At 44.7% G+C, this 288358-nt stretch overlaps 2 protein-coding genes across 4 annotated transcripts; one reads left to right on the top strand and one right to left on the bottom strand.

Annotated features, from left to right (window-relative positions):
• Positions 1–2122: 2122 nt before the first annotated feature.
• ATP8A1 (ATPase phospholipid transporting 8A1) lies at positions 2123–155270 on the bottom strand. Of its 3 annotated transcripts, none has more exons than XM_064149198.1 (37): positions 155034–155270; positions 140074–140188; positions 138311–138410; positions 134218–134316; positions 129682–129727; positions 125158–125198; positions 121202–121275; positions 118849–118918; positions 117303–117430; positions 108515–108626; positions 106223–106388; positions 104452–104579; positions 102631–102708; positions 101302–101390; positions 97732–97776; positions 93940–94012; positions 91442–91547; positions 89254–89336; positions 89074–89123; positions 73521–73590; positions 72680–72764; positions 67596–67735; positions 64359–64497; positions 61450–61514; positions 54950–55122; positions 50418–50601; positions 49351–49461; positions 39962–40036; positions 39687–39809; positions 34105–34183; positions 30388–30449; positions 25666–25722; positions 25092–25199; positions 9861–9949; positions 9370–9462; positions 3476–3567; positions 2123–2427 (listed from the first exon to the last, which is right to left on the bottom strand). In XM_064149198.1, exons 1-37 carry the CDS (start codon positions 155080–155082, stop codon positions 2330–2332), a joined length of 3495 nt encoding a protein of 1164 aa, XP_064005268.1. In that variant the 5' UTR covers positions 155083–155270; the 3' UTR covers positions 2123–2329. The 3 variants fall into 3 exon arrangements, with proteins under 3 accessions (XP_064005268.1, XP_064005270.1, XP_064005271.1); XM_064149200.1 differs by lacking the exon at positions 121202–121275 and adding an exon at positions 123963–124036; XM_064149201.1 differs by lacking the exons at positions 97732–97776; positions 121202–121275 and adding an exon at positions 123963–124036.
• Positions 155271–227313: 72043 nt separating this feature from the next.
• Positions 227314–281529, top strand: GRXCR1 (glutaredoxin and cysteine rich domain containing 1). The gene is made up of 6 exons (XM_064149420.1): positions 227314–227709; positions 230005–230010; positions 236814–236828; positions 264804–265025; positions 275804–275869; positions 281349–281529. Exons 1-6 carry the CDS (start codon positions 227314–227316, stop codon positions 281526–281528), a joined length of 885 nt encoding a protein of 294 aa, XP_064005490.1. The 3' UTR covers position 281529.
• Positions 281530–288358: the final 6829 nt, after the last annotated feature.

Here is a 288358-nt window from a genome sequence, read left to right on the forward strand (position 1 = left end):
TGCAAATGGAATCATTTAAACCAGGATAATTCCCAGGAGCAAGGGAAAAAAACTAGTTACCCCCAAAGAGAGCATGTATATAGCTTGAGTCATTCTGTGTGTGAGCTGCTGAGGACATGGAAAGATTACAAAGGAGCAAACAGTGTCATGGTTGATTTCAGAAATGTTTTGAAGTTGGCTGTTGTCCTTGGATGACAGAAAATAGGGATTCCCATTCTAGGAAAGGGGCATGCCCCCAAATATTTTCTTGCCTCAGGTCAAGTGATTTGGCCCTCCCATATTGATCCATCTATTTATCTATGCCTGAAATGGCTTTTCTGAAGGCAGTTCTTGTCTGCATGACTGACTGGCACTACTGTTTCTAGTGGGATACGTTCCCTTTGTCCCTGTGTCCTCTGTTTTCTGGTTAAAGATCGCTCCAGGGAAGTGAGAGGAAGACACTGCATAACATGCATATGAAATGCAGGCTGCCTCCCCATGCATAGGCCTTCCCAAACATGGACTTTCATAGGGTGCCTTTTGTTGGGCTTTCCACATGGAACTTTCTCTTGGAATGGAGTGTTAGGAAACTTAGTGCAACACAGTTATCTGGTGTCTAGCTAGATGAAAGGGAAGGAGGTAAATTCAACCCTCAGTAAGTACAGGACTAGTGAAGGAGGGCAGAGAAAAGATGGGATTTGGATGACTTCTAAGTTGAAACTTGATGATGAGAGTGAAAAGGAAACAGTTTAACAGATCACTGGAGATGGCACTGTTCTGATTTTCCATCTAGTCCATCTCCAAGGGGAAAAAAAACAACCCACCACCAAAGGATCCCGTCTGTGTAACATCCAGAAATCAACTCAACTCTGCTACTGCAGAAAAAAATGTAATCATGGTGGCTTTTAAACACAGAATTCAACACAGACCAAGAAGCTACAAGATATGCCACAATCCTGAAGTTCGTGCAGCTTTTCTTAGCTTAAAACCTGATGGGTTTTGGGTGGCAAGCGGAGAAACACCAAGTACAGCTACTAAAAAAAGTTAACACAACATCCTCAATTAAAACCTACCTCTTTTTTTTTTTTTCTTTTCTCAATTCTTTTTCTTTTCTCTTTTTTTTTTTTTTTAAATTTTTAATCTTTTCTCCTTTTTTTTCCCCCCTCCAAGATAGAGGAGTGCATCTTTTTCCTGCAGTCGCTTCCTCTCCCTTGTTCATTAAAGGTGAGAGCACACAGGTAATCTGTATGACCAGCAAGTTGCAAAGAGGCTGCTGCAATGGATTTCACACCTTTATAGGAAGTGGCTTTAGTGCAAATAAAACCAGTACACACCACAGAGTAGCCAAGGGCATGCTTTGCTCTTTGCTTCGATGCCCATGTTTCGAATCATTCCGAGTATAAAAATGTTCAAAATTGGATTGGGTTTTAAAAAGAAGTTGAAACAAACCTACAACAGAAGCAGATACAACTAAGCACGGCAAAACAGAATGATTCAAAGTTTGCTAGAGGGAAGTAAGGCAGAGCAGTTGTTTAAAAATGGGACAAGAATAGTATCTGCACTCAGTTTTACCAGGTGGCAGCAGCCGTTTTCCACAGATGCAATACTGAGTGAAAAAGGAGAAGCTTGTATAAGGCCAAAGGTGCAAAGACTTTGCAGCTTTGAAAGCAAATGCCACAAAGGCCACTCTAATTTTTGACTCACTGTACTGTAAATCTCTCTCCTCAAGTGCAGAGACTCAGGCCTGGAGCTGATTTCCTTCCAAATGATTTCTAACCACAGGAAACATTTACAGAACTTCTTTGGCAAACGTTGTTTTTTTTTAGGTGAATTTGACACAAAGGTCTGCAAACATCTGGACTCAAAACCTTTCTCCAAGAAGGCTGAATTAACACCATTAGGATGCTTATTGTTTTCAGCACTTGTTGCAATCAAAGGCTTGTTATCAACTGGACTTTAGATACCCTTAACACTGAAAAACCTTCACGGATGCTAATGGTCTGTCAATGTAGAAGTACATTCGGCAATCTGACCATCGCCTTCCCGGTATATGACCAGTACTGAGTCAACTTGGTTGTAAAATAAGCAAGCTGGCAAGATACAAGGTAAATTCCAATCTGTTTTACAAAGGCTAAGCAAATACTTGTTAAAAAATTTGGAGATGGTGTGTTACAGTATAGTCGCACAGTGCTTATGTCTACTGAATACACAAATCCAAACTTTATGGAACGAGGCCATCGCAGACCTTTAAATCTCTGATAACTGGGCCATGGTGGCAGCTCCCAGGAAAGATCTAGTGGCCTGTCTCACAAAAGTAATAAAGAAGGCCTAAAGCTCCAGTTGTGCTCCTTCACCATTCCTCAGGCCTTTGTTTTGTGGTATCGTAGGCTCTTATTACTTCGGACTGGGAAACGATTCCGTTTTCATCTTGAGAGAAGGCGTAGCCATCTGCAGAGAGGAGACATAGAAGCCAATCAAGATGTGACCTGACTTTTGGGTTAATGCTTTCATGAAAACAACTTAACAAAGTTCAGTAGAGGGGACTCAACCTCTTTTCAGCACTTGGTAGGTAGAAAACCCATGCTGATTCCTAAGTAATTTTTGCAGTTCTAAACCAGCAGAACTCTAAGCAGTATCTTAGGATGAAGAGAACTCTACCAACAGGCACAGAACATGGTCACAGGATCACAGGATGTTGGGGTTTGGAAGCAACCTCTGGAGATCTTTGAGTCCAAACCCCTGCCAGAGCATGACCATATAATCTAGTGCAGGTCACACAGGGATGCATCCAGATGGGTCTTGAAAGTCTTCAGAGAAGGAGACTCCACAATCTCTCTGGGCAGCCTGTGCCAGAGCTCTGTTATTCTTACCATAAAGAAGTTCTTCCTTATGCTTGAGGCAGAACTTCTTGTGCTGTAATCTACATCCACTGCCCCTTGTGGGCAAAGGCTGCCTCTGTCCCTTCCTTCCTGATCCTCACCCCTCAGATATTTATAGGCATTGATCAGATTCTCTCTCTGTCTTCTCCTCTCTGCACTGAACAGCCCCAGGGCTCTCAAGAAGTGCTCCAGCCCCTCAATCATCCTTGTAGCCCTCCACTGGACTCTCTCAAGTATATCCCTTTCCCTTCTGAACTGGGGAGCCCAGAACTGGATGCAGTATTCCAGGTGTGGTCTCACTAGTACAGAGTAGAGGAGGAGGAGAACCTCCCTGGATCTGCTGACCACACTGCTCTTAATGCCCCCCAGGATCCCATTGGCCTTGGCCACCAGGGCACATTGCTGTCCCATGGATAGATTCTCATGCAAACAGCTCTTCCAGGGCTGCTCTCTAGCAGATCAACTCCCAACCTGTACTGCTGCAGTTTATTATTGTTCATTATGGTCTGCTGTGTTTAGAATGTTGCACCATTACTATGAACAAATGCCCTGGAAGGCAGAACCATAGTTCTATGTTATTAATAGGGATTCATTTTTATCTGCCAGTGAACACTCACGAAGTAAGTTCTGCTGCAGCGAGTCGGAGCGATACAAACTCACGTGGTTCTTCTTGAAGACATTCTTCAGCAGCTGGGCTCTTTCACTTAAGCTAGAAAGAAAGTGGGTATGTGTGAGAAATACTTAGCCATCACAGGATCCTCTTATCTTTGAGTTTGCTAAAGGGGAATTAATTTTTAAATGAAGAAGGTCCATTTGCCTTTTTCAGTTTTTAATTGTAGTAGAACAGAGGCTGAGGGAGCTGGGGGTGTGCAGCCTGGAGAAGAGGAGGCTCAGGGCAGAGCTTATTGCTGTCTACAACTACATGAAGGGAGGCTGTAGCCAGGTGGGGGTTGGTCTCTTCTCCCAGACAACCAGTAACAGAATAAGGGGACACAGTCTCAAGTTGTGGCAGGGGAGGTCTAGGCTGGACGTTAGGAGGAAGTTCTTGCCAGAGGGAGTGATTGTCATTGGAATGGGCTGCCCAGGGAGGTGGTGGAGTCACCATCCCTGGAGGTGTTCAAGCAAAGCCTGGCTGAGGCACTTAGTGCCATGGTCTGGTTGATTGGCTAGGGCTGGGTGCTAGGTTGGACTGGATGATCTTGGAGGTCTCTTCCAACCTGGTTGATTCTATGATTCTAAGAGCACTGAGACACACTTTACTCTTGGTGTTTTCATGAGTTATCTTGTTCAGACAAGTTTGTTTGTTTTTTTTTTTGTTACTAATTATTTTTTCATCCTAATTGCACCTTTAGGCTGTGTAGAAGCCTTGCCCTTTAGTTTAGAGTTACAAACTATTGAAGTGATGAGTTCAATAATAAATGAGGGACTGCAGTTTAAACCACAAGGACAAAAATCATCTTAATGTAAGACAGGAGGTCAAAGAGGTGGAAGACCATGCAAATGCTTAGAAATGGTTATTAGCTTTTGCTCCTTTGCAATGCCTCTAAGAAATCCTTCTTCATGTGAGTTGACATCAGCAAACTTCTAGGAACCTTTCTCTTTTGCCAGGTGCTACTTTCTATCAAATATATATATATATATATATATATATGTATATATATATAACACAACAGGCCTTTTCCAGCATTATTGGTACCAACATTGTTCTTTGCATGTGCCCTACATTGTGGTAGGCCTGATTGGCCCAAAATAGGCTTAATATATATCCTGGCTTGTCTAGGCATGTTTTGCTGCTCCACCAGAGAAGCAAATGTGGGAAAAGAACACAAAAGAACCTGGAGCCACTTAGTCTAAGGACTCTGGCCTGCCCAGAGTCCTGTGGTAAACAAAGTGCACACACTCAGCCTGTGCCTGCCTTGTGCAAGGCCTGTGCTTTTCCCAGATTTGGGTAAAGGAAGACTGTGGCTTTGCCTAAGATGGTAAAATTTGGCTAGCTGCCATTCCGATTGGCTATTCGGTGTCTGAAGGGCAACTGATCTCAGCTCACACTGATAAAAGGAGAGATGCAGGCAAACAACCTGCTCTGCTGTGCTCTGGCAAACAATGTGCTCTGCCATTGTATTGGTGCCTGCTGCCATTGCTTACTGCCTTATTGCTCACTGGTAAACTCCACTGTCGCGACTTTACCCGGAACAGACTCTGGATGCCTCCAAGCGATCGGCCTGTGTGGCCAGAGTGACAACATGCTGAGATTGCCCATGGCAAGACACCTGAAAGTCTCCTGCCATGACAAGAAGTCCTGGAGATACACAGATCGTCCAGAGGAGCCAGGAGACAAGGTCAGAGATTGTCTGCCTCCTTTCCCCAGAAGCCTGGGAAGAATCAAGTCTCAACAGGTGACAAGGCAAAGTTCCCTGAAAGCATTTGGGTGCTGTCTGGGTCTGTGGCTAGCCCCGTGAGTCAGGTAATAATTTTGTGAGTAAATGCTTAAAAGCCTCTTTGTAATTCTCCATTGCCTTCTGCCATAAGCAGAAAGAGCTCCTTGACCCCATCTTGTGGGCAAGCAGCATAGTGACCACAAGCAGCATTTGACTGCAGGAATCTTCTCTTCTAGTTCAAACAGAATCATAGAATCATAGAATCAGTCAGGGTTGGAAAGGACCACAAGGATCATCTAGCTCCAACCCCCTTGCCACGCCCAAGGACACCCTGCCCTAGATCAGGCTGCCCAGAACCCCATCCAGCCTGGTCTTAAACACCTCTGGGGATGGGGCCTCAACTGCCTCCCTGGGCAACCCGTTCCAGGCTCTCACCACTCTCATGCTCAACATGAGAGCATGCCCAGCCTGAACCTTCCCAGCCTGAACCTTCCCACCTCCAGCTTTGCTCCATTCCCCCCAGTCCTGTCATTACCTGAGAGCCTAAAAAGTCCTTCCCCAGATTTTTTGTAGGGTCCCTTCAGATCCTGGAAGGCCACAAGAAGGTCACCTGGGAGCCTCCTCTTCTCCAGCCTGAACAGCCCCAACTCTTTCAGTCTGTCCTCGTCCTCACAGCAGAGCTGCTCCAGCCCTCTGGTCAACCCAGTGACCCTTCTCTGGACACACTCCAGCACATCCACATCCTTCTTGTCATGAGGTCTCCAAAATTGGATACAGTACTGCAGGTGGGGGGTCACAGAAGAGCAGAGTAGAGGGGCAGAATCACCTCCCTCAACCTGTTGGCCACACTTCTCATGATGCAGCCTAGGATTTGGTTGGCCCTCCAATGTTTACATATTTTGCTGTTTATTACTAGATCTAGATATTATCCATAGAATGTTTCCATGACTAAGAACCCAAATATTATTAAAAGTATTATTAAAAATAAAATAATAATAATAATAATAATAATAATAATAATAATAATTTTTAAAGTACTATTAAAAGTATTATCAAAAGTTGGGGGTGGTGAGAGTTCTGAATATCAAAATTAATAAACTCTATTAATTTGGGGGGGAAATATCATCTCACATTAATTAGTTTCCCCTTCCTAACACTCTAGCAGGAAATACTCAAGATTGGGTAAATGCTAAGGACTGAAAACAATGCCCCAAAGTTTTACAGGGACACGAAGCATTGAACATTTCTTAGCTTATGTATAATGAAGTTTCCACTGCAGAGATCTGATTGCTGCTACAGAAATACAAATAAAGTAGGGAATACATTTGGGAAAAGAGCTTCCAGCTATTCAGGTATTAAATTCTACTCTATTTCTAGACTTGAAGAAAACACTGCAGGCTCTTTATTATGAATCACCCTTTTTGTGCCATTCAAAAGCATGTTTAAAATTCTACAAGTGAAGTCAAGAAGAGATGGTTTCATAATTAAGCAGTGATAAATTGTAGTGACTAAATGCCAATATGGCAAGCAGAATATCAACTATTTTTGAACACAAAACGTATGCATCTGCAGGCAAATAAATCTCCTTCACACACACACACACACACACACAAAAAGGACTATATTGTGCATTTCTGACCAACTGCTTAGCTGATCTAAAAATAATTTCCAAGAGGACTGCATGAAAAACCACTATGAAGCAGCACATACAGGATAAATCTCTAGAGATGCTTCCAAAAGTTGGGGCTGTTCCTCATGTTATTGTTAGCCTGTGCAGTATCCAACCCAGCAAAAATATTTTTGTAGTTAATATTAATAGAGTTGGTTTTGCTTAAGCCTTATAGATCAGAAAACTTGAGTTTGGACAGTGGTTTCTATACAAAACTCTACCTTTTGACCTCAGTCATTTCCATTTTAAGTACAAATGGCTCCATATCACTTCAATTACATTGGCTGTAATGACAGAAATGGTACTTTTTGTGGCACAAATTTGTTAATCCACTGAAACTGCTCTACTATTTATGCTACCAAGTCTTTCTCAAGGCATGCATTAAACTTACTCTCTGCTGGAAAGCAACCATGCAAAATTCTCACCTTCTTGCTCAAGATATATCCTTAACTAACTGAAAAGCAATTTCAGTGTCTTGCCTACAGAAGAACAGAGTAAAGCGTGATGGTTTGGGGGGAAAAGAAGTGACTGCACATCCTCACACACACTAAACAGCAACATATGGTAGAATGACTCAGTTTGGGAGGGCCCTTTGAGCTCATCTACTCCAACCTCCACCACCATGAGCAGGGATGCCTCTCAACTAGAGTCGGCTGCTGAAGGCCTCTTTCTTTTACCTCCACAAGATGTTCCCCTTTTAGCACTGTCTAGTACTAATGTCTGGGCTTTTTTCCTCTGTATCACTCCTCCACATTCTTGCTCGTTGCAGAAGAGCACAGAGCACAGATTGTTTCTGGCTCTAAGCTCAGCATGTTGATAGATGATTTGGTTCCTTTGGAGGAAGATCCTGCCCTGAAGCTGCCTAATTGAGTGCTGCCACAAGAGAGGCATCCATAAAATAACTTTAGAACAGCTTTGAAGGTAGGAGATTCTTTCAAGCTCTAGTTTGGTCTTGCAGTGATGAAGGAAAAACAAGGTTGATGCAGGAATTGTCATCAACATAGAGGACTTTGGAGTACTTCCAGTATGAAGCTGCTGTACAAAGACAGCATATAGAGCCTGATGGGGGACACTATATAGGTGTGTGCTACGGTGCAGCGCATCACACTAGACTAAGTGTTCTACAGATGGTGGGATGAGTTTCCAGGCCTCACAGCACCTCCTCTGATATTTGTTGATGGTACTGGGGAAGAAGAACTCCACTAGAGACAAAACATTCTGGTGAAAATGATTTCTAGAAAGAAAATGAAAAGTAAGGGCAAGCAAACACTCACATGAGCTGGATATTTCACCGGTTAGAAATGGTGGTAATCACCTTGCTATCCAATATAATATGGTCTCAAACTGGTAAATCCTAGCAAGCTGACACCCACAGAACTGCAGGAGGGGTACAGCATGATGGAAGGACAATGGGAACTTAAACATCTTTATGAACAAAAGGTTTTTCCTGAAAGTTGAGGTTACAATAAAATGAAGTGGCTGATTGTGCTTTGTTTCTGGTCTCTGCCTGGGTAGGAAAAAAGCTTTCTTGGCTAAGCTCTTTGCCATGAAGATACTAAAACCTCAGTGGCTCAAAGGCAAGAAAGAACAGGAAAATCCAAGTATCCATAGTTTTGGCTTTTTTTTAGAGTTCACAAAACTCAGAAAATGAAGACAAGGAAAGAAAGCTCTGGCTCAGTGAAATAGCACTAACGAACTGGAAGGCAGGGAGAGGAGAGCTTTGTCATCTCATACTCTCATTCAGCAAGTGCTTGCTATAGGCTCAGCCAGAGTTAAAATGTCTCAGCATTTTAGTGCACACCTTTACTCTGAGTTCACACACAGAAACTGTCCAGTTGCTCTGGTTTATCTTCTCCCTTTTCCAAGTACCTGTCTGAGCCACGAAGGAGGACCCAACAGCAGAATTCTTGTGGAGTTATAACATAGATGAGGTAAGAAATAATTTTGTCTGCTCTGGACTGGCATTAAATACAAAGTCAGCTTGCTCTATTTAATTTTACTCAGCCCTAGACAGGCTTTATTCTTTTCCCTTATGCTACCAGGCAGGTTTTAAAAACTAATTTTATTGGGTTTCTTTTCTGCTTAGGCACAATTTAAAACCATGCTAGTGAACGATGCAGGTTTAAACTCACTTTGTAAAGGTTTAAACTCGCTTTGTAATCTTGGTAACAGAGTCAGAAGCGACAGAATTCAACCCATACCTCAAATTTGTACTATATGTAATAACTAGAAACGTAACAGCAAAGTATGAAGAAGGACTAAAGCCTTTGGTAAAAGCTGTATCTAAGCACATGAAAAAAACATAAGGGCTCAGCAGACCTGAAACCTCTCTACTTGATGCCTGTTGTTTGTATGGATTTTGAAAAGGAACTTTTTGATAGATGGGGAAGGCTGAAAAGATTTAGCTGCCTTGTTTTGGTTTGTTTTGTTTAAAAAGACAGCAACCTACAGGTTTTTACAGTACCTCTTGCCATGCACAACTGCCCCAGGATCCTCAGACTTCGCTTCCAACTCCTGAACTTCATCTACCAGCGTTTTAAAAGTAGCTCTCTTTACTCTGTAAGTAACAGAAGACACTGCCAGATTTACTCTTCTTGAAAGTAAAAGGACAGGTTGTTTTAGCACTGATAAAAACATTCAATTTACAAATCCATTTTGCAGGGTGGCTTAAAAAAAAAATCAAGCTTTACAAGGAGAAATATTATATAGCAAGTCCAAATAATGCATTCTTGCATGTCATAAACAACAAATATTTCTGAAGAAGACATTACAATTATTGAAACATTGCAAATACTACTTAGCACTGGCAGTAAAAATTGCCAAAACCAAACGAGGTAAAAAGTATTTATATAATCACCAGAGCTGATCTTAGTTTACTTTTCTTCGACTGATTAGCAGATCCCACATTTAAAAGTCAACACTTTCCCCCCATAAACCTTGGCATTCTGTACTCACACTTTGTATACTACATCAAGAAGTAAAGCTGTCAGAGGAATACACAGAAGTCCCATCCAAAACACTCCAGAGCTAAACATCATAGCTGCCTGCAAGGGTATAAAAGCACAAAGTGTCATGATGTTATGACAAAAATTAGGTAAAAACCCCAACAGCTTAGAAATTGGCATTACTTAGTCGAGCGTATCAAAAGCAAGTTTAAAGGAACCATTCAAGACTCTCTAATGTGAAATAAAATTCCACTCCTTTCTAAAACCCTCCGAGTCTCTGCGGAAATCCAGTAGATAGTAAGCACTAATTCATGTTAAGAGGCTGGTAGAAAGGTCTCACTGCTTAGCATTTAGAAGAGAGGGGGGATCTGCCCCTCCACAACCCTGCTCTGCACCACTATGCTGACTGTAGACATTTCCATTAAAATCAGATTTATTGAAAATCCACCTCCCTGCTTCACACAACGTTTGTCAGTGAGCTGTGAGCACAATTTCTTATTTACAATCAACCCAGGCAGGATACAATGGATCTTGACCCTTGATATGGATGTTGGATGCTGTTAGATTCACGTTGAAATGTAACTTGGATCAAAGTTTTCTCCAACAGAACTCAGCGCAGCACAGTTCCCGCACCGGCCGCTGACTCCTGGTCAACTAACTGCTTAAAAGGGAATACCAAGGCAACAACTAACAACACAATTATGGACATATGCAACACATTGTTAAATGGAGACCTTAACACAGGAACACATTGAAATATTTGCAAACAAGATCATTAAGTTTGAGCTGGGTGGTTGCCTTTTTTTAATGCGCTGCTTTACAGGGGGAGTTTTTTTCCCTGTCCGTAACAATGAAGCATACTAAAATCTAACACACCAAAAAAACCCAACCCAAATATAACCCTGATCTAGGGTAGGATGTCTTTGCCCATGGCAGGGGGGGTTGGAACTAAATGATCCTTGTGGTCCCTTCCAACCCTGACTGACTCTATGATAATGTATGGATGTTCAAGGGGAAAAAAAATAAACCCCTCCAGTGCACTCCTGTGATTCGTTCAAGTACTTACATCAATAATATTAGGGATGGAAGGATCATGATTAATACTTAATGAAGCATACTGCTGAAATACTGTTTTGCAGTCAGTATTAAACATACCTTTGTAACATAATTAGGTTGCACAGAGACCGAAAGCAACCTCGCAACACGAGGATACGCTTTCAAATCCTTTGCTTCACTACGTGGAGACCAATTCCACAACGAAACCTCAGTAGGCAACAAATAAAGAAACTCAAACTCTGCTGCTGTTAATTAGCAGATGAATGCAGGTAGCTTGTGGTAGCTGAAGTATGAAACCTCAGTAGGCAACAAATAACGAAGCCCGAACTTTGCTGCTATTAACTAGCAGACAAATGCAGGTAGCTTGTGGTAACTGAAGCATGAAACCTCAGCAGGCAACAAATAAAGAAGCTCAAACTTGGCTGATATTAAGTAGCAGACAAATGCAGGTAGCTTGTGGTAGCTGAAGCATGAAACCTCAGTAGGCAACAAATAAAGATGCTCAAACTTCGCTGTTATTATTAACTAGCAGACAAATGCAGGTAGCTTGCAGTAGCCGAAGTATGAAACCTCAGCAGGCAACAAATAAAGAAGCTCAAACTTGGCTGATATTAACTAGCAGACGAATGCAGGTAGCTTGCGGTAGCTGAAGTAGGAAACCTCAGCAGGCAACAAATAAAGAAGCTCAAACTTGGCTGATATTAACTAGCAGACAAATGCAGGTAGCTTGCGGTAGCTGAAGTAGGAAACCTCAGCAGGCAACAAATAAAGAAGCTCAAACTTGGCTGATATTAACTAGCAGACGAATGCAGGTAGCTTGCGGTAGCTGAAGTAGGAAACCTCAGCAGGCAACAAATAAAGAAGCTCAAACTTGGCTGCTATTAATTAGCAGACGAATGCAGGTAGCTTGTGGTAGCTGAAGTTGGATTTGTGAATTCTGAACAAGTCAGAATTGTAGTTGATAAGGCTCATGTGTAAAGACAGATGAGAACTCTCCTTGGAAAACAAATTTCACTCTCACCTAGGCAAAAAAAGTCTCTTTACTTTGGTTTTGTATCCAGATTCCTACCAACACCGATTCTTTGGAAAGCATTAGAACCGAATATGTGGTCAACTTGCCACGGCTATGTTAAAAGGACATAGATCCTGCCCCCAAAATGTGAGTAACTTCTGCCAGCAGCTGTCAGCAAAAGCATAAATAGATCTGAAATGAAACAATTCACATTTTCGAAGGGGGAATAAAAGAAGGAAGAAAATCTGGTAGCGGGAAGTAGACGAGAAAAGGCATTAGCGCAGCCACTTTATGAGCAAAACTTGACTTTTGGCATACTTGATGAAATACTCATCTCCTAAACTAGCAGCTAATAGGAAATGTCCATCATTACTACACTTTGCAAGGTTTTTGTCATGAAGTAGCAACCAGAGAGAGACGGAGCTTCCTAAAACCCGAGAGGCAGCAGGAAAAAAGGGCAATTTGAAGTTTCCTATTCCTCAGTTTCCCATTAACAACACCACCAGCAATTTTTTTTGTTGTTTTACCTTATAAAGAAGACAGCAAAAGAGCTGTCCTTGCCTTAGCCACCCTGTATTAAATGTTTGCTGGCAAAATCAGCAAAAAGTGATAATGTAGGTCTTAGGATGTTAATTCTGACCATTGTCATGCTAACTATGAATGAGGGAACAACCGGCGCCTACTATTCAGTCTATCCAGCCTTTGGCTTTACAAACGAACAACATGAATTGAGGAAAGGGGGAGGGAAAAAAAAAAGTTTTTCTGTGTCATATTTGAAAGCCTGTCAGATTTCCTTCTCTCTCCCCCCAAACTCTTTTTTTTCCCCCCCTTTTACAGAGCTAATCCAAACCTAAAAGATTTAAAGCCGACATTCGCCTTAAAGACAGAGAGCCTCTTTGTGTTTTTTGGATGAAGAGGGGAAAAAATAAAATCCCACAGAGGTATTTCCTTCCTTTCTGTACAAGAAAGCTCCCTCCCCCCCCCCAACCCCTCACTCTGTAGAAAACATTTTTGTCTCTAACTTTTCACATCTCTCTACACATAGGCAGGTCATCTGGGAAATGGCAAACCAATTCCTTGCAGACAATGGCACTAACAGGAGCAGCCTGTTCTGGGGACGGACTCTGGCTGCCTCTGTTCGTGGTTTACAAATTGTTCCTAATGTGAGAGATTTGTGGTCTATGCCAAGTTTCCCCCCCCCCCCCACCCCACCCCCCCAAAACCCTGCTTTAGGCCTTGTGAAACCAAATGGAATCTGCCACAAAAGTGGCTCCCAGGGGAATTCAGAAGTAATCCAAAATGAGAGCTGGGAAGCCTGGTTCATTGTAGGACTTAAACATCCTGGAGGGAGGATAAATAATTTGTCGTCTGCGGAGCTCATGCTCAATATTAGGACTTTCTAGAGTGAATCAGTGTTGCTTAATGAGTGCATTGTACAGAGCTTTAGAAAAGTTCTTATTAAAAAAAAAAACAAACAGAAAGAGGAGAAAAAATGCTGAGAATGACTCCTTCTTTTCATGGCTTAGAGGCAGATTAGAAATGCTGGCTGCAAAACATTTTTTAATGCACTGATGAAGATGTCCTGCTAAGAAATTACAGGCCAAAACGAACACAGAGTATTGCCTTTTTTCTTCAATTGGAGGAAAATAGTCTATGTTCTGCCAAAACAGCTGTCTCAGATATTAAAAAGCCTTCTTTTGAAGGCAAACTATTGAAGGCAAAACTCTTGCTGCTTGTGGAAATTATTTTCAGTTTATCTATTTCAGGGGGCATCTAGGGATGTGTCCTCTCCTTTTCAGATACAGAACTATCCAAATAGTACCTCCTCAACACCACCAAACTAGAATCATAGAATCAACCAGGTTGGAAGAGACCTCCAAGATCATCCAGGCCAACCTAGCACCCAGCCCTATCCAGTCAACTAGACCATGGCACTAAGTGCCTCATTCAGGCTTTTCTTGAACACTTTCAGGGACAGCAACTCCACCACCTCCCTGGGCAGCCCATTCCAATGCCAAGCACCCTCTCTGTCAAGAATTCCTCCTAACATCCAGCCTATACTTTCCCCTTGTTATACTGGGGAAACTAGCCACAGTTTCTCACCTCAACAACCCATAGGGTCAATTTCCTTGGTTTCAGTTCTCTGTATGTGTTTGTCTTCATACATAGAATCATAGAATCATAGAATCAATCAGGTTGGAAGAGACCTCGAAGATCATCCGATCCAACCTGTCAGTCAGCCCTGTCCAAACAACTAGACCATGGCACTAAGTGCCTCATCCAGTCCTCTCTTGATCACCTCCAGGTACAGTGACTCCACCACCTCCCTGGGCAGCCCATTCCAATGCCAATCACTCTCTCTGCCAACAACTTCCTCCTAACATCCAGCCTAGACCTCCCCTGCCACAACTTCACACTGTGTCCCCTTCTTCTGTTGCTGGTTGCCTGGCAGAAGAGACCAATCCCACCTGGCTACAGCCTCCCTTCAGGTAGTTGTAGACAGCAATGAGGTCACCCCTGAGCCTCCTCTTCTGCAGGCTGCACACCCCCAGCTCCCTCAGCCTCTCCTCATAGGGTTTGTGTTCCAGGTCCCTCACCAGCTTTGTCATCCTTCTGTGGACATGTTCTAGTATCTCTGTCTTTAACCTGAGATAGATTTTATAGTGACAAGGGCCCCTCAAGTGTTGCTTCTGGAAATGGCAAATCTTGTGACTGAGAGAGGTATTTTTTTCCTTTAAGATGATTCTTTCCTTCTATAATCCCATGGCAACTGGTTGAGAGCTCATCCCTGGAGACATTCAAGATCAGACTTGATGTGGTTCACTCACAGGAAATTCCATCTCAACATGAGGAGAAACTTCATTGTTAGGGCAATGGAAAAAGGCTGTCCAAGGAGGTTGTGCAGTCTCCTTCTCTAGAGGTCTTCAAAACCCATCTGGATGTGTTCCAGTGTGACCTGCACTAAATTGTCCTACGTCCAGGAAGTCTGGACTCAATGACCTCTGAAGGTCCTTTTCAACTGCTAGCATTCTGTGATCTCTCAAAATGCTAGAGAAGGACAAGCCACCCAAAAAAAAAAGTTTCCCTAAGAATTAGTAAGAGAATAGGATTATGACAGCAAAAGTTTGGCTCATAAGGTTGTATTATGGCTTGAACTAATGAAAAATAACCTTTAGAAAATGATACCCAGCTGCCTGGATATCAAATTAGACAAGCTAGAAAATGTTGTCAAGGTGAGATTCATCACACTTCTTTCAATCATGCTTGCAATCAGATAATGTTAGTTGTGGTTCAAGAAAAGCCTAGATTGTTCTCTTTTGCCTCAAAGATCCACAGGGATTTGAACCTATCTGTACCCCTTGTACTCAGCTTTGGTGAGGCCACACCTCGAGTATTGTGTTGAGTTTTGGGCACCACAATACAAGAGAGATGTGGAGGTGCTGGAGGGGGTCCAGAAGAGGGCAACAAAGCTGGGGAAGGGCCTGGAGAATAAATCTGATGAGAAGTGACTGAGGGAGCTGGGGATGGTTAGTGTGAGAAAGAAGAGGCTGAGGGGGAGACCTCATTGCTGTCTACAGCTACCTGAAGGGACATTGTGGAGAGGCTGCTGCTGGTCTCTTCTCACAGGTTACTGTAGACAGAACAAGAGGAAATGGTCTCACACTGAGACTGGGGAGGTTTAGGTTGGACATTGGGAAAAGGCTTTTCATGCAGAGAGTGACAGGCACTGGAATGAGCTGCCCAAGAGGGTGATGGAGTCACCCACCCTGGATGTGTTTAAAGGTCCTTTGGACGTGGTGCTTAGGGATATAGTTTAAGGTGAATCTTGTAGAGTAGGGTTCTAGGTTGGACTTGGTGATCCTGAGGGGCTTTACCAACCTGGATGTTTCTGTGATTCTGTGTGAATTGGGTCAAAGATAACATAAAAACTAGCACCTGATAAAAGAGGTGGTTCAGCAGAGTTTGTTACCAGGATAGGTAATGTTGTTTTCATTGCAGGTTTAAGAGGAAGGAGTACAGGAAACATTTGAGTTTTACTAGTGTTTGCAAGGAGCTGAAGTCATTCCTCACTACTGTGCATCAGGAGAGAAAGCTGCTGTGGGGAAAGATGGCAGCTTGAACAGCAGGGATCTCCTAAGTGTGGTCTGCATAAATGCAACAGGAATGTCACACAGGATCACAGGATGTTAGGGGTTGGAGGGGACCCAAAGAGATCATCCAGTCCAGCCCGTCTGCCACAGCAGAACCATACAATCAGGTCACAGAAGAACATACCCAGACAGACCTTGAAAGTCTCCAGAGAAGGAGATTCCACAACCTCTCTGGGCAGCCTGTTCCAGTGGTCTCTGACTCTTACAGTAAAGAAGTTTCCCTTGTGATGAAGTGGAACCTCCTGCACTGCAGCTTCCATCCACTGCTCCTTGTCCTGTCACAGGGAGCAAGTGAGAAGAGCCTGTCCCCCTCTACTGACACTCAGCCCTGCCTGAACTGGAGTAGTACATAGGGACATAGAGAATCAACCAGGTTGGAAGAGACCTCCAAGATCATCCAGTCCAACCTAGCACCCAGCCCTAGCCAGTTAACTAGACCATGGCACTAAGTGCCTCATCCAGTCTTTGCTTGAAGACCTCCAGTGATGGTGCCTCCACCACCTCCCTGGGCAGCCCATTCCAATGGGAAATCACTGTGGAAATAAAGTCAATTTAATTAATGAAAAAAACCCACATTAAGTCTTGCTTCAGACTACTTCAAGACTCATAACTCAAAAATCACCTGCTACAGTATCTGAACTAGCCATGGATATCACATAATAAACACCTTAGGTAATTGGCCCTTTTTTAATGCCATATCCTACTTCTGTTTCACAGCCTATTTTTCCATTTCACTCCCCTTTCTAAATCCCATTGCTTCTCTCACATCTGCCAGCCATTTTTTCCCCCTCTAGGTTGTGTCTGCAGAAAGACAATGGTGAACTGACAGTTTTGATCTAAACATCATCAATCAGGGGAATGGAATGAAGCTGCCTTCACTGGGGACTTTGAGGGGAAAAATAAAAGAAAAAGAAAGTTAAAAAACTGGAACAGAAATTGGTTTGTGGTGGACAGAAAGGTAACTGTTGTCCCCTCTGAATGCTGATGCTAAGCTTTTGTTGGAAGTTTAAGAAAGAAATATACTTGAGGTGTGATCACCCAGATGCCTACTACCGACCTGTAACAGGCAACAGCTATATAAGCTATGTAAGTATTCTGGGGCTCTTTAGCTTGGAGAGGAGGAGACTGAGAGAATCACAGAATCAAGCAGGCTGGAAGAGACCTCCAAGATCATCCAGGCCAACCTAGCACCCAGCCCTATTCAGTCAACTACACCATGGCACTAAGTGTCTCATCCAGGCTTTGCTTCAACATCTCCAGGGATGGCAACTCCACTACCTCCCTGGGCAGCCCATTCCAATGCCAATCACTCTCTCTGCCAGGAGCTTCCCCCTAACATCCAGCCTATACTTTCCCTGGCACAGCTTGAGACTGTGTCCCCTTGTTCTCTTGCTGGTTGCCTGGCAGAAGAGACCAACCCCTACCTGGCTACAACCTCCCTTCAGGTAGTTGTAAACAGCAGTGAGGTCTGCCCTGAGCCTTCTCTTCTCTTCTTTGGCAACCCAGTGCCACTATTTAAACACCTTTCAACTCACTTCTTATTTGGGGACCTAGTGCCACTATTTAAACACCTTTCAACTCACTATTTATTTGGAGACCTAGTGACACTATTTAGACACCTTTCAACTCACTACCTATTTGGGGACCTAGTGCCACTATTTAGACACCTTTCAACTCACTATCTATTTGGAGACCTAGTGCCACTATTTAAACACCTTTCAACTCACTACCTATTTGGGGACCTAGTGCCACTATTTAGACACCTTTCAACTCACTACTTATTTGGAGACCTAGTGACACTATTTAGACACCTTTCAACTCACTACCTATTTGGAGACCTAGTGACACTATTTAGACACCTTTCAACTCACTACCTATTTGGAGACCTAGTGACACTATTTAGACACCTTTCAACTCACTACCTATTTGGGGACCTAGTGCCACTATTTAAACACCTTTCAACTCACTACCTATTTCTCAACCTAGTGACACTATTTAGACACCTTTCAACTCACTACCTATTTCTCAACCTAGTGGCACTATTTAAACACCTCTCAACTCACTACCTATGTGGCAACCTAGTGCCACTATTTATAGGACTTAGGAGTACTGTACATGAAGAGCCATGGCCAGGGGGGACAAGTTGGTCCAGTGTGGGAATAGCAATCCCAAAAGGCCAGAAAATTAAAGGTCTGGATGCCAAAACTGCCTCAGCACTCTAGATCATCAAGGCATTTTGGATCAAAGGGTCCTTGTTTGACTGTTTTTTCGCAGGGGGGGGAGAAGTCAGAGCAGAAGAAAGAGAAATAAAAATTCACTTGATTGTAGTGCTAGAAACATGCCAAAGAAGGGGGAGCAGTGGCTGAGACAATGAAGAAAACTACTGGCATGCTGTCAGAAAGTTGTAACGTTTCATTTCCCTGCACTTTCTTTTAAAGCACAGCATTCTACAACCTTTCTCTCTGTGTTACTATCAGGCAGCGACACACATCTAAAATCCATCTTTAATTACCTTCTCTGCAACTGAATCTTAGGCAAAAATCAGTGTCAGAAGTAGGGAAAACTTGCAAAAAAACCCCAGTGTGACATACTTGTCTCTTTCTTTCAGAAGGTTATTGGCTGAAGCTTTGATACTGTAAGATGAACACAAACCAGCAGTACTTCTGATTTAACTCTGAGCTGCTCGCCCCAGCGCTCCAACATAAGAGAGTTTTTGCAGCATAAACAGGCTCTTGCCTTCTCTTACAACCAATTTTCTTTTTCTTGAGGCATTGTGCTGGAGCATTGTCAGTTTAAACCCATTTATCAGAGCTGTATAGGTACTTTATAGGAATAGATGAAAAAAAAACAGCCCTGAGTTTTAAAATGTTTTGATGAAACCTTTCTTCTGCATCCAATGAATGAGTTTTCCATCAGCTCCATATGCTTTTTCTCTCCCCTTCAAGAGCATTAATATTTTATTTTCTTGGAACAGATTCAGCAATATGCAGCAAGAATCTATATATCTTGTTATTATTTTGTGACATTAACATGAAGAAGTTAGGCTGAATTCTTATTAGAAGGTTTCACCAGGTTGTTTTCTGTCTGAAAGATGCCATGAAAGAGATAAACAGCAAAAGACAGGTATCATCAAGTTGGCACTGGATGGCTGAATGAATGTTTTAATCAAGATTACTACCTGTCCAACCTGATCTAGGGTAGGGTGTCCCTGCCCATGGCAGGGGGGTTGGAACTGGATGATCCTTGTGGTCCCTTCCAACCTCTTCTATGAGGCACTTAGTGCCATGGTCTAGTTGACTGGATGGGGCTGCGTGCTAGGTTGGACTGGATGATCTTGGAGGTCTCTTCCAACCTGGTTGATTCTACGATTCTATCTGGTAAGACTATAAAGCTACTAAGGTAGAACTCATCACCAGCTCTAAGGAGTTGAAAGAATACATTTAAACTTTATAAAGCATTGTAGTTGGTAAAATCTCCTTCTAAATCTATATTTTATTAAAAAAGGGGCACTTTAAATACACATATCTGGGAAGAAACCCAAACCAACCAAGCAACAAACCCTTGAAATTCCCTTCAGTCTAATTTTTCCCTTGTTCATTAGGTGATTGTAGAAGTCCTACTGAATGTCTCTAAGGTAAGATCAGAGGGGGTGTCTCCAAGGGAGATTTTACAGTGGGCATCTGCTACTGACCTCCAAACTAAGGTGATCACAGAGCCACAGAAACATTCAGGTTGGAAAAGCCCCTCAGTCCAACCAATATCTGTACTCTACAAAGTTCATCCTTAAACCATATCCTCAAGCACCACATCCTCAAGCACCACATCCAATCGACATCTAAACGAATCCAGAGTTGTTGACTCGACCATAGAATCATAGAATCATAGAATCAACCAGGTTGGAAGAGACCTCCAAGATCATCCAGTCCAACCTAGCACCCAGCCCTAGCCAATCAACCAGACCATGGCACTAAGTGCCTCATCCAGGCTTTTCTTGAAGACCCCCAGGGACGGTGCCTCCACCACCTCCCTGGGCAGCCCATTCCAATGCCAATCACTCTCTCTGTGAAGAACTTCTTCCTAACATCCAGCCTATACCTACCCTGGCACAACTTGAGACTGTGTCCCCTTGTTCTATTGCTGGTTGCCTGGGAGAAGAGGCCAACCCCCACCTGGCTACAATGCCCCTTCAGGTAGTTGTAGACAGTAATAAGATCACCCCTGAGCCTCCTCTTCTCCAGGCTAAACAGGCCCAGCTCCCTCAGCCTCTCCTCATAGGATTTGTGTTCCAGGCCCCTCACCAGCTTCGTTGCTCTTCTCTGGACATGTTCCAGCACCTCAACATCTTTCTTGAATTGAGGGGCCCAGAACTGGACACAGTACTCAAGGTGTGGCCTGACCAGTGCTGAGTACAGGGGAAGAATAACCTCCCTTGTCCTACTGGCCACACTGTACCTGATGCAGGCCAGGATGCCATTGGCTCTCTTGGCCACCTGGGCACACTGCTGGCTCATCTTCAGCCTACTATCTATCAGTACCCCCAGGTCCCTTTCCTCCTGGCTGCTCTCCAGCCACTCGGTCCCCAGCCTATAGCGCTGCTTGGGGTTATTGTGGCTCCTGGCTGCTCTCCAGCCACTCAGTCTCCCTGGGCAGCTCATTCCAACACCTGACCACTCTTGCCCTAAAAAAAAAAAGCTCATAATCTCTAGTCTAAACCTATCCAGTCACAGCTTGAGGCCATTCCCTCTTGTTTTATCACTAATTACTAAATGATAAGGCCCCAACAAAGCAATACTTGGGATACTTGAACAAGCTCCAGTTCAACAGAACCTGAGTGACTTCAAAAACCCATACATTAGTTGGAAAAACAGTGAAGTAGCTCACATGTGCCATGGTCTAGGTGATTGGACAAGGCTAGGTGCTAGGTTGGACTGGGTAAGCTGGAGGTCTCTTCCAACCTGTTAGATTCCATGATTCTGTCACCTGGCAAGTTCCTGGCCTGTGGAGAGGGCTGCCTCCTCATACAAATGTTACTTGTGCCAACCAGAACAAGGCACTACTGGACTTGGTACTCACAAAGCAAGAGAACCTGCTTTGTTCTACCTCATTTAGCAATAGCTTTGGCTGCTTGTGACTACTGTCCTGCGCAGACTGGGATGCTGCTGAGCATGCAGAAGGTTGGTACTAAGACAAAGGTTTTAGATTTTCATAGAATCACCAAGGCTGGAAAAGACCTCTGAGGTCACCAAGTCCGACCTATAACCTAACACCAGCACATCAGCTGAACCATGCCACCAAGAGCCACTTCAAGACCTCCAGGGATGGTGACTCCACCACCTTCTTGAGCAGTCCATTCCAGTGTCTAATCACCTTTCTGTGAGGAAGTGCTTCCTAATATCCAACCTAACACTGCCCTGGTGCAGCTTCAGACCATGCCCTCTTGTCCTGTCACAAGTTGCCTGGGAGCAGAGCCTGACCCCCACTGAACTACAACTCCCCTTCAGGTAGTTGCAGAGAGTGATAAGGTCCCCTCTTAGTCTCCTCCAGGCTCAACAGCCCTAGCTCCCTCAGCCTCTCCTCACAAGACTTTCCCTCCAGCCCCCTCACCAGTCTCATTGCTAAGGAGTAAATGTCAGCTTGCTCAGAGCTTGGTTGGCAGGAATTCCATGCAGGACAAAGGAGTTAGTGAGTGCCAGGAGCTTTTCAAGAATGCTCTCCTGGAAGCACAAAGACAATTCATCCTTTTTAAAGGTAAGGGCTGTGGGTGGAGCAAAAGGCTCCCTTGGCGTAAGTGCAAGCTTCTGAGTCTGCTCAAAGCCAAAAGAGAAGCATAACAGAGATGGAAAAATGGATAAATACTCCTTGAGAAGAAGGGCATTGCTAGGGTGGGCAGGGATGCAGTAAGAAAAGCAAAACTTCAGCTTGAATTGAAATGGAACAGGGGCATCAAAAGCTAGGAGAAAGGATTCTTCAGGTATGCAAAAAAGAAGCAGAAGCCAAAGGAAAATCTTATCCCACTGGTTAAGAGGAGAGGTGAATTAGACACCAGCAGTGCTGAAAAGGCAGAGGTTCTCAACATTTTCTTCACCTGTCTTCAGCAGCATTGCTGGGATGTAGCTTTGGGAACAGAATTCTAGGGTGATGCAAACAAAGATCCACTGCCAGTGAAGGAAAAGATGGTATGGAAACTATTACAGGAGCTCAAATCCTACAAATAATTGGACCCAGCCATTATCCCCCTCCCCCTGCTGAGGATGTTAAGAGAGTTGGCTGGCAGCAGTGCAATGCCACTCTCCATCATCTTTGAGAAGTCCTGAGTTTGGGTTTGCAAGCCAAACTATTTTGGTGTCACCCTGAATTCAAAACCCAAGCGTGTTTATTTTCACTGGCAGCTACATCTCTTTATGAAGAACTGTTTTTCCAAGTTCATAGGTTCATCCCCTTCAAAAACATCTTTTTCTCACAATAACTTCAGAGACTAAACACATACTAAGTAAAATACTCCGTTACTTCAAGAGTGAAGTAGCCACCCTCGTGTCCTATGAAGTATAATTCATCCTGCTGCTCCTACTGTGCTTATTGCTATGAAAGTTCTTCACTTTTAAGGAGCAAAGTTCTTACAGGATCTCTGAAAACACATTACAAAACCATTCTGTTGCTGCTATAAAATACAGTGTACAGTGCTTAAGTATGATAGCCTCAATTACTTTCATTTAGAATAATGCACACAACTAATTTTGAGTCATGGAGGCAACACAGTAATCTGACTAGAGACATGGCTAAGAAGTTGTAACAGAAAGGAAAAGCAGCCAGAAACTGTGTAGCTTCAAGTTGATGTTTTTCTTAGCTATTCAAGTGCTTAAGTTAATTCCTTGGGCTTTCCATTAAGATGTAGTAGTTATATAAATGCTTCTATACAATCTTTGCCTCTCTAACTGCTTCTGTAGGAGGTGAGATTTGTGAGTCTGAATTACCTCCAAATGAGAGAGAGAAAAGCATCTAAAATTTCCAACTCCTGCATGAATTGCTGAATTATATCACAGTGGTGGAGTCAAAGGCACTCACTCTACTGGTGCAGGGCTTGATTTAGTTGATCTGCTTTGAAAATCACTAGAAAAATATCCTTCTGAAACAAGTAGGTATTCCTAGTTTCTAATTGCCACTGGGAATGCACCAAATTTCTCAGCTCAGGAGGTGCTGGCCACTACCAGAAGCAGACATCAGAGTCTGGGAAGCGAATACTGAGCTTTGGATGTTTCTGGAAGTGAATGGTTTAGAGGATTTGGCATTGGAATCCCAATTAGATCAGCACAAGCAGCCATTAAGCATCTTTTATGGATTCAGTCCTATTTCCAACATTCAGAGCAGGTTTACACAAATGGGATAACAGACGAAAGAGAAGCCAGTAATTACTGTCAAAAGGTTAGAGATACAGCACAAGAATGCATTCCAAGCAGCACAGGAACAGAAAAGGAAATGTGTGCATTTTTGGGGAGGCACTGAGAGTTTCAAATACCTCCTACCTTTGTAAAATTGAAAAGGGAAAAAAAAAAGCCACCAACAAAACCCTCAGCCTTAGTCACAGAATGGTTTGGGTTGGAAGGGATCTTCCAAAGGTCATCTTGTTGAATCCCTCTGCGGTAAGCAGGGACATCCTTCATGAGATCAAGTTGCTCAGAGCCTTGTCAAGTCTGACCTGAACCTCACCTATGTGCCTGGGCAACCTGTTCCAATGTTCCACCACCCTCATGGTCATATTTAGTCTAATTGTGAAAATACAATTTCATTTTTTGTATTTCCCAATCCTGAGTTGTGGTTAATTTGCTCTCTGGGGCAGACTGACAGTAAGTTATTGGGGGAGGGATCCACTCCAAGCCATAACAACCTGTTCCTAACATCCAATCTAAATATAAGCTGGTATCATTTCAAACCATTGTCCCTTGGCCTGTCATTCCAGGCCTTTGTAAGCAGTCCCTCTGCAGCCTTCTTGTAGGCCTCCTTCAGGTACTGATATCTCATTATAATGCTACCTCATTATAATAAAACCCTCCAGGCATACAAGCACTGGATTTAGAAAGCTAAAACCTCCTAAAGAACTATACAGCAGCTTACCTGTCTATTTTAACTCACTAGAACATATCATCACAGTCTGGTACTTAGAAGCATAGAATGGTTTAGGTTGGAAGAGACCTCAAAGATCATCCTGTTCCAACCCCCTGCCACAGGCAGGGACACCTCCCACTAGAACAGGTTGCTCAAGGCCTCATCCAACCTGGCCTTGAACACCTCTAGAGAGGGAGCAGCCACAACCTTCCTGGGCAACCTGTGCCAGTGTCTCACCACCCTCACTGCAAACAACTTCTTCCTATCATCTACTTTAAAACTCTAATAGTTTGAACCCATTATTCCTTGTCCTGTCATTACAAGACCTTGTCAATAATCCCTCCCCAGCCTTCCTCTAGGCTCCCTTCAGATACTGGAAGGCCACTCCAAGGTCTCCTGGAAGCCTTCCCAACTCTCATAGCCTGTCCTCATAGCAGAGCTGCTGCAGCCCTCTCAGCATCTTTGTGGCCTCCTCTGGACTGGCTCCAACACTTCCATGTCCTTCTTGTGTTGGGGGCTCCAGAATTTCACACAGTACCCCAGATGGTGTTTTGGGAGAGCAGAGCCATGGGGCAGAATCCCCTTCCTTCCTCTGCTGCCCACACTGCTCTTGCTGCAGCCCAGCACAAGTTGCTGTCTGGGCTGCACTCTCACTGCAGGCTCATGTTGAGCTTTTCATCACCCCAGACCTCTAGGTCCTTTTCCTCAGGTCTTCTCTCAGCCATTCACCACCCAGCCTGGATTTGACCTCTACTTTTGTCTATCTTAACCAAACACAGTCACCAAACTGAAGGTATAAAAGAATGAACCCTGTTGTGTACTTACAGTTAGCACAAGGATGCCACAGAGTTTCATCCTGCACTGACAGACTGAAACAACATTTTTTGCCCGTGTTTAGGTACGAGTCAAAACATTCTCTTACCTCTCCTGACATGTCAGGTGCCATAGGAATGACTGGCCACAGGGAAGAGTAGATTCCAAAAAACACTATCCAGAGTGCTATGCTGCCCCAGATTGCTATGTGGCTGAACTGTTAAACAAGAAAGAGCAAAGAAAACAGAACAATCACAGATGCATCATGACACAAAGAAATGGCTTTGCCAATTAGTATTTACAACATCTTGGATGAAATTTCTCTGGTTTGTATTATCTCTGCTACGTCAGGCAGCTATTTCTTAGAGCAAAATGATACTTTCAGTAGCAATATTGCTGCAGTTTTATGCCAATTTAAGTTCAGCTGCAATCAGTTCATAGTAATTGTCATTTTTCACAGTTTAAGGATTACATTAAGCCTTATCCCAGTGTCCTCCTTCTCAATGTGAAGACTTGTATGTGAATATTCTCCCTTTCCACACAGTAACCACAATTTAGTTTGATATTGTGGAGAGTGCTGATGAACTACAGCTCATATAAAGGCCTATCTATAATAAACATGGAGAAAAGGATGCAATTATTAATCCATCACATCTCAGAGGATATTTGAGACATCTGCTTACCAAAGTCCAATATGAAGTCTCCAATCCAGCCTTCAAACACACAGTTAGAACCACAAACTTAAAGAGAAAGAGAGAAAGGTTTTGTTTAATATGGGAATCTTACTTAACATACAGAATTAATTCACTTGGCTAAATTTTCATGAGACTAGAAGACAAACTTCAATGATTTTCATACTTCACGTTTACTTGCACAAATGAAACAAGGGAAAGGATAATCTAGAAGTATAGGCTGGATGTTAGGAGGAAGTTGTTGGCAGAGAGAGTGATTGGCATTGGAATGGGCTGCCCAGGGAGGTGGTGGAGTCACTGTCCCTGGAGGTGTTCAAGCAAAGCCTGGATGAGGCACTTGGTCCCATGGTCTAGTTGAGTGGACAGGGCTGGGTGCTAGGTTGGACTGGATGATCTTGGAGGTCTCTTCCAACCTGGCTGACTCTATGGAACTGCAGAAAACACAGAATAGCTGTTCTGCTTTAACAGAACCTACTCCCCCAAAAAATATAGGACTCTCAGCAATCCCAAAGTGAAATTCTTTCAGAGCTAGCTGCATCTTTCTACTTCTGTGCAAGTGTGTTCTTAAAGCTGAAATTCAAGTTGGCAGGAAAATGCCAACAGAACATTTCAAGACAGACACCAGTAATGAGCTAGTAACAGAACACTAAGAATTAACAGCTTCCATTAACAACCACCAAAAGAACTCTTCTCTTGTATTAGGAATCTTAAATATTTGCCTTGACTCCCAGAACCCAGCAGATCAAGGAAGGTTCTCCTCCCCTTCTACTCTGCCCTGGTGAGACCTCATCTTGAATACAGTGTTCAATTTTGACCTCCACAGGGATCTGCTGTAGAAGGTCCAGCAGAAGGCTACAGGGATGATGAAGAGACTGGAGTGCTGCTTTATGAGGAGAGGATAAGTGACCTGGGGCTTTTCAGTCTGGAGAAGAGAAGACTGAGAGGGGGTTTAATGAGTGTCTATAAACAATTAAGGGCTGGAGGTCAGGAGCGGAGGGACAGGCTCTGCTCACTTGCTCCCTGAGATAGGACACGGAGCAATGGATGTAAGCTGCAGCACAGGAAGTTCCACCTCAACAGCTTCTTTACTGTAAGGGTCACAGATCACTGGAACAGGCTGCCCAGAGAGGTTGTGGAGTCTCCTGGAGAATTTCAAGGCCTGTCTGGATGCATTCCTCTGTGACCTGACCTAGATTGTGTAGTCTTGCTGTGGCAGGGGGGTTGGAGGTGTTTAAGGCCAGGCTGGATAGGGCTCTGGGCAGCCTGATCTAGGGTAGGGTGTCCCTGCCTATGGCAGGGGGATTGGAACTAGATGATCCTTGTCATCCTTTCCAACCCTGACTGATTCTATGACTCGATGGGTCCCTTCCAACTCCTAACATCCTGTGAGCCTGTGAACCCTGCAGTCTGCCTCTTACTGAGGCATTGGTTTGGTAATCAATGGTATTCTGGATACACAGAAAGATGCAGTCCACTTCAGCAGAGACGGCAGACTCACTGGTTATGGAGAGGTTGACTACTACTTCTTACACAAAGACAGGCTTAGAAGATCTAGATGCTGGTCTGAAAACTTGCAAGTGTTTAAGCTTATATTAATGGAACTTGAAATGAATTTTTTTTATTAGTACTTTGTTAGGAAATTATGCATGTTTGCTACACCCTGAAAAGTCAAGAGTTAAATACTGGCAGCCTAAGACATATGCTCTGCGTACAAGTAAGCCTGTTGTGCTATTTTTCATTCCTCCCTCTCATTTCTACTCCTACCTTTACTCTTTTTATGGAGCAGTCTCTGGAAACATCATGCTATTATCCTGCAGGACATGTTTCATATTACTTTCATAGAATCATGGAATCAACCAGGTTGGAAGAGACCTCCAAGATCATCCGATCCAACCTAGCACCCATCCCTATCCACTCAACTAGACCATGGCACTAAGTGCCTCATCCAGGCTTTGCTTCAATACCTCCAGGGATAGTGACTCCACCATCTCCCTGGGCAGCCCATTCCAATGCCAATCACTCTCTCTGTGAAAAACATCCTCCTAATATCCAGCCTAGACCTCCCCCGAGGTACAGGGGGTGCATATATACAGGTATACTTTAGAGATAAGTAGTGGGAAGTTTATAATCCCACAGCAAGGAGTAGTTGGGTCAGGAAAAGTGCTTATCTCCTTGATTTGAAATTGACACAAATCAGTTTCCCGTTCAACAAAGAAACAGTGACTACATTTTCTAACTCCTGTGTGAACACATATCAGAAGTTTGGCTTTGGGTGTTCATAAAGGCTGGATGTTAGGAAGAAGTTCTTCACAGAGAGAGTGATTTCCCATTGGAATGAGCTGCCCAGGGAGGTGGTGGAGGCACCGTCCCTGGAGGTCTTCAAGAAAAGCCTGGATGAGGCACTTAGTGCCATGGTCTGGTTGATTGGATAGGGCAGGGTAACAGGTTGGACTGGATGATCTTGGAGGTCTCTTCCAACCTGGTTGATTCTATGATTCTATGATTCTATGATTCTAAAGCATATCTGCTTTGCGTGGTTGCTCAGGTGTTCTGCACTACTGTAAGACTCATCTGTCAACCGACGTGTGACAATGTAAATGACAGCAGTTTCTCAGCACTCAGTTCCATGGGACCTGCTGTATCCAGGAAACTCTCAGTACAGCAGATGTCAACTGTTTTCTCTTGGTACCAGAGATGGCTTTTGGGAAGAAACACAGAGCAGAGGGTTGGATGAAGCTCTGAGATTGCTTCAGGAAAGGACACTGGATAATTTGGTTTAACAAGTGTACTACACCAGCTCACTCTACAAAATGAAGACAAATACAAAGGATGCTGGAGAGCAAGCAAGGAAAAGGAGATGCTGTCAGAAAACTTGGCTTAGGTGCTAGGACAGGTGAAGTGATACAACTCATGGATATGTATATACAACTCATAACATAAACTTGTGCTGAACTCTGCAAGGTTGCGACTTCCAAGCACAGCAAGCAACGGAAAATTTGTAGATAGGGTGAAAACTGGGTGAAGAGAACCCCTCCCCAAGAAGAACCTGTTTCACTTAGAACAAGAGGTGGTTTGGCAGATACTCTCCTGATGTATTTGTCATCCTTAGGGAAAGATGTGGCATTCAGACAAATGACTGACTCCTAAACACTGCGAGGTGTTATAAGCTCATAATACAAACAGACCTGTGCCAGTTGAACTACTTCTGTCGGCACTGAGCTATGACAGTGACTGTGACCTTAAATCTTCATTTCAATAAGACTTGCATGGAAAATACCCACCCAGGATTATTCCATCCATAGATCAGTTCATCATATGATAGATGGCATGGTCCTGTGTGATTACTGCTGACAAAACACGCTGTGCTTGCCTTTTGGAACAGGGATAGAGATGTGTAGAGCAAGTACATTTGAAAGAGAATGTGCAAATAATTTTTCAATGTGCCTCAAAGAAAGTACTGACTACCAGAGGAAATATTTTAACTGCTAGGGCAGTAGGAAATACACAGAATGGGCTGTGGTTATTCAGCCCTTCATGCTCTTTAACTTTTCTGACTATTCAAAATGTTCTCTCATATGTAGGAGATGTTGACAGTAGCTACACTCTCCAAGGACTGCAATGCATTCTAGAAAACTTTAATTTCAGTTCTAATGTTTACCTTTTCCCTAAGGAAATCATGTTTGATGTGAATATGTATTTGTTTTACAGCCCCACAGCCCCCCCCCCCCCATTTTTTTTGATGGAAGAATTAATTTCTTTTCTGTATCTGCCAACAACAGGAGGTTTAAAAATGATTAAATTCTTAACATTGAAGAACAGAGGAGAATAAGCCCAAGCCTCATTTTGCTTCTAAGAGAGATCTTGGAAAACCCTCATCTGTTGACTAACATTGATACCTAGCCAGTGAAAACCATTTAGCATCATTAATTTATTCTAGGACATAAAAGAGAAAACCCCACACAATAATGATTAATGCCTGTGAGAGTAACAGAAGATTAGGTTAAGTGTGGGTCAGGTGTAATTCTGGCACTTTCATCTGTCTCCAAAGAGACATCCTACAAACCCTTGTTCTATGTGGCTCTGTCCTTCAATGATAGCTGAAGAGAGGAAAAAGAGAATTTTATCTTCACCAGCCCACAAACCAGTTCCACATCCAACAACTTGGGATTTCTCCAGTGCAAAAACTTAGCTTACATTTAATATCTTCACCAGCGATAGCCTTGGCTGCAGTGATCACAATATTGGGGAGGTTTGAATTCAGTGACTGTGGAGTTCTGCTATTCTACCAGCATGCTAATTAGGGAATTACAATTGGCATTATTCAAATTAATAGACACTTTCCAGTAAAGGACAGATGTATCTTCTGCATCTCTATCAAATGGCTTTCTTTTAAAAACTGGAATCAAAATGCAAAATGCTCTTTAAAGCTTCTCAGAGTCATTCAAGAGCCATTTCTTATTCTTTAGGCATGACAATGGATCAAGTCTTCTATGCAGAGAATTAAAGAATCATAGAATCATAGAATCAACCAGATTGGAAGAGACCTCCAAGCTCATCCAGCCCAACCTAGCACCTAGCCCTATCCAGTCAACTAGACCATGGCACTAAGTGCCTCATCCAGGCTTTGCTTGAACACCCACATCTCTTTAAGAGTTAAAGGCAGAGCCAATGTAAACGGTTGATAGAGCACCAGCTAGCTGTAGGAAGACTTACAGTGTATACAGTGTTCCCCAGGAGTAAGTAATCTGAAGTTTTACCGTTGCCAAATACTGTACCTGGAAAAGAAAACAGCAATAAAGATAAGAACAGCTAAATATCCACAACAGCACTACATATCACAGAATCATTGAATGGCTTGGCTTGCAAGGGAACTTCAAGATCATCAAGTTCTAACATCCCTGCCATGGGCAGGGATACATTCCAGTACACCAGGGTGGCCATGTATTAAAAAAAAAGAAGAAATAAAATATCTTCTTTTTAGTACAAAAGAGATGGTAGCACTTCCTATAGGGTAGTTACATCAGATTTCCCCATGAACTATAGTGAACAGTAGAGATCTATGGCTTTTATCAGTTTTAGTCCTTGAAAAATTTCAGTGATTTCAGGAATTGCACCAGAACCATAGAATCATAGAATCAACCAGGTTGGAAGAGACCTCCAAGATCATCCAGTCCAACCTAGCACCCAGCCCTGTCCAGTCAACTAGACCATGGCACTAAGTGCCTCATCCAGGCTTTGCTTGAACACCTTCAGGGATGGTCACTCCACCACCTCCCTGGGCAGCCCATTCCAATGCCAATTACTCTCTCTGTAAAAAACTTTCTTCTAACATCCAGCCTATACCTCACCCGAGGTATAGGGTATATATATATATAGGTATACTTCAGAGATAAGTAGTGGGAAGTTTATAATCCCACAGCAAGTCTTTTCTTGAACACCTCCAGGGATGGCAATTCCACCACCTCCCTGGGCAGCCCATTCCAATGCTAATTACTCTCTGTGAAGAAATTTCTTCTAACATCCAGCCCACACCTCCCCCAGCACAACTTGAGACTGTGTCCCCTTGCTCTGTTGCTGGTCACACTTCATATCCATACTGCAACACATATGAAATGCAAATACTCTACACATGAACTCTCTGCTGCACAATCACACACATCTGTTAACTATTTCTCCATCTTGCAATGCATCAATCTCTCACATGGATTTGCTGCAGCTTTGACCAAGGATTTTGGTTCAGTTTTGATGTAGTTTTAGGGTATGCATCGACATTTTGAGACCTCTTTCCTCCTTAGCTGTCTAAACCTTTCCAGCACAAATTGCTGCTGCTTTGCTCACATCCAGCGGGTTTTTCAAGTCAACAGATTGCTACTTACTTTCCTTTACCTATCAGAAGTCACAGTGTATAAAATACTCTGCAATAAATTTTCCAGTCAGCCTTTTCAGGCACAAGCAGCTGTGACCACTTCCCTATCTCAACAGCTCCAAAATGTCCATGAGATTTTTTTTCTCTTCCCCCTGCCAGGGCAGATCCCCTGGCTGTAGAAGATTGAGAAGACTACTAATCACATAGAAAAGTTCCAGGGTACACAGTTTGGGTTTTTATTTTCCTACACCACAAAGTGGAAGCAGAACAAACCCTCACCCCTACGAGAGCTCTCACATACACAAACTCTCCCATAAATTTGAAACACTGCTTTCCAGTGTCCTTTAATTAACACAGCTTTTCTCCCATGTGTCCCACTTCCTTCTCCCAACTCAGCTGCACACACAACAGCTGAACTAGAAGACTGGCAGGACTGAGCTGACCAGCACTGTCCCAGTTTCCTCTGTCACAAGTCTACTCATAGACATAGAAGCTAATGCACCTGAAGTATGTGCAGCATCCCTATAAGCTTACACTGTAAGAGATAATGCAAAGGCCACAGCAGTGATTTAGAAATGAAAGGTATTTACCATACTAGTGTAATACATAAAACAAAAAGGCAAAAAGGACCAGCACTGTCCCAGTTTCCTCTGTCACAAGTCTACTCATAGACATAGAAGCTAAATGAGTTAGCATGCACCTGAAGTATGCACAGCATCCCTATAAGCTTACACTGTAAGAGATAATGCAGAGGCCACAGCAGTGATTTAGAAATTAAAGGTATTTACCATACTAGTGTAATATATAAAAGGCAAAATGAATTAATAAAGAAGGCAAAAAGGACCAGCACTGTCCCAGTTTCCTCTGTCACAAGTCTACTCATTAGAATCTAACGAGTTTCTATGCACCTGAAGTATGCACAGCATCCCTATAAGCTTACACTGTAAGAGGTAACGCAAAGGCCACAGCAGTGATTTAGGATCTTGAAAGTATTTACCATATTAGTGTAATATATTTTGAAAAAGGCAAAAAATAATTAATAAAGAAGGCAAAAAGGACCAGCACTGTCCCAGTTTCCTCTGTCACAAGTCTACTCATAGACATAGAAGCTAATGAGTATGCACCTGAAGTATGTGCAGCATCCCTATAAGCTTACAACTGTAAGAGGTAATGCAAAAGCCACAGCAGTGATTTAGAAATTGAAGGTATTTTCCATACTAGTATAATATATAAAACAAAAAGGCAAAAATGAATTAATAAAGAAGGCAAAAAGGCCTCTGTCACAAGTCTACTCACAGAGATAGAAGCTAATGAGTTAGCATGCACCTGAAGTATGTGCAGCATCCCTATAAGCTTACACTGTAAGAGACAATGCAAAGGCCGCAGCAGCGATTTAGAAATTAAAGGTATTTACCATACTAGTGTAATATATAAAACAAAAAGGCAAAAGGGACCAGCACTGTCCCAGTTTCCTCTGCCGCATATCTACTCATAGACATAGAAGCTAAATGAGTTAGCATGCACCTGAAGTATGCGCAGCATCCCTATAAGCTTACACTGTAAGAGATAATGCAAAGGCCACAGCAGTGATTTAGAAATTAAAGGTATTTACCATACTAGTGTAATATATAAAACAAAAAGGCAAAAGGGACCAGCACTGTCCCAGTTTCCTCTGCCACAAGTCTACTCATAGACATAGAAGCTAATGAGTTAGCATGCACCTGAAGTATGTGCAGCATCCCTATAAGCTTACACTGTAAGAGACAATGCAAAGGCCACAGCAGTGATTTAGAAATTAAAGGTATTTACCATACTAGTGTAATACATAAAAGGCAAAATTAATTAATAAAGAAGGCAAAAAGGACCAGCACTGTCCCAGTTTCCTCTGTCACAAGTCTACTCATTAGAAGCTAATGAGTTTCTATGCACCTGAAGTATGCGCAGCATCCCTATAAGCTTACACTGTAAGAGATAACGCAAAGGCCACAGCAGTGATTTAGGATCTTGAAAGTATTTACCATATTAGTGTAATATATTTTGAAAAAGGCAAAAAATAATTAATAAAGAAGGCAAAAAGGACCAGCACTGTCCCAGTTTCCTCTGTCACAAGTCTACTCACAGAGATAGAAGCTAATGAGTTAGTATGCACCTGAAGTATGCACACCACCCCTATAAGCTTATACCATAAGACATAATCTAAAGGCCACAGCAGTGATTTAGGATCTTAAAGGTACTTACCATAGTAGTGTAATATATTAAAAAAAAACAGGCAAAAACAAATGGCAATCTCTTTTTTCCTCAACCTTGCTTCAGCTTGTTTACATGTTTCTATAGTTTTATCCCTATGTACATAATATTTCCTCCCACTTTTAATCAGATTTGAAAACATTTTAAACATACAGCATCTGTTCCAGTTCTAGAAATGGCATCTTGAAATTTAAATCACACAAACCTGTAGGCATTCACAAAGCTTTCCTGAGGTAAAAAAAAACAAAAACCAAAAGCAAAAGAAGGTATTTAGGTATTTTGTACCTTTGAGCACTTTTATTTTTTGTAACACTTACCATGCTGGAGGGCTTTTAGTGGAAACCAAAACAGGATGAATGAGTGGAAGAGGCCATTTAAACAATGAACCCAGAAAACCTAAAGAGAAAACACAAGAATTCCATGAGAACCATTTGCAATAAACTGGCTCTGTGAACCCTGACCTTCCTTTTTATCTGTGTGTTAGGTTCACAAAATGTGTTTCTGCCAGGCCACCGCCGTGAAGTAATATAAGTGACAGGCACTTTCTGCCTCTTAGCTCTTCATGGGTCATTTGTTTATTTTTTATGTTTGGGGGGGAAAAAAAAGAAAAGGAAAAATAATAATTAAAAAAAAAAGGTGTGTATATTATCTCCTCCTTTTAATTTCAAATCAGGAGGGAAATTAAAATGGATGCATATGGGAATACCATCAGAAAAAATTAAACGGAGCCAGACAACTGGAACAATTGCTGCCTTCTAAGTCAGGAATTAAAAAAGGACTTCAGCTTTTCTAATTTACATTTGGTGTAATAAGGGATTTGTACAAGCAGAACAACCAGAACCTGAGTTTTAAGCATACCTACCTACCTACAGAGGAATTTAAAAAGGACAAATAAAAGCATCTTCCTTAGATGTCTTGTTACATGCTCCCGTCTTGAAGCGCACAGATTCACATTAAGCTTCCTTTAATGTGCTTGCTAAATGAATTCAAATGTTACTTTCAAACTTGTTTTTCACTTGTAAAAGAGGCCTTCTGAAAAGAACTCCATTAAGAATAAACAACCTCTTGATGCCTTCCATAATCTATTGCATAAAGGCATTAAAAGACTTAATCAAAAATATGTGACCCATTTCCTTCAGGACAGCAATCGTGGCCTTTTCATTAAGAATGTTTTTGACAATCATAGGTTTTATTGTAGTTCACTGAGGAGCATTATGAATGTTAAGGTGCTCAAACACTTGAAATTAAGTTGCCTGCCTCACAACATTTTCCACAACGTCTCCAAGTCTTTTGTTAGATTATACAACTACGCTAGGTTGTATGATCCAATTTACACCCCAATACTTTGCACAGCTGAACTTGTGCTGCTCATTAACCTTTGTCTCTCCTTCTTGCTGTGTCATTACCACAAGTTTTTATTTGACAGAAAGCACAGGTGGGTGCAAGAAAAATTAGTTCTACTTTTCCATTTTCCTGACCAATTCTTATTGTCGCATGCTAATCCTTTAACCTCTGTCACGACCTCCTAACCTTTGATCCTTTTTACCATAACAAACATCTGCATCAACATTCAAGGGCAGTAATGTTTCCAAATCTTTAACATCAACTACTCAACTCACATAGGTGGGAATTTGGAGACATTTACTCCTAGCAAACATTGCATGGGAATAGCCAAGCAGAATTTCCAGTGAAGGAAACAAACACTGCAAACATTGCATGGGAGTAGCCAAGCAGAACTTCCAGTGAAGAAAACAAACACTGCAAACATTGCATGGGAATAGCCAAGCAGAATTTCCAGTGAAGGAAACAAACAATGCAAACATTGCATGGGAATAGCCAAGCAGAACTTCCAGTGAAGAAAACAAACAATGCAAACATTGCATGGGAGTAGCCAAGCAGAATTTCCAGTGAAGGAAACAAACGCTGCAAACATTGCATGGGAATAGCCAAGCAGAATTTCCAGTGAAGGAAACAAACACTGCAAACATTGCATGGGAATAGCCAAGCAGAATTTCCAGTGAAGGAAACAAACACTGCAAACATTGCATGGGAATAGCCAAGCAGAATTTCCAGTGAAGGAAACAAACATTACAAACATTGAGCCAAGCAGAATTTCCAGTGAAGGCAACAATATGTCTGTGCAGTAATAAATATATCACAGATTAACTTAAAGGCAGCAAAATAACAGAAACTGTAACTCATTATTTACATGACTTAATAGAACTAACACAAAAGTGTCTGTGTCAGTGGGCTATGAGAGGTCTGATACTAGTAAAGCATCCACCATGATCCAAGAAACACTTTTCCTTAGTTTCCTTGAAACTTCAAGCTTTGGTTTTCTGGGAGAAAGGATGAAGAAAGAGAAAAATCTCTTCTGTAATTCTATTTAGATGGTGGCACTCTGGTGTTTACAGCACAAGTGGCACAGACACGACAGCGAAGTAGACTGCATCAGCTCCACACAGACCATCACATGTAGGCTTTGCTAATTCACCGACAGATTGAAAACATCCCCAAGTTCAACGCACAACAACATCACTTGGTACATCCCAGTTCTGCTTAGAAACATCCAATCAAATCAGAAGGAACTCTTCTAAAACACTACACACTCATGAAACTGAGGATCGAGGGGAAAAGCTCACTTTAATTTTTAAAAGAGATGATTTAATTGTAGAAATTGTGCCTATTTATTCCATACTAGAGTCCTCTGGTTACTGCTTCTTGCGCTAGTCTCTCCAGAAGGAGCTGCACTCATTTCAATCTGAAACCCAGACCTCTTTTAATCCACCCTGACACATTCTTAGCTGTCTCCAAGTAATTTTTTTTTGGCCAAAACTCAAAACTAAACCATAAAATCGCAAGTCCAAATTGACAAAGAATAGTACCAAGTTCCTCCCTCTACACATCTAGTGACAGCTCTCATTGTCCTCTGCAGCACTTCTCCACAGGCTTCAGTAATCCATTTCCATATAACAGTATGAATACATACAGCCCAGAGACAGAGTGGTCTAATCACTTCTGCCTGTAGAAGACAGCTTTATTAATTGCAGAGAAAGAAAGCCAGGTCTGGAAAAAATAAAATAAAATAGAATAGAATAAAATAAAATAGAATAGAATAGAATAAAATAAAATAAAATAAAATAAAATAAAATAGAATAAAATAAAACTAAAAGCAAAAAAATAAAATAAAAGAAATAAAAAAAATTAATTAAAATGGAATCGAATAAAAGAAATAAAATTAAAAAGGAATAAAAGAAAATAAAGCAAAACAAAAATTAATTAAGAAAGAATGGAATAAAGTAAAATAAAAAACTAATTTAAAAGGAATAGAAGAAAAGAAAGTAAAATTTAAAAGGAATAAAAGAAAATAAAGCAAAATAAAAATTAATTAAGAAAGAATGGAATAAAGAAAAATAAAAAAAACTAATTTAAAAGGAATAGAATAAAAGAAAGTAAAATAAAAAGTAAAAAAAAAAGCCAAAGTAAAATAGAAAAATAATTAAAAAGACATAGAATAAAAGAAAGTAAAATAAAAAGTAAAAAAAAAAAAGCCAAAGTAAAATAAAAAACTAATTTAAAAGGAATAGAATAAAAGAAAGCAAAATAAAAAGTAAAAAAAAAAGCCAAAGTAAAATAAAAAACTAATTTAAAAGGAATAGAAGAAAAGAAAGTAAAATAAAAAGTAAAAAAAAAAAGCCAAAGTAAAATAAAAAAATGATTAAAAAGACATAGAATAAAAGAAAAAAAGTAAAATAAAAAGTAAAAAAAGGAATAAAAGAAGATAAAGTAAAAAAAAATATACAGGAATAGAATTAAAAAAATAGAGTAAAATAAAAAGTGAAAAAAGGAATAAAAGAAAACAAAATAGAACTTGAAAAAGAAAACAAAGTAGAATTTAAAAAATAATTATGAAGGAATAGAACAAAATAAAATAAAGTAAAAGATAAAGTAAAAAAAAGGAATAAAAGAAAATAAAGTAAAAAAATAAAGGAATAGAGTGAAAGTAAAACAAAAAACTAATTAAAAGGTATAGAATAAAAGAAAATAAATGAATATAAAAAGTTACAACATGGAATAAAAGAAAAGAAAGTAGAACAAAATTTTAAAAGAATAGAAGAAAATAAAATAAAATAAAAAGTAAAAAGAAGGAATGGAAGAAAATAAATTATACAGGAATAGAATAAAAGAAAATAAAGTATAATGGAAAGTAAAAAAAAGAATAAAAGAAAACAAAGTAAAATTTAAAAAATAATATAAAGGAATAGAACAAGAGAAAATAAAGTAAAATAAAAAGTAAAAAAAAAAGGAATTAAAGAAAATAAAGTAAAAAAATAAAGAAATAAAGCAAAATTTAAAAAATGGATTAAAAGAAATAGAATAAAATAAAAAGTAAAAAAATGGAATAGAAGAAAAGAAAGTAAAAAATAATTAAAAAGGAATATAAAGGAAAATAAAAAGTAAAAAATGAATAAAATAAAATAAGTTTAAAATAATTAAAGGAACAAAATAAAGTAAAAATAAAAAACTAATTAAAAGGAACAGAATAAAAGAAAATACATTAAAATAAAAAGTAAAAAATGGAATAAAAGAAAAGAAAGTAAAGTAAAAAATAATTAAAAAGGAATAGAAGAAAATAAAGTAAAATAAAAAGTAAAAAAATGGAATATAAGAAAGTAAAATAAAAAGCTAAAAAATGGAATAAAAGAAAAGAAAGCAAAATAAAAAATAATTTGAAAATAATAGAAGAAAATGAAGTAAAATAAAACGTAAAAAAATAGGAATAGAAGAAAATAAAGTAAAAGAAAAAGAAGGAACAGAAGAAAATAAAGAAAAATAAAATGTGAAAAAATGGAATAAATGAAAATAAAGTAAAATAAAAAATAATAAAAAGGGATAGAAGAAAATAAAGTAAAATAAAATGTGAAAAAAAGGAATAAAAGGAAATAATATAAAATAGAAAATAATACAAAAAGAATAGAAGAAAAGAAAGTAAAATAAAAGGTTAAAAAAAAGATTAGAAGAAAACAAAATAAAATAAAAAGTAAAAAGAAGAAGAGAAGAAAAGAAAGTAAAATATAAAGTAAAAAAAAAGAATAGAAGAAAATAAAGTAAAATAAAAAGTAAAAAGAAGAATAGAAGAAAAGAAAGTAAAATAAAAGGTAAAAAAAAGAATAGAAGAAAACAAAGTAAAATAAAAAGTAAAAAGAAGAATAGAAGGAAAGAAAGTAAAATATAAAGTAAAAAAAAAGAACAGAAGAAAAGAAAGTAAAATAAAAGGTAAAAAAAAAGAATAGAAGAAAAGAAAGTAAAATAAAAAGTAAAAAGAAGAATAGAAGAAAAGAAAGTAAAATAAAAGGTAAAAAAAAGAATAGAAGAAAAGAAAGTAAAATAAAAAGTATAAAAAAGAATAGAAGAAAAGAAAGTAAAATAAAAAGTAAAAAGAAGAATAGAAGAAAAGAAAGTAAAATAAAAAATAAAAGAATAGAAGAAAAGAAAGTAAAAGGTAAAAAAAAGAATAGAAGAAAAGAAAGTAAAATAAAAAGTAAAAAGAAGAATAGAAGAAAAGAAAGTAAAATAAAAAGTAAAAAGAAGAATAGAAGAAAAGAAAGTAAAATAAAAAGTAAAAAGAAGGACCAGAAGAAAATAAACTAAAATAAAAAGTAAAAAAACAAAGGAATAGAAGAAAATAGAAAGGAAGAGAATGGAATGGAACAAAATAAACCAGAATAGATTGAAATGCTTGCTGTCCATTTCTGTGCTTGCTAAAAATGGATAAATATGATTTGTACCCTTCACAGAAAGAGCAGTACTGAAAACTCCCTTAATTTCCAAGTATGAGCAGCATAGATTGAACTCTTATTAATGTCAACTTCAATGACATTTACTTCTGTTTGGCTACCTTGGTGTTAAAGTCCAGTGCATTCTGCGAAGTCTTGTATAACTCTGGGTATTTCAGCATGTTCTCTTTGCGACAGGATCTCTCAAATATCCCAAGAGTTAGAGGAGGCATTGCTGTAAACATCTAGTAGACAGATAAAAAAATACCCAACAAACAGCAAAAAAACACACAAAAAAATATTGTTACAAAACTTTGGAGGTGAGGACTTGCTTGAAGCCTGCTTAATCGTGAAACCTTCACGACTGCGATAACTGCAAGCATGCAAATCATCTTACCACGTTGTAGAGACCTATACACCATCTTTCAAAAAGGATTTGTCCAGAAAAGCCATTGACAAAAGCAAACCAGACCTGAAAAAGAGGAGAACTCTGTTTCACTCACATGTCCTGCAAGGTGGGATTAAGAGATCCTTTTTTTTAACCCCTCTCAGCTTCGTTAAAGAAGTAAGCACTAGAACAGGGTTCTGCACTTTGGCCACAACAACCCCAAGCAGCACTACAGGCTGGGGACTGAGTGGCTGAGAGCAGCCAGGAGGAAAGGGACCTGGGGGTGCTGATAGATAGTAAGCTGAAGATGAGCCAGCAGTGTGCCCAGGTGGCCAAGAGAGCCAATGGCATCCTGGCCTGCATCAGGAACAGTGTGGCCAGCAGGACAAGAGTGAATGTTCTGCCCCGGTACTCAGCACTGCTCAGGCCACACCATGAGTGCTGTGTCCAGTTCTGGGCTCCTCAATTCAAGAGAGATGTTGAGGTGCTGGAACATGTCCAGAGAAGGGCAACAAAGCTGGTGAGGGGCCTGGAGCACAAATCCTATGAAGAGAGGTTGAGGGAGCTGGGCCTGTTTAGCCTGGAGAAGAGGAGGCTCAGGGGTGATCTTATTACTGTCTACAACTACCTGAAGGGGCATTGTAGCCAGGTGGGGGGTGGCCTCTTCTCCCAGGCAACCAGCAACAGAACAAGGGGACACAGTCTCAAGTTGTGCCAGGGTAGGTCTAGGCTGGATGTTAGGAAGAAGTTCTTCCCAGAGAGAGTGATTGGCATTGGAATGGGCTGCCCAGGGAGGTGGTGGAGGCACCGTCCCTGGGGGTCTTCAAGAAAAGCCTGGATGAGGCACTTAGTGCCATGGTCTGGTTGATTGGATAGGGCTGGGTGCTAGGTTGGACTGGCTGATCTTGGAGGTCTCTTCCAACCTGGTTGATTCTATGATTCATGTTGGTTAAGTATTTAAGGCAATTTAGCTCACTGCATTTGTACTGTACTCAAAGAAGTAAAACATCTGAGAAATATGAGGAGGGGGGTGAAAAAATACCACAGCAAAAACACCTACAGGTTAGTAGAAGCAGTCAATCTTCAGCCTCCTAACTAATAATTCATGCAGTAAACTTTAATTCTACCAATATTCCTTCCACACACAAGAAACTCCTAAGAGGATGAAAGCATTAAATCAATGGCAATCTCTTAGTTCAAAAGTACTAACTCAACTAGGTGGCACTTTAGAAGCACACCTGGAAATCTCTTTCATTGTCTGTGGAAATCTCTTTCATCGTCTGTTTTACTTCTTTCTGCTAAAAGGTTAAGAAAGTCAAACTGAAGTTGAAGGGCAGGATGCCCTTTCTTATGTTTATTCAGTATAGCAGGCAGCCTGGCTGCTTTCTTCTCTTTCACAGTGTTTATCAGCATCTGTAAATATCTGAGGGGTGGGTGTCAAGAGGAAGGTGCCAGGATCTATTAGGTGGTGCCCAGTGCTGGAACAAGCTAGAACAAGCTAGAACACAGGAGGTTCTACCTCAACATGAGGAGACACTTCTGTAGAATCATAGAATCAACCAGGTTGGAAGAGACCTCCAAGATCTTTCAGTCCAACCTAGCACCCAGTCCTATCCAGTCAACCAGACCATGGCACCAAGTGCCTCATCCAGTCTTTTCTTGAACACCTCCAGGGACAGTGCCTCCACCACTTCCCTGAGCAGCCCATTCCAATGCCAATCACTCTCTCTGTGAAGAACTTCTTCCTAACATCCAGCCTATACCTACCCTGGCACAACTTGAGACTGTGTCCCCTTGTTCTGTTGCTGGTTGCCTGGGAGAAAAGGTGATAGAGCACACGGTGACAGAGCACCAGAACGCTGCTCAGAGAGGTTGTGGAGTCTCCTTCTCAGGAGACATTCAATGGATGCACTCCTGTGTGGCCTGCCCTAGGTGATCCTGCTTAAGAGTGGAGATTGGACTTGATCTCTGGAGGTCCCTACCATTCTGTGCTTCTATGATAACAGTTTAATGACAAAGCAGAGAAGAAGCCTTTTTGATCACAGGGAATCTAATCATAGAATCAGCCAGGTTGGAAGAGACCTCCAAGATCATCCAGTCCAACCTATCACCCAGCCCTAACCAATCAACTAGATGAGTCTTTATTAACGAGCTACACTGAAACAATACTGCCTCCAACAAACAGAAGCTGTAAAGTTAGCAGCTTATTCTATTTCATTTCAGACTCCTGTTTTAGGATGGAGGGAGATTGCTTACAAAGGCCTGCAGGACAAGGAGCAATAGCTTCAAACCAGAGAAGAGCAGATTTAGATTGGATGTTAGGAGCAAGTTCTTTACTGTGAGGGTAATGGAGCACTGGTACAAGCTGTGCTTCTAGACATAAAGCTATGGATGCTCCAATGAAATTATATCAACTTACCCATTGTTGCCATTATGTGGCCTATCCCTAGAATGTTCACCTCTCCCCTATGTCTCAGCTAGAAATCTAGCTCAAACGGCCACAAAGAGGTTGCCCAGGGAGGTGGTTGAGGCTCCTTCCCTGGAGATATTAGAGGTTGGGCTCGGCATGGCTATGAGCAACCCAATCTATCTGAGCATGCCCTTGCTGACTGCAGAGGGGTTGGACTGGATGACTTTTGGAGGTCCCTTCCAACCCAGACTGTTCTCTGTGTGTGTGATTCTGTGCACCAAAGTTTTTCAAGTGAATGTTTAGGTGCTGCTTTGCAGGGATTCTGCTACAGTCCACATTTCACTGGACTTTATTATGGGAGCATGAATTGCTACAACCAATAGGGATGTTTATCATCACATACCCAGGCTGGTCTCCAGGTGACCAGACCTCATGAACAAGCTTGTTGTCTTCTATCATCTCGTGGAATGTTTCAACATGTTTATGAGTATTTTGAGATGGAAACCGCCCTGAAATTAGCAACTATTAAACCTAAAAATGGGAGCTAAAAGCCAGCTAAAAGTGCTGCTTGTTCAGCCAATAAATGTAAAGCAAACAGATTGGGTTTTTCTTTTTTTTGTGGTTATTGACTGGAATGAGATTGCAGAGCAAATTATCATAGAGTCACAGAATAAAGCAGGTTGGAAGAGACCTGCTCATCCTATCATCCAGTCCAACCTAGCACCCAGCCCTAGCCAGCCAAGTAGACCATGGCACTAAGTGCCTCAGCCAGGCTTTTCTTCAACACCTGCAGGGATGGCGACTCCACCACCTCCCTGGGCAGCCCATTCCAATGCCAATCACTCTCTCTGACAACAACTTCCTCCTAACATCCAGCCCAAACCTCCCCCAGCACAACTTGAGACTGTGTCCCCTTGTTCTATTGCTGGTTGCCTGGAAGAAGAGACCAACCCCCACCTGGCTACAGCCTCCCTCAGGGAGTTGTAGACAGCAATGAGGTCACCCCTGAGCCTACTCCAGGCTGCACACCCCCAGCTCCCTCAGCCTCTCCTCACAGGGCTGTGCTCCAGGCCCCTCACCAGCTTTGTTGCCTTTCTCTGGATATGTTCCAGTACCTCAACATCTCTCTTGAATTGAGGAGCTTGTAGGGGGAATGGAGCAAATCTGGAGGTGGGGGGATTCAGGCTGGATGTGAGGAGGAAGTTGTTCAGCATGAGAGTGGTGAGAGCCTGGAACGGGTTGCCCAGAGAGGTGGTTGAGGTCCCATGGATGGAGGTGTTTAAGGCCAGGCTGGATGAGGTGGTGTCCAGCCTGCTCTAGGGTAGGGTGTCCCTGGCCATGGCAGGGAGGTTGGAACTAGATGATCCCTGTGGTCCCTTCTGACCCTGACCGATTCTATGATTCTATGACTCTGAATCCATCCTTCACTCTTCTCTCAGGTGCTATCTTCCTAGAATGGAAGCAAAAGAATGTAGGAATTGTGAATAATGAGAAGGCTGAAAAGACAGAAGACAGCTGAGAAGCACAACTTGTATCCAGCAGGGGTGACAAGATTCTGGATTAAGTTCACACTCTTAGCTTAGTTGTAAAGCATCCCAAAAAAATTGTGCCAGTGCTGAGTGCATAATTGATTGCTCACTAATGAACAAGTGATTATGCACTCCTTACTCCCCCATATTCAGCTCCTGAGGAACTGCTGCTAGTGAAATGTCTTCCAAATTCATCACAGTTAAATCATAATTCCTCTTTCAGAAGTCAAAAATTGAAGTACACAGGAGGTTATAAAAATCAGTTAACTGGCATGAGGTAATTCCAATGTTCTTCAAGTGAAGGTTAGAAAATAGACTACATGTTAGTGTTAAGTCAATCAAAATAATGAAATAGAGCACTCTCAGGCACCAGAGAATTCAGTGTATTTTATACTTCTCTTTTACAGCTTCCAACATTTGTAACTTGGCTGGAGAGCAGCCTTGGAAGAAAGAGACCTGGGGGACTGGTAGATAGTAGCTGAAGATGAGCCAGCAGTGTGCCCAGGTGGCCAAGAGAGCCAATGGCATCCTGGCCTGGATCAGGAACAGTGTGGCCAGCAGGACAAGGGAGGTTATTCTGCCCCTGGACTCAGCACTGGTCAGGCCACACCTTGAGTGCTGTGTCCAGTTCTGGGCCCCTCAATTCAAGAGAGATGTTGAGGTGCTGGAACATGTCCAGAGAAGGGCAATGAAGCTGGTGAGGGGCCTGGAGCACAGCCCTGTGAGGAGAGGCTGAGGGAGCTGGGGGTGTGCAGCCTGCAGAAGAGGAGGCTCAGGGCAGAGCTCATTGCTGTCTACAACTACCTGAAGGGAGGCTGTGGCCTGGTGAGGACTGGTCTCTTCTTCCAGGCAACCAGCAACAGAACAAGGGGGCACAGCCTCAAGTTGTGCCAGGGGAGGTCTAGGCTGGATGTTAGGAGGAAGTTGTTGGCAGAGAGAGTGATTGGCATTGGAATGGGCTGCCCAAGGAGGTGGTGGAGTCACTGTCCCTGGAAGTGTTCAAGCAAAGCCTGGCTGAGGCACTTAGTGCCATGGTCTGGTTGATTGGCTAGGGCTGGGTGCTAGGTTGGCCTGGATGATCTTGGAGGTCTCTTCCAAACTGGATGATTCTATGATTAGGGATAAACAAAGCCCTCAGCTCAAACTGTAAGAGGGTAAGGATGTAAGCCACCCAGTCACCCTAACTTCTGCATCCTGGACTCTGGAAAATGACACTTTACTATCCACAGAAATAGCTCTGTGGATCTTATTGCAGTGTTAGTGGTGACACTGACAAGAAAAGCAGTTTTTCCCTTCACAGTGACAAATTTATTGATGGACAGGTGCATTTCACTCTGATTATGATGACCAATGAAGACAATTTCACTTTTAAAACAGGTTTTTAGGACATGTGGTACATGATACTAAATTATGAGCAGTTTCATCCCACCTCTCTCTCCTAGGGGTAGGTCCTACACTGATAGTTCAAATTATTATTCCAGCATTCTCACCTACACAAGAGGGCAGGAGGTAGGTGTCTCTGTGAAGTAATTCAGGCTGTGTGAGGGGAAAGTAATAATTCAGACCATTTTTGGTGTACAACTGCTACATAATTTTCACTGGAAAAAATGAAAGATTTAGGTTCATAGCCCACCCCTAAAGTGAGATGGACTTCAATGCAGACCACTATTTCTAGATTTTCAAATCATACAATGCCAAAAAAAACCCTCAAACCCTGGGCACGAGCACAGTCACTTCCTGCTGTCTGGATTTGCAATTGAACTTGGTGCAGTTTGCCTGCATTATGCCATGGCATAGTGAACAACTGCATCTAGGTCTGGAGCCTCTATTACAAGAGGGATGTGGAGATGCTGGAGTGTGTCCAGAGAAGGGCCATGAGGATGCTGAGAGGGCTGCAGCAGCTCTGCTGTGAGCACAGACTGAAAGAGTTGGGGCTGTGCAGTCTGGAGAAGAGGAGGCTCCCAGGTGAACTTCTTGTGGCCTTCCACAAGGAGGCCTACAAAAGAGCTGGGGAGGGACTTTTTAGGGTGTCAGGGAGTGACACGACTAGGGGGAATGGAGCAAAGCTGGAGTTGGGGAGATTCAGACTGGATGTGAGGAGGAAGTTGTTCACCATGAGAGTGGTGAGAGGCTGGAATGGGTTGACCAGGGAGGTGGTTGAGGCCCCATCCCTGGAGGTGTTTAAGGCCAGGTTGGATGAGGCTGTGGGCAGCCTGATCTAGGGTAGGGTGTCCCTGCCCACGGCATGGGGGTTGGAACTAGATGATCCTTGTGGTCCCTTCCAACCCTGCCTGATTCTCTGTTTCTGTGATTCTGTAGAATCTCATCACTCTTGGGCTGCATTTCTTGCAAATGGGATATGTCACAAACAGTATTGCACAAATGCTAAATTGTTCTTATGGCTGTGAGTTTTTTTATGTTATTTAGCATCATCTAGTTCCAACCCCACTGTTGTAGGCAGGGACACTCTACCCTAGATCAGGCTGGCCAGAACCTCATCCAGCCTGGCTTTAAACACCTCCAGGGATGGGACCTCCAAAGCTTCTGTGACTAGTCCCATACAAAAGATGAGGTCCATGTTTAATTACCTACTGCATCAAGACGCAAGAGTAAAAGTTACTAAAGCCCACTTGTGTTTTTTTATGAACAGTACTTTAAATGTTGATAAAGGCTAGACATTGCATCACTACAGACCTTTACCATTTTCTGAACCAAGAAATCAATGGCACTTATTCTGTATGGCTCCACAAATGCCTAGGAAAAAGGCTGAACTTTAGCTCAAGTGGAATCTGTCACATTCCCTGTTTGATTAATATTGAGTAGACATTTAAAGACCTAACATCCAGCCATTAAGCAGAGGTAGGTATTTTCAGTTCTTCTCAGCTAATAAAAGGAAACTGATTTAAAGCCACTTCCAGACAGGCCTTTCAGAGTATTATTTTCTGAACTCCAAGACAGAGGAGGTGTGGCCACAAAAGCCTCACAGACATTTTCCTGATGTAGCATTTCTGCATATTAAGCAGCAGCTTACAAATACTCATTGAGCACTTTGCTCCCACGCCTGATCTGTACAAAAACCTGAAAAGAGAGACTCAAGAGAGACTGGCAGTTGTCCTTTCTGGAGACATTCAATGATGAATTTCTGCCCATTCACTCCCAGTATTGACAGGAGCTATTAACATCTGTGAAAGTTTTCTGAGCTGACAAAGCTTGGGTATGCAGGAATTCAAGCAGAAGTCATCTTGTCTTCTTCCAGGCAAAGGGCACATGGTAAAATGCTTATATATCTTATATCTAAAGGGTCATAATGCATAAAAATAATTGCTTTGCCCTTCCATCCACTTAGGAGGCAGAGACTCCCTCCTCTAGGCTTCTGCACTTTTAGTCAATGACATTTAACTCCTTTTCCACAAAGAGTGGGATATTTATCTGTGATTTAAGTTACAGCTTCACAATGTGTTTGCAGGTGACGACGACAGAAAACAAATGAAAATAAGGCAGTGTGCTCTGCAGACCAACTCTGAGCTCTATAAAGACAAAGGACACATTAATACTGCTTCTATTCCAAATACTCCAAGAGCTACTGCCAATCAGTACTTCTGCCAGTCTGATCATTTAATCAGACCTTCAGCTTTTTGAAATGCTGGGTGTAAAGTTTGCCACCACTTCTAAAGCAAACAACAAAAAAGGACTTCTAATGGATTGCTTTTTGTATGGCTTCCTGCTTCATGTTTTTCTAAACAGGCTACAAATTTGCTACTACTTAGATGGAAACCTGCTTGTGCTACTAATATAAGAAAGAGCTACAAAGAAGGAAAAAATAGAAAATGGAAAGAAAAATGCTAAGAAAAATTCATACCTTTTGGCTATGGTAGTTGTACAAAAAGAGATCATAGAATCAGTCAGGGTTGGAAGGGATTACAAGGATCATCTAGTTCCAACTCCCCTGCCATGGGCAGGGACACCCTATCCTAGATATCATAGAATCAGTCAGGGTTGGAAGGGATTACAAGGATCATCTAGTTCCAATTCCCCTGCCATGGGCAGGGACACCCTGCCCTAGACCTCACAGAATAAGTCAGGTTAGAAGGGATTACAAGGATCATCTAGTTCCAACTCCCCTGCCATTGGCAGGGACACACTACCCTAGATATCATAGAATCAGTCAGGTTAGAAGGGACCACAAGGATCATCTAGTGCCAGCTCTCCTGCCCATGGATCAGGCTGCCCACAGCCTCATTCAGTCTGGCCTTAAACACCTCCAGGCATGGGGCCTCAACCACCTCCCATTCCAGGCTCTCACCACTCTCATTCTGAACAACTTCCTCCTCACATCCAGTCTGAATCTCCCCACCTCCAGCTTTGCTCCACTCCCCCTAGTTCTGTCTCTCCATGATAGCCTAAAAAGTCCCTCCCCAGCTTTTTCATCGGCCACCTTCAGATATTGGAAGGCCACAATATGTTTAAAATCGTCTAAAATACTGCAATACATGAATATAAAACCTGGAAATCTTAACCTAACCTTTACATCAGGTCTAACAGAAATAAAGCATTGTCTTTTCAGTTAAAAAAAAAAATTATACACAAAGGGAAAGTTTAAGACACTAATAAAAAAATTCATGAAGCAAATTCTAAGAATAATGGTTTTCATGGAATTATAGAATGTTCTGGGTTGAAAGTGATCTCCAAAAGTCACAGGATCACAGAAACAACTCAGTTGGAAAGGGCCCCCAAGATCATCAAGTCCAACAGTTATCCCTACTCTACAAGGTTCACCCTTAAACCATATCCTCAAGCACCACATCCAAATGACATAATTATGTTCAGCAGTCATCCAGTCCAACCCCCTCTGCAGTCGGCAGGAGCATCCTCAACTAGATCAGGTAGCCCAGAGCCTTGTTGAGCATCACCTTTAATATCTTCAGGGATGGTGCCTCAACTACCTCCCTGGGCAACCTGTTCCAGTGTTCCACCATCCTCAGAGTAAAGAACTTGCTCCTAACATTCAATCTAAATCTGCTTTTCTCTAGTCTGAAGCCATTGCTCTCATCCTATCACTGCAGGCCTTTATAAACAGTCTCTCTCCATCTTTCTTATAGCCTCTTTCAGGTACAGGAAGGTTGGCATTAGGTCTCCCTAGAATGTAAAAATACCTCATTGATGTAAAAATACAGGAGACTGACTTAGAAACTTGTGATTAAGGTTTGCAACAAGTTAATTTTTCCCCTCAGCACTAATATGTAGTAGGTATTTTTAAGACAACTGGTCTTGAAAGTGAAATAAAACCCACCCTCATGACACTAACATTAACCAGTTGATTTAAAAAGCAAGACTCAGCACTAAGAAGTGTCTACTGATAGTTGAAATGCTCCTTTAAAACTAGAAAGAATAATCAAAAGCTCAAAAGAGGATTTCTGGTTTACTTTCAAGTAGCAATATTTACTGTCCAGCAAAATTACCTCGATGATATAAAGGACTATATTCTTGTAGAAACAATACAAGATGCACTTAGCTACTCTGTTATAATTCCAGGCTCCATGAACCAACAAAAGGTTCTTCAAATACTTGAACTGCAAAATAAAAGAAAAGAAGAATTCAGAACATGCACACATCCACATTCATCTAACACTACAGAACCACAGAAACATTCCAGTTGGAAAAGACCCCCAGGATCATCAAGCCCAATCATTAGTCCCACTCTATAAAGTCTGCCCTTAAGCCATTCCTCAAGCACCACATCCAAATGTCCCTTAAACACATCCAGGGTTTTTCATGGGGAGAGTGGTCAGGCACTGGAAAGAGCTGTCCAGGGAGGTGGTGGAGTCACTCACACTGATGTGTGCCACATCCAAATGACTTTTAAACACATCTAGGCTGGGTGACTCCACCACCTCCCTGGGCAGCCCATTCCAATGCCTGATCAGTCTTGCTGGGAGAAAATGTTTTCTAATGTCCAGTCTAAACCTACCCAGCTGCGGATTGAGGCCATTCCCTCTTGTTCTATCACTATTTATCTGTGAGAAGAGATCAGCAGCAGCTTCTCCACAACCTCCTTTCAGGTGGCTGTAGACAGTAATAAGGTCTGCCCTCAGCCTCCTCTTTTTCACTCTAACCATCCCCAGCTCCCTCAGTCACTCCTCATCAGATTTATTCTCCAGGCCCTTCCCCAGCTTTGTTGCCCTCCTCTGCACTCACTCCAGCACCTCCACATCCTTCTTGTAATGAGATGCCCAAAACTGAACACAAGGCTCCAGGTGTGGCCTCATCAGAGGGGACAATCACCTCCCTACTCCTGCTGGACACGGCATTTCTAATGCCAGCCAGGATGGCACTTGCTTTCTTTGCTACCAGGGCACTGCCAGGATGGCACTTGCTTTCTTTGCTACCTGGGCACACTGCTTGCTCATATTGAGTTGTTTGAATATTACAATCCCCAGTTTCCTTTCTGCTGACAGCCCCAAGCCTGTCACATTGCTTGGGGTTATTGAACTACTTTATTGTAGCATTGTACAGTGTAATGACTTACCTGAGCAATTGAGTAGTCTGAAGAATTTGCAGCCTGCAGACCTTCATTGCCACTAATACCAACACCAACATGTGCTGTTTGTATCATACTGACATCATTTGCTCCATCACCAATGGCTAGAGTTACCACCTTCACTTGCTTTTTAACCATTTCCACAACTTCAGATTTTTGAAGAGGTGATACCCTAAGGGGTAGCAGAAAGAGAAAGGTTACATACAGGGATCTCAACTGAATGCAGTTTCAAAGTGTACTTTATATGATGTGAAAAAGCAAGAAATTAGGCATCCTAGGCAGTCACATGGTCTTGTTATTAGCCTTTTGGCTAGTGCTAAAAACCACTTTCCCAGCAAAATTCATAGGAACTCTGGATTTGTTGAGGCCAGATGTTAACAGAACTGGAAAGATATAAGTCAAATAGCTACAGGCCCTGAAAACAGCCATGGAAGAAACTCCAAACACTGCCACTAGCAGTAGTAACTTACAACAACTGCAGATTCTGGCATATTTTGTGGTTATGCCTTTTCTCCCACACACCCTCCTCTCTGATTAAATATTAGACAACAAGATATGTAAGACAGATGTTAAAGCAAACAGGAACAGAGAAGGTTGCCACTATGTCAACATATTCTACACTGCTAAATTACAGGAAGCAACTCTGCACATTGACTCTTGATCCTTCACTTTTAAATGCTTGCAACTTCTCCCTTGGTCTTTTCATCTGTCATTAAGAAAATGCCTGCTCGCAGCTGAGGGGACAAATCATTCCAGGGGTGACTCTCAAAGCTTTGTTGATTAGATGGTGTTAGGTAATTAGGTTGGACCTAATGATCTCAAGTCCAACTCTTCAGAGAGTCCAGTGCAGAGCCACGAAGATAATGAAGGGAATGGAACATCTCTCTTATGAGGAGAGACTGAGGGAGCTGGGGCTCAGCAGCTTGGAGAGGAGGAGACTGAGAGGTGACCTCATCAGTGGTTATCAATATGTGCAGGGTGAGTGCCAGGAGGCTGGAGCCAGGCTCTGCTCGGTGATGCCCAATGCCAGGACAAAGGGCAATGGGTGGAAGCTGAGGCATAGGAAGTTTCATTTATATATGAAGAGGATTTTTTACCCTGTGAGGGTGACAGAACACTGGAACAGGCTGCTCAGTGGGGTTGTGTAGTTTCCCTCTCTGGAGATATTCAAGATCTGCCTGGATGTGTTCCTGTGTGATGTGGTCTAGGTAATCCTGCTCTGGCAGGGGGTTGGACTGGATGAGCTTTCAGGGTCCCTTCCAACGCCTCACATTCTGTGATTCTTTGACCTCAAATGTCTTTTCCAAGCTGGTTAACTCTGTGGGTGTGATTTTGTGTGTGAAATTGTATCAGTTTTGGCTCCATCCACCATTGTGTGTGCCACATGTGTACCTTGCATTTCACATTGTAAAAGTTATATTCTGGATGATGAAAATTTGGTCCCTGTAGTCTTTGAGACATCATAACTGAAAATAATACACAGAAATGATGTGCTAGAACTGGTGTCTTCACAAGGTGGGGAAGGGAAGGAGCAAACACTAAGCCTTATGGCAACTGACTTGTGCTCCCTGGCATTGGACTCAAGGAACAAATCCTGCCCCTCTTGTTTCATGGTACAAACAGAAACAAGAAGAAACAGAAAAACCTCTCTGAGTTGGTCTCCTCCACCACTGCTGTTCCTACAAAGAAGGCACCTCTAGTAGCAAGGCATGACTCCTGCTATGGAGCTGGGGATGTGCAGCTGGTAAAGAATCACCCTTTTCTCATCTACCTCTCTAGACAAACTCATTCTAGATGCCTCCATGAGAAAAGCTAGGCATGGATAAGAAGAACTTGCCACTGGATAAATACTGAGATGAAAAATGGGGTTAAAAATATATGTATATGTATTTAGAATTCATTTTCTTCTAAGTGCACACTCATGGCAATAACTCCTCTGACACCACAAACTTCTGGAACTTCATGGTTTGGGCTGTGAAAGCTTCCTCCCTGCAGTGAGGAAACTTCAAGGTGAAGAATTACACAGGGATGTTCATAGCTTGACTTAACTCTTCCAGGTCAAAAAATAGGATAAACCCAAAGAAATATCCAAGAAAGGAAGAATAAGAATTTTGGGGTGAAGAAAATGTGCAAAAGAACAATTACTTCTAGATAATGCTCTTTCCTGAAAGCTAGAAGGGGCTGTTTACATGGCCTGGAGTCATATGATGAGGGACAATGGTTTGAAATTAGGGGAAGAGTAGGTTTAGGTTGGATGTTAGGAAGGAGTTCTTTACCATTAAGATAGTGGAACACTGGAAAAAGCTGCCCAGGGAGGTAGTTGAGGCTCCATCCTTGGAGATATTCAAGGTGAGCTCTGGGCAACCTGAATCAATGGATGTTGCTCCTGCATATTGCAGTGGGGTTGGCCTGGATAACATTTGGAGGTCACAGAATCATAGAATCAACCAGGTTGGAAGAGATCTCCAAGATCATCCAGTCCAACCTAGCACCCAGCCCTATCCAATCAACCAGACCATGGCACTAAGTGCCTCATCCAGGCTTTTCTTGAACACCTCCAGGGATGGTGCCTCCACCACCTCCCTGGGCAGCCCATTCCAGTGGTCTTTTCCAACTCAATCCATTCTAAGATTCTCTAGTGAAACCAATCAAAAAAATATCCTTTGTTCATTTTGGTCACACTTAGCTGTACATTTTTTACTATGGAATAATTCATTTAACATTCTTCTGGCACACATTGCTCTGAAGCCAATATAAAGATGGAATTCAGTTTGTCAAAGTCTTTAAGCCAAACATCTGCTTGGAATTAATAATATATACAGATTTTTGAAGTGAAATGTCTGCTGAGTATTTGTCAGCTTCATCTGTGTTATGGTTAGTCTCAGGAAGAATCCATTGGTAATAAATGCTCCTGAACAAGTGAATTATGCTCTGAAAACTTCAAAGAGAGTTGATGTGATTTGCACTTTTCAAGCCAAGGAGTGCTGTAAATGTTTACTGCCTTTAAATGGCTAAGGAAAAGGCCTACATTTTCATTCAGTCAGGACAATAACTATGGAAGTGATTTACCTTCATTAAATATCACCATTTAAAAAAGTTCCAAACAAGGAAATGAGATTTTTATTACCAGAAATGAAGCATTAAGAGACAGAAATACCTTGAGAGAATTTTTGACTTTTGAGCTGTGTGATGTTAAAACCCCTAACAACAGGAAACCAGTGAGTGTTGCAAGCAAATATTTTAGTTTTAAACCTGCAGACAATTTTGAACTGACCACAAAATACGTCAGAGCATGTACCTAGACACGTACCTAAACCAGCTGGCATAGGTAAATCATGGAAATGTAGACAAGACAGAGCAAAAATGCCTTTTTTTTTGGGTTGTTTCACCACAAAAATGCTACCAGTAAAGGTAGAGAATATAGAGAATATCCATCAGTGGTTCCACAGGTCAACAGAAATGGAAATAGTCTCTTCAAATGGCAGAAAATGTATTTTCAAGTCAAGGAAAGCAGAAGGAGTTTCAAAAGAGCAGTTTCACATTCATCTCCTGCTTGCTACTTACCATACAGGGCAAAACTGGAGCTAGAAGATTAAACACCAAGGTGCAACTTGTCTTTCAGGAAGACTACTGATGTTAGAAAAACCTTTCTATGCAGTAGAAGCTGTGCATCAGTCTAAGATCTTGGCTTAAAGGATGGTAAGGGCTAAGTTTGAAATTCAGAGTGCATCATGCTGGAACGTGGCTACAAAGCTAAGCCACAAAAAAATGCACAATAACAAAACCCCACCTGTGGTGGAATAAAACATTGTTTGACAAAAGGATGGAAAGAGTACAAACCAGGTGTTCATTTGGATACTACAACCTTGTTTGGTTTGCTTTATCCTTTTCCAAAGCAGAAAAAAATAGTTCTGTTGTAAACATTGATTTTTCAGATGAATTTGATTTATGATACAATGCCAGGTTGGAAGAAGCCTCAAGGATCCTCTGGTCTGACCCCTCCTGGGAAAAGGTCAGGCTAAGATGCCCCAGTATCTTGTCCAGCTGAAACCAATCATCTCATCTGAATGAGACACTTAGAATCATAGAATTAACCAGGTTGGAAGAGACCTCCAAGATCATCCAGGCCAACCTAGCACCCAGCCCCAGCCAGTCAACTAGACCATGGCACCAAGTGCCTCATCCAGTCTTTTCTTGAACAATTCCAGGGATGGTGACTCCACCACCTCCCTGAGCAGCCCATTCCAATGGCAAATCACTCCCTCTGTGAAGAACTTGGTCTAGTTGACTGGCTAGGGCTGGGTGCTAGGTTGGACTGGATGATCTTGGAGGTCTTTTCCAACCTGGTTGATTCTATGATCTTAATGCAACATCACTAAATTCTCTACCTCAACAGGTGAACCTTCAGTTTGTTCACCTCATTAATCAGTCTATTAAGATGTATTTACAAGTTTTCACATTTGCTGACACACCTTCAGGTGGATATAAGGATGGGACACCTGAAAACAACATAAACTTACCTGCAACAAATAACAGCTTTACATGACAAAGCCAAGTCCAGGAAATATTGTCTCACTCCAAATGTCAAAGCATACTTCAGAGATTTGCCATCAATGATGAGAGCAAAATCATTTTCCTTCCTCAAAGCATCACCAAGAGTACTGCAATGATGGCTAAGTGTCTCTCTGGTTCCCTGGAGCACAAGAAAAATGGTAACCACTATTTTAAAGTCTTATTATCTTAGGTCTAAGTTTTTTCCAGTGTGATCAGAAACATTGGCATTTCCTTTTTAGAGGAAATTACCTTTGATTATATCATCAAACAGGCAGCATAAAGAGAAAAAAAGGCATTTTCAAGAGCTGTACTACTAGAAACCACAGCAAAACGGTGTGTAGAACTTCTGGTGCACTCTGCCAAAGGAAACAAACCCTATCTTGTGGTGCAACTTTGAATGCCCTTTGAATGGCAACAACAGTCACATATATATTTAATCAGAGCTTTTGGCAAACAAGTTTCTTTTACACATGCAAAAGAAAAATGACATGTAGATAACAGAAGAAATAATTTCTGTTCACTCTGTTCTGTTCACTCATAAAATGGCTCTAAATGTTTAGAAAAAGAAACATCAGAGAGAATTCATATTAAAAGTACAGGCATTCTAACTGATAATTCTGACTTTGATACACTGCATCAAGTTCCTGTAATATTAAGAGATCATATTTTGAATTTTTCAGTTGCTACAGACAGTTTGAACCACACCTATACAAGTCTCTCTTTTGTGCTCCAGCATTGAGAACTTCAGATTATATTCAGCAGACAACACATTCACTTCTGTACTTATGCAGCAGAACTTAGAATAGAATCATAGAATAGAATCAGTCAGGGTTGGAAGGGATTACAAGGATCATCTAGTTCCAATCCCACTGCCATGGGCAGGGACACCTTACCCTAGATATCATAGAATCAGTCAGGGTTGGAAGGGACCACATGGATCATCTAGTTCCAATCCCACTGCCATGGGCAAGGACACCTTACCCTAGACATCATAGAATCAGTCAGGGTTGGAAGGGATTACAAGGATCATCTAGTTCCAATCCCACTGCCATGGGCAGGGACACCTTACCCTACATATCATAGAATCAGTCAGGGTTGGAAGGGACCACAAGGATCATCTAATTCCAGCCCCTTTGCCATGGGCAGGGACACCCTACCCTAGATCAGGCTGCCCACAGCCTCATCCAGCCTGGCCTTAAACACCTCCAGCCATGGGGCTTCAACCACCTCCTTGGGCAACCCATTCCAGCCTCTCACCACTCTCATGCTGAACAACTTCCTCCTCACATCCAATCTGAATCTCTCCATCTCCAGCTTTGCTCCATTCCCCCCAGTCCTCTTACTCCCTGATATCCTGAAAAGTCCTTCCCCAGCTGTTTTGTAGGCCCTTGGCTGTTCAAGGCTGCACCCAAATTAGCCTTAAAACTACTAAACTTCTGTGATAGTAGAAATAAAATTTGGTGTACCCATCTAAAAATAAACCACTGAGAAGTAACTACAAACCTCTAACCTCCTGAAATGAAAGGTACTGCTTTGTCTGAGCCATGCAAATTACTCTCCCCACTTCCACACACAGCTGACCATTGTTTTTGCCTTCTCCTTAGCATATCTAAAAGGAGATTAGGCTGTTGGTGAATTCTGCACTTCAGGTTTTGTGGCTTGTCCCCCACAGAAACTGCCAAGGGAGCAGAGATGGTCCCATTAAAATTACAGGCCACAACAACCCCAAGCAGTGCTACAGGCTGGGGACAGAGTGGCTGAGAGCAGCCAGGCAGAGAGCGACATGGGGGTGCTGGTAGATAGTAGGGTGAAGATGAGGCAGCAGTGTGCCCAGGTGGCCAAGAGAGCCAATGGCATCCTGGCCTGGATCAGGAACAGTGTGGCCAGCAGGACAAGGGAGGTTCTTCTGCCCCTGTGCTCAGCACTGCTCAGGCCACACCTTGAGTGCTGTGTCCAGTTCTGGGCCCCTCAATTCAAGAGAGATGTTGAGGTGCTGGAAGGTGTCCAGAGAAGGGCAACAAAGCTGGTGAGGGGCCTGGAGCACAAATCCTATGAGGAGAGGCTGAGGGAGCTGGGGGTGTGCAGCCTGCAGAAGAGGAGGCTCAGGGCAGAGCTCATTGCTGTCTACAACTACCTGAAGGGAGGCTGTAGCCAGGTGGGATTGGGCTCTTCTGCCAGGCAAGCAGCAACAGAACAAGGGGACACAGTCTCAAGTTGTGCCAGGGAGGTATAGGCTGGATGTTAGGAGGAAGTTGTTGGCAGAGAGAGTGATTGGCATTGGAATGGGCTGCCCAGGGAGGTGGTGGAGTCGCCGTTCCAGGAGGTGTTGAAGCAAAGCCTGGATGGGGCACTTAGTGCCATGGTCTGGTTGACTGAATAGGGCTGGGTGCTAGGTTGGACTGGATGATCTTGGAAGTCTCTTCCAACCTGCTTGATTCTATTCTATTCTATTCTATTCTATTCTATTCTATTCTATTCTATTCTATTCTATTCTATTCTATTCTATTCTGTTCTGCCCCTCTCTCTCATCTCCTGAGACCTGCTCCACTACTCCATCAGAAGTGCCAAGGGCATTTTAGATGCAACCAGCACCAGAAATGGAGACTGACATCTGATTCCAATCACAGCAGCAAGCAAAAGGTAAAAAAACCAAGATATACACTAATCAAACCATCGGATGTGGCAGAGGACTTTTAATTGAGTGCCTTCTTAAAATATTGGCACAGAGCTAGTTTATTATCAGAGTTCTCTTTTGCCCTCAAACTATCCCATCACTACATCCATCTGCTTACATCATCACTACAGATGGATTTGCAAGCAACCAGCTTGCATATGCCATTTCAGCTGCCACATGATACATGTCCCCATGTACTCTGATGTGCTTTGTGCATGTAGAGAAAGGGTATTTCAATCTCTGCACAATCCAGACATTTCAGTTTGAAACAAAGAATATTTAGCTACTCCTTTTAGTATCTACTTAGAACTACCTCATTTTATTTCATTACAGAATCACAGAAACACTCCAGCTGGAAAAGACCCCCAGGATCACAAAGCTCAATTGTTATCGCTACTCGACAAAGTTCAGCCTTCAACCATATCCTTAAGTACCACATCCAAACGACTTTAAAACACATCTAGGCTGGGTGACTCCATCACCTCCCTGGGCAGCCTATGCCAATGTCTGGCCACTCTTGCTGTGAAAAAAACTTTTCCTAATGTCCAGTCTAAAACTACCCAGTGGCAGCTTGAGGCCATTCCTTATGTTCTATCACTATTTACCTGTGAGAAGAGACCAGCAGCAGCTTCTCCACAACCTCCTTTCAGGTAGCTGTAGACAGCAATGAGGTCTCTCTTCAGCCTCCTCTTTTTCAAACTAACCATCCCCAGCTCTCTCAGTCACTCCTTGTAAGATTTATTCTCCAGGCCCTTCCCCAGCTTCATTGCCCTCCAGCACCTCCACATCCTTTTTGTAATGAGATGTCCAAAACTGAACACAATACTTGAGGTGTGGCCTCACCAGAGCCAAGTACGAGAGGACAATCACCTCTTTACTGCTGGACACAGCATTGCTAATGCCAGTCAGGCTGCCATTGACTTTCTTTGCTATCTGGGCACACTGCTTGCTGATATTCAGTTGCTTGTCCATTACAACCCCCAGATTCCTTCCTGCTGACAGCTTTCCAGCCACATTGCTCCAGGCCTGTAGTGTTGCTTGGGGTTGCTGTGGCCCAAGTGCAGAACCTGGCATTTGGCCTTAGTGAAGCTCATGCCATTGACATTGACCTATTGAACCAATCAATCCAAGTCCATCTGTAGAAATATGTGCATAAAGTAGCCAATCTTTTGCACCTAAAACCTGCCAAGTATTGCAACAGTTCTGAAATGCAGCAGTCCATATGAACAACCAAAGCACAGGACAGAAATTCTCACTTGCATTGGCTAATTTTTACTGAGAGATTGGTTGAAGGAAAAACTCAGAAGCAAAGTTAAGGGCTTGAATTGAAAACCTTCCCTGTTTTTTCAACAAACAAAGATTGTAATCATTGTAAAACTACCCAATGAAATAAGCTAAGGAAAGAAAATTGCCTCTCTTCATTAATATCAGAGGCTATTTGTGTCAGAAGTTGCACACTGTATCAACAGACTCTGGTTCCAGATATTCATCAGCAGTTTTCTGCCTGTTCTGTGTTTGAAATTGTTATCAGCAAAAATACATTGCTTAAATCAATTAAAACCCTCATGATCAAATTCAGACTAATGTTGAAAATATGTTACTGAAAACATTTTTAAAACTACTCATTAAAAACCCCCAAATAACCACAAAGGAGGTATTTTAATCCACATTATAGCCTGCTTTTACATGATACCATGGAATCCTTTAGTTAAGGCACTCCTGCTGATTCTCATACTTCCATGGTTTTTTGCTCTTTCTCTTCTTAAGTTCTATCTTGAGCAACCTAACCACAATTAAAAGATAACCTCATGTGATGGTTTGGGTGTTACTTGCTCCCCCCACACTTAAGAAAATCACCCAGACTAGACTCAGCCAAGCTGGAAATTAAGAATGAAGCTTTGTATTTACAGCTTAGCACAGTATACAGGCAGATATTCACAATAGATACAGCTACAGACAGAAACAGACAAGTAAAAAAGTAATACAGAAACACAGCAGCCCTCCCAGAAACCACAGTCCCCAGGAGGGGCTCCCAAACACCCTTCCACTCCTCTACCTTACCCCAGACTTTGCCTTACATTCAAGGTGAGTTTGGAGAATCAGCCAGGGGAGTTAGGAAGCAGATGGATTAGTTACACAGACAGCAGGGTAGAGAGAGAAGTGCATGCAGCCAGAGCCAGAAAGCAACTCTTTTATCTATGTTTGTATTCTTGTTTTTATACATCTCTCAACCACCCTTCCACCTTCTTTTCACCTCTCTACCTTATCCCTGACTTCGCCTTACGTTCAAGGTGAGTTTGCAGAATCAGCCGGGGGGGAAGCAGAAGGATTAGCAGGTTAGAGAGAGAGAGAAGGGAGGCAGCCAAAGCCAGAGAGCAACTCTGTTATCTGTGTTTGTGTTCTTGTTTTTATACATCTCAGCAAGCCTATGAGTGCAATAGCCATCACCACTATGTCCTTTTCACAGCCTATCATCTAATTCCTCTCACTAAAATATCCCAGCTAGGCTCAAACCAGCACACCTTCATTTCAGGGTTTTCTCCTGAACAGTTGAGTATTCTCACTGAGGAAATTCTTTTAGTTCCTATATTCATTCAAGGCTTCCTCAAGGGGTGGTAACAGGATTTATGTTTTTCTTCCCTCATGGGATTTTTCACTTAATATTTGCATTCCTAGCTTATCCAAATAAAGAATCTCTTGTCTGCAAAGCACTGTCTACTTGCAAGTGGGTAGTTTTAACCCTTACTTGTAATTAAACAGCTGATTACAATTTCAGCTGTTCAACTACACAGGAACAATTAATTTTTGGCAGATACCAAGTGTGAGTCTGTGATTCTGTAAGAAAGAGAATCAGAAAAGAATTCAGGATTAGCTTTTTTGGTCAATGCTAGATGCTACCAAAAGAAGCTCCTGGCTTTGTGCCTGCATGGGTAGAGCGATTTCACTTGATGGAATTTGTTTGCTCATCATTCTGTAACTCATTTGTGCTGTAGCTACGCCATGGTTTTGGAAGCTGTAGACTGAGTTTCTAGTTACTCAGTAACATTTTGTCACAAACGACACAAGTATTTCATAGAATCATAGAATCAAGCAGGTTGGAAGAGACCTCCAAGATCATCCAGTCCAACCTAGCATCCAGCCCTAGCCAGTCAACCAGGCTTGTTTTGAACACCTCCAGGGATGGTGACTCCATGGGCAGCACATTTCAATGCCAATCATTCTCTCTATCAAGAACTTCCTCCTAACATCCAGCCAATACTTCCCCCAGCACAAATTGAGACTGTGTCCCCTTATTCTGTTGCTGGTTGCCTGGCAGAAGAGACCAACCCCCACCTGGCTACAATTTCCCTTCAGGGAGTTATAGACAGCAATGAGGTCACTCCTGAGCCTCCTCTTCTGCAGGCTGCACACCCCCAGCTCCCTCAGCCTCTCCTCATAGGGTTTGTGCTCCAGGCCTTTCACCAGCCTTGTTGCCCTTCTCTGGACGCATTCCAGCACCTCAACATCTCTCTTGAATTGAGAAGCCCAGAACTGGACACAGCAATCAAGGTGTGCTCTGAGCAGTGTTGAGTACAGGGGAAGAATAACCTTCCTCGTCCTACTGGATTTCAAGCAGAGGATTATAGAAGCAAGCAAAAACATCAAGAAGTAGTTTCAGCACAGTTTTCTCTGGTGGTCCAGACACATAACTGCTCTGAGTTATTTTTCAAGCCACCTCCACCATGGTATCTGGATATCTGAAGTAGTAAAATAACACTTCATCAAATGTAAACTTGGCAGGTTTTTACTTACATCAAGAGAGCCTTCATTTATAACAATTAGTCCCATGTTCTTTCTCAGAAGTTTACAGGAGTGACCTGTTGAAAAACATTTTTGTTTTCAAAAACCAGTTCCACAAACTTCACTACAACATAACAAAGCTGCTTTCCCCCTCTACAGACAGAACTAAAAGCAGGTCTCCCTCAGCTGAAATAAATGGTAAAAACATACTTGCATTCTATCAAATTCTAGTAAAAATTAGACAGATTAGCCTGAACAGTCAGAATATTTCCTGATGTATCTTTAGGCTGTTGTGCCTTATTCACAGGAGGTGCTCAGCAGAAGGACAAGAATCATGAAATTACACAATGTCAGAGGTTGGAAGGGACCTCTGGAGATCATCCAGTCCAATCCCCCTGCCAAAAGCAGGATCCCCTAGGGTAGTCTGCACAGGAATGCATCCAGGTGGGTTTGGAAAGTCTCCAGAGAAGGAGACTCCACAACTTCTCTGAGCAGCCTGTTCCAGTGCTCTGTCACCCTCACTGTAAAGACTTTTCTCCTCATGTTGAGGTGAAACCTTCTGCCTTCCAGTTTGCATCCATTGCTCCTTGTCTTATTTCTGTGCACCACTGAAAAGAGTTTGGCTCCATCCACTTGACACTAGCCTCTCAGATATTTATAGACATTGACCAGATCCCCTCTCAGTCATCGAAGAATCATAGAATCAAGGAGGTTGGAAGAGACTTCCAAGATCATCCAGGCCAACCTATCCCCCAGCCCTATCCAATCAACTAGACCATGGCACTAAGTGCCTCATCCAGGCTTTGCTTGAACACCTCCATGGATGGCGACTCCATCAGTTGTCTCTTCTCAAGACTAAACAAGTCCCAGAAACATCTTTACAGGGAGTTAGAGCAAACAGATCTCCCTTAGCCTTGCAAGTGTTTTTGCATGCAACTTGCATTTCAGACAAAATTTCCATATATACAAGTTCTCACTCTTTTCTTTGATGCTGTAAAGAGAATGTATGCTGTGTGCTAATGATGCAGGCATGCCTAGCCAAATATTTATCAGCACCCTTAATAAAGTGAAAACACAGTACTGCATCTATTGCCTCAAACCCAAAGGAACTAATGAGAATAACTTTAGATCAAGGCTCTCATGTGCACACAAAAAGCTCTTTTAAGATTAGAAATAGCAATAGTAATAAAAAAGATGCAACTGACCAAAACAAAGGTTTATTTTGGGTACATATCTCAGCTGCTGCAGAATGGTAATGCTCCCATGCAAAGAATATTAAATCTTAAACACAGCTTTCATGTACAACTGTTTAAAAAAAAACAGATTTATTGCTGTGGAATTTAGTTGATTCATTATTCATTTTTCCTTCCTTTGTAATAAAAGGAAACCTCTGATGCACTGTAAAGTTTATAGTACTTTAGTGGATAATCCATATTCTTTTGCTTTAGTTATGATATGGTCCCTAACAGCTTGGAAAGAAGAAAATAAATATAGAAGGGAAACAAAGAATACTTGCATTTTCTTAATATAATTCCCTCTCACTGTCAAACCCTAAACAATATATTCCTTTTAGTTCATTACAGATGCTACAATAAAAGAACAAATGTCTATTTTTGCCTCCTTTCTATGATTTTTTTTCTTGCTGTAATGTTTTAGCAGTGAAGGCACTGGAAGCACTGGAATAGGCTTCCCAGAGAGGTTGTGGGGTCTCCTTCTCTGGAGACTTTCAAGGCCTGTCTGGATGTGTTCCTCTGTGATCTGTGTTAGATAGTAGTGTCCTGCTCTGGCAGGGGGCGGTGGACTTGATGATCTCCTTGGGTCTCTTCCAGCCCCTAACATTCTGTGATCTGTGAAAAGAATCCAGCATTCCCCCACTCTCCCCCACCACTGACTGGAAAAATAAGTTAATAAATCAATTCTAGAATGCATATTATTTTACTACTATTATTTTTTACAAGGCACCTTTGCATTCTGAATGCAATCTTACTGCAGCAGCTTCCACAACTTCTAAGTCATACAATCACACAAGATCACAGGATGTCAGGGGTTGGAAGGGAACCAAAGAGATCATCCAGTCCAACCTTCCTGCCACAGCAGGACCACACAATATAGCTCAGATCACAGAGGAATATATCCTTACAAGCCTTGAAAGTCTCCAGAGAAGGAGACTCACAACCTCTCTGGGAAGCCTGTTCCAGTGCTCTGTGATCCTTAAAGAAGTTCCCCCTTGTGTTGAGGTGAAGCCTCCTGTGCTGCAGCTTCCATCCATTGCTCCTTGTCCTGTCACAGGGAGCAAGTGACTATAATTGGATAGAGGACAGATAACTCTATTAGATGGTCTCCAATGAGTAGAAGAGAGGGAGTCACTGCAGTCTCTGTCGTTATCTTTTCTATTTGACATCCCTTAGAAGCCTGAAAGTAGGCAAGTGTGAATGCCTGGCTGTGATTTAAAATCTGAGATCTGGATGATTTTCCTTCTATCCCCAGTCTGTCAGTAGTTTAACCTAATGTCTTTTGGAAGGAAAAAAGAAAATGAGAAGCATCTTAAAGAAGTCATCAGTGATGAGCTACTGATCCAGGGCACCATTGTTCCAGCTTGAGTTCCCATCAGTTCTGTAGACCTTGTACAGCTGACAGTGGGCATGGATATGGCTTTTATTACTAATAATATGTCAGCTCAGGAAAACTGGAAGGAAAAACACCAGAGACCTGAGAGTTTTTTATGGAAAGATGGTTTCTACCAATGGGGGAATGTAAGGCCACAGAGAGCCAGGATTTTCTAGTTCATTCCTCACAGAAATAAGTTCTCTCACACAGCCAACGAAACACATTGCAGAAGTCTGGATGATACACATCACACATGAACCAGCACACATCACACATGAACCAACAAAGCCAACAAATAAATGCAAATAAAATACCAATGTTAATGGCAGTCTCTTGTTTGTCCCCAGTAAGTATCCAAATTTTGATGTCTGCTTTCATGAGTGTCTCTATGGTTTCAGGCACTTTGTCTTGTAGTTTATCTTCAATTGCTGTTGCTCCAAGCAGCTGAAGATTCTGTGAATATAAAACATTCGGTACAAGGAGTTTTATTTTCAGGTTGAAATTCAGTTTTAATCTTTCTTTCTGTTTCCTTTGTTTAACTTTCCACGTCTAGGGCAAGATTTATGGTTTCTGAACTCATTAATCACATTTGGCATCAGCTAACAAAGATCTCCCAGTTTACGTTTATGAACTTTTACAGTGTCTATGTGGCTTTGAGTAACTGCATAGCATGACCACTAAAACTTCACTCAGCTACCTTTTCCTGAGGGACACCTCTCTGATTTGAAGACTTAAGGAGTGCTATTATTATGCCTTCTCTCACTCATAATGATTTATCTTCACCACGTAAAAAAAAATAACCTCTCAATTAATCTTAACTTTAAAACTCCAATCTCGATTATGGTGAGATTTAACTTCCCATGCAGCAAGCCCAAAGGTTTCTGTTGCACTTCCAATTTCTGTACCTTTAAAACTAGCTAAAGCCCTGTTAATGACTCCATTATAAAACTAATAGCTTCCAATCCTAGTTGCAGAATGGCTACATGCTGAGAAAGTTATTTGTGCAAGCCAATATAAAACTTTGTCACTGCAGCAGGGTTGCCATGGCATTAAACTTAGGGAATTTTAAGACTGTCTTGGGCATATTAGGATAAACTGCTCATCTATGCAAACTGGAAGTCCCAGAGGTGTCTGAAGCTATATTCCTCCAGTCTTCTGTTTCATGAATTAAACAATTCAGCTTTTTAATTCTTCATTTTAAGCAGTTTCATCCGTGCAACCTTTCCAAGGTAAAACAAAACCCAACCAACCCTCCCACTCCCAAGTCAAGTACCAAAAATTCAAGCAATATTGGTCTCAAGAACTCTTGCTTGTACATTTAAAAGCCACAGGAGCATTTCTTTTGAGTCAGTGAAGTCTAATGACACGCTTGGCTACTTCAGCAACTCAAGAGAAGTGACCATGTCTCTGCACTTCATGAGGCAGCATCTGGGCCTTTACTGTAAGAGAGGCTGACAAAGAGGAATAAGGCCAGTGAAGGGACACAAAAATAATCTGGGGCTTCAAGCACACTGTATTAAGAGTGCCTGAGGAAGCAAGACCAGTTTAACATGGAAAAACGCAAGGTTAAGGGAAGGATTCCATAGCTGTCTTCTGCTAACTGAAGAGGGCTTGCAAAGAAGTCATCATCCTCTAAGAGATGGAGCAAGAGACAACAGTCACATTCTGCAGCTATGGAAATTTGAATTCAGGAAAACTGAGCACTAAAAAAAGACCCCTGCCTACTGCAGCTGGGAAAACTCCCTCTTTGCAGATACTCAGAACTCGCTGGGCAAGCAAAATTAGCCCTCCTTGAAGCAGGCATTTGTGTCTAGGTGACCTCCAGAAGTCCCTTCCAACCTTAAGCACTCAATGATGCTAAGATAATTACACAGTGAAACATGTTGTTTGTTAGTACACTGTTTTTACACAATGGAGTAACTCTGGGGAAAAAAAAGCTTTCCAGTAGTTAACTCAAAAGCAGGAGCTCCTGGCCATTTGTTGCAAAACATTTGCCAAACTAATCCTTCCTTCATTTGGATCATCTAAACTGCAAGGACATGACACAGCTGTCAGTATATTGTCAGACTACTTCTGTCTAAGCATTATTTTGTCCTTTTCTGTCTAAGCATTATTCATAGAATCAGAAAATGGTTTAGGTTGGAAGAGACCTCAGAGATCATCTACTCCATCCCTCATGCCATGGGCAGGGACACCTCTCAACTAGACTTATCTGCTGAAGACCTCATCCAACCTGGCCTTGAATACCCCCAGGGAGGAGGCAGCCACAACCTCCATGGCACTTAGTGCCATGGTCTAGTTGATTGGACAGGGCTGGGCACTAGGTTGGACTGGATGATCTTGGAGGTCTCTTCCAACCTGGTTGATTCTATGATTCTATGAATCTCCATGGGCAACCCTTTCCAAAGCCTCACCACTCTTGTATTGAAGATCTTCTTCTTAAAATCCAGTCTAAACCTCCTCTCTCTCAGCTTCAAATCATTCCCTCTTGTCCTATCTCTAGACACCCTTATTAAAAGTCCCTCTCCAGCCTTCTTGTAGGATCCCTTCAGGTATCACAAGGCAGCTCTAAAGTCACCCTGGATACTTTTCTTCTCCAGGCTGAACAACCCCAGCTCCCTCAACTTATCCTCATAACAGAGATGCTCCAGCCCTTGGCTCATCTTTGTGTCCTCTGGACTCACTATTGATTTAGATTTCATATTAAGACCAAGTGCATAAGGTCAAGTGCAACGTCCTGCATCTGGGTCGAGGCAATCCCAAGCACAAATGCAGGCTGGGCAGTGAGTGGCTGGAGAGCAGCCCTGAGGAGAGGCACTTGGGGGTGCTGGTGGATGAGAAGCTCATCATGAGCCAGCAGTGTGCACTTGTGGCCCAGAAAGCCAACCAGAGCCTCGGCTGCATCAGGAGAAGTGTGGCCAGCAGGTTGACAGAGGTGATTCTCTCCACTCTCCTGAGATCCACCTGGAGTACTGCATCCAGTTCTGGAGCCCCTGTTACAGAGAAGGGCCATGAGGATGCTCAGAGGGCTGCAGCACCTCTCTTATGAGGACAAACTGAAAGAGTTGGGGTTGTTCAGTCTGGAGAAAAGGAGGCTCTGAGGTAGCCTATGGTGGCCTTTCAGTACTTGAAGGGGGCCTACAAAAAAGCTGGGGAGGGACTTTTTAGGCTCTTAGGGAGTGATAGGACCGGGGGGAATGGAGTAAAACTGGAGGTGGGGAGACTGAGACAGGAGGTGAGGAGGAAGTTGTTGAGCATGAGAGTGGTGAGAGGCTGGAATGGGTTGCCCAGGGAGGTGGTTGAGGCTCCATCCCTGGAGGTATTTAAGGCCAGGCTGGATGAGGCTGTGGGCAGCCTGATCTAGGATAGGGTGTCTCTGGGCACGGTAGGGGGGGTTAGAACTGGCTGATCCTTGTGGTCCCTTCCAACCCTGACTGACTCTGTGATTCTATGATTATAGAACCCAAAGGCACTAATTAAAAGACCCTCATTAAACCCCAGCTCTTCTTATTCCCTTCTCCCCAAAGCCCCAAACAGAAAGCCACACATACTTTTTCAATTAATTCATAGCTCTCCTCCAGTTTGAGAGCTCTGTTTTGGAGAGCCGTAGAAGCACGGTGGTAGACACCTAACCACTCTTGATAATCACTTTCAGAAATCTCAGCCACAGCAAAACACAGAGTTCTTAGGCCTGAAGAGAAAGCAGAGAGTAAGTACAACTCAGTATTTGTTACTTCCTTCATAAGCCTGCAAGGAGTAACTATTAAAATCTGAATTTATGTCTCCCTATGCCTGATTTTCAACTCATTGCTACAAGCCTTGAACAACTTTAATATATATATAAACCACATCAATAGAAATTTATTCAACAGAGTAACTCTCTCAAGGTAGCTGAATGTAATACAGGTAGATACAGTTCTGGGGAAAGGAAAAAAAAGTTTTATGCCAGACTTGACTTATCTTGAACATGAAATGATCCCAAATAAATTTGCTCAGCAGGAATTTACTATAAGATAGAACTGTAAGATTGAGGTACATTTCTAAACAAAAATGTTATAACCTTCAAAGTTGTTAGGATGGGAAGCAATAAAGTTAAATACATCAGCATGTTACAACTACAGGGCCATGAGGATACTCAGAGGGCTGCAGTGGAGCTGCTATGAGGACAGACTGAAAGAGGTGAGGCTGTTGAGTCTGGAGAAGAGGAAGGTCTGAGGTGACCTTCTTGTGGCCTTTCAGTATATAAAGGGGGCCTAGAAAAAAGCTGGGGAGGGACTTTTTAAGCTCCTAGGGAGTGACAGGACTAGGGGGAATGGAGCAAAGCTGGAGGTGGGGAGATTCAGAGTGGATGTGAGGAGGAAGTTGTTGAGCATGAGAGTGGTGAGAGCCTGGAATGGGTTGCCCAGGGAGATGGTTGAGTTCCCGTCTCTGGAGGTGTTTAAGGCCAGGCTGGCTGAGGCCGTGGGCAGCCTGCTCTAGGGTAGGGTGTCCCTGCCCATGGCAGGGGGGTTGGAACTGGATGATCCTTGTGGTCCCTTCCAACCCTGAAGCCTGGACCCTTCTCATCTGAAGCTTGTGGTCCCTTCTCATCTGAAGCTTGTGGTCCCTTCTCATCTGAAGCTTGAACTGTATCACCCAGAAGCCAACGTTAAACCCAGTCCGATTTAACTGCCCTATCTCACAGGTTCTTTCAGCTCTTACAAATTTTTTAGCAGGCAATATTTGGAGACTTCACTTAACAATTTCTGAGCTGGTTGCACTTAACAGATTTTATATTTTTTTTCATTCAGTAGAAACCTGATTTGAACACTTCAGTGAGAATTTGAGACTGCAAGATTACAAGAAGCATCTATTTTTTGACATCACACATTTATATTCAATTTAAGTAGCCTGGTGTGAATATCTTGACAGTTCATTTTCACACATTATGAGGTTCCTAGGTTTCTAGAGCATGAAATTGGCATAACTGTTTAAGATAATGAGAAAAGCATTGCTCTGGCCAAAGGTTTTATGGAGCTACAATTTGTGGGCAGGTAGATTTAGGAGGGAGACTAAAGTAGTTAGTGTCTTTTGATCATTTGCCCAGCTCTGCTCTAGGAGATGAACAGCATCAAAACCAGGGATGGCTAAATGCAATCTTTGTCTCTTCACAGGTCTGTACTGTCTACAGCTGAGCACCAGCAGCAACTCTGAATGAGCAAGAGGTTGGGCATGAAGGAACACATAAATTTCATAGAAGCAAGACAGTAATATTGGTTCATGGAATTAGTTTGGTTGGAAAAGATCTTTAAGATCAGGAAGGCCAGTTGAGATGCTGGAACATGTCCACGGAAGGACAACAAAGCTGGTGAGCGGCCTGGAACACAAACCCTATGAGGAGAGGCTGAGGGAGCTGGGGGTGTGCAGCCTGCAGAAGAGGAGGCTCAGGGATGACCTCATTGCTGTCTACAACTACCTGAAGGGAGGCTGTAGCCAGGTGGGGGTTGGCCTCTTCTGCCAAGCAACCAGAAACAGAACAAGGGGACACAGTCTCAGGTTGTTCTGGGGGAGGTCTAGGCTGGATGTTAGGAGGAAGTTGTTGTCAGAGAGAGTGATTGGCATTGGAATGGGCTGCCCAGGGAGGTGGTGGAGTCATCGTCTCTGGAGGTGCTCAAGCAAAGCCTGGCTGAGGCACTTAGTGCCATGGCCTGGTTCACTGGGTAGGGCTGGGTGCTAGGTTGGACTGGATGATCTTGGAGGTCTCTTCCAACCTGGTTTATTCTGTGATTCTGTGATCTTCAGAATGAAAACCACAGGTAACCCTATTTTAACAACTGAATCACAGAATCTTTTAGGTTGGAAGAGACCTCAAGATCATCCAGTTCCAACCCCCTGCCATAGGCAGGGACACTTCCCACTGAACAGCATCAGGAACAAAGCATCTCACTATCTAGACCTAAAGAATAAACTTAGGGCTGAAAAGTCAACTGATGTATTTTTCTCTGCATGATAAGGATAAGCTAGCAAGGTCCAACACAATGAACAGGAGGTGAAGGGGAGGGAAGGAATTTATGGCTGGCTGGCCAACAGCAAATATTATTTCTACAATTCTTTCAAAATACTTTGAAGTGATGATGAAATAATAATAATAATTAGAAAGATCAGTGTGTGTGTGTGTAATAACAGAAAACAAGTTCTTCAAAGCTGCTTTTTCTTTTTAAATCAGACTCTTTCTTGTTCTATTTTTGTGGTAAGAAAAGATTATTTCATTATGATTTAAAAGAGACTTCCAAATGGAAAGTGGAAAACAGTGAATGCAGGTCAAGGGAGGTGATTCTCCCCCTCTACTCTGCACTGGTGAGACATCACCTGAGTACTGCATCCAGTTCTGGAGCCCCCACTACAAGAAGGATGTGGAGATGCTGGAGTGCATCCAGAGAAGGGCCGTGAGGATGCTCAGAGGGCTACAGCAGCTCTGCTGTGAGCCCAGACTGAAAGAGTTGGGGCTGTGCAGGCTGGAGAAAAGCAGGCTCTGAGGTGGCCTTATGGTGGCCTTCCAGTACCTGAAGGGGGCCTACAAAAAAGCTGGGGAGGGACTTTTTAAGCTCTCAGGGCGTGACAGGACTGGGGGGAATGGAGCAAAGCTGGAGGTGGGGAGGAAGTTGTTGAGCATAAGAGTGGTGAGAGGCTGGAATGGGTTGCCCAGGGAGGTGGTTGAGGCTCCATCCCTGGAGGTATTTAAGGCCAGGCTGAATGAGGCTGTGGCCAGCCTGCTCTAGGTTAGGGTGTCCCTGGGCATGGCAGGGGGTGTTGGAATTGGCTGATCCTTGTGGTCCCTTTCAACCCTGACTGATTCTGTGATTTTATGAATATGATTAAGCCTCCTTCTTATAAGCCTGTAGCAACAACACAGGAAAATTAAGACACTTTTTCTGTTTATCCAAGCAGACATTGACACTCAAGCTTAATAAACTCTTAAATCTAAATGCCAGCCACGCTAACCACTTCATTTTTGAACAACACACCAAGAGCATGCAGCAAATGCCAAGGACATAGTGTGCTGCCACATGAAAGGCTACACATGAGACACTCGGCGATGTCATCGGCTGCAGTTTCAATCTGATGCAAAAATAAATACCAATTCCTTTAATCGATTCCAGAGAGAGAGATGTATTTCTTGGTTTAATTTTACTTTACTTTTCTTTTGTAAAGGTTGAATTTTATGCTTTGCAAAGGTTAGCAACTCTTCTGAACAGCAAATCATCTGTTAAAAAGAAGAGTGGAAAAGAAGTGCTTGAGCAAGCATCTCAACGCTAATAGGTAGGCAGAGTGGTTTTAAAGAGTGGTGGAGATTTGCCCTCTTTATGTTGACTCATTTGGTCCAACCTGGCTTCTAAGGGAAAAAATAATTATCAGTTCTACCACTGATTTAGAGAGAATAATAATTAAGAAGCAATGAGGATGATTAAGGGACTTGCACATCTCTCCTATGAAGAAAGACTGAGAGAGAACTGAGATGCACAACGACAGGACGAGGGGCAATGTGTGGAAGCTGAGGCATAGGAAGTTGCATTTAAACATGAAGAGAGTTTTTTCCCTGTGAGGGTGATAGAACAGGCTGCCCAGGGGGGTTGTGGAGTCTCCCTCTCTGGAGATATTCAAGAACCATCTGGATGTGTTCTGTGTGATCTGCTCTAGGTGATACTGCTCTGGCAGGGGAGTTGGACTGGATGAGCTTTTGAGACCTCTTCCAGACCCTGACATTCTGTGATTCTACTATGAAGACAGGCTCTTCAGCCTGGAGAAAAGAAGGCTTTGAGGAGACTTTGGAGTGATCTTCCAGTATCTGAAGGGGGCCTACAGGAAGGCTGGGGAGGGATTATTTGCAAGGTCTTGTAATGACAAAATGAGGAGTAATAGGTTTAAACTGGCAGAAGGGAGATTTAAGCTAGTTGTTAGGAAGAAGTTCTTTGTAGTGAGGGTGGTGAGACACTGGAACAGGTTGCCCAGGGAGGTTGCTCCTCCCTGGAGCTGCTCAAGGCCAGGTTGGATGAAGCCTTGAACGACCTGTTCTAGTCAGAGATGTCCCTGCCTATGGCAGGGGGTTGGAACTGGATGATGTCCCTTCCACCTCATGACTGATGAGGTCCCTTCCAACCAAAACCATTCTATGACTCTATGACAATTCCTTTTATTGTGAGAGAATAAAGCATAATGCTACCTTAAAAGCACCATGTTAATAATTTCCAAACATCTTCACTTAGGCTGCTTCTTCCTGTGTGCCACCCTTACAGCATTCACTGTGTGTGGGACATCAAAATGGTCATGGGAAATGAGATCTTCACAGAAACAAACAATGTGTGAAGTGTTTGCTCTCTGAAAAAACACATTTCCTCTAAAAAGACTCCACTGTGTACTGTGTGGGTGGTTTTTCTCCTGCTGTTTTGGGGCTTTTTTTCTGTCATTTGTTTTTTTTTTTAAAGTGTGAATTTATTACTGAAACTTCTCAGGAAGAGGAAGATCTTTTTTAGGAGGCATCACCAAAAGACAATGTTTAGATGGCACGAACAGAACATTACAACACCAGAAAAGTGCACATCTGGTGAGTTGAGTAGTAACTGAATTTCTTATTTTTATACTGAATATTATCACCCACCTTCTGTAGCAAACTGCTCTAAATGTTTCAAGGTGATTTCTTTGTACTTTGAAGTTTCAGCAAGACGGTCATAAATTACAGTATCCTACAAAAGAAAGAAAATGAACTCAGAACAATTACATCAAAAAGAATAATGAAGGGGTTTTGTGTAGACAATAACGTGGGAAATGGCAAGAAAATATGCCACTGTTTTATTTCAGCATCATAAATGCATACAAGTAATTTTATTTCAGAGGAAGGAGTAAGAAACATTCATAGAATCAATCAGGTTGGAAGAGACCTCCAAGATCATCCAGTCCAACCTAGCACCCAGCCCTAGCCAGTCAACCAGACCATGGCACTAAGTGCCTCAGCCAGGCTTTTCTTGAATACCCCCAGGGATGGCAACTCCACCACCTCCCTGGGCAGCCTATTCCAATGTCAATCACTCTCTCTGACAACAACTTCCTCCTAACATCCAGCCAATACCTCCCTCAGAATAACTTGAGGCTGTGTCCCTGTATTCTGTTGCTGGTTGCCTGGCAGAAGAGACCAACTCCCACCTGGCTACAGCCTCCCTTCAGGTAGTTGTAGACAGCAGTGAGGTCTTCCCTGAGCCTCCTCTTCTCCAGGCTACACAACCAAAGGGGTTTGGGCTGGATGATCTTTTGAGGTTTCTTCCAACCCTTAACATTCTATGATTAAACATTTGCACAGTAAAATAGTGCAAACTGAAAAGGGTATTGCCTTTCTTTCTCTCACATTTTCTATGTTTTGACTGCAATCCTAACAACCTTTTGCTTTCACATTTGCATTGGTAGCACACATTCTTTGATAGAGGGAAAACAGAAGAAAAACTCACAGCTCCTTTGCAGTAGAGTCTTAACTTTCCCGATGGTGTGCGAACTATCACTGACATTCTCTTCCTGGTGCTGAAAGAGAAGGAAATAACCTAAATAGGGTGGTTTGCAAATATAAACAGTTACCAACACTTGACCAAAGAAAATACATATGTATCTTATATGAAGTAAAGAAAGAGAAGAGCTGTTTATTTCTAGTTATGTCTTACTGTCATGTAAGTAGAAGGAATGGTGGTTTTCTGTAGGTCTTTTTCACAGAATCAGTCAGGGTTGGAAGGGACCACAAGGATCAGCCAGTTCCAACCCCCCTGCCATGCCCAGGGACACCCTACCCTAGGTCAGATTTGCCACAGCCTTGTCCAGCCTGGCCTTAAATATCTCCAGCCATGGGGCCTCAACCACCTCCCTGGGCAAGCTATGCCAGGCTCTCACCACCCTCATGCTGAACAACTCCCTCCTCACGGCCAGGCTGAACCTACCCACCTCCAGCTTTGCTCCATTCCCCCCAGTCCTGTCACTCCCTGATAGCCTAAAAAGTCCCTCCCCAGCTTTTTTTTTGCCCCCTTTATATACTGCAAGGCCACAAGAAGGTCACCTGGGAGCCTCCTCTTCTCCAGACTGAACAGCCCCAACTCTTTCCGTCTGTCCTCATAGGGCATAAAGGTAAATCTGAGAATTTTCACCTTCAACTCATCACAAAAAAAAGCATCTTAAAGCACAAAGCTCTTGTGACCAATACCATAGAGCACACTACTCTCTTACAAGGAGAGACTGAGGGGGCTGGGGCTCTGCTGCTTGGAGGAGATTGAGAGGTGACCTCATCAATATCTATAAATATGTAAAGGGTGAGTGCCAGGAGGCTGGAGCCAGGTGCTGCTGGTGATGCCCAGTGACAGGATAAGGGACAATCCTAGAATCATAGAATCAAGCAGGTTGGAAGAGACCTCCAAGATCAGCCAGTCCAACCTAGCACCCAGCCCTAGCCAATCAACCAGACCATGGCACCAAGTGCCTCATCCAGGCTTTTCTTGAACACCTCCAGGGACGGCGACTCCACCAACTCCCTGGGCAGCCCATTCCAATGCCAATCACTCTCTCTGCCAGGAACTTCCTCCTAACATCCAGCCTAGACCTCCCCTGGCACAGCTTGAGACTGTGTCCCCTTGTTCTCTTGCTGGTTGCCTGGGAGAAGAGACCAACCCCCACCTGGCTACAACCCCCTTTTTGGTAGTTGTAGACAGCAATGAGGTCTGCCCTGAGCCTCCTCTTCTGCAGGCTGCACACCCCCAGCTCCCGCAGCCTGTCCTCAAAGGGTTTGTGTTCCAGGCCCCTCACCAGCTTTGTTGCCCTTCTCTGGACACATTCCAGTACCTCAACATCTCTCTTGAATTGAGAGGCCCAGAACTGGACACAGTAGTCAAGATGTGGCCTGAGCAGTGCTGAGCACAGGGGCAGAATAACCTTCCTTGTCCTACTGGCCACACAATGGGTGGAAGTTGAGGCATAGGAGGTTCCATGTGAACCTGAGGAATAATTTTTGCCCTGTGAGGTTGACAGAACACTGGAACAGGCTGCCCAGGGAGCTTGTAGAGTCTCCCTCTCTGGAGATATTAAAAACCTGCCTGGACACATTCCTCTGTGATCTGGTCTAGGTGATCCTGCTCTGGCAGGGAGGTTGGACTGGATGAGCTTTGGGGGTCCCTTCCACTCCCTGACATTCAGAGATTCTGTGATAGTGTATCACAGACTCTGACAGCTTCTTCCTTCCTCCCCAGTCACGCTGAGCCTCTTGTACACTGCACTGTGCTGCAGTCCTTTCACTGTCATTCCAGTTTCATTCATCACCCATGCTAAGAACTGGAAATAGGCTCATTTTATTTTAACTACTTTCTGACTCTCAGTCATTAATGAAGTATTTTCTTTTTCTCTTTGTCTTCATGTCTGAGGTAGGACTTGGAGGAAAGCATCAACAGAACTGTTGAAGGAAAGCATGAACAAGATTGTCACTCTCTGCTTTCTGTCACTTTCTCTCTTCCCTCTGAGGTCCTCCAAGAAGCATACTTTAGAGTTAAGATCATGTCCAGTCAAAATATGTACTTATACCACAACTCCTTCAAACTTCAGCTTTTCAAATAAACCTACAGAAAGCACTCAGGGAAGTGAGCAGGTTTCTCACAGTAAAATACACGAAAGAGATGCAAGTAAATGGCCCTTTAACAATTTCAGTTCCTGCTGGAACTGGATCTCATTTATACATCATCAAATACCATTGCTGTATGAATAGTTCCAGAGGTTCTGATTGCCATAGAAAACATCCTGTAAGTAGAATGTATGGAGATAGGTGGCAGAGAGACTTTTACAGTTACTGGTGAAGTAACTGACTGAGTAGTATGCTTAAGAAAATATTTTCCTATTCCACTTGTGTGTGCTCTTTGCTTCAAGTACAGATATCTGAACAGTAATATTGAATTAAGTTATTGCTCTGAATAGTGCAAGAGAGAGCAGCAAAAGGCAGTAACTGCTCCAACTCTTTCTCCAGTTCATCTCTAACCCAAACCCCCTCTGATAAACAGAATTCCAGAACCCATCAGATGTTGAGAGATGTTGAGGTGCTGGAAGGTGTCCAGAGAAGGGTGACAAAGCTGGTGAGGGGCCTGGAACACAAACCCTATGAGGAGAGGCTGAGGGAGCTGGGGGTGTGCAGCCTGCAGAAGAGGAGACTCAGGGGTGATCTCCTTGCTGTTGACATCTACCTGAAGGGAGGCTGTAGCCAGGTGGGGTTGGTCTCTTCTCCCAGTCAACCAGCAACAGAACAAGGGGACACAGTCTCAAGTTGTGCTGGAGTGGGTACAGGCTGGATGTCAAGAGGAAGTTGATGCCATAGAGAACGACTGGCATTGGAATAGGCTGCCCAGGGAGGTGGTGTAGCTGCTGTCCCTGGAGGTATTCAAGACAATACTGGCTGAGGCACTTAGTGCCATGGTCTAGTTGACTGGACATGGCTGGGTGCTAGGTTGGACTGGACGACTTTGGAGGTCTCTTCCAACCTGGTTGATTCTATGATCAGACAGTGTCCAGTTGGGGATCTGCTTAGCCAACACTGACCATGACTGATAACAACAAGAGATCCTGCTCTGGCAGCAGGCTCAGACTGGATGAGCTTCTGAGGTCCCTTCCAGACCCTGACATTCTGTGATTCTATAAAAACAATCTGAAAAAATAGATACTGGTCTAAGAGAAAAGATAGAAAGAAGTTCTTTAGAGTGAGGGTGGTGAGACACTGGCACAGGTTGTCCATAGGGGCTGGTTGGACAGGGCTGGGTGATAGGTTGGACTGCATGATCTTGGAGGTCTCTTCCAACCTGGCTGATTCTATCACAAAATTGTCTTGACACCATCACAGAAAGCAACACTGCTACAGAGCTTTTGGTACCTCCTCTGTCAGCTACTCATTCTTTTTCTACATTTAGAAGTATGAGTCTTCAGTTGCAAAATAGGAGCAGTGTACTGAATGATGGAGAGCAGATAAGGTCTCAAAAGCTCTAGAAGGAGGCTTTCTGTTTGCCCAGTACAACAGGCAAAGCGACATGGATCACACAACTCATCAGACAGGGAAGCAGCCAAGCCAGTGCTGCATTTCAGGTAAATACAGTGGCATTCTAAATCAAAAGTGGTTAGGTTTTAGACAAGAAGCTTTACTCTGTGTCTGTCACAGATGGTTTCTGCTTGACTGTGGAAACTATGCCCCAGGGATGAAGATGAAAAGTAGTCATTAAAGTCAATAGATGGTACACACTCCAGATACTGAGATATTACTGCTACTACTCAATACTTGCCAGTGAAAATTAATTCTGGTGCTAAAAATTCAATTCATTCCCCTAAGAAAACAAGCAGATACAAGTCAATAGCTCAGTCAGCAGCACTGCCAGCAATGACATGTTGATGCAAGGACTGATGTGCAATTTGTGCACTGATAGCAGCCATGGCACACACTTAGTGAAACAAACCACCACACACTCAAAATGGTGATCATCTTTGCAGCTGGGACCAGGTGAAGAGACAGTGCACACAATCAGCACAGGGGTGACAGTAAGCAGAAGGTTATGCTTCTGACTCCATTACTGACAGAGTGTCTTGCCTTCCTCTGCCCCATAGGTGCATGCTCTAGGAGGTGGTTTTGGGCCCCAAGAGACAGCTGTGGTTTCTCTGTTTGTTACAGTTCCAGTGACAGAACACAAGAACAGGCACAACATGGCACAATTCATTCCTTGACAGCATGTGGAACCCTGAACAGCAGAGGGGCTGAACAACTCTCTACTTCCTTGAGCTTAAGATACCACTGCAGCTGTGGCATTTGAGGGGAGCATTAGCACAAGTTATCAAGATACTATATGATCCACAGAGATCAGCACTACCTGTTAAGAATAACTGTCAGCTAGGATTATCAGTTGCTTTCTGTATGCTCACCTGCCAGTTAGACTGAAAGCTAAGAATAAAGTATTATCATAGAATCAACCAGGTTGGAAGAGAAATCCAAGATCATCCAGGCCAACCTAGCACCCAGCCCTGTCCAATCAACCAGACCATGGCACTAAGTGCCTCATCCAGGCTTTGCTTCAACACCCCCAGGGATGGTGACTCCACCACCTCCCTGGGCAGCCCATTCCAATGCCAATCACTCTCTCTGGCAACAGCTTCCTCCTAACATCCAGCCTAGACCTCCCCCAGAACAACTTGAGACTGTGTCCCCTTGTTCTATTGCTTGTTGCATGGGAGAAGAGCCCAACCCCACCTGGCTAGAGCCTCCCTTCAGGTAGTTGTTGGTAGTTATTAACATATTGCAAATCTACTATTTCTTTTTCCACAGGCACAATTATGATCACTGAAAAAATCAAATGCCATAAGAAACAACTCTACGAAGCATTCTTACAACTTTTACTTCTGTAACATACTTCTCTGACAGACTACTCCAGACTACTCTTGCAGTGCAAGAGGTTCCACCTCAACACAAAGGGGAATTTCTTTACTCTAAGAGTCACAGAGCACTGGAACAGGCTCCCCAGAGAGGTTGTGAAGTTTCCTTCTCTGAGACTTTCAAAGCCTGTCTGGATGTGTTCCTCTGTGACCTGAGCTGGACTGTGTGGTCCTGCTCTGGCAGGGGGGTTGGACTCGATGATCTCCTTGGGTCCTTTCCAACCCCTGACAACCTGTGAGCCTGTGAACCCTGCAGTCTGTCTCTTACTGAGGCATTGGTTTGTTAATTGATGGTATTCTGGTTCCACAGAAAGGTGCAGTTCACTTCAGCAGAGATGGCAGACCCACTGGTTCTGGAGAGGATGTCTACTACTGTGCTCTGATGCACTCTATTTGTAGAGGAGACTTACCTGGCTTCTACTGGAAGGTGGTACTGTATTTTTTTCCTGGAACACCTAGAAGCTCTTAAACCTGTACTTTAATCTCTAGAGGTTACTCCTCTGAAGGGACATGCTTCTACCCAAACAGTTTTTTGGTGTCAAAATTTCTCTTGCTGTGGAACAAGGCTGACCTCTAGTGCTTCCAGCAAGTCAGTTTCAAGCACAACTAAGTACTGCAGAGTAAGAACAAAACCACTTACACAAACTGGATGTTTAACACAGTTGGGTGATTGCTGCCAAAAAACGACTTAATTCTCTAAGGGTGAAGATTTGAAAGCAATTTTCCCTCCTCCATAAAGTATCACTGTTTAAATGACAGTTTTAGACTGTCACATAAGTTTTAAAAGACCTATGAAGTCAGATAGAAAGAAACCAGATAGATAGAAAGAAAAAGATAGAAACCAGAAACTATGTAGGACTCCTTCACAACTGCTCCATGGATGCAGTATAAACTTCTACAGATGCCAAACAACAACCGATTTTGTGCTATGCACTTGCTAACCTTGCACAACAGAAAGAAGTGCCTACAGAAAAATTAAACTGTGGCACAAAGCTGGAAATTTTCAAGTGTGTCCTCTAAAATACATCAAACCGACATGAACTGCAAGCAGTCACTACAAAACAATGCAACAGAAAGTAGAGTTTATAGTTTTGAATGGGGTTTTTTTCCCTGTAGTGATTATTCTTTTATGTTTCACATTATTATGAGTACTTCTCATAATAAAAGAGCCAATGTCATCCTGGGCTGGATCAGGAACAGTGTGGCCAGTAGGACAAGGGAGGTTATTCTGTCCCTGTACTCAGCACTGGTCAGGCCACACCTTGAGTGCTGTGTCCAGTTCTGGGCTCCTCAATTCAAGAGAGATGTTGAGGTGCTGGAACTTGTTCAGAGAAGGGCAACAAAGCTGGTGAAGGGCCTGGAACACAAACCCTATGAGGAGAGACTGAGGGAGCTGAGGGTGTGCAGCCTGGAGAAGAGGAGGCTCAGGGCTGACCTCATTGCTGTCTACAGCTACCTGAAGAGAGGCTGTAGCCAGGTGGGGGTTGGTCTCTTCTCCTAGGCAACCAGCAATAGAACAAGGGGACACAGCCTCAAGTTGTTCTGGGGGAGGTCTAGGCTGGATGTTAGGAGGAAGCTGTTGCCAGAGAGAGTGATTTGCATTGGAATGGGCTGCTGTGCTAGTTTGAAGCAAGCTAGAATGTTTTGGTAACAGAACTAGATAACAGGCAGTGGAATGAAAAACAATTGTGTCTACTTCTCTCACAGTCACGTTGAGAACTTTGGGAAGAAGGAAAACATTCTCCATTTTGTCTCTCACTCTTGCTTTTGCCTTAGACCTGGTCACATCTCATTAACCCTGCTCCTACTAACCTTGCTCCCTAACCTCTTGGCTGCACCTCTCTTCTTCCTGAGAACTGGGGTAAGGTTGAGAGGGACGGGGGGAGGTGTTGGGGTGGTTTGAGAGCCCCTCCTGGGAACTTAGGTTTCTGGGAGGGGAGTTGTGCTTTTGTATTGTTTATCCTTTGTATATTTCTGTATATAACTGTATATAACTGTATATATTGTAAATAGCTGCTTGTAAATTCTGCTAGCTGTAAATAAATTGCTTCATCTATATTCCCAGGGTCCGTCTGAGTTAGCTGGGGCAAATTCAAAAGTGTGGGGGGGCGGGGTAACCCCCAAACCATCACATTTTTATTTGGCTTTCCCAACGTGGGGCTAGATATTTCAGTGAGTGGAAATCAGCTCTGGGAATTAAGATGAAGCTGATCAAGCAGCTATTGTATTTGGTTGGTGCATTGCTCTGGTCTGGTTTTGTTTACTTGGCATTTAATTGGATAAAAGCTCAGATTGTTGCTTATTTCATTGATCTGGCTTATAATAAGGCTAAAGCTAAGGTTTCAGATATGTTCTGGAGCTGGGGTGATTTTATTCTTGGTTATGCTGGTTTTAATATCTCTGAGAATATTACCAAGGACATTACAGGAGCTCTGGTCAATAATGTGACAATCAATGGAAATTCTGCTTTAAATATGGCTCTAATGAGAGTTATTCAGCCTAAGACAGGAATTCCAACTGTTTGCTTAGGTACATGCTCTTGTAAAACTGTTTTTCTTCTCACAGTTTTTAATATTTGCCTCATGATTTTAATATTCATATTAATTTTGGCATTATTGGTGAAAAATTCAAAACCAGCTTCTGTAAGAGCTAGGAAAAATTCTGTGTCTCAGAAGCAGTCTCTTTCACAGCAAAACAAGGGAACACAGTTATCAGCTTCCCCCTTGCCAGCCTCTGCCCCTCCTTCTCCAAGTGCTGGGAACACAGCCAATGTTCCCGCCACTAACGTAAACAATAATGATAACGGACAGAGTTTAGCAGGAGCCTCAGGAGCACAGGCAAGTACCCAAAATCAGAATGTTCCTAGCAAAAATGACAACAATTCACAGAGTTTGGCAGGCATCCCAGGAGGACAGGCAAATAATAACACCACTAGTGCTAGTAACGCTAGCCCAGTCAGTCCAAATCCTAATGACACCAGCTCAGCTAATTTGAACCCCCAGCCAGCAGACCAGAACCAAAATCCTCCTGTTAAAAGCAAGGCAGATTTGAACTCACAAGCTCCAAGTCACACCCCTAAGGATACAAATGCTCCAAGTCAGACCTCCAATAATTCAAATGCTCCAGGTCAGACCCCTAAGGATTCAAACCCTCCAAGTCAGACTCCTAAAGATTCAAATCCTCCAGCAGACACATCCAAGTCTGTTGCTGCTCAGGCCCTTCTGGCACCTGCTAAGGCAAAAGCTAAGACAAAGAGTGGTTCACAGGAGGATGTAAGAGAGGGGACCTCTGGTGATCAGCAGCAAGAGGAGGAAGAGGAGGCAGTTAGTCTACGAGACCTTGTAGATGTGCTGAGACAACAATACTCAAGTGAGAGGAGCGCTGTGAGGTTAGCTGCCAGGAGAGAGGATGGTTCCAATGAGTTTAGGAATGCTATGAGGAAGATTGTGTTAGGCCCGGCACCACCAGAACAACAACAGGAAGAAGAGGAGGAAGATGACATCCAAGGCTCCAAGGATCCACTCAGAGAGGTCAGGGAAGTTAGGAAGGAATACACAAGGGAATCAGGTGAGCCAATCTTAAGCTGGCTAGTGAGATGCCGTGGCATTGGTGCTAATGCTCTGCAGGTAGGAGACAAGTCTGCCAAGCAGCTGGGACCACTCACTAAGGAGAGTGGAGTGGACAAACACCTAGCAAGTCCTCTTGGTAGGGTTAGCTTGTGGACACGCCTTTTGTTGGCTGTGGCTATGAGATATCCTTCCCGAGATGATTTGCCATGGGCTGCCAAGAAGTGGAACACCGTTGAGCAGGGAATTAAGCTTCTGAAGGAGTTTGCTGTGAAGGAAGTGCTTTATGGAGATCATGGCACTCATGAGCCTGACGATATTCCTTTGGGAACAGGTCTCATGAAGAAGCTGATTAAGCTTGCTCCTTCATCCTATGCTAACATCTTGGCCAGTAAATTCCTAGCAAGGAGTGATAATGGAAGGTCTTTCACTGTTGGTGAATTCACTGATCAGCTCAGGCAGATTGAGGACAGCTTGTCACATTCTGGTTTAGTCTCTGCCATACAAACTATGACCACAGAGATTAAGAATACCATGAAAGAACTGAAGGAGGACCTTACAACCTCAATTTCTAATCTGGTAAAGGATACCGTTCCTGCATCATCTGAATGGGTGCATGTTTCTGCAGTCAGGAACAGACGCCCACCTCCTGCAAGGCAATTCCAGCCTAGGAGGAGACAAATTCCACCCAGACAGCAGCAATCACGTGCGTCACTGTGGATACTTCTGCGTGACACATACGGGGAGAACATGAACAAATGGGATGGTAAACCTACTTCAGCTCTTTCAAAGAGAGTCAGGGATCTGCAGAGTGGCAGAAACAGAGGCAATAATGCCAGGAAAGTAGCTGTCACTTCTTCAGCTCCCGAGAGCAACTGCAATTGTTCCAACAGTTGCAGTTCCTCTCGCAACAACACCAATCACTGTGTACACCCTACATGCCATGTTCAGCATTAGGGGTGCCCTGCCTCCAGCCAGGAGGAGGAAAGGGATAGTGGAGAGAACCGAATCTATTGGAATGTATTCATTAGGTGGCCTGGCAGTTCAAGAGTTCGGAAATACAGGGCTTTAGTTGACACAGGTGCTCAGTGTACTTTATTGCCATCTAATTGCAAAGGGACAGAGTCCATTTCTATTTTTGGAATCACTGGTGGATCTCAAGAGTTAACTAAGATACAGGCGGAGATCAGTTTAACTGGTAAAGAGTGGAAGACACATACTATTGTAACTGGTCCTGATGCGCCTTGCATTTTGGGAATTGACTTTTTGAGACAAGGCTGTTTCAAAGATCCTAAGGGTCATAAATGGGCTTTTGGAATAGCATCTGTAGAGATTGAGGATGATAAATTGAAATTGTCTATTAGACCTGAACTTTCTGATGAATCTGCAGTTGTAGGACATCATGACATAGAGGACCTGGAAGTGCCAATTGCAACTCAAACTGTTCATCATAGACAGTACAGAACTAACCGTGACTCTTTGTTGCCCATTCATCAGCTGATTCGTCAACTGGAGAGTCAGGCTGTCATCGAGAAAGCTCATTCACCTTTCAACAGTCCCATCTGGCCTGTGCGCAAACCTACGGGCGACTGGAGACTGACAGTTGACTTTCGTGCCCTCAACGAGGTGACGCCACCCATGAGTGCAGCTGTGCCAGACATGCTGGAACTCCAGTACGAGCTGGAATCGAAGGAGGCTAAATGGTATGCAACCATAGACATTGCTAATGCTTTCTTCTCTATTCCCATAGCAAAGGAGTGCAGGCCTCAGTTTGCATTCACCTGGAGAGGAATCCAGTACCAGTTCAACCGTTTGCCTCAGGGGTGGAAACACAGCTCAACCATCTGTCACTCAGTCATCCACAATGCACTGGAGAAAGGTAAAGCTCCAGAGCACATCCAGTACATCGACGACATCATTGTGTGGGGCCAAACTGCTGAGGAAGTCTTCGAGAAAGGTAACAAAATCATTGACATTCTGTTGCAAGCAGGTTTTGCCATTAAGAGGGACAAGGTCAAAGGACCTGCCAGAGAAATTCAGTTTCTGGGAGTGCGGTGGCAGGATGGTCGCCGTTACATTCCTCAGGATGTGATCAACAAAGTCTCTACTATGGCAGTTCCCACCAGTAAGAAGGACACACTTTCTTTTCTTGGTGTGGTGGGATTTTGGAGACTACACATTCCTGGTTTCAGTCAGATTGTCAAACCTCTGCATGATGTGACTCGTAAGAGAAACAATTTCGAGTGGGGACCTGAACAACAAGCAGCCTTTGATCAGATTAAGCGAGAAATAGTCCATGCAGTGGGCCTGGGACCTGTGAGATCTGGTCTGGACATTAAAAACATTCTGTACACGGCTGCCAGTGACAATGGTCCAACTTGGAGTCTTTGGCAGAGAGCTCCGAATGAGACACGTGGACGTCCACTTGGTTTCTGGGGACGTTGTTACAGAGGTTCAGAGACAAATTACACTGCAACTGAGAAAGAGATTCTAGCAGCCTATGAGGGAGTGAAAGCAGCTTCTGAAGTGATTGGAACTGAGTCACAATTGCTTTTAGCTCCTAGACTGCCAGTTCTTAACTGGATGTTCAAGGGCAAAGGTTCATCACCACATCATGCCACAGATGCAACCTGGTCTAAATGGATGGCTTTGATAACCCAACGAGCACGAATGGGTAATCTTGACCGACCTGGTCTAGTGGAGGTGATCACCAACTGGCCGGAAGGCACAGACTGTTCCAAACCTCCGGAGGAGAAAATAACTCGTGCTGAGGAAGCTCCTCCCTATGGTGATCTCTCTGATCAGGAAAAGAACTATGCTTTGTTCACAGATGGTTCCTGTCGTCTTGTTGGGAACAAGCGAATATGGAAGTCAGCGGTTTGGAGTCCAACCAGGAGAGTTACCGAAACGAAAGATGGCGAAGGAGAATCCAGTCAGTTCGCTGAGGTAAAAGCTGTTCAACTTGCTCTTGATGTGGCTGAACGTGAGAATTGGCCTATCCTTTACCTCTACACCGACTCGTGGATGGTAGCCAATGCTCTATGGGGTTGGCTGAAGGACTGGAAGAAGAATGGTTGGCAGAGGAAAGGAAAGCCTATTTGGTGTGCTGATCTATGGCAGGACATTGATGCACGGCTGGAGAAAACTCCAGTGAAGGTGCGGCACGTAGATGCACACATGCCTAAGAGCAGAACCACTGAGGAACATCAACATAACCAGAAGGCAGACCAAGCTGCTAAGATTGCTCAAGTTGATACCAACTCTGATCTTGACATTGACCTTGATTGGAAACACCGAGGTGAACTGTTCTTAGCTCGGTGGGCCCATGATTCATCTGGACATCAAGGCAGAGATGGAACATACCGATGGGCTCGTGATAGGTCAATTGACTTGTCCATGGACGCTATCACCCAAGTCATCTATGACTGTGACATTTGTGCTGCTATTAAGCAGGCTAAGCGAATCAAGCCCTTATGGTATGGTGATAGATGGTCAAAGTACAAGTATGGTGAAGCCTGGCAGATTGACTACATCACTTTACCTAGATCACGTTCTGATAAGCAGTATGTGCTAACGATGGTAGAAGCCAGCACTGGATGGTTGGAAACCTATCCAGTTCCGCATGCTACTGCACGTAACACCATTGTTGGTTTGGAGAGACAGATCTTGTGGAGACATGGAACTCCAGAGAGGATCGAGTCAGACAATGGCACTCATTTCAAGAACAATCTTGTGAAAAATTGGGCCAAAGAGCATGGTATTGAATGGATCTATCACATACCCTACTATGCACCAGCTTCAGGGAAGATTGAGCGCTACAATGGTTTGCTGAAAACCACCCTCAAGGCCATGGGGGGTGGAACTCTGAAAAACTGGGACAAACATTTAGCAGAAGCTACCTGGTTGGTAAATAGTAGAGGTTCAGTAAACAGAGCAGGACCTGCACAATCAGATTTGGTCCAAACAGTAGACGGTGATAAAGTTCCTGTTGTACATGAGAAGAATCTGTTAGGGAAAACTGTTTGGGTATTTTCTCCTTCGGGCGAAGGGAAACCTATCCGAGGGGTGGTTTCTGCTGAAGGTCCTGGTCATACATACTGGGTAATGCAGGAGAATGGTGAAATCCAGTGTATTCCACAGAGAAATCTAACTTTAGCTGAGAGAGTTTAAATTCAAGCTGTTAGGAGTTTTCTGTTCTAGGTAACATCGGCGCCCAACACTGAGAGAATCTACAATAGAATCTACAGCACGTGAGCACGAACCCAGCATCACCTGGGAGTCCCTGTTCTGAGCTTTTGAATCACCTACATCTGAATGAAGTGTGAACTGAACTTGTATATATTGGTTTATTGTAAATATTGGTTTAGGTTAGATTGGATAATTCTCAGCGATACTCTGAGCGAAGTAGACAAGGGGTGGATTGTGCTAGTTTGAAGCAAGCTAGAATGTTTTGGTAACAGAACTAGATAACAGGCAGTGAAATGAAAAACAATTGTGTCTACTTCTCTCACAGTCACGTTGAGAACTTTGGGAAGAAGGAAAACATTCTCCATTTTGTCTCTCACTCTTGCTTTTGCCTTAGACCTGGTCACATCTCATTAACCCTGCTCCTACTAACCTTGCTCCCTAACCTCTTGGCTGCACCTCTCTTCTTCCTGAGAACTGGGGTAAGGTTGAGAGGGACGGGGGGAGGTGTTGGGGTGGTTTGAGAGCCCCTCCTGGGAACTTAGGTTTCTGGGAGGGGAGTTGTGCTTTTGTATTGTTTATCCTTTGTATATTTCTGTATATAACTGTATATAACTGTATATATTGTAAATAGCTGCTTGTAAATTCTGCTAGCTGTAAATAAATTGCTTCATCTATATTCCCAGGGTCCGTCTGAGTTAGCTGGGGCAAATTCAAAAGTGTGGGGGGGCGGGGTAACCCCCAAACCATCACAGCTGCCCAGGGAGGTGGTGGAGTCACCATCCCTGGAGATGTTCAAGAAAAGCCTGGATGAGGCATTTAGTGGCATGGTTTTGCTGACTGAATAGGGCTGGGTGCTAGGTTGGACTGGCTGATCTTGGAGTTCTCTTCCAATCTGGTTGATTCTATGATAGTATTATAAGGACAAGGAACTCTTACTCTCTTTTCACTCAATCTATGCATACAGCTTCAGCCAGTCTCTCTAGTATTGCTTTGGATGCTTATTTTTTGGTCTTTTTTGCTTCTTTAGCTAAGCTCAAGGGAAACATAGAAGGGCAGGAAGGAAAACAGTAATCACTTTCCGCAGGTACATTTAGAAGCAATCACTCCATGAAAGAAAGAGCTTCCTCTACATACAAATCCCTTCCTCATCCTGTGCCAAAGTAAGCAGTGGGCCTGCATGAACACTTTGAACACAGACTCCATACACGAACACAACAGAAACATATTTACATATTAAGTGAAACTACATCCAGATTTCTTACAGGTACCTTCATAATTCCTACTACTTTGGCAGGTATTTTTTTTTACTGAAAGCAACTATGTGATAAACTCAGTTTCCAATAAAACTAACTGGCCAACACTTGTGCAATCCTGAGCATCAATATGGGCTGGGCAGTGACTGGCTTCAGAGCAGCCCTGAAAAGGCCTTGGTGGATGAGAAGCTCAACGTGAGCCACCAGTGTACACTTGCAGCTCAGAAAGTATTCTGGCTGCATCAAGAGAAGTGTGGCCAGCAGGTTGAGGGAGGTGATTATGCCACTCTACTCTACTCTGGTGAGCCCACATCTGGAATACTGCATCCAGTCCTGGAGCCTCTATTACAGGGAAGACCTGGATATACTGGAACATGTGCAGAGAAGGGATATGAGGATGATCAAAGGGATAGAGCTGCTTTCCTATGGAGACAGACTGACAGAATTGGGGCTGTTCAGTCTGGAGAAGAGGAGGCTCGGAGGAGATGTTATTGTGGCCTTTCAGTGTCTGAAGGAGACTACAAGAAAGCTGGGGAGGGACTTATTAGGATGCCAGGTAATGATAGGACTGGGGAGAATGGAGCAAAATTAGAAGTGGGTAGATTCAGATTGGATGTGAGGAAGAAGTTCTTCACCATGAGAGTGGTGAGACACTGGAATGTGTTGCCCAGGGTAGTGGTGGAAGCCTCATCCCTGGAGGTGTTTAAGACTAGGCTGGATGTGGCTCTGAGCAACCTGATCTATTATGAGGTATCCCTGCCCATGGCAGGGGGGCTGGAACTGGATAATCCTTCATGTTCCTTCTAGCCCTGATAATGTTGTGATTCTGTGATGCTATTTAGAATAGAATGGGTTTCATCCTAAAGTATTTAAGTCATAATTATTTAAGTATATTTAAGGTCAAAAGCAAAATTTCATTTTATCACTTAAGGTGTGTGTAAAGCATGTTCAGACCTTCCCCCTTGCCCCTCAAATAGCACAGTTTTAATAACTCACACAGTGACAGGGCTTTCAGAAATACATCTAGAGCATTTAGGGACAGTCTCAAGTTGTGCCAGGGCAGGTCTAGGCTGGATGTTAGGAGGAAATTGTTGGCAGAGAAAGTGATTGACATTGGAATGAGCTGCCCAGGGAGTGGTGGAGTCACCATCCCTGGAGGTGTTCAAGCAAAGCCTGGATGAGGCACTTAGTCCCATGGTCTAGTTGAGTGGACAGGGCTGGGTGCTAGGTTGGACTGGATGATCTTGGAGGTCTCTTCCGACCTGCTTGATTCTATGACTCTATGCATGTCTTTTCATGTCAGATAAAGGTTTTTTAGTGCAAAACTGAAAGATATTACCCAAAAAGAAGACAATAGGAAAAAGAAAACATTTGCCTCTGAAAATGGTTTACAATAAAATCAGAAGTGTGATCGTGCTCAAGTGCACTGCTTTGCCTGCATTATGATCACATATGACAGAGAAAAAAAAAAGCCACACAACCTACAGAGTTTGCCTGTACTAATATAAAACATGAAAACTTTTTTACAAGGCATGAATTACTTTCACAAGAGAAGTGTACAACATGTTGTTTACCTTGTAAATTCCAGGACATTCAGCAGCTCGTATCTCTCTTCCTGTCCCAGCTGAAGAATTCAAACAAACAAAATCTGGTGAAAAATAATGCAAACAAGCCCAAGCCCAACACTGCAATAGAAATTTATCATGAAGCTTGGAAATTTTTCAATGCAAATGATGTTATTTCAGTGTACTTACAGTCTCTATGATTACTGAGTCAGGTGTCCTCCCAGTGAACACAAAACGAAGATGCTTGGCTGCTCTGACCAATGCTCCTTCATCTGCAACGAGCCAATTAGTTACTATGCATAGGCCCCAGATAACTGTTAGCTTACCCCACTGATTTAATGGACACAGTCCAAGTTCTTCTGCTTTTATAGATATATAAGAGTAAATGTGGTGCTGGAAAGAACTCTTTGTTACTCCTGTCAGAGCTGATAGAATGAGTTTATAACTTAGAGAAAATAAGTCTCAAAAGGAACAAAAATGCCTCTCAGCTCAGGAATGAGAACATCCTCTTCACAGAATCAGAATCACAGAAACAGCCAAGTTGCAAAAAGCCTCTCAGGATTACCAAGTCCAATCTACATCCCTCCTCTACAAGATTGACCTTAAACCATATGCTTAAGTGCCAGAATCATAGAATCAACCAGTTTGGAAGAGACTTCCAAGCTCATCCAGTCCAACCTAGCACCCAGCTCTATCCAGTCACCTAGACCATGGCACTAAGTGCCTCATCCAGGCTTTGCTTGAACACCTCCAGGAATGGCAACTCCACCACCTCCCTGGGCAGCTCATTCCAATGCTGACCACTCTCTCCATGAAAAACTTTTTCCTAATGTCCAATCTAATCCTCCCCAGTCTCAGCCTGAGGCCATTCCCTCTTGTTCTGTGTACAATTACCTGTGAGAAGAGACCAGCAGCAGCCTCTCCACAGTGTCCCTTCAGGTAGCTGAAGACAGCAATCAGGTTTCCCCTCAACCTACTCTTTTTCACACTAACCATCTCCAGCTCCCTCAGTCACTCCTCATAAGATTTATTCTCTAGGCACTTCCCCAGCTTCGTTGCCCTCCCCTGGACCCACTCCAGCACCTCCACATCTCTACTGTATTGCAGTGCCCAAAAGGCATCTAGACAAGCATCTTCCTCAGTGGGGCACTGGAGAAGGCACATTTATTTTTGTTTAAGCTCTGTTTTACAAGAGAGGAGTGATAAGCCATTCCTGTAAGAGCTAACTTCAATGCCTACATTCAGGAAACATATCAAGCAGCAAGCCAGTCTCCCATAAGCATCAGTTCTCTCCAAACAGAATCATAGAATCATAGAATCAACCAGGTTGGAAGAGACCTCCAAGATCATCCAGTCCAACCTAGCACCCAGCCCTAGCTAGTCAACTAGACCATGGCACTAAGTGCCTCATCCAATCTTTTCTTGATACCTCCAGGGATGGTGCCTCCACCACCTCCCTGGGCAGCCCATTCCAATGCCAATCACTCTCTCTGTGAAGAACTTCTTCCTAATATCCAGCCTATACCTACCCCAGCACAACTTGAGACTATGTCCCCTTGTTCTATTGCTGGTTGCCTGGGATAGCTCAGGATGTCAGAATGAAATTTGCTCACAAGGCCCAGGAAAACTTTTCCATGGCCCAGTTACCTTTATTTATGGCTCTACCTTTGCCCTTGTATTCCAATTGCTGAAGGACAGAATTTAGAGACACAGTCACTGAGGAGCTGGGGCAGACAGAGAAGATGAAAGGTGGAGATTCTGTGCTTTGTGTCATTTCTCCCATCAAAACTTGTCCTAATACATTTGCTTGGCAGAGCTGAGCATATTTTAATCATTTTGCCTTGCTTCTTAATTTCCTGAGTTCAAAAATTGTCTATGAACCATAGCAGGCTTGAAGCAGACCTTTTGCACTCTAATATTTTCTCACTCTCTATTAAAATTTATCACAACTTTTATCCTATTAAAAACATTTCTTTTCCCTTTATTTTTTATTACAAGCACATTCTTTGTTCCATATCACTACCATGGTTACCAAGTACAGAACAGGTTCACAAGCAAGGACATCAATTTGCCTCCTGCTTTGATTTCTATTTGCATTCAAGCAGTACCTTCAGACATCCAAGCAATCTGACAACACTTTGGGAATGCTGTGTGGCTAACCACCCTTCACCCTTCTATAATCCACAGCACATCCATATGTATTTTGTAAAGCAAATTAGAAAAGCCTAAATATTGTTTTCTGACAAAACTGATTGCAGCTATGACCCATTCTGGGTTTTTTTTCTGCTTCTTCTAAAAGTTTGGAAGATACTACAAAAGCCAATAAACTTGGAATAAAATTTGCTTAATGAGTGGGCAGAAAGCAATTGAGCCTTACCTGGAGATGCTGCTTGATAGATAATTTTATCACCTTCTCTTTCTGGCACTGCTGTATGACACACTGCCATCATTGTCAAAAACTCACATATTATAGGTGCAGTTGGCTAAAAACCAAACAAGTCAGAGCATGATTAATCATTTCAGCAGTAACTAACTGACAAGGATAAATAATAGGCATGAAAAAGCTAATGGAAGGATTTTTCTCTCTTCTTTAAAACCTATCAACAATTAAATAAAAGAGGTATTAGCTGTGCACTGCTTTCAGCATGCAGAATAGCCTTTTGCTGCTGTACCAGTATCTATAGACCTACATATAGATATACCAATATATCTATTGGTATATCTATACCAATAGATGTATTAGAAAGACTTCAGTATCATTTGCTCTTATAACAATCAAAAGCAGATAAGCAGAAACACAGAACAACTCAAATAAGCATTTTATAGGGAAGGTAAACCTGAGTGAATTTCACTTTATTCACTTAAGTCTCTTTGGGTGTTGTCTTTTTCACTAAATATGGTCATTTTTCCCCCAATGTCATGTTTGCAACACCTTTTAAGAACCTTTAGAAAGAAGAACCTCTTCTCACTTGCTCCCTGGGATAGGATGAGGAGCAATGGGTACAAGCTGCAGCACAGGAGGTTCCACCTCAACACAGGGGGGAACTTCTTGACTGTAAGGGTCCCAGAGCACTGGAACAGGCTGCCCAGAGAGGTTGTGGAGTCTCCTTCTCTGGAGACTTTCAAGGCCTGTCTGGATGCATTCCTCTGATATGTGCTAGACTGAGTGGTCCTGCTCTGGCATGTGGGGTTTGGACTCCATGACCTCTTTGGTTCCCTTCCAACCCCTAATATCCTGTGAACCTAAAAATCAGGTGGACAATGCTGCAAGTTCAGGGGAACAGCTTTCACAGGAAGATCTTTACATGAATGTAGCAGTCACTTCAAGGTCTGAAAAGCTGATCCAGTTTTAAATCATTTAGCCAAAAGAGGGGCAAAGAGTGTTGGTAAGCATAATAGTCAATTGATTTTTATGAATACAGCTAACAGCCTTGTGAGTACAGCTGAAATTTGCACATGATTGCACTGACTCCTGAGTGGCTGCTCAAAAGGAATCCCACTGTCCTCCCTAAATAAGCTCACAGAAGCTGCCACCTCAACCAAGTCTTCTTGTAGCATATTTATAGTAGTTCATATTAGTAGCAGACTAACAAAGTGAACAACAAAGGTAACATCACAATTACTCTATAGAAATATAATAAGATATGAAAACCTAACTTAAAACCATAGTGCACTGATGGGAGCACTTCCACTGTGGACCTCCCAGGCCAGCCAAGACATATTCAGAAGGCTGAATTACAGATTCTTTTCCAAAGCAATTCAGAATACATTTAATATGCAGTGGTGAAGCCTGTGTTTGAACGTGTGCCTGGAGTTTTAAGATGCACACAGCTGCATTTTTATAGCTTGGATGCTCATATTACCTATACTTAACACTATCTATCTACTATAAAACTTTCAAGATTCAACCATCAGCACACTGAAGATTCTCTAGACAACAGCAGTGACCTCTTCCAAGCTGGAGAGGGTCCAACAGAGAGTTACGAGGATGATTAGGGGACTGGAGCACTGCCTTATGAAGAGAGACTGAGGGACCTGGGACTTTTTAGTCTGAAGAAGAGAAGAATGAGAAGGGATTTAAGAGATGTTTATAAACACATGAGGGTTGGTCAGGAGGTGGGGGACAGGCTCTGCTCACTTGCTCCCTGGGATAGGACAAGGAGCAATGGATGTAAGCTGCAGCACAGGAGGTTCCACCTCAACACAAGGGGAAACTTCTTTACTCTAAGGGTCCCAGAGCACTGGGACAGGCTCCCCAGAGAGATTGTGGAGTCTCCTTCTCTGGAGACTTTCAAGGCCTGTCTGGATCTGTTCCTGTGTGATATGTGCTAGGTCGTGTGGTCCTGCTCTCACAGGGGGGTTGGACTCCATGATCTCCTTGGGTCCCTTCCAGCCCCTAATATCCTGTGATCCTGTGATCCAAGCAGCCTATGCCCATAGCATTGAAAATTACAGCTAAATCTAAGAGACCTCTCTGCTTCTGATGCACTGCACAGCTGCACTCTAGCTTTGTAGTCCAGCATTTAAGGTTGCTCCATTAGTAGGAACAAAGCGCTTCGCTGTCTGCTTGTTACCCTGAAATCATCCTTCTGGGAAGAACAAAATTAAGGAAAGAAGAGAGTAATTTATTTACATATGCAAGAGAAACAACAGTTCAACTGCTTAAAGGAGCAGGCAACAACATCTCTTGTACCCATGACAGACAGAAGGTAGTAATGATGGTGCTGTTCCTTAGTCAGATCAGAAACTAGGCATGCTGATTTTCTGTAAATACCTAATTGACTTTTTTTTCCCTCAAAGGACATCATCTTTTGACCTTCTGAAAGCAATGGTTTGATTTCACAAGACAATGGCAGTTGTTTCCATAGAACTTACATGATTGCTCTGCAGATTCTCCAGCAATGAAGAGTCACTAAATGTTTTTTCTTCTCCGTTTTGTGAGCCCTGCCTAGAAAGAATTGAGCAGGAAAGAGATCAAACATTAGCATATTCTGAACAATTCACATAGAAAGTTGTTAGGTAAGGGGTACCCTATGGATGTGGTCTAGCTGGACTTGTGCAAGGCCTTTAACGTGGTCCCCCAGAACATCCTGCTCAACAAATTGAAGAGATGTGGATTTAATGTGTGGACAAGGAATTGGCTGGATGGTGGCATCCAGAGGGTGGTGCTCAATGGCTTGAAGTCCAGATAGAGAGCAGTGACAAGCGTTGTCCCTCAAGGGTCTGTGCTAGGACCTATGCTGTTTAGTGTTTTTAATCAATGACATAGACAGAGGGATCGAGGGCAGCATCAGCAAGTTTGCAGCTGACACCAAACTGTGTGGTGGTGCCGACACACCAGAGGGACAGGAGGCCATCCAGAGGGACGTGGACAGGCTGAAGAGGTGTGCCCAGGTGAACCTTGTGAAGTTCAAGAAGAGCAAGTGCAAGGTCCTGCACCTGGGATGGAACAGTCCTCACTACCACTACAGGCTGGGGGATAAGGTGTTAGAGAGCAGCCCTGTGGAAAGAGACTTGGGGATGCTGGTGGATCAGAAGCTGGACATAAGCAGACAGTGTGAGCTTGCAGCTCAGAAGGCAAATCACATCCTGGGCTACATCAAAAGAAGTGTGGCCAGCAGATCCAGAGAGGTGATTCTTCCACCTTACTCTGCTCTGGTGAGACCCCACCTGGAGTACTGCATCCAGTTACAGAGCCCTCATTACAGGAAGGACATGGACCTGATGGAGCAGGTCTAGAGGAGGACCACGAAAGTGATCAGAGGTTTGAAGCACCTCTGCTATGAGGACAGGCTGAGGGAGCTGGAGGTGTTCAATCTGGAGAGGAGGAGGCTCTGGAGGGACCTATTAGCAGCCTGCCAATACCTGAAGGGGGCCTAGAGGAAAGATGGAGAGAAACTGTTTGCAAAAGACTGCAGTGACAGGAGGAGGGGCAAGACATTCAAGCTTGAGATGTTAGGAACAAGTTCTTTACTATGAGGGCGGTGAAGCACTGCAACAGGTTGCCCAAGGAGGTGGTTGAGGCCCCTTCACTGGAGACATTCAAGGTGAGGCTAGTGGGGATGTCCTTGCTGACTGCAAGGGGGCCAGACTAGATGACCTCTAGATGTTCCTCCTGGCCCAGACCAATCTATGATGCTATGATTCTACGAAATCATCCACAATGCTAAGATCAAAGCACAGATTTTGGTTTGTAGCTGCCACACCAAACTCTGCAATCACATAGTGGGAGAAAGTAAAGTGAGAAGGTACCTGCTTCACATCACCACAGTTTATCTAACTTTAAGAAGCTTTCATTTATATAAAGACATTTAGATCTGCTGACTTCAGGTAATGCAGGATGAAGTAAAAATAAATCCACAATATGCAAGACTTTGGCTCCTTGTTTTTTTATCTCTAGAATGAGATTATTTAAGGGACTGAGAATTAGATAAATTGGAAGAGATCACATTTCTTTGAGGAATTAGCAGCTTCTAAATAGGCTTGCAAATGTTCACAGAAAAAAAGATCCTGCATCTGAGAGGGGCAATCAAACAGTTCAGATATCAGAGTAGTCTGAACATAGAGGGTTTATGTTCTACTACTCATGACCAAAAATGAACCTAGTTGCTGTCTACAACTACCTGAAGGGAAGCTGTAGCCAGGTGGGGTTGGTCTCTCCTGCCAGGCAACCTGCAATAGAACAAGGGGACACAGTCTCAAGTTGTGTTGAGGGATGTTAGGAGGAAGTTGTTGGCAGAGAGAGTGATTGGCATTGGAATAGGCTGCCCAGGGAGGTGGTGGAGTTGCTGTCTCTGGAGGTGTTCAAGAAAAGACTGGATGAGGCACTAAGCGCCATGGTCTAGTTGATTGTCTAGGGCTGGGTGCTAGGTTGGCCTGGATGATCTTGGAGGTCTCTTCCAACCTGGTTGATTCTTTGATTCTGTGATTCTAGTAATGATCAAAAATTAATCTAGATAAAGAAGACACATCAACAATGGTTGAGGTCCCATCCTTGGAGATATTCATGGTCAATCTTGACAAGGCTCTGGGCAACTGACCAAAGTGTGGATGCCTCTGCTCACTGCAGGGGGTCTGGACTGAATGGGCTGCCCAGGGAGGTGGTGGAGTTGCTGTCTCTGGAGATGTTCAAAAAAAGACTTGATGAGGCACTTAGTGCCATGGTCTAGTTGATTGGATAGGGCTGGGTGCTAGGTTGGACTGGATGATCTTGGAGGTCTCTTCCAACCTGGTTGATTCTTTGATTCTATGATCCTTGTGACACAGAAGTGTAGGCTTTGGATAAGGAGATGATGAATTGCAGAAAAGATGATAAAGGAGTGCCACCAAGATGATCCAAAAGCTGGAACATCTCTGCTACGTGGATAAGCTGAGGGAGCTGGGGTTGTTCAGCCTAGAAAAGAGAAGACTCTAGGGGGACTTTATAGCTGCCTTCCAATACCTGAATGGATCCTACAGGAAGGGTGCAGAGGGACTTTTCATAAGGGTGCTTAGAAATAGGACAAGGGGGAGTGGTCTGAGGCTGAGTTTAGACTGGATTTTAGGAAGAAATTCTTCAGTATGAGGGTGATGAGACTCTAGAACAGGGAGGCCCAGGGAGGTTGTGGCTGTCTTCTCCCTGTGAGTGTTCAAGGCCAGGTTGGACGAGGTCTTGAGCAGCCAAGTCTAGTTCAGAGGCACCCCTGCCCATGGTGGGGAGGGTGTAGTAGATGGATCTTTAAGGTCCCTCCCAATCTAAGCCATTGTATGACAAACTGTGAAGTAAGCAGTCTTCATGAATCCACACCTCTTTATGTGTATGTGAGGGAGAAGTTTCTGGTGTTGGCTTTTTTTTGGTCGTTGTTGTTTATTTTGTTGTTTCTTAATCTAGAGCAACAATTTATTCTCTTGTTTCTTAATCTAAAGAAAGAACCATTAATTGTGCCCTAGCAAAGCAGGTTTTTAGGCCTTTAAAACTCTTCACACATTTCACACATGACAGTTTGGTGTTGATACTATCAACAGCAATAGCATAAAGATTGCAAAAGACATTTTCCCCCCAGTCTATCTGAGCTTAGTTGGAATGCTACTGCAAATCCTTTGTTTCAGAAAGTATGCTGAAGAAGTACAAAACATCATGCAGATGGCAGCAGAAAGGAAATCAGGGCTTGGCCTCTCCTGAGGTATTGGTTGAGAGATTAATATTGGCCCCAAGTGTATTTGGGGGCTTTGATATGTCTTTCAGTTAAGAGCTAGATAGTGCTAATATTCTAGGAAGCAAAATATTAGCAGTAACTTCTAACATATTTTTACCCTAAAATATGGACCTTTAAAGAAAGTAAATTATGATTAATTTGTCAATAAGTAACAGCAGAAAAGTGTGATCAAAGGTTCCATAACACCAACTACCTTAATAAACAACACAAATTTCTCTTTAATAAACTACTCTGAATTGCTCAAGACTATCAGCAGAGTAACTGTACTGGACCTGTGTGATCCTATTAGCAAGTCATACAACTCTGATGGCAGAAATATGTTTTAAGAGTCTATCAGCCTGCCTAAGTTTGAAGGTAAAACAACCTCTGAGTAACATATCTCACATTTGGCTGCTTCTCAAAAATCTCACTCATGTGTTTGAAGTTTGAACCTTCAACAAACACCACATACTAAATGATTCTTAGAGCTTACCAATCATCTGAAGGAATACTATAATCCTCAGGCTCAGGGCAATGGCTGCATAAGAAGTAAGGAAAGAACAGAAAGAGGGAGAGGAAAAAGAATCACAAAGGCTAAAAAAAACCCAAAACCTGAATCATGCATAAAAAAGAAGTTAGTTAATGAAATTAAATCAATATTCAAAATTAAATGTAACCCAACTGAGTATTTTAGTAGTGCCTACATAGCAATAAAATGTTGCAAACCTCTGATGTTTCTCTTAAAGCTTCATAAACTCATTCATAAATACATTTTTGTTCAATTGAGAGCTTGTCTATTTACTAACTTGTACTAGCAGACATAAAGGTATGAGTTCTCTTTACAAATCTTACTTTATATTTCAGCATACAAATATTGACACAGTTTCTCATTCAAGAGAAGGTAGATTTTTAACTGTCTGAAGCCAGGCTAAAGCAGCTTGTCTGACTGACTTCACAAAAAGCTGATGAACAAAGGCAGCCACAGCTCATACAGGACTCTGCCCTGTGATGACACAGGTTTGAGTAATTCACAGTTTACAACACGCTCAGAAAGAAGAATCCTCAATTCAAGAGAGATGTTGAGATACTGGAACGTGTCCAGAGAAGGGTGACAACGCTGGTGAGAGGCCTGGAACAAAAACCTTATGAGGAGAGGCTGAGGGAGCTGAGGATGTCCAGCCTGCAGAAGAGGAGGCTCAGGGAAGACTTCATTGCTGTCTACAACTACCTGAAGGGAGGCTGTAGCCAGGTGGGGTTGGTCTCTTCTGCCAGGCAACCAGCAACAGAAGAAGGGGACACAGTCTCAAGTTGTGCCAGGGGAGGTCTAGGCTGGATGTTAGGAGGAAGTTGTTGGCAGAGAGAGTGATTGGCATTGGAATGGGCTGCCCAGGGAGGTGGTGGAGTCACCATCCCTGGAGGTGTTCAAGCAAAGCCTGGATGAGGCACTTAGTGCCATGGTTTTGTTGACTGAATAGGGCTGGGTGCTAGGTTGGCCTGGCTGATCTTGTAGGTCTCTTCCAACCTGGCTGATTCTAAGAAACATGGGAAATGGATCAGGCACTTTCATCCTTTTCTGTATTCCCAACCCATTTGCATCAATACAAAAGACAGAGTGACTCCATCCTTTGAGCAGCTATGAGAGATGTTGTAATGGTTATTCACTGTAAAGAGAAACTCTGCTTTCTAAACAAGGATACTCATCAGAAAATCTGTCCCTGCCTTTGCAAAATGGTGTGGATGGGAGCTGGAAAGCTATAGAATCAGTCAGGGTTGGAAGGGACTACATAGATCATTAGTTCCATTCCTCCTGCCATGGGCAGGGACACCATGCCCTGTAGATCGGGCTGGTCAGAGCCTCATCCAGCCTGGCCTGAAACACCTCCAGCCATGGGGCCTCAACCACCTCCCTGGGAAACCCATTCCAGCCTCTCACCACTGTCATGCTTAACAACTTCCTCCTCACGCCCAGTTTGAATCTCCCCACCTCCAGCTTTGCTGCATTCCCCCTAGTCCTGTCACTCCCTGAGAGCCTAAAAAGTCCCTGCCCAGCTTTTCTGTAGCAAAGTGTAGTAAGGTATTTTTTTATGAAGAATATATTCCCTTGGTTTGATAAAGGAGAAATTTTAGGATTTGTACTATACCAACTTCAGATGAAGATATATAATAAATGAAACATCAAACACTGAGTTTAAGTACCATTATCATTGAAGTATTTCTCAGTTTTAGAAACTGGCATACAAAGAATTTGAAAATAGTTAGATCAGAGCAGTTTCTCTGAAGTCATCTCTGAGGACAGACTGAAAGAGTTGGGGCTGTTGAGTCTGGAGAAGAGGAGGCTCCCAGGTGACCTTCCTGGTGGCCTTCCAGGATCTGAAGGGGGCCTACAAAAAAGCTGGGGAGGGACTTTGTAAGCTATCAGGTAGTGACAGGACTAAGGGGAATGGAGCAAAGCTGGAGGTGGGGAGAGTCAGACTGGACATGAGGAGGAAGTTGTTGAGCATGAGAGTGCTGAGAGGCTGGAATGGGTTGCTCAGGGAAGTGGTTGAGGCCCCATGGCTGGAGGTATTTAAGGCCAGGCTGGCTAAGGCTGTGGGCAGCCTGCTCTAGGGTAGGGTGTCCCTGCCCATGGCAGGGGGGTTGGAACTAGATGATCCTTGTGGTGCCTTCTCACCCTGACTGATTCTATGATCCTATGATTCTAAGTCATAAAACTAGCTTGAGTGGTTGAAGTTGAGCCACCTGTATCTATATCTATAACTATATTTGAAATGTCAGGGTTAGAACTGTATTTAACTAAAAGTCTTAATAAAAAATAAAAATAATCAGTGTGGTTAATACATTAATGATTTCAGCCTAGATTAGACTCTTAAAACTCAGAATTGTCAAAGGTATCCAATTGAAAAAGCCACAAAAGCCAAACCATCACCTTTAGCACACAATTTAATTTCATAACCTCTGCTTGCTCCCTGCTTAGGTCTAGAGGTGTCTAATCAATCAGGTTGGAAGTGATCTCCAAGATCATCCAGTCCACCTAGCACCCAGCCCTAGCAATCAACTAGACCATGGCACTAAGTGTCTCATCCAGGCTTTCTTGAACACCTCCAGGGACAGAGACTCCACCACCTCTCTGGGCAGCCCATTCCAATGCCAATCACTCTCTCTGGCAACAACTTCCTTCTAACATCCAGCCTAGACCTCCCCTGGCACGACTTGAGGCTGTGTCCCCTTCTGTTGCTGGTTGACTGGCAGAGGCGATCAACCCCACCTGGCTACAACCTCCCTTCAGGTAGTTGTAGACAGCAATGAGGTCTGCCCTGAGCCTCCTCTTCTGCAGGCTGCACACCCCCAGCTCCCTCAGCCTCTCCTCACAGGGCTTGTGCACATTATGTAGTGCAAGAGCATGTGCCTACATATACCCTAGGATATGAACAGTAACAGAGGTTTTAGCAGTTGTGACGGAAGACTTCTTTTAGTAAGCACTTCAAACAGACTGAGCAATAGGACGAAGGTGCCTGCTGAAGTAGTGCTGAAGCAGCAAGCCTCTGCCATCTAAAATTCACTTTTTGTTTCTTTGTGAAAAAGAGAGGTGATGACTGAAGTGATGATGATGCCTCCTCTAAGAAAGATTTCATAGTTACTAACAAACTGACTTGATGGTTGGACTTGATCATCTCAGAGGTCTTTTCCAAGCCAAACAATTCACAGAATCACAGAATTTCTTAGATTGGAGAAGCCCTTCAAGCCCATGGAGTCCAATCATTAGTTTCACACTGACAAGTCCTTGACTAAACCAAATCCCTCAGCACAACATCTCATCACTCTGAAATGCTGTGGTTGGAAAGGATCACCAGGATCATCCAATCCAACCTTCATCACAGCATCCTTCATCACTGGACCATAGCCTCAAGTGCCACATTAGAATTCTATGATTCTATGACTCCTAGGTGCAGATTTTTCCAGGCATGAAGTTATTTAACTGCCAGTATTACTGAATGGGCACATAGGCACAGGTAGAGGAAAAGAAAGGCACACAGATAAAGACAAGTCTGTAAAAAAGACTTACCCATAAGCAACTCCTGCCACAGTGCACTTCTTAAATTGCATGACATTGCATGTCAGGGTACCAGTTTTGTCAGAAAATATGTACTTGACCTAAATGAATGAGAAAATTCATTGACACCAACATTCAGCAATGATTTACATACCCAGTACAATTCATTACTATCAATACACTAAATACTTTTACTACTACTTCTGCACTCTCTATAGGGGTTGCTGTTTCCCAGGTGCAGGCCTTGTTGAACTTCATTGATCTAACCTGTGCAGGTTAGATGATAGACCATAGAATGGTTTAGGTTGGAAGGGACCTCAAAGATCACCCAGGGAGTTCCCTGCCAAAGTGCAAGGTATGGCTTAGGAGTAACCATTTCTTCTTTCTGCCTCATTAATTGGACATTTTGGTGGTGTTACCAACCTGCACCTTCATATGAAAATCATTAAAATCACAGAATGGTTTAGGTTGGAAGTGATCTCAAAGATCATCCAGTTCCAACTCCCTGCCAAAGTACAAGGTATGGCTTAGGAGTAACAATTTCTTCTTGCTGCTTCATTAGTTGGACAACATTTTGGTGATGTTACCAACCTGCACCTTCTTAGCAAACCATTAAAATCATAGAATGGTTTAGTTGGAAGGGACCTAAAAGATCATCCAGTTCCAACCCCCTGCCAAAGTACAAGGTATGGCTTAGGAGTAACAATTTCTTCTTGCTGCTTCATTAGTTGGACAACATTTTGGTGATGTTACCAACCTGCACCTTCTTAGCAAACCATTAAAATCATAGAATGGTTTAGTTGGAAAGGACCTCAAAGACCATCCAGTTCCAACCCCTGGCTGTAGGCAGGGACACCTCTCACTAGAACAGGTTGCTCAAGGCCTCATCCAACCTGACCTTGAACACCTCCAGGCAGGGATCAGTCACAACCTCCCTGGGTAACATGGTCCCACTGTAAAGCTTCCCTACCCTCTAGGAGATTGACACAGCCACCCAGCTTGGTGCCATCTGCATCTGTATTTATTCATTAATATGCTTTCAAAACCTTAATTAATTTAATATGGTTTCAAATCCTTAATTACATTTCTGTTTTCCTGTATGTTTTCTGTGACTCTGTGCTATTTTCATAGACTCATAGTATCAACCAGGTTGGAAGAGACCTCCAAGATCATCCAGTCCAACCTAGCACCTGATAAAATGAAGAGAACGAATAGGAACAAGCAAAGACTAAGGCAGGAATATATTTTTTCTGATTGAATCAGCACACTGCTTGAACAGTTTCAATCACAGGAGTAATTTCAATATATAGAATTAGAAATGGTGAATTATTTTTTCCCCACCTGTCCAAGTTCTTCGTTGAGGTTGGAAGTGCGAGCCATGGCAGCAGTGTCTGTTGGTTCATAGTGCATGTCTATGTCCTACAGATTAAATAAAGGATGCAAACATCAGTCTTTCAGAATTCATTCCAAGAAAGCTAGCACATAAAGAGATCAGTGTGGTGGTTTAAAAACAGCCCTCTGGTCTGGTTCTAAATGATATACAAGAAACAGGAACATTGAATAAAAAGAAGGAATTGGATAAGAAAAAACAATGGTGAGCCTGTATCACTCCATTTGCTGGCTGGGTTAGGATAAAGTGAGTTGCACAAACTATTCCTTCTTCCTTTTCTTCACTTGGGCTGGTGATTTTGCTACACAGAGACTTAGCTGAGACTCTTGTTGTGGCTAAGTACTAACAGCAGGCCTCCCTCTCTCTGTCTGGGGAGAGCTACTCCCTTGTTCAGAGGGGTGGGGGAACAATTTGAGAGGGTCTTTGTGTAATCCTTAATTGTAAATAAATGTAAATAGAGGTGTGGCCATTTGAGCTGGATTTCTAGCTCAGACATAGGGGAGAGGTGAACATTCCAGGGATAGGCCACATAATGGCCACAAGGGATAAGTTAATGTAATTTAATTGGAGCATCAAGAGTTTTATGTCTAGAAGCACAGCTTGCTCTTTCCCTTTGCTGGCTTCTGCTGCTTCAGATGTGTCCACTGTTATCTTCCCCCATTGCTGTTTTGGCTGCTGCTGCTTTGCTGCTTGACTCCTTCCCCATCTTCATCAAGGTTATTATATCTCAGTAGTGGTTGGTTTCTCCTTACACTGTTATATTTGAACTATAAGAAATACAATTTCACTTTTCTCTGACTTGCCAAAAAAAACCCCATGGTGTGGTGAGTTTACTCTAGGTGGGGGAGGAGGGATCCACCCTAACCCAGGACAATAGGTAAACGTTTTGTACTTTTGTAAACACATATTTATATACATCTATGGGCTGGAACACCTATGAGGACAGGCTGAGGGAGCTGGGGTTGTTCAGTCTGGAGAAGAAAAGACTCTGGAGAGTCATTAGGAAAAAGTTTTTCATGTAGAGAGTGGTCAGGCACTGGTATGAGCTGGCCAGGGAGGTGGTGGAGTCACCAACCCTGGATGTGCTTAAGGGTCATGTGGATGTGGTGCTTAGGGATATGGTTTCAGGTGAATCTTGTAGAGTAGGGTTATGGGTTGGACTTGGATGTGGTGCTTAGGGATATGGTTTCAGGTGAATCTTGTGGAGTAGGATTATAGGCTGGACTTGGATGTGGTGCTTAGGGATATGGTTTCAGGTGAATCTTGTGGAGTAAAGTTATAGGTTGGACTTGGTGATCCCAAGGGTCTTTTCCAACCTGGATGTTTCTATGTTTCTGTTTCTGTGACCTAGAATCATAGAATCAGTCAGGATTGGAAGGGACCACAAGGATCATCTAGTTCCAACTCTCTGCCATGGGCAGGGACACCCTACCCCAGATCAGGGTACCTTATAGCTGCCTTCCAATACCTGAAGGGGCTCTACAGGAAGGCTGGAGAGGGACTCCTAGGAGAGGTGTTCCACTCTTCTCAGATTCCAGTAACAAGGAACAAATGGCATACTTAAATACTACATATGTAATGTATTACATTAATTACGTACTTAATTACTTAATTACATACTTAATACGAATAGCATACTTAAAATTACAAAAAAAAAAAAACAAGCTGAAAAAAAATTACCTGTACACAAGCAAGCAAGCAATCAATCATTTCACTTCCTTGTAAACCATTTGATTTTAAAAGTCAATACATGATATAAAACCAATACTTACCCAATTGATGAAATATGCCTGGATAAATTTAACAACTTCAAGCGTAACCAGCAAACTGATTGGAATCAGATTATTGAAGAGAATGATAAAAGTCAAGAAATTCAATCCAAAGTTGCTTGCTCCACCATCTGCCAAAACAAAACAAACTCAATTGAATTAAAAACCAAAAGGCTGAAAGTCTGTATATGCAGCACAGGCAGTGTAGGCTGACTTTTAAAATGTTCCATGCCTAAGAAGAAACTTGAGAATAAGAAACTTGGGAATTAAATCCAGTATAATTTTCCTATAAATGCTAAGCATCATTGGTTGGTCTCTTCTGCCAGGCAACCAGCAATAGAACAAGGGGACACAGTCTCAAGTTGTGCTGGTGGAGGTCTAGGCTGGATGTTAGGAGGAAGTTGTTGGCAGAGAGAGTGATTGGCATTGGAATGGGCTGCCCAGGGAGGTGGTGGAGTCACTGTCCCTGGAGGTGCCTGTCTGAGGCACTTAGTGGTTGGTTGATTGGCCAGGGCTGGGTGCTAGGTTGGGCTGGTTGAGCTTGGAGGTCTCTTCCAACCTGCTTGATTCTATGATTCTAAGACAACCTTCTCCAATTTCTGAAAAGCAACCTTTGATGACTACAGTCTGCCGCTTTCTTTGTATTCAAGCCTTGATTCAGCACCAGAGAGCTAAGTGCTGGTTCTCCTGCCTATGTAAAGATAGCTCTAGGCTCATCATAAGAAATTCTGATAATATGAATAATTGACCACAGAGTGTAGTTAGGAAAAATACCTTTAAACCAAGTTCCCTCCCTGAGGGTCAAATTACATCAATCTGTTGCACACCGCTGTGAAGTCTCACATAACATCATGCTGTCTGGCATCCACTGTGAGCCCAGACACCCAGTACCATGTTTTAGATGAGGTCTTTTGTGCCTGCTTTAACTTATTTAGGAGGAGTCTGCTAAGATGTGATGTTGGCAACCAATAATTATATTGCTGTACAGGAAAAATTATAAAGCCGCAGCCTCACTCCCTGGGATGAGGGAGCTTAAAACTTCAGAGAAGTGACTGCAACTTCAAATGTAATCAATTAGGAATAGCTGAAAATTGCTTTAGTCTGATGTCTTGGAACTGGAATGTTTATTCCAGTTGAATCAATGAATCACAGAACACTAGGGGCTGGAAGGAATGTTGAAAGATCATCCGGTCCCACTCCCCTGCCAGAGCAGGATCACCTACATCAGGTCACATAGGAAAATGTTCAGGTAGGTTTTGAATGTCTTGAGAGAAGGAGACTCCACAACCTGATACAGAGCTTGCTGAAGTGCAGAGATGTAGAGGCTGAAAGATGCAACCAACAAAGGTCTCCTCCCTGAATTTAGGAATGGCTCAGATGATGGCACAGTAAGGTACATTTTATCATAGAATCAAGCAGGTTGGAAGAGACCTCCAAGATCATCCAGGCCAACCTAGCACCCAGCCCTATCCAGTCAATCAGACCATGGCACTAAGTGCCTCATCCAGTCTTTTCTTGAACACCTCCAGGGATGGTGATTCCACCACTTCCTAGGCAGCCCATTCCAATGCCAATCACTCTCTCTGTGAAGAACTTTGCTTTGCTATACCTAGCCTCATGACTTTAGTTGACAAGCAATAAAGGAAAGACTTTCTATGAAATGCTTTCTATGACTGATTCAAAACATAGTGTGGAATGGACAGTAACCATCCTCCTTTCCAACCAGGATAGATAATTCAACAGTAAAATACCAATGTATTGTTTCACATCTTACAATTCAGATCAAGATACCAGTCTCTTCCAGTGTGCCTTCGATTCCATATAGCTGAACCAATGGAGCAGACCAAAGACATGCCAATAAGGATGCAGAAGAGAATCAGAATCTGGATATTTGTAATTCGTTCCACGTTAGACATTTTAAGAGGTGGACTTGTTGAATTCTGCAAAAGACAAAACCCAAGACTGGCTGCTAAAAATCAGAAGTGGTATGAACAGCTCTCTCTTTTCAAATTACATCTCACCGCATCCTTTTCTAAGTACTCTTTGAATAGATGACCACTGTAAATGGCATCAGTGTTTCACTCCAAAATAAAAAGAGGAAGCAGCTTATAAATCCAGGAACTTGTGTCACAAGCAGTTCAAACAACCACACAAAACCACTCATAACAGCAACAGTTCACACTTGAAAGTAAAATGCATGTGCACACCTCAGCAGTGCTACAGAAGACAATTCAATCCAACTTTTCCAAGTAAGTCTTACAGATCAGGAAAGTAGTAAGAGACATGCAACATCAATCTCAAAGCACTCTTATTTACCCTCAATTCTGCTCTTTCAAACAGCACTAGGAAAAGTAATTTCCTAGTCTGAGAATGGGTTTTCCTCCTCCCTCTTTTTGCAAACCAAGCTTTGCTTTGTGTTCTGACAAGAATGCTTACCTTTGTACTTGAAAGAAAGCTCCACAAGAGGACAGTTTTAGGAGCAGTCAAAAATAAAACAAGATCAGGCAAAAACTGTAATGATCCAACTTGCTAATAAAACAGCTTTCAAAACATGAGTTACGAAATAGAACCAACAAACATGATTACTAGTGGGAAAAAAATAACCCTACCCTGTGGCTAAGCAAGTAATAACAACAAAAAAGTTTCCTTTTGCTGAGTTTACCTCCTAAGAAAGATGTTCTGTGATCGTTTAGAACTAACACTTTAGCCTAGTTCTTGATTGCAAGCAAGAGTAAGAATTTTGCAGAGACTTTTGAGTAAAAGGTAAATAAAGCAAGGGACAAAACACAGAATAAAAAAGTAATAATAACAAAAAAAGTTTATTTTCATGGAGTTTACTTCCTAAGAAAGATGCTCTGTGAAGGTTCAGAACTAACACTTTAGCCTAGTTCTTGATTGTAAGCAAGAGAAGGAATTTTGCAGAGACTTTTGAGTAAAAGGTAAATAAATCAAGGGACAAAACACAGAATAAAAGAGTAATAATAACAAAAAAAGGTTATTTTCATTGAGTTTACTTCCTAAGAAAGGTGCTCTGTGATGGTTTAGAACTAACACTTTAGCCTAGTTCCTGATTTCAAGCAAGAGTGGGAATTTCCACAGACCTGGGTAAAAGGTAAATAAAGCAAGGGGCAGAACACAGAATAATAATAACCAATACATTTATATCATCCCACTTGTTTGCTGAATAGTTTTTACTTGGTAGCACAGACTTGCTTTTGCCCTTTTTCTTCACTTCCTCTCTGTAGCTCTGCTTGCAGAGTTCCCTTATCTCCCCGCTTCCAACCTTCTGCTGGCTCACACATTGTGTTTGTGAGGCACCCAAGAGGGGAAGACAGGGGGAAAGCTGTTTAATCAGTCCTTTTGGGCTACCCAGGGGGGGAAAAAGCTGAATGAATTGTACAAGGGGGTTCTTGTATGGTTGATAAATTGTAAATACATGTAAATACACCCTGTGTATGTTTACTGCCTTTTATACTATTCATATTTAGTCCAACTTTGTAAATAAAACCTTCATTTTGCTTCTGACTTTGTTTGGGATTTTACTCAAGGGCATAAATTTCCATTTTTTGGGGTCCAGATCCATCCCACAACATTAACATTTGTGGGAATGCAAAGTGAAGAAGGATGTGAGAACAGAGTGAAGAAGGATAACAGGCGGATGCTGACCTTGGTTCCCACCAGCTGCTGGCTACCTTATCTCAGAAGGGATAGATAACGGACACCTCGTTAATGAGGAAAACAAGGAGTGGTTTATGCTGATGGAGTGGGTTATCCTTGGCTAATTATGCTAATGATAGGTGTGAGCCTTATGCCCTGAGGGTATTGATCGCTGAATGATCAATAAAGGTCTCTGGCATCGTCTGGAGTCCATGTGGCATTGCCTTTGATCACACTGATCTGTGGGGCCTTGACTACGTTTCCTGTAGGCAGCAAGCAGCTAATTCTGCAACAGACATATAACTACTATACTCAATCTAGCTATGCTTTGTGAAAAGGTTTTCTGTGCTGTATAAGGGCACAGTAAGGTAGCAAAAGACATAATTCAGAAGAAATCCAAGTGACCAACCTGCATAAGTTTTGTGTCATGTCCTGTATAGACGACTATCCCATGAACCCACTGAGTGTTTCTCAGCTGAGCTCCTCGTAGAAGAATCTGATCAGATCCCAGTGGAACAGTACTAGAAGAAAGGAGTTTTATAATTTAGCATTAAAAGAAACAGTGTCAGTGAATAAAGGTAACCAGCAGTTGTTGTAACTCACTGTTAATGTCTCAAAATGCAGATGATTATTGTCAATATCCTGAGAACCTCATTTTCAAAGTTAACTTCTTAGGAGTGACAACAGAGGGGAAAAAAAAACCTTTACAGTTTAAATCTAATCCAAAAGCTGAAGTTTGCAAAAATACTATTTACCACTTCATGTTTGTCTGTGAACACTGAAGATATGGTATTGCTTAGGAAGCACACTGAAACCAGCAAAGGTTAAATTCATAGAATCATCACACAATCACAGAATCATCATAGAATCAAAATACTATTTATCACTTCATGTTTGTCTATGAACACTAAAGATATGGTATTGCTTAGGAAGCATATTGAAACCAGCAAAGGTTAAATTCATAGAATCATCACACAATCACAGAATCATCATAGAATCAAAATACTATTTATCACTTCATGTTTGTCTATGAACACTAAAGATATGGTATTGCTTAGGAAGCATATTGAAACCAGCAAAGGTTAAATTCATAGAATCATCATAGAATCAAAATACTATTTACCACTTCATGTTTGTCTGTGAACACTGAAGATATGGTATTGCTTAGGAAGCACACTGAAACCAGCAAAGGTTAAATTCATAGAATCATCACACAATCACAGAATCATCATAGAATCAAAATACTATTTATCACTTCATGTTTGTCTATGAACACTAAAGATATGGTATTGCTTAGGAAGCATATTGAAACCAGCAAAGGTTAAATTCATAGAATCATCACATAATCACAGAATCATCATAGAATCAAAATACTATTTACCACTTCATGTTTGTCTGTGAACACTGAAGATATGGCATTGCTTAGGAAGCACACTGAAACCAGCAAAGGTTAAATTCATAGAATCATCACACAACCACAGAATCATCATAGAATCAAAATACTATTTACCACTTCATGTTTGTCTGTGAACACTAAAGATATGGCATTGCTTAGGAAGCATACTGAAACCAGCAAAGGTTAATTTCATAGAACCATCATAGAATCATACAATCAGACAGGTTGGAAGAGACCTCCAAGCTCATCCAGTCCAACCCAGCACCCAGCCCTGCCCAGTCCTTTGTGTTTACAGAGGTTTTTTTTTTCTTAAGTGTATGATGAAATTCAAGTCCACTTTCAGAAGTGATTTAGCAAAGCAATTTTCAAGTGATTTTCTGATCCACTCTTCCAGTGAAAGAAATAAATATCCTTTACAAGCACGATCCACTCTTTAGAATTCACAACAATGTTTTCAGCACCTTTAAATTCCAAACCCAAGTGAATTTCCTTCTGTTAATACTTTCAGGAACTGCACTCATTAATTGAGCAACATAACCTCCTAAGATGCTGGAAACACTTAACTGTCAATTTCAAACGGATGACTTTGTACATATACTGCAGCTCAGGATTTTCTTAAAGCACAAAAAGTTTTAGGTAATTATTACTCTTTCCCTAGGACAAACAATAGCCTATTTTTGTACCTTTCTTTCCATAAATACCAGAAAGAAGTTTAGTGCTCTGGTGTTAGACAGAAAAGGGTAACCCAGGACAGAATCTCACCTAAAACTATTATCTCTACAGCTGTTTGAAACCAAGATGCTATGAAGATCACAAATTAAATGCTTATTGACAGCAACTGTATCTCTGATATAGAAGACATAAAGAGCCCTGAGGAAGCCATGACACTGGTAACATTTCTGGTGGCATAGAGAGGATAAAGTCAGTCTCAGTAAGTTTCAGGTGTCAAGTTTTTCTTGGTGTGTCATGTCTCCTTCTCTCCTTTCATACACAAGCTTTTAATATTCACAGAATCACAAAATCAAGCAGGTTGGAAGAGAAGTCCAAGATCATCCAGGCCAACCTAGCACCCAGCCCTAGCCAATCAACTAGACCATGGCACTAAGTGCCTCATCCAGGCTTTGACTGAACACCTCCAGGGACAGCAACTCTACCACCTCTCTGGGCAGCCCATTCCATTGCCAATCACTCTCTCTGGCAACAACTCTCTCCTAACATCCAGCCTCTACCCACCCCCACACAACTTGAGACTGTGTCCCCTTGTTCTGTTGCTGGTTGCCTGGCAGAAGAGACCAACCCTCACCTGGCTACAGCCTCCCTTCAGGTAGCTGTAGACAGCAATGAGGTCTGCCCTGAGCCTCCTCTTCTGCAGGCTGCACACCCCCAGCTCCCTCAGCCTCTCCTCACAGGGCTGTGTTCCAGGCCCCTCACCAGCTTTGTTGCCCTTCTCTGGACACGTTCCAGTATCTCAACATCTCTCTTGAATCGAAGAGCCCAGAACTGGACACAGCACTCAAGGTGTAGCCTGACCAGTGCTGAGTACAGGGGCAGAATAACCTCCCTTGTCCTGCTGGCCACACTGCTCCTGATCCAGGCCAGGATGCCACTGGCTCTCCTGCCCACCTGAGTATACTGCTGGCTCATCTTCACCTACTATCTACCACTGCCCCCAAGACCCTTTTTGCCTGGCTACTCTCCAGCCACTCTGTCCCCAGCCTGTAATGCTGCTTGCGATTATTGCAGCCAAAGTGTAAAACCCTGCACTTGGCCTTGTTAAATCTCATCCCACTGGCCTCTGCCCACCCATCCAGCCTGGCCAGGTCCCTCTGCAGGGCTCTCCTACCCTCCAACAACTCCATGCCTGCTCCTAACTTGGTGTCATCTGCAAACTTACTGATGATGGACTCAACCCCCTCGTCCAGATCATCAATAAAGACATTGAACAGGGAAGTAGACTACATCCATAGCCTTCCCCACATTCACCAGGTGGATAACTTGATCACAAAAGGATATCGGGTTGGTTAGGAAGAATCAGCACATTCTTCCTCCCCTAAAAGAAACAGTTTCAAAGTTAGTTTGCAGACACTAGAAAAAGAAAATTGAATTTGAGTGCTTCTCCATAACACCCAAACAAATAAACACCACCAAAACTCAGTCCATTCACTTTCTAGGAAACCAGCATGCAGTATACTGACTGTTTAAGGACACTGACCCCATCAACTAAGTATGTTTCCATGACTGAAATGTTGAATGTTACTGCCATGGACAAGAATTTCTAGGTGCAGGCACTTCATGACAAGAAGGTGGCAGAAAAAAAACAAAACCAAAGCCAAAACATACCAAGATTTACTTGCTTTCTCAATCTGAATTGCACTGCTGTGGTATTTGAGATGTGTTCATGTCCTGACACAATTAAGAGAATAAACATCTTTTCAAGTATGAGAGGACCTGCTGGGATTTGAATTACACATGAGTTGTTATGAAGGACTCCTGCTGCCATCAAAATTTGATTCTGCACTTATTTATCTATTTGCATCCTTAGATCAGAATGGTTGTAAGACTTTTGGATCATCTGTGCAGGATGTAGACATTTCAGATAAGGAATGGGTTATATGTAATTCCAAGAATGATTATTTCTAGTCTGTTAGGGAGCTGGGTCTGTTTATCCTGAAGAAGAGGAGACTGGGAGGTGACCTCGGTCATGTTTATCAGTATGTAAAGGGTGAGTGCCAAGAGGATGGAGTCAGGCTCTGCTCAGCGATGCCCAATGACAGGACAAGAGGCAATGGGTAGAAGTTGAGGGACAGAAAGTTCCAAGTAAACATGAGAAAGACTTTTTCCCTGTGAGGGTGACAGAACACTGGAACAGGCTGCCCAGGGGGGTTGTGCAGACTCCCTCTCTGGAGATATTCAAAACCTGGCTGGATGTATTCCTGTGTGATCTGGTATAGGTGATCCTGCTTTGGCAGTGAGGCGGGACTGGATGAACTTTTGAGGTCCCTTCCAGCCCATAACCTTTTGTGATTAACACTAATAAGGTATTATGTCATAACCAGAGAAAGTTATTTCCAAGTTCTCTACAGATACATTGGAAACCTTTTCAATCATGGACCTTCTCTGGAATGCCAAAAGATTTTCTGTTCATTCTACCAACACAAATGTCTAGAGAAAGCCAGAAGTCAAAACCTTCTGTTCTTCTTGGAGAGTTAGGTGAGTTAAAAGACTCTTCCTGTCACCTCCTAATCTTACCCATTGTTTTTCCCTCTTAAGAACTGTGAATAATACTCAGTAAAGTCCCTTTCACTGCAGGATCTATTCTTTTTTTCCATCATGAAACTGACTGTCAAATGGATACCCTTCTCCAACTTGGGACAAGAATTTACTTTCAAGGATCTGTTACTGGGAAGACAGACAGGAGAGAATCATGACTGCAGCCAGTGGCAGCTGCCTGCAGCAGAAATGCTGCACAGGCTGAGGAGATGAAAACAGAGAGTGAAAAAAACAGGGACATAAAAAAGCCCAGATTTGACAGATGTCATGCTGATCCTCAGTGTTGTGTTCTTACCTCTCTTTCTAATCAGGTGATGGTGTGATGACCTGACAGAGCTGTCAGATCTCTATTTCCTGGCCTCAGCTTCCTCAGAACTGCTCCAACTCATTTGATTCTTCTTCTATGCTAAATAACCAATCAACTCCTCAGCAACATATCTGGGCTGTACTCGGTAAGAAATGCTCTCAAGGAGGAAATAACCTTTCAGTGTATTTTTCTGCCATGGTTGTCAAGGGTATATTAAGAGCTAATCATTTCTAAGACAGATTTGAAGGCCTTCATATCAAAATGCTTTTCTTAGCAACCACACTTCACCCTTATCCAAAATTTGCTTAAGAATGCCTTCAGGAAAACATTTAATTTGTGTTAGTCTGGATAACTAATGGAGGGCAGAAGGGCTCTGCAGCGGGACCTTGACCGCCTGCACAGATGGGCAGAGTCCAATGGGATGGTGTTCAATAGCTCCAAGTGCTGGTGCTGCACTTTGGCCACAACAACCCCATGCAGAGATACAGGCTGGGGTCGGAGTGGCTGGAGAGCAGCCAAACAGAAAGGGATCTGGGGGTGCTGATTGATACCTGCCTGAACATGAGCCAGCAGTGTGCCCAGGTGGCCAAGAGAGCCAGTGGCATCCTGGCCTGCATCAGCAATGGTGTGGTCAGCAGGAGCAGGGAGGTCATTCTGCCCCTGGACTCTGCACTGGTTAGACCACACCTTGAGTGCTGTGTTCAGTTCTGGGCCCCCCAGTTTAGGAGGGACATTGAGATGCTTGAGCGTGTCCAGAGAAGGGCGACGAGGCTGGGGAGAGGCCTTGAGCACAGCCCTACGAGGAGAGGCTGAGGGAGCTGGGATTGGTTAGCCTGGAGAAGAGGAGGCTCAGGGGTGACCTTATTGCTGTCTACAACTACCTGAGGGGTGGTTGTGGCCAGGGGGAGGTTGCTCTCTTCTCTCAGGTGGCCAGCACCAGAACGAGAGGACACAGCCTCAGGCTGCGCCAGGGGAGATTTAGGCTGGAGGTGAGGAGAAAGTTCTTCACTGAAGAGAGTCATTGGACACTGGAATGGGCTGCCCGGGGAGGTGGTGGAGTGGCCGTCCCTGGAGCTGTTCAAGGCAGGATTGGACGTGGCACTTGGTGCCATGGTCTAGCCTTGAGCTCTGTGGTAAAGGGTTGGACTTGATGGTCTGTGAGGTCTCTTCCAACCCTGATGATACTGTGAGACTGTGAACTACTACTTGCCCAAGATTTTAAGTTGTTCACCCTTTTTCACTGAGACAAGCTCAAATTTACCCAGGTTAAAGAACTTTTATCCTTTCTCTAGCTAATTATCATTGCTGCCTCTAACATGCTTCTGTATACTCATGAGCACAACAAAGAACTGCACATTTTGTTTTCTTGACTTGCACTGCTACAATGGGAAGAAGGAAAGATGGAAAAGGTCAGGCAGGTAGAACATTTATGGCCCTCCAATGTGTTATTTAAAAGGAAAGAAGATGGAGGTAGATATTCAGTATCCTCTACTGGCTTTGCAACTGCTGCATCTGTATCTGCTAGGAAAGTCTTGAAAGATCTGGATGTATAAATAAATAGATGAATCTGTGCTACCACTAACATGAGCCAGAAAAGAACCCATCCCTGATGAAAATAAGGTCAGGATCCAAAGAAGAGTTACTTACCTGCAATTCTTTTGCACTGAAGGTAAGGATTATATTAGAGCCACGCTTTCAGAACTATCCTAGTGCACTGAAACTCTACTCAAAACATTCCACAACTGAATTTCTCAAAGGAGAAACTGCTTGACCAGCAGATGGCATGCTCCTACGTATGCTTGAGGCGTTAACAGCCATCAGCACATTCAGTGCTTTGCTTTGGTTTTAAACCAGGGCTTTTTTACAAAGAAAAATATGTTTTTCTCTCCAGCCAGGGAAGGAGAATGAATGTGTGGATCTATTATAACTAATACCTTCAGAGAAGAATTACAGGTAAATGGTTTTTTTACTCGTCTTAAGGACAAGTACAGTGGAATTATAATAGATCCACACTCTTGCGACTGAAAACTCCTGGAATGCATCTGTAAGAAATCAGTAAATAAAGAGCAGAATATAGAAGGTAAAAAAAAAAGAGGGGAGAGAAAAAAAATAAAACAGGAAGGGAAAAAAAAGAAACAAAAATAAGGTATTTAATAATTAGTTAGTAGTGTATGTGTCAGTCTAAAAGCACAAGCTTGAGTAGTATCACAGTCTCACAGTATCACCAAGGTTGGAAGAGACCTCATAGATCATCAAGTCCAATCCTTTACCACAGAGCTCAAGGCCAGACCATGGCACCAAGTGCCACGTCCAATCCTGCCTTGAACAGCTCCAGGGACGGCGACTCCACCACCTCCCCGGGCAGCCCATTCCAGTGTCCAATGACTCTCTCAGGGAAGAACTTTCTCCTCACCTCCAGCCTAAATCTCCCCTGGTGCAGCCTGAGGCTGTGTCCTCTTGTTCTGGTGCTGGCCACCTGAGAGAAGAGAGCAACCTCCTGCTGGCCACAACCACCCCTCAGGTAGCTGTAGACAGCAATAAGGTCTCCCCTGAGCCTCCTCTTCTCCAGGCTAACCAATCCCAGCTCCCTCAGCCTCTCCTTGTAGGGCTGTGCTCAAGGCCTCTCCCCAGCCTCGTCGCCCTTCTCTGCACACGCTCAAGCATCTCAATGTCCCTCCTAAACTGGGGGGCCCAGAACTGAACACAGGACTCAAGGTGTGGTCTAACCAGTGCAGAGTACAGGGGCAGAATGACCTCCCTGCTCCTGCTGGCCACACCATTGCTGATGCAGGCCAGGATGCCACTGGCTCTCTTGGCCACCTGGGCACACTGCTGGCTCATGTTCAGGTGGGTATCAATCAGCACCCCCAGATCCCTTTCTGTTTGGCTGCTCTCCAGCCACTCCGACCCCAGCCTGTATTTCTGCATGGGGTTTTTGTGGCCAAAGTGCAGCACCAGCACTTGGAGCTATTGAACACTATCCCATTGGACTCTGCTCATCTGCCCTTCCTAAATCCATGTAGTAGTCTACATGGGTAAATAAATGCCCTACCTAATTAAAAAAGGAATCCTGTAAACCTTTGGGAATGAAGGACTCAAAGATCCCAGCTCTAGTAATGACTTTTATCCACCTAATATATCATATTTTGATCAAACCCAGAGAAAACTCCAAATATCAGTATTTCATCATAGAATCATAGAATCCACCAGGTTGGAAGAGACCTCCAAGATCAGCCAGTCCAACCTAGCACCCAGCCCTAGCCAGTCAACTAGACCATGGCACTAAGTGCCTCATCCAGGCTTTTCTTGAACACCTCAAGGGATGGTGCCTCCACTACCAGCCTGTTCCATCCCCCCTGCCATGCCCAGGGTCACCCTACCCTAGACCAGGCTGCCCACAGCCTCAGCCAGCCTGGCCTTAAACACCTCCAGGGATGGGGACTCGACCACCTCTCTGGGCAACCCATTCTAGCCTCTCACCACTCTCATGCTCAACAACTTCCTCCTCACATCCAGCCTGAACCTACCCATCTCCAGCTTTGCTCCATTCCCCTTAGTCATGGCACTCCCTGAGAGCCTGAAAAGTCCCTCCCCTGCTTTTTTGTAGCCCACTTCAGATCCTGGAAGTCCACAAGAAGGTCACAAGAAGGTCAGCACTTAAGTATGGTAAGATTTCCTGAAGCTGTTTCACAAGCATCGATCTGGCAGTTGCACCAAGGCTGCCTATTTTAACAGAAACATGTGCTAAGGAATTAAAAGTCTTTCAGCTACCTCAGTAGAAGAACACAGTGATGGACTCAGTTCCATTCCAGGCTTAAGACAAAAAAAGGGGAAAACAACAGTACAAAAAAAAAAAACCAGACAAGAAACTACTATTTGGCTTCCATAATATAAACTTAACAGACAAGGAATGAGATGTTTCAGTGAGCTACTAGAGACATAATCCAGATCTACCAGAATTTGATTAGTTCTCCCTCATACCAACTAATACTTACTTGTTTATGAAGGTCAACTAGTAATAAAACTTAAGCTGTAGACCTCAGAAGTATGATTTCACCCATCAAAGAACAAAGGCTATTAAAGTGTGTATCAGAAAAGGTTTTTACCTCACTACACTTTACAGAAGACAGACTTTGCCATTCATCTTTTGAGTACTTCAACAACATATAGGTGTTTACTCTTAAGATTGAATATATTGAGGTGATCTTCACCATATTTACATACCCATGCCCATCCAGTCTGATATTTCCAACAAAGTCATAGAGATGTCGGTTTGGGCTCTCACATTCAATTCTGCCTGAAAGTCTCATCAAGCTTTCTATGTCCTTTATGTCTGATGTTAGTGGCAAACCCTGTGAACAAAATGAGTTTAGTCATGACACTAAAAAATTCACTTTTCAAGATGTAAGTTATAAATCAGATAGTGCAAACCCAGGAAACCTGTGCCCATGTGGGACCAAAATGGGACTGCCACACTTTGGCAGTCACACTGCTGGGCACTGCAGATGGTGATAAAGTCACCTTTGCATCTTAAAACATCATGATGAAGACAAGGTCATAACCCATCATATAACTCAGCAAGTACATCCCTGCATAGAGGCTGTCTGCCCAGTCAAAAACTACTATCCCTACCTGTCCCTCAAGGACTGCACTGGTACTATTAGCTTCCCCCTGCACAGCTTCTCATCCATCTATCCTCTAAAAACAGAAGTAATACCCAACAACAATTATTTCCACCTATTTTCCCATCGAAAAGCTTAAAACCAAACTGCAAGGTATGGCTTAGGAGTAACAATTTCTTCTTGCTGCTTCATTAGTTGGACAACATTTTGGTGATGTTACCAACCTGCACCTTCTTAGCAAACCATTAAAATCACAGAATGGTTTAGGTTGGAAAGGACCTCAAAGATTATCCAGTTCCAAACCCCCACCATAGGCAGGGATACCTCTCACTACAACAGGTTGCTCAAGGCTTCATCCAACCTGGCCGTGAACACCTCCAGGGAGGGAGCAGCCACAACCTCTATGGGCAACCTGTGCCAGTGTCTCACTACCCTCACTCTAAAGAACTTCTTCCTAACATCCAGTTTAAATCTCCCCTCTGCCAGTTTATACCCATTCCTCCTCATCCTGTCATTACAAGACCTTGTCAATAGCCCCTCCCCAGCCCTCCTGTAGCCCCCTTCAGATACTGGAAGGACACTCCAAGGTCTCCTCAAAGCCTTCTCTTCTCCAGGCTGCACAGCCCCAATTCTCTCAGCCTGTCCTCATAGTAGAGCTGCTGCAGCCCTCTCAGCATCTTGGTGGCCTCCTCTGGACTGGCTCCAACACTCCCATGTCCTTCTTGTGTTGGGGGCTCCAGAACTGCACACAGGACTGCAGGTGGGGTCTGAGGAGAGCGGAGCCGTGGGGCAGAATACCCTCCCTTGCCCTGCTGCCCACACTGCTCTTGCTGCAGCCCAGCACAGGGTTGCTGTCTGGGCTGCACTCACACTACAGGCTCCTGTTGAGTGTTTCATCACCCCAGACCCTCGGGTCCTATTCCTCAGGGCTGCTCTCAGCCATTCATCACCCAGCCTGGAGTTGTGCTTGGGGTTGTGCTGACCCAGGTGCAGGACTTTACACTTGGCCTTGTTGAATGTCATGAGGTTGGCTTGGTCCCACCTCTCCAGTTCCCTCTACAACATCCATCACTGTCACAAAATACAGGTTTAGAAGCAACACTAGATTAAATACATACTAACAATACTTTCAAAAGAGAAATTCCTACCTGGCGGATTTTTAAGTTTGTCTCACCATCTAAGTTAGAAGTCTCGATGTAGCACATAGCTTGTGGCTCACTATCAAGGGGAGAAAGAAAACACACACACAACAAAATGCCTTCATTTTACATTTGGAATTGTTAAAACCCATGGACTTTCTGTCATCTTTCAATAGCTATTTATGCCTTTTTTGGTTTTTTTTTCTTCTTATGGATACTTCAGGACTAGAATAATTTCCAGCCAGGTCTGTAAAAGCAACAATCCTTTACATTTTCAGAGAAGTTTGCCAAAAGCTTCCTAGCTGAGATGAAACATTGCTTTAAAAAAATTGCTCTACATACTAAGTGTTCTGCTTTTACATGAAATGAAGATACAGGCAGAGATTTGGTCTGGAGAAGAGGATGCTCTTAGGTGACTTTCTTGAGACCCTTCAGTATCTGAAGGGGGCCTACAAAAAAGCTGGGGAGGGACTTTTTAGCCTATCAGGGAGTGACAGGACTGGGGGGAATGGAGCAAGGCTGGAGGTGGGGAGGTTCAGGCTGGATGTGAGGAGGAAGTTGTTGAGCATGAGAGTGGTGAGAGCCTGGAATGGGTTGCCCAGGGAGGTGGTTGAGGCCCCATGGCTGGAGGTGTTAAAGGCCAGGCTGGATGAGGCTCTGACCAGCCCAATCTAGAGGGCATGGTGTCCCTGCCCATGGCAGGAGGAATGGAACTAGATGATCTATGTAGTCCCTTCCAACCCTGACTGATTCTATGGCTTTCCAGCTCCCATCCACACCATTTTGCAAAGGCAGGGACAGATTTTCTGATGAGTATCCTTGTTTAGAAAGCAGAGTTTCTCTTTACAGTGAATAACCTGATCTAGGGTAGGGTGTCCCTGGGCATGGCAGGGAGGTTGGTCTCTTGTGGTCCCTTCCAACCCTGACTGGTTCTATGATTCTATGAATTGTCAGGGTTGAAAGGGACCTCAAAGATCATCCAGTTCCATGTTCCCTGCCATGGAAGGTTTCCTCCTTAACCCCCTTCTGTAATGGTCATAATATGCTTTAAAACCTGAAAGTGCTCCACAAAATACTGTTGTGTTACACACCAGAAGGTTCTGTTGAAAATTGGGAAGGCAGTAACCCTTTTATCAGCATGTTTGGTAGATGAACTATTCAAACAGTTCAAACATAAAAAGTCTAACTGCTGAGAAAACTTTTCAAATGGCACAAAGAGGACAGGTCCCTTTTGAAAACTTTTATCTTGCCCACAGTAGAGACTTAGTTTTATAAGAGAACCCTTTACAAGAAAACTTTCATGGCTAAAGGTCTGCTGCCTACAGGAGTAAGCACTACCAAAGTACTGAGTTTAGAACCACAGAATGAGTCAGGGTTGGAAGGGACCACAAGGATCATCCACAAGGATCATTTCACCCCTTAGTTGTCTCCTCTCCAAGCTCAAAAGCTCCATCTCCCTCAGCCTCTCTTCATAAGGAAGATATTCAACTTCCTTAATCATTTTGGTGGCTCTGCTTTCAGGCTAGCATTTTTTTTTCTTGGCAAACTTTTCTACAAATGTAAAGAAGTTATTTTCAGACAGTCTGGACGGAATCACCTGCATAAACCACTAATTAACAGTTCTAGCCATTTTAATTAGTGAACAGTAAAAAACGAACCAGTGGCTTTTGTGAAGCGCTTTTAACACAACACACTAAGGCAGCAAAGACATTTCAAGTGAGACAACATGCTTAATTGTGATTACTGCAGCAGATAGCAGTGACCTCCAAAATAAGCTAAGTGATGGTTAGATCAAGGCAGGCCCATTGATTGGTTAGGGAAAAACAAAAGTGCAGTACCAGTGCAGACAATAGCACGAAGCTGACGTGTCTAGGAAACATGCATTTGGTCACAACACACAGGAACGGTGCTGCCTTTTGCCATTGCATGCAGCAGAGATTGTGCAACATCCAGTTTGTGCAGAGGGTCCTCTACCAATCCTATCAACATGAGACTATACTCTTTGCTGAATAAACAGTGGGTTGGTATAAACATGTCTCATTTGCTCTAAGGAATTGAAACACGGATTTATCCTGGCGGTTTACTGCGTGTTGATTCAAGGACAACTCGTCTGGTACAAATATTCTGTGGGGGTAACATAAAAGCAAAGAGGACTGTATCAAATTCTCATTTCTTGGGAGTGTTGCCATGCATTTACACTTCAGTGAGCTATACATTTATCAACCAAATCCTTTCTGATTTCATACATGTTTGGCCAAGAATGGAGAGCAGCAAAGCAAAGACTATCAGCATGGCAGTGTTCATTGCATTTGGTATATGAGGACCCACGTACACGTAGCCTGTGCAACTAGTTTATTCTAACCTTGAGGACAGACTGATGAGATCAGCTGGGAGATGTTCCCCATTGGTCACTTTCACTACTTCCCCTACTGCCACCTACATATCCCAGTTTGGAAATGATTAGAACAGAAAAATAAGTGGCAGGGAAAAAAAAAACCAAACCAAACCAAACCAAAACCAACCAACCAAAACCAAAACAACAAACCAAAGCAAACAAATGGACAAAGACAAAAAGACAGAGTTTGAAATTATTATACAAACAGTACAAGTTAATTAAAATGTCTGATGACAATTTTTTTCAAAATCTATTTTAATCAGGTCAGGAAGAACTGAGCTATACATTAATTTTTACTCCAGTGGTTTATTTAACTGTAAGGCACCATTCTTAGGCAGCAGAACACATTGATGTTGTATAGTAAAAACAGAAAGCTGTTATGCTTACTTCTTGGCTTCCAGCCACTCCAAACACTCCTGACAAAAATAAAAGCCACAATAAAAGATTTTCCATCAACTCTCCTGAACAACCAGTTGACAAGAACCTTTCTAGGCAGACCTGCTGAAAAACATTTCGTGTTTTGCCAAGAACCTTTCTGTGCAGACCTGCTGAAAAACATTTTGGGTTTTAATTTCACCTTCATCAACTTGAATTTACACTCAGCGAACAAGAACCAAAAGGCATTTAATGTCAGAGGTTTGCATACTTTCACTGTAAGAGATTATGGCCTCTGAAAATAATTAAGACCCTCTTATCCTCCAGAAATTGTTATTGCTGGAAAAAGAACCAAACATTAGGCTGAATTCAAATCAGGTCCACAGCCTCATACTGCTGGTGAAACCTAAAATATAAGTGGGCATCAACAAAGACCTGGAAAGCAAAATTGATTCTTGGAGAATATGTGGCCACGTGGAGATGAGAGGTGGAGAAGAGCACATGCCCATGTGCTGGCAGAATCAGAGGCAATGTAGTAGCACAGGGTTCTCTCCTGGAAGAAGGGCTGAGACAGAACCCTAGCAATGCAACTAAGAAAGAAGTTTTAGCTGGAAGAAATGCCTGAACTGAGACCAAAAAAGCAATCATGATTCAAAGAGTCATTTCTGCAAACTGGATGCTAGAAGAAAACCTGACAGGAAAATTCAGTTTGGGTATAATGGTCACAGTTAGGACTGTGGCTGTAAAGTGAGGTTAAACAAACAGCAAACAGTCTTGACAAATCCAGTAGCAACTCTTGTTTTGATTTATCAACATATGAGAGAGGAGTGCTTCAAGGACTTGCAGGCGGCTGGTACTTTCTGTGTGTAAATTACAACTGGACCACAACGTGATGCAAGTGTCCTCCAAATCCCAAAGGACAGAAAAAGAAAGGTACCTAGGCAAACTCAAAGTCAGGAGCTTCCTTGGGAAGAGGATGAAGAATCTGCTCTGAAAGGATGCAATCTACTTGCAAAACATTATGGTTAGCACAACAGAAGCTATTATCAAGCCAATAGAACAAGTGTTCTTGTTACATAGTGTATTGCTTATGAAGATCTTGCAGCAGAAGTATCAATGCAATATATAAATGCTTCTGGAAGTGCAGAAGTAAAATGTTTATAGAGGGAACAACACAAAACCATAAAAAACGTTAGCACTGAAGGCAGATTGTGGAGAAAATTTACAGTATTATCTGGAAACAACTTTAGATTTGTTAATAATTTAAGTTTTGGAAACAGCTACATTGAATTCTGAGATATACACAAGGTACTAGTCTATACCACAGCCTGTTACAGAAATACATCCTAACCTTATTCATTGCATGTAGCAGAGGATTCATTAACTTCAGTGGGATCCTTGATGGTTTATACTTAATCATAGAATCAGCCAGGGTTGGAAGGGACCACAAGGATCACCTAGTTCCAATGACCTGCCATGGGCATGGACACCTTACCCTAGATCAGGCTGGCCAGAGCCTCATCCAGCCTGGCTTTAAATCACACATGTCACAATAATGCTTCTGCTTGTGCCATTAAAAAAAGTATGGAAACTGCATTGTAAACATACAGTAAGATAACAAAATACAGTGGATCACATTTAAATAATCTTCATTTAAAAAACTTGTCTTAGAATATGTTGTCTATTGACCTGATCAAATAGATGTTGAAAAATGTGCATCTTCCACATTGTATGTGGATTTCTTAAAGAAAACTGTCCAAGGAAATGATGATAAACAACCTCTGATTGTTCATGTAAAAGGATTCACAGCATGACATGCTAGAAATTAAGTATTACTCATTATATATATATGTATATATTAGGGAATAAAATGAACATTGAGCTCTGAGACAGAGCTAATTAGATGGTTCATATCTCATGTGCACTTTTCTTTCCTTATACAGATATCAAACCAGTGACTGTAGCCATTATAATTAGCTCCCTATAATACACCAATTTTAGCTTACTTCCAGAATTCAATTTGTTAGCCACAAATCAAAAAACAGGCAACATGGTTAAATAGGTGCAATTTTTAGACAGAGAATCAGACTTTGTATTATATCCAACCACAAGAAAATATATGAAGCTTTCCTTAAGGGCCAACTGAATGCCAGTGCAATTTTAAAGCTGTAATTGGCATAGTTTAAAGAAACACTGCCTGAAATGACAAATGCCCAAATGACCACACTTCAGAGCAGCAGCATTTTTGTTTATTCCTTATTTCCTTGGAGCAATCACAAATAAAGAAATAAAGAAACCAATGCAGGGTAGAGAAACCAGCCTCTACACTATAAGCATCAGTGGGCATCTCTACCTTGATGAGAGCAGTACAGTGTCAGCAGGTATATACTCTTTGCCTTTTATTACAACTATATCTCCAACATCTACCTGAAAGAAAACTAGGAATTGGTTAATGGTCTCAAACAAAATATGTTAGCCCTTTGCTTTAAGCACATCAATATTTACCTGCTGAATCTGCTAGAAAGACTGTTAGAAACTCACACACTTATGAGGAAAGCTACAGGTACTCAAAGGTCACCAGAATTCTTTGGACATCCATTCTTTAGCAGGCTTAATCCTGACTTTCTTTTTGCAGTTCTTTACATTTTCTAGTGATTGTATTTTATTGGATGACTGAAGATGAGCTGAAGAAGAAGTAAATCTCCCTTAAGATCACAATTCTGTTGCACTATACTACCATATCCTTGCTTCTCCAACAGGTATAAAACAATTTCATCTAAACCTTGACACCAAATTGCTGTGGGTCAAATTTTGCTCCAGCTTTCAGGTATGGAAACCAATAAATCTAAGGGACTGGACAACACAAATTTTAGTCCTTGAAAATTACCTTTAACAGCTCCTTCCTTATTATTGCATAATGGTTTGCCAACTTTCTATGGTTTAAGCCAAAGAAGTTCAGCAAATACAGAAAGGAACTTGTTTCCAGAAAGTAGTTTCTGCCTTGGCACACCAAATAATACTAAGGAACTGTATCATGTTGTCATATGCAGATACTTCTGAGTGAATCACATTATATATGTCAGTTTTCACTGAATTTAAAGCTCTCCATAGAATCAAAGAGTTTGGAAGAGAAATCCACGATCATCCAGGCCAACCTAGCACCCAGCCCTAGCCAATCGACTAGACTATGGCTCTAAGTGCCTCATCCAGGCTTTGCTACAACACCTCCAGGGATGGTGACTCCACCACCTCCCTGGGCAGCCCATTCCAATGCCAATCACTCTCTCTGTGAAGAACTCCCTCCTAACATCCAGCCTAGGCCTCCCCCAGATCAACTGTGTCCCTTTGTTTTGCCTGACCCATGCCATCAAAACTGACTTGACTTAAAAGTACATTTTAAGAGCTAGATCCTGTCAAAGAAAATAATAGAAATACAGAGGATGATACATTTCCCATCATAAAATTCTTATCAGTGATGATTACTTGGAGAAATAAAGCAAATATGAAACCTGCATGATGCTCTAGAAGTCACCAACACAATCACACACCTTTTCCCAGTGGATGATCTCCCAGGCACCATTCCTCAGTACTGGAAAGAAAGGCAAAAGAAGAAAGAAGGAAAAGAATTTTCCAGTTGTGCAATTTAACTGCAGAGTACAAGGATACATTTGAATCCTTATGAAAAGCCATACAGACCTAGCTCACTCACACAGTATTTCACAGCCTGCCTCATTTCTATCAGTTCAGGCCAAGCACTGAAATCACACAACACATATTCTCTGCAAAGTTTTTGTGCATTGAATCTTATTACAGAGTCAATCAGAATATTTTGCAAGGTTTGAGAATCAATTAAAAGTGATGCAGGTTGTATGATAATGTGGTGTTTTCTGAAAGAAGTTAGTAATTGGAATTTGAAGATCCAAAGTGAAAAGGTTATGAGTCATAGAATTAGTCAGGGTTGGAAGGGATCACAAGGATCATCTAGTTCCACCTCGTTTACATTTCAGATCTGCAGGAGTCTGCTGTCAATTTTTTTACCTTATCTAGCTGTGAAACTTAAGTCAGATGGATTGGTCCAAGGTGCACTTTTAGTCCTCATCAGTTCTCATCTGCTTGATACCACGGCCCCACAAACAGTACTACTGATACCAGGCAATCACAGAAACATAGAACCAGGGAGGGTTGGAAGGGACCACAAGGATCATCTAGTTCCAACCCCCTGCTATGGGCAGGGACACCTTACACTAGATCAGGCTGGCCAGAACCTCATCCTGCCTGGCCTTAAACACCTCCAGGGATGAGGCTTCCATCATCTCCCTGGGCAACCCATTCCAGGCTCTCACCACCCTGATGGTGAAGAACTTCTTCCTAACATCCCGTCTGAATCTACCCATTTCTAGCTTTGTTCCATTCTTCCCTGTCCTATCACTACCTGACATGCTAAAAGGTCCCTCCCCAGCTTTCTTGTAGGTCCCTTTCAGATACTGTAAGGCCACCATAAGGTCTCCTCTCTATAGACTGAACAGCCTCAACTCCTTCAGTCTCTCCTCATAGGAAAGGTGAAATTATTAGAGGAAGGAATCATAGAATCAGCCTGTTTGGAAGAGACCTCCAAGATCACCCAGTCCAATCTATCATCCAGCCCTATCCAATCAACTAGACCATGGCACTAAGTGCTTCCACAATCTCCCTGGGAAACCACCTGGCCTGAAGCTGAGACTGGGGAGGTTTAGATCGGACATCAGCAAAAAGTTTTTCATGGAGAGACTGGTCAAGCACTGGAATGAACTGCCCAGAGAGGTGGTTGAGTCACCAACTGGATGTGCTTAAGGGTCATTGGATGTGGTGCTTAGGGATATAGTTTAAGGTGAATCTTGTACGTTATAAGCTGGACTTGTTGATCCTGAGGGTCTTTTTCAACCTGGATGTTTCTGTGATTCTGTGGGCAACCTGTTGCAGTGTTTCACCACCCTCACTGTAAAGAACTTCTTCCTAACATCTAGTTTAAATCTCCCCTCTGCCAGTTTAAACCATAGAATCATAGAATAGAATCATAGAATCAACCAGGTTGGAAGAGACCTCCAAGATCAGCCAGTCCAACCTAGCACCCAGCCCTGTCCAATCAACTAGACTATGGCACTAAGTGCCTCAGCCAGGCTTGGCTTGAACACCTCCAGGGACCACGTAATTTCATTAACAATTCTCCATGTTTAAAAGGCAACCAAAAGTGGAGCTGGATATGTACTATGCACATCGCCACACTTCACCATTACAGAGCTGCTGAATGCATGAAAATGAAGTAAAAGAGTGCCCTACTGATTAACTTTTTAATTATTGCTTTGACAATTGACTATATTCAACAGTATATTGAAACACTGCTTTGACACTACACCAGGATCGACGTTGCACTTAAGTTAATCCTGTATCAGCTTAAGAAACTGGTTTCTTAGTGCCAGCAATATTTTATGTATCCTCATTACATTTTCAACTCCCAAGATGCTCTTTTGCATGCACAGAACATTCAGGAATTTCAAAGACAGTCACCAAAAAGCTTAAGGAGAGCTAAGCAAGGCAAAGAGGCAGGGAAGAGTAGAATTACTAATTTATTAATTTAAAACTTGGGACACTCTGGACCAAAAAAATAAAACTAAAAAATTGAAAAGGCACTTCTCAAGATTCACTGTGCACAACGGTTGGTTGAAACCTCAGAATCATAGAAACATAGAATCAAGCAGGTTGGAAGAGACCTCCAAGATCATCCAGTCCAACCTAGCACCCAGCCCTAGCCAATCAACTAGATCATGGCACTAAGTGCCTCATCCAGGCTTTGCTTCAACACCTCCAGGCATGGTGACTCCACCACCTCCCTGGGCAGCCCATTCAAATGCAAATCAGTCTATCTGACAACAATTTCCTCCTAACACCCAGCGTAGACCTCCCCTGGTACAACTTGAGACTGTGTCCCCCTCTTCTGTCGCTGGTTGCCTGGCAGAGGAGACCAACCCCTACCTGGCTACAGCCTCCCTTCAGGTAGTTGTAGACAGGAATGAGGTCACTCCTGAGCCTTCTCTTCTCCAGGCTAAACACCTTCAGCTCCCTCAGCCTCTCCTCACAGGGCTGTGCTCCAGGCCCCTCACCAGCTTTGTCGCCCTTCTCTGGATACATTCCAGCACCTCAACATCTCTCTTTAATTGAGGAGCCCAGAACTGGACACAGCACTCAAGATGTGGCCTGACCAGTGCTCAGTACAGGGGAAGAATAACCTCCCTTGTATGAATGCCTGATGAAAGAATTCTGAATGTCTACCAGAACCTCTCCTTTGTTTTTTATGTATAGATAAGATCCTATCTGTTTCTCCAGGTCTGATCTCTGTGCTTCACAGTCAGTACATTTGTCTCCCTGTCCTAAACTCTCCATATCTCCTATTTAGCTACAGGGCCAGTAGAAACCTAATTTATTCTTCTTTTTATTCCCCATACATTTCATAGTAAACTGTAAGATTTATGTACAATTTAGGTAGGGCAACGAGGCTGGTGAGAGGCCTTGAGCACAAGTCCTATGAGAAGAGGCTGAGGGAGCTGGGATTGTTTAGCCTGGAAAAGAGGAGGCTCAGGGGTGACCTTATTGCTGTCTACAACTACCTGAGGGAAGGTTGTAGCCAGGAGGAGGTTGCTCTCTTCTCTCAGGTGGCCAGCACCAGAACAAGAGGACACAGCCTCAGGCTGTGCCAGGGGAAATTTACGCTTGAGGTGAGGATAAAATTCTTCACTGAGAGAGTCATTGGACACTGGAATGGGCTGCCCGGGGAGGTGGTGGAGTCGCCGTCCCTGGAGCTGTTCAAGGCAGGATTGGACGTGGCACTTGGTGCCATGGTCTGGCCTTGAGCTCTGTGCTAAAGGGTTGGACTTGATGATCTATGAGGTCTCTTCCAACCTTGGTGATACTGTGATAGTTGCATTTAAAAGACTTTCCAATAGTCAGAATGTTAAAGAATTCTTATTATCTTTAGTTGGGGACTACATTCCTCTCTAAACATCCAAGTTTGCACTTGTTAAGCAAGATTCCATAGAAATTTATCCTTTGTGGCTTCCTTTGCATTTTCTGCACTCAAATTCCCATGACACACATTCCTACTGCTGCTTACAAAGCAACTCTTGATAGAGAAGGCTCTCTTGCAACAGATAACATGAGAAGTTACAGATCAACAAAGCTGAACCTTGATCTTCAAGTGTGCTTAGGACATTTGTTAACGCCTCCCTCACTATCTGATCTAAACCAACCCTTCTGATCTAATGGTTCCTCTTTTCTTTATTAAAATCCTTTAACAAGCAAACAAGAGGACCAAAAAAACCTCCCATGGTCCAAAGTTTTAGTTTGGGTTACAAACACCTCATTATCTCTAATCAAAACCATTATACTGATTGCATAAAAGAACTCCCTCATCTTCACCCAGTTTTGAAGCAGCATCAGAGTTGTTCTGATTTATGACTCTTCCTTTCAATTCTGGAGTTTTCAAAACTCAAATTATTCAAGATTTGCTGGCTGAATAAAATAATTACCATTCGTGTGCTTAGAAATGTAGACACCATCCCTGGAGGTGTTCAAGAAAAGACTGGATGAGGCACTTGGTGCCATGGTCTAGTTGACTGGATAGGGCTAGGGGATAGGTTGGCCTGGATGATCTTGGAGGTCTCTTCCAACCTGCTTGATTCTATACTACTATTCTATATTATTCTATAATCTAGGCTCACTAATCACAGTGGCAATTATGGTCTTTCAACAGCTACAGCATCACCTGTGTTAAATGACTGAATCTTAACAGCTCTTAGAAACCTCATCAAGTTCATCTATGACACATTCCATTTGGTGGGGCTCATGTGACTGCCAGTTGTTATTCCCAATGTTTAAATTCCAAAACCAATTTCCCACTTGTCAGCAGGTCAGATTCCATTACTTGTCAGATTCAATCACTTGTCAGCAGTTCAGATTCTCTTACTACCACTTGCCAAAAATTCAAACCACCCCCCCACCCTCAACCCACAATTAATAGGCTTAAATGTTCTTTTTCCTACCTTGAGTTTGCTTCTTGTTCACGGCATTATCAGCTTTATGCCTTTTCTAAAGTAAAAATGCACAGTGGTTAAAGACTTCTGTTGACATGATAAAGCTTTCACACTTCAGATTAAAAAGAAACCCACATATATTCCCCCCTCCCACTCATCAGTTCAACAAACCCTATTTAAAAGCATTTTAAACAAGACTATGGATGACTTGCATAGCTGTGATCATCAGGAAGGTCACACCCAGCTCCATGCTAATTGTGTTGCACTAAAATACACTCTCTGTGGGCAGTTGCTATCTAAACAAATTCCTTATAGAAGGAAGCAGCCTGTTCACCATGACTTTGCCCTTTCCTGCAACTGGGAATGACTGTAGCAGAGTCATGGAGTTGTTCTTCATACAAGTGTTCTGTACACACCTGAAATCAAGAAACCACTGCGTAACTGCACGGCTTCACCTCCACATCAGTGCCTGCAGACTCCAGTAACAGTGAAAAACAAAACACAGAGTGACAAAAAAAAATCCCACATCCCTTAAAATAGGCCTTGATGTCTCAGTTTTAATATGGCTGTGAAAAACCTTTTGATGTAGCTGCTAATCACCAGGGGTTTTCAAGGTATAATCAAAGTCAGCTAAAAAAAGCTTAGCAGGCTACTAGTTTAAACACAGTATCTAAGAGAGGTGCTCTTAAATACTCTCCTGAGCAGGAAGATGATTTGGGGAGGGGGGAAAAAGTCAATTTACAGAGAATTAATTGATTTAGATATTTTTTTTTGAACACTGATACAGAATTCATGCCTTTGAAATAGAAAGAATCTTGCAAATTGAAAGAAAATCAAGATAAGCTACTTAAGAGATCTATGTCTAATAAAATGCTGGCATGGCTCTGAGTTAGCAGCTCTTAAAAGGCCACCTTAGCACTTTGCAAAGACTAAGTTAGTATTTTTCACTTGATTTTCACAAACTAACAACAGATTCTCCTTGGTGATTTCATAGATGAAGAACCTTTGATCAATACTTGACCAAAGCAGGTGTTCCATTTGCCCACAGGAAAAGCATCCTCCAGCTTGCAAAGGAAAGGTTTAAGGGCAGATGCTTCCTGAGCTATGCTGGGTGAAAAACATGGGAAATAGATGAAAATCCTAGCATTTCATGACACCAATTTTGTCACCATACATGGAAAACAGGTGCTGTTCATGCACAATGTCTTCTGCTAACATCATCTGCTTCTTGGGATTGATTTCACTCTGGGAAAGGGAGCATTTGGTTCTTGAGTGGAACCTATTCTTTTTGCTACTGACATATAAGTTCTCATCCACAAGCCTAATTAATCTTGCTTTAATATCAGATGAAAATAACCATTCCTGGAGATTTTGGATATCTCAATGTGTAAAGAGTCTAAGACATAATGAAAATGAAAGGGTTTAGGGGAAACACACTGAGTATTTTAATGTGCATCAAGCAGCCAGCAACCAGGGAAAGAAGTACAGCTGCCAGAGTCAGCTGTTAAAAGTCACAATGCAACCAACAGGCAACATTAAGTTTCATACCTGTTTGACTACAAAAACAAACCAAATCGTTTTGTTTAGACTACAGTCCTTAAAACTCAGCTCAGCAAGTGAGAAACTCTTTAAGTTACCAATAGCTGTGTATACACACACAGAAAGACAAAGATATCTTTACATACACATACATACAGCTTTTAAACTAGCAGCTAAACGCTCCCAATCAGCTGCTTCACCTCATTCAATTTCAACTCAGTAGAGCAGGAATTAAGTACAGGCTGAGGCAATGTAAACTTAACAGGAAGGAAAAAAACAGTTATTTGATTTGCATTTAGGTTCCTCTGGAGTATTTGGCAATGAGAACTTCATTGTTTTAGCTAAGTGTGCAAAAAAAACCCCTAAACCTTTTCCCTGCCTTAATGTCTACACCAAACTGTCTACTACTTCAAGCTGCAAAGAGCAAATTGTAGAAACAAGCAACATGAAGGAAAAGTGAGTGGATGAGATCATTTTAAAAAGGACACTCTGTACAGCAGCAGCAGCAGCCATGGTTTTTGATTTGCCTAGACATTGACAGATGGTGTAAGTCTGTAAGCATTAACATAAGAATGGTTAAAAATATCTGAAAGAACATGATTTGATATAAAGAGAGAGCAACAAAGACACTTTGAGAAGCTGATTACTGGGAAGCAAATACTACAAATGCAGAATAGAACAAAAACTTTTCATGAAACACATCATTGTTTCTTCTGAGACCACTCAACTCTGTGACCCAGCAGCTTCACAGAATCCAGGGGGACAACCTAACCAGCCTACCATCTATACACAGAAGTAAACATAGGAGAACACTGAGTTGATTATCACCAGGAAAGATATGATGTGCCCAGTGACACTTCAGTTCAGAGCTTTGCTGCTCACCACTTTTCATCATGTTTCTGAATGTTGCAATTCTCAAACACAGTAAATGTGATGTTTCTAAGAAGCCTACTATTTGTGTGCAGGGAAAAGACTATACTACCTGCCATCCTTTTCCAAAAATGGAGGGAAATGGAAACACTACTTCTCTAGTGGACTGTGCCATGGATTTGCCATTGGAATGGACTGCCCAGGGAGGTGGTGGAGCCATCGTCCCTGGAGGTGTTCAAGAATGGATGAGGCACTTAGTGCCATGGTCTAGTTGACTGGCTAGGGCTGGGTGATAGGTTGGACTGGATGATCTTGGAGGTCTCTTCCAACCTGGTTGATTCTATGATTCTATATTACAATGTACCTAACTTCTTGTCCTCCACATTAACATACTATCAGAGCTAAAGCAGAACAAAAGAGGATGAAGAAATTTTCAGCATCTGCAGTGATTTGGTAAATCATCAAGACTCATTCTTAAGATACAAAAGCCATCAAGTAAAAAACTCAACTGAATTAGGGAGACAGGCTTGGTCTTCAAAACTTCCAGGGATGGGGCTTCCCCCACCTCCCTGGGCAACCTGTTCTATGTCTCACCATCCTCACAGTGAAGAGTTTCCAAACATCCAATCTGAAACTACTCACTTCTAGTTTTGCTCCATTCCCCCCAGTTCTATCACTACTCAATACCCTAAAAAGTTCCTCACCAGCTTTCTGTAGGGCCCCTTCAGATATTGGAAAGCCACAATAAGGTCTCCTCAGAGCCTTCTCCTCTCCAGACTAAAACTCAACTCTCTTGGTCTGTCTCTATAGGAGAGGTGCTCCAACCCTTTGACTCAACTCTGTGCTCCTAAGGGCCTATATGGTATTTCTTAAAGGCACTTCAAATAAAGATGTAAAAAGGATCTTGGGAATTCTGATTTGTTTTTTTAATCCTAACCTCTCCATGGACTGGCTCAAAGCCAAAAGTTCTCACTTTTTTTTTTTCTGTAAAATATTAATCTGGTATCTTCTTCACGGATTGAATTAAAATGCAGTTCACAAGTATAATTAATGGAAGTAAAAGACTCTGCCCCTGCAGAAAGAAAAAAAAAAAAGACATTTCTAGCCAAATAAATATTTCAAGGTTATTTGGGTTTAAAATAGATTTCACACCAGATGAACTCAGTAGCTTCCAATCTTTTTTTAGCAGAGCTCTTAGCTAAGAAAACTGGCAATATTCAGGACTTGACTAGGTACTGGGGAGCCTTTGGTTCCAGTGTACACTTTAAAAATATGCCTCTCCTTCATTAATGAAAGGGATTGACTAGAAAAAAATCTATGCAATAAACACAAGTCACTGTTTTATGATGTTGTCACTGGTATATGCAGTAAACGCTTTCAAATCCTTTCCTCTTCTGAAGTAGCTGTAGAAACTTTCACAGAATCACAGAATTAACTAGTTTGGAAAAGGCCCCTAGGATCATCAGTCCAACTTAACACCTAACCCTCCTGATTAACTAAACCATGGCACTAAGTACCTCATCCAGCCTCCTTTTAAACACCTCCAGGGATGATGAGGCCACCACCTGCCCAGGCACCCATTCCAATGTCAATCACAGAATCACAGAATTAGCCAGGTTGGAAAAGATCTTTGAGATCATCAAGTCCAATCTATCACCTAACCCTTCTAAATAACTAAATCACTCTTGCTGTGAAGAATTTCTTCTTAATGTCCAGCCTAAACCTGCCAAGGCGCAGTTTGAGACTGAACACCTCCAGGGATGATGAGTCCACCACCTCCCCGGGCACCCATTCCAATGCCAATCACAGAATCACAGAATTAGCCAGGTTGGAAAAGATCTTTGAGATCATCAAGTCCAATCCATCATCTAACTCTTCTAACTAAATAAATCACTCTTGATGTGAAGAATTTCTTCCTAATGTCCAGCCTAAACCTGCCCTGGCGCAGTTTGAGACTGTGTCCTCTTGTTCTGTCTCTGGGTGCCTGGGAGAAGAGACCAACCCCCACCTGGCTACAACCTCCTTTCAAAGAAGGCAAGAATGGTTCAACACAGAACTACTCAACAAAATATTCATACTACACAACCTATGAAAAATCTGAAGGCTGTTCACAAAGTTTTGCCATAAAATACTTACAATATCCTCTATTATCTCCTTCACTGCTGCTACAGCTAAAATAAACAAGAGAGGGACCAATGTTGTGTAACGGCCTGTTGGTGAGACATCTGGTATTTGCTGTTAAAAGAAAACAAAAAGAGAAAAAAAAAAGTTATTGAAACTTATCTTTTAGTGCAAGAAGCAGTACTTTCTGTGCAGATACAGACAAGGCAACTGGAGCCACTTTTCAGACATGCTGCCAAGAGAGGGTTGCTGTCTTCAGTTCAAAAGAAGGCACTACAATAAAACAACATTCCCATTTCAAATAGAATAGTGGAATTACTTTCAGAGGTTTTACTGTCTGGAGAATATTTACCTTCCCTTTCTGTATTTCAATTTAAAATAAAATCTATATTTGTAAGACACAGTTGACAGTTTTGTTAAAATGGACACAAGCCCAAGGTAGTTTTACTTCCTTACAGTTTCAATCTCTAAGAGATCTTTTGTGCCACACTAGTTATTGACAAATTTCAAAGAGCTATTTTCTGCCAGGCCCTATTTTATGCCAAGCAAGATGGCAAGTGAATGTGTATTCAAAGTGAATGCTGAGAAGATGCAGTTACTTATGTGATATCCATGGATGATTATCTCTAATTACCTTTATGTATAGAGTTGTTAATGGCAACATTGGTAATTGAGAGAACTGCTGCCTCCACAGCCCATATGACTAAAATGAGATCTCAGCAAGAAAAGCCTACACTAATTAAGTGGTGCCTCAGTGTGGTTAGGAGACATCCTCAAGTTATCATAAAAGGGTTTGAAAAACAGCCAAAGTTATTTCTGTATTATATACATCTTTTTTTTGCTACCACTGCATTGTGCATCTGGAAGAAAACAAGCTGTAATATGCTATGTTTCTTGGAGTAAGACCACCATAGATTTGTTTTCCAAGTTACTCTAGACCACATTTTTCAAGCAATTACTGTGTTGGCTACAAGTGAAAAGGAACCATCACTTTTCCAGATATTACTACCCCTTCATTCCCCTCTAACATGTGTGCTCAGACTCCCTCATTCCTATTAAACATTGTTTTCCAGGCAAAATATGAAAGCACAACAGGCACCAGCCTGTACCCTGGTTCCTTTATCCTGTATTTCTTAATGCTGCCACTGTGATCTCACACTGATAGCCTGATAGGAGACAGCGGACTTCTAAGTCCTAACATTTCACTACCTAACATTCCACTGCTTACCTAACGTTCCACTGCCTAACATTTTACTACCTAACATTCCACTGCCTACCTAACATTCCACTGCCTAACATTTCACTACCTAACATTCCACTGCCTACCTAACATTCCACTGCCTAACATTTCACTACCTAACATTCCACTGCCTACCTAACATTCCACTGCCTAACATTTCACTACCTAACATTCCACTGCCTACCTAACATTCCACTGCCTAACATTTCACTACCTAACATTCCACTGCCTAACATTTCACTACCTAACATTCCACTGCCTACCTAACATTCCACTGCCTAACATTTCACTACCTAACATTCCACTGCCTACCTAACATTTCACTACGTAACATTCCACTGCCTGCCTAACATTCCACTGCCTAACATTTCATTACCTAACATTCCACTGCCTGCCTAACATTCCACTGCCTAACATTTCACTACCTAACATTCCACTGCCTGCCTAACATTTCATTACCTAACATTCCACTGCCTGCCTAACATTCCACTGCCTAACATTTCATTACCTAACATTCCACTGCCTGCCTAACATTCCACTGCCTAACATTTCACTACCTAACATTCCACTGCTTACCTAACGTTCCACTGCCTAACATTTTACTACCTAACATTCCACTGCCTACCTAACATTCCACTGCCTAACATTTCACTACCTAACATTCCACTGCCTACCTAACATTCCACTGCCTAACATTTCACTACCTAACATTCCACTGCCTACCTAACATTCCACTGCCTAACATTTCACTACCTAACATTCCACTGCCTACCTAACATTCCACTGCCTAACATTTCACTACCTAACATTCCACTGCCTACCTAACATTCCACTGCCTAACATTTCACTACCTAACATTCCACTGCCTACCTAACATTCCACTGCCTAACATTTCACTACCTAACATTCCACTGCCTACCTAACATTTCACTACCTAACATTCCACTGCCTGCCTAACATTCCACTGCCTAACATTTCATTACCTAACATTCCACTGCCTGCCTAACATTCCACTGCCTAACATTTCACTACCTAACATTCCACTGCCTGCCTAACATTTCATTACCTAACATTCCACTGCCTGCCTAACATTCCACTGCCTAACATTTCACTACCTAACATTCCACTGCTTACCTAACGTTCCACTGCCTAACATTTTACTACCTAACATTCCACTGCCTACCTAACATTCCACTGCCTAACATTTCACTACCTAACATTCCACTGCCTACCTAACATTCCACTGCCTAACATTTCACTACCTAACATTCCACTGCCTACCTAACATTCCACTGCCTAACATTTCACTACCTAACATTCCACTGCCTACCTAACATTCCACTGCCTAACATTTCACTACCTAACATTCCACTGCCTACCTAACATTCCACTGCCTAACATTTCACTACCTAACATTCCACTGCCTACCTAACATTTCACTACCTAACATTCCACTGCCTGCCTAACATTCCACTGCCTAACATTTCATTACCTAACATTCCACTGCCTGCCTAACATTCCACTGCCTAACATTTCACTACCTAACATTCCACTGCCTGCCTAACATTTCATTACCTAACATTCCACTGCCTGCCTAACATTCCACTGCCTAACATTTCATTACCTAACATTCCACTGCCTGCCTAACATTTCATTATCTAACATTCCACTGCCTGCCTAACATTTCATTACCTAACATTCCACTGCCTGCCTAACATTTCATTACCTAACATTCCACTGCTTGCCTAGCATTTAATTACCTAACATTCCACTGTCTACCTAACATTTCACTACCTAACATTCCACTGCCTGCCTAGCATTTAATTACCTAACATTCCACTGTCGACCTAACATTCCACTGCCTGCCTAACATTCCACTGCCTCTACCTCAAACCTCTCTGGCTGGCTTCTACCTGCCAGCCTCTGATCCAGTAACACCAACCTACAAACAAGTTCTGAAACCTCACATTCTGTGTCACTAGCTTGATGGGCATGGCGCTACCACAAGAAATGCTGCCTGATGGGGTCAAAAGGCTGTTTGTTTAGAAGCCAAAGGTTTGCAGGCAGACAACTTATTGAACCCCTTGGAGCTTCAGATTTTTTTACCCCTGAAAAACTGTGTAAGCTACCTGTACAGATACAGCCCAAGAAACTGCTCCAAGCACTTAGTGTGAAGGCAGAGAAATCTGAATAAATCCCCAGGAGTCAACTTTCACTTGCTGAAACATTTGAAGTGAGGGAGGAAAAAGTACACATGGTAGTTCACGTGCCATTATTTTAGTATGTTTTGTAATTGCCAATTTCTAACCTGATAAATCAACACATTCTAAAACAGGCACTAGAAATGGTGCAGAAAGTGTGGGTTTGTCAAACATGATTAAGAATACAGAACTATCCAATGGTAATTATCACTGCAACTAGTTGGAGCTCATTTTTCATTCATCATCAGATATTGCATCACAGAATAGTATTAAAATCCACAGTTTGCTTTATCAACTTCAACTAGTAAGAGATCATAAATAATTTCTTTTCCTCAGCTGTAATTCCTACCCCTCAAAACAGGCTACAGGATTAAAGTTCACCAAGTTCATTTTTTTTTAGACAGTATTAAAAATATTAACCACAAGGAACATTTACCTGTGTATGGCAGGATTATTTTTACCTGCACTTCAGCTATATTTAACCTGTTTTACAGAAAAAACCTGTGAGTGTATTGTGGTATCTCCAAGAAGTAAAAACTGCACCCCCCCCGCCCCCAAAGTCAAACATTTATTGATGGTTATTCTGCAAGGCTCAGAAAGAAAAACACTGTGGTAGAAATTCTCTCTCAACAAGTTGCAAATATTAGCATCTCATGGTTGAGCTTACCTGAAGTAATGCAATAAAAAGAAAAAATGCATTAGCAGCTCTTCTGAACTGGGAATAAAGGAACCTTGGCAGGAATGTGATTATGTTGTACTTTGCAGTGCTGAGAGAAAACAGACAAAAAACACAGGCTATTATTAAAGTACAAACTGAAATATTCACATCTTTTCCTTCCCTCTCAGTAACTCAAGCTTTCAAATAAAACAGAACCTTTTGTAATTTCTGTGCAAGCAAACAGATTTGTTTTGACTAAGTGGAAAAAGACATCCAGAGACAACCCTGCAGGTCTCTGTGAACTTGCCATATACAAAGACTGTCTGAAGCTTCCATGTTGGGGCAACAAGCTCCCTTCTCACCTCTGCCTGCTCTGTGGGAAGCAGTGAAGCCCTGCTGCCAGGCACTCTGTTACAGGCAATAAGGAGAGGGGAAAAAATGAAGAGAAGGTAGCAGTCAGACAGTTCATAGAATCACAGAATCAAGAAGGTTGGAATAGGCCTCCAAGATCATACAGTCCAACCTAGCACCCAGCCCTGCCCAATCAATCAGACCATGGCACTAAGTGCCTCAGTTTTTTCTTGAACACCTCCAGGGATGGTGACTCCACCACCTCCCTGGGCAGCCCATTCCAATGCCAATCACTCTCTTTGCCAACAACTGCCTCCTAACATCCAGCCTATACTTTCCCTGGCACAACTTGAGACTGTGTCCCCTTGTTCTGTTGCTGGTTGCTTGGATAAAGAGCCCAACCCCACCTGGCTACAGTCTCCCTTCAGGTAGCTGTAGACAGCAATGAGCTCTGCCCTGAGCCTCCTCCTCTCTAGGCTGCACACCCCCAGCTCCCTCAGCCTCTCCTTACAGGGCCTAAAAGTGTAACAGTGAAGATAATCCTGCCAAAGCCTCAGAAAAGTATTTTTACTCCTTTTCACAGTAATAATATCTAACTTTGCATAAACCATTGCATTTAAAGGTGGAATGAATATATCCTGCAAAAAGGTTAACACTGCCCCAAAAACCAAGGGAAAGACAGAGAAGTTATATACACAAACAAGAAAGCATTATAAAGTATCTTTAGTCCATAAAGTAGACCTCTCCCCCCCTCAATTTTTCCTCAGTATCTATAAAATCTCTGCATATATCAAAGGCACCTTCAGAAAAACACCCCTGCTTGGGACAGGGATTTATTTGGCACTCATTGACTTGGAATTTTAGCAACACAAACTTAGGATGTTTGCAGATCTCATTTACGAGTATTCAGTTCATTAATTGAAACTCAGAAATACCTTAAAAAGTCCTCAACCACAGTGTAAATCATCAAACTCCTAGAGCTCAAGCTTGAAAACTCAAAACTAGTTTCATTAGCTGAGTGACTGAAAAGGAGTTTCCAAAGCATAAACAAGATTGTGCCCGAGAAAAGTACAACTCTACTGGCAGCCAGCCACCAGGATTATGTTCAGAGATGACAAGATGAACTGAACTTTGAATGAACTGAAAGCTGAAGAATAAATTCATGCTCCAGGGATATGCTGATGGTGCAGCTGGAAAGGCAACCCTTTCCCCATTTCTCACCCTGCCCATAAAAACTGGGAAGGTCTGGTTTGTAAAGAGCAGGCTTTGATGCTCTCTTTGCTCTGCTTCATTCCCCTCTCCAAAGTCTAAGACTGCAAGCAGCAGTTCGAAGTGGAACAAACAGTCTCTCCTTCATTTTTGCTATGCAAGATAAAATGTTCTGAGATTCAATATGCAACAACAAAAGTACTAGTTAATACCTGACATGGTTGTTGCAGAATTTGGTCAGCTGAGGTTGATTGATGAATATAGTTCTCAGTTCCTCTTGGTCAGCTAGAGAAGTTTTTTCTGAAACATCATCTGTCTTCTCATAGCCTGTAAAAACACAGCATCATTTGCCAGGTAAATAGAATCATAGAATCAGCCAGGTTGAAAGAGACCTCCAAGATCATCCTGTCCAACCTAGCACCCAGCCCTAGCCAGTCAACAAAACCATGGCACTAAATGCCTCATCCAGGCTTTGCTTCAACTCCTCCAGGGACGGTGACTCCATCACCTCCCTGGGCAGCCCATTCCAATGCCAATCACTTTCTCTGCCAATAACTTCCTCCTAACATCCAGCCAAGACCTCCCCTGGCACAACTTGAGACTGTGTCCCCTTGTTCTGTTGCTGCTTGCCTGGCAGAAGAGACCAACCCCCACCTGGCTACAGCCTCCCTTCAGGTAGTTGTAGACAGCTATGAGGTCTGCCCTGAGCCTCCTCTTTGCTAGGGTGTGTTGATCCCTAGGGTAAAAATACAAAATATTCCAGATAGAGGATCTCTAGGGTAAAAATACAAAATATTCCAGGCAGAGGGAAGGAGAGAACTGTGTTGCTGCTGAGCTGCTGGTGCAAGGTGCAAACATGTGGCGGATGTGATTCCCAGTATAGACAAGCCAAGAATGGAGTGCTCCTCGGGGTGGAGAGTTGGCAATGAAAGGGGCATGGCTTCTACATGCTCTCCCCCATTAAAGAGGTGGTTTTGAAGATGAAACTGGCCAACAGCATCATCATGTTGGTCAAAGAATTCAAAACTTTGTGCCTCCTGTGACTGCACAAGGAGGCAGCACAAGACACCTGACTTGGTGGTGCTAAGGTCCTAGCCCTCGGGGCACAGCTTTGCTGGGGCCAAACCCTCCACTGTTTGCTCATCCACTCAACTCCTGGACCAGCAACAGGAGGAGGAGAGCAAGGGTCAAACCAGTTTGGCAGGATTTACACCCTACCAGGACACCTTCCCTTCCCCATCCCCAGTGAAAGGCAAACATCCACCACACTTCTATTAAAATTTCAGTATCTCACAAGGACCCTTCTGAGCAAGGCCTAATAGACTGAGTCCACCAGAACAAGTGTTCACACAATGCTCCTCAACTCAGGGAACCACACAGGTTCATGTACATAGCAGGTCAAGTATACAGTTTGCTAACCATGTAGTTACCTCTTCTTGGAGTGGCAATCATCACACAACTGGCCATGCACAGCCTCCAGCACACAACTCCATAAGCACACATCCCTACAACACAACTGAATACAGGCACATCTCCATGATGATCAGGTCTGCAAACCACATTTAATCACTGCAGATGCACATCTAATCTCTGTGCCCAAATCCATCACATCATGAGGACACCTTTGGTTGGGGTATGGGACATTTATATACTTTCCAGTTGCTCAGTGAAGGAGCAAACATGAAATATCACAGTATCACCAAGGTTGGAAGAGACCTCACAGATCATCAAGTCCAACCCTTTGCCACAGAGCTCAAGGCTAGACCATGGCACCAAGTGCCACGTCCAATCCTGCCTTGAACAGCCCCAGGGACGGCGACTCCACCACCTCCCCGGGCAGCCCATTCCAGTGTCCAATGACTCTCTCAGGGAAGAACTTTCTCCTCACCTCCAGCCTAAATCTCCCCTGGCACAGCCTGAGGCTGTGTCCTCTTGTTCTGGTGCTGGCCACCTGAGAGAAGAGAGCAACCTCCTCCTGGCCACAGCCACCCCTCAGGTAGTTGTAGACAGCAATAAGGTCTGCCCTGAGCCTCCTCTTCTCCAGGCTAACCAATCCCAGCTCCCTCAGCCTCTCCTCGTAGGGCTGTGCTCAAGGCCTCTCCCCAGCCTCGTCGCCCTTCTCTGGACATGCTCAAGCAGTTGGAAATTATCATGTCACAAAATCACAGAATTTCTTAGATTGGAAAACACCTTCAAGATCATTAAGTGCAATCATTAGTTTCACACTGACAAGTCCTTGACTAAACCAAATCCCTCAGCACAACATCTCATCACTGTGAATTGCTTTGGTTGGAAAGGACCACCAGGTTCATCCAGCCCAACCTTCATCCCAGCATCCTTCATCACTAGACCATAGCCTCAAGCACCACATCCACTCTCCTTTTAAACACCTCCAGGGACAGTGACTCCATCACCCTGGGCAGTCTGTTCCAGGGCCTGACCACCCTCTCAGGAAAGAACTTCCTCCCAATATCCAACCTAAACCTCCCCCGACACAACTTGAGGCCATTTCCTCTTGTCCTATCATGAGTAACTGGGGAGAAGAGACCAGCTCCAGCCTCACTACAACCTCCTTTTAGGTAGTTGTAGAGGTCAATAAGGTCCCCTCTCAGCCTGTCAAAATACCCACCCAGACTGACCAAGCTCAGAACATAAAGAAAGTGTTTGTAAGTTTGTGGAACGTGCTACTTTAATTTTAAAGCATTCACTTTAAAATTGATGCCAGTATAACCTTTGAATGCTGACAGGGACATAGCTAAAGCAAATGCTAGCAAGCATTAAACACTATCTTTTACCTGTTTGTTAAAAAGATTGTCAAACTGTAGACATTTATTTTCACAGATCAGTATTAGAGCATTTATTTGCTCTCCTTTACTCAAAATGACAGTAAAAAAATGCTGAGAAGCTTCAGAGATGTTCACTGCCTTGTTTCCTACTACCATGGATTTACCTTTTACCACTTTTCATAGAATCATAGAATCAACCAGCTTGGAAGGGACCTCCAAGATCATCCAGTCCAACCTAGCACCCAGCCCTAGCCAGTCATCTAGACCACGGCACTAAATGCCTCATCCAGGCTTTGCTTGAACACCTCCAGGGATAGTGACAAGCAAGTGCTTAACTGCAGTCTGACCTAAGTAAAGGTCTCACCTGTCAGCGCAGCAAGTCTGTGTAAGTCCACCACTTCACAAAAAAAGAAGTTCAGCACCTAGCTTCTTTCTCCAAGAGTGAAGATCCACTGGCACTGAGCCAATTTATATAAACACAGCCTATTAATCAAACAAGCAGAGGCCAGTCTGCCACAAAGATACTGCCCACAAGTACTGACAGGAACAACAAAAGCACCCCCAGACTTAATAAGAGAAGGAAAAGTTCACCAGATCATCTCTTGGTGAAAGTAGATCCTTTTTTGGTGGTGTGTTTGAAAAGATGCACTCAATACAGTCAAAGTTAAAAAATCATAGAGTGGTTTAGGTTGGAAGGGACATCAAAGATCATCCAGTTCCAAGCCCTAACCATAGACAGGGACATCTCCCACTAGAACAGGTCACTCAAGGTCTCATCCAACCTGGCCTTGAAAAACTCCAGGGAGGGAGCAGCCACAACCTCCCTGGGCAACCTGTGCCAATGTCTCACCACCCTCACCCTGAAGAACTTCTTCCTAACATCCAGTTTAAATCTCCCCTCTGCCAGTTCAAACCCATTACTCCTCATCCTGTCATTACAAGACCTTGTCAACAGTCCCTCCACAGCCCTCCTGGAGCCCCTTCAGATACTGGAAGGCCACTCCATGGTCTCCTCAAAGCCTTCTCTTCTCCAGGCTGCACAGCCCAAACTCTCTCAGCCTGCCCTCAGAGCAGAGCTGCTGCAGCCCTCTCAGCATCTTGGTGGCCTCCTCTGGACTGGCTCCAACACTTCCATGTCCTTCTTGTGTTGGGGGCTCCAGAACTGCACACAGGACTGCAGGTGGGGTCTGAGGAGAGCAGAGTCAAGGGGCAGAATCCCCTCCCTTGCCCTGCTGCCCACACTGCTCTTGCTGCAGACCAGCACACGGTTCCTGTCTGGGCTGCACTCACACTGCAGGCTCCTGTTGAGCTTTCCGTCACCCCAGACCCCCAGGACCTTTTCCTCAAGGCTGCTCTCAACCATTCATCACCCAGCCTGGATCTGTGCTTGGGATTGCAAATGGGCTGGGTTGGAAGGGACCTGCAAAGGCCACCTAGTCCAATCCCCTCTGCAGTAAGCGGAGGCATCCTCAACTAGATCAGGTTGCCCAGAGCAAAAAGGTGGTTGCCTTTTGCATAATCAATGAAAAGCTTCCACAACAACAGAAGCTTGACTCAAAAATTGAGACAGTTAACAAAAAACATATGAATATCTGGTACAGAATCCAGACAGGAAAGCTAAAAGAAAACCCAAAGCACATGCACAGACAAAGGCAAAGTGTCAGCTGTTACAAAACTCCATTATGAAAAAATAGTGTGAATAAGATGAATACATCACAGAAATGATTCTACTCTGTTTAAAAGTTATTGTTGCCATACAGATACTGAACTCATCTAACTGACTTACTTGTTTATTGCACTAAGCTAACTAGAAAAACATTATTCCAAAGCTTAACATTAAAAGCAGCATCACTTTTAACAGCCTAAAGGCCACAACAGTTTTAAATCACAACAAATTTGGAGGTACTTCTTAGTAAAAATCCTGAGGAGTAAACCAACAGTTACCACATTTCAGGCAGGGATTGTGATGCTGTACTAGCAAGACCTGCCAACCAGAAAGTAAAACAAATATCTTGCAAGATTTTTCCTCCTATGCTGTGGCTTGCAATGCTGCTAATACTTATGATCATAGAATAAGCCAGGTTGGAAGAGACCTCCAAGATCATCCTGTACAACCGAGCACCCAGCCCTAGCCAGTCAACCAGACCATGGCACTCTAGGCTATTCTTGAACACCTCCAGGGATGGTGACTCCACCACCTCCCTGGGCAGCCCATTCCAATGCCAATCACTCTCTCTGCCAACAACTTCCTCCTAACATCCAGCCTAGACCTCCCCCGGCACAACTTGAGATTCTGTCCCCTTGTTCTATTGCTGGGTGCCTGGCAGAAGAGCCCAACCCCACCTGGCTACAATCTCTATTCAGGTAGCTGTAGACAGTAATGAGGTCTGCCCTGAGCCTCCTCTTCTCCAGGCTGCACACCCCAGCTCCTTCAGCTTCTCTTCTTAGGGTTTATGCTCCAGGCCCCTCACCAGCTTTGTTGCCCTTCTCTGGACACCTTCCAGCACCTCAACATCTCTCTTGAATTGAGGAGCCCAGAACTGGACACAGCACTCAAGGTGTGGCCTGAGCAGTGTTGAGTGCGGGGGCAGAATAACCTCCCTCGTCCTGCTGGCCACACTGTACTTAGCCAGAGCTGATGTGGTGTTTAACCACAGCTGAATTCTCAGACAGACTGTATGACATTCTTACTTGTCCCCAGTGACAGGCAAGCATCTGACAATTACACAGAGATTGTAAGTTTCAAAAACTATTTTTCTTGTAATCCTCAGAATCACACTTTCTGATGGGTTTATTACTTCATGTCACTACAGGGCCAAACCAAACAGAAATGTGCTTTAACATCAAAGCAATGCAACTATTACCCTAAGCAAAAAAACAACTCATTTACAGAGCTGTTGCATAAACTAGAATGGCTGCACATAATATTTGGTTCTCCACTGTTAAAGCTATTTGCTAGCAGAACATTGAATCTGGAAATCACTGATGGATAGAATCAATCATAGAATCAAGCAGGTTGGAAGAGACCGCAAAGATCATTCAGGCCAACCTAACACCCAGCCCTGTCCAATCATCTAGACCATAGCACTAAGTGCCTCATCCAGGCTTTGCTACAACACCTCCAGGGATGGTGACTCCACCACCTCCCTGGGCAGTCCATTCCAATGCCAATCACTATCTGTGTGAAGAACTTCTTCCTAACATCCAGCCTAGACCTCCCCCAGCACAACTTGAGACTGTGCCCCCTTGTTCTATTGCTGGTTGTCTGGCAGATGAGACCAACCCCACCTGGCTACAATCTCCCTTCAGGGAGTTGTAGACAGCAATGAGGTCAGCCCTGAGCCTCCTCTTCTCCAGACTAAACAACCCCAGCTCCCTCAGCCTCTCTTCTTAGGGTTTGTGCTCCAAGCCCCTCACCAGCTTCATTGCCCTTCTCTGGACATGTTCCAGCACCTCAACATCTCTCTTGAATTGAGGAGCCCAGAACTGGACACAGCACTCAAGGTGTGGCCTGAGCAGTGCTGAGTACACGGGCAGAAGAACCTCCCTTGTCCTGCTGGCCACACTGTTCCTGATGCAGGCCAGGATGCCATTGGCTCTCTTGGCCACCTGGGCACACTGCTGCCTCATCTTCAGCTACTATCTTCCAGTACCTCCAGGTCACTCTCTGCCTGGCTGCTCTCAGCCACTCTGTCCCCAGCCTGTAGTGCTGCTTGGGATTGTTGTGGCCAAAGTGCAGAACCCTGCACTTGGCCTTGTTCAATCTCATCCCAAAAGCACAAAACACTGCAAACTACATTCAAAGTGACTCAATAAATAACTGAGGTTTTGGTCCAGGATTTCCTTTAATCTCATTAAAATTAAATAAAGAGAGCAAATCATATGCAGGAGTGGGAAAAGGCAAGAAAAAAAATTGGAAGCTAAAAATGTTGAGTATATGGAAAGTAGGTAGTTACTTCCCAGGATATGAGCTGTACTCAAAATAAAATTCATAGCAAAAATGTGTATTTTGAAGAGAACATTTTCAGTTTTGCCAGGAAAAAAAAATCTTCAACAAGAACAAAACCCAAATAAATCAACCAAACTGTCTCCAAGCTGGTGACACATGGGTTTGATGGGTGGACCACGAGATGGATAAAGAACTGGCTTGATGGCTGCACCCAAAGAGTGGCTGTCAATGTTCCAGGTCCAAGTTGAGGCCACAGACAAGTGGAGTCGCTCAGGGATCAGTCCTGGGACCAGTCTTGTTCAACATCTTTGTGGGTGCCATGGACAGAGGCATTGAGTGCAGCCTCAGCAAGTTTGCTGATGACACCAAGCTGTGTTGCAGCAGACAGGCTGGAGGGCAGAGATGCCATCCAGAAGGACCTGGACAGGCTGGAACAAGGCAACCTCATGAGGTTCTACAAGCACAAGGTCCTGCATCTGGGTCGGGGCAATCCCAAGCACAAATCCAGGCTGGGCAGTGAGGACTTGGGGGTGCTGGCAGACGAGAAGCTCAACATGAGCCAGCAGTGTGCACTTGCAGCCCAGAGGGACAACCAGAGCCTGGGCTGCACCAGAAGTGTGGCCAGCAGGGCCAGGGAGGTGATTCTCCCCCTCTCCTCTCCTCTCCTGAGACTCCACCTGCAGTACTGCATCCAGTTCTGGCGCCCCTAATAGAAGAAGGATGTTGAGACACTGGAGTGTGTCCTGAGAAGGGCCACGAGGATGCTCAGAGGGCTGCAGCAGCTCTGCTGTGAGCACAGACTGAAAGAGTTGGGCCTGTTCAGGCTGGAGAAGAGGAGGCTCCCAGGTGACCTTACTGTGGCCTTTCAGTGTCTGAAGAGGGCTACAAAAAAAGCTGGGGAGGGACTTCTGAGGCTCTCAGGGAGTGACAGGACCAGGGGAAATGGAGCAAAGCTGGAGGTGGGGAGATTCAGACTGGCCATGGGGAGGAAGTTGTTGAGCATGAGAGTGATGAGAAGCTGGAATGGGTTGCCCAGGGAGGTGGTTGAGGCTCCATCCCTGGAGGTGTCTAAGGCCAGGCTGGCTGAGGCTGTGGGCAGCCTGCTCTTGGGTAGGGTGTCCCTGCCCATGGCAGGAGGGCTGAAACTAGATGATCCTTGTGGTCCCTTCCAACCCTGACTGATTCTATGAAAGCAAATACAGTAAAAACAAACAATAAAAGCCCCTAAACAACAAAATTCGGCTTTCTCCAACAAGAAGTTCATTGAAGACAAGATAAACCTGGAAGAAGCAACTGTTTCAAAATGCAATATTTGCAGGGATTCCTCCTAACCAGTTTTGATAATAAAGTTCTAAAATACTTTCCAAAAGTGAGGGAGTTTACCAGTTTCAGCTTTCATTCCTTAAACAGTCTCATTTTCATTACAAGAAATGGACGAAGTTGGGAGGTGCAACTGACATGCTAGAGGGAAGGGATGGCATAAGGAGGAAACTGGACAGCCTTGAGAGCTGAGGCCAGGCCAACCTCATAGAGTAGACTAGAAGAGAATCATTCAGGGTTGGAAGGGACCACAAGGATCAGCCAGTTCCAACCCCCCTGACATGGGCAGGGACACCCTACCCTAGATCACACTGGCCACAGCCTCATCCAACCTGGCCTTAAACACCTCCAGGAATGAGGCTTTGACCCAATCAGGCCAGGTGCAAGGTCTTACACCTGGGTCATGGCAATCCCAAGCATAAGTATAGGCTGGGTGAAGTGTGGCTCAAAAGCAGTCTCAAGGAGAAGGGCATGGGGATATTAGTTGATGAAAGCCTGAGCGTGACCTGGCAATGTGCACTTAAAGAAGGCAACTGTGTGCTGGGCTGCATCAAAAGCACTGTGATCTGCAGGATGAGGGAAAGGATTCTCTCCTTTTCTCTTGTGAGACCTGACCTGGTGTGCTGTATCCCGTTCTGGTGCCCACAGCAGCTCCATGTCCCTTTTATGCTGTCTAGAGGACAGCCATGAAGATGATCAAAGGGCTGGAGAATGTCCTCTACAGAGATAGGGTGACAGAGCTGGGACAGAGCTCTGGGGAGACCTTACAGTACCTGAAGGGAGCCTACAAGAAAGCTGGGGAGGGACCTTTTACAAAGGTTTGCAGTGATAGGATAAGAGGGAATGGACTGAAGCTTGAGGAGGGCAGATTTAGAAAGAAATTCTTTACAGTGAGGGTAGTGAGATACTGGCATAGGTTGCCCAGGGAGGCTGTAGATGCTCCCTCCCTGAAAGCGTTCAAGACCAGGTTTGGTGAGGCCTTGAGTGACCTGTTCTAGTGGGAAGTGTCCCTGCCTGTGGCAGGAGGGGCTGGAACTAGACCATCTTCAAGGTCCCTCCCAAGCTAAACCATTCTATGAATCTAAGAAAGACAGGCAGAATCATAGAATCGACCAGGTTGGAAGAGACCTCCAGGATCATCCAGTCCAATCTAGCACCCAGAAGACTGCAATATAGAAAGAAAGAGGCAGAGATAAAAGTCTCCTTCAAATCATTTATCTTAATTATTAAAATTTCTTTTTAATTCTCCAGGTACATAACTCAAAAGCAGCCCATTTCAAAGAGCCCATCAGGATGACACTAAGCTTGGGGCAGATGTGACTGAGTTGGAGGGCAGAAGGGCTCTGCAGTGGGACCTTGACCACCTGCACAGATGGGCAGAGTCCAATGGGATGGGGTTCAATAGCTCCAAGTGCTGGTGCTGCACTTTGGCCACAACAACCCCATGCAGAGATACAGGCTGGGGTCAGAGTGGCTGGAGAGCAGCCAGACACAGAGGGATCTGGGGGTGCTGATTGATACCCGCCTGAACATGAGCCAGCAGTGTGCCCAGGTGGCCAAGAGAGCCAGTGGCATCCTGGCCTGCATCAGCAATGGTGTGGTCAGCAGGAGCAGGGAGGTCATTCTGCCCCTGTACTCTGCACTGGTTAGACCACACCTTGAGTACTGTGTCCAGTTCTGGGCCCCCCAGTTTAGGAGGGACATTGAGATGCTTGAGCGTGTCCAGAGAAGGGCGACGAGGCTGGGGAGAGGCCTTGAGCACAGCCCTACGAGGAGAGGCTGAGGGAGCTGGGATTGGTTAGCCTGGAGAAGAGGAGGCTCAGGGGTGACCTTATTGCTGTCTACAACTACCTGAGGGGAGGTTGTGGCCAGGAGGAGGTTGCTCTCTTCTCTCAGGTGGCCAGCGCCAGAACAAGAGGACACAGCCTCAGGCTGCACCAGGGGAAATTTAGGCTGGAGGTGAGGAGAAAGTTCTTCACTGAGAGAGTCATTGGACACTGGAATGGGCTGCCCGGGGAGGTGGTGGAGTCGCCGTCCCTGGAGCTGTTCAAGGCAGGATTGGACGTGGCACTTGGTGCCATGGTCTGGCCTTGAGCTCTGTGCTAAAGGGTTGGACTTGATGATCTGTGAGGTCTCTTCCAACCCTGTGGTAAAGGGTTGGACTTGATGATCTGTGAGGTCTCTTCCAACCCTGATAATACTGTGATACTGTGAAAAAGATGGTGCCTACCCAGTAATTTTTACAATGCCACAATAGACCTTCAATGACAGAACAGGAATGGGAACCTTCAGCCTGTCCTTCTGAGGAGGTAGACACCGAAGGGATTTGGAATGACCTTACTGAACCTGCTGATACCTGAGATGGTCAAGTCTGTGCCACAAAGCACTGAGATCCCAAGATTAGTCCACAAAACAGACTTGGCACGAAGAAACCCTTGATACAAGTGACTGTAAAGAGCACTACATCTGGTAAAACACTAGATAGTTCTATCATCCACAAATAGAAACACCTAGGGGTATAGAAGGCAGTACAAAAGCAGATGGTCTGCTGAAGACAATCTGATGACTACCACAGAGCTTCAAAACACTTTCCTTCTTCATCTGAAAGTCATCCCATCTTGAACAAGTTCAGCTTCACCCAGTTTTCATACAGGCATTTACCTCCACTAAAATGAGGAACTAGTTATTACCTGCTGTTGTTGCTAGACAGCACCACACCACCTTAATTCTACCCTTTCCAGATCATCCCAATATAGTTCACTGAACTCCACCAACACATGGAGGGAAAGAAAAATGCTTCAGCCTTCAGAGAACCCTAATAAGAACTGTCAATGCAATTCCACCCTCCAAAGAAATAAAATGCTTTATAATTCCATCTCATTTTATTTAATAGATGTATATATTAAGTGTGCAGCTACGTATAGCTAAAATAACCACAGTCCATCATTGTATTTAATAAAGCTAGATGCAGGCTACACTACTCAGAGAATCCCCACATGCTTTGCAGCTGCAGAATGCACACCACCAATGCTACTTCCATAACACTAAGCCCAGGTATGACTCTGCACTAAGGTTATTGGTGGTGAAAACAGATGTAGTGGTTTCTACAATTGATTAGGAGGGGCAGATCTCCATACTTTGAACAAGACTTTATTGATATGCATACCACTTCAGAACTGTAGCACTTCCTAAGCTTATGGTGAACTACTAAGGGAGGTTATTCTTCCCCTGGACTCAGCACTGGTCAGACCACACCTTGAGTACTGTGTCCAGTTCTGGGCCCCTCAATTCAAGAAGGATGTTGAGGTGCTGGAACATGTCCAGAGAAGGGCAACAAAGCTGGTGAGGGGCCTGGAGCACAAATCCTATGAGGAGAGGCTGAGGGAGCTGGGCCTGTTTAGCCTGCAGAAGAGAAGGCTCAGGGGTGATCTTATTACTGTCTACAACTACCTGAAGGGGCATTGTAGCCAGGTGAGGGGTGGCCTCTTCTCCCAGGTAACCAGCAATAGAACAAGGGGACACAGTCTCAAGTTGTGCCAGGGTAGGTATAGGCTGGATATTAGGAAGAAGTTCTTCACAGAGAGAGTGATTGGCATTGGAATGGGCTGCCCAGGGAGGTGGTGGAGGCACCGTCCCTGGGGGTCTTCAAGAAAAGACTGGATGAGGCACTTAGTGCCATGGTCTGGTTGATTGGTTAGGGCTGGGTGCTAGGTTGGACTGGATAATCTTGGAGGTTTCTTCCAACCTGGTTGATTCTATGATTCTATGATTCTACAGGTGCTCTGTGCAACAGGGATAACAGGCTCAAAAAGCTATTGAAAAAAGGTTCTAAGTGTGCCTGGTTTTATTTAATTGGCCACGAAGAGCACAAGAACCTGTGGAGATTTGGAAGAGTGCCACAAAAGTAGCAGCTCTTTTTCATAGAATCAACCAGGTTGGAAGAGACCTCCAAGCTCATCCAGTCAAACCTGTCCCCCAGCCCTATCCAATCAACTAGACCATGGAACTAAGTGCCTCATCCAGGCTTTTCTTGAACACCTCCAGGGATTGCGACTCCACCACCTCCCTGGGCAGCCTAATTCTTTTCTCTATGCAAGTATTATAGACACTAAAATATCCTGTAGACATTAAAACATCTACAATTTTTACTTTGCAATGATTTGCTGACAGTAGTGTCAATTTCTCTGCGCAACTGTCAGCCAGCTCTCGGGGATGATAAATGTGCACATTGTTCTGACACTTCTTAGTTCATTTCATCTAAGCACAACAGTTGATTTTCTCTAATAACAGTATTACTATCTCTTCATGTCAGAGAGCTCAGTTCAGAGATGATGCCAAGACAGTCCAGCCTGATAAGGTAGCTCATGATCCATGGAAAAGGTCTCTGAAGCAGAAATTAGTTGCTGCAGTGACAGGAGAGAAAAATGAGGTTTGAATCCCCAAGACATAATACAGAAATTCTATCAATATTAAGCTTGTCTGTCAGAACTCCACAAGTCTCAGGCTACTCTAAGGAATGGTTCATGCCATAACAGCACTTATGGAAGCTGCTGTTTGTGATTACAGGGTCACCAGTGACTTCCAAAGAACATAGAGGGCCCATGTCATTAACAGTTCTGCACTGTAGTTACCTCTGGTGGAGGCCTCAGGAGGCAGCCTTATCATCCCTTTGCACAGGGCTTATCTAAGAGACTCCTGTGATGGCCAGACCTAGGGCTTTACAACTCCCAGTACAAATGCTAGGGATGAGACCAAATCTGCAGAACTCTGGCCTTCTTTTTTTAAGAAAAGAATAACATTTACTCACAAAGAACTGTTCAGAAATGCCAGCCACACAATCCAATGCAGGCTAATTAGACCTGGAAACCACTTATCTCAGCAAAAAGGAAGTAAACTGACAGTGGTTTCACTGTGAGTGAACCAAGTACAAATAAACTGAACTGCATAGAAACACAATTAGCAAGAGTCACACTAACAGCAAGAAAGCAGCAGCAGTTTTAAAAGCACTGAGTAGTACTACATGCAGTATGAGCCAATGGCATCCTGGCCTGGATCAGGAACAGTGTGGCCAGTAGGACAAGGAAGGTTCTTCTGCCCCTGGACTCAGCACTGGTCAGGCCACACCTTGAGTGCTGTGTCCAGTTCTGGGCCCCTCAATTCAAGAGAGATGTTGAGGTGCTGGAACGTGTCCAGAGAAGGGCAACAAAGCTGGTGAGGGGCCTGGAACACAAACCCTAAGAAGAGAGGCTGAGGGAGCTGGGGGAGTGCAGCCTGCAGAAGAGGAGGCTCAGGGCAGACCTCATTGCTGTCTACAACTCCCTGAAGGGAGGCTGTAGCCAGGTGGGGTTGGTCTCTTCTGCCAGGCAACCAGCAACAGAACAAGGGGGCACAGTCTCAAGTTGTGCTGGGGGAGGTCTATGTTGGATGTTAGGAGGAAGTTGTTGTCAGAGAGAGTGATTGGCATTGGAATGGGCTGCCCAGGGAGGTGGTGGAGTCGCTGTCCCTGGAGGTGTTGAAGCAAAGCCTGGCTGAGGCACTTAGTGCCATGGTTTAGTTGACTGGCTAGGGCTGGGTGCTAGGTTGGACTGGATGATCTTGGAGGTCTCTTCCAACCTGCTTGATTCTACGATTCTATCAGTAACTCCACTGTGATGACAAACTATCATGTCATTTTCTGAAAGTTAAGTTTCTTAAAACAAGTTTCACATCCATTTTCAGTCCTAAAGGAAGTATTTTTGGGAAGTCCCCTAAAGCCTGTATTTTACTGTTTTACAGTCATGCAGCCCTGAACACTGTTCAAATAAACCAGGATGTTGGGTTTTTTTTTTCATGCTGCTGCCTCTGCACACCTTCAGTAGATATTTACCTTTAGGGAACATCACATTTGTTCATTTAATATCTGTTAAGAGTCCTGCAATTAGATAATTTTAAAGAGAGCATCAATTTTGCCAATTTACTTCTCACTAACTGTCTGGAAAAAGGGTAAGTGGAAAAGAACTGAGATTAAGTAGTGAAGATTTGGACACTGAGCTAGTCCCACCACAAACCTACTTTTGGGGGAAGAAGGCATGCAACAAAGGAGAAATAGGAAAGAATGTCAAGATGACAGGCTGCACTCCCAACTGGTCTTCTTTCATGCTCTTCCTAGCACAGAAAATAAATATTTGCTTGGGAAAAAAAAAGGAAAGAACGATACAGAAGGAAAGTTTCTACCTCCTTATACAGCCAAACAAAGCCATAGAAACAACCAACCTGACGCAAAAACTTTCAGACCAAGAGACGAGATCTGAATACCTGCCTCAGGGAGGTCATTAAAGGTACACTGCTGTCACCTCGCCTACAGCAAGGCTACACCAGAAGCTGTCCCAACAGATTGCTGCTTCGGTACCAGCGACTTCAAGTTTTGCTTTTGCATGCAATGCATATTAACATCACTTCATAGCAGTGAGTCCTTTTACAAGGTTCTTCACGCGTTGTCATCCCGAGACCAAGCAATCCTAAGCCTTAGTTCGGCATAAAGCATCAGCTGGGTCTGAAGCTCTCGGGAGCGCTGATTGATGATGATCGCTGTACGCTAACATGACACGCAAGAGAACTGTCCCGGCTTATTCCTAGGAAGAATATCCCAGGACAAATATCCCAGGTCATGTGCCGCCGCTGCCTCTCCGCTCGGGGTCGGCGAGCCGTGCAGCCAGACCCGCAGGGCAAAAGACAGCGATCGCTGGCCCTGAACTGCTGTCAGGCAGCTTCCCACGGGGCTCACCGGCCCCGGCAGACAATGGGCAGCCATTCGGACGAGGCCGCACGGAGAACGCCGCCGCCAGCAGCAGCTAGGCTCACACTCCGGCGCTGAGGCCGATGCCCGGCTGCAGCAAGCTCCTGCCGCCGTAGCCCTGCCAGGGGCACACGGCGTGACCGGAGGCCACGGCGAGGGGCGGGCAGCGTTGCAGCTGCCATCGCCGCGACACCGGCTCCCGCCGCCTCGTCTCCCCGCCGCCCCCTCCCGGTCAGGCGCCGCAGCCCCGCCGCTGTTCCCCGCTTGAGGGTCGCGGACCGCCGGACGCCCTTCCCCGTTCCACCCTGCGAGCCGGGAAGGAGGGCGTCGAGTGGCACTCACCCTCTGCGCGGGAGCGGATCTCGGACACCGTTTTCTGCACCGCCGGCATCGCCGCCGGGCGGAGGGGTGGCCGCCTCCGCCCTGCACCTGCCGCACGCCGGAGTGCACCCTGAGCCGCAGCGAGGCCCGGGGAGGAAGCAGCGCGTCCCGGGGGCGCTGGGTCTCGGCAGCGGCTGGCACGGCAGCCTGAGCAGCCAGACTGCTTTCACTTGCCCCCGCCGCCGCTAACTGACAGCTGCAGCGCTCCGCGCTCGCCTGCCCCCTCCGGAACCTACCAACTCCGCCCTCCACCCCTCCTCCCCGCCCCGCGGCGTCCCGCCGCCATCTCCCTCCCGCCCTAGGTGCAGGCTTGCGGGGTCGGTGCGCCTATTCGGGCACCGGCAGTGCGGGAGGTTTATGCCCTGCTTCTGGAAGAAGCGAAGGGGTGCCCCCCACCCCGTGACGTGATAGGAATGGAACGCGCCGAGCCCTGGGCTGCTGCCCGGCATTGGGGGCGGGCGGCTGGGGGGAGTCCCAGCTGAGGCCGGAGCGTGTCTCTGGCCGCAGCAGCCAGAGCGGCGGAGCTCAGCCTCGGCGGGACGGGAAGCAGTGGGGAGCGGGCGGGGCGAAGCAGGCTGCTGAGGGCGGTAGGGCCGGTGCAGCCCGGCGACCAGGGTAGAGGAGATGGTGGGGGACAGAGGGCAGCAGGCCTAGTGGGGATGCTGCAGAGCTGCCCAGCTTTGTTTGTCTGCAGAGCTGCCTTCTTCCATCCCTGGCTCTCCGGGGCAGCTGAGCGAGGTGTAAATGAAGCGAAGGCGCGGTGAGCGTTCAGCCAGAGAGGGTATCCTCTGAAGCCCTCAGTGAGGGGGGAGAGGTTTGCTGCTGCTCCGTGTTTGACAAGCATCTTTCGAGCTCTCCCCAGCTTTTTATTTTTAATCTCTAAGTCACAGAGTGCCGCAGTTTGACAGCCCTGAGTCAGTGCGAATCCAAGCCCTCCTGGTGTGTGGGCTGGTGGAAAGGAGGTCCCAGCTGCAGATGCCTCAGGCTGAAGAAGCAGCAGCGGCAATTTCACTTCTAGACTGTTAAAGGTGACACTTGGGTAACTGCAACAGGCTGAGCAATGTGTCTCTGGCGGCTTGTTCCTGTGGCTTGTTAAAAACAGCCACACTAAAAACAGGATGGAGAAGAAAATAGGAAAGGTGATGGTAGGACCTGGAGGTAGGTCTTCTTGCCATCGTTTTGTTTTGCCTCCATTTCAGCCTGGCACGAAGCATTCTGACGGGCTGGAGGACGGTGAAAGTTACGAAATAGAATAAAGCTTCTATTGTGCCATGAATCGTGAAAGGATTTGAGGCTAAAGGCCACCCTTGTGCCCTGCAGAAAGCACATAACACACATTATGCATGTGGGATTGCTGTTGATTTCTTTACAAAGTAAAGTAGATGGGGTTCAATAGCTCCAAGTGCTGGGTGCTGCACTTTGGCCACAACAACCCCATGCAGAGATACAGGCTGGGGTCGGAGTGGCTGGAGAGCAGCCAGACAGAGAGGGATCTGGGGGTGCTGATTGATACCCGCCTGAACATGAGCCAGCAGTGTGCCCAGGTGGCCAAGAGAGCCAGTGGCATCCTGGCCTGCATCAGCAATGGTGTGGCCAGCAGGAGCAGGGAGGTCATTCTGCCCCTGTACTCTGCACTGGTTAGACCACACCTTGAGTGCTGTGTTCAGTTCTGGGCCCCCCAGTTTAGGAGGGACATTGAGATGCTTGAGTGTGTCCAGAGAAGGGTGACGAGGCTGGGGAGAGGCCTTGAGCACAGCCCTACGAGGAGAGGCTGAGGGAGCTGGGATTGGTTAGCCTGGAGAAGAGGAGGCTCAGGGGAGACCTTATTGCTGTCTACAACTACCTGAGGGGAGGTTGTGGCCAGGGGGAGGTTGCTCTCTCCTCTCAGGTGGCCAGCACCAGAACGAGAGGACACAGCCTCAGGCTGAGCCAGGGGAAATTTAGGCTGGAGGTGAGGAGAAAGTTCTTCACTGAGAGAGTCATTGGACACTGGAATGGGCTGCCTGGGGAGGTGGTGGAGTCGCCGTCCCTGGAGCTGTTCAAGGCAGGATTGGACGTGGCACTTGGTGCCATGGTCTGGCCTTGAGCTCTGTGCTAAAGGGTTGGACTTGATGATCTGTGAGGTCTCTTCCAACCCTGATAATACTGTGAGACTGTGATATGCTGAGGAAATCCTATATACACACACATATATATATACACACACACATATATATATACACACACATATGTATGTGGTCTTAACAAATGATTCTTTTTGTTTGATATAATTGTATGAATTTAATCTGCAGCACTTCATTGAATGAACAAAATCAACAAACCCCTCAGTTTTCTTAAATGCAGAGCTCGCAGAGGAAAGAGGAATATTTGCCTAACTGAAGACTGCACTGAGAAATAAATGCAGCTTTTTTTTTTTGTTTGTTTTCCAAGCCATGAGCCAGAAAACTTGCTGGAGACTCCTCTTCAAAAGAGGATGCACTTCTGCATCATCCTATGCAGTGGTCTATGTGGGTTTGTGTTTTTTTTTTTTTTGCTGAACCAGGAACATAAAGATTGTAGGAAGATCTCTGTTTGTGCTTTTTTACTGGAAAATTAAAATGGCCTGGAAAGAACATGCACTGCTCATCTAGTTTTAAGAAATACTAAAGCATAGGACAGTTAGGGGTAGGCAGAGGCTTGGCCAATGCAAATTACTTTCTGCAAGAGACAGCTTTTCATTTTCTGTTGAGGTTCTGCTGAAACCTGCCTGAAGGAGTCATTTAGGGAACTCTATATATATATATATATATATATATATATATATGTATATATCACAGTATCACAGTATTATTAGGATTGGAAGAGACTTCACAGATCATCAAGTCCAACCCTTTAGCACAGAGCTCAAGGCCAGACCATGGCACCAAGTGCCACGTCCAATCTTGCCTTGAACAGCCCCAGGGACGGCGACTCCACCACCTCCCCGGGCAGCCCATTCCAGTGTCCAATGACTCTCTCAGTGAAGAACTTTCTCCTCACCTCCAGCCTAAATCTCCCCTGGCGCAGCCTGAGGCTGTGTCCTCTCGTTCTGGTGCTGGCCACCTGAGAGAAGAGAGCAACCTCCTCCTGGCCACAACCACCCCTCAGGTAGTTGTAGACAGCAATAAGGTCACCCCTGAGCCTCCTCTTCTCCAGGCTAACCAATCCCAGCTCCCTCAGCCTCTCCTTGTAGGGCTGTGCTCAAGGCCTCTCCCCAGCCTCGTTGCCCTTCTCTGGACACACTCAAGCATTTTGATGTCCCTCCTAAACTGGGGGGCCCAGAACTGAACACTGCCTGTATATTTGGGCTATTTGGTGAAAAAGATACTGTGAGGTGGGGTCTTTTTTGCTGTTTCTAGCAGTTACACTGTTGAAAGACTATGAAACCTGCTATGGATTTGTATCTGTGCCAGTCAGTGCCTATTTCCCCCCAAGATCACTGCAATGCTGGTGACAAAATCCACTCATCAATCCCATTTTATGTCTACCATTTTATGTCTAAACCTTTTGCTGGCTATAAGATCCCTGGCAGATGATGCTTATTACTGATACCTTTGAGCAACTGGAAATGTACCTGTTTGAGTACAGAAGATAGTACAACAATGCTGCCAAGTGCTTGTTTGTTTATTTCAGTGTATTTTACAAACAACGTCAACAGCACAGCAATAAAATCAGTACCTTTGTTCTTGGTGTACATTTCTCTGCTTAGTATCTCTTTTTTTTCCCCCACTAAGGAAAAACCTTTTCTAAATGTTTAGTATGAGTAACATTTGTAAAGAAAAAGCAACAAGGTTCTGTTAAATCTTACCATCACTTAAGAACTTAACCAATTTTCAGTTCCCCCTCCCCCCCCAAGCTAGTTACATTTAGCTGTTTAGTTACACAATAGACCTTTGATCTAGATGTCATCTGAATGGGAGAAACTCAGCTGCAATATTTTGCAACAGTCTCTATCCACTTGCAGTTATTACTTTGGGAGGAGAAGCCTATTAGCCTCTGTCCTTTCTTCCTTCCCTTCACAGAATCAGCCAGCAGAACCAAGTTGCCCTTATATCTACTGTGTCCTTTGGAAAACAAGTAAGCTCCATCCCATCACCGCTTCTATCACACATACAGCCTGTGTCACTCAAGCGATTTCCAGCTCCATACACCACCATTCTTGTTTTGGTGTAAACAGGTCAGAAAAGGCATCTGCAGCGTTTTGAGCTGAGTATTCTCAGTTTACACCCTATGCTTTAAGGAATTCAATATTTGTTTCTGGATTGTCACTGATTTGGGAGTTTGCACTACAGGACTGCAGGACAGAAGCAAGCCAGTGAGCTTTGCAGCAAGGTGTAAACAAAACAAGATGCCTGTATTGTGCTTTAAAGACCAGGTGATGCTCCACACTGATCTTCCTCTGGTTTCCTTGTGTGGTTTGAAATGTGTGGATAGCAATTTACTGGCACTGATTTATTAGGAAACATTACCTTTTGGCACAGAAGAGGGCAAAAACCTTGGGATTTATTTTCATATGTGCAGAAACATGGCAGAGAGAAGCAAATTATTTCAGATAGAGAAAAATCCTTGCAGTAACAGCTCTCTTTCTGCTTCATAAGATACTGCAGCAAGTGGAGATGGTACAATTAATCTCAAGTTCCCATAATATTTTAACCAGTACCTTTGTAGTTTAATATATAAAATACTCCCATGGCATGGGAAGTTGCTAATGAAATGTTATAAATAGCTACATCTAAAATTAAAAGAGGTACAGGAAGGCAACCATTTTAGCTCAGATGAGTCAATAGTTTGTCTATCAGCTAACAGACTTTGTATGGTATTGCTGAAGACTTAAACCAGTGCTGTGCTCAAAGGAGAAAGGCACATTCCTGCTTTCTTTACCTTCTTTGACCCTCTGAAGGGGTAACACTTGGAGGCTTTGTGGAGGCTTTAAATCCATTATCCGTATGCCTAAGCATAAGCTTCTGCTATCTATCCTATAAGGAGATCAGGTAAAGTGCTTTGCAATGCTACCTGAAGCCATTATCATGGTGGCAAGATGTTTTATTTATGAGATGATGTGTTAATTCATTGTTATATTCTGAATGTCGAATTTCTCACGTTAGGTTTGTTAAATCTTCTCAGACACATGCATCTCTGAAGCAGGTGCACTGAAATTGTTCCACTTTGCTGATATTTAAAGTACCCCCAGTGAAATTCCTGATGGTTCTCTGTGTGGTTTAACAGAAACCAACAAATCTTTTCTTTGCTCAAATGTGACATCATATCCATCAACTGACTGATACTCTTTAAGCCAACAAAGTCTATCTAGTGTTCACAGGTACTTATCAACATCTCACAGAATCACAGAATTTCTTAGATTGGAAAAGACCTTCAAGATCATCGAGTCCAACCATTAGTTTCACACTGACAAGTCCTTGACTAAACCAAATCTCAGCACAACATCTCCTCATTATAAATTGCTGTGGTTGGAAAGGACCACCAGGATCAGCCAGTCCGACCTTCATCCCAGCGTCCTTCATCACTAGACCATAGCTTCAAGCACCACATCCACTCTCCTTTTAAACACCTCCAGGGATGGCAACTCCACCACCTCCCTGGGCAGCCTGTTCCAGTCCCTGACCACCCGCTCAGTAAAGAACTTCCTCCCAATATCCAACCTAAACCTCCCCTGACGCAACTTGAGGCCATTTCATCTTGTCATAGAATCATAGAATCAACCAGGTTGGAAGAGACTCCAAGACAATCCAGTCCAACCTAGCACCCAGCCCTATCCAGTCAACTAGACCATGGCACCAAGTGCCTATCATTAGTAACTGGGGAGAAGAGACCAGCTCCAGCCTCACTACAACCTCCTTTTAGGTAGCTGTAGAGGGCAATAAGGTCCCCTTTCAGCCTCCTCTTCTCCAGACTAAACAACCCCAGCTCCCTCATCTCACTCTAAGACTTTAAGAAATATTTGTCTCCTACTTGCTGTTGTTTTTGTAAAGATGCTTTGCCCTTAACTGCTCTGCACACCATCCCTCTTGCTTAAAAATGAATTACCTGTGGAAACAGGCTGTGAAGTTTTCATTACAGAATGTGTTTAATCTGTACAAGCCAGTGTAAATTTATATTGTCTGTAGCCTTTATGATTATGAAAGACAAAGCTTCTCCTTGCCTGGAGCAAGACTTGTTAATAAAAGAAACTTCAAACCCCTGAAGTGGATATTTAGATGTACAGAACATGCCACAAAACACACCAGATAATTCAACCTCTGATTTATAGAAACCCATGAAGTTGTTCCTGTTAGTTTCTTCCTCAGCTGCTGCAGCATGATCTGAGTATATAAAGCATAAGGAAGGAAAAACAAACAAACAAACAAAACCCCAAACAATCAAACAGAAACAGAAACAAACAGAAATGCTGATATGGGTCAAGATCTGGCTGGAGGGCCTGGCCCAGAGAGTGGTGGTGAATGGTGCCATATCCAGTTGGCAGCTGGCACTAGTGGTGTTCCCCAAGGATCAGTGCTGGGCCCAGCCCTGTTCAGTATCTTTATTGATGATCTGGACACGGAGATTGAGTCCAGCATCAGCAAGTTTGCAGATGACACCAAGCTAGGAACAGGTGTGGAGCTGTTGGGAGGGTAGGAGAGCCCTGCAGCCCAATGTGTCCAGAGAAGGGTGATGAAGCTGGTGAGAGGCTTGGAGCACAGCCCTGTGAGGGAGCTGGGGGTGTGCAGCCTGCAGAAGAGGAGGCTCAGGGGTGACCTCATTGCTGTCTACAACTACCCGAAGGGAGGCTGTAGCCAGGTGGGGTTGATCTCTTCTGCCAGGCAAGCAGCAACAGAAGAAGGGGACACAGTCTCAAGTTGTGGCAGGGGAGGTCTAGGCTGGATGTTAGGAGGAAGTTGTTGTCAGAGAGAGTGATTGGCATTGGAATGGGCTGCCCAGGGAGGTGGTGGAGTTGCTGTCCCTGGAGGTGTTGAAGCAAAGCCTGGATGAGGCACTTAGTGCCATAGAACATATAACCCCCAGTAAAAGTTTCTTACAGGATTGCCAGTGCCTAGCTGCTGTACTCACAGGGTAAACAGGAAGAGCAGTCACACAGAAGCAGGCAGCTCAAGGAGGACATCAAAGTCCAGGTCTGTCTGTGACGATAGTCACTAACAGCTGTAGAACATGCAAGGAGGAGAGCACTGTGCCAGATAACAGGGGAAGCTTTGAACTCTTGCCAGGCTACTTAGGGTTCCTAGTAGGTTGAAGGCTATCATAGCATTCTGCAGGCATCTCAGGGTGTTTGTGTAGTTGCAACAGCCCCACAAGCACCCTTTGCTCAGCAGACAGAAACCACAACACTTGTGCTGGTAGCTTCACTCTGGTACTGTGGCAAGATTTACTGCACAGGGAACATGGCACAGGAACAAATGTTGGCACATGAAGGAAGAAAATGGATCAGGAAGAGCGTGGCCAGCCAGATGGCCTCTTTGTCTTTAATCACATGCTTATGCAAATATTAGATTAAAACCACAGATGAGAAACACAATGCAGATATCTGTATTAGATTGGTTTCTTCTGTGAGGGCAGATCATGCTAGAAAATGCTAAAAGGGAAGTGAAAGTGGCCTCTACAGGCTTTAATTTAATCCTGCTGCTCACTGATTGCTTTCACTTTAAGAAACTGGTGCAAATTTAAGTTAGAATGGAATAGAATAGAATCAACCAGGCTGGAAGAGACCTCCAAGATCATCCAATACAACCCAGCACCCAGCCCTATCCAATCAACTACACCATGGCACTAAGTGCCTCATTCAGGCTTGTCTTGAAGACCTCCGGTTTCAGTGACTCCACCACCTCCCTGGGCAGCCCATTCCAATGCCAATCACTCTCTCTGCCAACAACTTCCTCCTAACATCCAGCCTATACTTTCCCTGGCACAACTTAAGACTGTGTCCCCTTGTTCTATTGCTGGTTGCCTGGCAGAAGAGACCAACCCCACCTGGCTACAGCCTCCCTTCAGGTAGTTGTAGACAGCAATGAGCTCTGCCCTGAGCCTCCTCTTCTGCAGGCTGCACACCCTCAGCTCCCTCAGCCTCTCCTCATAGGGTTTGTGTTCCAGGCCCCTCACCAGCTTTGTTGCCCTTCTCTGGACATGTTCCAGCACCCCAACATCTCTCTTGAATTGAGGAGCCCAGAACTGGACACAGCACTCAAGGTGTGGCCTGACCAGTGCTGAGTACAGAGGCAGAAGAACCTCCCTTGTCCTACTGGCCACACAGTTCCTGATGCAGGCCAGGATGCCATTGGCTCTCTTGGCCACCTGGGCACACTGCTGCCTCATCTTCAGCTACTATCTGCCAATACCCCCAGGTCCCTTTCTTCCTGGCTGCTCTCAGCCACTGTCCTCAGCCTGTAGTGCTGCTTGGGGTTGTTGTAGTCAAAGTGTAGAACCCTGCACATGGCTTTGTTCAATCTCATCCCATTGGCCTCTGCCCACCCATCCAGCCTGGCCAGGTCCCTCTGCAGGGCTCTCCTACCTTCCAACAGATCAACACCTGCTCCTAGTTATGTGGCTTTGCATTGATATAATTCACTGCTGCATTTTATGCTGGCTTCAATGTTTTAAAGATGTTATGACACTACAAACATGGAATAGCTGGATGGTGAACAAAGTGCTTGAAGTTTAAATTCAAACAAACTGCAGGTATTTTCCCAACAGCATTGTTAAAATGCTCACATCAATTTAGATACATATTTCTGGGAGAGCAAGGAGGGAGGACAGGGAGAAGCTCTGTCATAATAATTGCTTTCAGTTTTCCAGGCAGCCAGTTAGTAAAAGCACTTAGAATTAAATAACTATTGAGAGAGATACCACCAGGAGCTAAGTTGGCATCAATATTCAAATATTAGTAAAGAGAAGGAAACAAAGCAAAAAATGCATCATCAAACTTAAAGCCACCCAAGGCAGAAGAGATTCTGGTAAACAAAGTGATCTAGTGCAGGAGTCAGCTCTGTGTTTTGAAGAGAGTGAGCAGGTGTCACTCTGTAGTGGCAGGGTAGTGCAATCAGCATTGCTATCCTGCAGTGTAGCAGATTGGAGTTTGGAAACAGATCTCTGTGCCCTCATATCTCTCCCTGATTTCCCTGTGCTCAAATATCAGAAGGCTTTATGAGAGAGAGAAAAAGAGTCTGTGTGGGAGAGTCCAGTGCTAAATACGAACTGATCATTTCGTTGAGGAACTGCAGAGCCTTTGCAGAGGTGCAGGTGATCTGCCTGGTCATCAGAGATTCCTCTGTGACATTGCTCAAAAGATACTGAAAATAAAGTCACCTGAAACTGGGCAAGTCATGACTCTGAACATCTGAGTTTGCAGATTCTCAGCGCAGTCAGCACTTGACAGCCAAATCTCTGAAGGTTACAGAGTTTGCTGGATATATTCTGTCCCAGGACTGCAAAGACAGAGAACAAGATTCCCTTCTGCAATAGCTCTTCCTAGTGTATTTCCCAGGACCAAGAGAGCTGTTAATAGGTTAAGATTTGACTACTGGAAAAATAACCACAAATTCTTGTGTTTTTCAGTGCCGCTTCTGGAGATAACTGTGTGCCAAGGAGGATAAAGTGTGATTGCAGCATTGAGGACTGAAGTTAGGAGATCAAGTTTCGAGTTGTCAAGATAGGAGTAAAAGGACATTGTACAGATCAAAGGAAGCTACCAAAGTAGATCTCTTCTAAGACAGGAAGAAGCTGATGCTTTCTGTAGACTCATGGACTGATGCTTGACAATGGGGTTGGGGCTTCTGGTCATTGATAAAGGGTCTCAGCTATGGGACTATTTGAGTGGTAACCACATATCTAACAACTCTGGCAATAGGTAAGGTTTGAAATGTCTGAGCTATCAGGATACTTACAGATTTTACTGCATGCTTCAGCAAGTGATTCCAGGAGGCTGTTAGCCCATATGTAAAAGGATAACTTTGCAATGAAGACATCAGATGGATTAGATTTGAATCACAGAATCAATATATCTGGTTGGAAGAGATCTCAAAGATCCAGTCCAGCCCTCGAGGAAAAGTTAAACTGTGTGATGTTTTGTTTGGTTTTTTGGTTCCCTTATCTTTGGTTCTAGAATGCCCATGAAAGTATGGGAATTGTCACTGCAGAGACAGAGACAGTTTGTTACAAGTTAGAAGTCACAGGGTTCTGGCTGCCTGTTGAACCTTAACAGGCTTTAATGCGTGCTTGGAACTGCCCAGTTTAGACTTGGATCACAAACCACTTTCCCCAGCTGCCCAAAGACGTTTCCTTTTGATGCTGTTTTCATGAAAACTTTCTTTTAACATCTCTCACATCCTTCAGTAAAAAGAAAAGCTCAGAAAGAAATCTTGGATGTGCTGAACGCAGCACTCCCTTTTGCTATTGACTGTAAGAGAGCAAGGATGCTACCCAGATTTGCTTCAGTACTTTCAAACCTATCATGTTACTATCTAGTCAGTAAAAGCAAACCACAAACCTCTTCTGACTGATAAACACAGTGTCAAATAATGTTACACTGTAAATCAGTATTGTTCTGCAATGATGTGATCTGTCGTGTTACCCATTTTCTTTATCCTCTTTGTACAACAGGATAGCGTAGAGCAATTTAAAGATCACAGTATAGGGGTTAGAAGGAACCCCTGGAGATCATCCAGTCGAACTCCCCTGCCACACAGGAGCTAATGAAGGGCAGAAGGCCATTTTCATGTAATCTCTAAAATAAGGTTATTGCTGAATGAAGAATGTAAGTATGTATTGCCAGGCTGAACATGAGCCAGCAGTGTGCCCAGGTGGCCAAGAGAGCCATTGGCATCTTGGCCTGGATCAGGAACAGTGTGGCCAGTAGGACAAGGGAGGGTATTCTTCCCCTGTACTCAACACTGCTCAGGCCACACCTTGAGTGCTGTGTCCAGTTCTGGGCCCCTCAATTCAAGAGAGATGTTGAGGTGCTGGAACATGTCCAGAGAAGGGTGATGAAGCTGGTGAGGGGCCTGGAGCACAGCCCTGTGAGGAGAGGCTGAGGGAGCTGGGGGTGTGCAGCCTGCAGAAGGGGAGGCTCAGGGCAGACCTCATTGCTGTCTACAACTTCCTGAAGGGAGGCTGTGGCCAGGTGAGGGTTGGTCTCTTCTGCCAGGCAAGCAGCAACAGAAGAAGGGGACACAGTGTGAAGTTGTGGCAGGGCAGGTCTATGCTGGATGTTAGGAGGAAGTTGTTGTCAGAGAGAATGATTGGCATTGGAATGGGCTGCCCAGGGAGGTGGCGGAGTTGCCATCCCTGGAGGTGTTGAAGCAAAGCCTGGATGAGGCATTTAGTGCCATGGTCTAGTTGACTGGATAGGGCTGGGTGCTAGGTTGGGCTGAATGATCTTGGAGATTTCTTCCAATCTGTTTGATTCTATGATTCTATGTTGGATGTTTTTGACACAGTATTTTACTTTCTAATCCAATAAATTCTGTCTTTAGCATTTATTTAGCTCTGCAGTGTCACATTGAAGAGAGCTATTATCACACTGTCATTACAGAAAAGCAGCCGTAACACATTTAAAAATGTATTTTCATAGATTTATGGAATGGTTTGGGTTGGAAGGGACCTTGAACATCACTTTCTTCCAACCCCTTACCACAGACAGGGACACACCTTCCACTAGACCAGGTTGCTCATGACCTGATCCTTGAACACCTACAGGGAGGGGGCATCCACAGCCTCCCTGGGGAACCTGTTCCAGTGTCTCGCCACCCTCATTGTAAAGAATTTCTTCCTAATCTCCAGTCTAAATCTGCCCTCCTCGAGCTTCAATCCATTCTCTCTCATCCTATCACTGCAACCTCTTGTAAAAAGTTCCACCCCAGCTTTCCTGTAGGCCTAATTCAGGTACTGGAAGTCTGCTGTAAGGTCTCCACTGAGCGTTCTTGTCTCCAGGCTGAACATCTCCATCTCAGCCTGTCCTCATAGAGTAGATTCTCCAGCCCTCTGATCATCTTCATGGACCTCCCCTGGACCTGCTGCCGCAGTTTGATGTCCCTCTTATGCTGAGGGCCCCAGAACTGGACACAGTGGAGCAGGTGGGGTCTTGTGAGAACAGAGTAGAGGGCTTCCCCTTGTCCTGCTGCCCACACTTCTTTTGCTGCAGCCCAGCACACAGTTGCTTTCTGGCCTGCGAGCTCACATTGCTGGCTCATGTTGATTTTTTTCAAGTCCTCCTCAAGTCTGCTCTTGAGCCACTCCTTGCCCAGCCTATATTTGTGCTTGGGATTGCCTCAAGCCAGGTGTACAACCTTGCACTTGTTGAACTTCATGAGGTTGGCTTGGGCCCACCTCTCAAGCCTGTCCAAGTCCCTCTGGGTGGCAGGAGCTTTGGACAACCAATGTGAGGGTCTGGAACATCCCACGTTCACTTTAACAATACACATGTTTGTACACACTCAGTATCTACTTTATGCATAGTTGCCCAGGGGTAACATTGACCATTAACATCTTTGTCAGTCACATGGAGAGAGGAATCAAGTGTACCCTTAGCAGGTCTGCAGATAGCACCAAGCTATGTGGCACAGTTGACTTGCTAGAGGGAAAGGATCCATTCAGAGTGATCTGGACAGGCTGCAGAGGTGGGCCCAAGACAACCTCATGACATTCCACAAGGCCAAGTGTAAGGTCCTGCACCTGGGTCAGCACAACGCCAAGCACAACTCCAGGCTGGGTGGGGAATGGCTGAGAGCAGCCCTGAGGAACAGGACCTGGGGGTCTGGGCTGATGAAAAGCTCAACAGGAGCCTGCAGTGTGAGTGCAGCCCAGACACAACCCTGTGCTGGGCTGCAGCAAGAGCAGTGTGGGCAGCAGGGCAAGGGAGGGGATTCTGCCCCTTGGCTCTGCTCTCCTCAGACCCCACCTGCAGTCCTGTGTGCAGTTCTGGAGCCCCCAACAGAAGAAGGACATGGAAGTGTTTGAGCCAGTCCAGAGGAGGCCACCAAGATGCTGAGAGGGCTGCAGCAGCTGTGCTGTGAGGACAGGCTGAGAGAGTTGGGGCTGTGCAGGCTGGAGAGGAGAAGGCTTTGAGGAGACCTTGGAGTGGCCTTCCAGTATCTAAAGTGGGCTACAGGGAGGCTGGGGAGGGACTATTGACAAGGTCTTGTAAAGACAGGACAAAGGTTAATGGGTTTAAACTGGCAGAGAGGAGATTCAAACTGGATGTTAGGAAGAAGTTCTTTAGGGTGAGGGTGGTGAGACACTGGCACAGGTTGCCCAGGGAGGTTGTGGCTGCTCCCTGCCTGGAGTTTTTCAAGGCCAGGTTGGATGAAGCCTTGAGCAACCTGTTCTAATGGAAGGTGTCCCTGCCTATGGCAGGGGGTTGGAACTGGATGAGCTTTGAGGTCCCATCCAAGCTAAACCATTCTATGATTCTATGATTACAGAAGAGTATTTTCATCCCTCTCTCTCTCTGAGAGACACACCCCTTATGTTGTTGCCAGCTGTAAGCATTTACACTGCATGTTCTTTTTTACCTAGGCAATAAATACAGACACATCTGAGTGATGAGATCATTGCCTGTGCCCTCCAAACCTTGCAACACTGGGGCCCTCAGAAATATTCTAACCATGTGCAGTTATGAAATAGTTTTCTTTAAGAGTGTGCTCAGCTAATGCTTGGCATGACCTTTAAACAAAATGATGTCCTTGTGCTGGGTTCATTACAAAATCCAAACAGGCTGCATGGTTGGAGCCTCTGAAAAGCTTTGAGAGGTTCTCATCTAGATAGAGTGAGCATAGCATGACAGATGCCTATTCTTCTGTGTTAGGGAGGTGAGAATTCATGCTTTATTTTGGAGATGTTTGACATGCCAAGAAATCTCTGTCAGTCTGGGTAATCAACACTATAACAAATGATTTAGCTCATTCTCTTCTGCTGCCTTCTTATTTATGTCTCTTCACACTATAGCAATTATGTGCTGTTCTATTTCTGCTTTGGGGTGGTTTTTTTTCGTTTCCAGAACCATAACTTGCTGTGTGATCAGTCAGTTCAATCTCTGTGTGCCTGTCCCCTATTACTTTGCTTCTATCTTAACAAGCCACATTCGTTCCAGATATGCTCAGATGAAGTCAGTGAAATGAAATCAAGTGAAATGAGCACTGACTGGCAAGTGGTCCTAGAAAGATGTGCAAAGAGCCAGGTACATATCTTCCATCAGTCCAGAATTATGCCTGCTATCTGGCTGGGTGACTTGGCAGAGACAAGATGCTCGTGGCTATTACTTACTAAGCATTTAGGACCAGTGGCTGTACTTTATGTGCCTGCTCTCAGTTGTAGAAGGTTAGTCACCTTAAATCTGAATTTAGCTGAGTGTGTGAGTTTAAAGTATGAGGCTTAAAGATGGGCTTAATGCTTCTTCACAGATGGCATCACTCAGGGGTGGAGGCTTAGCAGAGTTCTTGGCATTGAAGCTGAAAATGCCAAGCATTATCTCTGTGTGTGACAACTCTTCCCCAGAACTCTGAAACTGTAGCTTTTATAATAGTGTTTGGAATGTGTAAGATGCTTTCCAATCCATCCAGACTCCCAGCCCAATGTCTAGAATCATATGGGACCCATTTCCTTCCTTAGTATGAATGCATGGCTTTTCAGCAGAACCTCTACAAGTTCTCATGGGCTTCAGCGGTGCTCAGTGGGTCTGCAGAGGCTTTTTGCTGTGAGCAAAGAAATAAGACTTTTTTAAATCATCAGCAAGGAAGTGTTTCTGTTTCATTTTGGTTTATTGTGGGTAAGGAAGAATGTGTGTGGGTTGCTGGTTCTTTGGGGTATTTTTCTTACCATGAGCTAGGAAATGTTTGGGTTTTTTACCATGAGTTAAGAAATGACAGGATCACACAGATCCTGTTGGAAGGGACCCAAAGAGATAATCATGTCCAACCCCCCTGCCAGAGCAGGACAATCCTATCTAACACAGATCACAGAGGAATACATCCAGGCAGGCCTTGAAAGGCTCCAGAGAAGAAGACTCCACAACCTCTCTGGGAGGCCTGTGTCAGTGCCCTGGGACCCTTACAATAAAGAAGTTCCTCCTTGTGTTGAGGCAGAACCTCTTTTGCTGCATTTACACCCATTGCTCCTTGTCCTACCACAGGGAGCAAGGCTGGATCTATGCCCCAAGTCTGGCTGGCTGCATTACTTATCTTGCTGTCCTCATGGCTTGAATGCCTGACACCACAAAGAAATGAGGCAGGTCACTGATATGACAGTGATTTTTTTTTTGGCAGGAAACAATTACAAGCAGAATTTCCTCATCTTCTGAAGTGTTTTTTTCCCTCCATATAAGTTGTGAAAAGGTCATAAAAGTTGTCAGAGTGGCTATTGTGTGCATTGTGCCTCCAGGATATGTTCTGCATCAGAACTTCATTGATACTTTCCCACCATCTCTATGGCTTCTGTGGTGTAGAGGTCACTGAGACTATAGCCATGGTACAGCAGTGCAACATCTTTCTCTGAGTCAGAGCCTAATGGCATTACAAGGTTTGCAACAGCTGCTGCAGAGATATATCTGTGACTCATCTGAAATCCTACTATGAACAAAGCACTAATCCAGCATCATAGCCTATTCTGATGGCCAAAGGAAAATGCTAAATATAAGTAAATCTGTAATGGAATGTTAAATATAGTGGGAGGCTGGTAAGATTTCAGATAAGTCAAAAAGCTCTGACTGTTGTCCCAGAAAAGGAAAATTGAAGGGGAAATGGGAAAAAAAAGGCATTTTCTCTAACTGTTCAGTTTCCATTTCTCTTTTAGCTCTCTAGAGATACCAACATCTATTTAGACACCATGAGACTAATCTGATGTTTATGTGAGGAAAAAAAAAAGGGATCATAAGATGTGGATTACCAGGTGAAATCACCACTGTTGCCTCAAATATTTGGAAATTAAAGGAGATGATTATTCTGATTTTGAAATGCAGCTACAGACTGGGGACAGAGTGGCCAGGAAGAAAGAGACATAGGGATACTGATAGATAGTAGGCTGAAGATGAGCCAGTAGTGTGCCCAGGTGGCCCAGAAAGCCAATGGCATCCTGGCCTGGCTCAGGAACAGTGTGGCCAGCAGGACAAGGGAGGTTATTCTGCCCCTGTACTCAGCACTGGTCAGGCCACACCTTGAGTGCTGTGTCCAGTTCTGGGCTCCTCAATTCAAGAGAGATGTTGAGATACTGGAACATGTCCAGAGAAAGGGAACAAAGCTGGTGAGGGGCCTGTAGCACAGCCCTGTGAGGAGAGGCTGAGGGAGCTGGGGGTGTTTAGCCTAGAGAAGAGGAGGCTCAGGGCAGACCTCATTGCTGTCTACAACCACCTGAAGGGAGGCTGTAGCCAGGTGGGGTTGGTCTCTTCTGCCAGGCAAGCAGCAACAGAAGAAGGGGACACAGTGTGAAGTTGTGCCAGGGGAGGTCTAGGCTGGCTGTGAGGAGGAAGTTGTTGTCAGAGAGAGTGATTGGCATTGGAATGGGCTGCCCAGGGAGGTGGTGGAATTGCTGTCCCTGGAGGTGTTCAAGAGGGGACTGGATGAGGCACTTAGTGCCATGGTCTAGTTGACTGGATAGGGCTGGGTACTAGGTTGGACTGGATGATCTTGGAGGTCTCTTCCAACCTGGTTGATTCTATGCTTCTATGATTCTGTTCCCTGTGGGCAAAGTTAAATAGATCGCCTCATGTCAGCTGCAGAAGCTCCATCAGTTTCAGCCATGCCAGTTTTCAGTCTGTATCCCTTACCAAGCTGATTTCATGCATGCTAGGATATAAAGATTAGCTTCCTCTAAGCCACAAAAATATTTCTTTATACATTATTTTAATTCTCAAACACTAAGAGAAGACTTTTCCTACCCAGAAACTTACTGTAAACTTAGGTCCAGAGAGAATAAACTGAATTCAGTCTTACTGAATGTAAGCATCAGAATCAGTAAGTACTGAATGTGATTTGTGCAGTGTGTCCATTTTAATAAGCTTAGATATGGCTTTGCAACCCAGTAAGGTGGTTTTCTATTTATATTTCAGCAACACTGTGTTCTTAGGGCCAGGAAACTGAATGGTCTTGATCACAGAATCACAGAATGGTAGGGTTTGAAAGGGACCTCGAAAGATCCCTTGCTCTAGGTGAGCAGGATCACCTGGAGTTGGTCACACAGGAGCACATCCAGGTGGGTTTTGAATGTCTCCAGAGAAGGAGGCTCCACAACCTCTCTGGGCAGTGTTTTGTCACCCTCACAGTGACAGTTTTTCTTTATGTTTGTCTGGAACCTTCTGTGCTCCAGCTTGCATCCAGCTTGTCCTGTCATTGGACATCACTGAGCAGAGCCTGGCTCTGTCCTGACATTGCCCTTTACATCTTTAAAAACATGGATGAGGTCACCCCTCCTCCTCTCTAAGCTAAATAACCTCAGCTCCCTCAGCCTTTACTCAGCAGGGAGATATTACACTTCTTTCATCATCATCTTTGTGGCTCTGCACTGGACATTCTCAAGCATCTCCCTCAGGTCCTTTTTGAATGGAGAGACCCAGATGTGGCCACAGTATTCCAAATGTGGCCTCACCAAGGCAGAGTAGAGTGACAGGAGACTCTCTCTCAGCCTACTAACCTCCCCCCTGTAATACACCCCAGGATACCACTGGCATTGTTGTCCACAAGGACACAAATGGAACTCTATGCAGAGCTTATTTAAAGGGAAAGGGTAGTCTACCAAAGACAAATATGAGGAAAGCAGGTTCCTTTTCTGGGAAAGTGGAAAGAGAAAAGTAAAGGCACTTCAGCCTTCATCATGAAAGTGCAGCATTCCACTGGTAGCATCCCCTTGTAATTTGCTTGTTTTCTTCCCTAATCTAGAGAGAAGCCATAAATTTAGCTCCAGATACTGCTTCTCATTTCCTGCAGTGATTTCCATGATCGTCTCTTTACTAGTGAAAATATATTCAGTAAGAGCTTTTGGTAAAATGATTATAAATGCAATTTTTAGGTTAGAACAAATGAGTAGCATTGCTCACTTTTCATTCTTACCTAGTAAAGGGGGAAATCATGGGAAACTAACTAAAACAAGCTTTAAGAATAAGAATCTATGAATCTGTGTATTATTTTACAGTCATCCTATGCATTTCCTCTATACTTAGGGATAACCACTTTAGTTATGGAGTTGAGTGTAATGATTGGTGATAGGTGGGACTTGATGATCCTGGAGGTCTTTTCCAACCTGGTTACTTCTGTGATTGGCAATGTTGAATCATTGCTTAACGTGCAGTTATCAAACAAGAGCTGCAAGGGGCTCGTAAATCAAAGCAATGACTCAGCATTCAGCACATGATCTTTGCCTTACTTTCCTTTCCCAAAGAAAATATGGCAAGGAAAAGGAACAGATTGCTTTCTCCCATGGGCAGGGAGCAGGAAGGAACAGAAACTTGCTCAGGTTCCTGCAGCCTCCCTCCCCTGCTCAGTTGTCTCTCTGAGTGTGGCCAGCAGCTTTGCTCTTACTGCCTTGCTCCTCTTAAGGGGAGCTGCCAGTTGCCACCCGGATGCAGCCTCTGCTACAGTTGACAGGTTAAGGAGTCAAATATTTAATAGAATCATAGAGTGGTTAAGGTTGGAAGGGACTTCAAAGATCATCCAGTTCCAACCCCCTGCAATAGGCAGGGATACCTCTCACTAGAACAGGTCACTGAAGGCCTCATCTAACCTGGCCTTGAACACCTCCAGGGAGGGAGGGAGCAGCCACAACCTCCCTGGGCAACCTGTTCCAGTGTTTCACCACCCTCACTGTAAAAACCTTCTTCCTAACATCTAGTTTAGGTCTCTCCTCTTCCAGTTTAAACCCATTCCTCCTCATCCTGTCATTACAAGACCATATATGATCCAGGCAGTGTGATCAAAGGCCACCTGTGGAAAGCAAAGATGCAGTGTGGAAAGGAAGCTAAAGAGCTGTGTAAATGCACTGTGTGGTACAAGCCTGTTTGTCAGTGCAGAGCTCCACTAAACATTAGCTTGCACAAGGCTGAGGCAGAGGCTGCAGGAGCCAGCAGTGTGCCCAGGCAGCCAAGAAGACCTGGAGAAGAGGAGGCTCAGGGGTGATCTTATTACTGTCTACAACTACCTGAAGGGGCATTGTAGCCAGGTGGGGGGTGGCCTCTTCTCCCAGGCAACCAGCAACAGAACAAGGGGACACAGCCTCAAGTTGTGCCAGGGTAGGTATAGGCTGGATGTTAGGAGGAAGTTCTTCACAGAGAGAGTGATTGGCATTGGAATGGGCTGCCCAGGGAGGTGGTGGAGTCACCGTCCCTGGAGGTCTTCAAGAAAAGCCTGGATGAGGCACTTAGTGCCATGGTCTGGTTGACTGGATAGGGCTGTGTGCTAGGTTGGACTGGATGATCTTGGAGGTCTCTTCCAACCTGCTTGATTCTATGATTCTATGATTACAAATGCTGTGGGCAGCAGGAGCAAGGTGATTGTCTCCTTGTACTCGGCTTTGGTGAGGCCACACCTCGAGTGTTGTGTTCAGTTTTGGGTACCACAATACAAGAGAGATGTGGAGGTCCTGGAGGGCAACATAGCTGGGAAAGGGCCTAGAGAATAAATCTGATGAGGAGTGACTAAGAGAGCTGGGGATGGTTTATTTGAAGAAGAGGAGGGTGAGGGCAGACCTCATTGCTGTCTACAACTACCTGAAGGGACATTGTGGAGAGGCTGCTGCTGGTCGCTTCTCACAGGTAGAACAGAACAAGGGGGAATGGCCTCAAGCTGAGACTGGGGAGGTTTAGAGTGGACATTAGGAAAAAGTTTTTCATGGAGAGAGTAGTGAGGGACTGGAATGAGCTGCTCAGGGAGGTCACAGAGTAACTGACCCTGGATGTGTTTAAGGGTTGTTTGGATGTGGTGCTTAGGGATATGGTTTAAGGTGAATCTTGTAGAGTTGGGTTATAGGTTGGACTTGGTGATCCTGAGGAGCTTTTCCAACCTTAGTGTTTCTATGATTCTGTGATCCTTTTTTTTTCAGTGCCTGAAGAGACAAGATGAAAGCAAGGAGACACATACACTAATTGGATTCTCATTGGTTGCACAGGAACATTGTCTTTTACTTGGCTTTGTGATTAAATCATTCTGGGGGTGTTTTGACTGAAAAAGCACCTGTTATAAACTGCTTCTGACAGGTAATAAAATTGATATAATTGATTGAAACCTGCCTTAGTGCACACAGCTGAGAGTAAAAGGAGTTGTGAGCTTACCCTTACAATCTCTGACCCAAACAACAACTTAGCAAGATATTTTTTCCTGTAAAATAAGAGCTTGATTTTCCTCTTGTGCATGCAAACCCTTTGTTTCTGTGGGTGGCAAATGGCTGATTGCAGTACTGCAAGGTTTGAAGATAACATGAAGTGCAAGAGAAAAAGGAAACAAAACTCCTTAGGTGTCATCAGTGGCCTTATTCTGTATGTTTCATGCATAAGGATGATATAGAAGGCAAAAACAATTGTGGGTGGTCATTTATGGAAAAGAATCATGGAATCATAGAAAGTGTTGGGTTGGAAGTGACCCTCAAAGGTCATCTTATCCTGCAGTAAGCAGGGACATCTTTAACTAGATCAGCTTGTTCAGAGACCTTGACTGTCTCCAGGGACAGAGGCTCCGCCACCTCTGGGCAACCTGTTCCAATATTTCACTGCCCCTCATTGTAAAGAACTTCTTATCATAGAATCATGGAATCAAATAGGTTGGAAGGTACCTCCAAGATCCAGTCCAACCCAGCACCCAGCCCTGTCCAATCAACTAGACCATGGCACTAAGGGCCTCACCCAGGCTTTGCTTGAACATCTCCAGGGACAGTGACTCCACCACCTCCCTGGGCAGCCCATTCCAATGCCAATCACTCTCTCTGCCAACAACTTCCTCCTAACATCCAGCCTATACTTCCCCCAGCAAAACTTGAGACTGTGTCCTCTTGTTCTATTGCTGGTTGCCTGGCAGAAGAGACCAACCCCCACCTGGCTACAACCTCCCTTCAGGGAGTTGTAGACAGCAATGAGCTCTGCCCTGAGTTTCCCCTTCTGCAGGCTGCACACCCCCAGCTCCCTCAGCCTCTCCTCACAGGGCTGTGCTCCAGGCCCCTCACCAGCTTTGTTGCCCTTCTCTGGACACCTTCCAGCACCTCAACATCTCTCTTGAATTGAGGAGCCCAGAACTGGACACAGGACTTACGGTGTGGCCTGACCAGTGTTGAGTACAGGGGAAGATGAGGCACTTAGTACCATGGTATAGTTGACTGGACAGGGCTGGGTGATTGATTGGACAGGATGATCTTGGAGGTCTCTTCCAACCTGGTTAATTCTATGATTCTAAGAATAACCTCCCTTGATCCTCTCAATGTTCAAAGAAGTAGGGCATTCATTCACAGCACAAAGGGAAGTACTGGGAACCCCAGGAGATGCTGCTCATCACTTTTCCAAGAATTAGTATAGGGAACTCATTCATTCCCCATTGCTCAGCACTTATGAATTATTCAGTTAATCCTGTCTGGGGAGGGGAAAGCTACATGCTACAGCAGGACATGCTATGGTATTCATTAATGTGTAGTATTTTATAATGCTATGCAATTTACTAATGTATGTATTTAGTAATGCTATGGTACTTACTAATGCTATGGTACTTACTAATGCTATGGTATTTACTAGTTTAGTTTGTTGTTGAACAGGCTTCAGATTTGCTTTTCCAGACTTCCAAATATTATCATTTTAGCTCCTGTGTTTTGCTTCTTGTCACTGAATTTACAAGAACCACCCACATCTGTGTTTCTACTTGACAAGATTCCTGAAATGAACCAATTAAGAAACAAAAGTTTGCTGGTTTAAAATTCTATTGTAGACATTCCATCTCAGACATTAACAATATCTGTCAGCCATCAAATAAACACAGCTTATCTGGACTCCTTTTGTGCCTTGTGACACTTTCATGAGGTTTTAAACTTCCTTTATAATCTAGGTTTTCATTCCAGAGTGATATAAAATTCAAAGTAACACATGCCTATGAACTGATAAAAATCACTTCAACCTACCTGGATGCATTCCTGTAGGATCTGTGTGACCCTGCTCTACAAGTGGTGTTCCCAAGGGTCAGTGCTGGGCACAGTCCTGTTCAACATCTTTACTGATGATCTGGACCAGGGGATTGAGTCCAGCATCAGTAAGTTTGCAGATGACACCAAGCTAGGAGCAGGTGTGGATCTGCTGGAAGGTAGGAGAGCCCTGCAGAGGGACCTGGACAGGCTGGATGGGTGGGCAGAGGCCAATGGGATGAGACTGAACAAGGCCAAGTGCAGGGTTCTGCACTTTGGCCACAACAACCCCAAGCAGCACTACAGGCTGGGGACTGAGTGGCTGGAGATCAGCCAGGAAGAAAGGGAGCTGGGGGTACTGGTAGAGAGTAGCTGAAGATAAGCCAGCAGAGTGCCCAGGTGGCCAAGAGAGCCAATGGCATCCTGGCCTGGATCATGAACAGTGTGGCCAGTAGGACAAGGGAGGTTATTCTTCCCCTGTGCTCAGCACTGGTGAGGCCACACCTTGAGTACTGTGCTCAGTTCTGGGCCCCCCAGTTTAGGAGGGACATTGAGATGCTTGAGCGTGTCCAGAGAAGGGCGACGAGGCTGGGGAGAGGCCTTGAGCACAGCCCTATGAGGAGAGGCTGAGGGAGCTGGGATTGGTTAGCCTGGAGAAGAGGAGGCTCAGGGGAGACCTTATTGCTGTCTACAACTACCTGAGGGGTGGTTGTGGCCAGGAGGAGGTTGCTCTCTTCTCTCAGGTGGCCAGCACCAGAACAAGAGGACACAGCCTCAGGCTGTGCCAGGGGAAATTTAGGCCGGAGGTGAGGAGAAAGTTCTTCACTGAGAGAGTCATTGGACACTGGAATGGGCTGCCCGGGGAGGTGGTGGAGTTGCTGTCCCTGGGGCTGTTCAAGGCAGGATTGGACGTGGCACTTGGTGCCATGGTCTGGCCTTGAGCTCTGTGGTAAAGGGTTGGACTTGATGATCTGTGAGGTCTCTTCCAATCCTAATAATACTGTGATACTGTGATACTCTTGTTCTCTCACTTAAGTCTTTCAGTATCCACATCTAAACAATCATCACAGGTCCCCATTTGCTGTATCCTCTGGAAATTTGCTCTTAAAGATTCTGTTAGCTTTCAACAGTTTAAGGAACTGAATTGCTGTGAACTGATTTTTGCTTCTCAATGATTTGTCTTTTTCAGTTTCCAGCTATACTTGTTTAAAACAGATGCTGTCCAGGATGGGCTCCTTTTGCTTTGTAGGTGGCCAAAAACAAGCACTGTGAGATAGAGTATGGAAAGCTTCACTGTCAGCTAAGCTTTTAGGACACTAGTCATAAACTTTGTTGGGTTTTTTGTCTAATTCAAACTTCCATACAATCTCTACCTGTGACTTGTAATAGTTCACTTTCTAAATGTTGTGAGGAGCAGAAGGTCTCAGATTGCATCTTAAGGGAAGCTTCAGCCTCAGGTAGAAGGAGGCCAGCATAGTTGAGAAGCAAAATGACACACTGGGAATGCAGCAGACTCCCTAAGCACTTGAGTTTGTAAGCTTCCTGATGAACAAATGTAAGAGTGTTGTGATGTATTTGGTAATGCATTACACAGAAGGTTCACACTTTCAGACATGGACTGCACTCAAAGAACCTGTACAACTTCTCAAGGTACTTAGTGCCATGGTTTAGTTAATTAGAAGGTGTTAGGTTGGACTTGATGATCTCGAAGGCCTTTTCCAACCTGGCTAATTTTGTGATTCTGTGATTCTTCCATTTCCAGTCTCAGCTGAGTGGTTTTCCTCCTGCAATTTGGAGCATCCCCACCATAACCTCAAGATATGATTAGGTGTAATGACATTAGGAAAGAATGCATGTGGGGGTTTGGGAAGCCTTTTCTTGAGGGGTAAAGAAAATTTGCTCTGTGTACTTCTGCACACACATGCTTATTGCATTTCCTTCTCTCTTTTCCTCTGCTGCATCTCCTTATGCTCAAGGGCTAAAAGAAAAATGAATGAATACCTCACTAACCAGCTCTCTGCAGCTTGAGGGTCTCTGCTATCAACCAGGTTGGAAGAGACCTCCAAGATCATCCAGTCCAACCTATCCCCCAGCCCTCTCCAGTCAACCAGACCATGGCACTAAGTGCCTCATCCAGGCTTTTCATAGTATCACAGCATCACCAAGGTTGGAAGAGACCTCACAGATCAGCAAGTCCAACCCTTTACCACAGAGCTCAAGGCTAGACCATGGCACCAAGTGCCACATCCAATCCTGCCTTGAACAGCTCCAGGGACGGCGACTCCACCACCTCCCCGGGCAGCCCATTCCAGTGTCCAATGACTCTCTCAGTGAAGAACTTTCTCCTCACCTCCAGCCTAAATTTCCCCTGGCACAACTTGAGGCTGTGTCCTCTTCTTCTGTTGCTGGTTGCCTGGGAGAAGAGGCCACCCCCACCTGGCTACAGCCTCCCTTCAGGTAGTTGTAGACAGCAATGAGGTCTGCCCTGAGCATCCTCTTCTGCAGGCTGCACACCCCCAGCTCCCTCAGCCTCTCCTCACAGGGCTCTGCTCCAGGCCCCTCGCCAGCCTTGCTGCCCTTCTCTGGACACCTTCCAGCACCTCAACATCTCTCTTGAATTGAGGAGCCCAGAACTGGACACAGCACTTAAGGTGTGGCCTGACCAGTGCTGAGCACAGAGGCAGAATAACCTCCCTTGTCCTGCTGGCCACACTGTTCCTGAGCCAGCTCAGGATGCCATTGGCTCTCTTGGCCACCTGGGCACACTGCTGCCTCATCTTCAGCCTACTATCTATCAGCACCCCCAGGTCCCTTTCCTCCTGGCTGCTTTCCAGCCACTCAGTCCCCAGCCTGTAGTGCTGCTTGGGGTTGTTGTGGCCAAAGTGCAGAACTCTGCACTTGACCTTGTTAAATGTCATCCCATTGGCCTCTGCCCACCCATCCAGCTCCTTGGGGAACACCACTAGTGACCGACATATGACAACAAGGACACAAACATAAACAAGGCACTTAGTTGGTGTCTGTGTCTCTCCCTGGCTTCTGCCATATTAACTGCTTCTGCTTGGATCTGTGTAACCCAGCTAATCATTCTGCTTCTAACTGCCCTTGCCTGTCCTTCCAGCTCATATTAGACATAAGGCAGACTCTGGGATGAGAGAGAGGGGAGGAAAGAAGGTGGAAGGGTGGTTGGGAGCCCCTCCTAGGGGCTCTGATTTCTGTGTGGGGTATTGTGGTTCTGTATTACTTTTAACTTGCATATTTCTGTATATAGCTGTAAATATCTGTAATATATTGTAACTATCATCTTGTATGATGTGCTAAACTGTGAATATAAAGCTTCATTCCTTAACTTCCAGCCAGATGAGTCTAGTCTTGGTGAATTCATTGGGGGGTGGGGGGGCAGGTAACTCCCAAACCATCACAGCCACTAACTAGGTTTGTCATTTACGTGGCTAATTGAAATAGAGAGCTTTATGTGTTGCTGACCGTGATGAATCCCTTCTCCCCTTCTGCTAAGCACACAGTAACACCAGACTAGCGCTTTGCTCCAGCTGCATGGCACTTTCCCTGTGGGGTTTTAGTGTCTGGGAAACCTTCACACACCCCCTGAAAGAAAGAAACATTACCTGGCTTTCTACAATAACACCTTTCCCATCTTCTTTCCCCATTCCTCTCAGAGATGTTTTTAGGTCAGATATTGCTATTTAATAGTGCAATCTCTCTCACCAGTGGCTCAAGCGAATGAGCTGTTTGCAGGGACTCTGCTGGAAATTGCACTGAGGGAAGAATCTTCCTATGAAACTACAAAACAACTGCAATCCCAGAATAGCAACAAGCTCCAGGAAGCCCTTTCTTGCTTAGCAGAGTTGCTTGCCCTTCTCCACCAGTTTACAGCAAGACCCACATGTGCCTTGTGCTGTCCTGCACCCAAGAGCTGCGATCTGTGTGGTTAAAAAGAGCCCTGCCTTGACTCGGGGACGCATGGATAGCTAAACCTCATCCCCAAATAATAAAGCAAGGCAGAGGTTTTTCAAATACCTGTATTCCACTCATTCACTCTCCATCATGAGCAAAGATCTGCAGAATCCTAACAGCAGCTTGCCATGGCTCTGTGGTTTCTGATGGGAAAACAAATACATCACGTAAAGGGAATAAAGTGCTTTTCTCTGGTTATCATTCTACTCCAGGCTTTTGTGTCACAGATTGTCTGGCAGGCTCTCACAATTGTTTCCTCCTGCAGCTTCTGGAAATGATCTTCACTTCTCTTCACTGAAGAGAAATATGCCCATAGCAGAGATGGGTTTTATTCATGGCATTCTTTTGTATTTTTCCATTTCACCATTAACTGACTTTCAGCTCTCAATCGTTTACCATGTGTGTGTGAACATCATTTCTGCCTGGGAATGTACAGTGCTCCAGGTAGTTGTCAACGTGCTTGAAACCTGTGTCCTACTAATGCATTCATATTGTTGTTAAATCTTTGTTTAGCACACTAGGTCCGAGTCACCCCACAGATGGCACTGAGCAAAGGTCGCTGCACTTCAGTAGTGCAAATCTGGCTGCAAATGAGGAGCTGAAAGAGTGCAGAGAGCAGGTCTGATGCAAAGGTACATACACAGCTGAAATTAATACTCCCTAAATGGACTTTCCTGTTGGATTTGCTAGAATTCATCTCTTCAGACTGTCATTATTCCTGCTATTTGGGGTGGACTGTGGAAGAAAAATATCCAAGACAGCTGCTTTTGACTTCAAATCTGGTTATCTAATGAAAGGGAACAGCAAGCATTTGAATACGAGCCAACTGGCTAGTCCATGCTCAGAGAGTGCTTCTCCCCCTCCCCCAGTCCTCCTCCTTGGTAGCTAAAGCAATCACATCTCCTCCTCCTCAGGCTGCTCTCCTAGCATCACACTGCACAGGGGCCAGCTGGCTCCTTACTCTGGCCCGGTTGGTTTGCCACCTTGGAGACACACCGAGTCCCCACCTGCACAAGTCCTGAGGGTTGGATGCTGGCCTGGGACTTGCTGGGAATTTGACTACAATTCAAATGAATACCACTAAAAATAAGAATGGTTTTGGGTTTTTTTTGCTTCCTCTAGCCAATATATTTTCAAAACACATTTCCTTGAGAGCTAGGGATGAGCATATTGAACCTGACCCTTCAAGCAGCAGTTAGGGCTTTTGCCTGGCAGCCTTTACTTGATGGAAGATGCCACATGTGGCAGGTTGCATTGCTAACTGTTTTTCTTGCAGCACCTGAAATGCCTCAGGATGACTGGATTCTGAAATGAGCCTTGCCTGCCTCCCTTGGATTCTGAAATGAGCCTCACCTGCCTCTTCCAACCCCACTGCAGAACATACTCCCTTTTCCAGTGACTTTCACACAGTATCACACACAGTATTATCAGGGCTGGAAGAGACCTCACAGATCATCAAGTCCAACCCTCTACCACAGAGCTCAAGGCTAGACCATGGCACCAAGTGCCACATCCAATCTTGCCTTGAACAGCTCCAGGGACGGCGACTCCACCACCTCCCCGGGCAGCCCATTCCAGTGTCCAATGACTCTCTCAGGGAAGAACTTTCTCCTCACCTCCAGCCTAAATCTCCCCTGGTGCAGCCTGAGGCTGTGTCCTCTTGTTCTGGTGCTGGCCACCTGAGAGAAGAGAGCAACCTCCCCCTGGCCACAACCTCCCCTCAGGTAGTTGTAGACAGCAATAAGGTCTCCCCTGAGCCTCCTCTTCTCCAGGCTAACCAATCCCAGCTCCCTCAGCCTCTCCTCGTAGGGCTGTGCTCAAGGCCTCTCCCCAGCCTCGTCGCCCTTCTCTGGACACGCTCAAGCATCTCAATGTCCCTCCTAAACTGGGGGGCCCAGAACTGAACACAGTACTCAAGGTGTGGTCTAACCAGTGCAGAGTACAGGGGCAGAATGAGCTCCCTGCTCCTGCTGGCCACACCACTCCTGATGCAGGCCAGGATGCCACTGGCTCTCTTGGCCACCTGGGCACACTGCTGGCTCATGTTCAGGCAGGTATCAATCAGCACCCCCAGATCCCTCTCTGTTTGGCTGCTTTCTGCAGTGATTTCAGCTGCTTCCTGTGTATGCAGCATTATGTCTGTGCTTGGGATTCATTGCATTGCTTACAGGTGTTTAGAGTCTAGAAACCTCCTATAAAATGTGCTTTGTAAATACATCTTCCACTTGAGATGGGGAGAAGAGAGGACTGTATAGCACTTCACTGCCACCTGCATTGATCAAGTATGAAGGTAGGAAATAGCCCACACACACACACAAAATAAATGAAAATAATCTGTCCAAAGAAATTAGTTTAATATTAATAGAGCTTAAAATTGAGTTCTGAAACTAAGAGGAATGATAAATTACATATACACATTTAACAATAAGGTTGTCAACTGGTTAGTTTTTTATATATACACATACCTTTAACAGTAAAGTTGGCAACTGGTTAGTTTCGAATCATAAGATGAAAAGAAACAATGGCAGAATGTCAGGGGTTGGAAAGGACCTCAAAAGATCACCCAGTCCAACCCCCCTGCCAGAGCTGGATCACCTAGAGTAGGTCACGTAGGAATGCATCCAGGTGGGATTTGGATCTCTCCAGAGAAGACTCCACAACCTGTCTGGGCAGCCTGTTCCAGAGCTCTGTCACCCTCACAGTGAAGAAGTTTTTACATCTATTCAGGTGGAACCTCCTGTGCTTCAGCTTGTATCCATTGCCTCTTGTCCTGTCATTGAACATCACAGGATGTTAGGGGTTTGTCAAGGTTTTTAAGACAGCCTACAGAAATGAAGCTCTCAAATGAAACTGGAGATTAAAAAATACAGAGTTCTATTTGGAGAGCGATACAGAGATAGGCATTACAGAGCAATTACTGCATCCCTGGCAAACCCCCTTGAATTGCCCCCCAGCCCAAAACCTAAATCTATACTCCCCAGTGCTCCAATCCTTCCCCACACAAAAAATGCCTCTGCCATCCAGGAGACCTAAGCAAGCCCCTGGAGCCCCCGGAACAGGCCTGCTGCTTACTTGTTCTTCCTGATAAAGTGGCTCCTGCCAGACACAGGGCAGGAAGAAAGGAGAAGGAGCTGACCTTGTTGTGAGTTTATAAAGGGATAGCAGAATTATGAGACTGAATAACAATCTTCCAGTCTCCAGAGGATTTTTTTAACCCTCTAGTTTCAACCTGAGACAGGGTTGGAAGAGACCCAAGGAGATCATCGAGTCCAACCCCCCTGCCAGAGCAGGACAATCCTATCTAACAGAGATCACAGAGGAACACATCCAGACAGGCCTTGAAAGGCTCCAGAGAAGGAGACTCCACAACCTCTCTGGGCAGCCTGTTCCAGTGCTCTGGGACCCTTACAGTCAAGAAATTCCCCCTTGTGTTGAGGCAGAACCTCCTGTGCTGCAATTTACACCCATTGCTGCTTGTCCTATCCCAGGGAGCAGTGAGCAGAGCCTGTCCCCCCTCCTGGCAGCTTTCAGATACTTAGAAACATTTCTCAAATACCCTCTAGGTCTTCTCCAGATTACACAGCCCCAGGTCCCTCAGCCTCTCCTCATAAGCCATGCCCTCCAGTCCCCTCATCATCCTCCTAGCCCTCCACTGTACCCTCTCCAGCAGATCCCTGTCCCTCTTCAACTGGGGAGCCCAAAACTGAACACAGCATTCAAGATGGGGTCTTACTGAACAGAATCTGGCTTTGTCCTCCTGACACTGCCTTTCACATCTTTAATAAACATGAATGAGGTCACCCTTCAGACTCCTCCAATTAAAGAGCCCCAGCTCCCTCAGCCTTCCTCAGAAGGCAGATGTTCCACTCCATCTTTGTGGCTCTGCACTGAACTCTCTCAAGCACATCCCTGTCCTTGAATGGAGGGGCCCAGGACCAGCCACAGTATTCCAGATGTGGCCTCACCGGGGCAGAGTGGCAGGAGAACCTCTCTCAACCTGCTACCCACACCACTTCTAATCCACCCCTGGATGCCATTGACCTTTGGCCACCAGGGCACATTGCCAGCTCAGTCACCCTCTTGTCCACCAGGACTGCAGGTGTCTTTCCCCAGAGCTGCTCTCCAACATGTCAGCCCCCAAGCTATACGAGGTTGTTCTTTCCTGGATGCAGGACTCCACACTCATCCTTGTACTTCAGTTTCTCCCTATCCAATTCTCCAGGCTGTCCAAGTCTTGCACAACCTTCTTGTGTCAGCAATTCCTCCCAGTTCTCTGTCATCAGCACGCTTGCTGATAGTGCTCTCTCTTCCAGGTCCCCCCTTACTTGTGACAGAAAAGGAGACCTAGGGGGGCTGAGATTAACCAATGGTCTAGAGGAGCCTGGACTAGTGTTTCTCTCTGCTCCAGACATGTGAGCAGAATTTGGCAGCTAAATGCTGCACAAAGTTGAACATCTCCTGTAAGATAGTGGAAAATACAGTCAGTTGTTCATCTAGTTCTCTCTAACTTTGATGCCACTGACTCTGCAACTTACCTCTCCATTTTTTCCCCTGCATATTTGTTAGATTTAACCACTCAAAGAGCTGAGGAAACCAATGCTGCCATGGAAAAAAAGTCATGCTAACTATAACAGGGCAGGGGCAATCAACAGTATTGAACATTTTATACTCTCTCACCAGGTGAGATAACAGCTTGTCACTCTATTCACTGCTCAACAACACGAGAACAAGATGAGCTTCTGCTAGCACTGGAAGGGTGGGGAATCTGCTGATCTCTAGTTCCATCAGGATCTGAAAGAGAGCACTGCCTGGTGTAAGGCCATGGCTGTGCTCCAATCTTACCCTTTGCCTTCTCCCTCAAGTGCAGATTCTTTCTGTTTCACCCCAGTGCTCTTTTCTCCTCTAGATTCTCTCAGCACAGGTAAAACCAGGCTATTTTCTAGTTGAGACTAGCCTTATCTAAAACCAAAATGAAAACCTGAACCTTGCTTTACCCAAGCTCTTCTAATCCACTGCAGCTTTCAGTGCCTGGGTGGGTTTTTTCCATAGTCACACAGATGCAGCTATTTGATGAGCTGCAGTACCTTGCAAGGACTGGGAACAACAATGGCAAACCAATTGCTTGCTGTTTAGTTAATTGAGTTGTTCCAGTCATGTAGAAAAAGCAGTGCACTCCCCTCCTCCATCAGTTCTGCTCTCTGACACAGCAGAGTATATCTTTTTTTCCTCCCCCTGCAATGCTTCCACTAAAATTCTGCCCAAGGCAGAAAACCTGGCACAGAAAATTTTAGTCCAAGTAGTTAGGCTGAAATATAAACAACCAGAAGAGACTCTTTTAATGGGAGCTGTCAGGCAACTGACAGTGGATGGTTATTACCTCAGGGTGTATGCAGCTTCCCTGTACACACTGTGCTCACTGGGGCAAGCTCAAGGGGAAGGAAGACTTGAGCAAGGGGATTTGAATCTCTCTGTGAGTTAGTCATAGGTTGAATTGAACAAACAAGTTTCCTGCAGCTCTGTGCCCAGTTCTGGGCTCATCACTTGAAGAGAGATGTTGAGATACTGGAAAGTGTCCAGAGAAGGGCAACAAAGCTGGTGAGAGGCCTGGAGCACAGCCCTGTGAGGAGAGGCTGAGGGAGCAGGGGGTGTGTAGCCTGGAGGCAGAAGGCTCAGGGCAGAGCTCATTGCTGTCTACAACTACCTAAAAGGAGGCTGTAGCCAAGTGGGGGTTGGTCTCTTCTCCCAGACAACCAGCAATGGAATAAGGGGACACAGTCTCAAGTTGTACCATGGGAGGTCTAGGTTGGATGTTGGCAGAGAGAGTGATTGGCATTGGAATGGGCTGCCCAGGGAGGTGGTGGAGTCACCATCCCTGGAGGTGTTCAAGCAAAGGCTGGTTAAGGCACTTAATGCCATGGTCTGGTTGATTGGACAGGGCTGCGTGCTAGGTTGGCCTGGATGATATTGAAGGTCTCCTGCAATCTGCTTTATTCTATGATTCTTCAGATGTCTTCCATTTCATCAGCATCCTCAGCAGGGTGTAACATAATGAATGCATGAGTATTATGAAACAATTAGCCAGGTGACATTTTTGGGTTTTATGCTACCCTCTAATAAGTGTGCAATGCTTGTACATCAGGAAGTGACTAAAACATTCTGCTGGACCTCAGACTGCAATTGTGTGCCATTTTAAAAAGAGCCAGAGGAGTCTATGTGGGGGAAAAAAAAAGGGAGGAAGGGGAGAAAAGACAATTCTCAGGAAGACCAGAAAATAAAAGACAAGGAGCAGCAGCACTAGGTTATGCTTAGAAGATAGCATAATGGACTTCAAATTGCAGCTGCATTAATACTCATGCCTTTTTTTTTTCCTGTTGAATTATCCTTGAAGATCAAACCAAAAAGAAAAGCAAATGGCTTTTTTTACCAAAATTAATTTTCTCCTGGATGTTTTATGCAAGGCTTTCAAAGGTTAATCACATAGATAACTCCCAGGCTAGACCATGGCACCAAGTGCCACGTCCAATCCTGCCTTGAACAGCTCCAGGGACAGCGACTCCACCACCTCCCCGGGCAGCCCATTCCAGTGTCCAATGACTCTCCCAGTGAAGAACTTTCTCCTGACCACAAGCCTAAATTTCCCCTGGTGTAGCATGAGGCTGTGTCTTCTCGTTCTGGTGCTGGCCACCTGAGAGAAGAGAGCAACCTCCTCCTGGGAGCAAGGGTTGGACTTGATGATCTGTGAGGTCTCGTGGCCACCACTCGAACCTGGGCCACCAACACAGGTCTCTTCCAACCTTGGTGATGCTGTGTGATGGTATGGCCAGGCCTTGAATGAGAGGGGTCTTCTCTACACACCAAGTGGCAAGGAGCCTCTCTCACCTTCTAGTCAAAGAAATACAATGTATAATCTCTGTCCTAGCTACTCAGCCTTTCTTCCTTGGAAGAGGGAAGTTTTATTCCAGAACACCCCTGTACCTCCCCAAAAGTACTCACAGATTCTTGGCTTGAGACTGCAGCAGAACTGCTGCCTTGCCTCTCACCAGCCACCTGAATCCTTACCATGTTAGTCACCTACTATTACTCCTAGCATTACATTTAGTCTAAGTAGTGTGTTGATTCTAGAGTGAATGCTTTTTAGTCATCCTTGTTTGACAGTGGTGGAAGAGATACTGAAGCTAACTCCATCACAAAATCCACTTGCAGTTAAAAACAACAACAACAAGAACTGTAACTGGGCTTGTTTTCTGCCACCTCCTCCTCAAACTCACCTCTGTTCATCTCATTGCTGTCTACAACTACCTGAAGGGAGGCTGTAGCCAGGTGGGGGTTGGTCTCTTCTGCGAGGCAACCAGCAACAGAAGAAGGGGACACAGTGTGAAGTTGTGGCAGGGGAGGTCTAGGCTGGATGTTAGGAGGAAGTTGTTGGCAGAGAGAGTGATTGGCATTGGAATGGGCTGCCCAGGAAGGTGGGGGAGTTGCCATCCCTGGAGATGTTCAAGCAAAGCCTGGATGAGGCACTTAGTGCCATGGTCTAGTTGACTGGCTAGGGCTGGGTGCTAGGTTGGACTGGATGGTCTTGGAGGTCTCTTCCAACCTGTGTGATTCTATGATTCTATCTGGGGTGTTGCATCTTCATAGAACACCTCACAAAATAATTGTGATTATCTAGAGATCATCTGGGATTCCAGGCTCCTTTTCCAGAGACATAAGGCCAGCTGGCTTAAAAGCAGCCCTCAGAGAGGCCAGGTGGCAACAAAAGCCTCAGGAACCTAGCAATTTCATGCAACCACTGGACTGGTGCTGGAGCCCTGATGGGAGAGTATGATCAAGGCTTCCTTGCCTGGTGGAGGCTGTGGGGTGTGTTCTTTTGCAACTATATCCCTTCAATTTCTCTGGGGTTGCTGGCCTCTGATGGCTTTACCTTGGACACCCGGGCAAAGGGAGTGTAAGGTCCCAAGACCTGAAGGGACATTGTAGCCAGGTGGGAGGTGGCCTCTTCTTCCAAGCAACCAGCAATAGAACAAGGGGACACAGTCTCAAGTTGTGCCAAGGGAAGTTTAGGCTGGATGTTAGGAGGAAGTTCTTCCCAGAGAGAGTGATTGGCATTGGAATGGGCTACCCAGGCAGGTGGTGGAGTTGCCATCCCTGGAGGTGTTCAAGCAAAGCCTGGATGAGGCACTTAGTGCCATGGTCTATTTGAGTGGATAGGGCTGGGTGCTGGGTTGGACTGGATGATCTTGGAGGTCTCTTCCAACCTGATGTGATTCTAAGAGACCTCCAGCTGACACAGAACAGGCTGAACTGAAAGTCTCAGACCAGCTTCAAGATGGAAGATTTTTGACCCTGGCTGTAGGAGGCACCATTAGAATGAGTCCAGGGAACCTTCCAGTATGGAGACAGTGTTTAGCTGGAAATCTAATGTTACTGTTTCAGTTCTGATGGTTGGAGGAAGACTGATATTTGCCTTGCTGTTCTTGCTTTCCCTCCCACCTATGAATTGTTTTTAGTGATTTTTCAAGCCACAACAACTCAGACTTCTGGTAACTAACCCTTGATGGATGATGTAATCTGAATGATAGATGCCTGTATTTCCTTCTAGACTAGAGGCACCTTAGCTGTTCCACCTTCAGATATTTTATGACCAGCAGTAACAATAAAAGAAAGACCATGAAAATTATTCACATTTTTCCTATTGCTATGGAAACTAAATGATTTCTCCCCCCTCACACATCACTACATGCTATTATGCTTTATTCTGGAAGTCTGGTAAGGCTTATCTTCTCATAATGAAGAGCTTTATGTAACCTCCTTTGACTTGTCCCAGAAGTGATGAGTTTAGACTATGAAGTGATGCTTTACAGTAGAATTTTAACTTGAGATACTTCCCATCCCAGCCTCTATGGTCACAATGACAAGAGCTTCTCGACCTGCCTGGGAGAAACTTGGGTGGGCTGTTTGAAGGCACCAGAAAAACAGCTATGAGGGATGTCTTCATGAAGATATTGAAGATACTAGTTGACTGGATAGGGCTGGGTGATAGGTTGGACTGAATGATCTTGGAGGTCTCTTCCAACCTGGTTGATTCTGTGATACAAGAGGCTTGAAAGACAGTGAAGGCAATGCTACAGGTATCTCCCTAAATCACAGTATCACAGTATTATTAGGATTGGAAGAGACCTCACAGATCATCAAGTCCAACCCTTTACCACAGAGCTCAAGGCCAGACCATGGCACCAAGTGCCATGTCCAATCCTGCCTTGAACAGCCCCAGGGACAGCGACTCCACCACCTCCCCAGGCAGCCCATTCCAGTGTCCAATGACTCTCTCAGTGAAGAACTTTCTCCTCACCTCCAGCCTAAATTTCCCCTGGCACAGCTTGAGGCTGTGTCCTCTTGTTCTGGTGCTGGCCACCTGAGAGAAGAGAGCAACCTCCTCCTGGCCACAACCACCCCTCAGGTAGTTGTAGACAGCAATAAGGTCACCCCTGAGCCTCCTCTTCTCCAATGCAGGCATCCCTTTGGAGATCCTACTACATGCTCTTAATTTCACTTCTGTGATCTACCATGGAGATTTCCTTTCTACTGTGCTTTGTTTCCTAAGACTCTCTGCCTCTGCACTTCTCAATATCCATCCCTAGCCCAGCTGTGGAAGAAAACTACCGTTTGGCTTAGACTATTAAGTAGGCATTATAGAATGGTTTGGGTTGGAAGGGACTTCAAAGATCATCCAGTTCCAACTCCACACCATAGGCAGGGACACCTCCCACTAGAACAGGTCGCTCAAAGCCTCATCCAACCTGGCCTTGAATACCTTCAGGGAGGGAGCAGCCACAACTTCCCTGGGCAACCTGTGCCAGTGTCTCACCACTCTCACAAGAATGAACTTCTTCCCAACATCTAGACTAAATCTTGCTTCTGCCCGTTTAAACCCATTACTCCTCATCCTGTCATTACAAGACCTTGTAAATGGTCCTCCTCAGCTCTCCTGTAGGTCCCCTTCAGGTACTGCAAGGCTACTCCACAGTCTCTTTGAGGCCTTCTCTTCTCCAGGCTGCAGATCCCCAACTCTCCTAGCCTGTCCTCATAGCAGAGCTGCTGGAGCCCTCTGAGCATCTTTGTGGCCTCCCCTGGACTCTCTGTTCTGTCACACACTCCATGAATGGTCAGATAGTTCAGAAAAGCTGAGAACTGACTGATATGTGCCTTTTCCGTGCTGTAAGCATTGAGTTTGTTAGGTCCCACAAAACACATCCTCTTGACAAAGACTTGCCATGTGAGGCAGCTCTGACTGTGGCTAATACCATCCCATAAACTGGTCAGGCTCAGACATATTGGGTGTTGGTAGTGGATGGGCTGAAGAATGGCCTCTGAGGAGAGACTGAGTGCCACCCTATGCTGCACACTGCTAGTTCCATCTGACAGTTCCATCTCAGAACACATCTGAGGCTACCATGAGAGCTATAAACTGAACAATGGGGCTTCCCTTTTCCCTGTACAGCAATCAGGAGGAGAGACACATGTGCCAACCTCTATTAATCCCAGCCCCTCCCAGGAGAGCTTGGGAATATGTCTTGAAGACCTTGAGTGCCCAAGCTTGACCACTGTCTGCATGCTCAGCTGCAATCTTCTTGCTCTTCTGCCCAGGAGGAGTTTCCAACCTCATGCTCTGCACTTTCTGGAAGCCTGAGAGCTGAAGGACCAGTTGGAGAAGTCACTCCAGATCCACCATCCCCAGAGTCAAAAAGGCTGACCTAGGAGTTTAAGAAATCTGGGGAGGGACTGCTGGCAAGGGCCTGTAGTGCTAGGACAAGGGACAATGATTTTAAACCAGAGCAGGGTAGATTTAGACCAGACATTAGGAAGAAGTCCTTCACTCTGACAGTGGTGAAACACTGCAACAGGTTGCCCAGGGAGGTAGTGGAGGCCCCATCCCTGGAGACATTTGAGGCCAGGCTCAACAGGGCTCTGAGCAACCTCATCTAGCTAATAATGTCCCTGCTTACTGAGGGGGGTTGGGCTAGATGACATTTGAAGGTCCCTTCCAATTCAGTGCATTCTCTGATTCTGTGACTTCTGTTATTTAGCTTGCACTGTAAATGATAGGTGGGAAGGGAGGGTTCAGGACCAGACCAAATGGTCCTGGCAACGAGCTCTTGCAGTTGCTGTCAATCCAGCTCTCTTGGGACTCAAACTAGAAACTACTGTTGCAGATTGGATGAATCTAGAGCCAGAAGTGGGAAAGAGTTCTCTCTCAGCAGCCAATCTCACTGCTACGGGTGCCAGTCCTGCTGAGTCAGCTGTCTTCTCTGCTCAAGCAGCATCTGTTATCTCCTATCTTTGCAACACCCTTGGGAGCTTAGCAATTTCCTTTGAGCTCACAGTAGAGAGTGGGGTCAAAACCAGAGACAATACCTTTGTGTTACACATCTGGAGATCTTTTGCAAAGCTATAGATAGGAGAGAAAAGCAACCCAGCACACCTCAGCTTCCCACCTACCCATCTGTCAACTGACGCAGATGCAAGCTGGATGGATTGGTTTGCTTAAACATTGAACATGCTGGCTGGAGGGATGTTTGCTGATCATATCAGTTATCACTCAAGTGGGTTTTTTTTTCCTACTGTGGCCTCTTGGGATCCAGAGAGCAACATGAAGTAAGCAGCTTGCATTCCTTTTTCTCCCATAGAAAACCTGAAGTCTGAATAAACTCATTTTCCATGAGGCTCATCCTGCTCACAGAAGAGATGCTTTGTTAACCTTAGGTGTCTTCAGCACCCTCATTTCAGTCTGTAGAGGGACTAAACCATCTTGGAAACTACTTGGGAGGGGACTGGTTGAGGGGTTTCAGGTGCTGAGAAAATGCCATGGTTGTGAATTTCCATCATCTGGGTTAATATGGATGCTGGGACCTTGACTCTGACATGGAGACAGCATAAGAGGAGAGAAATGAGAAAGCAGATTTGTCTATACCCAAACAAAGGAATAGAAACGACCAGGTGGGAAGAGATCTCCAAGATCATCCAGGCCAACCTAGCACCCAGCCCTGGCCAATCAACCAGACCATGGCACTAAGTGCCTCATCCAGGCTTTGCTTCAACACCTCCAGGGACAGCAACTCCACCACCTCCCTGGGCAGCCCATTCCAATGCCAATCACTCTCTCTGACAATAACTTCCTCCTAACATCCAGCCTAGACCTCCCCCAGCACAACTTGAGACTGTGTCCCCTTGTGCTGTTGTTGGTTGCCTGACAGAAGAGCCCAACCCCACCTGGCTACAGCCTCCCTTCAGGGAGTTGTAGACAGCAATGAGCTCTGCCCTGAGTCTCCTCTTCTGCAGGCTGCACACCCCCAGCTCCCTCAGCCTCTCCTCACAGGGTTTGTGTTCCAGGCCCCTCACCAGCTTCATCTCCCTTCTCTGGACACCTTCCAGTACCTCAACATCTCTCTTGAATTGAGGAGCCCAGAACTGGACACAGCACTCAAGGTGTGGCCTGAGCAGTGCTGAGTACAGGGGCAGAATAACCTCCCTTGTCCTACTGGCCACACTGTTCCTGATGCAGGCCAGGATGCCATTGGCTCTCTTGGCCACCTGGGCACACTGCTGGCTCATGTTCATCTAACATAGCTTATGTTTGGGGTGGCATTGCCAAATGCTAGCCAGTTCTGAGGTAGGGTAGGAAGAAGGGCATAATGTTTTGGAGATATAAGTAGCAAGGAGGTCTGCTGGGAAGGGTTCAATCCAGGCCAGTAATCATCACCAGCAAGCTGGAAGCTTTGAGCAGAAGTTTAATGGAGATTCAACATAGAGTAAGGGTTCTAAAGAGGTTCCTATTTGATGTAAATTTCTGTTTAAATTTCTCTCTTTTTGTTTAATGAGGGCAAGACCACACCATTAAAACCACTGAATCATTTCTAATAATACTTGATGGCTAATTTTAAAATCTTAAATGTCTGTGGTGTGATTGAAGTGGAAAACTTTGAGCAATAACCACTTTGCTCTGTCAAAATATTGCAATTCCACTGCCTTTGCTTTAAATGTAGCTCCTTAAATCACAGCCACACATGAGAAGTGGTGAGTCACGGATTGAAATGGCACAGATTACAGTCTAACCAAAACTGTCTGCAGTTTTCAGAGGAGATACTGATCTTGTCTGTCCTTCACCTTGCAGATACATGGAATGCAATATGGCTGTTGCTGTCCACAGGGTAGGTTCATGTGAAAGGGAAGAGATTCACTATGGGTACTGTGATTCTTGAATGGCCATGTACCTGCAGAGCATGTATTCTTTTACAAACATCTGTGTTCACAGCTCCCATGCTTTCTGTTCTCATCACTAGAAGGGGGACATTTCTGTTGTAGTCGGCCAAGAGAGCCAATGGCATCCTGGCGTGGACCAGGAACAATCTGGCCATGTGGCCAGAACTGGACACAGCACTCAAGGTGTGGCTTGACCAGTGCTGAGCACAGAGGCAGAATAACCTCCCTTGTCCTACTGGCCACACTGTTCCTGATCCAGGCCAGGATGCCATTGGCTCTCTTGGGCACACTGCTGGCTCATCTTCATCCTACTATCTATCAGTACCCCCAGGTCCCTCTCTGCCTGGCTGCTTTCCAGCTACTCAGTCCCCAGCCTGTAGTGCTGCTTGGGGTTGTTGTGGCCAAAGTGCAGAACCCTGCACTAGTACAGTCTGAGGCAGAAACCCACATGGTTTGAGACAAAAATTTGTAAAAGCCTCTAATCATCAAGAAGCTTAATAGAGTAAAACCCTGAACTCCATTGTAGTCATCTGCTGCCCTGATGTGGTTTAGCACAGTCAGGATCTCACCTTGTACTGAGTAAAGCAAGTTTTAGGTTAGTTACAAAACAAGCCAGAGCTTTAGCCACTTTGACATTAAAGAGCATCAGTGAGGTTTGAGGCTTATTCTGTCTTCCTTCTTAGAGGCTCTCAGGCATTTCCTCCATGTTCATTCAATGCCTCTCAAAACATCTCACAGACTTCTTCTTGTCCTTGTGGCAGCTTTACAAGGGAGCAGAGAGAAGCAGCTAAACACAGAGGAGCTCAGCCAGCACCAGTGAGTGGTGTCACAGTGATGATCAAGCTCCTACCCTACCTGACCGGGGGGCCAGCAGCAGGCCCCCCGGCCTTTAGATCCCCTCCACCATTCACCCAGTGCACACCATGGGCACTCACCGGGGATGATCCGAGGAGGATCCTCTGCCCAGATGGGCAAGCTTGGGGCTACTGTGCTCCTGGAGCTGATTATAAAGGGGAGAGGGCAGGGAGAGCAAAGTGGTCACACCTGGGGTGGGAGGAGACTCCAACAGCACTCAGGTGCTGTGGGTTTGGGGGAAAGCAGTGTGGGGTGGGGAAGGGGCAGGTTGGTTGGAAAAGGGGAGGTGGTGCTGAAAGGAGGGAGATGGAAAGGAAAAGCATGGAGATGAAAAGAGGAAGGCGGGGGGAAAGGAAGGAGATGGAGAGGAAAGGAGGAAGATGGGAGGAAAGAGGAAGATGGAGAGGAAAGGAAGGACATGGAAAGAAAAGGAGGACAATGGAGGAAAGGAGGGAGATGGAAGAGAAGTGAGATAAAAATATTAATAACAAAATGAAAACAGGCCTGCAGTGTTTGCATTGAAAGCAGCCTGTTCATCACCAACCCTTTGTCATTTCTGCTCAGAGAAGGAACCAGGCATCTTCCCTGGCTCACTGTGTTGGCTGGAGAATATCAAGTTGTACCTGTATAAGAGGGAAAAAATGAGGAAATAGAGGAAAGCAAACAAATACAAATGAAAACACACACACACACATATATATATATGTAAATGTAAAGTGTGAGGTCTTTAGGCAAGTTCTGCATGGGCCAGCAATGTGCCCTTGTGGCCATGAGAGCCAATGGCAGCCTGGGGTGCATCAGAAAAAGTGTGGCCAGAAGGTCTAGGGAGGTTCTTCTCCCCCTCTGCACCTGGAATATTGTGTCCAGATTTGGGCTCTGTAGTTCAAGAGAGACAGGGACCTGCTGAGAAGAGTCCAGCAGAGAGCCATGAGGATGACTGGAGAACTTGAGCATCTCTCCTATGAAGAGAGACTGAGAGCCCTGGGGATGTTTAGTCTGGAGAAGAGAGACTGAGAGGAGATCTCATCAGTGTCTATAAATATCTGAGGGGTGGGTGTCAAGTGCCTGGGGCCAATCTCTTTTTGCTGGTCAGCAGCAATAAGCCAAGGAGCAACAGCTACAAACTGCAACAGAGAAGGTTTCAGCTCAACATGAGGAGAAACTTCCTTCACTTTAGTGAGGGTGACAGAACCCTGGAACAGGCTGCCCAGAGAGGATGTGGAATCTCCTTTGGAGACTTTCCAAACCCATCTGGATGCATTCCTGTGTGAACCACCCTAGGGGATCCTGCCTTGGCAGAGGGGTTGGACTGGATGATCTCTGGAGGTCCTTTCCAACCTCTAAGGTTCTGATTCTGTGATCATTCCTAGCAGCCTTATACTTGCATTTTCTCTTCTCTGCTGCATCATGTCTCCCCCTAAGAGCTGTTGAGGTGCAATAGGTAGGGTTTCAGTTACACCAGGCTTTTAAGTAGACCTTGCAACACAGAAGGAAGTTACTTGCATATTCATTCTTCCTTTGTTTTTTAAGTGCTTGTATTGTTGCAGAAATGCTTATGTATAATTCATTCTCTCTTCTTTCCCCAGGTCTGCTTTTGCATTTGTTGGCACAGTGCTTGTAGGTAGAAGATGTAATGCTGAGCTCTGGCCCATAGCTTCTGCATTTCATCTAGTGAATCATAAGCTTTGTTTCTCTATATAAATGAGATTATCTCACTGGACATTCTGGCACTTGTCACACTGTGGGCAAATTATCCTCATCATTTTGCCACTGACCTGCTGCCACCTTCAGATCTTTATGCTGTAAATGTTTTCTCAGACAACTTTCATGCTGTTCCCATATGAGTCATGTTAACATATGTGTGTGAGCTTTTGGGCATTGAAGTTGATCCTCAAATCTGTTTTAGCTTGGATGTTGGGTTTTCTTTATTTGATTTCTCCCCTCTTTATTATTTTCTTCTTTTCCTTTATCAGAAGCTTTTTCTCCTTAATTTACTTTAAATCCACTCCATTTTTGTAGTCTTCAGTTGACCCTCTTTTCTTTCCTGGACCTGTGTCCAGTTCTGGGCTTCTCAACTCAAGAGAGATGTTGAGATACTGGAATATGTCCAGAGAAGGGTGACAAAGCTGGTGAGGGGGCTGGAGCACAGCTCTGTGAGGAGAGGCTGAGGGATCTGGGGATGTGCAGCCTGCAGAAGAGGAGGCTCAGGGGTGACCTCATTGCTGTCTAACTTAAGGGAGGTTGTAGCCAGGTGGGGTTGATCTCTTCTCCCAGGCACCCAGCAATAGAACAAAGGGACACAGTCTCAAGTTGTGCCTGGGGAGGTCTAGGCTGGATGTTAGGAGGAAGTTGCTGGCAGAGAGAGTGATTGGCATTGGAATGGGCTGCCCAGGGAGGTGGTGGAGTCACTGTCCCTGGAGGTGTTCAAGAAAAGCCTGGATGAGGCACTTAGTGCCATGGTCTGGTTGACTCTATAGGGCTGGGTGCTAGGTTGGCCTGGCTGATCTTGGAGGTCTCTTCCAACCTGCTTGATTCCATGATTCTATGATTACTCTGCCTTCTCTATATGAAGACATTAAGAAATATACAGTGGAATCTCTCAAGGGAAAAATGAAGCATTTTAGCCAGTAAACTGTTGAGAAGAGAACTGATCTGGGATTAATCTGGCTCGAACTGAAGATAATGGAGGTCAATATTCATTGAATATTGAATGTAAGATTCAATGCACTGCTGTGTTCACTGAATCAGTGAGATACTTTCCATTGACTGCCTTGAGTTTGGCTCAGAGCTTTGTTATCTCTTTTTTGCTGGATCATTCCACTTGGCCTCGAAACAGGCAAAATTGATTTTATCAAGTAAATCAGAGGAAAGAATGAAAGCACTTCTTTATCTGTTTCCCCTGGACTTAATTCCTGCTTCTTGGGAGACAGATTGCTTCTCAGTTGAGAAAATGTTGTTGAGGAATAGGTGGAGTTCAATATTTTTATTCATCTTAGTAAAACCATGCCACCATTACTATTCTTTCCCTTTGTTTTTGGCCAAGAGGAATGAAAATAAGAGAGTTCCACCTTGAGCTATGCCCAGGTATTGCAGATAAAGGATAGTCTTAATGCTGTGTGGGCACAGCTGAAAATTAAACCCCCTCCCAACAATCTCCAAGTTAATGTGTAACTAGAGATGACAAATACACTCACTGGAAGGGAAGGGGAGAAAGGTGCAATGTTTACTGCAATTTCTTCCTTTACCATTTATCACTTCTTCCAGCTGCCATAGCAATCTCTTTTTCTTCCCTACCAGTGACAACCTCCAGCCTCGATTCCACAAAGACAGATGCAAATGCCATTTGCTTTCTTGCAGTCAATGAAAACCCCCCTCCATAATGGCCAACATTATGCTTGTGCTGACAGGTTTGAGCAAGCAGCCACTTGCATGCTATTGAAGTTTTTATTTTCTGCCCCAGAAAAATATGTTTCTCATGATACATGCAACTCACAGTAGTGAAAAGACATAACTATGAGGTGTTCAGTGTCTCTTGTGGGCTGTGAAAGTACAAAACAGGCAAATATTCTGCTGGAGGAACACTGACAACAAAATCTGGGATTTTTGCTTACAGATTTCCTTTCCTTCCCTTCCCCTTTTCCCTTTTCCCTTTTCCCTTTCCCTTTTCCCTCTCCCTCTCCCTCTCCCCTCCCCTCCCCTCCCTTCCCTCCCCTCCCTTCCTCTCCTCTCCTCTCCTCTCCTCTCCTCTCCTCTCCTCTCCTCTCCTCTCCTCTCCTCTCCTCTCCTCTCCTCTCCTCTCCTCTCCCTCTCCCTCTCCCTCTCCCTCTCCCTCTCCCTCTCCCTCTCCCTCTCCCTCTCCCTCTCCCTCTCCCTCTCCCTCTCCCTCTCCCTCTCCCCTCCTCTCCTCTCCCCTCCCCTCCCTTCCCCTCCTCTCCTCCCCTCCCTTCCCCTCCCCTCCCTTCCCCTCCCCTCCCTTCCTCTCCTCTCCTCTCCTCTCCTCTCCTCTCCTCTCCTCTCCTCTCCTCTCCTCTCCTCTCCTCTCCTCTCCTCTCCTCTCCTCTCCTCTCCCTCTCCCTCTCCCCCTCCCTCTCCCTCTCCCTCTCCCTCTCCCTCTCCCTCTCCCTCTCCCTCTCCCTCTCCCTCTCCCTCTCCTCCCTTCCCCCTTCCCCCTTCCCCCTTCCTCCTTTCCTTTCCTTTCCTTTCCTTTCCTTTCCTTTCCTTTCCTTTCCTTTCCTTTCCTTTCCTTTCCTTTCCTTTCCTTTCCTTTCCTTTCCTTTCCTTTCCTTTCCTTTCCTTTCCTTTCCTTTCCTTTCCTTTCCTTTCCTTTCCTTTCCTTTCCTTTCCTTTCCTTTCCTTTCCTTTCCTTTCCTTTCCTTTCCTTTCCTTTCCTTTCCTTTCCTTTCCTTTCCTTTCCTTTCCTTTCCTTTCCTTTCCTTTCCTTTCCTTTCCTTTCCTTTTTCTCTCCTCAAGTCTCCTCTCCTTTCTTTTACATTTTACCTGTGTTCTCATTTTTAAAGCTCTGGTTTCTTGATAGTCATCTAATAAAATTCCTGTATTTTTAATTATTGCTACCATAAAAAAGAAGGAAAACTCATAAAAAGTAGAAAAATGGTTGAGGAAATACTTCTCCCATAGTTGCATTACTATCTTCATGTATTTTGTTTTGGTTAGGGCATTGCTTTTGGATGTTTTTCTCTTCCCAGACTTAGCAATATAAATTCTTCTGAATCATCTTTAATGTTCTTGGTGCATTTTTTTAATGACTTCTTACATTTGCTGCTATTGCCTTTTGTAATCATGGTTTCCCTCTAAAAGTTATATTACATATTCTGACTTATACCTTCTGCATTTCATTGCCATTGGATGTAACAGTGTAAGCCTGCTTTTATTGTCTCATATCCAAAGCACATTAAGACCTGGATACTTAATTGAAATCTGAACATCTAAGAGAGTGGGGAGATGCATATTCAGGCTTTGAGTTAATGTGAATCCTATTCTAATATTCATAGTTTCCTGCATGGAGGCTCTATTTGGAATCACAATTGTATTTATTACATTAATTTTGCAGTTAGTTTTCAAATATGCATACATTTAAAACAAGTTTCCTAAGAGAACCTAAATAATTCAGGGATATCTGTTCCCAGAATAATAGAATCAGTCAGGGTTGGAAGGGACCACAAGGATCAGCCAGTTCCAACCCCCCTGCCATGTCCAGGACACCCTACCCTAGATCAGGCTGCCCACAGCCTCATCCAGCTTGGCTTAAACACCTCCAGCCATGGGGCCTCAACCACCTCCCTGGGCAACCCATTCCAGCCTCTCACCACTCTCATGCTCAACAACTTCCTCCTTACATCCAATCTGAATGGTTTAGGTTGGAAGGAATCTTAGAGATCATCTGCTCCAACCTCCCTGCCATGGGCAGGGATGCCTCCTAGGTAGCCTTGGCCACTCAAAGCCTCATCCAACCTGGCCTTGAGCACCTCCAGAGAGGAGACAGCCACAACCTTCATGGGCAACCTATTCCACTGTCTCACTGCCCTCATACTAAAGTATGTCTTCCTAAGATCCAGTTGAAACCTGCTCTCCCTCATCTTGAAACCATTCCCCCTTATCTTATCGCTAGACACCCTTATGGAAAGTCCTGCTCCAGCCTTCTTGAAGGGATCCTACAGGTACTGGAAGGCAGCTATAAGTTAGCCCCAGAGTCTTCTCTTCTCTGGGCCAGCAGTGTGCCCAGGTGGCCAAGAGAGCCAGTGGCATCCTGGCCTGCATCAGGAATGGTGTGGTCAGCAGGAGCAGGGAGGTCATTCTGCCCCTGTACTCTGCACTGGTCAGACCACACCTTGAGTCCTGTGTTCAGTTCTGGGCCCCCCAGTTTAGGAGGGACATTGAGATGCTTGAGCGTGTCCAGAGAAGGGCGACGAGGCTGGGGAGAGGCCTTGAGCACAGCCCTACGAGGAGAGGCTGAGGGAGCTGGGATTGGTTAGCCTGGAGAAGAGGAGGCTCAGAGGTGACCTTATTGCTGTCTACAACTACCTGAGGGGTGGTTGTGGCCAGGAGGAGGTTGCTCTCTTCTCTCAGGTGGCCAGCACCAGAACAAGAGGACACAGCCTCAGGCTGTGCCAGGGGAGATTTAGGCTGGAGGTGAGGAGAAAGTTCTTCCCTGAGAGAGTCATTGGACACTGGAATGGGCTGCCCGGGGAGGTGGTGGAGTCGCCGTCCCTGGAGCTGTTCAAGGCAGGATTGGACGTGGCACTTGGTGCCATGGTCTGGCCTTGAGCTCTGTGCTAAAGGGTTGGACTTGATGATCTGTGAGGTCTCTTCCAACCTTGGTGATACTGTGATGCTGAACAACCCCAGCTCTCCCAGCCTATCCTAGTTAGGCACAATGAGCTACCTTCTAAATCCAGAATTTGGAATTCTATGCCACAGGTGTGCTGACAGTGCACAGAACAGAAAGCTCTCCAAAATAACCTTTCTGTGTCTATTATTTTTTTCATCTCACTACTTCTAAAGAAACTTCTCTTAATGCAGAAAGCCAACAACATTCCACCTGGAGCCCATCTTTCTTCTTCCTTTCCTTATTCTTCCTACTCTTGTACTTGCTGCTTCACTCCTATTTTTCAAGTACTGCTGCAGTAAGAATGAGTCATTGGCCAAGGACAACTACTACCTAACACTTCAAGAGCAAATAAGGAAAACAAAGGCAGAGCAGAAACTCTCCCATTTGTATCCCAGCAGTGACACTCATCTTTAATAATGTTTTCATTGATTACACTCTTCTTGCTCAGCATTCGTGCTAAGAGGAAAATTATTGCAGTCTGTAATGTGAAGAACTCAAGCACTGATGAATGATTTACTGTGTCTATCAGCTACTTAATTAGAATTAATTATTCATAGGCTTCACTGATGAAAGACCTCATTATTACAATAAGCATATAGTGCAGGTTGTCAGTGTTTTGTGCAATACCTTACCTAATGGGGTTATGGGAATTGCTTGTGATTTTACTCTAGGAGAAAAAAAAAAGAGCTGAAGGAAGTCCTGAAATGTGGTCTGAGAGGATTTTCTGATTGCTTTACATCCAGGCAATCTGACAGATGACACAGCTCAGTGCCTGGCTCAGACCAGCCTTCTGCTAGGATCGTGGAGTGTGGACATGCTGTTCAGGTAGGCTGTGAGAGCTGCAATATGCTCCCAGGGAGGCTGTGGCAGGACTTCAGCAAGCATGATGCAGAACTGAAATCCAGGGAGGACAAGAGCAGGTGAGTAACGGCTCTGTCTGCAAGCAGGACTCTGCAGACTGCTAAAGTGCTGGGCTGAAGTCTTCAAGGAGATGCTGTTCTCTAGAGAACATCAGCTACTGCCTCCTGATGCTTATTAATTGTAGCAGATTTCAACTTGTGGGAGGCAGGAGGAGGAGAGCAAGGGTAGAAGGTTTTCTTGGGGAGCTGGGGAGCCAAGGCTGTCTCATGGTGTGTGCATGTCCCCAAGGTGAGAGCCATGCATGAAAACTGCCAGCACTGCACACTTCCCTTGCAAAGCCAGGTGGGACACTGGCTTTATCTGCCTTAATAATCCCTGCCTTAATAATCCCCCAACACTTTCCCTCTTTTGAGCTGCTCCTCAGAGTTTAAAGAACACCCATCTATTTTAGGGCTGAGTTCCTTCTGTTTCAGAGGAGAAGAAATAGCAGAAACATGGGAGGACAAAGTTCAGCTCATTTGAAAGGAAGATTTTCTCTGCTGTATGCTGCCTTTGTCTTCACCTACATCATGACAAGGCAGCAGCTCCTGAGGAGAGGTCAGTGGAGAGCAAACAAAATGCATGGCACAGAGGAAACCAAGCTGTAGCAGCTACAAAGGCTGCTTAATATCTTAGAGATGCCAGAGCCATTACTTTTAATGAGTTAATTTATTAAAACCATATTGCTCACACAACACATTGAAGCCCTCACTCTGCAGTTACTGGGTGAATGCTGAATTAGCAAAGGCTTGAGGGCTCTCACTTTGGCAATGGACTGCAATCTGAAATGAGAAAATGACTTGCTTGCACTACAATTTGAACTACTGAGCAGGTGTTGATCTGATAGAAGGTAGGAGAGCCCTGCAGAGGGACCTGGACAGGCTGGATGGGTGGGCAGAGGCCAATGGGATGAGATTGAACAAGGCCAAGTGCAGGGTTCTGCACTTTGGCCACAACAACCTCAAGCAGCACTACAGGCTGGGGACTGAGTGGCTGAGAGCAGCCAGGAGGAAAGGGACCCGGGGGAACTGATAGTAGCTGAAGATGAGCCAGCAGTGTGCCCAGGTGGCCAAGAGATCCAATGGCATCCTGGCCTGCATCAGGAGCAATGTGGCCAGTAGGACAAGGGAGGTTATTCTGCCCCTGTACTCAGCACTGGAGAGGCCACACCTTGAGTGCTGTGTCCCGTTCTGGGCTCCTCAATTCAAGAGAGATGTTGAGATGCTGGAACATGTCCAGAGAAGGGCAATGAGGCTGGTGAAGGGCCTGGAGCACAAACCCTGTGAGGAGAGGCTGAGGGAGCTGGGGGTGTGCAGCCTGGAGAAGAGGAGGCTCAGGGCAGAGCTCATTACTGTCTACAACTACCTGAAGGGAGGCTGTAGCCAGATGGGGGTTGGTCTCTCTCCCAGACGCCCAGCAACAGAACAAGGAGACACAGCCTCAAGTTGTGCTGGGGGAGGTCTAGGCTGGATGTTAGGAGGAACTTCTTCCCAGAGAGAGTGATTGGCATTGGAATGGGCTGCCCAGGGAGGTTGTGGAGTCACCATCCCTGGAGGTGTTGAAGCAAAGCCTGGATGAGGCACCTAGTGCCATGGTCTGGTTGACTGGCTAGGGCTGGGTGATAGGTTGGCCTGGATGATCTTGGAGGTCTCTTCCAACCTGCTTGATTCTATGATTCTATGATAGGTCATTGTGTTCTTGCTTGTGGTGTAAGCTGTAGTTCCTTCACATTTGCTTTGTGACCAACAAGAAGATTTTGGAATTCCTCTTTTGCATTTTGTAGGCAGCATTTCTCTGTGGTGCTAGCTGTGACATCTGACATGTCAAAGGAGAGCATTTCTCTGTGGTGCTAGCTGTGACATCTGACATGTCAAAGGAGAAAGCAGCAACTAACTCTGTTAGTCAGAGTTTTATCTGGACCAGAAAGAGAGCAAGAATGAAAGCAGCTTGGGAATGTAGCATCTTCTTATAAAAGTGAATTTCTGCTGTGAAACAAAAGCTCTAACTCCTTATTTTACCTCGATGGTCTATGGGCAGCAGTGTGTTTGGTGGGACATTTCTTAATAAAACTGGATCTGAATTTTATAGATGTTCTAGACCTATTTATAAGCTCTCTGGAAAGGTGTTACAGCAACCAGCATCTCTATGTGAGAGCTGGGCCTGTTCAGCCTGAAGAGAAGGCTCCAGGGAGACCTTAGAGTGATCTTCCAGACCTTATAGTGACCTTCCAGTACCTCAAGTGGGATACAAGAAAGCTGTGGAAGGACTTTTTACAAGAGCTTGTAGTGATAGGACAAGAGAGAATGGATTGAAGCTTGAGAATGGAAGATTTAGACTGGATGTTAGGAAGAAATTCTTTCCAGTAAAGGTGGTGAGATGCTGGCACAGGTTGCCCACGGAGGCTGTGGATGTTCCTTCCCTGGAGGTATTCAAGGCCAGGTTGGATGAGGTCTTGAGCAATCTAGTCTAATGAAAGGTGCCTCTGCCCATGACAGGGGGGTGGTGGAACTGGATTATCCTTAAGGTCCTTTCCATTCCATGAATCTCTGAATGTATCCACCTGCTCTTGGAAATGAGGCTATGTTTACCTGCCTGATGCTGTGAATTAACTGGTCATTGAGGAAGACCTCAACACAAGCAGTAAATGATGTGAACTACTTCTTGTATTATGATTGATGAATGGCTGTCAAATCAAGCTGCTGAAGTACCTCACACTCATTAGTAAGGGTGAGATGCATTCAACTGTTCAGGCTGGGTTTCCTCTGCAACAAACTGGCAGTGTTCAGCACATACCCATCAAAGTCTAGTACGGAGAAAGCCTGAACTGGCTGGTCTCTTGGTTGCTAGATCACTGTGTGTTAGCTTAGTGCTGTTGAGGTTGTGAAGGTAAGAATTACCCCTCATGTGAAAATGCAAGTTGCAGAAATATGGGGAAGAAAAAGAAAAGGGTGGGAAAGAAGTGGAAACGGAAATGGAGCAATCCCTTTCCCTTCCTCTGCAAAGAACATACTTTGTGCAGTGAGCACTGCTCATCTGAGCATCCAAAAAAGCCTTTAAACAATGTTGAGCTTTCTGTGAAATTAGTAGAGTGCTCAAAATAGCACACCATTATTAATCCTGAGGTTGTTCCAAAGTCCTCCTTTCCCTCCCACTCCACACATTACATAGACACAGTCACTGTTATTTTTGTGCTTGACTCCCAGTATATCTGAAAAGGAACAACGCTCAAAATATGCTCATAGCATGGAATAAGGGGGGAAAAAACAACAGGACAAAAAGCAACAGGCAGAAAATGGAGCACAGAAAGCTCCAATCTAAACATGAGGAGGCACTTCTTTACTTTGAGGATGGTGGAGCACCAGAGCAGGCTACCCAGAGTAGTTCTGGAGTCTCCATTTCTGAAGCTGTGCCATGCAACCAGCAACAGAAGAAGGGGACACAGTCTCAAGCTGTGCTGGGGGAGGTCTAGGCTGGATGTTAGGAGGAAGTTGTTGTCAGAGAGAGTGATTGGCATTGGAATGGGCTGCCCAGGGAGGTGGTGGAGTTGCCATCCCTGGAGGTGTTCAAGAAAAGACTGGATGGAGCACTTAGATGATTGGACAAGTCTGGGTGCTAGGTTGTACTGGATGATCTTGGCGGTCTCTTCCAGCCTGGCTGATTCTATGATTCTGTGTTGTCAGTATCACAGTATCACAGTATCACAGTATCATCAGGGTTGGAAGAGACCTCACAGATCATCAAGTCCAACCCTTTACCACAGAGAATGTTTTCCTGTGGAACCTGCTCTAGGTGAACCTGCTCTGGCAGGGAGGTTGCACTAGATGATCTCCAGAGGTCGCTTCCAACCCCTATCACTCTGTGATTCTGTGAAATACACAGACCACCTAATTCTGTTTGCACTACACAGGTCTATAGTACGTATGGGAAAGCCTTGCTCCTCAGCTCAGAGCTGAAGCTGCTTCAACTGGAGGTAACAGTAGCCCTTTAGCTCTTTCAGTGTTTGAAAACAGACAAAGAAATGTAACAAATTTCCATTGACTTGCCTGCATGAAATTGTTGCACTGTCATCCCTTCTGCACAGAAGTAGATGTTAAAGCTGGAGATTTTTGTCCAAGTCTGTTAAATCATTGTGGTCATCTTGTAAATGACAAAAAAAAGGTTGTTTTTAGCCAAGAGTTCTTGCCCTGATGTTGCTCTATGTCCTGCTGACACAGAGCTGGTGGGAGTGAGACATTGATGCTGTAAGAAAACATCCCAAGCTTGCGGAGCCATCCGATTGGTTGCGGTCAGGGCAGGGTGGAGTAGCCAGGGATAACGGAGTAGCCACTGCGGTTGTGTTTAGTCACTGGACGCACGCCCTCGTGTGGCAGATGTCCGCCGTTGCAGCCACACGGAGAGGCTTCCAAAGACCTCTGCGTGGTGGCAAAACTCAACACAAGCAGCCGTTGTGCCGTAAATGTAAGGGAAGGGTTGGCTGCCAGACAAAGGGACGTGTTTCCTTCTGTGAGCTCAGATGGGGATGTGTTCAGCACAATTTGGCCTCGTGGGTTGTCAGAGAATCATAGAATCAACGAATCATAGAATGGTCTGGGTTGGAAGTGACCTCCAAAAGTATCACACACAGAATCCCAGTATCACCAAGGTTGGAAGAGACCTCACAGATCATCAAGTCCAACCCTTTACCACAGAGCTCAAGGCTAGACCATGGCACCAAGTGCTACATCCAATCTTGCCTTGAACAGCTCCAGGGACAGCGACTCCAATCTCCTCTGCCATCAGCAGGGATATCCTCAACTAGATCAAGTTGCCCACAGCCCTGTCTAGCCTCACCCTGAATATCTTTAGGGATGGGACCACAAGTACTTCCCTGGACAATCTGCTCCAGCATTCCACTACTCTCATGGTAAAGAACCTCTTCTTAACATCCAATCTAAATCTCTAGTTTGAAGCCATTGTCCCTTGTCCAGTCATTACAGACCTTTGTAAACAGTCTCTCTCTATCATTCTTGTAGGATCCCTTCAGATATTGGAAAGTAGCTGGAGCCCCCTCTTCTCCAGGCTGAACACTCCCATCTCCCTCAGCCTGTCCTCATAGCAGAGGTGCTCCAGCCCCTGATCATTTTCGTAGCCCTTCTCTGGACTCACTCCATCAGGCCCACGTCCTTCCTATATTGAGGGCTCCACAGCTGGACACAGTACTCCAGGTGAGGTCTCACCAGAGCAGAGCAAAGTGGCAGAATCATCTCACTGGATCTGCTGGCAGTGCTCCTTTTGATGCAGCCCAGGATGTGATCTCAAGTTGTGCCGGGGAAAGTACAGGCTGGATGTTAGGAAGAAGTTCTTCCCAGAGAGAGTGATTGGCACTGGAATGGGCTGCCCAGGGAGGTGGTGGAGGCACCGTGCCTGGAGGTGTTCAAGAGGGGACTGGATGAGGCACTTAGTGCCATGGTCTGGTTGATTGGACAGGGCTGGGTGCTAGGCTGAACTGGATGCTCTTGGAGGTCTCTTCCAACCTGGTTGATTCTATGATTCTGTGATTCTATGATTTGCCTTCTGGGCCACAATCTCACTCTGCTGATGTCCAGCTTCTCATCTGCCAGCATCCCCACACCCTTTTCCAGAGGGCTGCTTTCCATCACTTCATCCCCCTGTCTGTATTGATAATAAGGACTGTTCTGGCTCAGGTGCACAACCCTGCACTTGCTCTTGTTGAACCTCATGAGGTTCACCTGGGCGCACCTCTCCAGCTTGACCCTCTGGAAGATATCCTGCTCCTCTGGCATATGGACAGCACCACTGTCACCTGAGTCAGTATCAAAACCAACTCAAAACAACTCTTATCTTCCTACAGGAAAAAAAATATTTGCACTTATTCCTGTGACTCAAATTAATTTCACTTACTACATGAGTCAAATATGAATCACAGTGGATAGAAGCACAACTCCTGATGGTCTTGTGCTTATTTGCTATTTCTGGAAGCCCTGTGTGGAAGTTTGGCTACATTTGCTTTGGTGGTATATCAATATGTTGTAATTTGCCATTGCATTTTTGAACCACAAATGTTTTCTTTACTGCATATGATAGTATCTTCAATATTTTTGCCCTACATCTGTTTATAACTCACCACCTCTACTGCTGTCAAAGTATGCCAGATCTATTGAGAGGGATTGAGGCATGCTGATAGGGCTGTAAAAATATTTCCAACACCACTTTGGAACAGACTGCCCAGGGAGGTGGTGTAGTCACCATCCATGGAGGAGTTAATGAAATGTGTAGATGTGGCAGTTTGGAACACAGTCTAATGGCCATGGTGGTGATGGGTTGAAGGGACATTGTAGCCAGGTGGGGGTGGCCTCTTCTCCCAGGTAACCAGCAATAGAACAAGGGGGGACAGTCTCAAGTTGTGCCAGGGTAGGTATAGGCTGGATGTTAGGAAGAAGTTCTTCACAGAGAGAGTGATTGGCATTGGAATGGGCTGCCCAGGGCGGTGGTGGAGGCACCGTCCCTGGGGGTCTTCAAGAAAAGACTGGATGAGGCACTTAGTGCCATGGTCTGGTTGACTGGATAGGGCTGGGTGCTAGGTTGGACTGGATGATCTTGGAGGTGTCTTCCAACCTGCTTGATTCTATGATTCTATGGTTGGACTTGATGATCTTAAGAGCCTTCCAACAGAAACAAGCTACAATGCTATGATTCTATTCTATGATCCAATTCTATGATGCACTCTGTGATTCAGTTCTATGATTCCATTCTATTCTGTGATTCAATTCTATGATTCTATTCTGCCTTCCAGCACCTGAAGTGATCCTACAGGAAGGCTGCAGAGGGACTTTTCACATGGGGGCCTAACAACAGTGCAAGGGGCAATGCTTTGAAGCTTACATGGGATTATTTGCGCTGCACTGCTGCAGCTCTGCAACTTTCCACCTCTAGCTCGACAAACACTGGCCAATGTCCTAGCCAGTGCTGCAGCATGCCCATATTTTTCTGCCCTAGAATATGAGATTGAACAAGGCCAAGTGCAGGGTTCTGCACTTTGGCCACAACAACCCCAAGCAGCACTACAGGCTGGGGACTGAGTGGCTGGAGAGCAGCCAGGAGGAAAGGGACCTGGGGGTACTGATAGATAGTAAGCTGAAGATGAGGCAGCAGTGTGCCCAGGTGGCCAAGAGAGCCAATGGCATCCTGGCCTGCATCAGGAACAGTGTGGCCAGTAGGACAAGAGAGGTTATTCTGTCCCTGTACTCAGCACTGGTCAGGCCACACCTTGAGTGCTGTGTCCAGTTCTGGGCCCCTCAATTCAAGAGAGATGTTGAGGTGCTGGAAGGTGTCCAGAGAAGGGCAACAAAGCTGTTGAGGGGCCTGGAACACAAATCCTATGAGGAGAGGCTGAGGGAGCTGGGCCTGTTTAGCCTGGAGAAGAGGAGGCTCAGGGGTGATCTTATTACTGTCTACAACTACCTGAAGGGGCATTGTAGCCAGGTGGGGGGTGGCCTCTTCTGCCAGGCAACCAGCAATAGAACAAGGGGACACAGTCTCAAGTTGTGCCAGGGTAGGTATAGGCTGGATATTAGGAAGAAGTTCTTCACAGAGAGAGTGATTGGCATTGGAATGGGCTGCCCAGGGAGGAGGTGGAGGCACCGTCCCTGGGGGTCTTCAAGAAAAGCCTGGCTGAGGCACTTAGTGCCATGGTCTAGTTGATTGGTTAGGGCTGGGTGCTAGGTTGGACTGGATGATCTTGGAGGTCTCTTCCAACCTGGTTGATTCTATGATTCTATGTTCTACAGTCCTGAGTATTTTATTTCACCATTACCTGCACTGCATACAGTTCTTCATCCGAACTTTATTACCAGGGAACCACACAATTGTTGTGGTTGGAAAGATCTTTAAGATCGAGTCCCACCATCAACCCAGCACCACCATGCCCACTAAACCACGTTCTCAAGTGCCATGTGTACATGTTTTCAGAACACCTCCATGGATGATGACTCCACCATCTCCCTGAGCAGCCTGTTCCAATGCTTGACCACTCTTTCAATAAAGAACTTTTTCCTAATACCCAATCTAAACCTCTCCTGGTGCAACCTGGGGAGCTATTTCCTCTTGTCCTATGGCTAGATAATTGGGAGAAGAGGCCAACACACACCTCACTACGACCTCTTTTCAGGTAGCTGTAGGGAGGTTTCCCTTCAGCCTCCTCTTCTCCAAATCTAGCAGCCTTTTAGATCTGCTACTCAGATTTGCTCTCCAGACCCTTCCCCAGCTTCAGTACCCTTCTCTGGACCTACTCTAATACCAGGTTTAGCAATACCAAACCCACCAGCTTGTATTGTTTTTCCAATGAAGTAGATGAGTATTACTCAGAGATATTTTACACATTCACTGCTTTTCTGACTCATTTGTTTTGGCTGCATATTTATATTTGTTGTTTCTAGATGTAAAAAAAAAAAAAACCCATGCATTTTGCTGAGTTGAACTCTGATTTTGAGGCTTGGCTTCCCCCTCCACCTCCTCTCTGGTCTGTTAGGCATTTCTTAATCTTTCTAACACCCATATTATTGATAATGTGTAATCCTGATTGAAGAGCCACACCTTGTCACATTGAATTACATCAAATAACTTTGCAGAGCTATTTTAAATGAACAAAACTTCAGCTCTTCTGGAATGCAGTTAGGTTGGTTTGACTAAACTACTCTGCTTTCCACAAAACCATGTTGACTGGCATCAATTAGAATCCTGCAATTCTTAATTAAATCATGGTCCAGCTTCTCTTTGGTATTTATCTAGGACCGATGTCATGCAAAATTATGCTCTATTTTTTTAATAATCCATTTCTTTTTCTGTTTTGCCAACACTTCTTACCATAGAATCATAGAATCAACCAGGTTGGAAGAGACCTCCAAGATCATCCAGTCCAACCTAGCACCTAGCCCTATCCAGTCAACTAGACCATGGCACTAAGTGCCTCATCCAGTCTTTTCTTGAAGACCTCAAGGGACGGTGCCTCCACCACCTCCCTGGGCAGCCCATTCCAATGCCAATCACTCTCTCTGTTAAGAGCTTCCTCCTAACATCCAGCCTATACCTACCCTGGCACAACTTGAGACTGTGTCCCCTTGTTCCATTACTGGTTGCCTGGGAGAAGAGGCCACCCCCACCTGGCTACAATGTCCCTTCAGGTAGTTGTAGACCTCTGAAACCCATCATAGACAGTGCATCTGTATGCAGCAGCTGGTCAGTTGAGAATGCACTAATTAGTATCTTACAGCAGTGGCACTTATTATTTATTATGCTATCATCAGAGAACACAATGAAGTTATTGTGGAGTTGCTATGGTTTCCAAAGGAGGTACAGTGTAGATTCATTACCTCGAGATGCCAGATGGTGTTGAATATTTCCTAAGTGAGTGTCCCATTACCTATGCCTCTCCTACGCCTGTGTAGTAAACAAACCATTGATAGAATGGAGGCTGAGGATGTAGTGATGCCCCTTTATAGGTCTCCACAGGTTTTCTGTTTGCCCTGAGCATATTTACATTCATCAGACTTTATTGTTTCATTTTCTCCCATATGTGCAAAGATCCTAATGAATGAACTTCACAAACAGGCATGTAAGAAAGCTCTCCTGCTGGCAACTTAGAATCACAGAGAATGGTTTAGGTTGGAAGTGACCTCAGAGGTCATCTACTTCCAGCTCCCCACCATAGGCAGGGACACCTACCACTAGAACAGGTCACTCAAGGCTTTATCCAACCTGTTCATAGTGCAAGAAAGTTATAGATGACACTTTAAGCACTGTCTACAGTCAAGACTTCCCTTTAGCCTAAAAGCTCACCACTTTGCAGATCATGGGGACATCCTAGAGTGCAGCACTGTAGACAAACCTCTTTGTACTGGAGTTGTTCAGCTTGGAGAAGAGAAGGCTTCAGGGAGACCTAATAGCAGCCTTCCAGTACCTGAAGGGGGCCTGCAAGAAGGCTGCAGAGGGACTGTTTACAAAGGTTTGGAGTGATAGGATGAGGAGCAATGGTTTGAAATTAGAGAAGAGGAGATTTAGGTTGTTAGGAGCAAGTTCTGCACCATGAGAGTGCTGGAACCCCACAACAGATTGACCAGGTAGGTAGTTGAGGCCCCCAACCATGGAGATATTCAAGGTCAGGCTCGACAAGCCTCTGAGTAACCTGATCCCTGCTCACTGCAGGGGGTTGGACTGGATGAGCTTTGTAGGTGCCTTCCAACACAAAACATTATTTGCATTACACCATCTCTTGATCAGGAAAGCTCAGATTACATAGTTGGATAATTTGTTGGGAAATGATGTGGCTGTAACTTACCTTGTTCCAGGCAGAGGGGCTGTGTATTTCTTGTACATAGCTCATAAACCAGGACTTTGCTGAGCACAAATTCTTACACTGCTCCAAGTTTACAAGCTAGACATAATACATTATTTATTCAACTACCTGAAGGGAGGCTGTAGCCAGGTGGGGTTGGTCTCTTCTGCCAGGCAACCAGCAACAGAAGAAGGGGACACAGTCTCAAGTCGTGGCAGGGGAGGTCTAGGCTGGATGTTAGGAGGAAGCTGTTGGCAGAGAGAGTGATTGGCATTGGAATAGGCTGCCCAGGGAGGTGGTGGAGTCACCATCCCTGGAGGTGCTCAAGCAAAGACTAGATAAGGCACTTAGTGCCATGGTCTGGTTGATTGGCTAGGGCTGGGTGCTAGGTTGGACTGGGTGATCTTGGAGGTCTCTTCCAACCTGCTTGATTCTATGATTCTATGAATCTATGATTTTACTGTGAAAAAAAAAGCACACAGATTCTACTCCTCCAAGAAAGAATCATAAGAAGGAGGTCAGACATGGAAGACTGGCAAAGCAGTAAGACTGAGAGGTGGGGGAACGAAGCAGAGCAGTGGAGAAAATCAAAACCATAGCTGCAGAAGCTTTGCTTGATATGCAGATGTCTCTGCTCTGACTACTCTATTTACCATGAAATTTGAATCTCATTAAAAGGCTTTCAGAAAATTAGCCATAACAGAAGAATTCTTCCTAATGAGGTAAATATATAAAACCTAATGAAATTGTTCTACACATTATTTTTCAATGACTGTACAAATTAATAGCACTTGCACTCTGCCTTCTCTCTTTTTTTTTTCTTTTTTTCATGTCAATGATGCCTGAAAACTGGAAGGAAATGTTTCAAGTTGGGAGAAGTTTGCACAGAGAAAGGGAGGTGTAAGGATAGCGCTCATAGTCTACAACTACCTGAAGGGAGGCTGTAGCCAGGTGGGGTTGGTCTCTTCTGCCAGATAACCATCAATACAACAAGGGGACACAGTCTCAAGCTGTGCTGGGGGAAGTCTAGGCTGGATGTTAGGAGGAAGTTGGCAGAGAGAGTGATTGGCATTGGAATGGGCTGCCCAGGGAGGTGGTGGAGTTGCCGTGCCTGGAGGTGTTCAAGCAAAGCCTGGCTGAGGCACTTAGTGCCATGGTCTGGTTGACTGGATAGGGCTGGGTGCTAGATTGGACTGGATGATCTTGGAGGTCTCTTCCAACCTGCTTGATTCTATCCTGGTTCTATGATACTCCCTTGGCCTTAAATTGTCTCTGTGCTGGAGCTAAAGCACCAATTTGCTTCACTTACTCAAAAAGGAATCTTCACCTGCCCAGTTGATTTAGCTTTCATCCGTTTTTTTCATCTTCAGAGGGGGTTGGACAGGGTAGATCAATTGGCCAACATTAATGGGAGGAGTTTCAACAAGGCCAAATGCCAGCTCCTGCACTTGGGTAATAGCAACCCCCAAAAACACTACAGGCTTGGGGCAGTGTGGCTGGAGAACTGCCTGGCAGAAAGGGACCTGGGGGTTGTAATAGACAGGAGCTGAATATGAGCCAGCAGTGTGCCCAGGTGGCCAAGAAGGCCAATGGCATCCTGGCTTGTATTGAAAATGCAGTGGGCAGCAGGAGTAGGGAGATGATTGTCTCCTTGGACTTGGCTTTGGTGAGGCCACACCTCAAGTAGTGTTCAGTTTTGGGTACCGCTATACAGGAGAGATGTGGAGGTGCTGAAGCAGCTCCAAAGGAGGTCAATAAAGCTGGGGAAGGGCCTGGAGAATCAATCTGATGAGGAGTGACTGAGGGAGCTGGGGATGGTTAGTGTGAGGAAGAGGAGGCTGAGGGGAGATCTCATTGCTGTCTACAGCTACCTGAAGGGACATTGTGGAGAGGCTGCTGCTGGGCTCTTCTCACGGGGAACTGGAGACAGAACAAGGGGGAATGGCCTGAAGCTGAGACTGGGGAGGTTTAGGTTGGACATTAGGAAAAACTTTTTCATGGAGAGAGTGGTTAGGGATTGGAATGAGCTGCCCAGGGACGTGGTGGAGTCACCAACCCTGGATGTGTTTAAGAGTGGTTTGGATGTGGTGCTTAGGGATATGGTTTAAGGTGAATCTTACAGAGTAGAGTTGTGGGGACTTGGTGACCCTGAGGGGCTTTTCCAGCCTGGATGTTTCTGTGATTCTGTGTTTTTTCATAGAGTGGCTTAGATTGGAAGTGACTTCAGAGATCATCTACTCCAATCTCCCTGTCATGGGCAGGGACACCTCTCAACGAGACTTGGATGCTCAGGCCCTTGTCCACCCTTGCCTAGAACATCTCCAGAGAGGAGGCAGCCACAACTTCCCTGGGCAGTCTAATCCAGAATCTTCCAACAATCCACTTTAAACCTCAGCTTCAAACCATTCCCCTTTGCTGTATTGCTACACACCTTTGGGAAGAATCCCTCCACAGCCTTCCTGTAGGATCCCTTCAGATATTGGAAGACAGTTCTAAGGTCCCCCTGGAATCATAGAATCATAGAATCAACCAGGTTGGAAGAGACCTCCAAGATCATCCAGTCCAACCTAGCACCCAGCCCTAACCAATCAACTAGATCATGGCACTAAGTGCCTCAGCCAGGCTTTTCTTGAAGACCCCCAGGGACGGTGCCTCCACCACCTCCCTGGGCAGCCCATTCCAATGCCAATCACTCTCTCTGTGAAGAACTTCTTCCTAATAGCCAGCCTATACCTACCCTGGCACAACTTGAGACTGTGTCCCCTTGTTCTATTGCTGGTTGCCTGGGAGAAGAGGCCACCCCCCACCTGGCTACAATGCCCCTTCTGGTAGTTGTAGACAGTAATAAGATCACCCCTGAGCCTCCTCTTCTCCAGGCTGCACACCCCCAGCTCCCTCAACCTCTCCTCATAGGATTTGTGTTCCAGGCCCCTCACCAGCTTTGTTGCCCTTCTCTGGACATGTTCCAGCACCTCAACATCTCTCTTGAATTGAGGGGCCCAGAACTGGACACAGTCTTCCCCTCTCTAGGCTGAACAACCCCAGCTCCCTTAGCTTATCCTCAGCCCTTGAATCATCTTTGCAGCTCTCCTCTGGGCTTGAAATAAGCAGTCTGCTGCAGTAAAATGAGAATTTGCCCTGAAACTGAAGTGCCAGCTGAAGGGAGGTTGAGCCCAATAACCAAATGTCTTTGAAGATCACAACGAGATGAGATTCTAGTGACAGTGCATGCCTCTGAGAATCCACTCCAGCAATCAGACATCCCAGGTGCCCATTTTTTTCAGCAACTGCTGTGCTGCTCAGTGTTCCAGGAGCAGTTTTAGACAATGAAATAGCTGTTACATTCAAAGAGGTGACAGTTTAGCCACCAGGCTTTTAGCTGCTGGGCATAAAGGCCACTACATGTGGAAGGCATTTGTTTGGAAGGAGTGCATGCCTGTGCTATTAGCTGGAGACCAAACATTTAAGCATACTGCAGCTCAGTCAGTGTCTGGGGCTCAACAATGCTGATGGGAGATGATGGGGAGATCTGAGTTGCTGCTGGGCTCACTGAGGGCTGGGACTGCCACTGAGCCTTGCCAAAGATTTGGAGCCTTGCCTTTATGAATGTGTATTTCACATGTAATAAAATGAGGGCATGCATTTGAATTTGCCTCTGATGAATGCACATCACAGAGGAAGTAGTGATTTATATATGAGTGCTGAGCTGAAGGCTGCAGCCTCTGGGAATTGATGGAACTCAGCAGTCTCCTCAGCTCCAGGGAGCAAAGGAATAAGAAACAGAAGAGGAGGCTCAGGGGTGACCTTATTGCTGTCTACAACTACCTGAGGGGTGGTTGTGGCCAGGAGGAGGTTGCTCTCTTCTCTCAGGTGGCCAGCACCAGAACAAGAGGACACAGCCTCAAGCTATGCCAGGGGAAATTTAGGCTGGAGGTGAGGAGAAAGTTCTTCACTGAGAGAGTCATTGGACACTGGAATGGGCTGCCCGGGGAGGTGGTGGAGTCGCCGTCCCTGGAGCTGTTCAAGGCAGGATTGGACGTGGCACTTGGTGCCATGGTCTAGCCTTGAGCTCTGTGCTAAAGGGTTGGACTTGATCTGTGAGGTCTCTTCCAACCCTGATGATACTGTGAGATTGTGACACTGTGAAACCGGTGTTTCAGTAACACTAATCAAACCACATCAGTACAAACCAAAAAGCTCCTCCAGAAAACAATTTGTAAATTAAGGTATTTCACATTCATCAGAAGGATCTTGTAACTGAAATGTGGAACTATCAAGCAGCCAGTGATAACCTCCTCTGAAAGGAGGTTGTTGCCAGGTGGGAGTTGGTCTCTTCTCCCAGGCAACCAGCAATAGAACAAGGGGACACAGTCTCAAGTTGTGCTGGGGGAGGTCTAGGCTGGATGTCAGGAGGAAGTTGTTGGCAGAGAGAGTGATTGGCATTGGAATGGGCTGCCCAGGGAGGTGGTGGAGTCGCCGTGCCTGGAGGTGTTGAAGCAAAGCCTGGATGAGGCACTTAGTGCCATGGTCTGGTTGATTGGACAGGTCTGGGATGCTAGGTTGGACTGGATGATCTTGGAGGTCTCTTCCAACTTGGTTGATTCTATGATTATGGGGCTGACTGCACTGGAGAGTTCTGACAGGGGGGCTCAGGACACAGCCTTCAGCCTCCTGCTGGGAATAGCGTTGAATGTAGTTGCTGTCTCTCAGCTGTGACAAATAACAGTAGAAATAGAAAGAAAGAGATCCAGAGACAGAAGGAAATATTGGGTTTTTGTTTCAGAACAGCTTGAAGATGAATTGGGATTGGGGGGGGGGGGGGGGGGGAGGGAATGATTTAGCACAGAAGCCTGCTGGCAAGTCAGTCATCATTTGTAAAGAATTGACCAGCTTGCCTATAGAGAAATGAACATGCATTTTAATATTTACTGGAAGGGAAAAAAACCCTTTCCTTCCTTTCTTTCTTGGATCCTCTTTTGGATTGCAGGTATGAGAAAACAAACTGATGCTGCACCAGAAGCTCCTGAGGTTTTAAAACCCAGGGACTGTTCTAGCGCTGCCGACTCCTGTGGAGACATGCTGTCTTCCCCTTTCATTTCCAGCCTGGTTAATGAGCCTGTAAATTGAATTAGCTTAGTCTAAGTGCTCAAAATCCAAGCAGAAACAAAAAGAAAATAAGATTAGGATAGTGTATGGGGGCTATACTTGTTTTGCTGCCTTTGATTTCCTGAGCAATAAAGTAAGATTGAAATAATAATAAGAATAACGATAATAATAGGATGTGACTGGAGACATAGGATTCATTATAATGTATATACCAACCTATTAAACAGTGTTCAGATATCAGAGTGCTGGGGACTCAGCTGGTGAGTCAGTGTTTCCCAGTTCTGAGGAGTTTATGCATAGTTAAAGGAGAAGGCATCAGGTTTTCCCTTTCACCCCAGCGCTATGGTATGTGAACATCCCTTTGGATGATATCTGACATCTCTCCTCTCCTCTCCTCTCCTCTCCTCTCCTCTCCTCTCCTCTCCTCTCCTCTCCTCTCCTCTCCTCTCCTCTCCTCTCCTCTCCTCTCCTCTCCTCTCCTCTCCTCTCCTCTCCTCTCCTCTCCTCTCCTCTCCTCTCCTCTCCTCTCCTCTCCTCTCCTCTCCTCTCCTCTCCTCTCCTCTCCTCTCCTCTCCTCTCCTCTCCTCTCCTCTTCTCTCCTCTCCTCTCCTCTCCCTTCTCCTCCCTTCTTCCCTTCCCTTCCCTTCCCTTCCCTTCCCTTCCCTTCCCTTCCCATCCCTTCCCTTCCCTTCCCTTCCCTTCCCTTCCCTTCCCTTCCCTCCTTTTCCTTTTCCTTTTCCTTTTCCTTTTCCTTTTCCTTTTCCTTTTCCTTTTCCTTTTCTTTTTCCTTTTTCCTTTTCTTTTTCCTTTCTTTTTGTTTTTCTTTTCCTTTTTTTCTTTTTCCTTTTTTCTTTTTCCTTTTGTTTTTCCTTTCTTTTTCTTTTTCTTTCCCTTTTTGTTTTATTTTTTCTTTTTCCTTTTATTTTTCCTTTCTTCCCCTTTTTCTTTTCTTTTTTCCCCTTTTTTATGTTTCCTTTTATTTTTTCCTTTCTTTATGTTTTTTCTTTTTCCTTTTTTCTTTTTCCTTTTTCCTTTTTCCCCCCTTTCTTTATATTTTTATTTTTATTTTTTGTCTTTGTCCTTTTCTTTTTTATTTCCCCTTTTCTTTCTTTTTTTCCCCCTTTTCTCTTTCCCTTTCCCTTTCCCTTTCCCTTTCCCTTTCCCTTTCCCTTTTCCTTTTCCTTCTTTAACATAGCAAATGAGTGGCCCAGGGAAATGACTGCAAATTAGAGTTATGAATAACTGGATTTAGTCTAACAACAGTGCACTGAAGTGTGGGGGAAAAGCTGGACAGCCCTGCATAGGGTTGGACTAGATGATCTTTTGAGGTCTCTTCCAGCCCCTAACATTCTGTGTGATTCTATGATTTGTTTCCAGTGAAGCAGTCAGTACTGAAAGAGGAAAGCATAATCTGTCCTCCCAGCTTTCATGTCCTCTGTGCATCTGTTTTTCTGTTAGCAAACTTAAAATGAAAGCTTCTTTCCTCTGGTGGTGCCCCTCTAGCTTCCCATGAACCTGTCTGGGGCTGCTGTGTGCCAGCCTTACCCTGAGATCTGCAACAGCACCTGACATCCCTGTGCCAACCAGTGAGTTACCAGTCCAGGCTCCTCTGTTGGCACACACTAAGCTCTGAATTTCTGCTGATATAAAGCAACAGCTTCATCAGTCAGCTCAGACAAGCACTTGGTGACATAATTTCCCTGCTCCTAGTAAAGGTTTGTGTGACTCAGACTAAGTGAGGTGATTCCCAGTTCAGTAGCTGAAATGATACAACTCAAATGGCTTCTTGATTCATTCTTTTTGCAATGAACTCAGCCATTAAGCAGACCAATACCCTAACCCCTGCCCTTTCCCTTCTTCCTTTCACCTCTAGACTTGGTTATGGGTCACTGTCATGTGAAAAAGTCTAACCAGTCCCATCTCTTTCGTGTCTGTGAATGACTTTTCTGCCTCCAGATCTCAAAGATTCACCTTTGGAAAGCACACAGCTATTTAACTGTCCCCAGGAGCATGCACAAGGCAAGGCTGAGATCTTCTTGAAGGATGTGTGAAGTGTTTTTCATTCCATCTGGGAATCACAAGTTCAAATACTGTGTTCAGTTTGGGGCACCACAATGCAAGAGAGATGTGGAGGTGCTGGAGCAAGTGCAGAGGAGGACAATGAGGCTGGGGAAGGGCTTGGAGAATAAACCTTAGGAAGCACAACTGAGGGAGCTGGGGGTGATTAGTGTGAGAAAGAGGAGCCTGAGGAGAGACCTCATTGCTGTCGACAGCTACCTGAAGGGACACTGTGGAGAGGCTGCTGCTGGGCTCTTCTCACAGGTAATTAGTGAGAGAACAAGAAGGAATGGCCTCAAGTTGTGGCTGGGTAAGTTTAGAATGGACATTAGAAGATTTTTTTTTCCCATCAAGAGTGGTCAGGCATTGGAATAGGCTGCCCAGGGAGATAGTTGAGTCACCAACACTGGATGTGTTTAAAAGCCATTTGGATGTGGTGCTTGGGGGATATGGTTTAGTGTGAACCTTGTAAAGCAGGGTTCTAGGTTGGACTTGGTGATCCTTGGAGTATTTTCCAACCTGAGTGTTTCTGTGATTTCTATGATCATACATTTGTATATACATAAATATTTCCTTCCCCAAAACTGATACCCATTTAAAAACAGCACAGCAATCTAGGAACTGGATGACTTTTCTTATTAGCTAGTAGCCATATGGAGAATCAGTGCTTGCAGGTCAGCTTCCTTAAACAGGAGCCAATCTGCAGTTACATGCATGGAAAGCAGCTGGAAAAAACACCCAACTTCACAAGGCTTTAGAGTCTTTATTTTCTTGGCAGTGATCTGAAGCTACAAATGACATAAAATAATTGACCAAGTTTTGAATAGAAGAAACCCACAGAAAGAACACCAGCAGTAACATTAGCTAGTAACCATGGCAGCTAAATGGAAGTCCTTTATCTTATCTTCATCACTCTTATTCCTAGGTGTGAAATGAGAGCTAAGCTGCATTGTTATTCTATGTTATCATCTGTAGAGTATTTACTGTCTACCATCACAATAAGAATGTGGCTTTCTAAGGAGAAGAAACATAAAAAGAAAACACTGAATATTATTTTCTCCTCTGAAGGCCAGAGATAGATTAAAAACAAAGTACTACGAGTCATGCTTTTGGCTCACAGCTATATGTAAAAATTGCTAGGTAGTGGAAAGTTTGAGAGAGCCATGCAAGAGCTGTGCTTCAGGTCAGATATGGAGGTTTGGTAGATCTTTTCACATTCAACAGCAGGATTTCTATGCATTCTGCAAGCAAGTAGTTGAGCCAGCTGTGTGCCCAGGTGGCCAAGAGAGCCAGTGGCATCCTGGCCTGCATCAGCAATGGTGTGGTCAGCAGGAGCAGGGAGGTCATTCTGCCCCTGTGCTCTGCACTGGTTAGACCACACCTTGAGTCCTGTGTTCAGTTCTGGGCCCCCCAGTTTAGGAGGGACATTGAGATGCTTGAGCGTGTCCAGAGAAGGGCGACGAGGCTGGGGAGAGGCCTTGAGCACAGCCCTACGAGGAGAGGCTGAGGGAGCTGGGATTGGTTAGCCTGGAGAAGAGGAGGCTCAGGGGTGACCTTATTGCTGTCTACAACTACCTGAGGGGTGGTTGTGGCCAGGAGGAGGTTGCTCTCTTCTCTCAGGTGGCCAGCACCAGAATGAGGGGACACAGCCTCAGGCTGCACCAGGGGAGATTTAGGCTGGAGGTGAGGAGAAAGTTCTTCCCTGAGAGAGTCATTGGACACTGGAATGGGCTGCCCGGGGAGGTGGTGGAGTCGCCGTCCCTGGAGCTGTTCAAGGCAGGATTGGACGTGGCACTTGGTGCCATGGTCTAGCCTTGAGCTCTGTGCTAAAGGGTTGGACTTGGTGGTCTGTGAGGTCTCTTCCAACCTTGGTGATACTGTGAGACTGTGATACTGTGAGACTGTGAATGCTAGCATTGCTTCTAGCTGAGACAGAGCACATCCCACTTGCTCAGAGAAGGAATATCTCCATTTGCTAAGCTGGCAAAACATCTGCCTGCTTGCCTGCAGGTTGAAGAGTAACACTTTACCTGTAGTAAAGTCAGGAGGACACACAGAGCATGTTTGGGTACCCATCAGGGAACTCATGCATCTGGCAGTGGTTTGTCAGGTGTAGCAGCTGCTGAACAGAAACACTGCAGATGAGAACAGACTGAGCAGGCTGTTGCTGTTACAGTGACTAATTATTTCAGTCACAAGCACCTTACACTGCCACTTCATGTTATTTGTAGTCTTTAACTCCTGCTAAACAATTGCTAGGCAGAAAGGCAGTGTTTGTGCCTGTGTTTCTGCTCGCATTAGTGAGTTTGGTGCATTGCTCCTTCAATCTATGTGATGAAGGAGGGAATCAGAATTGTTTGGTTGGATTGATCCTATTCATAGCATCATAGAATCAACCAGGTTGGAAGAGACCTCCAAGATCATCCAATCCAAACTAGCACCCAGCCCTATCCAGTCACCTAGAACATAAGCTGTGAAGGTCTCACTTGGCATGAGGTGTTGCTACTTTAGCTTAATTCAAACCTTTCATCTCAAAAGTTTTAGACATTGGCTAACCTGACCTTATTGTGGTTATTTTTAAAGCTAACTATCCAGATTAAGTTTACTAGTTAGACTTTCTACATTCTCTGTAGAAAGATGTGATGAGTTGCCCTCTGCAGCCACCTGGAGTGTGGGAGATTCTCAAATGTCTGTCTCAGAGCAGATGTTTGTCTTTCAGCCTACACTGTACAGCACCTTTCCCCTGAGCTTCATCTGGTGGATAAGAAACTCAGTATGAGCTGTCAGTGTGCTCTTGCAGCCCAGAAAGCCAACCAGATCCTGGACTGCACCAAGTGAAGTGTGGCCAGCAGATCAAGGGAGGTTCTCCTTCCCCTCTACTCTGCCCTGCTGAGAACTCATCTTGACTACTGTGTTCAGTTTTGGGCTCCCCAGTTGAAGAGGGACAGGGATCTGCTGGAGAGGGTCCAGCAGAGGGCTAGGAGGATGAGAGGACTGGAAGGCATGGCTTATGAGGAGAGGCTGAGGGACCTGGGGCTGTTTAGTCTGGAGAAAAGAAGACTGAGAGGGGATATGATAAATGTTTATAAGTATCTGAAGGCTGCCAGGAGGGGGGGACAGGCTCTGCTCACTGCTCCCTGGGATAGGAGAAGGAGCAATGGGTGTAAGTTGCATCAAAAGAGGTTCTGCCTCAACACAAGGGGGAACTTCTTTACTGTAAGGGTCCCAGAGCACTGGCACAGGCTGCCCAGAGAGGTTGTGGAGTCTCCTTCTCTGGAGCCTTTCAAGGCCTGTCTGGATGTGTTCCTCTGTGATCTCTGTTAGATAGGATTGTCCTGCTCTGGCAGGGGGGATGGAGTCAATGATCTCCTTAGGTCTCTTCCAACTCATAACATCCTGTGAGCCTGTGATGTGCTGAAGGTGTCCAGAGAAGGGCCACAAGGATGATCAGAGGGCTTGAGCACCTCTCTTGTGAGGAGAGACTGAGGGAATTGGGGTTGTTCAGTCTGGAGAGGAGAAGGCTCCAAGGTGACCTTATTGTGGCCTTTCATTATCTTAAGGGTGTATACGAGAAAGCTGGGGAGGGACATTTTAGGCTGTCAGATAGTGATAGGACGGGGGGGGGATGGAACAAAGCTAGAAATGAGTAAATTCAGACTGGATATTAGGAAGAAGTTTTTCACCATGAGAGTGGTGAGAGGCTGGAATGGGTTTCCCAGGGAGGTGGTCAAAACCTCATCCTTGAAGGTGTTTAAGGCCAGGCTGGATGAGGCTCTAGACAGCCTGATCTAGTGTCAGGTGCCCCTGCCCATGGCAGGGGGTTAGAACTAGATGGTCCTTGTGGTCCCTTCCAACCCTGGCTGATTCTGTGGTACTGATTTTTTGACTCTGTCAAGAAACAACAACTAGCAGAAGCATCATCTTTGTTTCTCTCAGCTTGTTGAGAAATGTGAACTTGACAAACCATGAGGATTTTGCTTGGAAGCCATTCTATTTAGCATGTCATCAAGGTGATGGATTGGCCCAGTTCCTGGGGAGTTGAGACAGAGCTGGAGAAGAGGTAATGGATGCAGTACCTTCTTCGTAGGTATTTCTTTGCAGAGTGATTCTCTATTCAGGAGAGATCTCTGTGGTGACAAGACTGTTCTCTGCATGCTTCAACATGATGCTTGCTGGACCCCTTGGCCTTGAATCAATCAATGGCAGAACGTTAGACACAAACTAAGCAGAAAGAAAAACTAACAACAGCCAAATGATTCAGGGAGAGTCAAAATTATGGGTAAGAAATGTCTCATTACTGCAAAAATCCCATCGTGGTCAATTTTAATGGATACTACTCATTAGATGAAAGAACTCTTTGAATGAGAAGAAGTTTGTCTAGGGAAGACAGAAAATTAAAGCCACAAATATAACAGCTGACAGGGTGGCAGTGTCAGACTGAGTAGTTGTAATTAGTGTCAGCATTTACCACAGCATTTTATTCTACAGAAGGGAGAGAGAGGCTTAAACTTCCATCCTTTCCTTGTTGAGAACATCCAGCAGATGGTACAACAATGTGCATTTCAGGTCTTTGAACTCTCGAATGTCTCATGGCATGAATGCAACCAGTTTAGAGCCTGTAATCTTTTTTTCCTGATGGCTGTCTGCTCTTACCCCCCCCAAAAGTCACATTTGCTGAGGGAAGTTCCACAGCTGGAACATCAAGCTAAAAAAATATCTGCTGTGTGTGAACACTTCAGTCAAGGGGCACACTCCACATAGAATCCACATAGAATCCACATAGAATCAATCAGGTTGGAAGAGACCTCCAAGATCATCCAGGGCAACCTAGCACCCAGCCCTAACCAATCAACCAGACCATGGCACTAAGTGCCTCATCCAGTCTTTTCTTGAAGACCCCCAGGGACAGTGCCTCCACCACCTCCCTGGGCAGCCCATTCCAATGCCAATCACTCTCTCTGTGAAGAACTTCTTCCTAACATCCAGCCTATACCTCCCCTGGCACAACTTGAGACTGTGTCCCCTTGTTCTATTGCTGGTTGCCTGGCAGAAGAGGCCACCCCCCACCTGGCTACAATGCCCCTCCTCTGTGCTTAACTGTTTTTCTGCAGAGAAAACTGCATGCAGGTTTTAGTTTCTCCTAACCAGACATGAAAATATTTCCTAGTGTGGAATAAGAATTGCTGTGAAACTAAACAATGAGCTAATTTCCTACCAACAAAGAGCAAGGTGCTAACATCTGAAGTGCTTTGAAAATGTGGTGCTGATTAATTCTTCATTTGCTCATAGCATCATAGAATCAGTCAGGGTTGGAAGGGGCCACAAGGATCATCTAGTTTCAACCCCCTCTGCCATGGGCAGGGACACCCTACCTTAGATCAGGAGACCTCAATACTACATTAACTTTTTAAATCACTCAGGTAGCCTCAAATCCTTTGCACTACAGGCAAAAAAAAAGTTTCCCATTGCATACTGTGTGATACTGTGAATAAAATGAGTCCTATGTTATAATATGTATATATAGCATCAGTTGGAGGAGATAAAAGCATTATGAAAGTGTATTGTGAAATATTTCTGTCATAGAAGCTCTTTTTTTTTTCCCTCTGAGGCATTCATCACAAAGCACTTGAGAGGTTATTATTTAATTAAAGAATATGAACACAGTTAATTACTTCAAGTTTCTAGGAGCAGATCACTCAGATAATCACAGGATCATAGAATTGTCAGGGTTGGTAGGGACCTCAAGAATCATCCAGTTCCAGCTCCTCTGCCATGGGCAGGGACACCTCACGCTGAATCAGGTTGCTCAGAGCCACATTCAGCCTGGCCTTAAAAACTTCCAGGGATGAGGCTTCCACCACCTCCCTGGGCAACCTGTTCCAGTGTCTCACCACCCGCATGCTGAAGAACTTCTTCCTAACATTTAATGTAAGTTTGCCCTCCTCTAGCTTGGATCCATTTCCCCCCTAATCCTATCACTACCTGACATCCTAAAAGGTCCCTCCCCAGCTTTCTTGTAGGCACGCTTCATTCACTGGAAGGGCACGATAAGGTCTTCTTGGAGCCTTCTCTTCTTCAGCCTGAACAACCCCAGCCTGGAGAAGAGGAGGCTCAGGGGTGACCTCACTGCTGTCTACAACTACCTGAAGGGAGGCTGTAGCCAGGTGGGGTTGGGCTCTTCCACCAGATAACCATCAATACAACAAGGGGACACAGTCTCAAGTTGTGCCAGGGGAGGTCTAGGCTGGATGTTAGGAGGAAGTTATCACAGTATCACAGTATCACCAAGGTTGGAAGAGACCTCACAGATCATCAAGTCCAACCCTTTAGCACAGAGCTCAAGGCTAGACCATGGCACCAAGTGCCACGTCCAATCCTGCCTTGAACAGCTCCAGGGACAGTGACTCCACCACCTCCCCGGGCAGCCCATTCCAGTGTCCAATGACTCCCTCAGTGAAGAACTTTCTCCTCACCTCCAGCCTAAATTTCCCCTGGCATAGCTTGAGGCTGTGTCCTCTTGTTCTGGCACTGGCCACCTGAGAGAAGAGAGCAGATGTTGTTGGCACAGAGAGAGTGATTGGCATTGGAATGAGCTGCCCAGGGAGGTGGTGGAGTTGCTGTGCCTGGAGGTCTTCAAGCAAAGCCTGGATGAGGCACTTAGTGCCATGGTCTAGTTGATTGGCTAGGGCTGGGTGCTAGGTTGGCCTGGATAATCTTGGAGGACTCTTCCAATCTGCTTGATTCTATGATTCTAGGATTCTAACCCAAATTCTCTCAGCCTGTCCTCATAGGAGAAGAGCTCCATCCTTCTGATCTTTGAAACACTAGGATGCAGTTAACTTTGGGACTTTTCCCTTAGGTCTAATGTAGGTGGAGAGTTCTGCATCTGCAGATTGTGTGCTGAAGTCTTCTGTTTTCTTTCTCAGCAAACAAAAACTGCAATCATACCAACTCAGGTAGTGTCTGTTACTTGGGCTACCATTGGTAGATCTGAAGTTCAATTTCCATCAATGAGTATGGTTTCTGCCTTTCTTACTTTCTTCCTTTCTTCCTCTGTGCTCAGGAGTGCACAAGGGCTTTTTAATATTTGATTGGCAAGATCATTTTGCAGGTTTTAGTTTAAAGGTAACCATAGCACAAACACATCCATTATTAACCGCCAGGCAGCAGGGTGAGCTTCTTGGGAATCCTCTTTGGTTTTAATATGAGACTGCCTGTCAACAGAAAAGAGGGCTGATATTGTTGTCAAGTGTGACACACTGGCAAATGCAATGGGCACCAGGCTGGAACAATGCAAACTGCTGATATCAGTGGAAGAGGCCATGTTTAAAAGCGAGATGAAGGTGGACGGCGAGAGGCTATCGAGGAAGGTTCGATTCCGAGTGGCGTCTTCGCACAGCGGAAGGGTGCTGAAGGAGGTCTATGCCGATGGGGAGGCTGCTGACTCTCTGGACTCTGAGTACACCAGTAGCTCAGAGACTGACCAAACCAGCCGGCTAAGCGAGGTGGAGGGGCAGCAGAACGGACACGTAGGGTCTGAGTGCGATGAAAATGAGACTGAGCAGGATGACCTGCTCGTTTTAGTCAGAGCTGCTAAAGAGAGGCGCTTTGGTACAAAGAGAGTCAACATCCTCAGCAAAAATGGCACAGTCAGAGGAGTCAAGCACAAAGTCAGCGCTGGCCAAGCCCTCTTTGACAATTTGGCAAAAGTATTTCAGGTAGGTGGTGTGGTTCTGCTGGCTGAGAGCCTTGAGTGGCTGTTTGAGTTAGGTTTCTAGCTGAGAGCTAAGAAAAACTTGGAACAGAGAAACTTAGGAGCGGGAGAGTATTGGAGTCTCTGTGTGGAGAGGTGAACATTCCAGGGATAGGCCATAAAATGGCAACAGTGGATAAGTTAATATAATTTCATTGGAGCATCTAAAGCTTATGTCTGGAAGCACAACTCGTGTCCTCTTCTCCTTGTTGCTTCTGCTGCACCTGCTGCTATCTTCCCCTGCCGATGTTTCAGCTGCTGCTGCTGCTTTGCTGCTCCATTGCCGCTTGACCCTTTCCCCATCTTCCTTATAGTTGTTATATGTCTGTAGCAGTTTATTCTTCTTATGCTATTATACTTAGTATAAACTGTACAAAAATATAATTTCATTTCTATTCTGACTTTCCAAAATTCTGAGTTGTAGTGAATTTACTGTGGGAGGGATCTGCTCTAACTCAGCATATCCTGTGTCTGTCCCTTTAAGACCCTGTGTTGTTCCTCTCTTGCTGATGATTTCTCAGTATTCTGCCTCATTCCCATTGCTTTCCACTTGCTATCATTGCACAGGAGGGGCTCATTGCTCTTTCTGCTTTACAACAGCTCCCCACCCCAAACTGGCTGTGAGCTTTTCCTTTCAAAACTGACCTCAAGTTTTCCGACTAGAAACGTGCACATGGTGCTTGCCAGGCACCAGGAAGGAAGCAGAAAAGAATTACCCAGGGCTTGATTGGAATCATAGAATCATAGAATCAAGCATGTTGGAAGAGACCTCCAAGATCATCCAGGCCAACCTAGCACCCAGCCCTGTCCAATCAACTAGACCATGGCACTAAGTGTCTCAGACAGCCTTTTTATAAACACTTCAGGGACAGTGATTCCACCACCTCCCTGGGCAGCCCATTCCAATGGCAAATCATTCTGTCCGTCAAGAACTTTCTCCTAACATCCAGCCTATACCTACCCCTGGCACAACTTGAGACTGTACCCCCTTGTTCTGTTGCTGGATTTCCTTATACTTAGCATTAAAGCATAAGAATCTGTGTAGTGTAACCGAGGTGCTTGGCAGTATAGCATAAAACATTCAGAGCAATCCTGAGTGCACTGCTGAGAGAGAATCATAGAATCAGCCAGGCTGGAAGAGACCTCCAAGATCATCCAGTCCAACCTATTGCCCAGCCCTATCCAGTCAACTAGACCATGGCACTAAGTGCCTCATCCAGTCTTTTCTTGAACACCTCCAGGGATGGCAACTCCACCACCTCTTGAGATCCACTGTAGAGGGATGTGTCATGTTTCCACTCCTGTTATATTAGTCCTAATGAGTTTACGATGCTATCTGCTGTCCCCTACATGTAAATATGGATACTTGCAAATTCCACTGTGTTTAATCTGCAGAGTAGATGCAATTAGGTGCAGGATGGCAGCAATGATGGTTTTCCCACATGAAAATTTCAGAGGAATGAAATCTTAGTCGGAGGTCTCTTTTATTAATGTCTGTTTTCCATTTGTTTTGTAGAAGGAGCAGAATAAATGTGTTTGAAACAGTATATGCCATAGGCAGAGGGACACAGCCCTCAGGAAAAAAAAAATCAAGATAAAAGTTCTGAAATATTTAGCTCATATATATAATTTATCTCTGTGCACTATTCAAGCCTTTAAATCATTAATATCCAAACAAAAGAGCAACAAGCATGCAGGCAAATTCTTTCTAAGGATTGTTATAATTCAGAGTTATGATAGCACTTAAATTAACCTCTAATTTGCTTCAGGGCATTGTTTTAAAAGCATTTATGCAGTTTCAAAGCGTGGGGAATGTGATATTACTGATAACTGTTGTGTATCAAAATGAAATCTTCAGAAGTGCCTTCTTGCTTTGAAATTGAGTCCTCTCATAATGCATTTGCAAATTGAACTGTTGGAATTAATCCAGAGGAGGCCATGAAGATGCTGAGAGGGCTGCAGCAGCTCTGCTGTGAGGACAGGCTACAAGGGTTGGGGCTCTGTAGCCTGGAGAAGGGTTCAAGGATACCTTGGAGTGGCCTTCCAGTATCTGAAGGGGGCCTACAGGAAGGCTGAGGAGGGACTATTTTCAAGGTCTTGTAATGACAGGATGAGGAGTAATGGGTTTAAACTGGCAGAGGGGAGCTTTAAACTAGATGTTTGCTGTGAGGGTGGTGAGACACTGGCACAGGTTACCCAGGGAGGTTGTGAATGCTTCTTCCCTAGAGGTGTTCAAGGCCAGGTTGGCTAAGCCCTTAAGCAACCTGTTCTAGTGGGAGGTATCCCTGCCTGTGGTGGGAGGTTGGAACTAGATGATCTTTGAAGTCCCTTCAAATCTAAACCATTCTATGACAACATGATTTTTTGCCTCTGATCAGGAAGCTATCCTCTATGGTGTAACTAAATTATATCAGTATTTTGGCAATGTTGTTCCTGGAGCTGGTGAATGTTGATGCTTCAGATATGAATTAGCTGTTCATTTTTGTTCTCTGCAGTACATAGCACTCGGTTGGCTTGCTTGCTTTCAGGCCACCCACTGAAGAATTTGTCCTTGAGTTCACTACTCTGATAAAATTCATGGATTCACAGATTGCATTGGGTTGCAGGAGACCCTCAAAGGTCATCTTGTCCAACCTCCCTGCAGTCAGGAGACACCTCCAAGTAGATCAGGCAGCCTGGGGCCACATTCAGTCTGCTCTTGAATGTCTCCAGGGGCAGAGCTTCACCCACATCCCTGGGTGACCTGTTCCAGTATTATACCACTCTCATTGTAAAGAACTTCCTCCTGGTGCCAAACTCTGCTCCAGCTTGAAACCATTGCCCATTGTCCTGTCATCACAAGCCCTTCTCAGCAGTCCTTCCCCAACCTTCCTGTAGGTCCCCTTTGGATATTAAAATGTAGCTCTAAGGTCTCCCTGCAGCCTTCTCTTCTCCAGGCTGAACAGCCCCAATTCTTTCAGCCTGTGTTCATAGCAGAGGAGATTCAGCCCTCTGAAAATAATAAGTTCACTTCTTTTAAGAAGATATGAGTTAGGAAGTGTTACTGGAGCATGGCTGAGTTCTCCTCTAACCTTAATCCCAAATAGAATAGAATAGAATAGAATAGAATCAACCAGGTTGGAAGAGACCTCCAAGATCATCCAGGCCAACCTAGCACCCAGCCCTGTCCAATCAACCAGACCATGGCACTAAGTGCCTCATCCAGGCTTTGCTTCAACACCTCCAGGCACAGTGACTCCACCACCTCCCTGGGCAGCCCATTCCAATGCCAATCACTCTCTCTGCCAACAACTTCCCCCTAACATCCAGCCTACACTTTCCCCAGCACAACTTGAGACTGTGTCCCCTTGTTCTATAAATGGTTGCCTGGAAGAAGAGACCAACCCCAAGGGCTACAATGTCCCTTCCTGAATCAGCTAAATGAATGTACCCATTTGAAGACACATGCACCTTAATGAGTGGCCTGGAATGTCCAGGTTTAGTTTGGAAGTTCTTTAAGTAAGGTTCATGGGTTGTAAGCAATGTACATTGATTTCTGTGATTTTTTTTTGTTGTTCCTAGAGTTTCTTTTATTCTTAGCAGAGTTACAAGCAGAGGCAGCATTAGAATAGAATCATAGATTGGAATCATAGAATCAACCAGGTTGGAAGAGACCTCCAAGATCACCCAGTCCAACCTGTCCCCCAGCCCTATCCAGTCAACCAGACCATGGCACCATTGATTATTTCTTTGGGATGTTTTCCTGGAGGAAAGTAATGCTTAAGAGTAATCATATCCATCTGATTAAGTACAGAAAATGCTATGCAGCCAACTCTACTACAAAAGTCCTTAATTAAAACTTCTAATTGAATAGTTTAAAAGGTGATAAGGATGTTGTATTGAAAATACTTTACAGCAGAAGAAAGTGTAAAAGTTTAACTATCACATGAAAACAAACTGCAATACTTTCATACACCATATAATGAAAGTAAAGAGCTCTGTACTACAGACACTGCAAAGGCCAAGAGAATAGGCAGGATTTGAAAGCAGATGAGAAAGGTATAAGGGGAAGTGAGCAGCTTCTGCTGAGGCAGGTCTAGATAAGTGATTATTAGAAAGAACTGTATATTCTTACCTTAAGGATCTACTGGATCAAACCCATGCATTCAACAATACAGAAAACATCCTGATTTCTGCTTGCTCTGCAAGGAAGTGCCCATTTGAGAGAGTGATTGCCATTGGAATGGGCTGCCCAGGGAGGTGGTGGAGTCGCTGTCCCTGGAGGTGTTCAAGCAAAGCCTGGATGAGGCACTTAGTGCCATGGTCTGGTTGAGTGGATAGGGCTGGGTGCTAGGTTGGGCTGGATCTTGGAGGTCTCTTCCAACCTGGTTGATTCTATGATTCTGTGATTTCCAGAGAGATAAAATCTGAAACACAGTGAAGAAGTTTGCATACCTTTTCTGTCATACTGAGAGACAATCTTCTGTGCCTCATGATGAGCATAGAGAGGAGAGCAATGCACAATGATTGGTTTTGAGGCTTTAAGGCTGAGTGGTGTTCCTCCAGGATTTATGTTGAGACTGTTTCTTTTTAACATCTTTATTGATGACCTTGATTCAGGCACAGAGAGTGTCAGCAGCAAGTTTGCAGATGACACCAAGTTAGGTGGCAGTGTTGACTTGAATGAGGGTAGAGAGGATCTTCAGAGGGGGTTGTACAGGGTAGATCAATTGGCCAACATCAATGGGATGAGTTTCAACAAGGCCAAATGCCAGCTCCTGCACTTGGGAGGAGCAGTGTTGACTTGAATGAGGGTAGAGAGGATCTTCAGAGGGGATTGTACAGGGTAGATCAATTGGCCAACATCAATGGGAGGAGTTTCAACAAGGCCAAATGCCAGCTCCTGCACTTGGGTCCTAACAACCCCAAAAAACACTATAGGCTTGGGGCAGTGTGGCTGGAGAGCTGCCTGAGATCTAGGGGTTGTAGTAGACAGGAGCTGAATATGAGCCAGCAGTGTGCCCAGGTGGCCAAGAAGGCCAATGGCATCCTGGCTTGTATTGAAAATGCAGTGGGCAGCAGGAGTAGGGAGGTGATTGTCCCCTTGGACTCAGCTTTGGTGAGGCCACATCTCAAGTATTGTGTTCAGTTTTGGGTACCACAATACAAGAGAGATGTGGAGGTGCTGGAGTGGGTCCAGAGGAGGGCAACAAAGCTGGGGAAGGGCCTGGAGAATCATAGAATCACAGAATGAGTTACTCTGCTCAGATATACTAGGAATTAATTAACTGGGCTTTGTTAAGTTGTGCAGAAAAGACTTTTGCTGTTTTCTGTTCAAATACCTGTGGCTTAGTGCACTCATAAATATTTTAATGTTCCTTAGGATTTTTGAGGTTTTGAATGTATTTTTCCCCCACATTTTCTAACTACAGCCTCTCTATGGAACTGGTTCAGACTGTTCCTTCCCAAAACAAACTCAAGTGATAAAGAATAAATCATAGTTTCTGGAGTTTTGGGGAATTTTGAGAGAGTGATACAACACAGGAGGTACTTGTAGAAAAAAAGGTGTGTTTTTAGTGGTTGTTGCTACATGACACAAGCCTGACCTGAGGCTGCATATCTACTGCCAAGTAGACATCCATCTCCTGCTACATCTTTCCATATCCATGTACTGAGCACTTCCATCACCAGCACAACCAGTAACTTCCCGTTTCTCCATGTAAATAGAAGCTAGGTCCTTCTCATTAGTCTGTCTGAAGACTGTTCCTGGTTGTGAGCTGCTCCAGTGCTGTGGCAGTAAAATGTCTCCCATCAGTCTGGCCCTGCACAGCTGATGAAGCTGCTGCATGCAGCTGGGGCTGGCACAACTGTGGGGATGGGGTGGGACAGAGCAGGGCATATCTGGTGTTTATGTCAGTTTTATGGCAGGACATTTTGGGGCCAGAAAGACAGTGAAGAGACCAGCCCTACTGATGCCTCAGGGAAACATGGTTTCCATGACAACCCCTCCAGCCTTTCCCTCCCAGTGGTGGAAGCCACAAGGAGATCGTTGGCATAGCAACCACATCTTGTGGGGGGTGCGTGTGTGTGCAAGAAGATGTTGCTGTGGCAACACCTCCTCAGTCCCTTGCTTGGAGGGGAAGGCAGGAGGCCAGGCTGTGGTCATTGTTGGAGGTAAGGGATGGTTACACATGCACTTGGCCTCCACATGCACCTGACCTGAGACCAGAGGGGTGGCTTCCAACAAGGCTGGCAAAGCAGAGGTCAAACAGTCAGGAACATTTTATTCATGAGAAATGTACACTAGTGAAAAGCTTGAATAACAGAAAAGCTCTGGAGCTCCCAGCCTCCCTGTTCTTGCACCTCCTTGGTGTAAGTGGAAATATCTCTTGCCAAAACACTAAAACTGTTGGTGTCACCATCTCTGGAACTGGGACATGGCCTGATAATTGTATCATAAGCATGACCTCATTCTCTGCATAACCAAAGTAATTGTATCACAGAATCACAGAAACACTCAGGTTGGAAAAGACCCTGAGGATCACCAAGCCCAACAAATCCAGTTCTGGGCTCCTCAGCTCAAGAGAGATGTTGAGATACTGGAATGTGTCCAGAGAAGGGCGATGAAGCTGGTGAGAGGACTGGAACACAAACCCTGTGAGGAGAGGCTGAGGGAGCTGGGGGTGTGCAGCCTGCAGCAGAGGAGGCTCAGGGCAGAGCTCATTGCTGTCTGCAACTACCTGAAGGGAGGCTGTAGCCAGGTGGGGTTGGGCTCTTCTGCCAGGCACCCAGCAACAGAACAAGGGGACCCAGTATGAAGTTGTGGCAGGGCAGGTCTAGGCTGGATGTTGTTAGGAAGTTGTTGTCAGAGAGAGTGATTGGCATTGGAATGGGCTGCCCAGGGAGGTGGTGGTTCCTGGAGGTGTTCAAGCAAAGCCTGGATGAGGCACTTAGTGCCATGGTCTAGTTGATTGTCTAGGGCTGGGTGCTAGGTTTGCCTGGATGATCTTAGAGGTCTCTTCCAAATTGGTTGATTCTATGATTCTATATCCTTAAACCAACTCCTCAAACACCACATACAGACAGCATTTAAACACATCCAGGGTTGGTGACTCCACTACCTCCCTGGGCAGCTCATTCCAATGCCTGACCACTCTTGCTAGGAAATTTATTTTCCCTACTGTCCAGTCTTAACCTACCCAGTGTCTGCTTGTAGTCTTATTTCAGGATGTCACTAGAATCTTTGTTTCCTACCATTTAAAATGCTGATAAAAAGCAAACAGCTACAAGTGTTTTCTCACAGAAAGTAGTAGAGAAATGCTTCTAATTTCCTTGAAAATAAAATTCATGACCAAGTTTTATGTCTAAGTCAATCCCTGTGATGGCTTCCAGGTGAAAGAGCAAAAAATCCTGGTCCATTGCTAAATACATTTCATGGCAGACCAACATGCAATGTAATGGAGCTCAGCCAAAGGTTTTACACACTCCTCCCTCCATTTCCACTGTTTCATCATGGGCTCTTTCCTCCATTTCCATACTTACACACTCCACTGGTTTTCCAGCCTCCTCTGAAAGGTCACCTTCTGCTAAATTAGCTACAGATCTTATTCTCAGGTAGGGTTTGCTGACGTCTATAACAAAAGGGCAGGCATGGTTAACAAACTTGATTAATGTCTCTGTGAACGTTGCTTCAGAGGGGACATGGGTGAAGAGTCAGACATCATGTACTTGGTCTTTACATTATTTTCCAGCACAGTGTCTCAGGTAGAGCTAACATTTCATGTTTCAAAGTGCAAGTCAATATTCTGCCTGATAAAGATTCAGCTCATTAATATTTAGAGGGAGAGGTGGGAAAGAATTAAGAATCAAGTGGAAGTCTGTTAGGAGAAAGAGAACTTCTGGGGTGGTTAAATTCACTTTCATCTTTCTTCACTTGTTAGACTTGGAAATGTGAATACATAGTAGGACATGCAGAACTTACAAATCAGGAGGGCTAACTGCATCAGGAGCAGTGTGGCCAGCAGGACAAGGGAGGTTATTCTGCCCCTGTACTCAGCACTGGTCAGGCCACACCTTGAGTGCTGTGTCCAGTTCTGGGCTCCTCAATTCAAGAAAGATGTTGAGGTGCTGAAGCATGTCCAGAGAAGGGCAACAAAGCTGGTGAGGGGCCTGGAACACAAACCCTATGAGGAGAGGCTGAGGGAGCTGGGGGTGTGCAGCCTGCAGAAGAGGAGGCTCAGGGGTGATTTTATTACTGTCTACAACTACCTGAAGGGAGGCTGGAGACAGGTGGGGGGTGGCCTCTTCTCCCAGGCAACCAGCAAGAGAACAAGGGGACACAGTCTCAAGTTGTGGCAGGGGAGGTCTAGGCTGGATGTTAGGAGGAAGTTGTTGGCAGAGAGAGTGATTGGCATTGGAATGGGCTGCCCAGGGAGGTGGTGGAGTCACCATCCCTGGGGGTCTTCAAGAAAAGCCTGGATGAGGCACTTAGTGCCATGGTCTGGTTGACTGGATAGGGCTGGATGCTAGGTTGGACTGAATGATCTTGGAGGTCTCTTCCAACCTGGTTGATTCTCTGATTCTATGATTCTGTGAAGAAAGAACTTCAAACTGTCCTGAAAAAGAGCAATGCTACATAAGCAGCCTATTAAAAAAATCTTAAGGTGCCAGTGCAGATTTTTTTCCCCCTATTTATTCTTACATTAGGATTCTAATTATTTCCCCTGAATTGGCCTTTTACAGCAGAGGTGAAAAAGATGAACTGGTGCTTCCTAATTATTAATTAGTAGCAATATCTCCTTTTTCTTCTGTGGAGCTGAACTCAGTAATTCAGCAAGACAATTAGGAGAGATGTCTTTTGAAGTATTCTTAAAATTAGGAATATGAAGAAAAGTTATTGTGGCCTTCCAGTGTCTGAAGGGGGCCTGCAAAAAAGCTGGGGAGGGACTTTTTAGGCTATCAGGGAGTGACAGGACTGGGGGGAATGGGGCGAAGCTGGAGATGGGTAGGTTCAGGCTGGACATGAGGAGGAAGTTGTTGAGCATGAGAGTGGTGAGAGGCTGGAATGGGTTGCCCAGGGAGGTGGTTGAGGCCACATCCCTGGAGGTGTTCAAGGCCAGGCTGGCTGAGGCTGTGGGCAACCTGCTCTAGGATAGGGTGTCCCTGGACATGGCAGAGGGTTGGAACTGGCTGATCCTTGTGGTCCCTTCCAACCCTGCCTGATTCTATGATTCTAAGTTAGGGTTATTCCCTTTTCTTCGGCATGGTACATCAGGCTCTCTTTTTGCTCATTTGCTGTGTCTTCTTGCCCCCAAATATCTTTGACACAGCAAGCATGAATTCTGTGGAACACATAAAGCTGAAATAAATTGCCTACAAATAGTCAGATACCTGATTGCTGACACCATTGTCATAGAATAGAATCATAGAATGGTTTAGGTTGGAGAAGACCTCAAAGATCATCCAGTTCCAGCCCCCCACCATAGGCATAGGCAGGGACATCTCCCACTAGAACAGGTCACTCAAGGTCTCATCCAGCCTAGCCCTGAACACCTCCAGCCACAACCTCCCTGGGCAACCTGTGCCAGTGTCTCACCACCCTCACTCTAAAGAACTTCTTCCTAACATCCAGTTTTAATCTCCCCTCTGCCACTTTAAACCCATTACTCCTCATCCTGTCATTACAAGACCTTGTCAATAGTCCCTCCCCAGCTCTCCTGTAGCCCACTTCAGATACTGGAAAGCCACTCCAAGGTCTCCTCCAAGCCTTCTCTTCTCCAGGCTGCAGAGCCCCAACTCTCATAGCCTGTCCTCATAGTAGAGCTGATGCAGCCCTCTGAGCATCTTCATGGTCTCCTCTGGACTGGGTCCAGCACTTCCATGTCCTACTTGTGTTGAGGGCTCCAGAACTGTTATAGGTTGTCAGCTCCTGACTCTTGTTTTGTGTATAAATAAATTACTCTGCCACCAAATATTTCAGGGTCTTCTCTGCACCTGTCTTAGCTAATGTGATTTAGTTCTGCTAGGGGAGGTTTAGGGTGGATATTAGGAAAAAAATCTTTATGGAAAAAGTGGTCAGGCATTGGCACAGGCTGCCTGGAGAGGTGGTGGAGACACCATCCCTGGAGATGCTCAAAAAACCCCACAGAGATGGCACTTGGGGACATGGTTTAATTGTCGTGGTGGTGTTGGGTTGATAGTTGGGCTCAAGGACCTTAGAGGTCTTTTCCAACTGAAACAATTCTTTGATTCTATAGACTTAAATTTACAAAGATAGAGACTAACGTTTGGCTACATGGAGTCAATTTGTCACCAGATTGCAGAGTTGTGTGTTGTGCAATGGCAAAAACAAGCAATGATGTGGACAAAGCACAGCTCCTGACTGAAACAAACCCAAACCCAAACCCAAAATGTTCAAAAGAGTGAGGAATTATATTTAGTAGTATGATCTCCAGGCATGCACTAATGCTTTTTGATTCCATGCCACAGAGGACATTAGCAAAGATGCTTTCTAACAAGTTAATTGCATTACAATTCCATTTAGCTTGCAGATCTCAGAATTGCCTCAGTTATGAATGAGGCTTTGCAGGGACTTACACCAGTAAGATCACACAATAGATGTGCCAATGCCATACAGCTGTCATGGAATCAAAAGGTGTTAGGGGTTGGAAGTGACCTCTGGAGATCATCAAGTCCAGACCCCCCTGCCAGAGCAGGACCACGGAATCTAGAGCAGGTTGCACAGGAACACATCCAAACAGGGCTTGAAAGTCTCCAGGGAAGGAGTCTCCACAATCTCTCTGGGCAGCCTGTGCCAGTGCTCTGTGACCCTTACAGTAAAGAAGTTCCCCCTTGTGTTGAGGTGGAACTCCTGTGCTGCAGCTTCCATCCATTGCTCCTTGTCCTATCCCAGGGCACAAGTGAGCAGAGGCTGTCCCTGTCCCCTCCTCCCTGACCCCCAGCCCTCAGATATTTATAAACATTTATTTGATCCCCTCTCAGTCTTCTCCAGGTTAAGAACCCTCAGCTCATGATACATTGACCCAAGAACACTATTTCCCTAATTGACTCAACCCACATTTCTGGGGGGTCACCTCCTGCCAATGTAACAAGCATGTAGGTGTCATTAAGGAGAGTTTCCTTCTCTGAGAGAGACGAAATGAAGTCATGCTGTATTTGCAGATCACACTTGCTAGACTGCTGTGATCTGTCAGCAGCCTGCTCTGACATTTGTCTGCAAGTGTTGGCAGTTGATCACACATGACATCAACACAAGGTAGATGAATTAAGAGTTTGAAAGAGAGAAATTGTCAGATACTGGTGAGGTTTTGTTTGTAGAGTTTTTTTGGCTGGAGCTCTAAGCTGTGATTGCAATGTTTGGCAGCATCATCACTGAAGGGGAGGCTCAGGAGTGACTGCATTGCTGTCTACAGCTACCTGAAGGGAGGCTGTAGCCAGATGGGGGTTGGTCTCTTCTGCCAGGCACCCAGCAACAGAACAAGGGGACACAGCCTCAAGTTGTGCTGGGGGAGGTCTAGTCTGGATGTTAGGAGGAAGTTGTTGGCAGAGTGATTGGCATTGGAATGGGCTGCCCAGGGAGGTGGTGGAGTCTCTGTCCCTGGAGGTGTTCAAGAGGGGACTGGCTGAGGCACTTAGTGCCATGGTCTAGTTGATTGGCCAGGGCTGGGTGCTAGGTTGGGCAGGATGATCTTGGAGGTCTCTTCCAAACTGGTTGATTCCATGGTTCCATGATTCACTTCCTCTATGGCTGCAAATTCCATTAGGAAGCATTTCTTTTTTATTGCATCTAATGGAATTTGTGGCCATAGAGGAAAGGAGATGACTTGCATGCAGGAAAACCTTCCTCACTGCTGCAACAGCCAGTACTATGGAAAACAAAGCATGAAATCCCAATCTTACTGAGCTTCCCCAGAACATGTAAGATAAATAGTAATTTGGTACCATCCTCAGCCTGCTGATTTTGAAAGGGAGCTGGAAAAATACAGCTCCCATCCAAACAGGCACTCTTGTGGTTTGGCTTGACACAATTACATTGTGGAGAGGCTGCCACAGCACAGCACTTTACAACCTCCATCATATACGGCAACAGAAATGGTCACAGCCGAGCAGCTGGAGTCAGCGAGGCAGAGAGTCATTTCACACATGGCAGGAAAGAAGTCAGAAGAACCATCATTCATTGCTTTTATGAATTGTGGAAAGCATTTGAACAGCCTGAGTACAATTTTGCTTTGGAGGGCTATCCAGAGACACCATCCATCAGTAATGGCAGGGGAGGATGCCTTCTATGCTGCAGGAACTCCACAGGCAGACTCATTCTTTCTCTACTTCCCACAAAGGAGTAGGGAAAAACTTAGCAGGCAATGTTTGCACATGTTCATTATGACATGCAGTAACCTCGTTTGGCATACTGCTGATTGCTAATTAGACAGCAGGTTTAAAATACACTATCATAGAGTCATAGAATCAAGCAGGTTGGAAGAGACCTCCAAGATCATCCAGCCCAGCCTATCACTCAGCCCTAGCCAGTCAACTAGACCATGGAACTAAGTGCCTCATCCAGGCTTTTTTTGAACACCTCCAGGCATCTTGGCCTGGATCAGGATCAGTGTGGCCAGTGAGATGAGGGAGGTTATTCTTCCCCTGTACCCAGTACTGCTCAGGCCACACCTTAAGTGCTGTGTCCAGTTCTGGGCTCCTCAATTCAAGAGAGATGTTGAGGTACTGAAACATGTCCAGAGAAGGGCAACAAAGCTGGTGAGGGGCCTGGAGCACAGCCCTGTGAGGAGAGGCTGAGGGAGCTGGGGGTGTGCAGCCTGGAGAAGAGGAGGCTCAGGGCAGAGCTCATTGCTGTCTACAACTACCTGAAGGGAGGCTGTAGCCAGGTGGGGTTGGTCTCTTCTGCCAGGCAACCAGCAACAGAAGAAGGGGACACAGTCTCAAGCTGTGGCAGGGGAGGTCTAGGCTGGATGTGAGGAGGAAGTTGTTGTCAGAGAGAGTGATTGGCATTGGAATGGGCTGCCCAGAGAGGTGGTGGAGGTGCTGTCCCTGGAGGTGTTCAAGAAAAGCCTGGATGGGGCACTTAGTGCCATGGTCTGGTTGACTGGCTAGGGCTGGGTGCTAGGTTGGCCTGGATGATCTTGGAGGTCTCTCCCAACCTGCTTGATTCTGTGATTCATTGTACTCCAGGGTGTGTTGGAAATGGAACCCAGACTTGATTTAACTCTTTCCTCTAATTTTATTGCTTAGGAAGGCAAATTGCATGCAGAAAAGAGTGTAGTTCTGAGCTTTCTCTGCTGGTGATTGCAGCTGAGAATGGCACCTTATTTCTTCTATGCTATTACCTTCTCTAGCTGGTTTCTGAGGGAGCCAAAGTAGTTCTGTTGTATAGGACAGACTGACTAGGGTAGGTTTAAATCCCTAGTGAAAGGAGAGAATGTCTGCAGATGAAAAAGCAGTAAAATCACATCTGAGCTAAGCGTAAGAGCTGTCCTGAGCACTGTTTTGTACTTGCTGATTGCCTTTAATGGTAGGAAAATCACCAGTTGCAGCAGTGGTGCAAATAAGAATGAAGTCATGGACTATTGTGCACCTTACTTCCTTCATGCTATTACCTTTTTTAGCTGTTCTCTGAGGGAGCCAAAGTAGTTCTGTTGTACAGGACAGACTGACTAAGGTGAGTTTAATCCATGATGAAAGGATGGAAGGTCTGAAGAAGAAAAAGCAGTACATTTTCCACTGAGCTAAGTGTAATTGGCAGGAGCTCTCCTGAGCACTGTTTTGTACTTGCTGATTGTCTCTAAGGGTAGGAAAATCACCAGTTGCAGCAGTGGTGCAAATAAGAATGAAGTCATGGACTGTTGGTGCTGTTTCCTGTGGTATTCTGGTGTGCTGAAGTTAACTCTTAGTAAAAGACCACACAAAGCATAGCCTGGCATAAAGGGAAGAGCCATGTAATATCATCAGACACTGGGACATGTCCAGAGAAGGGTGATGAAGCTGGTGAGGGGCCTGAAGCACAGCCCTGTGAGGAGAGGCTGAGGGAGCTGGGGGTGTGCAGCCTGCAGAAGAGGAGGTTCGGGGGGGACCTCATTGCTGTCTACAACTACCTGAAGGGAGGTTGCAGCCAGGTGGGGGTTGCAACCAGCAAGAGAACAAGAGGGCACAGTGTGAAGTTGTGGCAGGGGAGGTCTAGGCTGGATGTTAGGAGGAAGTTGTTGGCAGAGAGAGTGATTGGCATTGGAATGGGCTGCCCAGGGAGGTGGTGGAGTCACCATCCCTGGAGATCACACACACAGGATCACACACAGTATCATTAGGGTTGGAAGAGACCTCACAGATCATCAAGTCCAACCCTTAACCACAGAGCTCAAGGCTAGACCATGGCACCAAGTGCCACGTCCAACCTTGCCTTGAAGCAAAGCCTGGATGAGGCACTTAGTGCCATGGTCTGGTTGACTGGACAGGGCTGGGTGCTAGGTTGGCCTGGATGATCTTAGAGGTCTCTTCCAACCTGGTTGGTTCTGTGATTAATCTCACCAGTCAGCACTTTGACTTTCCAATCAGAAATAGGATGAATCACATTTGTAAGAAGCTTGACAGAGTAGATATGCATATTCACAGATCACTAATGCCTTTTAATTAGCCAAAGTGTAATTGGTGTTTGGGAGCTATAAAAGGGATCACTGCATGAATAAACTGCACCTGGCTGTTAGAATGTAAAATGAGTGGAGTCAGAGATCCATGTATGCATGATTATGATGTTGCTATTTTTAGCACCTGTCAGTCTCTCTAGTGGGATTCAAAGCAAATATTTCAGAAAGGATGAGTAAGGGACTGGTGAAAGGAGAAAGAGGGAAGGGTTAGAAAGCTTCTGGTTTATTTTTAAACCTCATCTGCCTGCCAGAGAGCAGCAAACATGGTTTTCCAAAGCTGCTGCCAAGTGAAGGAGATATGGGCCAGAGTAGACATAGTAATTTTCATGATAGCCATTTGCTGCTGATCAACACAAGCCTGTTTGTCTCCACTGTGAAATGTTCTACTGAGGAAAGCAGCAGTGATTACAGACAGATGGGGCCAGCATGCTCAAAACAGGACCTGCTCAGAGCCATGCTGCTTGTGTAACTTTTCCACATGATATGAGTACATCAAACACCTTCATCTTCACCTGCTCACCCTCAACAAGTTCTGCTCTAGTTCACTTCTGGATAAAGCCATCCTCACTGGCAGGATATTGTCAAGTAGCACACAGGCTGAGCAGTGATGCAGGCAGCTAAACATGAAAACATCTTGGACACTGTGATAAGTCCAAGAAGAAAGCTGCTTACAGCACACAGAATAGCACACAGGTTGAGTAGCACACAGGCTGAGTAGTGATGCTCCCTTGGCAGGCAGCTAAACATGAAAATATCTTGGACACTGTGATAAGTCCAAGAAGAAAGCTGCTTACAGCACACAGAATAGCACACAGGTCGAGTAGCACACAGGCTGAGCAGTGATGCTCCCTTGGCAGGCAGCTGAACATGAAAATATCTTGGACACTGTGATAAATCCAAGAAGAAAGCTGCTTATAGCAAGAGACAGTAGGATTTGGGGCCCACAACTGAGGATGCTGTTTAAGGCAAATGTATCAGTGTGGGATTTTGTAATAAGTCAGGCTGACATCATGGGAAAGTTCACAGATGACACCAAGTTAGGTGGCAGTGTTGATCATCATGAGGGCTCTGCAGAGGGACTTGGATAGAGTGGATTGATGGGCCAGTGTTAATGGGATGAGTTTCAACAGGGCCAAACGGCAGGTCCTGCACTTGGGTCACAACAACCCTAAGCAATGCTTCAGGCTTGGGGTAGTGTGGCTGGAAAGCTGTCAGCAGAAAGGGATGTGGGGGTTGTAACTGACAAGCAACTTAATATGAGCAAGCAGAGTGCCCAAACAGCAAAGAAAGCAAGTGGCATCCTGTCTGGGATTAGAAATGCTGTGTCCATCAGGAGCAGGAAGGTGATTTACCCTTGTAATTGGCTCTGGTGAGGCCACAACTCGAGTATTGTGTTCTGCTTTGGGCACCTCACTGCAAGAGGGATGTGGAGGTGCTGGAGCGAGTGCAGAGGAGGGCAGTGAAGCTGGGGAAAGGTCTGGGCAATAAATCTTATGAGGAGTGACTGAAGGAGTTGGGGATGGTTAGTGTGAAAAAGAGGAGGCTGAGGGGAAACCTGATTGCTGTCTACAGATACCTGAAAGGACCTTGTGGAGAGGCTGCTGCTGGTCTCTTCTCACAGGTCATTAGTGATAGAACAAGAGGGAATGGCCTCAAGCTGCCACTGGGTAGGTTTAGACTAGAGAGCCAATGGCATCCTGGCTTGGATCAGGAGCAGTGTGGCCAGCAGGACAAGGGAGGTTATTCTGCCCCTGTAGTCAGCACTGGTCAGGCCACACCTTGAGTGCTGTGTCCAATTCTGGGCTCCTCAATTCAAGAGAGATGTTGAGATACTGGAACTTGTCCAGAGAAGGGCAACAAAGCTGGTGAGGGGCCTGGAACACAAACCATTAGAGGAGAGGCTGAGGGAAATGAGGTTGTTTAGCCTGGAGAAGAGGAGGCTCAGGGCAGACCTCATTGCTGTCTACAACTACCTAAGGGGAGGCTGTAGCCAGGTGGGGTTGGTCTCTTCTGCCAGGCAATCAGCAACAGAACAAGGGGACACAGTCTCAAGTTGTGCTGGGGGAGGTCTAGGCTGGATGTGAGGAGGAAGTTGTTGGCAGAGAGAGTGATTGGCATTGGAATGGGCTGCCCAGGCAGGTGGTGGAGTCGCCGTGCCTGGAGGTGTTGAAGCAAAGCCTGGATGAGGCACTTAGTGCCATGGTCTGGTTGACTGGACAGGGCTGGGTGCTAGGTTGGACTGGATGAGCTTGGAGGTCTGTTCTAACTTGCTTGATTCTATCCTGATTAAAATTTGAGTAAAAGTTCCTTTTTATTGAAGTTTCATTCTCATTTTACTCAGTCTATTTCTCTCTCTTGCTGGTGATAAAGAGAAGTGAAATAAACACTGATCATGTATTGAATTATAATAATTTCTCATACTTGCCATGGTCTGGATGATTGGCTAGGGCTGGGTGCTAGGTTGGACTGGATGATCTTGGAGCTCTCTTCCAACCTGGTTGATTCTATGATTCTATGATTCTACCTATAGCTGTTGTCACTGAGGAGTAACTTATAACTGTTAAGCCAGAGGATATTAAATAGTGTAATCTAGGACAAGTTTACTTCTAGGAGTGGAGACTTATTCTCATGTTTCCTGGCCTTGCACATTGTTTGGAGCTGTTTAATTAATGTTAGCATTCTTTTCATGACCCACCTGTGATCCATTGTTTCCCTTCTCTGCTCTTCCACACTGGTTACAGACATAGCTGTAGGCAGGCAGATGCTATGCAGCTCGGGCCATACATTTTTAATTTCCTGGTGGTGGCATTTCTTTGGGTGACATGCAGCAGACTTTCTTTTTCCTCGCTTACATTAATTAGTTTCTGTCTGCAGGTTGTGTTCAGCAAACTGTTCAGGACAGTGGTGGAGTCACCACCCTTAGAGGTGTTCAAAAACCATGTCAACATGGCAGCTCAAGCCATGAAGGATGCACCAGGGGAGGTTTAGGCTGGATATTAGGAAAAGTTTCTTCACTGAAAGGGTTATCAGACATTGGAATGGTCTGCCCTGGCACAACTTGAGACTGTGTCCTCTTCTTCTGTTGCTGCTTACCTGGCAGAAGAGACCAAACCCCACCTGGCTGCAACCTCCCTTCAGGCAGCTGCGGACAGCAATGAGCTCTGCCCTGAGCCTCCTCTTCTGCAGGCTGCACACCCCCAGCTCCCTCAGCCTCTCCTCACAGGGTTTGTGCTCCAGGTCCCTCACCAGCTTTGTTGCCCTTCTCTGGACACGTTCCAGTACCTCAACATCTCTCTTGAATTGAGGAGCCCAGAACTGGACACAGTAAGCCCAGAAATGGACACACGTGTCCAGAAACCTGGAAGCTATGTTCACTGCAAATGCCCCTGAGTTTGTTTTGATGATGTCTATCTGCTTTGTGCTGTGAGTGCTCTGGTGGGCTTCTCTCCTATTTGGGTTGATCCATTATACACTCAGTCCTCCTGATAAAATAAAGAGGCAGCAGCAACTTCTGAGCTGGACACCATGGAAATCTTTAGTTCACAGCCATCCTTGCAGCCTGCCTGCAGGACAAGCTTGTAGTTTTGACCTTAGGTCAGTCTTATGAAAAGATAAGGGTTGAACTTAAAATGGTCCCTCAATAGCTGCCAGAAATGCCAAGTGTGGCAATGAAGTACTCTGCCTTGAGAGAATAAAGCAAGAAGTGAGAGGCAGGAGAAGAAAGGCTTCCACATGCTGGTGGTGTTGGACAAAGTTCAAATCCCCTCTGGGAAAATTGGGTGTTGAAGTCCTAGGGATGACTTTGACCTGGAAAAGAGACAAAGAGCAGCCAGGCTTGCTGGAGGGAAAGGAAAGCTTAGTCTGCAATCTGGCAATTTCTGTGAAGAGAAAGAAGTAAAGACTAGGGAAACATGAGTTTTCAGTCTGAGCTCGAGTTCTGAAGGCTTGACAAAGTCAGATGTATGGGAGGACAGAGGTTGGTTTTGACACTGTGCTTTAATAACACCTGTTGGTGACCAATATTAAGAGTAATCACAAAGTCATTAAGTGTAATCACAAAGTCATCACAAGTAATCACAAATCACAAAGTGCTAGGTTGGACTGGATGATCTCGGAGGTCTCTTCCAACCTGGTTGATTCTATGATTCTAAGTCACAGAGTGGTAGGAGTTGGAAGGGAACTCTGAAGATCACTGGGCCCCTCAATTCCAGAAAGATGTTGAGGTGCTGGAACATGTCCAGAGAAGGGCAACAAAGCTGGTGAGGGGCCTGGAGCACAAATCCTATGAGGAGAGGTTGAGGGAGCTGGGGTTGTTTAGCCTGGAGAAGAGGAGGCTCAGGGGTGATCTTATTACTGTCTACAACTACCTGAAGGGGCATTGTAGCCAGGTGGGGGGTGGCCTCTTCTCCCAGGCAACCAGCAATAGAACAAGGGGACACAGTCTCAAGTTGTGCCAGGGTAGGTATAGGCTGGATATTAGGAAGAAGTTCTTCCCAGAGAGAGTGATTGGCATTGGAATGGGCTGCCCAGGGAGGTGGTGGAGGCACCGTCCCTGGGGGTCTTCAAGAAAAGACTGGATGAGGCACTTAGTGCCATGGTCTGGTTGACTGGCTAGGGCTGGGTGCTAGGTTGGGCTGGATGAGCTTGGAGGTCTCTTCCAACCTGCTTGATTCTATGATTCTATGATTCCACCCCCACTGCCAGAGCAGGATCATCTAAAGCAAACCACATAACACTTCTGTTCATTCTTTAGATTACAGTTTAAAAATACCTAAAATACTGAAACCTTTGTGTTAGCCAGAAGAAGAACCTCTAGTATAATTTCCCACCAGAACTCCAGTCTTGGCCACAAGGGATTTTGACTTCAAAGCCTGGATGAGGCACTTAGTGCCATGGTCGAGTTAATTGGGCAGGGCTGGGTGTTAGGTTGGCCTGGATCATCTTGGAGGTCTCTTCCAACCTGGTTGATTCTATGATTCTATGGCCTGATGATCTATGGAGGTCCCTTCCAACCCCCTAACATCCTGTGCATAGTGCAAGTTTTGCAGCTGTTACCAATGGGTTCTCCTGATTTTAGCTCCTCCTCTGAATGGCAGAGCCTGCTTCTTAAGAAGGACTATTAAAATTAAGCAAGCATTTCTAATTATTGTTTGCTTAGCATAGCCAAAAGACTCAAGAAGCAAACCAGAGAGCTTAGACCTCCCCTAACAGCATGACACAGTTTAGCAGGAGGTTTCCATTTCCTGATCCAGTCACTACATCAAACAAAGAGGAATTGTTTATACCACCACTCAAACTGTTCAGCTGAGAGCCATATATCAAAGGCAGCAGATAATCAAACATTAGTGAAACTAGCCTGTAACTCTCCCACTAACACTGCACCTGGAGAAAACAATTGTTTCCCTGGTTGGATGCCAGGTTACAGCATGCTACAATCAGTCTTCCAACACAGAGCAGGCACAGAGGGGACCTATGGAATAATCCATTGCCAAGGAAAATTCATTGTTAAGACAGCTGCTCACTGAAGTCTTGTCAAGGGTTGGGTTGGGGCTGGATCAACCCCAGGTGGATTTTATTATTTTTTCTTCTTTCCCACAGAGGAAGAAAAAGGGGACAAGAGAGAGACTTATGGTTAGGAAAAGAAAGCTCAATCAGTTCTAATGAAAATTGTAACAATAAAATGAAAGGTGAACAAATATATACAAACCAGCAACAGAACAAGGGCACACAGCCTCAAGTTGTGCCAGGGGAGGTCTAGGCTGGATGATAGGAGGAAGTTGTTAGCAGAGAGAGTGATTGGCATTGGAATGGGCTGCCCAGGAGGTGGTGGAGTCACCATCCCTGGAGGTGTTGAAGCAAAGCCTGGATGAGGCACTTAGCCATGGTTTGGTTGATTGTCTAGGGCTGGGTACTAGGTTGGACTGGATGATCTTGGAAGTCTCTTCTAACATAGTTGATTCTATGATTCTATGAAAATCAATATTGAACTCAACTCCCTCTGATAGCAATTTTGTCACTGTCACCACTGGTGCTGTGAGCAGGCACTGAGGAAATCCCAGTCTGGACTCATCAGGAATTGGATGTGGGATCTGGATTCTAGAACTGGATTCATCAGGAACTGCATTCATCTAGGGAGGTTCTTCTCCCCCTCTACCCTGCCCTGGTGAGACCACATCTGGAATATTGGGATATCAAATTTTGGGATCCATATTTCAGGAGAGACAGGGACCTGCTGAAAGAGCCCAGTGGAGAGCCACGAAGATGATTGGGGGACTTGAGCATCTGCCCTACGAAGAGAGACTGAGAGCCCTGGGGCTGTTTAGACTGGAGAAGAGAAGACTGAGAGGAGATCTCATCAATGTCTACCAATATCTGAATGGTGGGTGTCAAGTGGAGGGGACCAAGCTCTTTTCAGTGGTCAGCAGCACTAAGCCAAGGAGCAACAGCTACAAACTGTAACACAGAAGGTTTCAGCTCAACAGGAGGAGAAACTTCTTTACAGTGTGGGTGACATAGCCTTGGAACAGGGTGCCCAGAGAGGTTGGTTCCTGTGCAAACTACTCTGGGTGATCCTGCCTTGGCAGGAGGGTTGGACTTGATGATCTCTGGAGGTCCCTTCCAATCTCTAAGGTTCTGTGATTCTGTGAACGTACAGGTTGGGATTGAAGACAGAATGGATGAAGTCCTTCTCAGATGCTGGCCATTGAAGAAAAGAGTTTGGCTCTCATGGTCCCTCAGCTTTATACTCAATATGATATACATGGAATTTAATGCCTTGTCAGTCAGTTTAGGGCTGACCTGAGCTGTCAGCTTCTAATTCAATGAAGGAGACAGAAACACTCAACTAATATAAGCAGCTCACCTATGACCTCTCTTAACCTGTGCACCATATGCCAAACTACCACATGTGGCTTTATGGATGTCACAGAACAGTTCCAGATGCAACTTGTCTGTCTTCAGGTCTCTTCTGCTGAACACAAAGTTCAAAGAACTGCACAACACGAAGGGAAATTGTTGGACACCTTTTTCAAGCAGCTTGTAGTGCCTCATGTAAGCAGCTGAGGACAAAACTACTTTCAGTAGCTTCTCCCCCTCCAGCTTTTGTGGGCAGTGTTCTTGCACAACAAAGAAATGCTGCCCCTTTCTTGCAAACCTATGAAACATTTCCATGGATCTTCCCAGAGACTTCTTCTCTTTTCCTTTGGGAAGAATTTGTCAGAGGTGTTGGTAAATAAGAAGACAGAGACCTGAGGAGTGAGTGAGCAAAAAAAGAGATAAAAGCATGAATCAACTGTATTGTTTCTTTCTGGGACAATGGCAGACCAGGTCAGAATTGCTCACAGGATTATCTTTCCCTTTTCAAAGATTTCATTTATTCCTATCTCATGAAGAATGGCACAAATAAACTCAATGAGAAATTACTGATAGACCTTCCAATGCTAGATAAATAAAATCCAATTAGGCATGGGCAGATATTGATCTTTTTTTTTGACTAATTTGAACAGTGTCATAGAGTTTGCCCTGGTTGACTTCCACAGCATCTTTGTGGAGCCCCAGAGTCAGTGCCACACTTGTAGCCAGCAATCTGACTTTTTAAAGTCTACAGGAGCTGAGGGATCAGGGTCTAGTATCATAGAATCATAGAATCAAGCAGGTTGGAAGAGACCTCCAAGCTCATCCAGTCCAACCTAGCATCCAGCCCTATCCAGTCAACTAGACCATGGCACTAAGTGCCTCATCCAGGTTTTGCTTCAACACCTCCAGTGATGGTGACTCCACCACCTCCTTGGGCAGCTCATTCTGGGTTCTCACCACTCTCATGCTGAACAACTTTCTCCTCACCTCCACTCTGAATCTCCTCACCTCCAGCTTTGCTCCATTCCCCCCAGTCCTGTCACTCCCTGACAGACTAATATGTCCCTCCCCAGCTTTTTTGTAGCCCCCTTCAGACACTGTAAGGCCACAAGAAGGTCACCTGGGAGCCTCCTCTTCTGCAGACTGAGCAGCCCCAACTCTTTCAGTCTGTCCTCATAGCAGAGCTGCTGCAGCCCTCTGAGCATCCTCGTGGCCAGCTCCAGCATGTTCCAGCATCTCCACATCCTTCTTGTAATGGGGGCTCCAGAACTGGATGCAGTACTGCAGGTGGGGTCTCAGCAGAGCAGAGCAGAGAGGGAGAATCATCTCCCTCCACCTGCTGGCCACACTTCTGCTGCTGCAGCCCAGGCTCTGGTTGGTCCTCCGGGCTGCAAGTGCACACTGCTGGCTCCTGTTGAGCTTCTCATCCACCAGCACCCCCAAGTGCCTCTCCTCAGGGCTGCTCTCCAGCCACTCACTGCCCAGCCTGGAGTTATGCTTGGCATTGCCTCGACCCAGCTGCAGGACCTTGCACTTGGTCTTGTTGAACGCCTGAGGCTGGCTTGTGCCCACCTCTGCAGCCTGTGAAGGTCTCTCTGGATGGCATCCCTTCCCCCCAAAACTGATAGCCTGAAAGTACAAATTAATTTGAGACATGGCTACAAAGATGCTATACCAGTGTCTTAGGTGTAATGACATCCTGGATCTATTTTATGCTGTAGCTGGTGAAAGGTTTAGAGGAAGCTATGTTACAGTCAGCACTGTGTGGCAGATAAGTGAGACTAGAGTGGTGAGAAGTCTGAAGATCATGGAATTAAGGTTCTTGCTGGATCACAGACCTGTTTATGGAATCATAGAATCATTTTGTTTAGAAAAGAGCTTTAAGATCATTGAGTCCAACCACTGAGACCAACTCCTCAGAGTTATCTATTCCTATGAAATTGAGATGGGAAAAAAATGAGATGTTTTGGGACACATAATCAGGCAGAGGAGCCTGGGCTCTTGCACAGCTTTTGGAAATGGATGTATTCCTAAGGCTGCTGTTTGTGGGGGAGCTGAGTATCAGAAAACAGGCAGACAAAAGGCACACAGCTATTTGTGCCATTTTAAAAGCTGAGAGAAACAGTGACCTGACCACTTTTATGGTGGCAGCAAAATCAGTGTCTGCATTTGAGACCCTCTGGCCACTTTGTTTAGCAGTGCAGCTCTTGATGCCTTTACTTGCAGACTGGTGTTACAGCCCTTCCCAGCTTGCTGGTGGTTATGAGGATGGTAGCTGGAGATACCATTGCACTGTCCCAGAGGGTCACAGGCTCCAACCATACAGCTTCAGTCTAAACAATTATCAAAACAGGATAGGAAAAAATGTAGTGTTTTTTAAGTGATGTGTTTAAGAGGTCAGTGCATGCTTTGACTTGAGTACCTGACTTGCACTGTTGCAGAAAATTAATCTTCATTCTGCTGGGGTTTACTTAAATGCAGTTGTCTGCATTTAATGTAGTTCAAGGTCTGGACTTTCCCAAGTATTGTTATAGCAACAGGTCCTTGAAGTCAATTTAAACAGGACTACCACCTTAATCACAGAATCACAGAAACATTCTGGTTGGAAAACCTAGACCTCCCCTGGCACAACTTGAGGCTGTGTCCCCCTGTTCTGTTGCTGGTTGCCTGGCAGAAGAGCCCAACCCCACCTGGCTACAGCCTCCCTTCAGGTTGCAATCAAGGAATGCAATCACAGTATCACAGAAACATTCAGGTTGGAAAAGACTCTCAGGATCACCAAGTCCAACCTCTAACCCTACTGTACAAGGTGTACCCTAAAGCATATCCCCAAACACCACGTCCAAATGACTTTTAAACAGATGCAGGGTTGGTGACACAACCACCTCCTTGGGCAGTTCATTCCAATGCCTGACCACTCTTTCTGTGAAAAATAATTTCCTAATATCCAATCTAAGATGTAATGAAACACATCAGAGAGTTTTTAAATTCAAATGTGCACTGTGTTTTGCTGTGTGAGAGCCCATGGAGGGCTGGAACCACAAACAGTGAAGTAGAAAGGAACATGGGTTTGTACCAAGAGTGCCTGCTGCAGCTGGGGCCCACTTGCAGTTCCTCCTGTATGTGTAAATAGATCTTACCTGACAAAGAAAAACATTTCACTTTGATCAATGAGATCTGTTGGATGGAAGAGCTCTCCTGGCCAGTGAATCAATTCTTCCTGAAAAATGCCAATGAATCTTTCATTTGAACCAGGCAACCAACAACAGCAGACAGAAGGGACTGGTTTGCAACTCCATTGGCATTGTACTGAGGTGTTGTGATGATAGCAAATAGTGTAGGTTACACTAGAAGACAGAGCTCCACTCCTCCAGCCACCTCAGTCAAGGAAAACATGCCACATTGTAGAGCCACAACAATGATTAAGGAAGTTGAACACCTTCCTTATGAAGAGAGCCTGAGGGAGCTGGGGCTGGTTAGCCTGGAGAGGAGGAGACTTAAGGGGTGACCTCATTCATGTTTAGCAATATGAAAGGGGTGAGTGGCCAGAGGATGGAGCCAGGCTCTGCTGGGTGATGCCCAGAGACAGGACAAGGGGCACCTGGTGGAAGCTGAAGTTCCATTGAAGGTTCCATGGAAGCATGAGGAGGATTTTTTTCTTCCTGCCACTCAGTTATTGATACTACAAACTATGTAATGCCAATTATGAAATGAGCAGCTTAATTTGAAGCTTCTAGATGTCACAGAATCACAGAATGCTAGGTCTTGGAAGTGACCTCAAAAATCCTCCTGTCCAACACCCTGCTAGAGCAGGATCACCTAGAGATCACACAGGAACACATCCAGGCAGGTTTTGGATATCTCCAGAGAGGGAGACTCCACAACCCCCCTGGGCAGCCTGTTCCAGTGCTCTGTCACCCTCACAGGGGAAAAATTCCTCCTCGTGTTTCCATAGAACTGCCTATGCCTCAGCTTCCACCCATTGCCCCTTGTCCTGTCCCTGGGCATCACTGAGCAGAGCCTGGCTCCAGCCTCTTGGCACTCACCCTTTACAAATTGCTAAACATTAATGAGGCCAGACATGCATAAAAAATATGTTCACATGTATGCATATATATCTCTATACACACCCCCCCTATATTTTCTCCTGACATATTCTCTGGCTCATGCATACTGCATTTACTCATGGAAGCATCTCTGGCACAGGGCTTATTACACAGAACCACAGAGTTTCTTAGCTTGGAAAAGACCTTCAAGCTCACCGAGTCCAATCATTAGTTTCACACTGACAAGTCCTTGGCTAAATCAAATCCTTCAGCACAACATCTCATCACTGTGAATTGCTGTGGTTGGAAAGGACCACCAGGTTCATCCAGCCCAACCTTCATCCCAGCATCCTTCATCACTAGACCATAGCCTCAAGCACCACATCCACTCTCCTTTTAAACACCTCCAGGGATGGTGACTCCACCACCTCCCTGGGCAGTCTGTTCCAGGGCCTGACCACCTGCTCAGGAAAGAACTTCACAGTATCGCAGTTTCACAGTATCATCAGGGTTGAAAGAGACCTCACAGATCATCAAGTCCAACCCTTTACCACAGAGCTCAAGGCTACTTCCTCACAATATCCAACCTAAGCCTCCCCTGATGCAACTTGAGGCCATTTCCTCTTGTCCTATCATTAGTAACTGGGGAGAAGAGACCAGCACCAGTCTCACTACAACCTCCTTTTAGCTAGTTGCAGAGGGCAATAAGGTCCCCTCTCAGCCTCCTCTTCTCCAGACTAAACACCCCCAGCTCCCTCAGCCCCTCCTCATAGGTCATTTGCCAGACCTCTCCCCAACCTCATCGCCCTTCTCTGCACCCACTCCATGTTACATGTGTAGCATGCTCTAGATTCCTGCCTCAGCTGACTTGGTGGACAGCAGATACCTCAGCCAGGCAGATAGCATCTAATTGCAGAGCCAAGGGGTGCATATTTCAGTTGAACACTGTGGGATGTTGAAAGATGATATTCTGAGACAGAGAAGGGCATATCAGCCATTGATTTAGGTCACAGAAGCAATTCACTAGCTCACGGATAACATTTGTTGAATGTTATATCTGAACACACTAAAAAAAACCCCTTAAAAATCTCAGTGTGTGTGATCAAGGTTGGCATTAACATTTCAGCTTTTGCCAAAGGACTAGAGCAGCCCATTCATCTTAGCAGCAAAAAATAGCTTGCTTTTGCTAGAACACAATATGAAATGCAAGCCGTAGAGTGGGCTTGGCGAGTTGAGGTCTTTTTAATGTACCCAGTGTAAATTAGTGGGTGACAGCACCAATGAAAACAAGTTATATAGAGAGATATGAATGTAAATAGCTTTTTTCCTTCACATCAGTGAAGTTAAACCACAGGCCTGTGCCTTCTATCCCTAGAGAGGATTAAAAAAACCACCCCATGACTACTCCTGTAGTGTTGCTGTCAGAGATTTCATTTGTAATCAAATAAAAATGAGGTTTCCACCATGAGTATTCCTCTCAGAATCACAGAATCACAGAACATTAGAGGTTAGAAGGGACCTCCAGAAATCATAGAATCATAGAATCAAACAGGTTGGAAGAGACCTCCAAGATAATCCAATCCAACTCCCCTGCCAAAGCAGGATCCCCTAGGGTAGTCTGCACAGGAATGCATTCAGGTGGATGTGGAAAGTCTCCAAAGAAGGAGACTCCACAACCTCTCTGGGCAGCCCGTTCCAGGGCTCTGTCATCCTCACTGTAAAGAAGTTTCTCCTCATGTTGAGGTGGAACCTTCTATGTTCAAGTTTGTATCTGTTACTCCTTGTCTTATTGCTGCAGACCACCAAAAAGAGATTGACTTCATCCACTTGACACCCACCCCTCATGTATTTATAGACATTGATAAGATCCCCTCTTAGTTTTCTCCACACTGAAGAGCCCTCTCTGGGCAGCCTGTTCCAGGGCTCTGTCACCCTCACTGAAAAGAAGTTTCTCATATTGAGGTGAAACCTTCTGTGTTCAAGTTTTAAATGGAGTCTGGATGAGGCACTTAGTTCCATGGTTTAGTTAATTGGAAGGTATTAGGTGATAGGTTGGACTCAATGATCTTAAAGGTCTTTTCCAACCTGGTTAATTCTGTGAATTCTGTATCCATTGCTCCTTGTCTTACTGCTGCTTGACCCCATCCACTTGGCACCCACCCCTCAGATATTTATAGACATTGATCAGATCTCCTCTCAGCCTTCTCCTCTCCAGACTAAACACACAATCATAGAATCATGGAATCATAGAATCAGTCAGGGTTGGAAGGGACCACAAGGATCATCTACTTCCAACCCCCCTGCCATGGGCAAGGACACCTTAGAGCCCCAAGGCTCTCAGTCTTACTTCATAGGGGGGATGCTTGAGCCCCCTAATCATCCTCCTGCCTCTCCATTGGACTCTCTCTCTTCTGAGCATCTGTTTACTTGTTTGTAGAGAAGATCACATAAAAAGGTTTTCATAAAGGAAATACTAGCACTGTTTTATGAGCAATCATTTCATGCCCCAAGGTCATACTTACACCACAAGTATTTTACATACTTGCACCACAAGATGAAAATCATTGCCTTGGACCACTTCCCCAGCTTTGAATTTGGAGCCGTGCTGCAAAAATTACCCACTTTATGAGTTTGATCCAAAGATAAAGAGCTACTCAAAGCCAGCAAGGCAGACATAAAAATGTCATAAAAGATACTAAAGAAAATCTACAGCCTTGGGAAAGCAATTCCTGACAAATATGCTGAAGAAGTAACCTGGCATTATTATTCAATAATTAATTTTATCATTCTCCTTACAACTAAGAGTGTGTGTGAGGGCTGCTTAGACTAGGGGGGGTGTTCAGGACCAGGGGAGCTGTGGGATCAGTAGGGAAGCATAAACTCTTTTTGCTGCTGCTCCAGTTGTAGCTGGATCCAGAAGAGAATATGAGGTACAGTGGGGAAGAGCTGTACTCAGAAACATCCATGGGAGTTTTATGGTTTGCATGCTTTATCTGACTTTCATAGAATCATAGAATCAACCAGGTTGGAAGAGACCTCCAAGATCATCCAGTCCAACCTATCACCCTGCCCTATCCAATCAACCAGACCATGGCACTAAGTGCCTCATCCAGTCTTTTCTTGAAGACCCCCAGGGACGGTGCCTCCACCACCTCCCTGGGCAGCCCATTCCAATGGGAAATCACTCTCTCTGTGAAGAACTTCTTCCTAATATCCAGCACTATAGAAGCACCTGACTGTTACATTTTGCCAGGAGTGGGGGGGACAGGCTCTGCTCATTACTCCCTGGGATAGGACAAGGAGCAGTGGGTGTAAGTTGCAGCAAAAGAGGTTCCACCTCAACACAAGGGGGAACTTCTTTACTGTAAGGGTCACAGAGCACTGGCACAGGCTGCCCAGAGAGGTTGTGGGCTCTCCTTCTCTGGAGCCTTTCAAGGCCTGTCTGGATGTGTTCCTGTGTGATCTGTGTTAGATAGGATTGTCCTGCTCTGGCAGGGCAGTTGGACTCAATGATCTGCCATAGGAATGGGCTGCCCAGGGAGGTGGTAGAGTCGCCATCCCTGGAGATGTTCAAGAAAAGATTGGATGAGGCACTTAGTGCCATGGTCTAGTTGATTGGACAGGGCTGGGTGCTAGGTTGGACTGGATGATCTTGGAGGTCTCTTCCAGCCTGGTTGATTCTATGATTCTATGATCTCCTTGGGTCCCTTCCAACCCCTAACATCCTTTGAGCCTGTCATTCAGGGCTACCGAGAAGTCTATAGGATTCAGGTTTCATCTTCAGTGAAGTTTGTTAAGCAAAATGATAAAAGTTCATTTTATGAGATGTCCTTCCATTAATATGCTTTTATTGCTTGTCATTTATTATGCTCTTCTTATATTTGGCTACAGTTCGAGCCTATGAAGGAAAAACACAATGCTCAAATATTATCCTGATGATTTATAGAATCATAGAATCAGTCAGACTTGGAAGGGACCACAAGGAGCAGCCAGTTCCAACCCCCCTGCCATGCCCAGGGACACCCTACCCTAGAGCAGGCTGCACACAGCCTCATCCAGCCTGGCCTTAAACACCTCCAGTGATGGGGCCTCAACCACCTCCCTGGGCAACCCATTCCAGCCTCTCACCACTCTCATGCTCAACAACTTCCTCCTCATGTCCAGGCTGACTCTCCCCACCTACAGTTTTGCTCCATTCCCCCCCCAGTCCTGTCACTCCCTGAGACCCTAAAAAGTCCCTCCCCAGCCTTTTTTGTAGCCCCCTTCAGATCCTGGAAGGCCACAAGAAGGTCACCTGGGAGCCTCAGCTTCTGCAGACTGCACAGCCCCAACTCTTTCAGTCTGTGTTCACAGCAGAGCTGCTGCAGCCCTCTGAGCATCCTCCTGGCCCTGCTCTGGACATGCTCCAGCATCTTCACATGCTTCTTGTAATGGGGGCTCCAGAACTGGATGCAACACTCCAGGTGGGGTCTCAGCAGAGCAGAGCAGAAGGGGAGAATCACCTCCCTGGCCCTGCTGGCCACACTTCTGCTGCTGCAGCCCAGGCTCTGAATGGCCTTGTGGGCTGCAAGTGCACACTGCTGGCTCCTGTTGAGCTTCTCATCCAGCAGCACCACCAAGTCCTTCTCCTCAGGGCTACTCTCCAGCCACTCACTGCCCAGAGTGTGCTGTAGTCAGTAAATACTACAGGCTGCAGCTACCTGAATTTGCTATCTGAATTGAGTAGCAAAATAAGAATCACAGAACCACAGAACCTTAGATGTTGGAAGGGACCTCCAGAGATCATCCAGTCCAACCCCCTGCCAAGGCAGGATGCCCTAGGGTAGTCTGCACAGGAATGCATCCAGGCAGGTTTTGAAAGTCTCCAGAGAAGGAGATCATACAACCTCTCTGAGCAGCTTGTCCCAGGGCTCTGTCACTCTCACTGTAAAGAAGTTTCTCCTTATATCGAGGTGGAACCTTCTGTGTCCAAGTTTGGATCTGTTGCTCCTTGTCTTATTGCTGCAGACCACCAAAAAAAGCTTGGCCTCATCCACTTGACACCCACCCCTCAGCTACTCATAGGCATTGATAAGATCCCCTCTTAGTTTTCTCCACACTATGGAGCCCCAGGTTAGCATAGATTCTCATCAAGAGAAACCCTGTAAAGCTCTCTGCCTTGAGTCTTCTATTTAATGACCACTTTGCACTTCCAGGAAGGTGACAGGAAAGGTTTTTATTGGTGAGATAAAACCCTGCAAGGGCAAGTTCAGTGAGAAAACAATGTGTGGGCTAAAGTGTCCCTCAATACTTACATAGCCAATGCCCTTGGCACTGCTTTGCAGGGCAAATGTGAGTATTTCTTGCCTGACACACCAGGGAAAAAAAAGAAAAGGAGAGCCATAAAAGGGGCTCTGATGCACACCTTCCACTTGATAGCTTTCCAGATCGCTTTACAGCTTTCCATTTTTCCGCCTCTTCAGCTGCTTATTGGTATGCTGTCGGGACACCACGGCCCTGATGCTTTGCTAGATAATGACTGTCTGTGTCTGTGCTGCCAGCCTCTGGTGTCTGGGAACAAACAGCATTAGAGATTAGAGCTGTGGAGGAACAAGAATTTCCAGCCGCTTCAATGGGTTTGCGCTTCAAAATGTGTTTTCACTCGGCAGAGGAGGAAGCAGTGACTGCATGACGTTATCTTTGCAAGGAGCATTTTAAGGGCTCCTTTTGGCTACTTCTGAAAAGGATGAGCTCCTAGAATCATAGAGTCATTAAGAATCTGCATAGAATCCACATAGAATCAACCAGGTTGGAAGAGACCTCCAAGATCATCCAGGCCCACCTAGCACCCAGCCCTAGCCAGTCAACCAGACCATGGCACTAAGTGCCTCATCCACTCTTTTCTTGAACACCCCCAGGGACAGTGCCTCCACCACCTCCCTGGGCCGCCCATTCCAATGCCAATCACTCTCTCTGTGAAGAACTTCTTCCTAATATCCAGCCTATACCTACCCTGGCACAACTTGAGACTGTGTCCTCTTGTTCTATTGCTGGTTGCCTGGGAGAAGAGGCCACCCCCCACCTGGCTACAATGCCCCTTCAGGTAGTTGTAGACAGTAATAAGATCACCCCTGAGCCTCCTCTTCTCCAGGCTGAACAGGCCCAGCTCCCTCAGCCTCTCCTCATAGGATTTGTGCTCCAGGCCCCTCACCAGCTTTGTTGCCCTTCTCTGGACATGTTCCAGCACCTCAACATCTTTCTTGAATTGAGGAGCCCATGGGAATGGGGCTCTGCAGCCTGGAGAGAAGAAGGCTTTGAGGAGAGAGACCTTGTAGAAGCCTTCCAGTATCTGAAAGGGGCCTACAGGAGGGCTGGGGAGGGACTATTGACAAGGTCTTGTAATGACAGGATGAGGAGCAATGGGTTTAAACTGGCAGAGGGGAGATTTAAACTAGAAGTTAGGAAGAAGTTGTTTGCAGTGAGGGTGGTGAGACACTGGCACAGGTTGCCCAGGGAGGTTGTGGCTGCTCCCTGCCTGGAGGTGTTCAAGGCCAGGCTGGATGAGGCCTTGAGCAACCTGTTCTAGTGGAAAGTGTCCCTGCCTATGGCAGGGGGTTGGAACTGGATGATCCTTGAGGTCCCTTCCAACCTAAACCATTCTCTGGTTCCATGATTCTACAAATGTGTGAACAATATGCTGTGTGAAGAGTCAGTGCTGCAGCAGCAACACGACAGAATTTCAGCCTGGAAAACAGGTGGGAGAAAAGTAGCCACTTTTTGTAACAGTAGTTCTCACATCCATCCAAAGAGAATGAACATGAGCCAGCAGTGTGCCCAGGTGGCCAGGAGAGCCAGTGGCATCCTGGCCTGCATCAGCAATGGTGTGGCCAGCAGGAGCAGGGAGGTCATTCTGCCCCTGTACTCTGCACTGCTTAGACCACACCTTGAGTGCTGTGTTCAGTTCTGGGCCCCCCAGTTTAGGAGGGACATTGAGATGCTTGAGCGTGTCCAGAGAAGGGCAACGAGGCTGGGGAGAGGCCTTGAGCACAGCCCTATGAGGAGAGGCTGAGGGAGCTGGGATTGGTTAGCCTGGAGAAGAGGAGGCTCAGGGGAGACCTTATTGCTGTCTACAACTACCTGAGGGGAGGTTGTGGCCAGGAGGAGGTTGCTCTCTTCTCTCAGGTGGCCAGCACCAGAACAAGAGGACACAGCCTCAGGCTGTGCCAGGGGAGATTTAGGCTGGAGGTGAGGAGAAAGTTCTTCACTGAGAGAGTCATTGGACACTGGAATGGGCTGCCCGGGGAGGTGGTGGAGTCGCCGTCCCTGGAGCTGTTCAAGGCAGGACTGGATGTGGCACTTGGTGCCATGGTCTGGCCTTGAGCTCTGTGCTAAAGGGTTGGACTTGATGATCTGTGAGGTCTCTTCCAACCTTGGTGATACTGTGAGACTGTGATACTGTGATAGAAGCAAATGCTGACCTACCACAGCAGGCTTGCTTCCCAGAATGGCAGGTGGAAAACAGTTACCTCACATATGCTTGAGATCGCACTGCAGTGATCTCTAAGAGATGTGTGAAATGCAAGTGTTTTCCTGAAGAACACATTGCCACACATTGAACCTTACAAGCATCTTTCTGGGGAGAACATGCTTTTAGCAATGACTTTTTACCTTGTTATTTGTTTGATTTTATTGATTTTTATTTAAATTTAAATTTAATTTAAGTTTAATTTAATTGTAATTTAATTTAATTGTTAATTCAATTTTATTTATTCTTAAATTTAATTTTTGTTTCACTTTGATTTAATTTAATTTAATTTTAATTTTAACTTTATTTAGTCTTTTAATTTAATTTTAATTTCATTGTTAATTCAACCTTATTTGTTTTTAAATTTAATTTTCATTTCACTTTGATTTAATTTCATTTAATTTTAAGTTTAACTTTATTTACTCTTTGAATTTAATTATAATTTAATTTTTAATTCAACTTTATTTATTTTTAAATTTAATTTTCATTTCACTTTGACTTAATTTCATTTCATTTTAAATTTAACTTTATTTAGTCTTTGAATTTAATTTTAATTTAATTTTTAATTCAACTTTTTTATTTTTAAATTTAGTTTTCATTTCACTTTGATTTAATTTAATTTTAAATTTAACTTTATTTAGTCTTTTAATTTAATTTTAATTTAATTTTTAATTCAACTTTTTTATTTTTAAATTTAATTATCATTTCACTTTGATTTAATTTCATTTAGTTTTAAATTTAACTTTATTTATTCTTTGAATTTAATTTTAATTTAATTTTTAATTCAACTTTTTTATTTTTAAATTTAATTTTCATTTCACTTTGATTTAATTTCATATAATTTTAAATTTAACTTTATTTTTTAATTTAATTTTAAGTTAATTTTTAACTCAACTTTATTTGTTTTTAAATTTAATTTTCATTTAACTTTAATTGAATTTAAAATTTAACTTTATTTATTTTTTAATTTAATTTTAAGTTAATTTTTAATTCAACTTTTTTATTTTTAAATTTAATTTTCATTTCACTTTGATTTAATTTCATTTAATTTTAAATTTAACTTTATTTAGTCTTTGAATTTAATTTTAATTTTAAATTCAACTTTATTTGTTTTTAAATTTAATTTTCATTTCACTTTGATTTAATTTAATTCACTTTTAAATTTAACTTTATTTTTTAAATTTAATTTTAATTTAATTTTTAATTCAACTTTATTTGTTTTTAAATTTAATTTTCATTTCACTTTAATTAAATTTAATTTTAAATTAAACTTTATTTAGTATTTTAAGTTAATTTTAATTTAATTGTTAATTCAACTTTATTTGTTTTTAAATTTAATTTTAATTTAACTTTAATCTAATTTAATTTAATTTTAAATTTAACTTATTTAGTATTTCAATTTAATTTAAATTTATTTTTTAATTTAACCTAATTTAAAAAAAAATTAATTTAATTCTTATTTTATTTTTATTTATATTAAGCTAAATCACAACTTTGTTCCGTGGCAAAATCTGGAGTGGCATCTGCTCAATTTTACAACCGTGTCTTTGCAGTTATTGCAGGGCTTCATTCAGATATGATCTATTCACCTACAGATTCGTAGCATGGTTTGAGTTGGAAGGCACTTTAAAGATAAGATCATCTAGTTTCAATCCCCCTGCCATAGGCAAGGACACCTCATAGAATCATACAATCATAGAATCAAGCAGGTTGGAAGAGACCTCCAAGATCATCCAGGCCAACCTAGCACCCAGCCCTGGCCAATCAACCAGACCATGGCACTAAGTGCCTCAGCCAGGCTTTGCTTCAACACCTCCAGGGATGGTGCCTCCACCACCTCCCTGGGCAGCCCATTCCAATGCCAATCACTCTCACTTCCTCCTAACATCCAGCCTAGACCTCCCCTGGCACAACTTGAGACTGCTACAGTATAGGACCTTCTACTGTAGAGGACATACAGAGTCTGTATGAGAAGATGTGTGCAAAAGATTCCCCTCTCTGGCCAAAGCTGCTGGGTTTCACTTTTGTTTTAATTTGCTGGCTCCTGGAAATTCCCTATGGAAGCACAGGATCTCTATACATTTAATTTCAGCTCCTTGGCTGTGATGATATTTATCTTCATAGGCAACTGAAAGGTGCCCTCAAGACAAAGGCTGAAACCGTTCCTAGCAGATACATCTCACCATCCCACTCCAGTGCTTAAGAACCTCTTTGTTTTTAACTCCAGCTGCTGTCATCCAGGCTTGGAGCCAGAATCCTCTTATTTTACTGGAGGCTTCTCTGTATGGTAACAACAAAATTCATAGGTCACAGTATGGGCAAGGATGAATCCCAAAAGCTGTGCCACCTGTGCACCTTGAGGTGTTCCCTGAGGAACACCAGGTGGCTTTTTTCATAGTGCAATTACAGGTATCCTTGTTTTTCATTTTCTAGCTTCTGTTTTTACTCCTGGAGCACTACTGCCTTGCCTTTATCAAAAAGCAGGATTTATCTTTATTTGGAGCAATGATTCTCAAGCTATTTGAAATGCACTACCCTCTCTTTCTAATCCCTGCAGTATTTACACTCTCTAATTGTTTCTCTCTCGGGTAGGAAAGATGCAGGATAAACTTTTACATATGAAGAAGTGGGTTAAAAACTGAAATCTGAATTGCTTTGGGAGACTTTTTACAGCTAAGGGAACTGCCACCCCTGGCTGCAAGTAAGCTTTGAGTGGGACACTAAATACACAGTGGTTTAGTTGTCAATTTTACTTGAACCCACCCTAAAAATTAGGGATGTGTCTGTCCACTTTGCAGTCACAATCTAGCTCAGCTTGGAGGGATCTCATCACAGTATCATCACAGTATCATCACAGTATCATCAGGGTTGGAAGAGACCTCACAGATCATCAAGTCCAACCCTTTAGCACAGAGATCAAGGCTAGACCATGGCACCAAGTGCCACGTCCAACCTTGCCTTGAAGTGCCCCAGGGATGGTGACTCCACCACCTCCCCGGGCAGCCCATTCCAGTGTCCAATGACTCTCTCAGTGAAGAACTTTCTAAACATCTAAAGTGTTTTAAGCTAATGCTGGTTTATGGATGTGATGCTTACCTTAGGCTTCTTTCCTTGCTTAAAGGAGGTGGTCAACAACACCTGAGCTAGCAACGTTAGACTTAGTCTGGGTACTACCAGACTGTGTTTCTGCAAACATGAGTTACTGTTAGAACAGAACCAGACATCAACAAAATGGTGATGATTTATCCACATTTGGAACTCTACCAGGATCTAAAACACATCTCTGTCTTGAAAATGTTAACTTGACTCACCACCTTTAAAACATCTCAGAAAAGCTAAAGCTGCATCTTAGAATCATAGAATCAGTCAGAGTCAGAAGAGACCACAAGGAACTTCTAGTTCCAACCCCTCTGCCGTGCCCAGGGACACCCTACCCTAGAGCAGGCTGCACAAAGCCTCATCCAGCCTTGCCTTAAACATCTCCAGGGATGGAGCCTCAACCACCTCCCTAGGCAGCCCATTCCAGGCTCTCACCACTCTCATGATGAACAACTTCCTCCTCATGGCCACTCTGAATCTCCCCACCTCCAGTTTTGCTCCATTCCCCCCAGTCCTTTCACTCCCTGAGACCCTAAAAAGTCCCTCTCCAGCTTTTCTGCAGCCCCCTTCAGATCCTGGAAGGCCACATAAAGGTCACCTGGGAGCCTCTTCTTCTCCAGCTTGAACAGCTCCAACTCTTTCAGTCTGTGCTCATAGGAGGATCGTATTTAGCTTTAATTAATTGCCTGAAGTTGGCCACTGTGAGAACTTAACTCCTCCCCTTCCATCTTTGCATTTGAAAAACGAGTAGAATGCAGGATTGTTTTTTTCATGATGCATTATTTTTTCCCCTTCAATAATATTTGAAGCAAAATTACTTGATGCATGGAAGCTACTAAAGCCTTACTTAATGTAATGGGAACTATCATTTATTCTTCCTTCCCAGGTATCAACAGTGCCAGAGTTTGGCCGCATAGTAATTTACACTACCAGCCTTCGTGTGGTGAGAAACACTTTTGAGAGATGTGAACTGGTTAGAAAGATCTTTCAGAATCACAGAGTTAAGTTTGAAGAGAAAAACATTGCTCTGAACAGCGATTATGGCAAAGAACTGGATGAGAGATGCAGGAGGGTCTGTGAAGTCCCCTCGCTCCCCGTCGTGTTTATCGATGGCCATTACCTTGGGGTAAGTAAAGCATGAGGCTGTGTTTCGTTCTGCTGTCTAAAAGAGTGAAAGATGAACATCTTGGTGAATGAGAAACAAGCTTTTTAGAAGATAGCTTTTGCAATGCTGGCATGATGGGAACAGTCAACAGCAGAGAGCTCTTTGTGGTGCGTGTTGCACAGATCCACACTCATAGGTTTGCTCTGAAGATGCAAAAGTGTGATGGTTTGGGTGTTACCTGCTCCTCCCCCCCCCCTTATGAAATGACCTGGACTAGACTCAGCTGAGCTGGAAATTAGAGGGCTGGGTGATAGGTTGGACTAGATGATCTTGGAGGTCTCTTCCAACCTGGTTGATTCTATGATTCTATGATTCTATATTTACAGCTTAGCACAATACATAAGCAGATATTTACAATCTATACAGCTATAGACAGAAATAAACAAGTTAAAAAGTAATACAGAAACACAACAGCCCTACCAGAAACCTGAGTCCCCAGGAGGGGCTCCCAACCACCCTTCCACCTTTTTCCCACTCCTCTACCTTACCCCAGCCTTTGCCTTACGTTCAAGGTGAGTTTGGAGAATTATCCAGGGAGGTTAGGAAGCAGAAGGATTAGTCACACAAGTGGCAGGTTAGAGAGAGGGAAGTGCAGCCCAAAGCCAGAGAGCAAACTGTGTTATCTATATTTCTGTTCTTGTTCTTATACATCTCAGCAAGCCTATGAGTGAAACAGACATCACCATTGTTTCCTTTTATAAAGATCACAGGATCACAGTATGTCAGGGGTTGGAAGGCACCCAAAGAGATCACCAAGTCAAAACCCCTCTGCCACAGCAGGACCATACAATCTAGCTCAGGTCACACAGGAACACATCCAGACAGGCCTTGAAAGGCTCCAGAGGAGACTTCACAACCTCTCTGGGGAGCCTGTGCCAGTGCTCTGGGACCCTTACAGTAAAGAAGTTCCTCCTTGTGTTAATGTGGAACCTCATAGCCTGTAGTCTAATTCCTCTCACTAAAATATCCCAGCTAGGCTCAAACTAGCACAGTCTAAAAGAGTGAAAGATGAAAATCTTGATGAATGAGAAACAGGTGTTTTAGAAGATAGCCTGCAATGCTGGCATGATGGGAACAGTCAACAGCAGAGAGCATTTTGTGCTATGTGCTGAACAGATCCACACTCATAGGTTTGATCTGAAGATGCGAAAGTGTGATGGTTTGGGTGTTAGCTGCCCCTCCCCATCCTTATGAAATCACCCAGACTAGACTCAGCTGAGCTGGAAGTTAAGAATGAAGCTATGTTTACAGCTAAGCACAATATACAAGCAGATATACACAAATATAAACAGTTATATACACATTCAAAGTAACACAGAAACACAATCCCTCCCCCAGAAACAATCAAAGTCCCCAGGAAGCTCCTGACCCAAACTCCCTTCCCCTTCCCTCTTTTCCTTCCCGTCAGAAACAACCACAACAACCCAAGTATATCTCATGTAATGAATCTGGAGACAAGGAGACAACAAGGAGATTAGAGGCAAAAGGGGTTAGGTGGATTAGAGAATTAAGGCAGAGTAAGCTACAGAGACCAGACCACCAGAGAGAAGGCAGTGCCAGAAGTGAGAGCTAAGAAGTGTGTGAGAAGTGAGTGTCTCATCTTTATTTAGACTAGTTGCATTTCACAGCAGAAGAATGAGTGATATAAGGTACTGCTGTTTTTTCTTTCTTCACACAGCTAAGGATTTAATTTCTCTCAGTAAAATGAGGAGAGGCTGAGGGAGCTGGGGTTGGTTAGCCTGAAGAAGAGGAGGCTCAGGGCAGAACTCATTGCTCTCTACAACTACCTGAAGGGAGGCTGTAGCTAGGTCTCTTCTGCCAGGCAAGCAGCAAGAGAAGAAGGGGACACAGTCTCAAGTTGTGGCAGGGCAGGTCTAGGCTGGATGTTAGGAGGAAGTTCCTGGCAGAGAGAGTGATTGGCATTGGAATGGGCTGCCCAGGGAGGTGGTGGAGTCACTGTCCCTGGAGGTGTTGAAGCAAAGCCTGGCTGAGGCACTTAGTGCCATGGTCTGGTTGATTGTCTAGGGCTGGGTGCTAGATTGGCCTGGATGATCTTGGAGGTCTCTTCCAACCTGCTTGGTTCTTTGATTCTATGAAAAGATTTCAGTTAATCTCTAACCAGCACAAAAAAAGATAGCTGGGGAGAGACTATCAGGAGGGGAATAAAGACACTAAATACACTGTTTCTTAAAAAAAACCAAACCAACAGCTTCTCTGCATAGCTGAAATCAGGAAAATCTAGAGCAATGTTGTGGTTTTTTTTTCTTCATGGGTACCTGTGTGTACTATTGCCCAGGGAAGAGGAACATGCAGAGCATAAACCTGTCATTTAGTATTAGCTGTGTTGGATATGGAACCAACAGCTTAGTCTGGAGAGTCATAGAATCATAGAATCATAGAATCAACCAGGTTGGGAGAGACCTCCAAGATCATCCAGTCCAACCTAGCACCCAGCCCTAACCAATCAACCAGACCATGGCACTAAGTGCCTCAGCCAGGCTTTGCTTGAAGACCCCCAGGGACAGTGCCTCCACCACCTCCCTGGGCAGCCCATTCCAATGGGAAATCACTCTCTCTGTGAAGAACTTCTTCCTAACATCCAGCCTATACCTACCCTGGCACAACTTGAGACTGTGTCCCCTTGTTCTATTGCTGGTTGCCTGGCAGAAGAGAAGGCTTTGAGGAGACTTTATTGAGGCCTTCCTGTATCTGAAGTGGGCTACAGGAAAGCTGGTGAGGGACTTTTTGCAGTGTCAGGTAGTGACAGGACGGAGGGGAATGAAGCAAAGCTAGAAGTGAGTAGATTCAGATTGGATACTAGGAAGAAATTCTTCACCATAAAGGTAGTGAGACGCTGGAAGGTTGCCCAGGGAGGTGGTGGAAGCTTCATCCCTGGAGGTTTTTAAGGCCAGGCTGGATGTGGCTCTTAGCAACCTTATCTAGTGTGAGGTGTCCCTGCCCATGGCAGGGGGGTTGGAACTAGATGATCCTTCAGGTCCCTTCCAACCCAGACAATTCTATGATTCTATGATGTCAGACCTTTAACATGCATTGAATTTTAGTTATCAACTGAATGTTGTTTTGGGTGCAGAACCAATTAATTATAGAAAACTCAACAGTAAAAGATAGAGAGAAACAGCCCAACTCTGCCCTGGTGCAAGACATCAACTTGAAATGGAAATCTATAATCCAAATTCTTATTCTGCTACCCTGGATCTAAAAATCCTGTTGATATTTGAAATCACCTTTTCAGTAAGGTCAGCCTGTACTTTTGCAATGTATTTTTTAGAGGCTGGGGAGGAAAAAACATACAAGAAAATCAGGGTTTAAGAGGAAAAGATTCTGGAAAGTGACAGAAAGAAAACAGCTTGAGAGCTCAGAGAAGGTAATTGTCTTGAGCGATAAAGAACCAGCAATTAGCACCACCAGCAAGGCTGTGATTTGTGCAGGCAAACTATTTTTAACCACAGTGGGGCTGTTGTGTTTGTGTTCCATAGCACTGCCATTTCCACAAAAGACTTAAATAACAAAATGAAATGTAATAATCAGTCAGGCCTAATTGATATTGGGCCTGAATAAACACTCTAATCTCCTTTCTTCTTACCCTCCTCCCAGCTCTCCATGTGCTGTGCGTGAGGCAGGTTTCCCCAAGCACTGTAACAAATGCCTTTGCTGGTGCAGGGCTCAGCAGATCACTGCAGCAACTGCAAAACCACCTGTGTGGAGAATAACAGCAGTGATTTTTGAATTCATTGGAGGGGATGCTTTTATATGAAACCTGAGTCTGAGAGCTCTCCAGCCAGCCAGAGGCTGCTCGGTTCAAAAGCAACTTAAAATTCCACAGGATTCAGACTAAGATTTGCTCATTTAATGATTATGTTAACAGCAGTGAGTTATGGACTGACTCCAAGAAAATCTCAGTCCTTGTACAGTCAAATTGTCAAAAGAATTCAGTTAAAATGATAGAATCAACCAGCTTGGAAGAGACTTCCAAGATCATCCAGTCCAACCTAGCACCCAGCCCGAGCCAGTCAACCAGACCATGGCACTAAGTGCCTCATCCAGGCTTTGCTTCAACACCTCCAGGCACAGCGACTCCACCACCTCCCTGGGCAGCCCATTCCAATGCCAATCACTCTCTCTGCCAACAACTTCCTCCTAACATCCAGCCTGTACTTCCCCTGGCACAACTTGAGACTGTGTCCCCTTGTTCTGTTGCTGATTGCTTGGGAGAAGAGACCAACCCCACCTGGCTACAGCCTCCTTTCAAGTAGCTGTAGATTCAGTTTATCTCCAGAGGTCTTTTCCAACACCTACCACTCTATGATTCTATGATCTCACCAGCAGAGTGTGTGCCAAGGGCTAAAGCCCAGGCAATATTCCCTTCCCCAGAGCTGGGGACACACATTGGGATTCACCCATATTGAGAAGGTCTGTTGAGAAGTGTTGACTCCCAGTGCCTGGTGAATGTGGCATCTGAAGAAGACAATGCATCAGTGACTCCAAAGGCAGTAAGTTGGCTGGAACCTGTGCTGAGCTCACGTTTCTTTAGAGTGCAGTCAAGAACTAATTAAAGAATTTGGTCTCATTGGTAACAGTGGACAGTTTAATAATGCCTTTCATGATAATTATCTGCTGATATGCAAATGCAGCACAGAAATTCAAAAGCCTGGTGAGCCAGTAAATTAATCATTCATTATATTTTCTCTCTCTGTCTGTCTCTCTTCTTGTAATTTTGAATATTTGCTTCCAGCAAATCCCTTCCTGAAGGAGTTGGCAAGTAGCAGTAGACAGTAGAATCTTGATTGAGCCATGCACCTTTCAGTGAGTCATAATGAGAAAAAAACAAACAACAACCCAATCAATCCATAAATGTACAGTTTTGAAAGGGGACAAGAGGATTTTTATAGAGATAAATGTAACAGAAGCACCAGAACAACCTCTATATGCACCTGCCAGGCAGAAAGGGACCTGGGGGTACTGGTTGACAGCAGCTGAACATGAGGCAGCAGTGTGCTCAGGTGGGCAGGAGAGCCAATGGCATCCTGGCCTGCATCAAGAACAGTGTGACCAGTAGGACAAGGGAGGTTATTCTTCCCCTGTACTCAGCACTGGTCAGGCCACATCTTGAGCCCCGTGTCCAGTTCTGGGCTCCTCAATTCAAGAGAGATGTTGAGATACTGGAACATGTCCAGAGAAGGGCAGTGAAGCTGGTGAGGGGCCTGGAGCACAGCCCTGTGAGGAGAGGCTGAGGGAGCTGGGGGTGTGCAGCCTGGAGAAGAGGAGGCTCAGGGCAGACCTCATTGCTGTCTACAACTACCTGAAGGGAGGCTGTAGCCAGGTGGCTGTTGGTCTCTTCTGCCAGGCACCCAGCAATAGAAGAAGGGGACACAGCCTCAAGCTGTGCCAGGGGAGGTCTAGGCTGGATGTTAGGAAGAAGTTCTTCACAGAGAGAGTGATTGGCATTGGAATGGGCTGCCCAGGGAGGTGGTGGAGTCACTGTCCCTGGAGGTGTTCAAGAGGGGACTGGATGAGGCACTTGGTGCCATGGTTTAGTTGATTGGCTAGGGCTGGGTGCTAGGTTGGCCTGGAGGATCTTGGAGGTCTCTTCCAACCTGCTTGATTCTGTGATTCTATGACAATATGATTCTGTTAGAGTGTACAGTATCCAAGCTGTGCAAAAGCACAAACAAGGCTGTTGGAATTCTGCAGGCTGTGTAGACAAATCCTCCCAGCACTGTGGAATTTATCATTGCCTGCATGGGGGGAATGAAACACCCCCACACACACTCCCAGCTTGGGCAAAAGCAGTAGAAAAATGCTATTTATCCCCTGTCAAGCAACGTCTTGTGTCCTGCAGTACAGCAGGCTGTTTAATCTTCCCATTTATTTCAGGATTGGATCACTGTATTTCTTGACACATGCTGTCCAAATAGCAGTCTGCCAGGAAATTGCAGGTCCCTGCTGCAGCCTGCTTTTTACCGGCTGATCTAATCCCTTCTTCTCACCTGAGGCTGTCTCCATTTGAAATGGAATTATGCCATCTGCTGGGATGCCAAAGCAGCATTAGAAAACCCAATTACTTCCAAGAAAGCAGGGAAAGGATTGGAGCATTCAGTTACTCTTCTCTGGATTGTGAGAGGTTTATGTTATGCAAAAACCCCATTCCTGCTGGAAAAGGGCAGGGGAAAAGGGCAAATAGAATCATCTAGCTAGTGTTGGCTCACTGCACAATGATTTTTAAATCCATTTGTTCTATTTTTCAGTTCAAATTATGTGGTTGAATTCCAGTATTCCCCTGCTATACAACCCTCCTTGAACCATAGCATCACAGAATCATAGAATGGTCTGGGCTGCAAGGGACCTCCAAAGGTCATCTAGTTCAACCTTCCCTGCAGTCAGCAGGGACATCCTCAACTAGATCAGGTTGCCCTGTCAAGCCTCACCTTGAATATCTCCAGGGGTGGGGTTCCAACTACTTCCTTGGGCATCCTGTTCCAGTGTTCCACTACCCTCACGGTAAAGGTCTTGCTCCTAACATCCAATCTAAACCTGCTCTTCTCTACTTTGAAACCATTGCTCCTTGTCCTGTCACTCCAAGCCTTGGTAAACAGTGTCTCTCCATCCTTCTTGCAGCCCCCTTTCAGGTAATGCTGTTAGGTCTCTGCAGAGCCTCCTCTTCTCCAGACTGAAGAACCCCAGCTCCCTCAGCCTGTCCTCATAGCAGAGGTGCTCCAGTTCTCTGATTATTTTTGTGTCCCTTGTCTGGACCTGCTCCATCAACTCCATGTCCTTCCTATATTGAGGGCTCCAGACCATGTATTTTTCAAATATCTGAATTTATATCTATATATATTTTTTCCCCTGAAGAACCTGTTCCCCATTTACCTTTCCCAGCATGAGGTTGACAGTAAAAGTATTCATTTTTACCCATTTCTGATGATAATTCCTCGAGAGTGGTGAGGTGATTTTTGTAGCTGACTTGTAGGAAAAGCATCCTCCTGATGTTCACGTGTTGGTGTGGATGTGAGTGGCTCAGTGGCAGGAAAATGGTGATGTCATTATGGCATCATACCACCCTGCATTGCACCACTTGTTTCCTCTCTTTTGCAGTTTAACACATTAAGCACAGCATAGAATCATAGAATCAAACAGGTTGGAAGAGACCTCCAAGCCAATGTGTGCCCAAGACAGATGTGGCAATGCCACACCAAGTATCGGCTGTATATAAGGAAGGATGTGGTAGAGAGGCTCCTTCCCAAACTCAGCAGATATTCTAGTACAGCCAGGTGCAGAACTGTGTATCTGTGTAGTCCTTGAGGATGAATCACCTCCTGAAAATGGTAATGGTTTACATCCAAGGCAGGTGAGCAACTGACTTGTTTAGTGACAGGACACAACTGGGGCAGTAGGAAACTTAGCGGACCTTGGATTTGTCCTAGTTCTGCAGCGAATGGGGCAAGACATGAAACAGCAATGTTCATTTGGGGGACCTTCTCAAGAGAAAACTGGGAAAGTATTGTGAAGGACAAAACTGGTCCAGGAAAGTTGGTGAGTGATGTAGCCAAGTTGGTGGCATTTCCTTGCCAAAGACCTGGCAGCAGCCCCTGCACGCCTTAGTAGAGAGCTCTTGAAGATGGTGGGAAAAGGATACACAGGTTGGTGGCTCGAAATTTAACTAGTTAACCAAACTGAAACCTCCTCCCTGATGCTTCGGTCAACGTTATGGCCACTGTCCCTCGTGCTTCCTTAGGTAAGTTTTAGGAGGGACAGACTCTCAAATGGTACAAATCCCTTTGCGGGGAGTTGAGATGGTAGGAAGGAAAGATAGATATCACTTTCTGCTCAGAGAGCAGCTACTGGACTTATTTACCAGCAGCTTTAATTGCTTTATGGACCCTGTGTGTTAAGATTCATGAATCCAAAGGGAAGGTTAAGCTCTGCAAAGTGTCCTTCATTCACATTTCACTCGAGGCAGCTGTTAATCAGAGAAGACAGGCTCGGGCACTTAAACACACTGATAGCCATTTGGACACTGGGGGGTTTAATTTTAAAAGCATAGTAATGAGGCTTTCCACTTTGCAAGTAGCACAGCTGGCTGACTGAATGCCATCTGAAATATAAATCCTCTGATATATGGCTATGATATGATGGGAAACCTGTCAGACTTTTAATTACACGGCTGTAAAAGGCAGTCAGCATTATCACACAGCATCACTCTATCACGGCACACAGGCCACAGGAATGCTTGTGCCAGCTGTTGCTGCACAGAAGAGATCCTTCCCTAAACAGGGGCAAACTGGGGGCTTGTCCAGCTCAGGGAGTTTGCAGTGTTGCAACACCATCAATAAAGCTGCAAATCCTTAATGTCTCTGCACCCGAGAGGCAGTGCAAACTTTGTCCTGAGCTGATGCAGTGTTGCTACTCTGTGGCCTGCTTTGGCTGACTTGCTCTGTTGTGCCAGTCACTCCTGTTGCCCCTTCTGTGTGAAAGCAGGAAGATTAGAAGGCAATTGTGAAAGGAGCTATCAAGCTGCTGAAAGGGAACAGCTTAATGCATGAAAGCAGGAAGATTAGAGGGCAATTGTGAAAGGAGCTATCAAGAAAAGACTGAATGAGGCACTTAGTGCCATGGTCTAGATGACTGGATAGGTCTGGGTGCTAGGTTGGACTGGTTGATCTTGGAGGTCTCTTCCAACCTGCTTGATTCTATGATTCTATGATTCTAAGCTGCTGAAAGGGAACAGCTTAATGCATGTGGTGTTGAAGATGGCACACTCTGTGCCCACCACCTGTATGTGCCCATTTCTAGAGCTCCTTCCCAACCAGCACATTCTATGATCTGCATGCCCATCATAGTGGGCATGCAGAAACCAGCAAGCTGGGACAGTGCCATAGCATGAACCCACCACCTGATCTGATGTGGCAAATCACCCTTGGCAGTGGGTAAGGGATGTGCACTTTCCTCTGGTATGTTCCTTAGTTTCCCCAATTTTTGTTAGTGGTCCACTGATCATAGAATCATAGAATCAGTCAGGGTTGGAAGGGACCACAAGGATGATCTAGTTCCAACCCCCTGCCATGGGCAGGGACACCCTACCCTAGAGCAGGCTGCACACAGCCTCATCCAGCCTGGCCTTAAACACCTCCAGTGATGGGGCCTCAACCACCTCCTTGGGCAACCCATTCCAGGCTTTCACCACTCTCATGCTGAGCAACTTCCTCCCAATGTCCAGAAGTGTCTGTGTCTGGTACTGTTTTTTAAGTCCTATTAGCTGGTGAATTTGATTACATAAATGAAGTGAAAGCATTCAAATGTTCCCCTTTGATCAGTACAAAAAACCAAAAAGACCTTTTACATCACCTTTGACACTAATTTTGCCTTCAATGATCTCTTAGCATTTACTTTCAGGAGGAAACAAAGAAAACCCACTCCAGTACCACCTCGGTTCAGACTAACAAAACTCCTCAGAGGCTGAATGTACTCAAACTAAGTTATTATTATTCATTGCTGTGTCTGACTTTAATGTTGTTACAGTATTTTCATTACATTTTTTTCCTCCCCCTCCCCTTGCATTATATATTAGCCATATTATGTCTTAATTCAATGCTTAGCTGGCAGAACACTCCAAATACAATTTCCTCCTCTCATTTCGCTGCGGCGTTCTCTGGTGTGTTGTGTATTTATAACGCTGCAAGTTTTGACACTGTAACTAGATAGGTTATTTTCATCCTGTCAGGAAACATGCCCTGGAAAATAAAGGCAAAGCAATCACAAATAGCCAAGCTGTCTCACCTTTTACAATGGATTACATCCAAGGCAGGGGAGCAACTGACTTGTTTAGTGACAGGACACAACTGGGGCAGTAGGAAACTTAGCGGACCTTGGATTTGTCCTAGTTCTGCAGCGAATGGGGCAAGACATGAAACAGCAATGTTCATTTGGGGACCTTCTCAAGAGAAAACTGGGAAAGTATTGTGAAGGACAAAACTGGTCCAGGAAAGTTGGTGAGTGATGTAGCCAACTTGGTGGCATTTCCTTGCCAAAGACCTGGCAGCAGCCCCTGCACGCCTTAGTAGAGAGCTCTTGAAGATGGTGGGAAAAGGCTACACAGGTTGGTGGCTCGAAATTTAACTAGTTAACCAAACTGAAACCTCCTCCCTGATGCTTCTGTCAACGTTATGGCCACTATCCCTCGTGCTTCCTTAGGTAAGGTTTAGGAGGGACAGACTCTCAAATGGTACAAATCCCTTTGTGGGGAGTTGAGATGGTAGGAAGGAAAGACAGACATCACTTTCTGCTCAGAGAGCAGCTACTGGACTTATTTACCAGCAGCTTTAATTGCTGTATGAATTATGGACCCTGTGTGTTAAGATTCATGAATCCAAAGGGAAGGTTAAGCTCTGCAAAGTGTCCTTCATTCACATTTCACTCGAGGCAGCTGTTAATCAGAGAAGACAGGCTCGAGCACTTAAACACACTGATAGCCATTTGGACATTGAGGGCAGTGTGATATGATACCTGGTAATGAACTTCAGGCTCTACTCTCAGAACTGCAACTGCTTTCACCTCTCCTCTCCTTCCAACTTTCCTGAGGTTGTCCTAATTGCAAAACACTTTCTGTAAGTCAAATGTATCCTCAGCCTCTTTAAATCTTCAAGACCAAATCATCTCAGCTTTGATTTTCTTTTTGTTTTTTCGTGGTGACCTGGCTCATCTTCTTTTTTTTTTGTTAATAGGGTGCTGAGAAAATTTTACTTATGAATGAATCTGGGGACCTGCAGGATCTCTTAACCAAAATCGAGGTAATTGCCTTTCTGCAAAGAAATATAAGGAGTGTGCATCTAATATCTGTCCTTGAGTAGATTTGATTTCTTAACCAGTTGCTTTAGTTCTGGTACAAACTAACAGTCTTCTCTCTTTGTGTTCCTCTGTGAGTGAACAATATCACAGTATCACAGCCCATTAAGCCTGAGGAAACATGAACAGTGATAACATCAGTCAAAACGTCCATCTGGTTTTTCTCCATCTTGCCACAGCAGGAGAGGGAGGTCATTGTACCATTCCTATAGCTTCTGACATAATTGATTGTACCATTCCTATAGCTTCTGACATAATCTTTAGTATTTAGCCTTCACCATGCCTTAGGGAAGTCAGGTCTCTTGCATGGATGCTGCACCACCTAGACTTATAGAATAAACCAGGTTGGAAGAGTGTTGGAAGGGTGTTGGAAGCTGTGCTGGGGGAGGTATAGGATGCATGTCAGGAAGAAGTTCTTCACAGAGAGAGTGATTGGCATTGGGATGGGCTGCCCAGAGAGGTGTTGGAGTCACCATCACTGGGGGTGTTCAAGAAAAGACTGGATGAGGCACTTAGTGCCATGGTCTAGCTGACTGGATAGGGCTGGGTGCTAGGCTGCCCTGGATGATCTTGGAGGTCTCTTCCAACCTTCTTGATTCTATGATTCTATGGTTCCATAATTCTAGCTATAACTAAGGCTGGACACCCACAAAATCTCACCACCCTTACTGTAAAGTCTAAACCATCCTCCTCAAGCTTCAATCCATTCTCTCTCACTCTGCACAACAAGCCCTTGTAAAAAGTCCTTTCCTGGCCTTCCTTTAGGCCCCCTTCAGGTACTGGAAGGCTGCTATAAGGTGCCCCTAGAGCCTTCAGGGTGAATGACCCAAACTTTTGTAACCTGTCCCCATAGGGGAGGTGCTCCAGCTCTCTGATATGATTATGTCAGATGCATTGCTCAATGTCTGACTAGAAATTTAGCTAATACACTTGGCTTAGCCTTTTTCATTACTTGGAAATTAGATGTCCCCACATCCTACTTTGGAGGGGAGCAAGGTGGGACAGAAAATACATCTATAAGGCAAACAATGCCAGACTACAGCAAATCAATAACTGATTACAGAATACAATCACAGTTCAAGAAGGAGATCAGGGAACTGCTTGAAAGAATCCAGCACAGAGCCAGAAAAGTGATGAAGGGAGTGGACAAGGAGAGACTGAGGAAGCTGAGGCTCTTCAGCTTGGAGAAGAGGAGCCTGAGAGGTGACCTCATTCATGTTTATCAATATGTAAAGGGTGAGTGCCAAGAGGATGGTGCCAAGGCTTTGCTTGATAGTGCCAAATGACAGGACAAGGGACAATGGGTGGAAACTGAAGCATAAGAAGTTTCATTTAAACATCAGGAGGAGTTTTTAACCTGTGAGGGTGACAGACCACTGGAACAGGCTGCCCAGTGGGCTTGTGGAATCTCCCTCTCTGGAAATATTCAAACCCTTCCTGGATGTGTTACTGTGTGATCTGGTCTAGATGATTCTGCTCTGGTAGGGGGGGTTAGACTGGATGAGCTTTTGGGGTCCATTCCATCCCCTAACATTCTGTGATTATGTAATCATTCCTTGCTACAGCTGCAAGGTGCAGTCAGGTTTCTTTGCTAGTGAAGATACCAAAAGAGGTTACACAAAGTGCCCTCTGTTCAAGAAGCAAATGGCTATTTTTCAAGGAAGGCAGCTAAAGCAATTTTGCATTTGATTTTTCCTTCAGTTCTCTTAGCCCTGCAAAAAGGGGATTATTTACAACCCTAGCAAGCAATAATGAACATAAAGACAAAAAAACTATTGCTCTCTTGAAACTTTGAGATTATTTGCCATAGTGTCCAATCAAGTGATCCAGCATCATGAGTTATGGAAGATGTGGGTGCTCCCGAGATAAAATAAAGTCAAATAAAATAAAACAAAATGCTAATTTGCACTAAATTTCCAAACATTGTCCCTGGAGAAGATAATAGTAAGAGTTTGCCTGGTGAAGAAGAATGGCAAGTTTGGGAGCTGCAAGATAAAAAGCAAAAGTGCCTGTTTTGCATGTTGATTTGGGCTGGCAGGAGATGAGTGCTATGATTAATGGCTTTGCAGAAAGCTCAAGGAAGCTCCAAGAAGGACTGCAGTGTCTGTATTTATTTTAATACACTCTGGTCATAGAATCATAGAATCAACCAGGTTGAAAGAGGCCTCCAAGATCATCCAGTCCAATCTAGCATCCAGCCCCAGCCAGTCAATCAGACCATGGCACTAAGGGCCTCAGCCAGGCTTTGCTTGAGCACCTCCAGGAATGACAACTCCACCACCTCCCTGGGCAGCCCATTCCAATGCCAATCACTCTCTCTGCCAACAACTTCCTCCTAACATCCAGCCTAGACTTGTGCTGGCACAACTTGAGACTGTGTCCCCTTGTTCTGTTGCTGGTTGCCTGGCAGAAGAGACCAACCCCCACCTGGCTACAGCCTCCCTTCAGGTAGTTGCAGACAGCAATGAGCTCTGCCCTGAGCCTCCTCTTCTCCAGGCTGCACACCCCCAGCTCCCTCAGCCTCTCCTCATAGGGTTTGTGTTCCAGGCCCCTCACCAGCTTCGTCACCCTTCTCTGGACACCTTCCAGTATCTCAACATCTCTCAACATTGAGAAGCCCAGAACATATTTAATTGGTGCCTCATTTTTCAGTGGTGCATATATCCTCAGACTAACTCTAGCAGGAACTGTATGGATTTCATTATGATTTGTTTTTGGTCTGTGTTCCTCCTTTGTAAATAAACCTGCAATCTTTTAACTCAGCAGTGCTGTGGTTAAGTACCCAGTGTGGTGTGGCTTTGATGTAGAACTTTTAAGGCAATCATTAAACAAAGCAGCAACATTTTCAGCAAGTGAAACTTGAGTGTGTCGTTGAAATCTCTTCTTGTCTTCTCCATTGTCATTAACCCAAAACAAAATCGAGTACAAGTATTGTTGTACTCAAGAATTAAGGCAATTTGGGGCCCCCAAACCTTGCTTGCAGCCATTTTCTCCAGGTATAACTGTTGAACATTGATGATCTTATTCTGAAGCTTTAAAGCTTCAGAATTCCACACCCTTGCATTTGGCAAAGCCTCTTCTTTCCTCAAGCACTACTTGTCAGAAGCTATGAATTGCTTTTTTGATATGATCAGTTCTTAATTGTAGTCATAACAGGTGCAGCATGAGCATGGAAATGCTGAAAGTACATAACATGGAATGTGGAAAGTATAATGCCAGCATAAACTGCCTAGAGTTTTGATCCAATCTATTGCAGTACCTCCTAGAAGTGGTGTAGACCTAGGCTACATCAGAGTGATGTATGCATGCTATTATTTAGCTATTTTGGCATGTCTAAACACAAGTATTATGGTATAATCATAGAATCAGAGAATGCCAGGGGATGGAAGGGACCTCAAAAGGTCATCTGGTCCAGCCACCCTGCCAGAGCAGGATCACCCAGAGCAGATCACACTGGAACACATCTAGATAGTTCTTGAGTATCTCCAAGGAGGGAGACTCCACAACCTGCCTGTGCAGCCTGTTCCAGTGCTCTGTCACCCTCACAGGGAAAAAAATTCTTCCTCAGGTTCACATGGAACCTCCTATGCTTCAATTTCCACCCACTGTTCCTTGTCCTGTCACTGAACATCACTAAGAATGGGCTGGCTCCATCCACCTGCCACTCACCCCTTACATATTGATAAACATGAATGAGGTCACCCCTTAGTCTCCTCTTTTCCAAGCTAACAAGCCCCAGCACCCTCAGTCTCTATTCAACTTCCTTAATCATTTTTGTGGCTTTAATGTGACTGATGACCTGCAGTGAGCCTCTCTGGCCACTGTGTGTAAATCTGACCAAAGGAAAAGGCAGATGTATGCTGGTTTTCCATGTTGGTGTATCTTGGGATGAGGTGGTCCACCTGGGCCACAACAAATCCATTGTAAGCCATAGACCTGGGGACATGTGGTTGGATAACTTCAATTCTGAGAGGGACCCAGGGGATATTGGTTGACAGCCAACTAAATATGAGTCAGCAGTGCCCAGGTGGCCAAGAAAGCCAGTGGCATCCTGGCCTGTGTTAGAAACACTGGCCAGGAGGGACAGGGAAGTGAACATCCACTGTACTCAGCACTGGTGAGGCCACACCTCAAGTACTGTGTTTAGTTCTGTGCCACTCACTACAGGAGGGACTTTGAGGTGCTGGATGTGTTCAGAGAAAAGCAATGAGGCTGGTGAAGGGCCTGGGCTATGAGGAGGGGCTGATGGAATTTGGGTTATTCAGTCTGAGAAGAGGAGGCTGAGGGGAGACCTCACCTCTCTCTATGGCTACCTGAAGGGAGGTTGGAATGAGAAGAGGGCAGCCTCTTCTCCTTGGTGTCAAGTGAAAGGACTAAAGGAAATGGTTCCAAGCTGAGCCAGGGGAGGTTCAGGCTGGATAGCAGGAATTAGTTCTTCACTGAAAGTGTTGTCAAACATGTGAATGGTCTGCCCAGGGCAGTGAAGTCACCATCCCTGGACATGTTCAAGCAGCGTCTGGAACTGGTGCTTAAGGACATGGTTTAACATTGACTGGATGGTCATCCATCCCTGGACATGTTCAAGCAGCCTCTGGAACTGGTGCTAAGGGACATGGTTTAGTGTTGACTGGATGTTCATCCATCCCTGGACATGTTCAAGCAGCCTCTGGAACTGGTGCTTAGGGACATGGTCTAGTGTTGACTGGATGGTCATCCATCCCTGGACATGTTCAAGCAGCCTCTGGAACTGGTGCTTAGGGACATGGTTTAGTGTTGACTGGATGTTCATCCATCCCTGGACATGTTCAAGCAGCCTCTGGAACTGGTGCTTAGGGACATGGTCTAGTGTTGACTGGATGTTCATCCATCCCTGGACACGTTCAAGCAGCCTCTGGAACTGGTGCTTAGGGACATGGTCTAGGGTTGACCCTTCATTGCTTGGTGGAGGGCTGGACTGGATGACCTTACAATCATAGAATCAACCAGGTTGGAAGAGACCTCCAAGATCATCCGGTCCAACCTAGCACCCAGCCTTATGCAGTCAACTAGACCATGGCACTAAGTGCCTCATCCAGGCTTTGCTTGAAGACCCCCAGGGACGGTGCCTCCACCACCTCCCTGGGCAGCCCATTCCAATGCCAATCACTCTCTCTGTGAAGAACTTCTTCCTAATATCCAGCCTATACCTACCCTGGCACAACTTGAGACTGTGTCCCCTTGTTCTATTGCTGGTTACCTGGGAGAAGAGGCCACCCCCCACCTGGCTACAATGCCCCTTCAGGTCCCTTCCAGGTGGATGTTTTTTGTGATACCTTAAGCATTGCTCAAGGTGGGAACCAGAATGTGTGCTCCTTCTCAGCTCCTAGAGCTTACGCTGGTCGACGAGGTAACATTTCTGTCTTTCTCACATTCTTCTTTGGGCAGAGAGTCCAACATCCCCACGAGTGCCTCTCCTGTGGGGGCTTTGGTTTCCTGCCGTGCTCAGCGTGCCATGGGAGCAAGATGTCTCTGTTTCGGAACTGCTTTACGGACTCATTCAAAGCCCTCAAGTGCACTGCCTGCAACGAGAACGGGCTGCAGCGCTGCCAGAGCTGTGCAGGATGAGAGGGACATCTCCACACATGCAAACTGATTTTATGGTACTGCACCAGTTTGTAATAGGATTTTTTTTTTTTAAATATTAATCTGTTTATCCAGTTCAGTCAATAAAAAAAATGATTTGTAGTATACTTTTGGTTCAATTGTTTGAGCTCTTCCAACTTGGGTCGTTACCATTGCATGAACTCTGAAATGTACTTTTTCTACTTTCTTGATAGAGAGAAGTGCAGTCTGCAAAACTTAGTGCATTAATGACCTTTTGGATGTGAGCTTCCCTTTCTCTGCAGGGAATCATCTGTGTTTCTGAGTCATGCCCTCAAGATCACAGCAAAACGAAACTTAACCTTCAGAATATTGAGTAGCTGCTGCTTTCAGGAGCAGGAAGAATAAAGATTTTGTGATGGGAACTAGCTCAAAACCATTCTACTTTCCACTTCCCTGAAAATTCACTATGAGTGAATCCTGGCCTGAATTCTAAGTGGCAGCAAAAGGACAGAAATAGTTCTTAAAGGTCCCTTGGATCAACTTCCTTTATTAGTACTGCTTTGTCTTTGCTGTTAGACAAAGTGAACTTCTAATATAGCAGATATTGGCAGTCACTGTTGTACAACTACCTCAGAGCTTTAGGATCCTACGTATCACAGTAGATCACAGGATGTTAGGGGTTGGAAGGGACCCAAAGGGATTATTGAGTCACAGGACCACAGGATCACATGGGATTGCAGGATGTCAGGGGGTGGAAGGGACCCAAAGAGATCATCAAGTCCAACCCCCCTGCCACATCAGGACCATACAATCTAGCTCAGGTCACAGAGGAACTCATCTAGATGGGCCTCGAAAGTCTCCAGAGAAGAAGACCCCACAACCTCTCTGGGGAGGCTGTTCCAGTGCTCTGTAAACCTTGTGTTGAGCTGGAACCTCCTGTGCTGCAGCTTCCATCCATTGCTCCTTGTCCTATCACAGGAAGCAAGTGAGCAGAACCTGTCCCCCCACCACCTGACCCCCAGCCCTCAGATATTTATAACACTTATTAAATCCCCTCTCAGTCTTCTTTTTTTCCAGACTAAAAAGGAGAGAGAACACCAGACAGCTTTATAAACTGTGGACAAAGTACCTGAGGATGAGATTTCTGCTTTCACAGCTTAGTAACTGTCGTGGTTTGACAGCTAGCCTGGTGCAAGACCTTTTAGAACATCTGTTCTCTCCAGAAGGACCACAGATCTCTGCCCAGACTGCTCCAGCACTGTATATACCTTTGTGATTCTTGGTGAGTTTCCCAAGCACAAGCACAAGAGACTTAGCCAGTGATACTCTGACTGGATTGTAGTTTCTCTACATTGAATATATTCCACTTTGGACCATTCATGCACTTCCACAGTGTACTTTTTAACAGGGTGCTTTAGTGTATCTTCTACCTACGTTGTTGGACATCTTCCTCCTGTTTGTACTGGCACAAACAGTAGAGAGGTTTAGCAGCTTGTTGAAATGACTGTTGGCTCGAAAAGGCTCCCCTGGTAGACATTTCATCCTGCCCAAACTGCTGTAGCAAATGTTAAGCCACTGCTTAACTCGGGTGGGGGACCACACTTGCTTTCTCTCTTCCCCATACAACCTTCCTAAAATTGTGTGATGGGACACTCATTTTTCCTGTCAGTGTTTCAGACACTGCACAGCTGTGGCACAAAGCAGGTACTACAGCTGAACAAAGTCTGCCTTGCAAAAAGCCCCTTCTGATGACATTACGTTTCCTGATACTTGAATCAACAAACAACTTTTCCTCCACCTCTTTTCCACTAGGTATGTCTAGAGGTGGCAGCTGGTGCTGAAGAGTTGGACAAGTTGGGCTAACTTAGCTTTTTGACCATTTGACTCTAAGGGACTTATGCATATTCTATGAGATGAATGTGCAGGCATGAAGGTGCTTTTAAGACCCTCCAGCTCTTACAGGTTCTACAGTGAGGCTCAGAAGGACTGTCTGAGTCTTCTGCATAACATGAGAGAGATGATATTTTCTACAGAGGCCATTCATGTTCTGAGCAGCTCTCCAGATATAGAATTCTGAATTGCAGATGTGTTTAGCTGATTACTGCATGGGTAAAAAGCAAAGAAGGAAAAGGCAGCCCCCTTCTTTTATTTAATACTGTCACATAACTTCCACTTTGTCCTTGTATTGCAGTCCAGACTGGTTGTGATGGTTTGGGTGTTACCTGCTCCCCCCTACACTTGTGAGATCACCCAGACTAGACACAGCTGAGCTGGAAATCGAAGAATGAAGCTTTATATTTACAGCTTAGCACAATATACAAGCAGGGATTTACAATCTATACAGCTCTAGACAGAAACAGACAAGTTACTAAGTAATACAGAAACACAACAGCCCTCCCAGAAAGCAGAGTCTCCAGGAGGGGCTCTCAACCACCCTTCCACCTCCTTTCCACCCCTCTACCTTATCCCAGACTTTGCCTTACAAACAAGGTGAGTTTGAAGAATCAGCCAGGGGAGGTAGGAAGCAGAAGGATTAGTTAGACAGCAGGTTAAGGAGAGAAGTGCAGGCAGCCAGAGCCAGAGAGCAACTCTGTTACCTATATTTAAGTTCTTATACATCTCAGCAAGCCTATGAGTGAAGTAGACATCAGCATTGTTTCCTTTTCACAGCCTAGCATCTAATTCCTCTCACTAAAATATCCCAGCTAGGCTCAAACTAGCACACTGGTAGGACAGGGCCTTTTCTCCCAGGTAACCAGCAATAGAACAAGGGGACACAGTCTCAAGTTGTGCCAGGGTAGGTATAGGCTGGATGTTAGGAAGAAGTTCTTCACAGAGAGAGTGATTTCCCATTGGAATGGGCTGCCCAGGGAGGTGGTGGAGGCACCATCCCTGGGGGTCTTCAAGCAAAGCCTGGATGAGGCACTTAGTGCCATGGTCTGGTTGATTGGATAGGGCTGGGTGCTAGGTTGGACTGGATGATATTGGAGGTCTCTTCCAACCTGGTTGACTCTATGATTCTATGATTCTGAGTGCAGCATCAAGCAGAATACTGATGCTGAGAGTGTTGTGATTTCTGATGCATGGAATCTTAAGGAAGTTGCTAAGATCCTATGGATCCAGGGGGTGACCACATCCACATGAGTGAACACCACGCTTCAGGCGTCAGAAGCAAATTCACCCTTAAGGGAAATGCCTGCTGAAGAAAATGCCAGTGCATTTGTGATACAGTAATTTGGCAGTCTTTGAGGACATTTTGCTTGCTGAGGCAGTCTCTATCACCAGCTCTCCACTGAAGCACCATATGGCCAAATTATTATGACTTGTCAAAGTATGTTTCACTGAAAATGTTCTTCACTGGTATGAAAGAGGGGTTTGAAGCTGCTTTTCCCACCTCACAGGCAATCAGAAAATGACTTCTCTTCATATTGAGACAAACAAACTAAATGTAGTTTCTTTCCTGACTTAACTGCAAGAAAACTAGAGTGCCTGTCCTAGCTAAGGCTCTACTCTTCAAGCAGAGACACTTAACTCCTACAAGCATAGCTGAGGCGAAATCTCCTTAATTTTCTTTTTAGAATGAGAAATGATGGAAGCAAAAGGTCACATTTTAGAGATTTTTTTTTTCCAGAAGATTTTTATAGGAGACAGAAGATAACAAAACATAGAATCATAGACTCAGGCAGGTTGGAAGAGACCTCCAAGGTCATCCAGGCCAACCTAGCACCCAGCCCTAGACAATCAACTAGACCATGGCACTAAGTGCCTAATCCAAGCTTTGCTTGAACTCTTCCAGGGATGGCAACTCCACCACCTCCCTGAGCAGCCCATTCCAATGCCAATCACTCTCTCTACCAACAACATCCTTCTAACAACCAGCCTATACTTCCCCTGGCACAACTTGAGACTGTGTCCCCTTGTTCTGTTGCTGCTTGCCTGGCTGCCCAGGGAGGTGGTGGAGTCCCCGTCCCTGGAGGTGTTCAAGCAAAGCCTGGCCGAGGCATTTAGTGCCATGGTCTAGTTGACTGGCTAGGGCTGGGTGCTAGGTTGGCCTGGATGTTCTTGGAGATTTCTTCCAACCTGGCTGATTCTGTGTGTCTTGAAAATAGTTCATTCTGCTGGAAGTAAAGCATCATTGGGGAAAAAAAAGCAACTTTGAATTTGGTGTCATACAAAAAAATTAACAACCATTCCTTGGGAGTTTTTGAGTTTTATTAATGAAAAGAAGAAATGGATTCTACTGAGCTCAGTTCTACAATTTCCTTGAGTAAATACATATTGAAGGCACTTGAAGTACTTTTCCTAGCTATTGCACTTGTCTTATTGCATTAAGATTAATTTTATTCACTTAGCCTGGGATACATTATATGACCATGAAAGCATCCAACAGGAAACATTTATGCCCTGAATAATTTAGGAAGAAGAAGAAGAATTTGGATTGCTGAGCTTACTTTAAATAATTTAGAGATGATAGTAAAGAACACTGTAATCCAGCAGTAATTTGAACAGGAAGAGTTACTAGAAACAAATCTTAGTGTTTAATCCTGTTTCTTTTTCTTCTTGCATTAATTTGCTTAGGGGTGATGAAGCAGGAAATAATTGCATTAGAAGGCTGTGAAAAAAAAAACAAACCCAAAACTTGAAGTTTAAGCTCCTTCCAGCTTAGCTGTCCTACTTTGAAAAAACTGGTTTCAAATGAGTTAAAAGATTTATGAAATCAAATAGAACAGAACAGAACAGAACAGAACAGACTAGAATAGAATAGAATAGAATAGAATCAAGCAGGTTGGAAGAGACCTCCAAAATCGTCCAGTCTAACCTAGCACCCAGCTCTATCCAGTCAACCAGACCATGGCACTAAGTGCTTTATCCAGGCTCTGCTTGAACACCTCCAGGGTTGGTAGCTCCACCACCTCCCTGGGCAGCCCATTCCAATGCCAATCACTCTGTGGAGAACTTCCTCCTAATATCCATCCCTGGCACAACTTGAGACTGTGTCCCCTTGTTCTGCTGCTGGTTGCCTGGCAGAAGAGACCAACCCCACCTGGCTACAGCCTCCCTTCAGGCAGTTGTAGAGAGCAGTAAGGTCACCCCTGAGCCTCCTCTTTTCTAGGCTATAAGTTTTCCACTGAAGAAAAGCCTCAACACACTTACACATATATTGTCCAGTCTCACTTTGAAGATTTATTTTTCCACTGGTGGAAAGATCATCTTATTGAAATCAGAGGTTTATTTAAAAGTCACCCCCTAATCAGACATTAAAGTCAACAATAATCATTATCTTTTAGTGACCTGAAAATTGAAAGCCTGTAGAAGAATTAAGCTTCAGGATAATGCCCTCTGGTACCTGACAGTGTTGTATTTTGATTTGGAGATGAAAACCAAACCCTGTTGTGACTACACAAGGGCTGTATGATCAGTCAGAAGGGTTGACTGCAAGTTGCTCTTCTTATAGAATCACAGAATCAGTCAGGGTTGGAAGGGACCACAAGGATCATCTAGTTCCAGCCCCCCTGCCACGGGCAGGGACACCCTACCCTAGATCAGGCTGGCCAGAGCCTCACCCAGGGCCTCAACCACAACCCTGGACAACCCATTCCAGGCTCTCACCACTCTCATGGTAGCCGTGGTCTGTAGGCAAATAATGATCAATAGAAAGTCATCAAATGTCATCATTTAAATGTGAGTGCTCATCAAGTTATCACTTAAAAGAGTCAATGTCACTTTGTAAGTGTTTAATTTGGTGGATGCATGCTTGTCTGTCACATAAGGGAGAAATTGCTCTCTGATCTCAAGTCAGGTAATCTATGAGTGAGTAAGGATGGCAAATCTACAAAATCTCACCTAAATCTAAGCACTCACTGTCTGAGCTGAATCCCAGTACCTACTGTTTCTCTTTGGGACCCTAGCTCTGATTTGAGCCAATGTCTGAAATGTTGAAGAATGTCTAGACTCTGTCTTACTCCCAAAGGTCATTTGCATGTGACATAGAATCATAGAATCAGCCAGGCTGGAAGAGACCTCCAAGATCATCCAGACGAACCTAGCACCCAGTCCTATCCAATCAACTAGACCATGGCACTATGCCTCATCCAGTTTATTCTCTCTCCTGGTCTGGCTAACCTGGGGAGATCACAGGATGTCAGGGGTTGGGAGGGACCGAAAGAGATCATTGAGTCCAACCCCTCTGCTAGAACGGGACCACATTCACACTCTTTCAATAACTCAGGGAGAGACATTTACTTCACCAGCTGATCCCATCCAGTCTTTTCCTGAACATCTCCATACAGGAATAGTAGACAATAGGAAAACACAGGAGCAGGACAACACTTGGTGTTGTACTCCAGCAAAAAACCTTCCAAAGCCGTGGGCTGATAGATTTATTCCAAACCTTCTGCATCAATAGAGCTGCACTTTGTGCTGCCTCATGGATCTAATCAGTCTGCAAAATTGAAGGATTCAGTAAAAACCTGTCTATTTTTTTTCCTAATTAAATAGCAGCACAAAAATAATAAACACTCATAATTACTTTTATATTTGAGATATTACAATAATTGCTTGTAGTATGATGGGGAGATGCTGAAAATGCTGCTGCCTCTCATTACAGCTCGATGGTAATAGCTGCTGCTGATAAATTCTGCTTCTCAGCACAATCACAGAATCAAATTTACTAGAATACTACCACAGAACAGAATGGTACTTTTTAATGTAAGCAGAAAATGATTATGACCTTTTCCCTCCATCAGTTAGGTTCTTAGGAGGAGCAAGAACAATGAAAAGAATATGTCACCAGCTTGGGACATAATGACCCTAAATTGATCAAGCTTTTCTCACACTCTCAACCAATTGTT

Source organism: Pogoniulus pusillus, chromosome 9 (genome assembly GCF_015220805.1).
Source record: "Pogoniulus pusillus isolate bPogPus1 chromosome 9, bPogPus1.pri, whole genome shotgun sequence".
Classification (NCBI taxonomy): domain Eukaryota; kingdom Metazoa; phylum Chordata; class Aves; order Piciformes; family Lybiidae; genus Pogoniulus; species Pogoniulus pusillus.

What these genes read in the sequence shown, in the direction of transcription:
- ATP8A1 (XM_064149198.1), bottom strand. Translation starts at nt 155,082, where the DNA reads ATGCCGGCGGTGCAGAAAACGGTGTCCGAGATCCGCTCCCGCGCAGAG. An exon ending in AGGAGATAATAGAGGATATT is followed by an intron (nt 129,728 to 134,217) that starts GTAAGTATTTTA and finishes TTTTTACTTTAG; the next exon opens with AAAAGGCATAAAGCTGATAA. An exon ending in CACCTGACATGTCAGGAGAG is followed by an intron (nt 9,950 to 25,091) that starts GTAAGAGAATGT and finishes ATACCCTTGCAG; the next exon opens with GCAGCTATGATGTTTAGCTC.
- GRXCR1 (XM_064149420.1), top strand. Translation starts at nt 227,314, where the DNA reads ATGTTTAAAAGCGAGATGAAGGTGGACGGCGAGAGGCTATCGAGGAAG. An exon ending in TCGATGGCCATTACCTTGGG is followed by an intron (nt 265,026 to 275,803) that starts GTAAGTAAAGCA and finishes TTTTGTTAATAG; the next exon opens with GGTGCTGAGAAAATTTTACT. An exon ending in ATCTCTTAACCAAAATCGAG is followed by an intron (nt 275,870 to 281,348) that starts GTAATTGCCTTT and finishes TTCTTTGGGCAG; the next exon opens with AGAGTCCAACATCCCCACGA.